This window comes from Athene noctua, chromosome 1 (genome assembly GCF_965140245.1).
Source record: "Athene noctua chromosome 1, bAthNoc1.hap1.1, whole genome shotgun sequence".
In the NCBI taxonomy this organism is placed as follows: domain Eukaryota; kingdom Metazoa; phylum Chordata; class Aves; order Strigiformes; family Strigidae; genus Athene; species Athene noctua.
In genome coordinates this window covers 130,602,706-130,864,235 of record NC_134037.1, presented here as the reverse complement: position 1 = coordinate 130,864,235, position 261,530 = coordinate 130,602,706, and the positions used below count along the sequence as shown (strand labels likewise).

Here is a 261,530-nt window from a genome sequence, read left to right as displayed (position 1 = left end):
CTATAAGCTTTTAGCAGTAGATGATTTACATAGCAAATGATAGAACTTGAACTGACAAATCCAAGCATTTCAAAGATGGAACATCATTAATTTTCTTGCACTTGAACCGTAAGATAATAAAATGACAAGAATAGGTTTTGAGGTACAAGGCAGATGTAAATAGAAGTATTTGAACTATGATTCTAGGTTTCCTTTTTTTTTACAAACCAATGAGATCACAGCTGCTCATAATTTTCCCAGAACTCCATCTATGCTGCTTTTGTATATACAGGTGCATACTGCTTCCACATATTATCCTTTGTGGCAGATATGAAATCGTTTCTAATGGATTCAGATAGGAGCTAGCTCTTTATTCAGGCTCATGACTACCTTGCTTAGTGTCCTGGGGACAGCACCCCGGAGTGCTGAAACAATAGAGACTGGCTCACTCTAATGTTTTACAGCTGTGATGTAACTGAGGTGCTTGACAACGCTTGCATGCTTATTCCTCCTATGTCTCAGTGTTTGGGATGGACTTCACCAACTCCTGTTGGTAAGACCACATGATATTCCACATATGAAATAATCAGGAATGGATCATAAATGTCAATGTGCAAAAGGTCACCTTCATGGCATTGTGTCAACAACAGGCATGAGCTCTGGACAGCCTGCACACACATATCTGGGTGTCAATCATAATTCTAAAGCAACTGAATTTAACAAACATTAATCTTGCCAGGAAGGGGCTAATAGAAGGAGTCGTTCACCAGCTTGCAGAAGGTAATCCTAACTGGTCTTAAAGCATAACAGTTTCATCGGACTCATGGGTTGGCAGAATCCATGCATATGGTCAGTCCAGGTTATTTGGTTGTGCCAAATAAATAGCCACCACCTTTTCACAAGCCTGGGTGTTTTCCTATTCTCTATGAATGAAAAAGATAGGATATTTTGAAATGCTTTGTACATATGATAGCAATGTATTTCCCCTTCTTTATCACTCCGAACAGGAGTTGTCACTGATGGCTTTGTTCAAGAGTTTTCTGTCATTGACCTATAACCTTGAACACTGCTCAAGTAAAGACACCGTCACTTGAAGTTATTTTTGAGTAGTTTTAAGAGGGATTTCCAATATCAGTAGTTGGTGAACTGGGTGCTAGGAGAGACTGAGGGAGCACTCCCTCAGAAATAAAAGCTGAGGGAAGAAGGAGGAAGGGGGGACATTTGTCTTCCCAAGAAACTATTACATATGACGAAGCCCTGCTTTCCTGGCATTGGCTAAACACCTGCCTGCTGATGGGAAGTAGTAAATTAATTCTTTATTTTACTTCACTTGTGCACTCAGCTTCTTCTTTTCCTGTTAAAATTTCTTTATCTCAGCCCACAAGTTTTCTCACTTTTACCCTTCCAATTCTCTCCCTCATCAAACTAGGGGGAGTGAGCAAGCATCTGTGTCTATGTGGGGCTTAATTGCCTACCAGGGTTAACCCACAACGATGAAACACCAAAAAAAAGAAATTCATACTACAGAAGTTTCATTGAGAAACCATCTGAGACAGCAAATAAGAAATGCTTAAAGAAGGAGAGATGACAGGGCAGTCCTGAATATTCTTGGCAGATAATGTCTAATCAAAGGGAGATATCTCAGCAGCTCTCTTCCTTGGACATACAGGGTCTAAAAATGGTTCAGCATATTTTCAAGATAGAAACACAGAATACACAGACATTACATCCAGACTGTGGTTCTTTCAGCCTGTTCTCATGAAGCTGCTCAACTTTTTTGTAATTAGTCATTGAAAAAGCATGTGGATTTGACCATCTGAACACCAAATAAGTGCCTTAAAAACCCAAACTACAGAGTAAATCTACTAGTGTTTTACTTGTACTCTGATCTGATTTTATTTAAATTCATCTTCATCATTATTTATAAAATATTGTGAGGTCTAGTAAAGATAAATGCAATATTATAGCTCTGTAGATTTTTTTTCTCTAAAATCTGAATTCCTGCAGTCTTTGCTTTTTTTTTTTTTTTCCCTGACTATTTCAAGTAGCTCATTACCATGGAAGTCTTGTTTTACCTTTACAGTCTCCATTAGCTAAGGTTCATATGTTTTCAGGGTGCTCCTTAGTCATGCTGTGTCAGTCCTGTTACGTTATCTGTAACAGATCTTCAATTTCTACCTCTTCCCTTCATTTTCAAATTACTATGTTTATGAGTCTCATCCTTTTGAAATAAGATTTCTGAACCTTTGGAGGCACTTGGTTATTCTATTTCTAATAATACGTAAAAAAAATAAAGTCAGCAATGGTGAAAGTTCTTTTTGACTAGACATGTCTGAAACAAATAAATAAAAAAACCTAAATAAAACAAAATCTATTAAGGACAGGAGAGTTTTTAAAATGTGATAGGAAGGAAAGTGAATGCATGAAACAAATTTAAAAGTGATTAACCAGTACTTAACCTTTCTGGGGGTGATGTTTCATCCATTGTCTTGGCAAAGAAGAAACCTAACCAGGTAGAGTTGTTTAGTATGGAATAGTACCCCATTTCATGATATGGATCACAAAGGTACAAGAGAAAATACTACTTGTTTTCAAAGGAGTCTTTGGATTTTCAAATTTAGCTCCTTGTTGCGATATTAGCTTGAAAAGAGTTAGCCAGGGAAGCCTACAGACAAAACGGAGAATCTAACTAAAAACTGACTCTGTATCTTTAGGAGGTGATACAGCACATGGATAGAACAGGGTACAACCTATTTTGTTTGTGATAGTCTCCACTGAGGCAAATTCCTGTGATTAGAGAACTAAGATCATGAAATAATTCAGGTTGGAGGGGACATCAATGAAGGGTCATCTATGAGGTCTGACAAGGTGTGAGAGACGAGAAACCAGGCCTGTGAGAAACTAAGACAAACAACCTGGGAAGGCAAAAGTTGAGGCTGATTGAAGAAATGCCTCAAACACTCGCAAGACAAAACTCTGAGTCACAGGGTGCATGCTGTGGAGGCCGAAGCTGATAACGCTGCCCGATGTAGCTGGGGGAGAGAGCCCTGTGGAGACAGGACGGCTCTGCCCTGGGGCACCTGGGCAAATTTCAAGGGCCATGTGTCCGGTGAATGAACTTTGCTTCATTATACACAAAATGCATATTAAAGTTGACACCCCTCAATATGCTAACGAGGGCTGTCATGATCATGCTAATTACATCATCCCATGAAACACCTTACCCCTCCCTGTACATGTAGCTATGTGGGTCGATCTAGGGGACGGACAAGGAAAATGGGTATAAATCAAAGGGGGGAAGAAAGGGCTCTCTCTCTCTGCCCCTCTCCCTGCCCCCCTGACCGTCTGGAGAGAGCAGTGAAGCGAAGAAGACGAATGCCAGCGAAGAAGATGGCCACCTCCTGGAACCCTCGCCGGCGGGATCAGCGCAGGAACCCAGACCGGTGATCTGTATTCCCCCATTCCCTCTATCTCCCTCTTTTCCTTTTTCTATTAAGAAATGCAAAGCATATTATATTGCTCGCCACAACTTGCTCTGTACTTGGCCAATTATCATGTGTTCAATTAGTGCATTGTAGGTAGTTAATAAATGCTTGAACTTGGAGACTTGTTGTCTGCTCCAATTGGGGATTTGCAAATCTGAGTCACTTGTCCCCCTCGTCAGAGCGGGACGTGACACAAGGTTGCTCAGGGCTTTCTCCAATCTGGTCTTGAAAGCCTCTGAGGAAAGAAACTGCACAAACACTCTGAATGAAAAGCTTTCACGCTCATAGTGAAAAGCTTTTTCCTTATATCCAGCTGGAACGTCTCTTGTCTCTTGTCTTCCCACCATGCACTGCTGTGAAGAACCTGGCTCCATCTTCCCAATAACTTCTTCATATGTACCTGAAGGCCTTCCCTTGCCCAGACTCAGTTCCTCCAGCATCTGCTCACAGGGCAAGTGTTCTATTCCTCTTATATTTGTGGCCTTCCTCTCATGTCATTCAGTTTGTCTTCATCGTATTGGGGAACCAAAAACTCGTTGCATACTGTAGATGTGGTCTAAGTGCTGTGTAGAGAGAAAAAAAATCACTTTTCCTGATCTGCTTGTTATGTACCTTTAAATACAGCCCAGGATATTGTTTGCCTCCTTTTCTGTCAGGGTACACTGCTGGTTCATATTCATCTTGCTGTTAAGACTCCAGATCCTTTTCAGCAGAGCTGTTCCCCAGCCAATCAGTTCCCAGCCTGCACTGTTGCAGTGCAGACTTCGAATGTGAACTTCCTGAATTTCAGAAATTCCATTTTGGTCCATTCTTCTAGCCAGTTTTGGTCCCTTTGGATGGCATCTTACTCCCACCTGTATCATCTGGTTCTTTCAATTTGGCACCATCTGTAAAGTTGATGAGCAAGCACTCTGTCACATCCTCCAGGTCATTGATAAAGATTTTGAAAAAGACAGGCTGCAGGAATAACCCCTGCCATAATATACTGATTACTGTTCTCCAGTCAGAATACAATCTAGTGATCAATTAACCTGTCTCCTCTGAGCCTGACTATTCAATTCATTTTTATGCATGTGGTTGCCCACCTATCTAGACCACAATGCCCTAACTTGAATACAAGAATACTCAGCAAGAATGCATTGAGGGCTTTGCTAAATTTGATGTAAATAACATCTGTTGCTCTGTCCTTATCTACAAATCAAATTATTTTATCACAGAAAGCAATCAAGTTGGTCAGGCATGATTTAACATTGGCAAATCGATGCTGACTGTTCCAAATCACATTCTCCGCATGTCCCCAGAGGAATGATTATGTCCAGTGACTAAAGTGAAGCTATTCAGCTTGAAGTGCCCTGGCCTGTGACCAATGGCTCATTCTTCCTGAGAACTGGTAGTTCTTCTCATTGAACTCTCCTGCCAAGCACAGAGGCCTAAAGGAACTTGTTGGTGAAGACTGAGCAAAGAAGGTATTGTATACCTCTGACTTTTCTATGTCCACTGATTCTAAACTACCTACCCATTCAACAGTAGGCCATCATTTGCTTTGTTCCAGCTTTTACTACTAACATGGCAATAGAAACATTGATGTTGATGCCATTGCCCTTGCTCTAGTTGAGCTCTAGCTTTCCTAACACCATTCCTACCTATTATGCAATATTTCTCCTTTGTACCTTGACTTTGCTTCCATTTCTGTATGCTGCCTTTTTGCACTGGAGCTCTGTCATGAATTCCTTGCTTAGCCAAACCAATCTCCTGAGACATCTATTTGTGTTCCTGAGTACTGAGAAGGACTGGTCTTGCACTTGGAAGATGCTGTCCTTAAAGACCTACAGATTTTCCTGAGCACCTTTAGAGTTCACTTTAGAGCTTCCTCATGTGGAATCCTACCCACCAGTTTTCTAGAGAAATTAAAATCTGATTACCTGAAATCCAGGGGCTGTACTCTTCCTCACACCCTTCAATATCTTGAACTCCCCTATTTCAAAGATGTCACTGATTATCACATTTGCAAACAGGTCTTCCTTCTTATCAAGTCCTTCTAAGAACATTTTCATTGTAGCTGCATAATTTCACAAAATCTTACCTGAAGATTCACTGATTTAATATGATAAAACAACATCATGGTTTGGGGTTTGGTTTTGCTTTTTTTTTTTTTTTTTTCATATGGGCAGCACTGGACTTAGGTAGCCCTTCCACTCACAGTTTTACTGTGATCATGGATGTGGTTTTGCTGTTAATCTGTGGGGCCAGGCTTTATGTAAATTCCCATACTGATCCTTAGGGCACATGGAGATGTCTGAAGCCTTGAAAATCCTTGCCTAGTCAGTACTTGGTACTCTCTATTTCATAACATTTCATGACAGTGACAAGAAGAGTGAAACTTTTTTTGCTGGAGTGTATGTGCCTTAATTTCGAAAAGGTGTGCAAAGTAAGTCCTAAGAATAGATGTTGTCATCCTGTAATGTAATCCTACAATATTTGTAACTTACTGGACCCTTAGTTATCTAAGTGATTTGTGGGTTTGATGTATCAAACAAAATGAACCAAACCAAGTTGCTGACATGAGTCAAGACAGTAATCTCTCCATTCTGCCTGCAAACAAAATTCTTTCACTCTCCCTAAAAACTACCCAAGTCAGAGTAGAGGAATGATGCAGTGATGTTCTCAGAATAAACTTGTTATCTACTTATGTTCAGTCATTGTACCATCATTATAATAAAAATATACCAAATGCATCCATCAGACATACTAGAGGTAATACCAATAGAAGCAAAGTGTCGTGAAAAATGCTGTATTTTATTGTTGCTGAGGGTCTCCTAAGTTCATTTTGATAGGCCACCTTGGCTGTGTGTGATGACCTTAAGGGTGGCTTAGCCCTTGGAAAGCTGGCTAAGACTTGTTCTCTGGGTATTCAGTCCCCTGATCTGGAAGACAGGGATGGGGAGCAGAATGAAACTCCCATAATACAAGGAGAAATGGTTAACAACTTTCTACCCCATTTAGACACGCACAAGTCTATGGAGTCAGACAGGATCCACCCAAGGGTACTGAAGGAGCTGGCAGAAGTGCTCACCAAGCCACTTTTAATAATTTAAAAATGATTGGCTAGCTGAGGAGATCCCGGGTGACTGGAAGAGAGCAAATGTCACACCCATTTACAAGAAGGGCTGGAAGGAGGATCCAGGGAACTACAGGCCTGTCAGTATGACCTCGGTTCCAGGGAAGGTCATGGAGCAGATCATCACATGGCACACAGAGAACAACTAGGTGATCAGGCCCAGTCAGCATGGCTTTTTGAATGGCAGGTCCTGCTTGACAAACCTGATCATCTATGACAAGGTGACCCCCTTAGTGGATGAGGGAAAGGCTGTGGATGTTGTCTACACAGAATTTAGTAAAGCTTTTGACACCTTTTCCCACAGCATTCTCCTGGAGAAACTGGCTACTCATGGCTTGGATGGACATACTCTTCATCGGGCAAAAAAATGGCTGAATGGCCAAGCCCAAAGAGTTGTGTTAAATCCAGTTGGTGTCTGGTCACAGATGGTGTTCCCCAGAGTTCAGTATTGGAGTTAATTCAGTTTAACATCTTTATCAATGATCTGGATAAAGGGATTGACTGTGCCCTCAGTAAGTTTTCAGAGAACACCAAGTTCAGTGGGATTGTTGATCTGCTTGAGGATAGGAAGGCTCTATAGAAGGATCTGGATAGGCTGGATTAATGGGTCAGTTTTATGAGGTTCAACAAGCCCAGGTGCTGGATCCTGCTATTGAGTCATGCAACACTAGTAGCTAATCCAATAGCTGGTTCCTTCTATTGGCTCTCATGCAGGCTTGAGGAAGATTGGCTGGAAAGCTGCCTGTTGGAACAGACAGGGGTGTTGGTCAACAGCTGGCTGAATATGGGACAGCAGTGTGCCCAAGTGGCCAAGAAGACCAGTAGCATCCTGGCTTGTATCAGAAATAGCATGGCCAGCAGGACTAGGGAAGTGATTTTTACCCCGTACTCGGTACTGGTGAGGCCACACCTCAACTATAGTATTCAGTTTTGGGCCCCTCACTACATGAAAGACATTGAGGTGCTGGAGGGCATCCAAAGAAGAGCAACAAAGCTGGTGAAGGGTCTAGAGAACAAGTCTTATGATGAGCAGCTGAGGGAACAGGGATTGTTTAGACTGGAGAAAAGAAGGTTTGAGGGGAGTCCTTATCACTCTCTACAACTACCTGAAAGGAGGTTGTAGCGAGGTGAGTGTTGGTCTCTTCTTCCAAGTAACACCATAATAGGACAAGAGGAAATGGCCTCAAGTTGTGTCAGGTAGGTTTAGATCAGACATTAGAAAAAATTTCTTCGGCAAAATGTTTGTTAGGTACTGGAATGTGCTACTCAGGGAAGTGGTTGGTCACTATCCCTAGAGGTCTACCTGGAGGTAGATCTGTAGATGTGGCACTTAAGGACATGGTTTAGTGGTGGACTTGACAGTGCTAGGTTAATGGTTGGACTTGATGTTCTTAAAGGTATTTTCTAACCTGAACGATTCTATGATGCTATGCAAAGTACAGCATGACCTTGCTAAGTTCAGGCTGTCCTGTTTACCTCATTGCTTGCTGCATACAGCATCTAAGAGGGAGCATCCATAACAACTGTGCACTATTTATTACCCAGTGCTGAGCAAAGACAAACTGTTCTGAGATATATTTGGGCCAGACTTCAACTAAAGATGAGTGAATGTGTCTGAGCCATCCATATTCTAAACAATTCCATGTTTAGGTCTATGTTGTCTACCCCCTTGCCCAAATCTCTGCTGGTGCATCATCTTTTATGAAACTGGTCTGAATGCATATGAAATAAGTCTGTGTCTGAAGTAAGCTTATGCTCTGAAGGCAGGTCAGATCCAGCCATTACTGGTGTTTATCTGAGACTCCTTCTCTGGAAATGGGGGTAAACAGGATCATGTTCATCTCTTCTTTAAATCCTGTATTAACTTATCCACAGCAAGCACATGGCTGACTGACAAGCAAAATCTGAAAGATGCTCCTTCATCAATTGTAATGTCATTACAGTACATGCATGTGTAACTTTATTCTGTTCAGTCACTAATGGGTAAGTGCACACTTCATATTCTTTCAGCACATAAATGTACTCTTACTTTCTCCTTATCTAATAGAAGTACACATCTGAATTAAAATCAGGTTACATGGATAATGAAAGCATAAGCAAAGGAAGAAAGCTGAAACTCAGGTTTTCCTCAGCATCCTATATGATGTTGAAGTGCTTCAGAGTGAACTTTAGCACAGGATTTGCTTGTAAAATACTAAAAATAAAAATTAAAAATAATAAAAATTTAAACATCAGACTGAGGATCTGTTCTGTTAAAGCTGTGGAAAGGAAAGCTGACATGCAGTTCATGGACAAAATTAAGTTTAGTATAGCTGCCAGATGCGAGTATTGTACTTACTATTCAGACTATGACAGAGGCAGGGCTTTGTTGCAGAGTTCACAGCTATAAGACTCTACTCACTCTTCATTGATTACAGCAGATACCTGAGCTGAAGTGAGTAGCATAAAGAAATGTGGCTAGATAGAATGTTTTGCATCCAGAGTGTAAGTTAAAAAACCCCACCCTCAATCTCTTTTAGTAAGACCTAGACAATTTAGAAGCTATTATGCAGTCAAGGGGTTTGCAGACTGTAGGATCTGATAGGCTTAGGGGAGATATACACCCTCTGCATTAGAGCAGGAAGAGATTCCTTGGACAAAAGTGGAAAAAAATCTCATACTAGTTTGTCAGTTTGTCTGTAGATGTAACACTGTGCTGAATATGTGTAAGTAGGTTAAAGCAATGAGAACTTAATTGAAAATAAGTGTTTTTCAAATGACTTGAAGAAAAGGAAGGGTTTTCCACATATTCCTGAGTGCAGAAAGCATAATCACAGGCAATGCAGTGCGTGACTGCCATTTCCTAGTAATTTGATTTTACACAGTAGCTGGAAAAGAGCCCATGATTACTTCATATCCTATTAATGGAGGTGGTTTTACAGGGTGAAAACACAATGTGCTGCTGTATTATAAATATTTCTTAACAAAGAACAGAAGATGTACAGGTCTTTTTACACTTAAGGCTGAGGAAGAACATGGAACTACTCTTATGGCACGTAGCTCTGCTGCAGAATTTAAAAAGAAGTATTATATCACACTTTACATATAGGGCAATGGAAACTTTGGTGATCTGTCATGTTGGGAACCAAACCCTTTATGCTTTATTCACACAGATGCTGGGAAAATCTCCAAGTATAACATCAAAGTTACAGTGTAATTGTATTTAATTGACATTAAGTCATGTCAGATAAGTCCCTAAGTATCACTAAAGTAAAAAAAAAAAAATAGAAGAAACAAAGCCATCCAAACACTATGAAGAAAATAACATTAAGATAATGATTTATTGGGATCTGAAAAAGATAATAAAGAAATTGCCCGTTCCTCTGACAGAATCATTTGCACAGGTGCAGTTTAATACTGAAGACTCCTAAATTTCACTTAGGCCAAATGCCGGGGCCTGCCCTTGGGCCACAACAACCCCCAGCAGCGCTACAGGTTTGGGGAGGACTGGCTGGAGAGCTGCCAGTCAGAGAGGGACCTGGGGGTGTTGATTGACAGCCAGAGCTGAACATGAGCCAGCAGTGTGCCCAGGGGGCCAAGAAGGCCAATGGCATCCTGGCCTGTATCAGCAATAGCATGGCCAGCAGGGACAGGGAAGGGATCTGACCCCTGTACTTGGCACTGGTGAGGCTGCACCTCGATGAGTGGGTTCAGTTTTGGGCCCCTCACTCCAAAAAGGACATTGAATGACTCGAGCGTGTCCAGAGAAGGGCAACGGAGCTGGTGCAGGGTCTGGATCACAGGTCTGATGGGGAGTGGCTGAGGGAACTGGGGGGGTTTAGTCTGGAGAAGAGGAGGCCGAGGGGAGACCTCATCACCCTCTACAACTCCCTGAAAGGAGTCTCTTGAACGAAGGAACAAGTGATAGGACAAGAGGGAATGGCCTCAAGCTGCGCCAGGGCAGGGTCAGACTGGCTCTTAGGAAGTATTTCTTTGCAGAAGGGGTTGTTGGACGTTGGAATGGGCTGCCCAGGGCAGTGGTGGAGTCCCCATCCCTGGAGGGGTTGAAGAGTCGTGTTGACCCAGCGCTGAGGGATCTGGTGGAGTTGGGAACTGTCAGTGTGAGGTTAATAGTTGGACTGGAGGATCTTGAAGGTCTTTTTCAACCTTGATGGTTCTGTGATTCTGTGATACTCTTGACCCCATGTTTCTGACCATGAGGTACCCTGATCACCAAGATCACCAAGATTCTTTGACAAGACATGCATGCAACTATCCAAATCCTGGCAACACTAATATAGAAAGTATTTAAATCCTGAAGGGATTCTCTGATTCCCCTGGAAACATCATGTGCCAAGTGTCATCTTCTATGTATGTTCTCAGGCTGTGCTGAGAGGTGGTGTTTAGCTTTTAACTTGGGGGGACACAATACTACAGCTCTTACATCACATACCCTGTTTTAATTTGAATTTATGACTGGCACGAGACTCTTTGGCAGCTCTCAGTTCTTCAAAGTTTCATCCCTTTGTCCCAAGGGCAGCTTGGAGGAATCGGGTTTAGTGTCTCTTAAGCTTGCTCCAAAGCTGTGTGTATGGTTTATTTTTTATTTGAGAAAACACACGAATCATTTCATCTGGAGATGCGTATTCAGTTATTCCTGTTCCTCTACTGCTATGAGGTATCCTCTTTGCCAAGTCAGTTTTCCTTTCCAGTAACTTGTTTCTTCTTCTGTTTTTCAAGACAATAGACACACTAGTAGAACAATTTGAGGGTGTGTGGGGTGTTAAGACTTACGTGCGTTATCATAAGTACCCAGTATATAGAAAATAAAGGCACTAATTACTCTTTCAAGCTACATCTCAAAAAGAGTCTCTGTTGAAAGAAATGAATCTGTAATTTCCTAGGTCCAACATTGCTCAGATTTGCTAGAATAAGAGTGAGAATTATTTTCCTTTATATATATTGAAATCCTGGTACGGGCAAAGACCCAAGTGAATCAGGATTGAAAGACATTCTAAAATTTCTGTTTGTGGCAGAGAGTTTCCTGAACAGCAGCCTTGGCCAACCCATGGCTAAAATGAGCAATGGAAGCTGAATCTCATGGAAGTTGTTTCCCCAGGTCAGAGACTGACAGTACATATGTGAGAGATGTTTCCCAGATACATAGAGTAAATGTGACGATAAACTCCAAAACACTGTGACATGAGGATGGATCCAATGCAATGCACACACCAGATTATGCCAGGTCTTTTTCTTTATGTTTTCTGCTTAAGGCATAAATAGAAGGAAACAGTTCTCGGTAATTGCTCTGCCATAGTGTGAAGTATTGCATTAGCTTAACCTTAAAAAGTCTTAAAGGAAGAAGATAACAGACAATCAGAGGGGTTAAAAGCCAGTAGACTATTTATGTTTCTCACTGTGAACTCAGTGACTCCAGAGGACATAGAGGTGAAAAAATCCTGCATAGACTGAAGAAGGTAAAAGTAGGAAATAGCTCTAATTTATCATTACAGACAGAGGAGTGGCTATGAGGACATGGAATAGAATAAAGAAAAGCAAACTAGAAAATCTCTTGAATAGTCAGAAGGCCAATCACTCCTGGCTGTCTGTATGTTCTCACAATGCTTACCAGGGACAGTGATTTCATTACAGAAAATTAAAACTGTTTTCTTTTAGGTAAGCATATACAGGACTCTGAGCTTTGGTCTCATTCATATCTGTGTGTCTGTCACTTTGTGAATATTCATGTGTGCACATTCATGTTGTAAGAATTTGTTTTCAGCTCCTCTCATAATTTTTCCTTTCAGTACCTGTGGAAGGTGAACGTCAGTCTGGTGGCAGCTTATTAGGGATACATTTATATCTCACTGATGTTTTTTAGCTGAGTGGTATCATATTAAAAGTTTTTTTCTCATAACAGCAGCCAAATTTACTTAATAAACTGTTAAATTACACTTGACAGTTTCAGTACCTGTTCATGTTGGGTTGTTAGTATTCAGACCTCCATGCTTCAATAAGAAAAGATGATATATGAGTCAAGCTTTTACTCTGAGGAAAATACAAATGCAACAAAATGATAATGGATAAGTGGAACTGGGGGTTCAATGCATTTGTTAAATCCAGTAAATTAGGGTTTAGAACTGCAAAGTCAACCTCCAAGATAAGTGTGGGAAGGAAGAATAGAATTTATATGTGTGTGTATATATGTTGGGGGCTGCTGACTGCTCTAATTAAAACAATGACAAAACTAAAGAGTTAAAACAGATTTTTTTTTTTTTAAATAAAGGCCACTAGAAAATAAATTTTTAAATAAATGTTCAGAAAATCTACAGCTGTTCTTAGTGCAGGTGAAACTTACAGACAGAATTGTCTCATCTCCCTTATTTAAAAAAAATGCCCCAAACTTAGAATTCTGTTTACACAGATTTAAGCAAATCATCCTCACCTACAACCATAGGTGATATCCAAATATTTGGATTAATTTTCTGACTGGACTTGATTGTAAGTATGCCTGATAAGACAATCTTTCTTCTCACCAGCAGGTAACTTCCCTCTCTACTTTTTTGAACAGTATTGTCTCTGTTTCTCCTCCCCTGTAACAATCTCTTCATACCTTCTCTTAAACTAGTAGTATGTCTTATTTTTGTCTTCTTACTTACATTGTAAAAATCTCTCCATAGACAATGCTCTCAACTAATAAAATTCCCTCCAAGTTTACCATAGAGCATAAACATTTGTCAGGAACTATCAGCATCATAACTAAGGAGCTTACGCAAAATTTACTAGTCAAAATAAGGTAACCATCCAAATAAGATATTTGTCAGAGCAGCTCCAGTTTTATGCCTGTATAGTGCTTTTGGCCCAGAGCCTCCAACTGTTTTGGGATGGTAAAACTTATCAAATAAAGCGACATGGGTAGAAGAGTATTCATTTGTCTTATAACTAAAACCATTAAAGAATTACAAAAACTTGTTATGGCATCACAGAAATCAGTGATGATTAGGATTATGGAATAAGGATTCAAATTTTGCCAATGACAGATACGATTTCTAATATGTTTTTCTTTCAGTCCTCAATGACAGAAGAGTAAGTCTCAACTAATTTTTTTTAATTGTATAAAAAGTTAATTACGATATTAAAATTAATTTATTAAAAATACATATTCAACAATCCAGAAAGTTAAATTATCACTCCCTCATGTAAGAAAGGGGAAAGCCAGGCAGCATTTTAGATATTTACATATTTAAAGCTATTCATATGGTCATCTGTAATATATCACATGAAGTGTTTCCAATGATACTTGGGATTTTGCATATGAGGACCTTTGTAACAAATGCAGCACTAATGATCCTTCTTTTCATGCAAATCCAGTTGCATGCTGATCACTTACACTGGTCCATGGTCTTGCCTTTATATTTTTCAGAGCATTGATAAAACTCAGTGCTATGAAGTATAACTTTACCAAGTTAAGCTACCCCTTCTTGGTAAGGTATAAAGTAAAATAAGATAATTAATTCCAGGACACTAGCATTTTCACATGAAGGAAGAGGAGGAGGAGGCCTGGAAGTTTGATTTTGTAAAGAAAATAATGCCTCTCTGATGTGACCTTACCAATATGCTAGCTCTTCTTGCCCTTCTATATTGGCAAGCAACAGGAACCTCCTCTGCTTTATAGGAGCTATTAGAGAAGGAGATGAAGAATGGAATAGAGCAGACAATGAGTTTATGTTTCTCCATCTTTCATGATAGAAGTTGCTTTGTAAATATAAATGTAAAACATGTCTTGGGGACAATGAGAATTTTCTCTTTACAAAAAACTCCTCTGGAGTATTTGTCTGTAAGAAAACAATAGCAGAATCAGTGTTTTTAGGCAACAGGTTAAGCTCATCAGAAGTCTTGTACTATAGAGCTCCTATTCTCTGGATCCCAAAGGAAGTTAGAATAACAGAATAAACTGCTCAGGCTTTTTGGAATGATACAAAGAAATGATCACCTGCTTTGCAACTTATTTACTTATAGCAACTTATTATGATTTCTGAATACTGCTTAATAATCCTGCTTGCCCTGACTGTTCTGTGGAAGCTGACCAAAGGCTACTGTTACTGTGTTTATCAAAACAAAGCAATTTTCTGTGGAAACTTACCAAGAATTACTACGTTCGGCACAAATGTTTCTTGTCCTTGGAAAGCAGATGTGTTCTAGCAAGTTGATGGATAGATAGCCATATATGGGAAGTAGAAATTAATAGACTGGTGCTTTTAGATAAGATAGAGGTGGTAAACCAGTGGGAACCACTCTTGTTTTTCAAGAAATTGGCTAAGAGAATCTGTGCATGCTCCGAGGAAAAGTACAAGGTGAAGAAGACTGTGAGCCTTCCTCCAAAAGACCCCTGAAGATGCCTACCAGGATAAAATGCGCAGGTGGAAAGAAAACATAAACTGCTGACACCAGCCTTTCAAACTAACCCCAGCCTTACTTATGCATATGGATATCTGTATTGTGTAATCCAATGAATATGTATATCCACACTCTATAAGTTTCTGGTAAAATGTGTTGTGAGTGTGCAAGCTTTGTGGAGAAATCCCCTTGCACCCCAGTGCTGGAGTAAACATACCTGCTGTATAGCGCTCTTCTAGTTGTACAGTCTGTTTTCTGCAAGTCAGGAACTGGGGCATAAGTTGTAGTAATTCTAGAGACTTGGAGACCATTCTGATAAAGGCTTGCTTTAATATATAAGTAGGCTGCCCATGGAGAGTGGAAACATCCACTCTCCAGGTTGTGAAGCGTTCCAGTTTAAAGCGATGGACATATGCTCCCAATTTCTAAATCCATCATGCTCTGTAAAACCAAATCATATAATCAGTTCAACTCAAAACCTTCCTCTCTGTTGATTCACAGAAAAAAAAGACTCTACAACTCGAATAGAGTTATACAGCAGGTATGTTTACTCTGGTGCCGGGGTGCAAGGGGATTTCTCCACAAAGCTTTCACCCCCACTACACATTTTGCCAAAACCTTATAGAGTGTGAATATAGATATTAATTGGATTACATAACACAAATATACATATGCATGAGTAAAGCTGGGTTAGTTCAAAAGGCTGGTGTCACCAGTTTATGTTCTCTTTGCACCTGCTCATTGCCTCCTGGTGGTCATCTTCAGAGGTGTTTGGGAGGAAGGCTCTAGGCTCTAGTCTTTCTCACTTCCCCCCCCCCCCCCCCCCCCCCCCCCCCCGCCCCGGAGCCTGTGCAGATTGTCTTGGTCAATTTCTTTAATAACAAGAGTGTTTTTCGGCCTGTTTCCTCATTCTATCTTATCTAAGAGAACCAATAGAACTTCTACCATCCGTATATGGCTATCTTTACTCATTACCAAGACTCCAACTTGTTAGAGCACACCTGCTCCCCAAGGACAAAACCATAATATTTTGCTGAACATTATAGTTCTTGGTAGATTTTCACAGTGAACTGGTTTGTTTTATGAACACAGTAGTCCTTACCAGTAGTCCAGGTAAAATTCCACAGAACAGTCTGGGCAAGCAGGATTCTTAGCAATATTAAAAAATACTATAACTTACTATAAGTAAGTAAAAAAATTGCTAAGTAGTTTTCTATAAGTAAGTAAGTAAATGAGTCTGAAAACAAGTAATCATTTATCTGTATCACTGTTTTGTTTCCAGAGTGTGTGCAGGCTTTCACCCGCTTTCTTATAACTTTATCTTGTGTGTTACATTGTCAATAACATTTTACTTTTTTATATCCTGAACCATGCAAAGATGTCAAAACACTTGAAATATTCTATAAAGTGGGACATAGTTATTCATTCTCGCAACAGTTAAATTTAAGGAACTTAAAAGAGGACACATTTAAAATTACCATAGTTTAGAGGGAGCTTTGTTACTGGGTCTATCAGGCACAAAAGATCTGAAGATCCCTGAGTTTTCAGCCTAAATGCTGTCCAGAATTGCAAGAGAAACTACTGTTAGACCTCAACACAGGAAGACTGCTCTTCTCTTTGTTCTTACATTTTCCAACCAGAGAACTGTCTTCCTGTCATGACCTTCTGTGGTAGTGTCTTGTGGCCCAGCTTTACTGAGATTTTTAATTTGGCTCTTTATGGAAAGCTAAACTGATCTAGAGCAAGATTGCCTAGCATACTCACTAGGAATGAGCATTTCCTGTTAAGTCACAGCATCTGACTTAACACAGCAGTTTGGCACTTACTTTCCAGGAGAAACAGGTAGGGTTTAAGTTGCTTAACGTCAGTTTTTCATGTTGACAATGCGTTGCTCTCTTTAGTCCATAAATCTTCAAGTAATTTACAACTGCTTGATACTCAAGATTGCTTTTCCGTTGGATATACAGGGAATTGGTAGTGCTGCTGCCCATGTAAGAACACTCTAAACCTGATTCTCATACGGACAACAAGTACCCTGCCTACATTAGTCTTCTATAGACAGATCTTATGTTTTAATAGTAACAAAAGTTCAGACACCAAGCCACTTAACTGATAGCTATCAGCTTCTAGCTGTATGAGGCTGATGATGTAATGATACATAGCTAAGTCAATGTGTTACTCTATTCAGAGCAGTGGTGACCTATCAATGCACTCAAATGGACTGTTTCCTCCAACAGCCCCTTTGCAATTGCCTTGTCTAAAGCCTCTTTGTTCAGGAAATTGATGTAACTGAAGAACATAGTCAAAGGCTTTTCCTTCATTCCTTGTATACAGATGATGTCAGGGTTTGTACATATGACTATATTTAGAGATTGTTTTCAAATCTGGAGGGTCTGTTAGGTTTTTTGCTAGTGCAGTGAGGTAGAAAATTCTATGGTGCAAAACTACATATACTCTGTGCCAGGAAGGGTCATGGAGTTTGCTTCCCCACTATCACAAGGCCATATCAGCATATAATCCCTTTCACAAATTTAACGAGCTTTGAATAAATCACACAAACAGTAAAAAATACAGAAATATCATCAAGAAACACAGGATTACGAAAAACATAACAAACAATTACAGTGGAAAACATAAGACATATTTCTGTACACAAAGTCATCTACTCGATTCCAACTAGAACTACTGAGAGGTTCATTCCTGAAGTCAGGCAGTGCATTTCCCTTAACTTTAATCATGTAAAACACTATGCAGGTTTTCTCAATGGTCAACAGTGGGAGACTGCTTCAGATGTGAACCCATCTTGCCTTGAGAGAGATGTGTGGAAACAAACTCTACAACTTGGATAGAATTGTTATAAATGATCGCATCCAAATTTAGTCATAAACAAAATTTCCAATTTATTAAATAAATAAATAAAGATAAGCAAAACCAGCACTGGACAGACCGGAAGCCCCTGCTCTACCTGGCCCACGCCGACCGGTTTCCCTCCTCAGTATTTGTTCTCTCTCTTCTCATACATAATTATAACCTTTGATACATATTCATAGGATTTCTGGGAAAAGGGTGGGTTTATGGAGCTCTTTCTCGCGCATGCTCTCTTTGTCTGTTGGGGTCTTTTTTTGCCCCTCTCTGGTGGTCGTGGGATGAAGTAAACACTCTTCCTCGGCCTGCCCTTTTGGTGACCCTGAACTTTGCGCATGCGTCTTACAAACAACTTCTTTTTGGGCCCGGATAACTGTAAAAAAACACTTAACAGAACCAGTTGGTCCAGCCCATTAGAACACGGAGTCAGGATGGCTTTGGAAAAAACAAAGAGAGCTATTTACACATTATGTCACCCTGCTCCCTCAAACCTGCAGTTATACAAAAACAGTTCAGTCAAAAATACATATAAAAAGAGCAATATTTTAAACTTATTTTACACTGTGCAAAACTATATGCTGAGGTAGGTGAAAATGGACTAAAAAGTCCTAACATTATTTTATAACAACACGAATCATGTAAACTGATTTCACAGAGTTATAAATGTTTATTCCGGCTGTGGTTCAAGGGGATTTCTCCACAAAACTTGCACACCGTCTCTGGCAAGTAGCCAAATATTTATTACACCAAATCATACATATTCATTAGTGTGATAAACTGACTTCTTAAATTTGGCTGAGTCAGAGTTCCCAATTTCTTTATTTAGCAAGCGGCAACAAGCAAAACAGCGCTGGGCGGCCGGGAGTCTTGTACTCCAACAACGGACCGCACCCTCCAGGGCACTCTGTTTCAATCTTATACTACAAAGTATTACATAGTCATTATACACATATACATATTCATTACTTGAACCCGCCTACTCCCGCTTCGTATGGTAATTAGCTTATCAGTCCTTTACGCTTGCGCAGAAGTTGTTAAAACTACGGTCAGGGGTCTCCAAATCGTGGGGGGTGGTCTTCTGGTAGGAAGGCTGTAGGTCCTCCTCACAGTGTATGTTTCACCTTTGGCTTGGAATGTGATGATCCTCTGAGTTTGCAGAGTTCTTATCAGTCTAGGCCCAGTAATCTCTTTGCATAATGAGATTCATGGTCGTGAACATCCTCCTGTTTTATTCAATTATGTGCCTGCAATTCTCCACATCTTCTGACCTACAGATGCTTCCTCTCTTGTTGTCCCCCCCCCCCGCCGCCTTTCCTGTAACTATTTTTTTTTTACACTATCATGTTAGTTCAATTAAGCATTTGCTGTTAGTATTACACAATATGCAATAGTTAATATTACAGTTCGCTGAATTTGATGGACAGACGGTTTACCACCTATCACAATTAGGAAAGGCCGGGTTATTGCAATTAGTTTGGGGGATAGGTGTGATTATTATTTCTTGGAACTCATTTGCATAGTATGAGCATGTGTAGTAGAAATAGGGTGAGGGTCTTTGGTGGTCAAGGGGAGAAATATGTGGTCTTCTTCATGGTGTCTGCTCTTTCCAGGGCATTCGCTGTGAAGCAAAGTCTACGCATCTTCTTCCTAAATGGGTGAGATCATCCTCCCTTGAGAGCATCTCTGAGTCGTTTTGTTCAAATTTAAGTTTGCCTAACTGCCCACTGAGGGCTTTGAGTCTGCTATCAGTGAGGTATCTTTTTAATTCATACCCCAGGGCTACCTGCTACTTTCTTATCATAGCCAAATCCCCAAACTATCGGGTAAACTACACTGAATCCACAAAACAGTCTGGGCAAGCGGGATTCTTAAGCAAGGTTCAGAAATGAAGTGCTAAGGCTTGGACAACTGGCCCAAGCCAGAGTTGACCTATAGATGAATCCTGTATATTTTATAACTGAAAGCCATTGTGCTAGTAGGTATTGTACTAAGTTATAACAATGCACTTATGCTGATGTAAAAAGTGCTAAAGCATTGAGGTACTGAAGCCTGAACAACAGGCCGCAAGCTGAAGCTGTTTAGTGTGTAATCATTAACAAAGTATGTAAACTCACTAGTGAAAGATGCAGCTTAGACAAAATATAATCAGGAGTGATGAGAGAATGTATCCAACTTCCCTTGTTTAGCCTTGTTCAAGGCTGAGAACCCAAGTATCTGGCCTTGTTAGAAACTCTCTAGGTTTCCCCCCATGAGCCCCAGCCAGGCTTTGGGTGGAATCCAACAGGAGAATGAAACCAGTAATTTTCCGCTCAAAGCATATAAGGCTGGGCCCATTTGCAGCAACTGTGGAAGCCTCACCTACAGGTGGATGCACCGCGTAGGATTTCCCACTTGCCGGGACAGGTTCTCCAAATCCTCGCTGTAACTGGGGCTCCCCAGTGACTGCGGATCTGGATGATGATAATATATGCAAGTGGTGATGTATTTTTCTTAATCTCCATTCTCTCTCTCGTATAGTAATGATTTAATGCATTACTCTGGGTTTTGCTGTTTGCTGCTTTAAGTGCACTATTCTGCTTTTTCTTACTGCATGTTTTCTGTATTACACTGTTATCACTAGTAAAATATGCCTGCTCTTTTCACTCTGATGTCTGAGTTTAATTGGTATCCTTAATCAGCAGAGCAAGAAAACATCATATATTGCTATAAATAAATAATTTGCAATGGAAGTGGTCATTTCTCTGTGTTATAATCAAAGCCAATTTTTATGAAAAAATAATATATATAGTTTATTTGGGTTCAATCGATTTAGGGTGGGAAGCAATAGGTAAAGCAGCGCTGGGTGCGTGGAGAGCCGCAACTCTGCCACACACACCCCGAGTTCCAAAAAGCAGCGTTTTTTATACTCTTGTGCCATCGTCTTTAACCAATCTCCTCCCGTCAGATAGCTGTCCTGCTCTTTTCCATTGGGTCATGTGAGTTGCTTGGGTGCGTGTCCTCCTCCTACTGGGTCTTTCAAAAGTCTCGAAGCCTTGGTCTCTTGGCGTGCTTTTCTCCTATTGGATCTTTTAAAAGCCTCATGATCTCATCTTTTTTGTGGGCTTTTCTTCAAACAGCAGTTCCATATTAGCTCTAGGTGGGGTTTCTGAGACATGGTTACATTGTTCCAATCCGAATGGCACACTTTACATTTTTATTGTTTAACATTTACAGATCCTTCAAGTGTGTCATACCTGCCCTGCCCAACCTAACAAATTAGTTACAATAGTTTATTACATCTGTATCAGGAGCCCCTCTAAATTATAGAGGGAACTTGTTGGCTATCTGACTAGTGACATACAGGTGTCTACAATTTACATTAGATGGCTGCTTCTGTGTCAATCAAGGTCCAGTATGTTGAACTTCAGGGAAGTTTCTGTACTTAGCACTCAGTTGCTTAGCAGGATTTTGCTGTGGTAAGATACTTGTTACTTTTAAAATCATGCATGTGTGAGTAGTCCAAATGAAGAGTAACTGCAGTTAGTGATAATTTATGACCTCTGGAAGTAGCAACATTAGTGGTATACATTTCAACTTTGATTCCTCTGCAGGTGGTCCACTTTTTAACAATCATTTCACCCAGTTGAGAGTCTTTTCTATATTATGACAAAAACCAAGACAGCTGTTACAAGAGAGACAGCTGCATTTGAACCAGAATAGAACACTATTAAGACACTAGATAAAACTTAAACTAAACTTTTTCCTTTCAGATTCCCTATATGGGAACTTTATAGTATTTCCCCTTTGTAAATGAAAGTGCAACACAACTAAACAGGTATCGCTTTGCCTTCTTTGAGATTATAGTGAAAGTGTCCATTTAGTTAGTGTTTGCACTTCACACAATTTGTAATTATAGAAAACCAAAGGAACTCAACTCTATCACCTGGTTCAGTATCACTTTGAAGATCTGTCTTCTTCTTTGACCTCAGTAACCTCATTTGCAATATGAACTGAACACTTTCAAATGTCAAAGTTAGGGGTACTTTTCAATCAGAAACCCAGAAAGGGATTTTTAGCATCTCAAGAAGGCTTACTGGAAACTGCTGGTCGCACATGAACTCAGTTCTAATGCAGGACATTATTCCACAGGTATGAGGTTCATATTATTGTAAGTAGCCCCATTCTGAATGAGGGGGAAATTTTTAATACTGTAAATGCCAACTCCCTAAAGTAAATGAGAGACTGTACTTACATAGACTTCAAGTATTATTTCCTCTTAATATTCTTGCTTTTGTACCCTAATTCTTCAGAATATTTGTTTACTTCAGATTTTTGGGAGGTTGTGTCTTCAGTTCTGCTTACTCACTAAATGTTTTCCTCATTCTGAAGGGCTTTTGCATCCTTTCCACCCAGCAAAATCCTTTCATTACCCATGTATTTTTCATTAGCTCAACTTGTTCTCTTCATTCTCAACTTGCTATGAGATATTACTTTAGCTTGTTCTCCCCATTCTCTACTTCAGAAAGTATCAGGAGTTGTAAAGGTAACCAGACTTATCAATATGGCTAGCACTTCACACCTTTTGGGAACCTGACCATATTAACATTCAGTGATGTTACTGACCTGTTGAATGTGGCAGCTAGAGATGATAGTTTTTGAATTCTCCAGAGGAGGACTTGTGAACATCCCATTCTTCATTCAATTTCTATTCCTGGAATACTTTTTTCAGTTGAGAAGATTTTTATATTCATAAATGTCTATCACTCCTTAAATTTGTCTGATTATTAGGATCTGAAAAATTGCATGAAGAAGAGTTTGCTTATTTCAGATATTTGTTATTTCCATACTTTTAGAAGTTCAGTAGTCCAGTTAGGGAGCAGAGCCATTATTATATGATTTTGAAACCCACCACAATTGAATATATTTATTTGCTACCATGTAAACTCACTGTAAATGTGTGAGAGTTGTCATCTTGCACTGCTGATCTATCATTGTTTTGATATCATGCTTTCCAATGTTTTATTTTATAGGATGACTAAATTTGGAGAACATGAAACAAGATTGCTTGTCTCTAATCTCCGGGTTAGATTTGTAAAGTTAACAGTTAATGTGGAGCTAGACATTATTAATTTTCAAATAAAAAATTTGAATCAGAAGGGGTACTACCAAAGAGTAGATGATAAGTATGGAGTTCTATGTAGGCTCCATACTTAGGGTTCACTTCCCAAAGCTGAACTATACTTGAAATTGGATGAATAGGAAATCAATAAGTTTCAATATCCTCAAATACCAGATTTTTTTTCCCCCTTGGATCTGTTTTATGGAGGGAAGGAAATCTCTGAATTGGAGAGACATGGATTTGATGGGTGGGATAAGGAACTGGCTGGACAGTTGCACTCAAAGAGGCTCAATGTCCAAGTGGAGAGCAGTGATGAGTGCCGTTCCTCAGGGGTTGGTGTTGGGGCCACTGCTGCTTAACATCTTTGCTGGCAACATGGACAGTGGGACTGAGTGCACGCTCAGCTAATCCACTGATGACACCAAGCTGTGTGGTGCAGTTGATATGCCTGAGGGACATTGACAGGCATGAGAGATGGTGTCACGTCTCGCTCAGACGAGGGAGACAAGTGACTCAGATTCGCAAATCCCCAGTGGAGTGGACAACAAGACTCCAAGTCCAAACATTTATTAACTACCCACAATGTACTAACTGAACACATGATAATTGGCTAAGTATATAGCAAGTTGTGGCAAGCAATACAATATGCCTAGCATTTCTTAATGGGAAAGGGAAAAGAGGGAGATAGAGGGAATGGGGAAATATAGATCAAGAATCTGGGATCCTGTGCTGATTCTGCCTGTAAGGGTTCCAGGAGGCAGCCGTCTTCTTTGCTTCACCGCACTCTCCAGGACCCCCCCTTTCTTCCCCACCCTTGATTTATACACACTTTCGTTGGGTCCGTCCCCTAGGCCAACCCACATACCTATGTATCCCATGTACGGGGAGGGGTGAGGTGTTTCATGGGATGATGTAATTAGCACAATCATGTTAGCCTTTGTTAGCATATTAAAGGGTGTTAACTTTAATATGCATTTTGTGGCTAATGAAGCAAAGGTCATTCACTGGACAGATGGCCCTTGAAATTTGCCGAGGTGCCCCAGAGCAGAGCCATCCTGTCTTCACTGGGCTACACCCTCCAGCTGCATCTTGTGTTATTCGGGCAGCCTTATCAGCTTCAACCTCCACAGAATGCACCTTTTGACTCATAGTTTTATCTTGTGAGTGTTTGAGGCATTTCTTCGATCAGCCCCAAATTTTGCTTTCTCGGGATGTTTTTCTTAGTTTCTTGTAGGCCTGGTTTCTTGTCTCTGACAGATGGGCCCATGAAAACCTAATGAAATTCAACAATGGGTTGAGGCTATCCTATGCAAAAACACAGGCTGGGTGATGAGTAGGCTGAGAGCAGCCCTGCAGAGAAGGACCTGGGGGTATTAGTGGATGGAAAACTGACCATGAGCCAGCAATGTGCACTCGCAGCCCAGAAAGCCAACCGTGTCCTGGGCTGCATCCAGAGCAGTGTGGCCAGCAGGGTGAGGGAGGGGATTTTTCCCCTCTGCTCTGCTCTCGTGAAACCCCACCTTGAGTCCTGTGTCAGCTCTGGGGACTGAGTATAAGAATCACAGAGTCAACTAGGTTGGAAAGGGCCTTGAAGATCCTCCAGTCCAACCATTAACCTCACACTGACCGTTCCCAACTCCACCAGATCCCTCAGTGCTGGGTCAACACGACTCTTCAACCCCTCCAGGGATGGGGACTCCCCCCCTGCCCTGGGCAGCCCATTCCAACGCCCAACCACCCCTTCTGCAAAGAAATACTTCCTAAGAGCCAGTCTGACCCTGCCCTGGCACAGCTTGAGGCCATTCCCTCTTGTCCTGTCACTTGTTCCTTCGTTCAAGAGACTCATCCCCCCTCTATGCACCCTCCTTTCAGGGAGTTGTAGAGGGCCATGCGGTCTCCCCTCATCCTCCTCCAGACTAAACCCCCCCAGTTCCCTCAGCCACTCCCCATCAAGTCTGTGCTCCAGACCCTGCACCAGCTCTGTTGCCCTTCTCTGGACATGTTCGAGTCATTCAATGTCCTTTTTGGAGTGAGGGGCCCAAAACTGAACCCACTCATCGAGGTGCAGCCTCACCAGTGCCAAGTACAGGGGTGAGATCCCTTCCCTGTCCCTGCTGGCCACGCTATTGCTGATACAAGCCAGGATGCCATTGGCCTCCTTGGCCACCTGGGCACACTGCTGGCTCCTGTTCAGCCAGCTGCCAATCACCTCCCCCCAGGTCCCTCTCTGACTGGCAGCTCTCCAGCCAGTCCTCCCCAAGCCTGTAGTGCTGCTGGGGGTTGTTGTGGCCCAAGGGCAGCCCCCGACATTTGGCCTTATTGAAACTCTTCCAGTTGGCCTCAGCCCATGGCTCCAGCCTGTCCAGGTCTCTCTGCAGAGCCTCCCTATCCTCAAGCAGATCAACACTCCCACCCAACTGGGTGTCATCTGCAAACTTACTGAGGGTGCACTCGATCCCCTCGTCTAGATCATCAATAAAGATGTTAAACAGGAGTTTCCCCAAAACCCAGCCCTGGGGGACACCACTCGTGACCGGCCACCAACTGGATTTAACTCCATTCACCACAACTCTTTGGGCCTGGCCATCCAGCCAGTTTTTTACCCCAGCAAAGTGTGTGCCCATCCAATCCACGAGCAGCCAGTTTCACCAGGAGAATGCTGTTACTAAAGTCAAGGTAAACTACATCCACAGCCTTTCTCTCATCCAATAAGCTGGTTTCCCTTTCGTAGAAGGAGATCAGGTTTGTCAGGCAAGACCTGACTTTCATAAACCCACGCTGACTGGCCCTGATCATCTGGTTGTCCCGCAGGTGTTGTGTGATGGTACTCAGGATGAGCTGCTCCATCAGCTTCCCAGGCACCGATGTCAAGCTGACAGGCCTGTAATTTCCCGGATCATCCTTCTGACACTTCTTATAGATAGGCATCACATTGACCAATTTCCAATCTGTTGGGACCTCCCTGGCCAGCCAGGACTGCTGGTAAATGATGGAAAGCATCTTGGCAAGCACCCCAGTCAGTTCTGAAGAACGACACGGACATCCTCGAGAGGGTCCAGAGTAGACCACGATTAAGACCAAGAGACTGGAGCACCTTCCTTATGAGAAAAAGCTGAGAGAATTGGAGTTGTTCAGCCTCGAGAAGAGAAGTCTCCGTGGAGACCTTATAGCGGCCTCCCAGGACTTAAAGGGGCTACAGGAAAGATGGGGAGGGACTCTTTATCAGGGGGTGTAGGGATAGGATGAGTGGTAATGGTTTTAAACTGAAAGAGGGAAGATTTAGGTTAGATATAAGGAAGAAATTCTTGACTGTGGGGGTGGTGAGGCCCTGTCACAGGTTTCCCAGAGAAGTTGTGGCTGTCCCCTCCCTGGCAGTGTTCAAGGCCAGGTTGGACGGGGCTTTGAGCAACCTGGTCTAGTGGAAGGTGTCCCTGCCCATGGCAGGGGTGTTGGAACTAGATGATCTTTAAGGTCTCTTTCAACCCAAACCATTCTATGATTCTATGAAATATGAATGTGGGAACAAATTCTCACCTAATTTTAGCTAAATCATGATAAAGTCCTAATTGAGAGAAGGTTGTTAGAGTTAAGAGTACCATAGCCTTCTTAGGCTTAAACTTGCCTTGCTAACTCCAGTGCAAACTATAACCTCCGCAAGACTACATACTCCCTTCTCCCTACTCCCTATAATAGTTCTTACCATCAGCACAGTTAATTCAGTATGTAATTAATTGATACCCTTTCTGTGCTTTCCACAGTGACTCTGAAGCATTTCCTACCCTCTCTTACCTACAGAGAGTTACAAATATTAAGGACATAAAAGCCATTTACCATAGTAGTATTTGAGATTATCAGTGAAGATTGGGAGCTAATCGGTCATATTAAGCCAAATAAAATTTAGTATTATTGTTCCACTTTGTATATGATGGAATTGAGATACAGAGTTGAGCTGCCCAAGGAAATAAAAGTGTTTGGCAGCACAGCTGCTGTCACATTAATGTCAGCTTAGTATATACCTGAGAGAAACATCTTTTCCTCAATCCATCCTACTGGATATATTACGTACTGGATGGGGTCTGATCAACTTCAGGGGCATGTAGCCATCCAGAGGGACCTCTGCAGGCTGGAGAAATGAGCTGACAGGAACCTCATTAAGTTCAACAAGGGGAAATGCAGAGTCCTGCACCTGGGGATGAGCAACCTCATGCACCAGTATATGCTGGGGGCCACCCAGCTGGGAAGCAGTTTGACAGAAAAAGACCTCGTGTCCAAGTTGACCATGAGACAGCAATGTGCCCTTGCCCCAAAGAAGGCTAATCGTATCCTGAGTTGCATTACACAAAGTATTACCAGCAGGTCAAGGGAGGTGACCTTTCCCCTCTACTAAGCTTTTGTGAAGCCACACCTGGTGTCCTGTGTCTAGCTCTGGGCTCCCCAGTACAAGAGAGATGTGGACGTACTGGAGAGAGTCCAGCAAAGGGACACTAAGATGATTAAAGGGACTGAAGGATCTCTCATATGAGGAGAGGTTGAGAAAGCTGGGACTGTTCAGCCTAGAGAAGAGAATGCTCAGAGGGGATTCATGAATGTGCAAAAATATCTAAAGGGAAAAGAGGACAGAGACAGGCTTTTTTCAGTGGTGCCCAGTGATAGGACCAGAGGCAGCAGGCACAAACTGAAACAGAGGAGACTTTATCTGAGCATCAGGAAACAGTGAGGGTTTTTGAGGGTGACTGAGCACTGGAACAGGTTTCCCAGGGGGGTTGCAGAGTTTCCATTCTTGGAGATACTCAAAGGTGGTCTGGACCTGGTCCTGGACAGCCTGCTCTAGGTGACCCACTTGAACAGGGGAGTTGGACCAGATGACCTCCAGAGACCCTTCCAGTCTCAACCATTCTGTGATTCTGTGATCTTTTTATGTTTTTCAGTGGCACTGACTGGACTGGTCCTAAAGACACACAAAACCCACTTGAATCCAAACTCTGATATGAATCAGAAGTCTAGCTCAGTTACCTATACTTCTGAGACCCACAGGTGTGAAGGAGAACACACTTCAGATGACCAGCAATAATACTGTATAGAGATACATCATTTGATTTCACTAGCATTTTGCAGCTTGATTTCATTCCTGTTAGGACTTCCTTCTCACACTGAACACCGAAATTCTTGATAAAAACAATGCCTCCTCACTCAGTTAAATCAATGTATCAGGGTGCTACAAAGGCAGAAATAGAAGTACCTCATCAAGCATATAAAAACAGTATCAATTTTTTGAGGAAAAGTATCAATTTTCAATTATAAGGACAAAAACCCACCTGCACTTAAATAATTGAAATGCTCTTTGAAAACACTATAAAAATATTTTTATATTCTAGAGTATTTTCCCCACAAGATTTAGGAAAATCAGACAATCAGACAGTCTCTTGAGCAATTGTTACATAATCTTTTTTGTCTGGACAAATTTCCATTTTCTTGTGTGTGTATTGGAGTAACCGTATTTAAAACAATAATTCTCAGTTTGAGTGCTATGTTGTAATGTAATTCAGCCCCATCACTCATCTGTAGGAAATCCCCCTTGGTATGTGCACCAATGTGAACACTAAGGCACCCAAATTGTTTGTGTCCTGTTGTGGATAAGCTTGTACTTTGTTTTGGTGGCTGCTGAACTGTGAGGCTAACAAATTCCATCTATCTGCTGTGTTTGACTTTTCTGAGTAAAGACAGTGGACCAGCTCTTTCAAAGCACTGAAATGGTCCATAGGGAGTGAGGGATAGTTTGCTCTGAGAGGGCAGGACAGAATTTTACCACTTCTAGGCCTTTTCCATGCAAAAGTCAGGCCCTTGATATTTAATCACTTTTCAAGAGACTATTCTTCAGCTAAGAGAACTAGATTTTTCTGATATTTCTAATAAATATTCCTGAGAATACAAGAATCATTGCTGTCCTTAAAGGAAAGGCTACTCACAACCATCAGCAGAACAGGTATACATAAAATAATTTTGCTAGTGTTAACGTGTTCCTATCTAATCTGAACTCACAAAGACCCTCATGTGAAAAAGATGATAGGCAGCTATATAGACTGAGTTACATATGTTCCCCCGACCCCTTTAAAGCCATTAATCTGTTTGCACGAAGACAGATTTCTCATTCTGACTGTCTCTGATGCTACGAGCCAATATGCTCCAGTCACTAAGGTTCTCACACTTGTCCATGTACCTCCACTCCCCTCCCCCAACCCCAACATTTCTTTGAAAAGTAAGCAGCAGTCTTACATCCATCGGGGTGGTGAGACTCTGAGTTCACAGGGTTTATCCTCATGCATTTCAGCAGACAGACTGTACTCAGAGACCCGGCTTAAGCCAGCCTGCCAAACCTGCAGCAGATTACAATCATTCCAACTCATGCTTTATGGAGCAAAACAAGTTTTCTTTGATTTCTAGTCATGATTAGAGAATGAGGCTGCCATGCTTAGATTATGGCGACAGCTAGATGATACTGTGGTTTTGTTATGTCTGTTTAACAAGATACTTCTGAACTCAGCCTCGCATATCAGTTTTGGATTGGTGTTCTTTTCATGCTCATTCAGTTAGTAGCAGGAGAGAGAAGAAAGAACAGCCTGATCCCTGGGCCATCACATTTTTTTACTGCCAATCTAGCATGATGACATTTTTATTCAGGGATAGTAAGTACTTGCAAGGATATTTTTGTAGGTGCCACACAGGTCTGCATTAAAGAGAACTTATGGAGATGACTCCTTTTCAGTCCCTTTCCTGATATACTTTTGGTTTAATGACTCACACAGGGGAAAAAGAACATTTTAGGATAGCCAAAGGGCATGGGTGGCTGTTACCCAGGATGGGGTTTTAAGCATACGCATGCGGGCTTGCTTGTGGAGGAAAGAGACACAAGAGAGAAGTTTGCCTGGAACTTAAAGCAGAAGAGCTTCAAGCAGACCTGCCCATTTGGTCTCCCATCACTATCATTGTTCCCTCTTCTACAGACAGGGACAAAATATACCTGAAAGAAAGTGAAAAGGAGAAGACGTAAAGCTGACAACCTTTGGCTCTTCTCTTATAACTCTGCCGTTTCTCTTAAAAATCTATTCTTGAAAATACGTGCTGGAAGTCCTGTTGTGGAGTATGAAAAAAGCTATCTGAGGAACAGAGCAGACCTCTTACACCTTCTGAAGAAAGCTCCCTCTCTTTAAATCAGGAAGTAAGTTTGAGAGAGGTGTGTGCTTGCTGTCATTCACTCAGCAACTCTCCAGCAAGCTGTCTCTGAAACTCAGCTGATTTACCTGCCTTAGCTAAGTGTTGCAACTCTCTGCCACTCTTCTGCACTGAACTCTTCTGCAGAAGCACCGTTTGCCTACTTGGATTGTCTTATCACAGGTGGAACAGAGGGAGGAAGTGCCATTTACACAGTAGAGGAAGAAAGAGATGGAGATGGTGGTTTGAGTTCAGCTGAGGAGGGCACAGAATTAGGGGGATGCCTAAAGATCATGGGTTTCTCCTCTGGCTCTGGAGCTCTTTTTTGCACAACTTACAGGGGGAAAGAACTCAGGCTAGGTGTTTGGATGAAATCAGCCTACTGCAGAAAAAAAGTTAAGTTCAAGACTTGCTGTTCCTTACTAATTTCTGCTTCAGGGTGTTGTTTTTTGTTTTGTTTTGTTTTTGTTTGTTTGTTCTGTTTTTGGGGGGTTTTTTGTTGTTTTTTTTTTTTTTTTTTCCTTGTCCTCTGTCTCCACCTGGTGTTTACCTGTTTTCTGCCCTAGACTTGTGCAGAGAAAAGCTGCTGTCTCCAAGCAGCTTGGAAACAGTTCTTCCTTTCATATACAATTGGGTATTAAGAAATGGGCATTCCAAAGACGCTAAGAACAAACTAAAGGACACTACAAAACAATGACATAGCTGGTTTGACAACTGAGAATTCAGGGAAAGCACAACATAGATCATAGGAATCTTCTGCCATCATTAATAGTTTGTGGTCTTGAGGGAGCCATACTCTGAACTTTGGCCCAATTGCAATCAGAAATTTGATGTGTCACACCCATGATTATTACATATCCTTTCTGATATGTCTCTGCTGAAATATTTGTGGAGAAGGACAATTTTTAAAAGCATTTTAAAACTCTGTGACTGTGGAGAAGTGTAAAACAGAGATTGCATGAATCTTCCACCATTCACATGCAAAGTCCTAGGGAAAGAGTTAGCCAATGACAAATTGTATAGCTTCTTCAGTGATGCTGAATTTATGTGGTCACAGTTATGTGCTTTGGCTGCCATCGAAAGCAGAAGTCTTCTCCCTGCATCTAAAACCTTCTACAGCTACTCTGTCACCTTCCTTGTACCAGCACTAATGCAGTGCTGTGCGGTGAGCTGGAGCAGAGAAGTGATCTAGTTTCCTGTTGGAGACTAGAAACCTGGGAAAAAGGTTTGTTTTCAGCTGGATGGGTTCTTGATGTGTTGTAAACCGAACAAGAATTAACCCCAGTACACAGGAGAATTCATGGCTGGAGCAGAGACAAGGGTGGGGCTGAGTCCTGTCTCTCCCACCCCCGCCCCTCCCCCACCCAAATGGTTGTGCAGCTGCAACCCAAGATGCAATATACCAACTGTTGATCCACCTTGCTCTATTGACATGCTTTTGACATCCTCCTCTGACAGTGACTTTCAGTGAGGTGAGGGATAGCCAAACAATCTGAAATTAGGCTGGCAAAGGGACTACCACTTTACCACTGAAGTGTGCCTGGTGAACAGGTAGCAAGCTAGTTCCTCTGAGTTTTAGCTATCTGAGAAATATTAATATCTCATCCTTATTTGCAGGGAGCTACACTGAACAAACACCATTGTTACAGACTTTCAGGATCCATAGTATAGGGGCCATAGCATCAGTGTTACTTAAATGATTTTTAGGAAAGGGAGGGGATGATCATGGTGACCTGCTGCTCTATAGCTGGGCAGTCAGAATACGGGAAGAGAAAAAACCTCTTGTCGGGGTAAAAAATCTCACAATGCTTACAGAGCAGCTGCTGTGGACTCTGCTGTTGCAAGGTATTTGGGGAAACTGAGTACTGCAATGTGGGTAATTATTGCTTGTGGGTAGCCAAATAGGTGGATCACAGGACTGGCTTAATCAGTTATTTAATCTATTAAGTCTTAGGGTGTGCATATTGTGATTCTATTTGGCTTAATCATGATGGCTTGCACCTGAGGAATTCATGAACTTGAAGGCAGTAAAACCTGGCTTGAGAATTGAAGTCCAGAGGGACAGTAATTGTACAGTAACTAGAAGGTTAGCAACTGGAAACCTTTCCTCTAAGCCCTCCTGCTCCATTATCAATGTTCACTACCACTGAATTAGCGAACTGTTCAAACCAAATAATGAAATTAATGGAACATGTCTGAAAACAGGAAAGGGGTGAGATCTTAAAATATTCTCATTGTTAGTGACTTCCTTTTAAAAATTTATGCTATTTAGAAGTATGGAGAGAGTAACAACGAGAATGTTGCAATGCTTAGGGCTAAAAGCAGCCTAAACTGAATGAGAGAAGTAAACGGTCACAGAGCCAACATCCTTCAGAAAACTTGCTCCTGTCACAATCTGTGAGTGAGACAACTTTCTGCTGGAATCATATTCAGCCTTGATTATCCTGTCTCAAAAAAACCCAGGGGAATGTAAGAATGGGTAAAAAACCTTATTTAAATCATGAAGAAAACACGATGTAAGACAGAGTTGAAATAGTTTTAGAAAGATTACTAAGTGGGAGGGTGTGTGCATAGATGGAAGTGTTCTTGAAACAGTGAAAGAGAAAGAGGAGGATGGTCCTGTCCTTCATATAATGGCAGAAATAAGAGATGCCAACTAAAAAAAACAAAAGTGCTTTTCACAGAAAGTGTAATTTACTTATGGAACAGGATGTAGTGAGGTAAAAAGCACAACACAATAAAAAAAAATTAAGTGTAGAGAATCTAGAGTTTGAGGTTTTTTAAAGGCAGATTATATTCATACCAATCTACTGTATGCAAGAGGCTTGTTTAACAGCATTCTCAAAGTGTTCCACCAGGCATTGTACCAGAAAAGGGACAGTTAAGTGTACTTCAGATTCTCCCATCATCAGTGCTGTTATGCTAGTTTACATGACATTGCCTGCCCAACCAAAACAGGCACACGTAACTGCCTTATATACTTCATGAGTGTATCTGATCCTGATAGTAGCATTAAAAAACTTCTGGCATCTTTCTGCATTTTATAGTGTCACTGGCCATGTTCTCTGACAGAACACTGAGCTAATGAGCTGCCATTGTGTCACAGTATGGCCAAGACTATGTTACCCTAGTTTCACACAATATAAAGGGAAATTGTTACAACCCTGAATTTTAATTGTGGTGCATGGCCTTGGATAACTTCTCCTACCTCTTCCCATCTTCAACAGGGCAATCTGCAGGGTAGAGCTTCCCCTTTGGTTAACTCATGTCTCCCAGTAGGTCAATGTTTATTAAATCTTTGAATATATCTTACAGGGTTAAGTATTATAATTCTCAGTTGCCTTAAAAATAGGACTGAGTTGATCTTCCAGAGGCATTTATTTATTTATATATATTTTGATTATGAATTTTAAAAATTATTATATATCAATAGATTATGCATATATCATTAGAAAGTGCATAACATTTTTCAACAATACATGTATTCCTGATGTAGGTATGTAAGCCCAAGTGCGATCAGTGGTGTGCTCATGTTAAATGTTACACCATTATTGTTTATTCAGATATCTAAAAAAGCACCCCACTACCTAACAGCAGCTGGAATTTCATGTAGAACTGTCTGGGACATTCTTCTAGATGATTAAACAGATAACATGCCGAGGAATGCAGCACTGCTAATAGAGTATTAGGAAAGCAGTCATTACCATAAATGACTGTATTTTAAAGAGTGACTTTTTCTAACAGGTTTATCTAAAGGTTTATTATGTAACAAAAACAGCCCACAGCTGTTGCGTTTTTATGAGCTAAATCCTACTCTCAGTGACACTGTCCAACCTCATTGACCTCAGTTAGCCTGTCCAAGTGGATCTAAGAACAGATAACCTTTAGACCAGTATTCACCTCCTCCTCTGTTGTTATATGAGGCTACACAAATAGTTTAAGGTTTTTTTCATGTTTGAAATCCGGTTTCATTTTCTTTTTAAATTAGAATAGAATACTATAGTATAGTTCTAGTTAGAAGCCACTTCAGGGCTGACCAAAAGTTAAAGCATGCTATTAAAGGCATTATCCAAAATGCCTTTAAACACTGACAGGCTTGAGGCATTTGACCACCTCACTAGGAAGCCTGTTCCAGTGTTTGACCACCCTCTTGGTAAATAAATGTTGTCAAATGTAAATTCTGAACCTCCCCTGGCACAGCTTTGAACCATTCCCACACATCCTATTACTGGATACCAAGGAGAAGAGATCAGCACCTCCCTGTCCACATCCCCTCCTCAGGAAGATGCAGAGAGCAAATGAGGTCACCCCTCAGCCTCCTTTTCTCCAAACTAGATGAGCCCAAAGTCCTTGGGCATTCCTCATAGGACATGCCTTGCAGCCCTTCCACCAGCTTTGTTGCCTTCCTCTGGATGTGTTCAGGGACCTTCATATCCTTCTCAAATTTTGGGGGCCTGAACTGCACCCAGCACTCAAGATGAGGCTGCACCAACACTGAATACAGCAGGATAATCTCTTTGACATGCTGTGTGGATGCACCCCAGGATGTGGTTTGCCTTTCGGGCTGCCAGGGCACACTGCTGACTCACACTGAGCCTGCTGCTGACCAGCACCCTCAAATACCTTTCTGCAGGGCTGTTCCACAGCCAGTTCTCACACAGTTTATACTTGTGCCTGGCATTCCTCCATCCTTGGTGCAGAATCTGGCATTTGTTCTTGTTAAATTTCCTGCCGTTGATGACTGCCCAATGTTCCAAGGCCCCTTGTCCCTCAGGAGAGTCAACAGCACCTCCCAGTTTGGTCTCATCAGCAGACTTCTAATGGTGTATTCAATTCCTGCATCCAGATCATCGATAAAGATATTGAACAGAACTGGCCCTAGAATTGAGCCCTGAGGAACAGCACTGATGACTGGTCACCAGCCAGATGTAGCCCCATTCACCACAACCCTTTGAGCACTGCTCTCCAGCCAGTTCTTCACCCAGCACACTGTGAACCCGCTCATCTCACAGCTGGAAAAATTGTTCAGAAAGATGAGGAACAATACTGTGAGGAACAGTATTGAAAGCCTTACAAAAATCCAGAAAAATCACCTCTACTGTCTTCCCTTCATCCACTAGGCAGGCGATGTTATACCATTAGTCAGACAGGACTTCACCTTTGTGAAACAACGTTGACTGTGCCTCATGACGGCATTGTTCATTAAATGATTTCAATAGCATACAGTATTATTTTGTCCGTAATTTTTCCAGGAAATGAGATTAGACTAACAGGCCTGTAGTTTCCTGAATCTTCCATCCTACCCTTGTTGTAAATTGGAATAATATTGGCTAGCTTCCAGCTTCCAGTCAGTGATGACCTCCCCAGACTCCCAGGGCCTTTGGTAGATTATTTGATCAGGTAAAGAGACATGCTTAGTAGGTTCAGTGAACTGAAATAAATGGGGGAGAAAAATCTGATCAAACACAGTTTTGTGCTCTACTCTGCAAAACAGGTATCATTAGCAGATCTACTTTTTTATCAAAAGCTGAGGGATGGCTTTATGTGCACTGTGGAGATGGTCTGCCACAGTGATGTGAAAAACTCATGTTCTAAAATTAATTATCCTTGATTCAAAGTAGGGATGAGTCTTTCCTTGAAGGAGACTGCTCACATTACTGAACTGTAGGATTTTTCCAGAGTTAACAGTTCTCCATCTTTTTACCATTTCCTTATAATTAGTCCAGAAAGAGAGAAACTATCTTCCACCTGGAGATAGAGACCTGTTTAATATGGAATACCTGATAGGAGTTTGGACAGAGCCCTTTCCTGAGACTTTGATTCAAATCCTGCTCTGAATCGTATATTATATGTCTTTAAATTCAGTTCTGCTAGAGTAGGTGGCTGAAAAGAAAGACACAATAAGGTATTGTTTTCCTTTTCTCTTAATTTTTTTGTGTAGTAGTTCTGTTTACGTGTGCCTCAGTCCAAAAACCATAACTGATTTATACTTTGTGGTTTTAAACTAGTTGTAAAATTAGTTCCAAAGTCCTGAATAGGCTTAAGATAACCCAAACTGCATTTTCCTGCAAATAAATTACTTGCTAAACCTTCTTAAAAGAGAATGAACTCTCCAGTGTACCAAACCAACAATCAAGTGTGACTGTTTTGATAGTAATTTACTCCATAGACATTTTTTATGTTCACAGATGTTTACTAAAAATAACCTGATTAGGATCTCAAACGTATCTACTCCTTCGTTGCATATAGGCATTAGAAGTTCAGTATGCAAGTTCTTCTCAAAGCTCCATCTGCTGGGCCAAAATATAGTATTTAAAGTGTTAACAGACCTGTTAGTCTAACCTCAGTACCCAGAAAAATATGGAGAAAATAATACTGGGTGCTACTGAAAATCAGTACCTTATAACATCATACAATCCACATACCTTCTAAGGTGGGTCCTTTCCCTTTAGCACATTTCTCAAAGAACAAAACCTCTGAGACTTTTAAAACTGAGATATACTGGAGGTGAGATGATCTCCCAGGGGAGACGAAATCCTTATCTCCTGAGTTGCCTATACCTGGAACAAATAGAGTAGTAGATAATACACTTCCAGCCTAGAGCTCTACTAGCACTATTTTGGAAAAGAACTCTGGTCTAGTAAGGAAATACCATGAGTTATATTTGGAATTTTCCAAGTTTTTAATTTTGATAACCATAGTAGAGGGTATTTGGTATTGTTCCTTAAAATTGCTTTCATCAAATAGATCTGAAATAATAAACTGTAAGCAAGTTTTTTATTCCTCTAGACCAACTGAAAAATTTTTGATGGAGGTTTTAATTTCATTCAAAAGATACTTTGGTTATAAATTTAAACTATCTGAAAACAAATATTTTTTTATCTGTATTTTATTGCATTTTGTATCAGGAACTTTGGAAGTTTTATAAAGTTCTGTTCTCTGAAAGGAAGCATAAATATGAAATCTTCTGTAATAGAGACTTCTGTCTTCATGTTTTTATTTTTGTTTTGTTTTGATGTTCAGTCAAATGGATCATCCATATGGAAATCTGTAACTTCCAGGACAGCTGCAACTAGGGTGCTATCTATGAGCAACCTATTCTCTGTTAAAAGTATTCACAGAAATCTGATCTGAATCACAGATGGGATGGATCCAAGGGTTCTCTGCTAAACCCCCTGCTGTTCTGGGGAAACAGGATATCAAGAGGTCATGGAGTCACCAATGATCAGTGGAGCACAGAACATTCCCTAGCAGCAGAAATAGTTGATAGTGTGGTGCTACTGGTATGTTTAAGATATCTAGTAAATCCTCTGAGGTAAGAGCCACATGATTCAGTTAAATTGCTCTTGAACCCTGTGACTGACCATGAGAAGCACAGCAGGCACGCCTGCAGCATAGCAGAAATGAAACAAGGGGGCCTGTGTTCCTTTCTGTGTCCAAGGCTAGACACAAATAAGAAGCTGGTGCTCTTTGTTGCATCATTCTATTCATGTGGCAACAAGATTACTGACAGAAATATGATCTTATCTGACACAAGAATATGTGATTTTCACAGTGTTTTTCATGTCAAATTCCCAGGGTGCTTTTCAAGTGCTACCTGAGTATCTCAGACATAAAAGGAAATGTTCTGCCCAGAGCTACAGAGTCCTATAACTGGCTCAGGTTTTGAGTGTGTTGTGCAAAGTACCAAGTGCTTGTTCGAGGACCTTGCTGAGTGTACTGTGAGAGGATGAAGGTGACTGAGAGTTGGTACATGAGGTGTCTAAGTCCCATTCCAGGCTACCTGGTCATTTGTATAATTCACTGTCCTTCATTAGTGATTCTCACTTTAAATGGAACAACAGCAGGATTGTGTTATGCCAGAGAAGAAAGTGTAGAAATTCTAGAAAAGCAGCAAATTTTGTATTGCCACTGAATTCAGACATACCCTATTATTCAGAGTATCTTTGTGAAGTTAAAAATGCCTTTGTTTATGACTCATGTGCAGTCAGAGTGTTTGCTGTTTGCTGAACAGCACTGTAGCAATAGTGTGTAGGTACAAAATATGACAGTTCTGTGCTAAGAGAGGATCCGTAGCAAGGGGTAGTGATAGAGAATGGGAACAAATTCAGAAAACACCTATCAGTCTGCTGTTTTATCATTCTGGAATTGCTGTATTCCTGGTCTGAGTCATAGATACAGAAGTGACAGTAGGGAATTGCTCCAGAAAAAAGTTTTATGCCAAGCTCCTCTTCTACCCACAGCTCTTCAAACTGCTTATCTGATTTGATTCTGAAGGATCAAGCCTAAAAGAAAACACTCCCAAACTGATTATGAACTAATGTAAAAAAGCATCAGTCATATTTTTATCATGCAAGATCTGATTCTGAATAATTGTGTGCCTTTGGGCTTGGAGAAGCATAACCTGGTCACTGGCTGACAGGGAGCAGCACTGTGAAGTTCTAATACATGTAGTGGATATGTCTATAGCTTTAGGCACATCAAATGCCTCTGTATGTATGAGTTTCTCCATCTGAAGTTATTATGATGGTGTGTAGAACAGATACATATTCTACTTTATCAGAATTATTTAATGGACATACCAGCAAAGCAGTTCTAATGATCAGATTTCAAGACTTTTTTCCTTCTTGCCTTCCTCCCTGTCTTCCATCCTTCTTTCTTCCTTTCTTTTACGTAAAATGTTTTGCCACAGGCCTACAGAAATATTTTTCTATTGGCTAAACAAAAGGGCATCAACAAACAGAACTTTAGACACATCAGTTCCATTGGTTATCCTTTGGTTTGCTTTGAGTGTAATTAAATAACTGAAATACAAGCTGAAGAAATGCCACTGGTTTTATGTGTGTTTAAAATTTCCCAGACTCTGTTGCAAAACCTCAATAAAGGGGGAAGAGAAAGGCTTAAAATTCAGCTCAGACTATTATAGTGACATACCTAAAGAAGAAGGAATTAATCCAATGTATTAATACAATAATTGACCACATATGAACACAGATTACAGGGCTCCTAATTAAGAGCAGATAGTAGCTGCTGTTCTTTAGAATTAATTATTTTATTCCAGAGGGACAGGCAACCATTTCTAGTCTGGCTTCATACAGTGGTGAGTGGTGAATGGATGATATAGGAAAATAGAAAATTGTAGGGCAGTGCTTGCTTGTAGCAGGAGGTAAGGTAAGAAGACAGCAGATAGTATCTGTGGATGAATCCTTTAGGACCAGGGCCTTGCTCCCATTATTGTTTAGTCAGTATGTTGGGAAGATGGGAGAATGGGAAATGAGACCATACTCTTTTGCATCAGGGTTCCCTTTCAAGTTTCACTGCAAGCCTAGTGTGAAACTGGATAACATGGAGATTATCAAAAAGAGACAAGGAGCGTATCACTGCTGTTCAATGTCATCACTGATGAAATAGTAAAAATATTAAAACAAAGCAGTTTTACAAGACACTGGGGATTTTTGGCAGCCTGGATCCATACACAGAGATGTATGTCTTGGATGGGGTTTTTTTGCTTGTTTATAATAATACAGCCAAAGAAACCAAAGTTTTAAAGCTATTAAGGAAGAAAGCTATCAGTAGCAACAGACTGGGTGTGGGGGGAAGCATTGCCACTGAAAACCATTTTGGTGTAGCAGAAGACAGACAGTAAATATGAAACTGTAAAAAACACTACTGCAATCTCTTGGCATGTATATTGGAAACATTATGCAGGAGAAAATGTAAATTTTTAATTCATATGTAAATTCTTAAAGCATCTGCAAAGTTAAAAAACTTGAAGGGAACCCTAAAATTGAATCAGTGATTGGAGAAACATTCCTGACACCAAGAAGCTTAAAAAATCCAGTCTGTATGAGTGTAAAAAGCAACATTAAGTGCCACCTTATAAGCATATGTACCTTCATAAGGAGAAAATGCCAGCTTCGCAACAGCTCTGTAAAATAGCTGAGAATGACATAACAAGAAGCAGTGGCTGGGAGCTTAAGCCAATGTTAATTTTAAATACAAAAAGTGGTATTTGCTGTAACAGTGATTAACAAGGGAACAGGTTTCCTCATCAAATGATGAAGATTTCATCTCCAATACTTTCTGGAAGACAAGCTCTATCTAAACATCTTCACCCAAATCCCTGATATGTGGAGAATTATAAGCATCTAAGATACATGGAAGGCCAGACTAGGGGATTTTAGGCCTTGCATTCTAAAAATCTCCTTTAGTTCAAACAAGTAGTGAACACAAACTCAGTATAGGTAAGGAGTGGAAGAAAAGGGTAAGGAGAAAAAATGAAAGCAGTAACAGCTACGCTTACCCAAGATCACAACTTACCACGTACAAACACCACCTTCTGTCAAAGTGCTAATAAACAGATAAAGGCCATCTGGTCCTGGTCCTGGTCCTGGTGATATATCTAGAAATTTAGCTTATCTACGCCTATTCTACAACTCTGTAGAAGAAATCTAACATTAGTTCAGATGAAACCACGGTTTAGATTCTTATCTGGTATGACCATAGATTGTGAGTCATATGTGGTGTTTTGCTTACACTTTGATCCTTTGAGTTACTTATGTGCATCTTGCTGCTTGATAATCACATATGAAGTTACTTTGTATAAGATGGCACCAAACTGTAACTCAAAGGATCAAAGGTAAAGCAAAAGCTACACATGCAAGCTAAGCAAAATAAGGAATTAATTCACTACTTCCCATAGGTGGGCAGATGCTCAGCCATCTCCAGGACAGCAGGGCTCCATCATGCCTAATAACTTGGGAAGACAAACAGCCCAACTCCAAATGTCCCTGCCTTTCTTCTTCTTCCCTCAGCTTTTATTGCTGAGCATGATATCGTATGGTATGGAATACCTCTTTGGTCAGTTGGGGTCAGCTGTCCTGGCTGTGTCCCCTCCGAACTTCTTGTTGGAGCCTACTCTGGTGGGGTGGTGTGAGGAGCAGAAAAGGCCTTGACTCTTTGCAAGCACTCCTCAGCAATAACAAAAACATCCCTGTATTATCAACACTGTTTCACGCAGAAATCCAAACCATAGTCCCATAGAAGCTAATATGGACAAAATTAACTACCCCAGCTAAAACCAGCACAAGCGCACAAACCAAAGGCTGCTGCAGTGCCAAGGTCCTGTGCCCTTTTTTGTGCAGGAGTCCGTTGAGCTAGTCACTAGTCAATCTTTTCTGAGATCAGTTCTCTGCACTGGTATAAGGGAGAAAGAAGGACTCAAGAGAGCCCAGATTTTGAATGGATTGTGTTGCTGCAGAATTTCTCAATCAGCTTATTTTTCTCGGTATTTCAAAAAACTTTAAAATATTTTCTCATCTGTAAAGGTAAAATCCCATCTTTCCTTCCTGTATTTCAAGGTGTAAATAAGTCAAATTGTGCTGGCGTTTGTACTAGTTGGCTGTTTCACTTTTTCTTTTTTAAACAAAGCACTAAAGACTGCATAATAACATGTTTTATCCAAAGGTAGCAGGATTTTTGCAATGACAGGGACCTCACTGAAAACTCTTTTCAAATGGTACTTGAATGCCTCAGAATGCAAATCATTATGTAGAGCGAGACATTCTTTTCTTCCAAGGTGGATCATTATGTTCCAGATCTTCTTGGGCAAAACTTGCTCTTTGGCTACTCTTTTCATGCAAATGGCTTAACTCTGAGCAGCATGCACCTCCTCCACCCAAGCTGTGCAAATAAAAATAGAAAAGATTTGACTTAACACAAACAACAGCCTATGGACACCTGCACTGTAACAGTTCCTGCAAGCAGGCAGTCATCTTTCTGTCAGAGAATATAATATTTCAGCAGCTATGTCTTGTTGAAAAGTTAGTTACAAACATAAAATAAGAAAATGAAAACCTGAATGGACTGCTAGAAGTCACACATTGACTCAGCTCTTGTTTGACTAAACATTGCTTCTGGAGGGCACAATACATAACTACCTGGATGTTTATAATATTCAGGGAAGGAGTTTGTACTGTGGGGTTCAGGAGCCGAAGGTACGCACAGTTAAGGAAAATGTAATAAAATCAGGCAGAGAAAGAAGGCTGCATTTTTGTTGTGTTTTTCTATTACAAGAGCTCTATTAGCTGATAAAATAGTATCTTCAAATGATATAAGTGAGACTCATTGTCTGAGCCAGGGTAGAGTCAAGCTTGAAAATGAGGACAAGATTATAGTTTTATGGGGAAACTCCATGACATTTAGAGGTAGCAGCTGCACTCCAAGGTTGTAAAACCAGCCTCATAAAGCCTGCACACATTTTGTTTACACCCTGATGCTAATGGCTTAGCTAAAGATGAGACTTTAGATGGAGTTTGGTTGATGTTTGTAGCAGTTTGAACTGAAACCCAATTCAAATGGTTTGCATTTAATTGAGGTTGCCACATATATATCTTCTCTAAACAGATATATACCGAGCAACTCTTCATATTTCGAATAGAGGCAGAGTTGAATTTCCTCAAGCCCTTCCTGTTTTCCACTCAGATCTCTGCTGCTATCTTGTGGTCATTTAGTTTCATTGCAGTAGAATGGTTATCATATCCTCACCACAAAACTGTCCAGGATCTTAGAGTAACAATCAAGATTGAGAGTTTCAAGTTTAGAGGAGCATTTGAGATAGTCATCTAAGGCAGGCCTTTTTGTGCTGAGTCATGTTAGACAATTTTCAGCTCAGCAAACTCTTTAGAGATTTTAGTGTTAAAAAACAAAATACAGATTATTGTTCTTGTCTCAGAGCAAATTATTACATTTACTTCCAAAAAATAAAACACCCCAAAACCTAAATCTTGAGCCTTTGCCTGGAAACTGTTATGCAGGATTCCCGTCTAGACAAATTATATAGATTTATTAGTATTAGGATAATTTTCAATAATCTTAATTTTTGCATCTGTCTTTGCATTTGCAGGTATTTGTGTAAACAGATTTCCCATTCAGGCTAACAAGTCATCGAATCTGCCCACATATGTTGCTCTGGATGTTTTTTCTGCTTTTTTACATGTAGGCAACCTCATCCACACAGTCTTCCCAGTCCAGTGGGAAGAAAGAAATACAAGTTTTGTGCAAAATAAGTGTATTTCTGTGAAACTCTCAAGTTTTTGCAGTCCTGAGAAGTTCACATTCATCTGTCTATATTTGTTACTTTTTCCATCTGGCATCAGATTTTCTGCCATTTCAATGCTGGGTTTGTTTTCTCAGGGACAGTATCACTAAGTCTTCAAGAGAAGGAAAAACAAAAAGAAAAAGAAACAAACAAACTAAGAAAAAACCCCAAACAAATTAAAGTACTGCAATAATAAGCTGGTCAATATATGTATGCTGCTGCTCTTCTCCCAGCAAAATCCATGCTGTTTGGCTAGGTGTCCTGGACAAAATTGTATGTATCTTTTGCAGGGTGCTAACACACTTGTTCTAACTGTTTTTACCTAAATTATCAGTCAAGCCAAACCTAGCTGGATACCATGAGGCAGATGTTTGGGTAAGAGATGAGTGAATGAAGTGGCACCACTTCTGAGACCACGACTGAAGTGCTCTGTAGAAAGATGCAACTTTTCTACCAAAGGGAGTACGTCCTCTTACCTGTTCAAATAAAAGCAAGGCTGGGCTGTGCAACTCTGGGGGCCTTACATTCTGTCACTTAAATGCAGTGACATTGTTACAGCATTTAAACAAATATACATAGAATGATAGCCTCAAAGTATGGAAGGCTATCTTACAGACAAACTAAAATCATAATTGGTGACCAACCTTCAGGCTTTAAGGATTGTTTTAGGGATTAAAGATGAAACAATAAGAAGCCTTTATACTGGTATGTGCTTCCAAGAGAAGAGACAGAACCCTACTGATTGAGTTATCTTAGTATGAATAATTGACAAATAACAAAATCAATCAAACATGTCTGAGAAGAATGAAAATAAGTCCAGTGAAGCATGATCTGCAATTAATTCCTCTCTTGAAAGGTAGGAAGGACACAAAAGCAGGCAGTTTCTCACTCTTCGTCCATTGACTTCACTACAGATTAGCAATAGTATTTTAGAGCATGCGAGTATCAGGCAAGTGTTACTTTGATACTCTTCATTATATATGTAATCAAAATATATTAAATTTTTTAAACTGAATTTGTAATTTTTTAACCATTTGCAAAATATGGCTTTTGTTACTTAGAAAAAAAAATGTTTTAGAGACAAGATTCAAGAGGAAAAAAAACCCTGGAAATTGAACCTAGTTGCAATTATACAAATATTTAGGTGGGAAGGGACCTCTAGTGGTTTCTGCTCTGGAATTTTCTACTCCAAACCCTTGCTCACAGCAGCATTAACTCCATAAACAGATTAAGCTCAGGTGAATTCTGAACATCTCAAAGAATCTAGATTCCCTGGCTCTCTGGGTACCTTTCCTAGTGCTAAGTCTGAACCACCCTCGGGAGGAGAATTTTTTCCTTATGTCCTATGAGAATTTCCCTTAATGCAACCTGTTCCTGTTGCCTCCCTCTTTCACTGTGTTGTTCTGAGAAGGGTTTGACTCCTCCATTTTCTCCTTCCCCCATGGGTACTGGAAAATAGCAATTATATCTCCTTCTCCAAGCTGAACAAACTAGCCATTCTCAGCCTCTCCTCATATATCATGTGCTCCAGCACCCTAAGTATCATAGTGATTGTTAACTGCAATCACTCCATCATCGTCTCTTCTGTACTGCAGAGCTTAACCTTTTTTCTCAAGCTCAACTTTTTTCTAGATGCAAGCTCATCTGTACTGAGGCAAATAATCAGTTCTATTGCACTGATAGCCACGCTTTTCCTAATACAACACTTCAGTTAAATGGCATTGTCACAAAGGTACACTACGTTGCTGGCGCATGTTCAAGTTGTAAGTCTTGTTGCAGAGATGTCCCCAGGTCAGTCAGTCCCTGGCCTGAAGTAAGTCATAAGTTAGTTCCATTCCAGATGTAGGACATAGCCTTGAATTCCTGAATGGCAGATTTTTAGTTTCCCTTCTATTTTTTTTTATCCCCAACCATTATTTGGACGTGTAACAGTAAGTAGGAAGAAAGAATTCTCACTGAAAATGTTTCAAAATTGTTCACTTCATTGAGCAAGTGGATTATTTCTACCCAGTTATCTAGAGTAGAGAAGATAATATTTGATTCAAGCTTGTCTTTTTTTTGTATTTGAAAATTACCTCAACAAGTACAGTCAACTTTACACTAGTCAGCCTATCTGGAATTAGATCACCATGTCAAAGGGAAGAAAAATTGTGAAAATGGACTATTTAGCATGTAAATGATTATGAGGCCATTTGCTTTCATAACATACATATTTCTCAGAGTAAGAAGCAGCAAGAAATCCAGTCATCAGGACGTCTTTTCTGAACAGTTGCATGTCTAAAGATTGCTCAAAGTAATTTTCCTTGCTCACTGAAGGGTGAAAATTCTTGCTTGCCTTTCTTCTAAAATGATTGTGGGGATAAAAACCCTGAAGAACCCTAGCTCATAAACCATGTGTTTCTACCTTTTCCAATCATGAGCTTCTGTTTTCCTGTGGATAGATTAATTCTTTTGGAGGAAACTTCAGCATGCTAAAAATAGTCTTCCATAATAAAAGAAAGTAATTTCTTAACTCCTGGATGCTTTGCACGTAGTATATCAACACACACACTCTTCCAGAGTCCTGTTAGACAAGTTCATCAGATCTGTATAACTATCCAGGTGTATTTGCCCATATCCAATCAGGTGATGGGCACCTGTTTTAAAACTTATTCCAAATAATATATATTTTACAGAAGTTCTGTTAATGTTTTAATTAAGGGATAATACATTTACTGCATCATCACAAATTTTTAATGTTAGGCTTTAAAAATTCATTTTAGGCATTTTAGCATCATGAACAACCTGCTGAGAATAAAAATGGAGAACATGTTAGGCACAAGTACAAACAATTTTGAGACAAATCTAAAATCAAACAAATCAGACAGACACTGATCTTATGCTTAAAGATAAAGCAACAGAAGTTGTCTAGAGTGGCATGAAAGAACACGAAGAACTAAAGAAAACAATTAGTCAAAACCAGAAGATTCAGATAGGGTGATAGAGATCCTTCAGCACAATTACAGCTCTGTAAGGCTATGAAACAGACACCTCAAGCACAGAAGCCCAAGCATTTAGAAACTAAATGATTTAGACTTCAGAAATGGCAGAAAGTGTGATTTCAGACTATCCAGGGTAGATCACAATGAAAGGACATGCCAGACTTTCATGTATATTTTCTTCTGAGAGAACTGATTTTTTCAAGCTTGACTTTTGACCATTTTTTTTATTTCTTGCAACTCCATGTTGAAATATTTAATTATTCTCTAGTCAGCTTTCAGTTTCTTTCCTTATCGTATATATACTACAGACTTAATCTTCCATAAGGCATCAAATCCACTTTAATCTGAGAGATTTACCAGTTTCATTTCTAAAACTTCTACTTGATTGGTCTATCATGACATTCAGGCCTCTTGCCTTATTCTCTGGCTATTCGGGGACAGAAGAAATTCAACAACCCCCTTTGGAGGTAGCAACCTTTTGCTTAAGTATGGCAAAGCAGACCATCTGCTGTGTGGGGCTAAAGAATATTAGCTAGAGAGGAAAGCCATTTCTTCTCATTATCTTTTTTGTGTCTTCATAGAAAACTGCAGATGTGATCTGTTGTGAAGACTGGGAATTCATTTTCAGGAGGTTTTCAGGAGTTTTGGGCTGTATTAGTTCTGCAGAGATTTTACAATGTTCTTAAAGACTTCTTACAGTCAATTCTGGAGGGATGTAAAAGCAACCTGAACAGCAGAGCCACCCGGCTCTTGTCAGCTCTAACTTTTCGCTCTCACCTTTTAGATGTTTAGTAACCTACAGTGTACCTTGGGCCATCTCTCTCCCTTGGATTTTAGCCAGCAGCCTCAAGATGTTTCATGTGCTTAAGTCTTGTTCTGCACAGTGCATCTGCTGTATAACTGCACCTGGGATAGAAGGATGCTTTTGGTATTTCCCTGACCTGAAACTGTCCAGAACAGATTCTTTATGGTGACCAGCTACTATATGGAGATTCACTCTTAAGACTTCCATTTCCTTTTGTAGACTGATCATACTCCTTTTAGATATATTTCATTTTGAACTGCTGAACTCCAGTTGAGAACCCAGGAGACTGGAATCTCTCCCTTAAATAAATATTACATAGAGAGACAATCCAGATTTCCAGACTAACAACTCCTTTGCAAACATTCAAGTTCAATGCCTTTAGTTCATTCTTGACTTTCTCCAGGGGTAACAACTGACGGCAAGGGATGGTGATTGTGAAGGCTTCATCAGTGTTCCTGAGGAACCTGCTAAACTGAGGAACATTCAGAGATTTTGTAATGAGAAATATCATCTGTCACCTGCCTTGTGTGAACAAACTGTTCCTTGTACAGTTAGCTCAGGCAACTAAGTAGAGGTTGAAGGGCAATCCTGAAATTGTGTGTTGTGGGAGAACTGTTTCTTTTTCAATATCTGCATATTTTTCATGCCTTCTGTAGCTGCAATCTCAGCCCAGAAATCAGAATCCAAATACACATACATAATACCTTTCTTTTCTTGTGCGTTTAGAGGAGTGAAACAGAGGTCCTGGGTTGTAACTGCAGATGTTTATAATACCCACTGAACCATTAAGGAAGTGTTGCAACCATTTTATCTATCTTCTTAATAAATCAGTTATTGCATTGCTGGTAATGATGAATAGCTGACAGCACTACCTAGTGTTACGCAGTGCCAGTTAATGCTGAACAAGTGTTGATCATATATCCAGTCATACTCCAGTTCTTTTCTATATCCTTTCTGCTCTTTTTTCTTTGGTTTTTACATGCCATTTGACAGATGCAGGTCAGCAGAGAGACGTAGCCCTTTTCCTAATATAGTTTTTCAGCCTTGTATAGCTCTGGTGTAATACCTGCTGGCAAGAATCTCTGTTACCCCAGTCTTGCCTTTTCAGCAGGTTTGTCAGTAACTTCAGGATTGACTTCTTGTTTTAAGCACAGTCCTTTCCGTTGAAAGCAGATGGAGTGGTTTCATTCTCTCCTTATGAAAAACATGATCCTTCATGTTGTTAGTACATTTTCTGAGGGCATCACCTTATTTTACTTCAATTAATAAGCTGATGCAGAAGAAACTTCATTTTTAGGTTTTAGTTTTTTTTTTTTTTCATTTTTAATTTTGGCAGATTAAGCTGGGTACATGCAGACAGTGCCCCTATGGCTCTCAGCATCAGAGATGGGCATGCAGCCAACCTTTGTTTTTCTTAAAAATTGCTTATTTCTGTTAACAATGATGTCTTTATTTTCAAACTTTCCAGAGGGATCATTATGTGTTGTATTCAGCTGAAGCTCCCATGCTGGGATGGAGCAAGATGAAAGGTTTGAATATTTAGTTAGGATTCTTTTTCTACCTGAGTTTCCTGGTTAGATCAGAGGGCTGGGAGTCAAAGAGACAGTTTTGTGTTGTGCCAGTGTTTCCATCTGTCAGAAAGAAAGGATTTGGTTAATGAATTTTGTATTATGACAAGAATTAATGATCCAGCCTACCTGAGACTTGCTGATGAACTTAAAATGGGAACAGAAATCCAGAAATACTGCAGGGAATGTGTGCAGTTTCTGCATGGATCTCAGATGTCACCTGCTAGAAAATGCTGAGGCCTGGCAGTGTAAGATGTGAGGGTAATTTGACACCTTGTACAAAGTCTAGTCAAGTACAGTAAATGTGCAATTACTCTGGAATGCTAAATTACAACCTGAGTCAGAATTATATTTCCTTTGTGACATTTTCATCAGCTCTCTAGTAATTGAAATGCTGAATTATAGATATTCTGGTTGTGCAAAATGTCATCTTTAAAAGGAGGATCATTCATGTACATGTCTTGACAGTTCTCAAAAGTGTCTGTTATCTTGAGAACAAAAACCTCTAACTGAGTCTGTTTTGCTAATGCAGCAAAACTTGTTTCCTATAACCACTTTATTTTAAGACTATGAAAGGGCAATTTTTATTGTTCCAGGCTCTGGGAATCTTCCCTGCTCCAGGCCTTGAAGAATAATGATGTGCAAATTATTCAGAAACTTCTTGCTTGTAAAGCCTGTGGTACTGGTAGTACATGACCATCAGAGAGGTATTGACTCTTCTTCTACTAGCCTTGGCTGAAATACTTTTGAGAAGAAAATTTCTGGGGTCTGCATGTTTGGGTAACAGGCACACGGCTGTAGCTGTAGCAGAGAATAAACTTGGCAATGTGGAGTGGAAACAGTTGAATGGTGAGGATTCAGCACTGAGATGGTTAATTTATTATTGCCTCTCTAAGTGCAGTAGGTAAGACAGCCCTTTATGTGGCTGCCTTATATGACAATGTGGATGCTGCTCAGGCTGTGATGAAGGCAGTCTCAGAGCCTGTCAATGAAGTAATGACATCTGAGCTGTAAGCAGGTAAAAATGCTGAGCTGAAAGAACAGTGTCAGGACACCCAAAGGTCCAAAATGGTCCCACAATGGTCCAGATCCATGTTAGAGATTCACTCAGGATCCCCCAAAAACAGTGCAAATTACCTACTCAAGGATGTTCTATTTTATTGTTCCCTGACTCCCTTGCTTGACACCTCTAGATACTCTGCTTTCATTCCAAAAAGTAAACTCTATACCTATGATGATCTAAAAAAGCTATCTAAACTGTGTAATATGCTGACCTGAAAAAACAAAAGTTAATTTTGTCCTTGAATTATATCCCATTCTCAACCCTTTTTCTCCATTTCTCATTCCCATTTGATTTGTCTGGATTGATAATTGAGCAAGATCACTTTGTGATAAACTCTGCAGCTATGTTTCGGTGCTTCAAGAAGCAGTATGGATTCAGAAGATGATGCTTTTTCTGTGCGAAGCTCATTCTCACAGATGTTGATAGACAGAGATGTGCCAGAGGAAGCAATGTAAGCAGTCCTGCTGAAGAGCCTCCTCCCTGACCAAACACACTCAGTGAGAGGAGAATGCATCTGAAGATCTTGTACATTCATGTTGCCCTCAGAAGCAGTATTATTTATTCTGTTGTTTTGCCTAAATTTCAGGATGAACATTTAACTCTGTAAATTCTTCAAGGAGGATGTCACTTTTTCAGAATGTTTTCATAGCAATTCTGTGCACTGTGTGAGAACTGCACCCTCCTGTTTCAGAAAAAGACTGAAAAAAAGTAGGGAATATAGTGATTTATGTGGGAAACCTAGCTATGGTCATTTGCCTGTCACTGAACAAGGTTCTTAATTTCTCTGTGCCTCAGTTTCTCCATCTGTAAAATGTAATGAATTATTTCAGAGCCATAAACAAAGGCTAATGTAAAATTTGGTGAAGTAACATTTCCAAGTGCTTCAGATACTCACATAGAAGCCAATACAGAAGCATGTTAGGAGTGACTTTGCAGAAGACATTCTGAATTTTGTCTTGTGAGAAAGACAACAAGATCTGGAAAAATGACTAACTCTCTGAAAAGTTGCTTTTATTAAGCAAGTACGTGGAGAGATAAGTGACCCTCTTTTGGATGCTTTCATGATTTCTCAATGTGAAATTAAACAATGGCCCAGTAGCAGTTTTCGAGAAGAGTATTGAAAACCCAATGGGTTGCAAAGATCTACAAGGCTAGTTTCAGTCAGAGTAGATTTTAATGTTATTGGGAAAGAAATGGAAGTAGAAGTGTAATATACACATATGTACATGCATATATAAGCACAATGTATATATATATATATGCACACACCACAGGTCTATACATATATACACACCACAGACTGAAAATTAATTGAAGGGTCAGTATAAAAAGTAGTAGTAAATTTGTCTCCTAAACTTAACTGAATACACTCATAGATCGTGGCATTGAGAATTACTAAATACAGTGGCCAGATCGTTGTCTAACACAAATCAACTAATGACATCTATTCACTACTTCCATTTTTATTAGAAGACAATTCAGCCCAATAGCATCTTAAGGGAAAAACCCAACTTCTCTATAGAGAGAAGAAATACAAAAAAGTTACGTAATTTTGAGAAATGAAAACAGAACTGAAATATGGAAATGAAAACAGTTCTGGTTTTGCATTCTTTTCCATCTCTCCTGCAGAGATTTTCTGCTCTTCAGATTAACAGTACAATAAAAAGATTATTCTCTCCTGCAGCAAGGCACTATGCTGATCCTACATCTTCTCTATCTTGCCAAATCCTTGCAGCAGAAATGTTCCAACATTTCAGAGAGGTTTTTTTATGATACACAGATTGATGTTTTGTGTGGAGAGCCTTAGTGACTGTTAGCAAATATATAATTCTTCATTACTTTTTCTAGTTCTAAGTAAGCAGTGCTTTGAAATGTCTGCTAATCATCTAATGCTCTGTATTCCAAGTTCCATACTATCACAAATATTTCTTGATACTCAACCAACACTTTTACTTATCAAATTTCAATCCTTTACTTTTTGTTATATTTACTGAGACCTTTTTGAAAAATTGCTCTCTATGGCTGTCATATATCTCAAAGATGAGTTGAGATGAGATGCTGTGGCATGATGTGACCTGAAGACTATAGGAGGTACTTGGGATATTCTGGCTGTGTTCTATGTGCTCTACCTGATCTGCTTCACCATGTGCTGTATTTACCAAGCTCTAAAACTTCAAGAGAACACCGGAAGAGATCAGAGAGACTATGTATGTGCAGAAGCTGCTGCAGGTATCTGATTCTTCATGCCCCCTTTGTCTACCAAAGTGACTAAGACAGGAGAACTGGTAAAAACTGACATGGAGAAGGCTGAGGTACTAAAAAAAATTTTTCCCTCAGTTTTCAATGGTAGTCTCCCTTCCCACATCTCTCAAGCCCCTGAATCTTAAGGCAGGGATATGGGGAATGAAGTCCCACTCACTGTAAGTGTGAAGATCAGGGTAAAGACCACCTAAAGAACTGGAACATGCCTAAATCCATGGGACTCAATCAGATTAATCCCAGGGTCCTGAGAGAATTGGCTGATGTTGATTGGCCAAATCACTTTCCATTATATTTTGAAAAGTTATGGGAATCAGTGAAGTTCCCAGTGACTGGAAAAAGGGAAACATCACCCCCATTTTTAAAAATGGTAAAAAGAAGGACTCTGAGAAGTACCAGTCAGTACCCCCCAGGAAGTACTGTGCCCAGTAAAATCATGGAACGGATCCTCCTGGAATATATGTTGAAACATATGGAAGACAGGGAAGTGATTAAAGACAGCCAACATAGCTTCACCAAGTGGAAGTTTTGCCTTACCAATCTAGTGGCCTTCTACAATAGAGAGACTGCATCAGCGGACAAGGGAAGAGCTACAGATATCATCTACCTGAAGGCCTTTGATACGGTCCCTAACAACATTTTTGCTGCTAAATTGGAGAGATACATGTTTAATGGATGGTCTGTTAGATGGATAAGGTACTGGCTGGATCTCTGCATGTGAAAAGTTACAGTCCAAGTAGAAAGCAGTAATGAGTGGTGTCCTCAAGGGTGACAAGGGTCTGTACTGGGACTGATACCACTTAATTCTTTCATCACTGTGTCATTGATAGTGGGACTGAATGCACTGTCATCAAATTTGTGTATAACACCAATTTGGGTGGTGCAGTTGATATGCCCGAGGGAAGGGGTGACATCCAGAGGGACCTGGACAGGCTTGAGGAGCAGGCTCATGTGAACATCATAAAGTTCAACAAGGCCAAGTACAAGGTCCTGCAACTTGGGGTCTGGGCAATCACCAGGATCAGTACAGGCTAGGGGACGAATGGCTTGAGCACAGCCCTGTGGAAAAGGACTTGGGGACAGTGGCAGATGAAAAACTGTACGTTGGTTGGCCATATGCACTTGTAGCCCACACAGCCAAGCGTATCCTGGGCTGTATCCAAAGAAGTGTAGCCATCAGATTACGGGATGTGATTCTGCCCTTCTACTCTGCTCTCATGTGACCCCACCTGGAGTACTCCATCCATTTCAGGGGGCCCCCAGCACAAGAAAGAAACAGGCATGCTAGAGCATGTCCAGAGGAAGGCCACAAAAACGTTCAGAGGGCTAGAACACATCTCCCATGAAGAAAGGCTGAGAGAGTTGGGGTTGTTCAGGCTGGAGAAGAGAAGCCTTTCAATGAAAAGAAGGCCTCTTGTGGCCTTTAAATATACAAGCAGGTTTATAAGAAAGATAAGAGACTTTTTACCAAGGCCTGTAGTGACAGGACTAGGGGCAAGGTTTTAAAACTGATACCGGGTAGCTTTAGATTAGATATAAGGAAGAAATTTGTTATGATGAGGGTGGTGAGACACAGGAACAGGTTGTCCAGAGGAGTTGTGGATGCCCCATCATTGGAAGTGTTCAAAGACAGATTGGATAGGCCTTTGAGCAATTTGATCTAGTGAAAGATGTTCCTTCCTATGGCAGGAGGGTTGGACCAGATGATCTTTAACGGTCCCTTCTGACCCAAACCATTCTATGATTCTATGACATGGTGCTTGAAATTGAAGGAACAGAGGTAGTTCTTGAATTCTGGACAACAGTGGTAGAATTTGAGAGAGATTGTTATCAGTAAGGGAGAAGTAAGGTTTTTCAAATGGCACAAGCTGAAGGCAATCACTTTCAATGATCAGCATGGCAGACAGAGTCACTAAACTGGAAGAGCATTTCAGTCTACCAGATCTAGTTTCCTTGTCTGGATATTGGTGGAATGTTTTAGTTTCTTGCTATAGGTAACACTAAGAGGTGACACTTTAGGAAAAGCATGCTATTTCCCCTTTATTGGGGAAAATACTAAAACTAATATTTTTAAAGTTCTGCATTGACTTTAATAAAAATGTTGACTGTGATATTGTTATAATATGGCTATTGATGTTTATGATTTAGGCGATAAATAGAACAACAATTTGATGGAGCAGGAAACAGTCTTATTTTATAGGTGTCTCTAACAGATACTTCAGCATGATGATTTCGAGCATCAAGTCATTCTGCTGTCAGGACAACAGAGTCCTCCCACGGGACCATTTGGATGGTACTTTTCATCCTCATGATGAAAAATATTCAGGAAGTTATTCACTGGTACATTACAAACCTGAAGAAAATGAAATTAGTTCTCCAGCTTATATTCACAGGATTAGGGATCAATCTATACTTTGTTTTGCCTATGCCAACCAGATAATTAAACAAGGCAGAGGAGATCCAAGAATAAATCCTTGATCCCTTGATTCCTTGATTTTGCCAAAAAATTTAAAAGCAGCGTAGAGATTAATTACTGGGATATTAAGGATACATTACTAAAGAACTTAAGAGTAGTTCTTACGGTAAGAAATAGTAAGAGAGAATCTACATTCTTCTTGTTCTTCTTCAGGAGCAGTATGGATTTACTGTGCTCCCTAAAATTTCCCAAAGTCTATGACTGAATACAGCATAGCCAAGGATTGTGTTTGTTTTATGATACGATGTCTGCATGATGTAGCCATTATACTTCTTCCATTCCAACCTGCTTGGATAACTCAGGAGATAAGAACATAATATTGGCCCATCAGTACATAACAGGATGCTGAACTTGGCAGCCTTGAAGACCGTAAGAAGAAGCAGTTACATGCAAATAAACTTAGACACAGACATACACAGGAGATCTGGCTGTCTTGTCCTACTGTCTGGGCTAACATATGATGCTGTAATTTACAGAGATAATCAGATTATGCTGGCCAAGGCCATGTTAAGAATCTTCAGGTTTTTTTCCTTTTCCTCTTTGTTTTCCTCCTCCCTTTTCTCTTAGGTTTTTATATCATCTTTCAGACCCAGATCCCCAATGAGTTGTGAGATGGGGAGTCTAAACAATCTTAGATTGATGGTGCAAGATTGGGGAACTTGTGCAAAGACAAAAGGAGGCGTATGGGGCTGTTCAAAAAGACATACCAGGTGCTGATAACGTTGCTAGGCTACTATCTCCTAGCTCAAAGAGAAGCCTCCTCTGGTCCTTGAAGTTGTGGGTATCAGCAACAGATTACCCCAAATTCCAGCACAAACTAGCCTGGCAGTCTAGTCAGAAGCCAGAGAATAACTGAGGCTGTGCAGAGCGACAGGGTGAAAAGTTCATCAGCGAGGAAAAAGAGGTACTTCATCTGTACGACCCCTGCCCAGGAATCTGTGACCCCTGCCCAGAACATGAAGAACTCATCGCACAGGCGCAAGGGGAGGAGACCTGATTACCATGAGAAGCGAGGGGAGGCGAGGATAGGCTATGTATATGTATAGGCGTTCTATGAATATGCACTACTTTGTAACATACAAGACGGACAGGAGCTGAAAATGGCGCACACGCTTGTGGTGGAGCGATCCCCCATCCAGTGCTGAATTATAAGGGAGAAATGAAGGGATTATAAGGGAGAAATGAAAGGAAGACTATATTATGTTGGTAGGAACTACTAGCCAAAGTGAAAAGGCTTGTTTTTGAAAACCTTTGAAATATAAACTGTGAAAGCAGTTAGGCATACACAAATTTTTGTATATGCCTAACTCCACAAAAGCACTCCTAGGAAGAGACTCACTAAAACAATTAGGAGCAACCATTACCTCTAACAGTGAAGAGATTACTCTGGAGGTAAATAACCAAGAACTTATACAAATCATGAGCTTGTCCCTAACTAGTATCCCCATAGGAGGAGAAATCAGTGAAGAAATTATCAATCAAGTGTATCCCAGAGTGTAGGCCACTGACATGCCTGGAAGGGCAAAGAATGCCTCACCCGTAGAGGTAAAACTTAAGGAAAGACAACAACTGGTAAGAATTAACCAAATTTTTAAATTTTTTCCTTTAAAAAGGAAGATCGGAAAACGATCCAGCCAGTTATAGAAAAATTTTTACAAATAGGATTATTAAAGGAGTGTGAATCTAATTTTAATACTCCCTCCAGAAACCCAACGGGTCATATAGAATAGTTCAAGATCTGAAAGTAATAAATAGATCTTCACCCAGTGGTGACAAACCCATACATTTTGTTAACAAAATTAACTCCTGAGCTAATCTGGTTTACTGTATTAGACCTCAAGGATGCTTTCTTTTGCCTCTCTCTCCTTGAAGCCAGTCAGAAAATATTTGCATTTGAATAGGAAAATCCTATAAGTGGACATAAAACCCAGTTGACCTGGACAGTGCTGCCACAAGGATTTAAAAACAGCCCCACTATATTTGGTAACTAATTGGCCAAAGACCTTGAACTATGGGAAACCCCAAATCCACCTGAAGAGGGAAAGCTGCTGCAGTATGTAGACGACATACTAATCACCACCAAGACAAAACAGGCCTGCGTGACCTAAACGGTAAGCCTTTTAAATTTTCTAGGACTTCAGGGTTACTGGGTATCTAAAAAGAAGGCCCAAGCAGTGCAGAGTGAAGTGATCTATCTAGGCTACAAAATCAGTGCTGGAAAGAGAACCTTAGGACAAGCTCGGAAAGAAGCAATTTGTCAGACTCTGAGGCCACAAACAATGAGGGAATTGCAGACGTTCCTGGAGATGACTGGTTGGTGCAAGCTATGGATCTATATGGACTACTTATTAAACCTTTATATGCACTAACTGTCACTGAACAGAAAAACGTCCAATGGAATAAGGAGGCCATACAAGCCTTTGACTTGCTAAAGAAGGCCCTGATGTCAGCCCCGGCCTTGGGACTTCCAGATGTAAGTAAATCATTCTTTCTCTTTTCACACAAGAAACAGGGAATTACATTAGGAATGCTAACATAAGACTTAGACCCGTATTGTCGGACAATCGCCTATTTCTCCAAGCAACTAGACACAGCCGCTAAAGATTAGCCCGGATACCTACGAGCAGTTGCAGCAGTGATCTTAAACATACAGGAGGCACAAAAATTCACCTTAGGCCAGAAAATGACTGTATTTGTATCTCACACAGTGTCTGCGGTATTAAAAATTAAAGGGGGTTACTGGCTTTTGCCCCAAAGATTCTTAAAATATCAGGCGAATGATGTAGAGATTGTAGTAACTAACATTATCAACCCAGCTTCTTTCCTTAGTAGAAACACAGAAGAACAAGTGCAACATGGCTATCTGGAGACCATCGAAGCAACATACTCAGGCCGCACAAATTTGAAAGACAACCCTATAGAAAATACCAAAAACTGGTTTACAGATGGGAGTAGCTATGTCCTGAGTGGCAAAAGGTATGCTGGGTATGGTGTCACCACCACCCAAGAAATAGTGGAATCAGGACCGCTGACCGTGAATACATCTGCACAAAAAGCAGAGATAATCGCTCTGACCTGTGCTTTAAAATTAGCCCAAGACAAAACTGTGAACATTTATACAGACTCAAAGTATACCTTTGAAATAGTTCATGCTCATGGAGCAATCTGGAAGAAACGAGGACTGCTAAATTCACAAGGGAAACACATAAAACATGGGAAGGAAATTCTGAGGCTACTGGAAGCTGTCCAACTTCCAAGAAAAGTGGCAATCATGCATATTAAGGCACACCAAAAGATGAACTCGGATTTAGAAAAAAGAAATGAACTGGAGGACAGAGAGGCAAAATAAGCAGCCAAAAGAGAGGTAAAAATAGAAAGACCTTTAGTTCTTGATAGGCAAGTCATCCCAAAAAGCCTACTTATACTAAAGAGGATCAAAAGTTAATTACAAACCTGGAAGGATCATATACTGAAGACGGTTAAGCCATCACTCCCCAAGGGAAAGTAGTAATTCCCTCTTATTTAGCTAGACACCTAGTACAAGAAGAACACAGGAAAGGGCACTGGGAAGCGGAGGCCCTATACCGATATTTAGTCAATAGTATTAGAGCTAGAAATTTGTATACCATAGTAAGACAGGTGACTCAACAGTGTGACCTTTGCCTCCAGACTAATCCTAAGAATACCCTCACTCTAGAAGTAGGCCAAATTGAAAAGGGAAATGGACCGGGACAACAATGGCAAATTGATTTTTCAGAACTTCCAAGAAAAGGGGGGTATCAATATTTACTGGTATTAATGGATATCTTTTCAGGTTAGCCAGAAGCATTCCCCACTAAGTCTGCCAAAGCCCGGGAAGTAACAAGAATATTAGTACAAGAAATAATTCCATGTTTTGAGGTCCCAGCGACTATATCCTCAGATAGAGGACCACACTTTATCTCAAAAGTAGTTCAGCAAATCAGTCGCTGTCTGGGTATAGACTGGCAACTTCACACTCCTTATCATCCCCAATCTAGTGGCCAAGTAGAAAAGATGAACCATTTGATTAAACAGCAAATAGTGAAACTCAGGCAGGAGTCCTAGGAGACCTAGCCCCAGGCTCTCCCTCTGGCACTTTTACGTATACGAACAAAACTGAGGGCCAGGGAAGGGTTGAGCCCTTTTAAGATGTTATATAGCAGACCTTACGTGGTACAGAAGGGAACGTCGATGCAAGTTGGGGAGGAAACCATAACTTCATACATAATAGCATTAAGTAAACAACTCAATAGAATTAGGAAACATATATTTAGAACTTGGGGTAAAGGGTTAGATGGACCTGTACATAACATTCAGCCTGGAGACTATGTGCATGTTAAGTCTCTTACAAAAAAAACATTGGAACCACAATAGGAAGGGCTGTTTCAAGTGCTACTCACAATGTTTACAGCCATCAAGATTAAGGAATACTCAGCCTGGATTCATCACACCCGAGTAAAGAGAGCCCACAAATCCCCATAGAAGGTTACACAAACTCAGCCGGGAAGACTATGCTTCTCAGGATAAGTCTAATAATCTCCTTTCCCCAAATACCCAGTCAAAGGTTCACTGAATAGCCATAGTCCCAGGTGTACATTAGGTATACTAAAAGCATAAGTATAACCAATACTAACTCAGCCTTAACTTTAACTACTGTAGTAATGCAGGGAACAGAAGTGTATACAAAAACTGAATAGAGAGACGTCAATGGAGTACCATTATGAGAAACAGTAGGGCAAGAGATTAGAGTAAGGGTGTCGAGTAATAGATAAAATCACCCATTGGTCAGTGCGTCAAATTACAGTGTCTGAGATCAAGATATCAAATGCCAAATATATCGTGTCAAGTACTGGCCATATTTGTGATCTGAAAGATCTAGAATGCTGGTATAATTTTACTTTGACTCAACCTGCTGTTTCTGTGACATGTCTCTGGGCCAAGGATAAACTAAGGCTATCTTTTAAATTTAACATGGTGATTACCCTAGTGACAACCACAACTAAAAGCACAGTAACCATGACAACCACACCAATCGCTATAAATCTTACACCCAACATATACGAGGTCGGCTCGTACGTGATCAGACATGTAGACCAACAGCAAGTGCTAATCAATCCAAAATGGTCTCTAAAAAAAGTAGAATTACAAATACAAGTTAACATTTCTAATATAGAGCCACAGTGTTCCCCCTTCTTGCGAACCTCGAACGAAGGATGGACAATTAAGCTAAGAAAAAAAGGAAATACCTACTGGAAAAGACCACAAAGAGACCTAACCGGAGTATTAAGAACGGGATTAGGAGTGTTGAATTCAACAGATTCAGAAGTAATAATAAACAAATTAGCAGCTACTACAAGGAATATATCAAAATTACAACAGCCATTGAGATCTTCACTATCAGTATTAGGGGTACATCAATGGGCAATGTCTAATGCCAGATTAAGAATAAAAAGAAACAAAAGATCACACACATATTGCTAAAACACTAGGAGCGTTACATGGTGATGTTGCCATAGCTCTAAGTTACATACAAGCCCAGTTATGGATGCAAACAGTAGCAAAATCTGTAATAAAGAAAAGAGAAAGGACACACTTCCCACTAAAATTCGAAAAATAATTTAGAATAGTGCCACAGAGACAGAAAAAAAGTTACAATCATAGCAAAACATAATCAACTTCACCTATAAGCCTGACACGCATACAGTAACGACTTTTGTGTTGACAATACATGATGCAAAATTAATCACCATACAACCCACTGTAAGCCTCAGAGTCAATTACAACGGAATCCTGCTATACCCCTTTGAACATAAGACCTAGGCTATGAATACTGGCAATAAATAGCAAACAGTAGATCTCAAACCCTGTATCATGAAAGAACAACAGAAATTTATATGTGAAAGTAACACCTTAATAACCCAGGATACCTGCTTAGATACTGACCAAAAGATTTGTCACTTTGGAGCACGTCCTAATGTAAATTTGAAAACCATTATTGTCTATACCGGAAAGAGATGTGCATGTTTAAGGACACTGTGTGACACAATAACCATAGATGGACGAGAGAAGAAACTGATACAGTATCTAAATTATTGTATTCGTAATTTCACCATCATCCTAGGGTGTGATTTCACACACATTCCTTCTTAAAAAGCAGCCTTATAGTAGCGGTACTTCCTGTCCCCATAGGGTTAAATGTAAGTCATATAAAAACACCCAAACTTACACCGGATACTGGAAGAAGTCAAAAAGAAAGGGCAAGAAACTTTACTCGCAACCTTTCATGATGGGGAAAGGATAAAAAAAGTCTTAAAGGTGGTTGAGCAGGAAGAGAAACATAATTGGTAGCATACGCTCCTCGGATAGTTGCCTACAACTACTAGAATCTTAAACACAGCCCTTCACCCAGTGGTTGCTTCATTAATATCTGTATCAATTTTGTTAATCCTTCCTGTAGCTATATATGTATGGATCTGGAAACTTATAAAACGCTTGAAAACTATGTATGATGCTTTATATCACAATCCGAGCTTCAAGCAATAAACTAACTAATTTGTAGGATAGTACTAACATATTATGGGGCCAGGGAAATAGATTAAGAAGTAGATAAATAAGTAGTAAAAAAATTTACTAAGTAGGAAGAAAAGTGGGGAATGAGATGGGGAGTCTAAACAATCTTAGATTGACGGTGCAAGATTGGGGAAATTGCACAAAGACAAAAGGAGGCGTATGGGGCTGTTCAAAAAGACATACCAGGTGCTGATAATGTTGCTAGGCTACTATCTCCTAGCTCAAAGAGAAGCCTCCTCTGGTCCTTGAAGTTGTGGGTATCAGCAACAGATTACCCCAAATTCCAGCACAAACTAGCCTGGCAGTCTAGTCAGAAGCCAGAGAACAACTGAGGCTGTGCAGAGTGACAGGGTGAAAAGTTCATCAGCGAGGAAGAAGAGGTCTATATGACCCCTGCCTAGGAATCTGTGACCCCTGCCCAGAACATGAAGAGCTCATCACGCAGGCACAAGGGGAGGAGACCTGATTACCATGAGAAGCGAGGGGAGGCGGGGATAGGCTATGTATATGTATAGGCGTTCTATGAATATGCACTACTTTGTAACATATAAGCCGGACAGGAGCTGCAAACGGCACACATGCTTGTGGTGAAGCGATCCCCCATGCGCCCAGCGCTGAATAAACATACCTACTTTATAACTCCACAGTTATAGTGATTTTTCCGCAAGTCAGTTGGACCACTTCCACAACTAGCTCATTGCACTTTTAGCACCTTTGAGCTCTTCCTCACCATCACTGATGGACCTGCCAACTATGATGTGGACCTACCCTTCATGTATGGCATCACTTATTCAGCCTTTGCTATTGTGGCTCCTTATGCTTGACTTGCTCATTGCCATGATGCATGGCACCTGCTGGAGAGTGGCTCATGAACAGGATGAGCTCTGGAGAACACAGGTGAGAAAGCTGTTCAGTTATGTAACTCCCCGTTGTGAATTATGAAGAATGTGTTGGAAGGGACAGACTGTTTGCCCGGCCTGGAAGAGGGAGAATTGGGATCCCATTGACAAGGGAGGCATGTTCAGTTGAAAAGAGTAGACTTCCTTATGGAGGGAAGAACTGAATTCTTCTGAGCAAAGGTAGGGCTAGATAAGAAGTACGTGAAAATGTTTCATGAATTCAAAGGTGATTAGAAGTATGGATTTTGTCTTTGCTACACTGGTCTCAGGGCAGCTATGGAAATACTCTATTTCCTGTGTTTCTGCATCCCTCAGAGCCTGCAAATATTTATTTATTTTTCTATCTATGTATCTATCTATCTATCTTAGTTACTGCAGGCTGTTTCTACTTCTGCCGTGCTGGAGAGGAAGCTTCCATGATACCTCTGACCTCAGTCTGGAATCTGTGGCCCAAAATATGGTCTAGGGGACAGATGCTATCACAGGTAATCTCTGTTAGAGTAGACAACTAAACACAGTAAATTCACATGTGTAAACATATCAGGAAGGACTTATCTATTCTAAGAATTCAGACTCAGTGAAACAAATGACATAATGGAGGATGGGATTGTTGGCATCTGATGTGGAGTTCTCAAATCTGAGGCTAGACAAGAACCAGGAAAAAGGCAGAATTGGAGTTTTAAAAACCTTGTTACATTAAATTAGGTCCCACTCTCATATCTCATGTAGATAGTTTTTATCTACATTTCATCACAAAGTGAGGAATATATTCACATCATGAATTGAGGAATGCATCTTATAGGGGTCCTAAGTAAATGTTCCAGCATAGTCAAACAGTCCCATAAACTGTTGCTGCTAGAAAATGACTCTTCATGCTTTATCTTGAGTATCATCCAGTTCTTTTCCATTCACTCCTACTCCTGAATTGCACTCCTTTACACAATTCTTCTGTCCTACCTAAGTGTCTTGGGATGATACCCAGGTGCCATGGAAGTTTGTCAATCAAAGATTAAGGACAGATATTATTGCTCTCACACAAAAAGCATAGCAAATTCCTTTCTGAAGGGAAGACATCATCTCACAGCCATAAGGAAAGGGACCATACCTAGGTCTGTGGTACTGAAAGCTGAACTTACAGTTCAGCTTACCAATAGTGCTGCACTCTTGACTGTGGCTGGATAAGAGAAGTCTCAAGAACAGTTCATTAGTTTTATGGTATGTTTGCGTGAAGCTACTCAACCTAAGAAGCGGTACTATTTCCCAGAGAGATCCAAAACAGCATCCTAAATTTGAATAAAACCAGTCTAGCAGTCCTAACAGTAAGTATTACATCTTCACTAAGTTCTGTAGTTAAACAGCTGTTCACATGATGGTAAGCATGCCCCTAAGATGGCATTTAGTGTCTTAACTGGTAGGTTTGATAGACTGATCTTTCAGTTTGCAATAATATTTAATCTGTCAAAAAAATACATTGTGTCTCCATATAAATTACAGGCAACCCAGCTGTTGGACTACTGCTATTTTTACTTCTTTGGGGAAAGCCACATTTGTTTATCACGATCATTATTATCATTATTGTTGTTAGTTTGTTCTTGTTGTGAGTCTGCAGAGATGACAGGTTACAATAACAACAGTTTTGCAACTTATAGTAGAGACAATAGGGTATATTCTAATTACTGTCCTTTTTAACAGAGCAACACTAATAGATCTATTTTTAAATAGCTTATTTCAGATACTGCCTTCTCATTCATATCTGCTAAACTAGCTGACTTCCCTGAATAAAACTGATTTTCTTATTTTTAATCTCCTGTTCACTTGCAGAGTCAATACAGTTCAGAGAGGACTACAGTCTGTTCTCAGCAACAGAATTGTTTATAAATGATCAATCTCTACACCTGTACAAATCCATGGACAGTAGTGGGTTTGTATAAGTTACCAAAATACAATGAGAGAGCAAGTTGCACAGATGTGAATAAAATTCTAGTTCTAGGTACCGGCGTGTATAATTTCTAGTACTGCTGTAAACTAGAAAAAATCGAACTTTACTTAACATGGTCTGAATTTAAGGGATTAGTTTCCAGAAGCAAACAGTATTATCGCTGTTAGCTAAGCACACTTGGGTTTGTATAAGAGACATAAATAACAGACCAAACTGTATCAATTAGCTGAGGCATAGTTTCCAAGATATCAAACCACTGTACTCGTAACTTGCTCTTACAGCAGTTGACTAAAAGACCACATTACTCTGTTAATTCAAGGAACAAAGGTCATGGAAGAAACCAGAAGGTAATCTTGTTATGTTTTAATGAATCTGAAAGTTTCAACTGAGACTATTTCAGGAAAAGAGTTTTCTCAACACCCCAGAAAAGGAAGATAAAATACGTAAGGTACAAGGTATTTTGAGGGCAGTTAAGCCTTCTCTTGTGTGGTTTAGGTAGCAGAACACCAGGGGGAGTAATTCCTCTTTGAACACGTCCATTACAAAACGGCAAGCTATCGAAGACGGTGATTTTTCATTAGTTCGTGCAGCCCTTTCAGTAACACAGAAGTGGAACAGCTCCATACACTTGAATGCCACACAAAATGTAAATTCTGAGAGGTGCCTTTTTTTTCCAGATAGATTTAAGAAGTGAAGCACTAGTCTAGCTTTTTAGTAGGACATGAGGTTCGCCCTTCCATGCTGTCTTTTAATGACATCCACAGATGCAAATTTAGATGTGACCTACAATTCTTAGGATGCTCGATATTCATGAATAGTTGCTAGCATGGAATATATATGAACAGCTCACTGCATTGCCCTCTCTAGCATCAGCTGCTTTCAGGGAAAAGAATCAGGTTTGTCCTGAACACAAATCTATTGCTTAGCTGCACCTGTTAGTATAAGAGCTGTACAGCTGACTGCTGAGAAAGTGTGCCAAAGGCAGGATGGATTCAAGTTGGTTACTTTCACTTAGACTAGCCCCCAGGTAGATTTGCTGGCTGGAAACCCTGACCAAAGAAGGTCCAGTGGTAGGTACAGCTCTACCTTTGTTTGCTTATTAAAAGTAAGTTCCTTGGTGTTGCTCATAATTTCCTACAACACCCAGAGGTTTCATTCAGCTTAATAACATGTGGATTGCTGGGGCTAAGGAACCTACAGCAGCTTCTTTATTTCTAGATAGTCCCATGCTGAATACATTTGTACTAAACAGCCTCTTTAAGCTCTCCCTCTGTAGCATTAAGCAGCTTGTTCTCCCTCAGATAGCCCTAATACAGTGTTGTCAAAGTATGCACTAAGATTACATCCTTGAATCTTAAAAAACAATCAAAACAAAAAACAGGAACTGCAAGCCATATAATCTGCACATGCACTGAAGATACTTGGGTGCCAAACAGAAATCACTGCATAAATCATACCGTCAGTGAGGCTTTCCTCAACACTCTTTCAGGCACAGATGCAAAAATCTTAGCTTAACTGCCTGTCTTTGAATACTCTGGGTGAGCAGGGCCTGCTTTTGACAGAAACATGCCATGGCGTAGTGAGACAGGGGGTGCACAGACATGTAGCTCCTGGCTGACAATTCCTCTTCACCTTTGAAGCAGCATAAGTTAGAACTTGCCTGCCTGACGTGGTCTTTGGCAGCGCAATACATTAACTGACATACTGGTGCAGACCCAATTGTCTGTCTGGGAGACTGTCCAGCAACACACACCAGAAAGGCAAGGAACCTCATCAGGAATAGTGACAGAACAGCTCGCCTTAAGGTGAAGTTTCTTCCTGTTTCCATATAGTGAAAAGTTGGTGTTCAAGCAGAAGAGCTATTAGTCTTTGCAATATATTCTTACAACTGTAGGTAGAACTCTTCTGAATTTTCATACAAATGCTTAATGCCATCATGAAGGTCTATGCACTGATACCCATGTATTTAATTTACTCAGTCTTTTTATGCACTGCATACTATAGATACCATATGGAGTAAATGTGGGCCATAACTCCCATTGCTTCTCTGGCAAAGAATATGGCTCTGTAAGATTTTTTACATTGTTTCTCACTCTTCTGGTGAAGGACAGATATCAGGTGCCTAGGTGAGTCCCATTCCTTTACCTCCTGATTCTCATCCCTAGCTGTTGAGGGCACTTATACACTGCAGGACATCCTAGATGATGTCTGTGGAAACAGAATGTAGGATTTCTGCTTTCACATGATTGAGAAAAGTGAGATCAGGATGTTTCTAATGCTTTAGCCATGACTGCCTTTCATTCATGCTTGCGGATTTGAGGATGGCCATGATCACAATTAACACAAGATACATTGTGACACGAGAGCCTTTGCATCCCGAATTATGGAAGAGTTTAAGTACTGTGAAAATAGGGAACATCCTGGGAATAAAGAGAATGGAAAGACTTCTAACAGAAAACTATTATCCTTTTGCACTCTGTCTATGACCCCAAGCCTGCTCCCGTGCAGTTCTACATCTTGACTCCTGACCCCTTGGAACTACCATAGGGACATTTCAACCTAGACTTAGAACAGGAGGAAGAAGAGATCTATGATGTCCAATCACTACTTGCCTGCCTTGGTACAGCGAGTAAATCAACAACTTTGCCATAGTCTTCATATGCAAAGGTAAATGTCCTACTGCTTGAACTATGACCAAGCAGTTCATTTCACTGACTAAGGAGCTATTAAACCTCATTGTCATTGGTATGAGATTCAGACAAGGCTCCCATTTTGTCTCCCATTGCACGGGGAGAGAGAAAACATATTTTCTGCATATAAGTTTCCATGAGGCTGAAAAGAGGCAGTAGGATTTGAACTAGATCACAAATTTCTCCACTAATCTTGACCACCCAAGGCATGGAAAACATAACCTGCTGTGTTTCCCCAAATGGCCCACAGAACTTCGAGAACACACTCATATACAAGTACACATACATGCACTGTTGTCCTTTGCTGAATACATAGGGAATGTGCTAGAGATCACACAGATTCCCCTCAACATCTTGTGCTCAATACGCTTTCTGAAGAGGCCAGTATTTGTTCAGTCTGAGATACTGTAGGTGGAGCTAACAGCCAGTCAGCATACATGTAACTGGATTTACGAGTATTATAAGTTTATAGAACCCCCTTAAAAAGCAATAGACTCAAATTTTCTAGGGTTGGACTCACTCTAGTCTGATGAGGCTTTTTGTTTAATCCTCACAGCCTCTTTGTACTGCCGTGAATGTTTTATTCTTGTTTTCTTGTATTTTGTATTGACTTTATATCTTGAAAGAATGTGCTGCTATTCTCCCTCTTCAACTAAAAAAAAACCCCAATAATGTTGCTCTAATGGTGTAATACAGAGTCTGAACTCTGTTGGCTGTTCTAGTGCAACTGTTCTGGAGCACCTCCTAGGATATTATGGGACTCTTCAATAACTATTAAATATGGCTTCTCAGTCTTCAGTTGCTGGGTTGACTGGGGGAATCCTTAAATCCATACAGGAGTAGTATCTGTAGAAGTTGTGATATTCTAACCTTGACAGCTGAAGAAATACAGTAAGTTCATGACTAGTTCACAGTGAGCCAGCAGATGGGCACAGATCGGAACAGCTATGGTTATTTCCTCTCTAGACCCAGAGAAGGTGTCTTTTTATGTAATGTCCTCACTGGGGTCTTGCTTAACAAGGCCATTTCAATTTTCCTTCCTATATGTTGGTGAGGTGGACAAGCATATAGTTTATGAGTTTTCCTCTTGAGCTCAGCTTCAAGTTTTCATAATCTTGCATAAAGATAGACACAGTTCTGAAGCTCTGCTCCTCCTCAAAGCAGATCTTTCTTTAAGCAGATACTTGTCTGTCTCAAAGGAGACATAAACTTTGTAATTCTGGTCTTTTCCATGCACCTCTACTTGATAACATAGTTGAGCCCAAGGCCATTATTATTTGTCTTTTAAGGACTGAATTGACTCATAGGACTGATACACTTCCCTCATCACTCTTGACATGAACTTTTTGAATTATTTTTATCTCCCACATTCCAATTGCCTATTTGGAGTTGACTACTGCATGTCTGCATTTATTTAATGAACTGTGCCCACTGATGTAGCTGGTTAGGGTGAGAAAAGAACAAGTATTTTTCAACAGCAGAGGGCTTCAGATTTTTTTGTCACACTCTTCAATGTCGGTAAGGGGGTCAGAAGAGATAAAAACCCAAATTCTGGGTGCTCAGGATTTCAGAATATCACAATTGATGCCTTGTTTCTCTCTCCACTTGCAGATCCAGCATGATGGATTCTAGGAATCCTTATTGTTCCATTCTGTTGCAGTACCATAGAGTTGTGTAGCACCAAGAACTTGCTCTTCCTTGAATCAGCACAAAGGGTTAGTAAGTTTCCCTCCTAGATCATGGAGCAGACCCAAGAACTACACATGAAATAGCACAGAATTTTGAGCCCTTTACTCTCAGTCTCTTCACCAGGTGACATGTCTTATTGCTTGCCATATATTGTGCACTAAGTGGAACTTGAGTTCCAGACCAAGCTGGTAACTTGATGCCTGATGTGACAGCCTGAGACTCATCTCAATCTGAGTAATAATCTCTCAGACCTTTGGAAAAAAATGGTTATTTTTTTGTTGCCTTCATTATGTCTTTGCAGCTTTGCTGGGCTCCCAGCCACAGATAAAGCCTGCTGATAGCTTTGTAAAGTCATCTGATACCTTTCATTGGCAGAGAAGAAGTAACAGGTGCTTGTGATCTGTCCAAGCTATTATTCCATCTCCTCCCTATGTTATAGTAACTTTCCCTTCCCCAACCCATTCCCAATGTATGATGTCAGCCACATTTACAAGCCACCGGTTATTCAGCTCTGCTTTCAAATCATGGCAAGACTTCATTTTTGTTCACGGAACAGGACATGTTGCATGCATTCTTTGGGTGCATTAAATCTTCAGGTAGCATACTGACATCTCTTTTTCTTACAGTGAAAATTCCCCCAAATTCCCCCCGAACTTTTCCAGAGTTTGAGACTAGTGGAATAAGGATGGTGTAAACATCACACTTCAACTGGTTCAAGCTGATTCAAATGGACTCGCATGAGCTGGATGCTGTTTAGTATCTTTTTCTGGTGACCAATGAGGGTGATGCCAATACGCTGGATATCTCTGTAAGAGAATAGAGGATGTGGAAGGTATTAAAATGGACTTATTCTGAGCAGTCCCAGTCCATTTCCCTGTAGATCCAAAATGATGTGTATGGATATATGTGCATGTGTATCTTTGAGAAACAGTTGACAAAGCATATGCTTTTGCTTGGTAAATGTGTAAGGCTGAAAGGGGTGTCATCAGAACTTAGTAGGTTATAACACAAAAAGAAGCAGTGGAAGTGGGCCATGAAAATGACCAGAGGGCTGGAACACCTCTCCTGTGAAGAAAGGCATGTGGTTGTTCAGCCTGGAGAAGAGAAGGCTCTGGAAAAGATCTCCTTGCAGCCTTTCAATATAAAAAGGGTCTTACAAGAAAGATGGAGAGTGACTTTTTACCAGGGCCTGTAGTGACAGGACAAGGGACTAAACTAAAAGAAGTTTAGACTGGACATAAGGAAGAGTGGTGAGATGCAGGAACAGGTTGCCAGGAGAAGTTGTGGATGCCCCATCCCTGGAAGCATTCAAAGTCAGGTCAGACAGGGCTTTGAGCAACCTGATCTACTGAAAGATGTCTCTGCTCATGGAAGGGTGGGTTGAACTAGATAGTCTTAAAAGTTCCCTTCCAATCCAAACCATTCTATGATTCTAAGAATGTTCCTTTTCCTGACTCCTGTCTTCTACATAACACTACAATCCAGTATATGTTATGGTGATTCTACACATCTCCTTAAAAGTGGTTATTACATATGGCAGCTGTCATGAACATTCTGATGTAACACTCTCTGCAACACTGACAATGTTTTGTATTGTACACAGGATCAATATTAGGGCTTATAGAAACAGACTACAAATCTATAGTGGTATTGAGGGTGTCCAGAGGCCCTCAGATAAGAAACAGTAGTTACTTTGCTCTGGCTTCCCTCTCCTTTTCCATGTGTAGGTATTCTCCATATAGTCCTTACTAAATACTTCCCAGACTGCCTTCACTTTCTGCATGGAAAACTCAGTGTCTGGTATCTTCTGATCTCTGCCCTTCTACTTACTCCAGAGTCATGCGTGATATCACATCAAATGTAATCAGACCAGCCTGGTCAAAATTCTCCTTGTAACGACTCATCTTGATGGCATCCAACCACTCATGGGCGTTGCTGAGTGAAGGGAAATCTGGAGGACAGTTCCTCAGGAGAGGCTGAGATGGTCTGCAAAAGAGGCAGGTTCTAAAAACCCAAGTTATCAACATCAGCTGACCACACTACTATCTTATGAGGGAGAGAATGCAACCTCTGAAGAGCACAGAATGGAGAACAATGATATTTGTTCTTCATGCCCTGATTATTAAAGTGCCACCTTGATGCCCTGTTTCTAGATTACCTGTGTTCCCTTTTCTGCCCGAAAACAACCAACCCAACCCAAGAAATCGATCCTTCCTTCCCATTTTGTTCTCTTTAAGGCACATTCTCTTCCTGTTGCCTCAGATCTTTCCACAGTTTCTGGGTCTAGATCTATTAGTTGGGCAAAGAGTTGCAGTGAGGAAGTTTTTGAGGCAGAGATGAGACCTTATACCTTTTTACATTTGTGACTAGCTCTCTCTCTCCTAGATGCACTCCTTGGATGAGAAGGTAACCTATGAGTTGAAGAGTGTGTTGTTTCAGCTCCAACACCCATTAGATAAGAGCACAGCAGTAAAAGGCCAAATAAATTACTGTTCATACATGGCATTTGCTATTTTCCCTGTCATCTGAATCTGTCTCAAATCTGTAACTCTCTTCATGTGTTGTTTTTAGTAAACTGGGCATGACCAGGCACTTTCCCCTCCCCAGCTGTTAAGTATATTTCACTGACACAAGGTTTATAACCACAGTGAAAACCCTTCAGGACAGCAGGATGTAATTCAGTCATAAGCCCAACAGCCATCTAATCTTGGTGCAATTTACGCCCCTAGAGACGTCTCCTTTGCTGACCTCTGGTTCCATCAGGCTGCAAAATGCAGTTGGGAAAATATGGGATGCCTTGCAGTGCTAATTAGTCTTAGCTACGTATTTCCTTCCCTCCATAAGCTAAGGTCTCCTCATCACCTCTTGTGTTCACACAGTATTGTGCAATCACAAAGTATGTTGTGTAGCTGCACTCAGGTGTGTTCTTCGCTTCATTCATTAATATCCTTCACTCATTCATCCTCACATTCAACACTCACAACACCTCGCCACCCATTAAGTGAATCAGGATATACAGTTTTTCCAATGCTCTCCCTCATTTTTTTCCTTCCTATTTATTCCCAGTCTCCGATGAGAGGGTTGAAAAAAATATTATATAGTCTGATTTACTGATTTCTTTTCCTCATGACGCCTACTGAGATACAAACCCTATTATTTTGCACTAAATTCTCATCTCACCTGCTGTTTCCAGTGCCAGTGGCTTTGAGGGCAGATGGCTTGCGGATCATTTTATCTAGGGCACTGACTATTTGCTCAAATTTGGGTCTCTGGACCCGCTCCTTCTGCCAACAGTCCAGCATCAGCAAGTGCAAAACAGTTGGGCAGTCTGGGGGTGGTGGCAGGCGATAGTCCTGGTCAATGGCATTAATTACCTGCAGGAAAAGAAGAACAAAGCTTTATCCCAGCTGGGAAAATAAAAGACAAACAAGCTTCAATCAGTTCATGATGTATGACTTTCTTCCACTTGAACTGATACAAGACAGAGGCAGATGTACATTCTCACCACTTCTAAAACTTACATCCTGATTAGACATGTCCCAGTAAGGCCTCTCACCGTAGGACATGACCTCCCACATGACAATGCCATAGCTCCAGACATCACTGGAGGATGTGAACTTGCGATACTGGACAGCTTCAGGGGCAGTCCAACGGATGGGGATTTTGCAGCCCTAGAAAGCAGACAGAGAGCAACCAGAATGTTAACAGATAAGGACTGTTTGTGAAAATGACATCACTGAGCAGTTGCCAGTAGCATGACACAACTCTGAGCATGGAGTGCCGGTTCAGTTGATGCTGTCTTGTAGACATTGTTGGTTTAAATGCAAACCATCTTCAAGGTTTGCACCTTGTTCTACTGACAAATATAGATGAAGAAACAGAACCATGCCTCCTTGCTGCTACAAATCCCATTATGTATTTTAACTTTTATAGCTCTTCTCTGCAGCATTTGAGAGGTGGCAGATAGTAAAATCCTCCTGAAAGTCACAATAATTTGAAAACGTAAAGATATTTAAACAATTCCAACCTGCAACACCAAGGGCAGATATACTGAGTAACTAGTATTAACTCCTTCCTCTTTCAATCTTGAACTCTTTGACTGCAGGCTTGACCTGCCAGACAAAATATCATTCAGGTGCTGGTTCTTCAAAACACATGGATCTAAAACCTGTTTTATTTTTCAGTGACTGAATTCTTGTTCTCCCACCACTTCGTATGTACAACAGGTGTCAGAACTTCATACAGGCAATAAGTTAATTCAATGCTTGGTTGAAAACCCATAAATATACTTATGCCAGTTATATTTTCTGTAGGAAAAAGATAACTCTTTCCTAAAAGGGTGGTAGTACAGGACTTCAGTCCCTCCTTCAGTCCTTTATACTTCCTGTAAGAAGCTAATGAAAGGGGAAAGATAACACCTACTTCAGGTTATGAAGTTTGTCCTATTCACCATCATTCTACAAAGAACATCACTGAGACTCTATATCACAGAGCTGAGTGGATCAGATATTCAGTTATTTTTGTTTTTTACTGGTTTGGAACAGATGTCCACAAGACAGAAGGCTCTACCCCACTGCTCTCCCTAGTCTCAAGATGGAATAAAAAGGGTACACCAAATAAAGAAGGAACACAGGAAAAAATTATAACTGGAAGCACTGCAGTAACTCACTCCATAGCAGTAACTCACCGGAGCTCCAGTATAGGTGGGATTTGAAGCATCATCCTCCAGAAAGCGGGACAAACCAAAGTCTGATACCTTGCACACAAGGTTACTGTTGACTAAGATGTTACGTGCTGCCAGGTCACGATGCACATAGTTCATGTCTGAAAGGTAGTGCATGCCAGCTGCAATCCCCCGTAGCATTCCCACCAGCTGTAACACACTGAACTGTCCCTCCTTCTGCTGCAAGTGAGGAGGCAAACAGGTTTTTATAACCACAAACCATGAAGCCAACAGGGAAGACTAACAAAGAGCAAGGTAACAAGGTGGATTATGAAGTTAGAGAATACACTAAGCTAAAATCTGAAGGTTCAGGGATAGCAAATAAGAAAGAAGGGTGGGCTTAAAGCAATCTCAAATGAAGTCAGACACTAGTGATCTTTTTCTGAAGACAAATCTCATCCTGTGGCCATATCCTCCTTTAGCATCCCATGCCTAGTCACATTAACTACTAAAATGGCTAAATGAATGGGAGCAATCAAACCTGCTCTTACTGTTTTAAGATCTTTACAATGGGTTCTGTGCAATTCTACACAATGGGTTCATGTGGTACTCAGAATGTACCTGCCAAAGCATTTGTGGTTGAATTAGCATATGAATCATTAAAAAAAAATAAAAATAAATCTACATACAAAAATACCTGTATTTATGTTTCATTACTAGAAAAAACACTGGAAACTCTGAGTCCAAAAATAACTACAAGTTTCATTACTTCATTACAATGTTGAAACTTGAAAACATTCAAGTTTGAATGAAGTCTGAAAAACATTATTAGAAAGGCAAACTTTGGAGCATGCACATAAGTAACTGGAAGGCTGTGTACAAAGATAAACAAACAATTTAGGACTGTTTACCATTAATTATTTAAGCTGGAGAAGTCTAAAATAATGAAGACATTTTATATGATGGGTGAGCTTTTGGAATATTTTCACCATGTTGGCCCAAATCCACTTACTCTGGTAATTTGCTATCATTTCAATTGCACCTGAAGAGGGCAACTGAGGACTTATAGAGACAGGAGTGAAGAGGAAGGACAGGCAAAATTATCAGATCTGAGACTGGCACACAGCAAGATGAAGAGGTAACGGTTGTGGGAGACTCTGGTTGTGGTACCCTGAGGAAGGAATCCAGTGATCCATTCTCCATGAACTCTGTGACAATCATGACTGGTCGGCTCTTGGTGACCACACCCTCCAGATGGATGACATTGGGATGCTCAAATTGCCCCATGATGCTGGCCTCACTCAGGAACTCCTGACGCTGTTCATCTGTGTAACCTGACTTCAGGGTCTTAATTGCTACTGTGTATTCACGCTTCCCTGGGTGTTTTAGGCGCCCAAAGCACACCTCGCCAAACTCTCCTGTCAGGGAGGGAAGAAACACATCTCAAGTAAGGAAACACAGCAAAGAATTTTAGTCAGGTGCACTAAGACATAACTACTGTGGAAGACTTCAGGCACTGCTTTGAAATAGGGTTAATGTTTGGATTAAGGTAAAGTTGGTGAAAGCTCAGGTTGGAAACTACATCTTCAGGGCTCAAATACGGAGCTCTGAGTCTCAAAGGGTGCTTTACAGTTGGTTCGGAGCCAGCATCTAAGGGTAGGCAGGTTAAGATGAATTTTGGTAAAAATTAAGGTTAGCTATCCTGAGACACTTGGTATACCATGGCTGGGTCCATTTCAGGCCAGTAGTGTGACAGGTTTCAACATGAACAAGAAGGCACTTCAAAATCTGCAGATTCTCATACTACCTGATCCAATGACCTCCTCAATCTTGATGAAGGACACATCAATCTCCTTGGCAAATTCTCGAATAGCTTCACTGGGATCTTCATAGGTTGAAGGATCAATGTAATACTTCACTCCAAGTCCTGCAGTGGAGGAGACAGCCCAAAACATCACCAGAATCAAATTCATTAACACACCTGTGTTAATGAGTCCTGAAAAGTGACAGGCCCTTGCCATCTGTTGCTTAAGAACTCTTACCTCGTGAACTGATATACTGCTGCAGGCGGTCTGTATATGGAGTCTCTCGCCTTTTACTGCAGGATATAAAGGAAAGAAAAGTTAAAACACACACGAGTCTCTCATAGGATGTTGGGATAGGCTTTTTCAATGCAAGACTCAGAGAATCCTTGAATTTAGGCATAGAAGATGGGCATTAAGATCCTGCCGATCTCTTGGCAACCAGTGCAAGCTTGTTTTTTAGGTGGTAGTTTTCACACCACTGTTTGAATCCCCACTTTAGATATGATAAATGATAGAGCCTCCAGCCTTATTCTGAAAAAAAATGTAATAGTTTAACATTACTGTCTTGGAAGTATTCTTGCTATTGAGGATAAATTTGCATTTTAATTTCATTTAATTATGACAAATTATTCTTTTAATTTCTAATCTAAGCCATCTCCTGTGATGCCTTTTAAGTTCTTCAAAAACATTCTAAAAGCCATTTACTCTAATGCTTAATTTGTATAAATTTCCGCCAAAGATTAAATCATCTTTACTTTCCCTCCCGGTCTCTTAACAGCATTTACTTTGACTATTCATTTTATAAGCACGGTACCCAAAACCAATCACACAGAGTCAGAAGGACAGAAATCTGTTCCATGATGTGATTTTTGAATGTGCAGATCAAAACAGGTATGGACTTTATTACTGTAATATTTATTATATAAATGCATCTAATTTCCAGTAAACAGGTCCTTCTCAGCATAGGCATTTCTCAGAATTCATTCTCCTCTTAAACATGTGTGATTCAAGCATTTTTTTTTCCCACATGACCTTTATTTTTAGAAGTTTCATCTTATTTTTGGTTTGCTCTAAACATTTTTTCCATTTTCAAGTTACTTCCTTTGTTAACAGCAGTGTTCATTTTTTTTTTTTTTCCAGAAATGTACAATTCATTCTTTTCTAAATCATACTAATTAGACTAGATTGCAAATCAAACTCTGTGGTATCCTGTAGTATCCCTGCTATGTGCATGGATTTGTGTCAACTCATGCTTTGCTATTTCAGCACAAGACCTTCTAGCAGCTGATTCAATTAGCATCTGAAGACAGAGTATCATGAATCATTATGTTACTTTACTAACACAACTAATACTGTCATTCTAACAGGTAACTTTGTGTATTACTTGTCAGGCTTACTTCTTTAAATTCTGCTAAGATTGCAAAACCACAGACAGTTCTATCTTCAAAATCTGTTCTGTGGTGGAAAGAAAGTGGCTTTACTGGAGGCCTATACCTAAGAGCTCTAACTCTGCTGTTGCGTATGAAAGTCAGGTCTACATTCATGTTTTGTTTTGTTTTGGTTTGTTTTGTTTTTTTAATAGGTTATCTGACATACTAATGGTCTTCCATCATTAAAAAGAAACCCAATTAGCTAAAATAGGTGTTTCACACTGTATATTGCCTGGAAAATGTGTATCAGCAAACCCAAGTTATAATTATAGAATTTGACTCTACAGATATTCAACCTTTTAAAGAACTACTCTTTTCATGTGGTGTTCCTCATGTCCTACATCTTCAAACTTACTTTTCTTATCAAAAACAAATTTAAAAAAGAAATTTGGTATCTCCACTTTTTCTGAAAAACTGTCTATTAATTGCACATGATTCTTTAAGTATAAATGAATCTTTTTAACGATATTTCCTTTTATGTAGATACATTTACAGAAACCTATTGATGTCTTTCCCCAAAACAGTTTTGGTAAGATGAATTTATTCTGGGTTTGGTTTATTTTTTTCAAAAACTATATGCTTTATTGAGTTGTGCACATAATATCACATTTCCAACTGTAACAAGAAATTATATTTTTTACAGTTCAAAGCTGCAAAAGGAGGCAATAATGCAAACATAACAGTACTTGATAATTCTTTTCTTTCCAGAAAGAAAAATATTAAAAGAGAATATACACAGAAGGAGAAAACAAATGTAGAAAAGGGAAGAGAACAAAAAAGAATTAACTACAACTAGATGTCACCTTCTAAAGTTAAGTAGTTCATACATTTTTCTAGGTCAGCAGAAAAAGCAAAGAAGTCCCTCTTGTGCAGAGGCAGAGAGGAGCATAGATACAGAAATCCATTACTCACAATCTAGGGGATTAAGTTCAAACTTCAGTAAATTCAAGGAGTGAGTAATGACTGTTTCTTTACTTCAAATAACAAAATCCTGTTGTTACTTTTGTACCTCTACTTCTTTTTCTCTCTTTAAAATTTCTGTCCTTTTTTGCCATAACGTATTATCTCTCCATTGACTTATATGCCCTTTTTTCTTTCCAAAATGGAAAGTGGTATTTTGCTTTCTTTAACTTGTATTTTATGAGGTAGTGTTCCATGGAACTGTTGGGGTGGTACAGATTTTATTCTTCAGCAAATGAGCTATTGGATCTTGGTCCTTGGTTAAAGAGTATTTAGCACCTTCTAAATAAGTGTATATAAATACTCCACTGGTCCTTCTTCAATACATTGTTTCATTCTCCACTTGCTTGCCTAATTTACAGTCCCTTCTTCACAGTGACGTATTTAAATACTTTTTGAATACTAGCTTTAAAATGCTTCCCTTGTGTTCATATTGCTAACTAGCCAAATATAAGCTAAGTACATGAGTGGTTTACCAAAAGAGAGGCTCCTCAGATAGGAGTAATGGGGTAGGATCTTTCCTTAATTAGAAAACAGCATCTTAAGGACATCTGGATAAATGTAGATCAGGCTGTTTCCCTTGGGATGGGGTTATGTAGCGGGGGAAGAAACTTCCACTGCCTGCAGTGCACATGAGCAGGTCAAAGAATTCACCTCTTGAAGATGATGGCAAGGATGGCAATGGCAGCAATTACCAAGAAGGCTAGACCACCGAGCGCTGAGCCCACGATAAGCGGCAGTCGGTCCTGCACCATCTCCGAGCGCTCCCCTAGCAAGGAAGACACATGCATACACACACACAAATGCAGAGGACAGGAACTGTTAGAGTTTCCCTTCTACTCAACTAGGTCTCACCCATAACTCCATCCCTACCAGCCCTTTGCTTCCCAGGCTAGTGCTGGCAATTCAATGAATGCTTGACTTGGTTATCCCTTTACCCCTTCAATCAATGTGCTTCTCCAGTGCCTTCCTTCCTACTTTTGAAAACCAGTGCTCCCTCTGAATCCACTTTTCTTTCCCTTGGTCCACTGACACAGAATCACAGAATCATTCAGGTTGGAAAAGAACCTTGGGCCACCTGACTAGTCATTTAAGTATAGGCTAGCTCTACACCTGGGATTTGATCCTATTGTCCCTTATTAATTTAGCTTACAGATGACATCCATGAGTACCTTTGATCCAAACCAAATTGTATCACAAGGTAGTATGTTGCTCTCCTCACGAATAGATTGTGATACTGCTGGAAGGCAAGCTTCTGAGTATATGTCCTGTGTCCCACCTGTCTTTAAGGCTTTCACAGAGCATTCAGCTGTAAGACATCCTAGGACAGCTGGAGACCAAACTACAGCAGTGTATAGTGCTATGTACTGTAACACCCTCCTAAAGAGAGTTCTGCTGACACACTGCTCCTGCTGGTCAGAGGCAACAAGGAGTAGGACTGGGGAATATGGTGGTAGTGTAAACAATACGCTCTGACAGCATAAAGCTTCTTTGAGTGAACAAATCTGTATCTGCAAATTATGATACACAGAAATACAAGTTGAGTAGGAGTGTCTGGTAGCAGTTCTCCAGAGGATAAACTAATATACTCAGGGACACACACAAATGAAAGATGGTCAGGTGCAGATCTGAGTACAAAATAGTAGCACTTACCTCCCACTGAAGTCTGGAAATACATCTTTCCACTGTATGGGCCATTGCCCACTGCTGTTCTAGCTCGTACTTGGAAGGCATAGATCTTGCCTGGGCTCAGATTTGATATGGTGGCCATGTTGGTTTCGCTAGTCAAGGTGAATGAATTATCCTCATCTTCTGCCTGCAAACGTCAGTGACCAAAAGGAATGTGAGACTCTGCCCACACTGCTCATTCTCCTCATCAAAGAACGTTAGTTTTCATGTTGGCTTGATATTCTTTGAATCTGTTACAGAGACTCCCAAGAACAACTGCTATTCCAGACCTGACTTTTTTACATACTGCTTGTTGCTCCTCACTGGTGCTTTTCGTTCTCTTAGGCCTGGGCTTCCCATAAAGTTCTGGCAAAACCCCTCAGTCCTGACCTAAACAGGAGTGAATGACAAAACTACGCTGTCCTGTGGTTCCTTGCTAATCATATCCATAAATAAGCCCTGTACCATCCAGAAAATTTGCTTTCTACAAGCTCTAAACTCATCTATTCACCTAGGAGAATCCAGAACAAGAACACATATAACACTACATCCAGGAAACTGCCAGACATGTTATTACAAATAGCAGCCATTTTACTGCTAGAAAAATAGTACCTCTGGACAATCTTGAAAACATATTTATGTGAAAAATCAAGAATATAGAATGGGAGCTTGTCTGAACAGCCCTGCATACCTCTTCCTCTCAGATCATCTGGATTAGGAGTCATGAAAGATGTGAATGGAGAACAGCTTTGTATTTGGCAACTTGTAATTCCAGCACATAGCAGCAGGTAACTGATATCTGCCACTTAGTAATGAAAGAGTGTATTCCTTCTCCCAGAATTTCTTAGAGGCATCTCTTCAGGCATAAATGGGGACACAGGACTTTCCTCCACAAACACATGACAGAATGTTGCAGTGAGTCCAATTCCAATATACACATTTGGAAACTTCAGTTCTTTTCACTGTTATTTGTGTCAGCTGGTGCTAAACTTACGATTGTTAGCCATGGCTTTTTAGCTTAGCTACAAGCATCTTCTCTTTTTTTATTTGCATTGTCCCTAGATGGTTCCAAGTTGGGATAGACTGATGTCAGATGAAGTGTATATTATGAACACCTGGTTTTGCTACAGATTGTTCTTCTCTCACAGTTGAAGCATTTTTCCCCACTTTATCAATCCTGATCCAGGGGTGTTACCTCCCAGACAGAAGATTTCCCTGTTCTCTTTTGCATAACAGCTATATAACAATCAGCACTGCATCACTTTCTGCTTACCTTGTCAAAGTAGCGTAGCTGGTAATCCAGGATGATCCCATTGGGCTGGTCTGGCTGAGGCCATGACAGTGTGATGCTATTAGTAGTACGACTCACCTGATGCATCATAGGGACAGCAGAGGGGACTGGAATAAAAGAGAGGAAGGAGAGAATAGTCATTATGATGAGTTAATAAATTAGGTCAGCTCTTCCTTTAATTTCCCTTAATTTACATTATGAAGTACTTTATAAAATAATCAGAAAAAATCCAGGCATAATTCTCTCTGCTGGAAGATACAGTCACTGACAACTTGGACAGAAAGAAACTGAAGAAATCCACATCCAACTGATAATGCACAGGAATTATGAAATTATCTATATTGTAGCTGGAATATTATTCTGATCTTTGAATTTGCAATTTTTGCATGCAAGATGACATGGTGTTCAGTGACACCGCCTTGTTCTAGGACCACACTTGGACAAACAATGTGATAGTGGTCAGAGCAAAAGCAGAGCATGCTATCACTCTTCTGCTTCTCCCCCAGATCATAATTCTTTGCCTGGAGAAAAAAAAAATCAAGTATGGGCTACCAGAGTAATGGAGGCCTTTCTGATTGCAAACCAGAAGACAGAGGCAGATGAGTGTTAAGGAACAGACTTTGAAGCATTCCTCAGTTCAGTGGCCCAGTTCAGATGCAGATCATAGAGAATGAAAGCCTCTCATTTTCACAGCCTGATATGCAGCCTTGTGTTCAGACTTGCTCCTGGATCTCAGATCAATCTCTGTCAGGACTGTTGCCCAGATGTTAAAACTACCGCTGTATTTGAGACTCTCAGTAACTCTGCAGGCCACTGAACCACAGAAGTCCAGTCTGAATGGGCTTCTAACTATCACTACTGTCTGGAACTACCACCTAAAGGTCACTGTTAAGTGTGCATGTGTGGAAGCTTCATATATATTTTTTTTCTGTCTGTTCTTAAATAGATTGCTAAGTTTCTGTCTTTTGGTGAAGAGGCCAGCCTGGTATACTATCCAGATGCAGCTGTTAGCTCTCTTGATTCCATAATGATAATAAGTGCAGATAGCCTGTGTCAGATATTAATTATTGTAGGAAAAAGTCAACTTCCTTTTATGTAGAAAGAAAGAATCTGGACATCAAGCATAAAAGAGGGCTTTGGAAGCATAAATCTGAACTGGAAAGCAAGCAAGAACTTGTGTCTACCAATCTTAGAAAACTTGATTGGCTATTCTAAAAGTCTGAAGTTCAGTTCAAGAATTTGAGACTTGTGTAATTGCCATTACTTCTCATTATCCTGAAACTCATTAAATCAGTAGGAAGGAAACAAAACATTATCTTAAAGATAACATAATTAATGATTTCAAACACTGTTCCCTGAATTAAAATTAAATTACAATGAGAAACAATCCAAGCTACTATTTGGATTTTGATTTTAATTTTTTGTCCTCCTAGAGGCACCTTTTACATGTTCTGAACACAACAGAAGCACAGAACACCTACTTAACAACAGGCCCTTTCCTGAAGTAGTTAGTTCTAAAACATATCCTTAGAGCAGGAGGAAAATGAATGGCTGTTAAAATCACTTGCATGGGAAGCTTTCTAGAGAATGAAAATCCACGTCTACAGAAAACATCCACGAATTTATACGTATACACACACAGACATACTCTCCAGGTTCATGCAAAAGCTAAAAGAATATGAATATCTTAGGAAGAGATATGCAAACAAAAATTTCAGGATAATTAAAAGTGGATCTTTCAGCCTGCCAGCTATCTTTTCACAAAGCTCTTCTCTCTGCAAGCAAAATGTCATGTTGCCAAGGAACCTCCAGATAGGCAGCTAGGGAACCCTAATTTTCCTAATGGAAGTAACATTTTCAGCAACATTTAAATTTTCCTGAAAAAGCATACCAATGAAAAGCTGCCACCTAACTCCACTGGTTTTACACAATAGACAGAAACTTCCTTGATGCAAGGAATGAAGCAGAGACATTTGGCAAGTGATTAAAAACTGCAGAATAGCATTTTCTTCCTTCATTAACTGTGAAAAAGATGAAAGGATTGTTTTTAGTAACAAGATAAAATTACTCTGAAAGATGTAATTCAGATGGGCTCCAAACAGCTCAAGCAAATGGGAACCAGTTAAAAATGTAAATGAAAAAAAATGTAAGAGTATAAACAATAAAATGCTTTCTCTTATCCCTACTCCTTTTATTTCTTATGATTACTTGTCTTCCAAACAAGGCTGCAGAACTACTTCACCTGCTAATGACAATGTTGTGACAAGGATTGAAAACACCAGCAATTAACCATGACCATATGTAGCATTTCAGACAGAAATGAATACCACTGTATTCAAAGTATAATGTTAAAGAGAATGGGATAACTGATCAGTTAACTTTTGATCAAGACAGACTCCACTACATTTTAATGTTGTGAAAAGTTTAACTTCCTTCTGATAGGACATAAAGCACACACAGGGAGAGGTGCAAATGTAAATACACAGCTACACTGCCAGGGAAGAACCCACTTCCTTCTAGTTTCAAATGAAGATTTTGCAGAATGGTTGGAGTTAAAACTCCCCTCCATTCCAATCCTTCCACCTCCCCTTTCATTCTTCTCCTTGCTGCTTCTAACAGTTATTCTTCCCAACCTTCTAATTTCTTCCCAATCCACAATTTTTCCCCTACCTGCAAAGAATACTCCAAGTCAACTAGCAAAGTTTGACCTGCATTTCAGTTAAAACATATCCATTTCGATGTTAATATGTACTATTAATTTTCAGCTACCCATCAACAGGTTATCTTTTGTCAATGGTACAAAGACCTGAGCTGGCACTGTATATAGTACATTTAGGGACAGCAAAATCTGCACCAGAACAATGGTAGTATATGGTAATCTACATAGATGGGCAGTATGCATAAACAGGTTACAACTAGTGGAATAAGAAATACTGGGAAACATAAGAATAAATTCATTTGAGTGGCTTTACCCAGAGTTAAACTATGTATAACTCTTGACCATGTTCCAACAAGTTCTAGAATGTCCCCATTATCCAGTTATGTCCATTACTAAGGGTAATTGGTGGGCAGGATGGCCAGGATAATTCAGTCTGCTGTATTAAAAATAGTAATTCCAGTGATACGTACCTAATAAGCAGATACTACTTAATGCAAAAGCCTAAACCAGTAAAAATGCTAAGCAATAAAACTAGCTATGAATTTTTAATCTACCTCTCTGAGACAGATTTCAGACTTTGACATGAGTTTGCCTCTCTTTTAAGGACAAAACTTATGAAACACTGGCCAGGGAGCTCTCCCACCACCTTAAGTAAAAGAAGTATTTAGATTTCTCCTTTGAAAACGTTCATTCTAAGGTGATGTGAATACTAATACTAAGGTTATGTGAAATGTAAACATTTCTGGGTGGAATAAGTACATAGTTCCTGTCAGAAGTGTACGATAAATCTACTCTCCCAGTGTTAATAAAGTAGTAAATATAAAGTTCAAGTTTTTATGTCTTTACACAACACCTAAACTACTCTACCTCTTCTGCCACAGAAGTGTGAGACGGGTATTTTCCTTTGTATGCATGCTGACTACTAAAAACATACATAAAAGAACATTGTTCTGAAAGCTTGTTTCATGTATACAGGTATCCAGTTCTATGTTGATTTTTATTAATTTTGCTCTTTTCACATGGGGTTTATAAATGGAGACATGTCTGTGTCTAATGACAACTGAAATCACAGGGCTTGATTAAGTTCAGTCTGGGCAGTTGGACTAGACAATCATTGTAGGTCCCTTCCCTTCCCTTCCCTTCCCTTCCCTTCCCTTCCCTTCCCTTCCCTTCCCTTCCCTTCCCTTCCCTTCCCTTCCCTTCCCTTCCCTTCCCTTCCCTTCCCTTCCCTTCCCTTCCCTTCCCTTCCCTTCCCTGCCCTGCCCTGCCCTGCCCTGCCCTCCCCTCCCCTCCCCTCCCCTCCCCTCCCCTCCCCTCCCCTCCCCTCCTCCTTATTCACTGAGTGCAAACAATGTGTTGTGAGTTCAGACCTCTAAGGACTGACAAAGGTCTGCTTTCTATATACTATTGATAGAAGACCAAATGTATGAGAAATTCTTGCACATATAAAAACAAATTAAAGCTGTAAAGTAGTCCAAACAGCAGTTTAATAAAGCTCCCAGATTGCAAAATTTGTGGGCTGTCAGTTGCAACTCATTTACACGGCAGGCCAATTTTTTTCCTGGTAGCAAACAGGGGTGGACTTAAGATATTTTAAGGACCTTCAAAAGGCTACATTTGCTGACTTACTAATGTTTGACAAGTGTCTACTGTTTTCTAATAAAGCTGATGTACTGACTGTAGTATCTGCTCAGACCAGCAACACGTACCTGCAAGCCAAAAAATCTACTAAAACAACAGACTAGGTAAGGAAGGAATGTGAAGGAACTGCAGACTAGTTTAACAGTAGATGGCCATTCCCACTTACGCAGGGCACCAGCAAGCGCCATTCTCGGTAGACCATGAACATCTCTGGCATGTGACATTCAGCCCATATTCCGTGCAGATACCCATGACAGGCAGCTGAATCCCATCCCCAGTCAATATAATCAGTGGAACCTAATGAGTAATTTGGCTCACTCTAAAATGAAGACCCAAGGAGCAGTTCAGTTGCCCATACATTTGAGAGGCCCTTTGTATCCAGTCTCTCCGTCACCCAGATGGCATTCCAGTAGGTTCTGCGTCTTCTACTGCTCCTATGTCCTATCTGCTAGCCCTGAGCAGATAGATGTCTTGGCTACACCAGGGTGCCTCTGATGGCCTTAGATGCTTACATGTGAAAAACTGAACAGGGCTGAGAGTTGACAGCTGGAAGTAGCCTCACATTCAGAGGCACTGATCCTTAAGGAGGGCTTCAATCACCTTAGTATCTGCTGGAGGAGCAACACAGCAGGGCATAAGCGATCCAGAAAGTTCCTGGAAAGCATCAGTGACTACTTCTTGACCCAAGCAATACAGGAGGCACTGATGGAAGGTGCCCTGCTGGACCCCATGCTCACAAACAGGGAACGGCTCATTGGTGATGTGAAGGTCGAAGGCAGCCTTGGCTGCGGTGACCATGAGATGGTGGAGTTCAATATCCTGAGAGGAGTGAGCAGAGCGAAAAGCAAGCTCACAACACTGGACTTCAGGAGAGCAGACGTAACCCCTTTGGGGACTTGCTTGGATGGATAAGGGATAAGGCCCTGGAGGGAAGAGTGGCCCCACAAAAGCTAGTTAAGGTGCAAGGATTACATCCTCCAGGTGCAAAAGTGCTCCATACCAACAAGCAGGAATTCAGGCAAAAAATGCCCAGAGGCCTGCATGTTTGAACAAGGCGGGGCCTAGCTAAACTCAACATCAAAAGGAAGTATACCAAAGGTGGAAGCAGGAACAGGCAACCTGGGAGGAACATGGAGGCACTGTCCACACACGCAGAGACATGGTTAGGAAAGCCAAAGCCTACCCAGAATTGCATCTGGCAAGGGAGGCAAAAAGCAAGAAGGGCTTCTCTAAGTCCGTAAGTGGCTAAAGGAAGACTAGAGGAAATGTGGGCCCACTGCTGGGTGGCGCAGGTGACCTGGTGACACAGGACACCTTCTTCACATCAGTCTTTACTAGCAAGACCAGCCTTTATGTCCCAGACACCAAGAGGAAGTCTGGAGCAAGGCAGACCTTCTACTGGAAGATCAGGTGAAAGAATATTTAGGCAAACTGGACTTATATAATTCCATGAGCCCTGATGAGATGATGCACCCATGAGGGTGCTGGCTGAGGTAAGTTCGAGGATACTCTTGATAATCTTTGAATGATCGTGGTGACTGTGAGGGGTGCCTAAGGACTAGAGGAAAGCAAATATCACTCCTATCTTCAAGAAGAGCAAAAAGGAGGACCCAGGGAAATCTGATTTGCAGCAATTAAATATGATTTACATCTCCCCCACCCTCCTAATGAAGACAGTTGCAAAAAAAAAAAAAAAAAAAAAAAATAATCAAAAGAAGAGAAGAGAAAGACTATGACCTAAAATTCATAGTTACTTAGATTTTACATTTGCAGTTTTGGCCAACAAGACTGGACTGACTACAGTAGACACTAACTAGCCTCCACAGGCAAAGACTGCAGCTATCACACACCTTCTGAATCCACTTAAATCCCAGCCGCTGCCTCTGCACCCAGTCAGTGAGCTGCTTGCATCACAAGCACCTTTATCCCTTTCTAAAATTGCCTAAGATATGCTAGCTCACTGCACTCAGGACTTTAGCCCACAGATGGCAATAATAATTGTTCCCATGACATGAAGCTTTTCCTGGCAATGCCTCAGTCCAGCGACTCTATAAATAGTATATTAAAGGTCAAATCAGGAGGAAAGAGAAAAAAATCCCCTGGCAATCTAAATAGGCAAAAGCCACTTCCTTTTATTCCAGCAGTTGCAGTGAGCCTAGGGCTGTCTTCCCACACACAGTCAGAATCCAACTCTCATTTGTTTCTGAAGGATTCCTTTTTTCACACCATGATATTTTTCAGTTTTCATGAACCTTACATTCCCTTCTTACTGCAGTACACTTGCTGTGGTCCTACAACTATGCAGATGACTACTGTAGTCACTGGGGACAGTCATACAAATACCCAAGCTGAAGCAAGCCCATCATCACTAGGACTAGCATGTTTTGCTTTAGTGAACATAACTGTTTCAGGACCAACCGAGAGAAAGCCTGAACAAGAGCAGCTTCTCCTGAAACAGTTCCACGGTGTGCCTGCAGAACAACTTCACACAAAACACCAACACCAGTTAAGCCACAGGCCTTGTCACTGGGATAATAATGACTTGATCATCCCCTAGGCACGAGTACTTTCCAGGAAAACACAGATTTAGCTCTCATTGATTCACAATATCCAATGCATGGACAGAGGGTTGCAGTGCTAACACCTCAGGGGGCAGAGCAAGCAAGCTGTCAAGGTTACTATGAAAGGAGAAGGCCAAGTTCGGAGTGCGCAAGCGCTTTTCTCTCAGCTTGTCTCAGTATTTTTTTATATTTTGGCACACTGTCAGAATGCCATAAATAGTTCATCTGGGCACAGCTCATCTCAGAGACATTGACCCAATTTTCCTCAGTTCCCCTGTAGAACACCTGCCCCTGTGTTGCCTGTAATTGCTATTTGCCTGGCTGCTCACTGGAGACAAATTCCATCTGGGAGTCCAGAGGAGCAGTTTCTGACAGACTTCTAACAATTACAAATATCAAAACCAGCAGAGAAAAGTGCTGCAATCATGGATTTGGGGGTGGGGGTGGGGGGGTGGGTGATGAAGAAAATGAAAATGGGGAAGGGACAGACCAAGAACCAGAGAAGTTAAGAGAGAGAAAGAGGAATTGAAAAGCTCATTTGGACAATAAGGGCAGAGAGGAAATCTTCTGAGAGCAAAACCAAATACTGCAAGATGAGAGGGACCAAGAAGGAGAGTTGGAAACGCCAGCAGAGCTTTTATGTACCTCCAGCAGTGTTTTTAGGGAAGTGATACAGGTGACACTGACTTTTTGTACCCAGATATGATTTGGAATTGAGCTGGGACACAGGAAGAAATTTAGAAGAGCATAAAATTGCCCTCTTCTTCAAGTGAGACAAGTGATCTGTTTCTTATACGGGAGTTCTGACCTCTACCCAGAGGGGTTTTGAAATCTCCCTCCTTGAAGAAATTCAAAACTGTTCTGGATGTGGTTGTGGGCAACCTGTTCAAGGGTGATCCTGCTTGAGCAGGGCAGCTTTGGAAAGATGTCCTCCAGAAATCTCTTCCAACCTCAGCCATTTCTGAATCTGACCAGACAGTTGAATCACTCGCAGTACTGTGTAGCTATCCATGGACTACAACACCATTTCAGACAACTGGCTCATAGGTCCTCTCTTAATTGGAATTCAAACTAAACCCTTCCAGGGCCTTTGTATTCTTTCTAGTTATTTATGTTGTTTCTTCCCCTTCCATTTCAACTCATAAGCTTCTGAAAGCATCCAGTGACTCTCATATTTCACACTGTTTGATCAAATTTAGCTATGCCTCCAATATTCTCTAATATGCCTCTATATTCTCTAATAGTAGCCCCAAATCTACCACTCCCACATTCTTATCTCTCCTTTGTTATCTCTTCAAGTATCCTATTATTGTCCTATTCTAAGCCAATGGCATGAAGACCTTTGTTTTGTTCCATGCAACTTTCCACATATCATCTTCAGGGATGATCAGTCTGAATACAGCATGGAAATTTCCTTCTTTACGTGTTTAATATCTTTATTTTGAAAAAGTCCTATATCTTTTCCACAGACTTCAATTTAGTTCTGACCCTTTCTATGAATACCTGAAAATCCTTTAAAAGTATCCTGGGTTGTCTTTTGTCATAAGATTGTACTTTACTTCCTGTGGATAAAAAGTGCTTTAGAAAGGCAAATTAGTTATTTTTACTTCCCTTACCTCTATTATTACTACTTTTTGTGGGGAGGTCCCACTCATGCCTAATAAACAGGAAAAAATCCTTTATGCAATAAGGTACCATGCTTTACTATGCATCTCCTATTTCTACTTGCTGAAAAAGTTTCTGTCTTCATTTAAACAGTTGCTGGAACCTGAAATATTAAAACAAGCACATTCATTCTCTGCTCATGCTGCAGACAGGGAATAGTCAAGAGAGAAACTGGAATAGTTTATTTTTGTGGAGTGAACATAGAAATTTAGGTGTTGGAATGGGCTGTCCAGGGCAGTGGTGGAGTCCCCATCCCTGGAGGGGTTGAAGAGTCAGGCTGACCCAGTGCTGAGGGATCTGGGGGAGTTGGAAATGGTCAGTGTGAGGTTAATGGTTGGACTGGATGATCTTCAAGGTCTTTTCCAACATAGATGATTCTGTGGTTCCGTGAAATTTTTATTAAGTCCCCGTCGCAACTGGGCAAATCTGCTGAAGATAGCAAAGTTGACAAATGTCACTAAAATTAAACCTTAAAGAGTATTTCTGTTGTTCCTATGTAAGAAGAAAACAATCCAATTATAATCTTGGGGACCTTTGGCAAGTGCTCAGAGTTGGCACTTAGATCATAAATAAACAAACAATTTGTTACTTTGAAAATTAATATAATTCATTCAGAGGACAATAAACACAGAGCTCACACTCCACTTGCTTTATCTGCTGGTTTTAGCTTGGCAAAACACAGTAGTATGTAGCTTACAACACCTCTCTCTATTCCTTTCCTGTTCTGATCAAAAAAATGCCTTGCCTGTGTCCCTCCTCTTGCAAATTAAGTCTACTGGACTCTTTTGTCTCTCTTTGGAAAAGCAAACATCTTCAAGCAACTCATTCATTTCCCTTCATAATCTCATAATCATACTTGGCATTTAATCTTTTCATCTTCTCACATGATTTCACCTGAAAATCTGCTTTCAGGTCCTCTTAAATTTCCTGGCACTACCCGTAACTCTCGTTGTCCCCATTCAGCCTCTTACACAAGCCTCTAGACTGTCTAGCTTTCTGCAGTTCTACAGATTTTTGTTATTGTCAGGTCCCACTGATCTGAATCTAACTGATGTAGAAGGCTGCTACGTATGTTTTCACAGGTACAAGGCAATCTGGTCACATAACCTTTATCCTCACATACCTCCATTAACTCTCATAATGTCTGGATTGTTAAAAACTATCTCCTTGCTTTTAAAAGACTGCATAGATTTGCTCCAACATTTGAGTCTCCGCTGTCTTTATCTCTTCCTCTTCTTTCTAGGAATGTAACAACTGCCTGGATGAATAAGTTTAGTAGCATGTCTCTGGCTACAGACATTACCTCATGCTTCAGTGGAAGGCGTAAGAAAAAAAAAGGGACAGGTAGTTACAGCTGTGCACAGAGAAGGTTTTTTCACAGTCCTTTAAATGACAACCTGAATTCTGTCCTGAGACATGAGAAGAGGTATTTGTTTGCCCTGATAAGTGCACTTGAAAATGTTAAAATAATCATTAAAATCTTGGTCAGTTTAATCTGTTTTTGATTGGATTTTTAGTCCTTTGCTTTCTTTGTGACAGGTTCCCCCCTCTATGAAGAAGCATAACACCACTACAATCTCATAACAGCCTTTCCTTATGCAATTCATGCTATCTGGAACAGCCTCCCAACATCTTTCTAATATCCTCTCACCTCTTTAGGTATTCACCCTCAGCACTTCAAACCTGAGCTGAAACCAATTCCCTTCTCTTTTGTCTTATCTCTGGACAGTTTTTCCTTCTTGTACTATTACTATCTAAACAGGTTTTATTATTACTATCCAAACAAGTTTCAAATCCTTTTTGCTATAGAAGGTCATCTTACTACATTAAAGGGAGTTTTCCAGTACCAGACCTCTTTTTCTGTCTTCAGATACACAGTCACTGAAGAGTAGGAACATCATAATAAAGCTACCATGAAAAAATGTGAATCGGGGCTAGCAAACTGTTAGGGGTAAGCAAACTTAGATTAACTTAGATTAACAGTGTTTTGGAGAGAAAGATGAACAATGAATAGGTAGCAGGGGAAAAGAAAAAGTAGAACTGTTACAGCATAGAATATTGCCTAAGATACCTCTAACAACGGAGCAGAGGATAGGGAGAAGGATTTTTTGGATCAGCAACTGGAAAAAGTGCAAGAACTCCAACTGATGTAGGAGTAAGGAGAATATTCAGAAACTGCCAGGTCTTTCTTTGTTCACCTTTAATTCAATGGAGAGAAATTTTTCCTACAGCCATTTATTCTGAAACTTATCTTTCTCCAGTTTGCTTTTTTTATACGCTCCACGCCTTCCTGTCCCCTCCTTGTCTCTTTCAGAACATAAGATCCCGACATGTCCATCTCTGCTTGTATAACATGAATAGTAATAATAATAATTGTTATAATAACACAACAACAACAATAAACCATGCTAAAGTGAAAAGATGCTGAAGGGACTGAAGAGCCAGAGTATGGATGAGACAGGCCACATGACGGAGGACGTGGGGCCTTGTTAGTAAGAGCTGTCACTATGAATCAAGGCCAGCTCATCTCAAGCTCATTCCTAACTATCTTGAGGAAGAGCAAGAAACAAAAAAAAACACAAAAAGAAGCTGTTCAGTATACATTGTTGTTAAGAAAGTTGGCCTCCCTTTAAACTGCTTCAGTGCACAACCAACACACCCAGAGACACCTGGAGGAATACGAGTGGTCAGAGAAGTCAAATAGAAGCAAAAGAAGAGGGTAGATTTGGTGATTCCAGGCAGGAGAGGAAGCAACTACTCAGTTAAAAGTACCTCAGATATACTTGAAGAAGGCTGAGATGAGAAGCACGAAGAAAGAGAATTCTTCAGGATGTTAATAGAACCCCACCTGACTTCAGCAGAAGCCAAAGAACTGCCTGGAATTACCATACAAATTACTCAACCATATCTTTTAATGTAAACAAAAACATATTGCCCACTTGCAGCCAGCCTTTTAAGGGGACTGGGTATCCTGTACATGCCCTTCTACTCAGTGTCTGTCAGGTAACATTTCAAAAGGAAGATATAGACGTCATCAAATGTCTGGCAACTGCTAACAGCAGGAAATTACTTGGGGTGTATATTTATTCAATTTCTTTCCATAGCACAGAAGCAGAAATGACAAGATGTGATTTAGTCAAGATTATAATGACACATCTGGTTTCACAGAATTTCTATTGAGCTTTACCAAAGCCTGGTTTTGCAGCAGTTTCCACAACTACACTGTGGAATCTCATCAGGGATTTGAGTTTATCATTTACACATCTCTAAATGTTTACAGACATCTTCCGTCACTCAGTTCAAATTGATCCCCCTCTTTCTCCTCCTCCTCCTCACATTACTCCTCATTATATCCTCTTAACCAAGCTATGTACAATTCCTCTTCATACTAGCTTATAACATGCTTGTAAAGAACATATGCCCAGTCTCTTACTGTTGACATTTAGCAGAACTGTACTCCTGTATGCACGTGGAGCTTGCTACCTTGTGTAAGATATTTACAGAAAATCAGAATTTTCTTGATGCTGTTCTCCATTTTTCTCCATATATATAATCCTTGTGTATGCTATCCATCAGTCTGACCTACTCCTCAACTCTCTAATCTCTCCCCTTCTTTTGACTGCCCACACAAGCCATTAGTATTTTAGTTTAGTCATCCCTGCAGTTTAGTTCCTGGTTACAAGTATCACAACACCTTTGATACAACTGTACAACAGATTTCAATATTTCTACCATGTAAAATGCAAATAATAAAAAATATATGTATCCTATTGACAGGAGAATATTGCAAGACCACTTATCAGAACACCAAGGCTGAAAAGGCAGGAACAAGGTAGAAAAAAATATACAGCATACAGAAGAACCCAGAGCAATTTCAGTACGATAGGAATGGTGATTCTGCTTCTGGATCAAATTCCATTTAACACCTCTCCACGAATTGTAAAAACTGTAGTTTTCATATCTTTTTGTGACCCACAGACCCTGCATGCCATCCCAGGATCACATATATTTCCATGATGATGAGCAAGTATCATTGTATACATTATTTCTTGTCATACAGTCATTAACTATATCTTCAACTTTAGACAGTGCCTAACTCTGTTTCCCTGTTTTCCAATTCCTTACTTTGATATGCAGCAAGTCAAAGGTGGACAGATTTGATGAAACATTCAATACTTGTTAAAGTGCACTTGAGTATGAACTGGTGAGGTGAATGGAAAGTGGTGTATAGAAACAAGAAAGGATGGAAAAAGAGTATCTTAAAACACCGAAAGAGAAAAAAGAAAAGTGAACAGATGAAAAATGCTAGAAAGACTGACTGAAGTATAAGAAGATGAAATGGAGAAGAGTAGGAGATAGAGAAGGTGAAGAGGAAATGAAGAAATGCTCCCTAAGAGCTACTGTGGCAAGCTGATGCTCACAAAATCCCTGTCAAACCCCAATAGTGTCCCCTGTCTTGCACAATGAAGCAACACGCTTTGTCTGACCCACAGAACTACATCTCCCATTGCCACCTTCTCCAGCAGCTTCTGCCCCAACAAGTCTTCTCCACATGCAACTACATCAGCTGCTAAACTCAGTTTTTCTACCAAGAGGGAAGAAAGGAAAGTCCATTCAGAGAAAGCAGGAATGAGAAGGGCAGAAGCGAAATCATGGAACTAGTTGGGCAAAATAAAAAGGGTAAAATACACAAGTAAGAAGGGAAAGCTCCAGGATCCGAAAAATAAAAGCAAATCAAATGAGAGACAGAAGTGGAGATTTTGGGACTCAGATGCAGGGGTCTCCTCACCTGACTTGCTGGTGCTAACATTGATGGTAGCATAGTGGGGTGCTTCCGAACTCAATTCAGTCACCAAGTTGACAGCCTGGATCTCAAAGGTGTACTGCACACGGGCCAAGAGGTTTGAGACTTGCACGCGGCTTTCTGTCAGGCCCACTTGGCGTGGTTCAAATTGTACGCTGTCTCCACAGCGCACACACGGCCCTGAGGACCCTGCCAGGCATACTTTGCAGATGACATTGAAGAAAACATCCTTGCGGCCACCCAGGTCCTTGGGAAGGCGCCAGGTCAAGAGTACGTTGGAGCCAACAATTTCATAGCTAAGGTCACGGGGAGCAGAGGGGATGCCTAAAAGACAGAATGAAAGATCAGAAACCCATGAAAAAATGAGAGGGAGGTGGGGGGAGGGAAGAAGACAAATCTGGGGGAAAAGAAGAACAAGTTGTTTTTTCTTCTCATTCTTACTCTTCTCTGGTTGCTTCTCTGAACAAGGCTAAGAAAACCATATTCTTTGCTACACCAAACATACACTTACATACATGAAGGAGCAATTGTACTATCACATTTTAGAGAAACAAAATCAACAAGAAGGGTCTTTGTTTCAAGGATTGACTTTTACTCTTCCCTAAAAGAACAGAGAGCGTTAAGAAAAATTCCAAGCCTTTGAAATTTTAATGTACTGGAGCTAGAAAGTGAAAAGCTGAGACAGGTAAAAATAAGCAGCAGTGCTGCACTGCTAAACCTGAGTGTAGACGCAACGCAAAACTGGAAGGGCAGGGACAGAGAGGTTGAGCTCAGTAACAGGGAGGAGCAAGGGAAACACGATTTAACAAACATTTCCCTCCATAGGCTATAATGAAATCCAAGAATCCACATTCTCACCCTTACTCTATAGTCAAGAAATATTGATGAAAACTATGGGCAAAGCCTTTTCTCCATCTAACGCTGATCAATATATAGGATGGCACCCTCTATTAGTACAGGTGGATGAGGTGTTTGTGGAGTATCTCTGGCTGCAGTCTAGTTCACTGCTGGACCATTTGAGTATTTCCAATAGCTGTATTTCTCTGGGGACTCACATTCCCAATGTTGTTTAAAAAATAAATTATGCTGGAAAATTGCACATAGAAGACTGTTTAAAAAATGCGAAACTGACAAGTTGAAGCATTTGTACAGCAGGAAATGTCAGAATTAAATTTTCTTCTGTGATCTTAACTGGGCCACTCAGCATTTACATTGTGGTATAGTATTTAATTGCATGATCACCTACTAGTTTTCCCTGAGGATTCTTATCACAATCTGTATAAAGGAGAAAAACTGCTCAGGCAAATAATCCTGGTGACGTAAGGATTGCTTGATGCTGCTGAAGATAGATTCTGTGCGGTATAAGAAGGGAGGGATTACAGAAAAGAATTACATTTCCTAATTTTTGAGTGTTTAACTTCAGAGCCATAAAGTGTTTGCAAGATGCTTTATTTGGGAACTTAATTTTTTTCCCCTGCATTTCCACAAAGTTCAAGGGTGATATTTGATATATTATTTAAACTATATTTTTGAGTGCTAAGCACTAATCTAATTTCATTTTCTATATCTAATTATTCTTTTGTGACCTATTAATATTCATAATCAATGACTGTGAAAAGTCATAACTGATAAGAACCACAGAGAAGCCAATGAAAAAATTATTTTCCCATAAATAAAATTTGCAGAATTTGGATTCCATGCAGTAAATATGGTCTTCACACTTTCAGTGATAAAGGGAAGAAAATATTGGTTAAATCCTTCAATGAACAATGTTTATCCAGTGTATGAAATGAGTTTAGCATTTCATGAGAAATTAGTATATTATTCTTCCATTAAAAGTTGTACCTTATGCATACTTAGAATGGACTTAAGGTTGCATGAGACATTTAAAATTTGACATTTTAAAATTTCTGAGCATCTAGTATTGCAACATGCCAGTATTTTCAAAACACAGTTTCACCAATGTATCAACATTGTAAAAAGCATGTGGGAACACTTCTGCCTTCTCATCTACATTCACTGAGTGAATATACCCTGTAGTCAACTGGAGGAGCAAAGGGAATTTTTGGGTTATTTCAGAGGTCATGAGAAGATGTGAACTGCAACTCCCCTGAATCATTCAGGCATGTTCTCTCCCATTAACTGTCCCTCTTGCTTTCAGACCATCCATCCAAATACTTACCAGTGCAGGGAGCATCAGAATTGTCTGAAGCAGATCGATAGTAGTGGTTCTGACATACACATTTGCTGGAACCTGGCAGTGGAGCATGACTGTGGGCAGGGCATAGATGGCAGGGGTCATCTCCCACAGATACTTTAAAGAAACCAAGGGGACAGGCTAGGAGGAAGAAAATGACAGAGGCAAAAGCAGGAAACTCATTAATTCCGATTCCAGAAAAAAAGCATTCTTAATTACATTTAACTCATGCTGCTGCTGTAGGGAGAAGTTGTTACATAGAGTAGCTACTGCTGGTTTTGTTGCTTTATCGAGCATGCATTCTTAAAGTTGCAATATCAAAACAGTTTATTCTATACAAGAGCTGCTTAAATTGATTCACTGGCAGATGAAAGAGAAGCAGTCCAGAGACAGCTTTGGCCATCTGAAATAGTTGTCTTCTCATTAGTCACTCAAAGAGCTTTAGTGTTGGAGAAGCCAAAGTGCAGTCATGTGACCTGTCTGGAAATAGCCACACCAGTTACAGATATTATACACACCTCCTTCTCCCAACCCAACATAGCCACAAAAATAGATTTTTTTATGATGCCTTCAACAGTTTAATTGCTTAAAGTAATATAAACTACCATGTCTGATTTTGCCTCCAAATTAGGAGCAGGTACTCAGATTGGCAGTCCTATTGTTTTCCTGTAAATCTGGAAACTTCCCAATAATGGATGAAAGCCTCTTAATTTAGTCACATATAAACTACATATGCATAGGAACATGCCTATGCAAAAAGCTGAAACAGGGATGAAAATCCATCCTACAGGGAAAGAAAGTGAAAAAATAGTAAATTCTTAACAATATGGGAGTATGACACATTCTAGTTTTGGCAAAGATGCTATGCTGAATTACCTAACAGAAGGTGCTTGGTTCTTACACTGAAGTGCTAGGACAAAGCTTTTACAATTTTTATGTAAGTTTTATCTAAGTTTTCTAAAGGTGATTTTCTGCATAAATAGATACAGCGCTTTTAGATTTTAGAGACTGACAAACTCAGGTGAAAATTAATTTATGCACTGACATTTGGTTAGCTAAGTTCACAATAAAGATAATTTACAGGGAATGGGAAACTTTAAGATAGGCCCCAGATGAGCATCTGATATCAAATTATACAAGGAACACACTCGAGAAAGACTGTCCTAGTTATTATCAAAATCAGAACATTCCAAAGGACTGTGGATAATAAAAAGTTATATAAAAAAAGAAAAATGTGTAAGAGAAGAATATTATGTACAGATGTTGAAATGAAATTAGGGTACCTAATGAATTTTTCAAAATGGAACACCACACCAGAAGCTACAGAATTAGCCCATCTGGTTATTATTTACTGTACTTACAGGCTTCCACCTCCAATGACAATTATTTGGAAATGTTTCTAACCCACACAGGTGCTGAGTGATGCATCTTTCTTAACAAACAACCAACTCCACAAAACCAGAGTAGCTTGCATACCTAACCTTCTTCTTGTATGTGTTCAATTTCCTTTGCTTTGGGTTTTCAAAGCCCATTGTAGAATTTTTGATGTATACTGTGTGACTGCAGGTATGCAAACCTTAACAAAGCTGAAAAGGTTACAGTCGCAGTCCAGACATAACAGCCAATAACATCTGTGGAGTCCCATCAGCTTTACGCCTGTTATATTACTTCATCTTCTCTGTCAGAAGTCTTCTCGGCTGCAGAGTAATCTCCACATGTGCTGTGATAAGAGTGGTAAGTCCTGGAACAGGTCAGACCATAAAAGGGACTTCAATAACTCTGAATGATAGCTATTAGGTAGGACAACACTGATTCTTCCCAGCACTCAGAAAATTACAATATTCAGTGTGTGATACATTGCCATATGGAAAGGAAGAGGGAAGAAGAGATTGCAGTTTTGCATATGATGGATGATGGTAAGAAAAGAGCAACTGTCTTTGCCTTCAGGCCTTTATCCAGCAGAAAAATAAAATTATTCTCATATGGAAAGATCTGTCCCTATCTTCCTAGGGACAAAAAAGTAAGTAAGATTTTGTCCACTTTATGAATTATATCCCTTTCATTAAGTCTAAGGCTCCACTAACAGCCCCAGATGTAGAATATCATCTTCACATTTCTTGGCAAATATACCTGTACTGAAACTGAGTATTATGAATGGAAAGTTGTCATCCAATTCACTGCATAGTCATTCAAACAAAATGTACTACTTTTAGGAATATTCCTTTACTTATTTCAAATTTGAGAATGCTGAACTAAATGTGAATGTCATTATTTTCTTACAAGTCATTTTATCTCATATGTTTTTTTCTTGCTTCAAACCCCTTCTAAAACTTCTGTCAAGGCTAATGACACATTCATTCCACTTGTCAAGGTAGATCCTGGACAATGGTTCTTTTTCTTCATTCAGTACTAGAGTCTGACATATTGGTACAATGACTTTGCTGCTAGTCACAATAGTGAAAAAGAACATGTAATTATAATGCTATGTGATGCTAAAAGGAAATCTGTAGCAGATACAGATTTTAACCCTGAGGTGCAAAACCATATTTACATACAAGGGTACTGTTAAGAGAAGTCAGGTAATCTCTAGCCCAGTTACAAATCCTATGAAAAGCTAACAAAGCTGTGAATGAAGAATTTGTCTGGTATTAGGTAAATAAGATTTATTTTAAAATAAGCATGGTTGTGCTAAAAATAAATATTTATTTTCACATGGTGCTTTGAAGCCTACTGGAAACTTGCTGTTGAGACTGGATCTTCAGGGAATGTATGCCACTGATGAATTAGACAAAGGTATTAAGCAAAAGTACAGTGTTGTAGATCCTACATAATGGAATGAGCATGCCAGCAGCACTACCACCGCAGTAAAGAGAGCCAGTTTATATAAGGCAGAGTAAGTCCATTGCTTAAAAGGCCATGCAAGATGCTATTACTGCTATGGACAGTCACTCCAAGTGACCAGAGGCATTCAACAGCTGCTTACAAAAACCAACCAACCAACACAGCAAGAATACAAATTTTGTACAGGGACATGCTGTCTTCTAATGGATAACAATGCTATCTACTCATACCACAGATACAATACAATACTATAGAAACAATACTTTGGAAAAGGTACTCGTAAAGAATACTAAAGATCAAATAGTAATTCCAGTGATACGTACCTAATAAGCAGATACTGCTTAATGCAAAAGTCTAAACCAGTAAAAATGCTAAGCAATAAAACTAGCTATGAATTTTTAATCTACCTCTCTGAGACAGATTTCAGACTTTGACATGAGTTTGCCTCTCTTTTAAGGACAAAACTTATGAAACACTGGCCAGGGAGCTCTCCCACCACCTTAAGTAAAAGAAGTATTTAGATTTCTCCTTTGAAAACGTTCATTCTAAGGTGATGTGAATACTAATACTAAGGTTATGTGAAATGTAAACATTTCTGGGTGGAATAAGTACATAGTTCCTGTCAGAAGTGTACGATAAATCTACTCTCCCAGTGTTAATAAAGTAGTAAATATAAAGTTCAAGTTTTTATGTCTTTACACAACACCTAAACTACTCTACCTCTTCTGCCACAGAAGTGTGAGACGGGTATTTTCCTTTGTATGCATGCTGACTACTAAAAACATACATAAAAGAACATTGTTCTGAAAGCTTGTTTCATGTATACAGGTATCCAGTTCTATGTTGATTTTTATTAATTTTGCTCTTTTCACATGGGGTTTATAAATGGAGACATGTCTGTGTCTAATGACAACTGAAATCACAGGGCTTGATTAAGTTCAGTCTGGGCAGTTGGACTAGACAATCATTGTAGGTCCCTTCCCTTCCCTTCCCTTCCCTTCCCTTCCCTTCCCTTCCCTTCCCTTCCCTTCCCTTCCCTTCCCTTCCCTTCCCTTCCCTTCCCTTCCCTTCCCTTCCCTTCCCTTCCCTTCCCTTCCCTTCCCTGCCCTGCCCTGCCCTGCCCTGCCCTGCCCTGCCCTGCCCTCCCCTCCCCTCCCCTCCCCTCCCCTCCCCTCCCCTCCCCTCCCCTCCCCTCCTCCTTATTCACTGAGTGCAAACAATGTGTTGTGAGTTCAGACCTCTAAGGACTGACAAAGGACTGCTTTCTATATACTATTGATAGAAGACCAAATGTATGAGAAATTCTTGCACATATAAAAACAAATTAAAGCTGTAAAGTAGTCCAAACAGCAGTTTAATAAAGCTCCCAGATGGCAAAATTTGTGGGCTGTCAGTTGCAACTCATTTACACGGCAGGCCAATTTTTTTCCTGGTAGCAAACAGGGGTGGACTTAAGATATTTTAAGGACCTTCAAAAGGCTACATTTGCTGACTTACTAATGTTTGACAAGTGTCTACTGTTTTCTAATAAAGCTGATGTACTGACTGTAGTATCTGCTCAGACCAGCAACACGTACCTGCAAGCCAAAAAATCTACTAAAACAACAGACTAGGTAAGGAAGGAATGTGAAGGAACTGCAGACTAGTTTAACAGTAGATGGCCATTCCCACTTACGCAGGGCACCAGCAAGCGCCATTCTCGGTAGACCATGAACATCTCTGGCATGTGACATTCAGCCCATATTCCGTGCAGATACCCATGACAGGCAGCTGAATCCCATCCCCAGTCAATATAATCAGTGGAACCTAATGAGTAATTTGGCTCACTCTAAAATGAAGACCCAAGGAGCAGTTCAGTTGCCCATACATTTGAGAGGCCCTTTGTATCCAGTCTCTCCGTCACCCAGATGGCATTCCAGTAGGTTCTGCGTCTTCTACTGCTCCTATGTCCTATCTGCTAGCCCTGAGCAGATAGATGTCTTGGCTACACCAGGGTGCCTCTGATGGCCTTAGATGCTTACATGTGAAAAACTGAACAGGGCTGAGAGTTGACAGCTGGAAGTAGCCTCACATTCAGAGGCACTGATCCTTAAGGAGGGCTTCAATCACCTTAGTATCTGCTGGAGGAGCAACACAGCAGGGCATAAGCGATCCAGAAAGTTCCTGGAAAGCATCAGTGACTACTTCTTGACCCAAGCAATACAGGAGGCACTGATGGAAGGTGCCCTGCTGGACCCCATGCTCACAAACAGGGAACGGCTCATTGGTGATGTGAAGGTCGAAGGCAGCCTTGGCTGCGGTGACCATGAGATGGTGGAGTTCAATATCCTGAGAGGAGTGAGCAGAGCGAAAAGCAAGCTCACAACACTGGACTTCAGGAGAGCAGACGTAACCCCTTTGGGGACTTGCTTGGATGGATAAGGGATAAGGCCCTGGAGGGAAGAGTGGCCCCACAAAAGCTAGTTAAGGTGCAAGGATTACATCCTCCAGGTGCAAAAGTGCTCCATACCAACAAGCAGGAATTCAGGCAAAAAATGCCCAGAGGCCTGCATGTTTGAACAAGGCGGGGCCTAGCTAAACTCAACATCAAAAGGAAGTATACCAAAGGTGGAAGCAGGAACAGGCAACCTGGGAGGAACATGGAGGCACTGTCCACACACGCAGAGACATGGTTAGGAAAGCCAAAGCCTACCCAGAATTGCATCTGGCAAGGGAGGCAAAAAGCAAGAAGGGCTTCTCTAAGTCCGTAAGTGGCTAAAGGAAGACTAGAGGAAATGTGGGCCCACTGCTGGGTGGCGCAGGTGACCTGGTGACACAGGACACCTTCTTCACATCAGTCTTTACTAGCAAGACCAGCCTTTATGTCCCAGACACCAAGAGGAAGTCTGGAGCAAGGCAGACCTTCTACTGGAAGATCAGGTGAAAGAATATTTAGGCAAACTGGACTTATATAATTCCATGAGCCCTGATGAGATGATGCACCCATGAGGGTGCTGGCTGAGGTAAGTTCGAGGATACTCTTGATAATCTTTGAATGATCGTGGTGACTGTGAGGGGTGCCTAAGGACTAGAGGAAAGCAAATATCACTCCTATCTTCAAGAAGAGCAAAAAGGAGGACCCAGGGAAATCTGATTTGCAGCAATTAAATATGATTTACATCTCCCCCACCCTCCTAATGAAGACAGTTGCAAAAAAAAAAAAAAAAAAAAAAAATAATCAAAAGAAGAGAAGAGAAAGACTATGACCTAAAATTCATAGTTACTTAGATTTTACATTTGCAGTTTTGGCCAACAAGACTGGACTGACTACAGTAGACACTAACTAGCCTCCACAGGCAAAGACTGCAGCTATCACACACCTTCTGAATCCACTTAAATCCCAGCCGCTGCCTCTGCACCCAGTCAGTGAGCTGCTTGCATCACAAGCACCTTTATCCCTTTCTAAAATTGCCTAAGATATGCTAGCTCACTGCACTCAGGACTTTAGCCCACAGATGGCAATAATAATTGTTCCCATGACATGAAGCTTTTCCTGGCAATGCCTCAGTCCAGCGACTCTATAAATAGTATATTAAAGGTCAAATCAGGAGGAAAGAGAAAAAAATCCCCTGGCAATCTAAATAGGCAAAAGCCACTTCCTTTTATTCCAGCAGTTGCAGTGAGCCTAGGGCTGTCTTCCCACACACAGTCAGAATCCAACTCTCATTTGTTTCTGAAGGATTCCTTTTTTCACACCATGATATTTTTCAGTTTTCATGAACCTTACATTCCCTTCTTACTGCAGTACACTTGCTGTGGTCCTACAACTATGCAGATGACTACTGTAGTCACTGGGGACAGTCATACAAATACCCAAGCTGAAGCAAGCCCATCATCACTAGGACTAGCATGTTTTGCTTTAGTGAACATAACTGTTTCAGGACCAACCGAGAGAAAGCCTGAACAAGAGCAGCTTCTCCTGAAACAGTTCCACGGTGTGCCTGCAGAACAACTTCACACAAAACACCAACACCAGTTAAGCCACAGGCCTTGTCACTGGGATAATAATGACTTGATCATCCCCTAGGCACGAGTACTTTCCAGGAAAACACAGATTTAGCTCTCATTGATTCACAATATCCAATGCATGGACAGAGGGTTGCAGTGCTAACACCTCAGGGGGCAGAGCAAGCAAGCTGTCAAGGTTACTATGAAAGGAGAAGGCCAAGTTCGGAGTGCGCAAGCGCTTTTCTCTCAGCTTGTCTCAGTATTTTTTTATATTTTGGCACACTGTCAGAATGCCATAAATAGTTCATCTGGGCACAGCTCATCTCAGAGACATTGACCCAATTTTCCTCAGTTCCCCTGTAGAACACCTGCCCCTGTGTTGCCTGTAATTGCTATTTGCCTGGCTGCTCACTGGAGACAAATTCCATCTGGGAGTCCAGAGGAGCAGTTTCTGACAGACTTCTAACAATTACAAATATCAAAACCAGCAGAGAAAAGTGCTGCAATCATGGATTTGGGGGTGGGGGTGGGGGGGTGGGTGATGAAGAAAATGAAAATGGGGAAGGGACAGACCAAGAACCAGAGAAGTTAAGAGAGAGAAAGAGGAATTGAAAAGCTCATTTGGACAATAAGGGCAGAGAGGAAATCTTCTGAGAGCAAAACCAAATACTGCAAGATGAGAGGGACCAAGAAGGAGAGTTGGAAACGCCAGCAGAGCTTTTATGTACCTCCAGCAGTGTTTTTAGGGAAGTGATACAGGTGACACTGACTTTTTGTACCCAGATATGATTTGGAATTGAGCTGGGACACAGGAAGAAATTTAGAAGAGCATAAAATTGCCCTCTTCTTCAAGTGAGACAAGTGATCTGTTTCTTATATGGGAGTTCTGCCCCCAGGTGTACTGTGGGACAGCATCAATGAATAATATATGTGAGAGTATTGAAAACAAAAGAGTGCCAAAGCTGGCACTGGAATCAAACTGGGAGGGATGAATGGACATGGCTGAATTTGGGGCCTAGGGAAAAGTGGATGTGCAGAGCTACAGAGTGCCTCAAATGAGAATGACTCTAGGCAAAGCAGTATCAGCACAGAGTTTACAAGAGAAGATAACCATGCCACTTAACTTAAACTAGATAATGGGAGGCACTGCTAGAATAAGGCCTAAACTGAATCAACTGGAAAGGGGGATGGACTTTGGCAGTTACAGAGGGCAGGATGATGGAAAGGATTTAATAATCTATAATACTGTAGAAATATGATTTAGATATTACTGTCTTATAATGCAAGAAAGATGGCATAATTAGCATGCAGAAGACACACTAGAAAAGAAAAATCTAAGTAACTTTTAGATAAAACACTGTTTTATTTCCCCCTAGAAATAAGCTTGTGACTAGCTTACAGAGATAGAAGTATTTTTCCACTGTGATAGGCTAGTTCATGCTGACTGTTACTGTGTATCTTGCATCTTGTTCTGCATAAAGTTGGATCAGCCAAACTTGAAGCAAGGCATGGTGAAGGAATAGGGCCTTAGGTTGATCTAGTTTCATTGTTTCTACAACTGTTAAAGTGGGGAAGAGATAGGGAAAATGAAAGAAATGAGAGAAGAGTGTGGCTTTGGGGCTTTTTAAATGGAAAAGGAGACCATCAAATTGACTGACAAAAAAAAATTAAGCAACTAAGAACTGTTTTCTGCTGAAGTGTTGATAAGGAGATCAGCTGAGTAAGGGGGTTTTTAGGTAAAAGAGATGGAGTTGAAGCATTTACTAGCTAGTTATATATTGGGAAGACTGCCAGGGAATGGGCTGTGTGAAGAAAAAAGGCAAAACAAGAGGAAAGATTTGGGCAAGGGAAGAATGAAATATTAGTAGAGAGCAACAACTGGATATAGGAAAAGCAGAAAACTACTTGAAAAACACCAAAAAGCACCCTCTTGCTACAGAGGCCACCCTGTCAGACCCCACCACTACCAGAACCTAGCCACATAAATCCAATACACTATGACAGCCAACAAGGAGATCAGCTGCCGAAGTCCAACAAGAGGACCTCAACAGGATGCAAAGATCTGCCCCCAATCTCATGACTGAAATAGCTCCCTCCACTCTATCCCTTTTCAAATATGATTCTGTCTATGTTTTTCTCCTATAGTCCCGTGATTTTCTCTTTCTCAGACATCAAAGCTGTATAAAGGGAGAAGAGTCAGTCCTCTGTGCTACAGAAACAGAGGCTGGGTAGCTGGAGGGTAATTGCAGATGTCGGGGTATACTGATACAGTAATAGCACATTTTCAGTGATGTGGGATAAACATCATACTGGACATTGCTATGTGACTGAGTAGAAAAACTGACATGGGACCTGATTTGCAGAACTGACTTGGAATCATTTGCATTTGGACTTGAAAGAAAAAAAAAGATAAACTCTGTATTACTAAATTAATAGTTCTATTTCAGTGATTTTTCAAGCAAAGAGCTGACCTTACTTCTTCATTTGGAAGTCAGTTTAGCACTTCATCAAGTAGTCATGTCTCTTCTTTTTTTCTCCACATTGTCATTTTTGAAATATTTTTTAAAATGTCTTCATCATGAATTCTAACTACTATTTCCAAAAGCATCTGATAACTTAAATCCCATGTAAATTTTAGCCAAAAGGCAGTGATAAGCAGTGGGCAGTGAATCCCAAGAAAAGCATTATATTGTAAAATGGTTTGTGGGGATGATATCTAGGAACAACTGTTTTCAGTAATGAATCTGTTAATCTAGAGAAGATTTTGGAGAACAGCTAATCAGTCCAGAATTCTGGGAACCAGTAGCCTAGGATGGCCTAATCACCCAGAACTTTCTGTTTCTGGCCTTCTAAGTGAAAAGAACACTTAGAGTTGCAGAAAACCTTGCAAGGCAAGGCACCCCATGTGTAAAGATCTACAGAAAGAAAAGGACCTAAGGTCCCAACCTTCCTTTTTCCTCTGTAAACTGCCATTCTCCTTTCTGACTGTTTGGCAGGAAAAGTCTTACTTGGATAAAGTCAAAAGTGAATCTCACACACACCACATTCCACTTCACCTAGAGGGCTTACTAAAGGATGTTGTTTCACATTTCTATTTAGCTGGAGAAACTGGACACATAGTAAGAAACAGCAGGCAGTCTTATGAAACTAACAAAAGAAAGTATCTTAACTCATGGTAGGGGGCAGGAAAAAAACAAACAAACAAAAAAGGGCTTTATCTATCTGCTCAGAATGGTTCTTGTCAGATTCTTTGTTCTAAATAAAGAGGTAACAGCTGGTCCAGGAAGGACTCCAAAGGCTTCCATATGGTGAGGAGGAAGGCAATGCCCACACACTCTCCTACTAAAGTATAAGAAGGAAACTTGCTTCTCCTTCCTATCCATGGCTTATTCTTCAGACTTAAGAAGAGCTCTCTGCAGAATCAACAATAGAAATCTCTTCCTGGGCTACTGCTTTTGTTCTGTACTTCACATAGAACACTGTAGCAACTCTGTATCACAGTGTACTTCTGTTCTTCGGAAGGGAGAACATGCAGAGGAGAAGTTGTGGAAAGGAGTCCATGCAAAGGAACACCAGGGGACAACCTATACTAGCTGAATGTGGCTCCATCCAGACAGGACAGCAACATACTGCTAGCAGGAGAAGAGATCAGGAATGGTGATTAAGCCAGAGGAGTTTACAAGAAACATGAGGACAAAAAATACCTTCTAACACTAAAGTTCATTATTTGGTTGTCTTTGGCTGTTATAAGCTGCTCATGGAATCTCAGGAATTAGATGATGGGAATGGTGTTTTATAGTTTGATATACTACCATTATTTCAGTTATTCCTTAAAATAGTTACCATTTTCATCTATTCCCAGCTTCTGTGATAATGAAGCTGCAAGGAAGTATCAGCTTTCTTTGAATGCTACAAAAAGGGGAAGATAGATTTAGAAAAAATGCTTTTTTTTTTTTTTTTTTTTTTTTTTTTGCCAGGCCTAATGTCCATATTTTTTGAGTGCTTAAAACTACTACCTGATACTGAATTATTGACTGGCAGTTTACCTGGACTGTGAAGTAGTCATGCAGACAACAAATCTAAGTGCCATACAGAGCTGCTCTATGTTCATCTGAGCTTTCTGTCTCAGGAGCAGTACTATACAAATGTAGTTATATCTCTTTCACCATGAGCAAGATACAAAAAGGCACACAAATTTTAATCATTCTAAACATTTAAACAAATAAAAAGCACTTACCAATTTTAACTGCATTGTAAGTCTCCAGCACAATGAACTGAATTTTAATAAAGTTCTTTTGCATGATCCCAATCACTTAATAAAAGAGGAATTTAAGGTAACATATTGACAACCATTTATCATCCATTACATTTGCACTTGGCAGTAACAAGAATATTTGTACTCTCAGTGTCCCAGTAAAACTCTTATTTGAATAAATTACAAAATAACTTCAAAATTGTGTCTGCAGCCAAAACTGGGTTCCACGTTACACTTATTTTTTAGAGTACTGTGTGGTGCAGCAACGTTTTACACTGCTAGTATATCTTGAGTAGATGCATATTAAAACCAAGGAAGCACCAGAAGAACATTATACACATAAATATATAACCAACATAAGCAGTTTAGTCTAAGGGACTGTCTTAAGCTTGACATAGGAAGACATCATTACATTAAACTGGGTGTTGAGGCTTGGCCAGATTGTCCAATACCATTACTGGGGGATATATTCTACTTCCTTCTACCAGCATTTCACAGAAAATACCATGGCCCCAGGGCAGAGAGCACATTCAAGGTAATGATAATACCATTATGACTGTTTTTTCTTACTAAACTAGGCTCCTAGGTCCCTGCTGCATGTTCCCTGTCCAGGCTGCTGTCATTTCCCCTTTCTTTTTTTTTTTTTTTTTTTTAATCATTGGTTCCAATAGCACTAGCAAAAGGGCCCAAAGTAATTAGGACAGTAGAGTGTATTAAGTCTGGGCTCAGCTCTGCTCCATGTGGCACCTTGCCTCTAACGCTGTTGCCTCTTGGTAAAGAAGTGGAACTACTAGATGGCTAGTTACAACTCTTCTTAATTTTGTATATGTAGCCTAACAGGCTGTCTCTGATGGCAGCTTGAACTAAATCCTGAATGGAATTTCCAGCCATGTTCTTAGCACCAAGAAATGGTCATTCCAACCCTAGTCTGGGATGCTAAGTGTCAGAAGAGGCTGCTAGTAAATATTCCCTGTGAGAAGTGATTTAGTCTCCTAGATCTGTGAACTTTTGGCAGATGACAAATACTCCTAATACAGAGAACCCACAAAGAAGTGGCTCCCTAAAGGGTGGGGAAAAAGGGTCTCTCACCTTGGCAGGCTCGTTCCTCATCAACAGGCTGGTAGCCAGCCTTGCAGGTGCATCGTCCAATGGCCACCATCCACTCCCCTTCTCCATTGCAGTGCAACCGAACACCTGGAGACCCAATCATGCTTGTCTCTTCAGCATTTGGTACACATGTCCCTGATGACTCCACCAGTGAGGTCCTCTCCCCTCCAGCAAAAGTTTCCGGGAAGGAGGCAAAACCTTTAATCACAGCTGGGCACTTGTAGAAATAGACTTGGACTGCCACTAGGGACATGCAGGCTCCTGAGTCCTGGAAGGCCAGGTAGAAGCCATGCTTGGTGAGTGGCCCAAAGCTACGTACTTTAACATTCATCTTTACCAGCTTCCCAGTGCTGTCCACCTGGGAAAAGCTTTCATCAGCTGCAATAGTATCCACTTTGGTCCAGGGGCCCTCACGCCACTCTGGCAGTTCCTGAGAGGCTGTATCAGCTTCTGACTGGCGGTAGTAGAGTGTGAAAGTCTCCTTGCAAGAAGAAGCCACAGTGCGCATGCTGGAACAATCTCTCACTGAGAAACGGACGCGGACATGGACGCGGTGGGCTCCATGTCGCTCTATGAAGTGAGTACGCAACCAGTTATTCTGACCTGGTTCAGCCACGTTACAGACTTCAAAGGTTCGGATCAAGCGCTTCTCGTCATCCAGGACACTTACCTCATCCCACTATGATGGATACATGGTAAAGAAAAGCAAGAAGAAATAGTAAAAAAAAATATGGATTCAGTGTTCAACTGCACGAAAAATATAGGACAGGCCTTCTTCTTCCCCTCCCTTCTCCTTGCCATGTCTGTGACAAGACTTGACATGAGCAGCACAGCACTCTGAACAGGATGAAGTATGACCCTGTAAAGAAGAGCTGTTAAACCTTGCAACTAAGAACAGCATGACAGAAATTATAATTCATGCAAACCTGTCACGTAGCATTAGGAATCTTAAAATCAGAGAATCACACTTTCTTCCCTCTTACTTCCCCATCTCTCAGCTCCAGAGAAAAAGACACACAACACAAACGAGACAGAGAAAAAAGTCACTGTTCTTTGGAGAAAACAGTAAAGCAAGTCCCTTGATCCCAGTTGGAGCTGTGCTCTGCCGTCTCTGATGCACACAAAACCACTCAGAATGGCCACTGCAGGGGCAGGTCCAGTATCTGTTTTGTGCCAGGAGGAAGGCACAAGGGAGAGATAGGGATGGGTGAAAGCAGGTTACTGCACAAAGCTGTAAAAGAATCCTCTCTTTACCCTCTCAACTAGCTTTACAGAACAGGTATGAATCCCTGGGTATGACAGAGGAAGCATATAATGAGATAGAAGAGAAGGAACCTGCGCAAACACTCTTGCCAAGGTCAGATTGACCATCTCCTTGTAACAAGATCTACATTAAGACCAGTGTTGTGGAGAAACAAAAGCAAGTTAGGAACGCTGGTGAGTCCCTTCTGTGCAAAACGAAAGCGCCCATTTGCAGACTGGACCATCTTTTCAGGGAAGTTTTCTGCCTCCCTGAGACCTGGATTAGGGATGTCACCAGATGATGGAAGAGTTTAGTACAGCCTTCAGACTATTACCCACTCCTGCTCTCTCACATGGGTACTAATGATATTGCAACAAAAAGTCTAAGGTTGATCAAAAGAGATTCCAGGGCCCTGGGAAGAATGATAAAAAATTCAGGACCACAGGTATCATTTTCCTCAATCCTCCCAGTAATGGGGAGACACTTTGGAAGAAATAACCAGTACCTGGCTTCAGGACTGGTGCCTCCGCCAAAACTTTTGGGTTTATGATCATGGAAGTGTCTTTGAGACACAAAGTATAATGGGGCCTGACAGGATCCACACGGCCTGATGGGGGAAACACATCTTTACTTGTAAACTGGCAGGACTGACTGAGAGGGCTTTAATCTAGAATTCATGAGGGAAGGGAATACCAACAGGAGAACTGAAGGTAAGCCAAGGGTTGGCATGGTATTGCCTAAGGATGGCAATGGTAGTCGGAAGATTTATGTTGCTCCTGGGAGCATGGAGGGCTCAGGAGCATATCTGAAATGCTTGTACATCAACATATGCAGTATGAGAAAAAAAACTGGATGAGCTGGAAGCTTTGGTCAGTTCCCACAGCTACGATGTCATTGGTATTAGTGAGACTTGGTGGAATGAGTCCCACAGCTGGGAGTACTGGGATGTAGCACTACAGGCTGTTCAGAAGGAACAGATAGGGCAGGGGAGGTAGAGGAGCTGCACAGTACATAAGGGAGAAGTTTGATTGTACAGGCCTCACAGTTAGCAATGATGTGGTTGGGAGGCTCTGGGTGATGATTAGGGGGATAAAAACTAGAGCTGTTGTAGTGTCTACTACTGATCGCCCAGCCAGGATGTTAGCACTGATGAGTTATTCTATAGGCAACTAGGAGAAATATCTGGATCAGTAGCCCTTGTCCTTATGGGAGATCTCAACTTCCCAGACATCAACTGGGAGTACCATACTGTGATGAGCAAGTCTGGGAAATACTTGGTTTGGAGAAGAAAACTTCTTGCCACAAGTCATTAGTGAGACAACTAGGAAAGATGCTCTCCTAAGACCTGCTGTTTGTGCATAGAAAAGGACTCGTGGGAGATGTGATGGCAGGTGTCTGTCTTGGTCACAGTGATCACAGAATCACAGAATCATCTATGTTGGAAAAGACCTTGAAGATCATCCAGTCCAACCATTAACCTCACACTGACCGTTCCCAACTCCACCAGATCCCTCAGCACTGGGTCAACCCGACTCTTCAACCCCTCCAGGGATGGGGACTCCACCACTGCCCTGGGCAGCCCATTCCAATGCCCAACCACCCCTTCTGCAAAGAAATACTTCCTAAGAGCCAGTCTGACCCTGCCCTGGCACAGCTTGAGGCCATTCCCTCTTGTCCTATTGCTTGTTCCTTGGTTCAAGAGACTCATCCCCCCTCTCTGCACCCTCCTTTCAGGGAGTTGTAGAGGGTGATGAGATCTCCCCTCAGCCTCCTCTTCTCCAGACTAAACTCCCCAGTTCCCTCAGCCACTCCCCATCAGACCTGTGCTCCAGACCCTGCACCAGCTCCGTTGCCCTTCTCTGGACACGCTCGAGTCATTCAATGGCCTTTTTGGAGTGAGGGGCCCAAAACTGAACCCACTCATTGAGGTGCGGCCTCACCAGTGCCGAGTACAGGGGTCAGATCCCTTCCCTGTCCCTGCTGGCCATGCTATTGCTGACACAAGCCAGGATGCCATTGGCCTCCTTGGCCACCTGGGTACACTGCTGGCTCCTGTTTAGCCAGCTGTCAGTCAACACCCCCAGGTCCCTCTCTGACTGGCAGCTCTCCAGCCACTCCTCCCCAAGCCTGTAGCGCTGCTGGGGGTTGTTGTGGCCCAAGGGCAGCACCAGGCATTTGCCCTTATTGAAACTCCTTCGGTTGGCCTCAGCCCATCACTCCAGCCTGTCCAGATCTCTCTGCAGAGCCTCCCTACCCTCGAGCAGATCAACACTCCCACCCAACTTGGTGTCATCTGCAAACTGACTGAGGGTGCACTTGATCCCCTCGTCTAGATCATCAATAAAGATGTTAAACAGGAGTGGCCCCAAAACCCAGCCCTGGGGGACATCCCTCATGACCGGCTGCCAACTGGATTTAACTTAATTCACCACAACTCTTTGGGCCCGGCCATCCAGCCAGTTTTTTACCCAGCAAAGCGTGTGTCCATCCAAGCCACAAGCAGCCAGTTTTGCCAGGAGAATGCGGTGTCACGGAATTGTTGAGTTTAAAGTTTTCAGTGTAATGAGAAAAAAAGAAAAGCAGATTTTCTACCCTGGATTTCAAGAGAGCAAATTCTAAGCTATTCAGGGAGCAACTTAACAGTGTCCCCTGGGAATCTGCTTTTGAGGGCCTAGGAGTCCATGAGTGCCCATGAGTTTTTAAGAATCTCCTTTTAGAAGCACAGGAGCAGGCAATTCCAGCATGTTGGAAGTCAAGTTGGGCAGAAGACCATCTTGGCTGAACAGGAAACTCCTCACAGAGCTCAAGAGGAAAAAGAAATTGTGTGATCTCTGGAAGTGAGGACAGGCTTTGCAGGAAGATTACAGAGCTGTGGTTCACATATTCAGGGAGGAGATATGAAAGGCCAAAGCTTAATTAGACGTTGAAACTGGACAGTGTTGTGTCTGAAAACAAGAAAGGCTTTTTAAAGTACATTAATAGCAAGAGGAGGTCTAAAGAAAACATGGGACTGATACTTCTTCAGTATGGTCCCTGACATAGGAATAAAGAAAAAGCAGAGGCATTCAACGCTTTTTTCCCTCAGTCTTTAATAACAGTGGTAGACCTTGGTCTGCCCAGTTGCAACTCAGAGAACCACAAATGCAAGAACAGTGATTTTCTATTTTATTTGTGGACGCTGAAAATAGGGACCAGCTGTATCAGCTGAATGTTCACAAGTCCATGGGGCCTGATGGGATTCATCCAAGAATACTGAAGGAGCTAGTGGATGTTACAGAAGGACCCTTCTTCATCACCTACCAAATGTCTTGGGATTCTGGGGAGGTTCACACTCGCTGGAAGTTAGTCAGTGTTATTCCAATCAATAAAAGGGGCATGAGGGAAGACCCAGGGAACTACAGGCTTGTTAGTCTAACCTCACTTCCTGGAAAAATTATGGAGAAGATCATACTGGGTACTACTGAAAGGCGTTTAAAAAACAATGCAATCATCAGGCACAGTCAACAGGTGTTCACAAAGGGAAAGTCCTGTCTGACTAATTTGATATCCTTTTATGATAAGGTCACCTGCCTAGTGGATGAAGGGAAGGCGGTGGATGTAGATTTTCCTGGATTTTAGTAAGGTCATTGATACTGTCCCTCACAACACCCTTCTGGACAAATTATCCAGCTGTGGGATGAGCAGGTACATGGTGTGATGGGTAAAGAACTGGCTGGACAGTAGTGCTCAAAGAGTTGTAGTGAATGGGGCTACACCTGGCTGGTGACCGGTCATCAACGCTGTTCCTCAGGGCTCAATTCTAGGGCCAGTTCTGTTCAATATCTTTATCAGTGATCTGGATGCAGGACTTGAATGCAACATTAGCAAGTTTGCTGATGATACCAAGCTGGGAAGTACTTTGACTCTCTTGAGGGACAAGAGGCCTTGCAGAAGGGTCTAGATAGACTGGAACACTGGGCAATCATCAATGGAATAAATTTTAACAAGACAAAATGCTGGATTCTGCACCTACGATGGGGTAATGCCAGGCACAAGTATAAACTGAGAGAGGAGTTGCTGGAGAGCAGCCTTGCAGAAAGGGATCTGGGGGTGCTGGATGGCAGCTGGCTCAATCAAGGGATCTGGGGGTACTCAATATCAGCAGTGTGCTCTGGTAGCAAAGAGGGCAAACCGCATCCTGGAGTGCATCAAGCACAGCATGACCAGCTGGTCAAAGATGTGATTCAGCATTGGTGTGGCCTCACCTTGAGTGCTGGGTGCAGTTCTGGGTCCCACAATTTCAGAAGGATGTGAAGGTCCTTGAATGTGTCCAGAGAACAGCAAGAAAGCTGGTTAAAGGTCTGGAAGAAATGTCCTATGGAGAGTGGTTAAGGACTTTGGGCTCATTTAGTTTGGAGAAAAGGAGGCTGAGGGGTGACCTCATTGCTCTCTGCAGCTTCCTGAGGAGGGGAAGTGGACAGGGAGGTGCTGATCTCTTCTCCCTGGTATCCAGTGATAGGATGTGTGGGAATGGTTCAAAGCTGCATCAGGGGAAGTTCAGACTTGACAGTAGGAAACATTACCAAGAGGGCAGCCAAACACTGGAACATGCTTCTTAGAGAGGTGGTCGATGGCCCACGTCTGTCAGTGTTGAAGGACAATGCCCTTAACATGGTTTAACTTTTGGTCAGCTGTGAAATGATCAGGCGGTTGTACTAGATGATCACTGTAGGTCCTTTCCAACGGAAATAATTCTATTCTATTCTATTCTATTCTATTCTATTCTATTCTATTCTATTCTATTCTATTCTATTCTCGCCTCGCTTAGCCTAGCCTAGCCTAGCCTAGCCTAGCCTAGCCTAGCCTAGCCTAGCCAGTCTGTGTGGAGGGATGGCTGGATACCTCATGAGTATTTCTGAAGTAGGGTGGAAGGAAGAGGGTAAGGGGCTGGAGTAATATTCCACCCAGTATCCTCCTCTCTTAACAATCTGGCTTTGCACAACATACTGTGTTCAAATTGTTCATATGTAGCAAATCCATAAAACAAGTCTCATTGGATCCCATTTCCCTTTCTTCATCAGATGCATGCATGCCTCCCCAGCAGAGGTGTGGTCAAGAAGAGGACAAGGGAAATGCTTACCCCATCAGAAGGGTGGGTAGTCCAGCCAATCTCTGAGGTCTCTCCAGTTGTATCCAAAAGTACTTCTGTTTATATTTTAAAAAATTAAGTTAAAAAAAAAAAAAAAAAGCATTTGCGTTTTTACAAGTCAGGCTAAAATTTTATCTGTCCCTCATAAGATTGTCTCTGAACACACACACACACACACACCCCAACCCATGCCTTGTAGAGGGCTTCCACACACCCAGAATATACATTCATGTATTGAGATTAAATATGATAGGCTATGTCCATAGTAGTAAATTAAGCAGGGCCAGAGGCACTGGGCACATAATCATGCTAACTCATGGTTAGCAAGTTGCTTGCCAATATTCTGGCCAGACAAAAACTTTCCTGGGCAAAGTGTAACCCCACTGATGGCATGCAGCAGAATTATAATAAGCAGTACAGATGCAGCCACCCTTTTCTTTTTTGAAAGAAAAGGGTGGGACAGAAACATGAGTTACATGAATGCATGCCAGTCATGGCTTCCCATTTTATTTTCAGGTGTAAATGTGGACATAAGGCCAAGACACTTTTATTTTCAGGTCTGGAACCAAATTTCTATGAGAGTTTAGGATGATGACCCATTTGATCCTGTAATGAATTCACTTTGTTCTGGAGCTGGGCATTAGCCTGCGTACGGATCCCAGTTTTACCAGAAAATCAGCATTAGTCTTTTGCATTATACTGCTCAGGAGTAGGGTGCATGCAGAACTTTACAGGCCTAGTTTATTCCCACAACTTGTCTGCATTTCTGCTGTTACTGAATCTACCATTGGAGACAGGTACTAGACTTTACTGCTCTTGCGGATGTTATTCTCTGTTCAGGTACAAAGAAAAACAGTAGAGATTGCCACAGTGCAAGTTATATACACAGTATTCTCCAGAAGTGAATGGTAAGGTCTGAGACCACCCTGGAAGTATGCAAGCATGTGTGTTTTTCTGTGTACATTTGCAGTGGGAACATAGGGGAAGAAAGACTCCACCAAATAGGCATTTACATGTGTTGATTCATACTGTACAAATCAACCGCTTTTTCTTAAATTCTGGAAAGTCAATCTCTTTTGTTTGGTTATTTTAATTTTAATTTTTCTATCTTGTTGCTTTGTTTAAAAAAGGCCCAAAAAACAAGACAGAAAAAGCCAGAACCCAACAGCAACATTCAGTTTATTTACAAACAGGATTCACTATTCCCTTTGTAAAGGTTTAATGATATGATTGTCCCATGTTTTACATAGGAGAGATCCTCAGTAGTTCACATTTCCAAATTATGGACTGCTAACTTCACTATCCCTATCAGTACTCCTGGGGATTCACTCCACATTAATCAGCAGAAAGGAAAGACTACACTTGTCCTAAAGCAGACATGATCAAGTAAGTAAGTTTATCCAGACCTCAGGCTTCACTGATGTCCCCAAACTGATGTTCCCTACATTCCTACATGAGATCATGTATTTCTTATACCTTCCTGAGGAGCTGATCCAGTTCCTTGCTTCAAAAACAGTGCAAAATATTTGGGCTGGCTTGCTGGAACTGGGAAGAGCTACTGGTTACAGCTGAAGCACAATCCCACTAAAATTCCCTAACAGACCTCAGAAAATGCTGAGCAGCTCAGAACTTAAGGATAGCTCAGCCCAGATGGCTTCTCTGAGTGGCAAAACATCTGTGAAAGGCCTATGCCTCATTGAGGTTTAGTCTTCCCTTGGGCTGTCCTGGCAGCAGAGGGATTTGGCATTCCCCCATGCACATTACTGTCTCAATTGCACAGTCTGGCACAAGGGTTGCACTCTGTCATGGCAGTACTTTGTAACTGGATTCCCTAACATGGCTTTGATATGCTGGAGTAAATATACAACGTAATTTTCAGCAAAGAAAGAACTTTTTTTTTTCTAGTTGGGTCTGAGTCTCCCAGTTATCAAAGTATAATGCAACTAGCCCATGGAAACTAGGAGAAAGTAAAATAGAGAAAAGTTAATTGGGGCATGGAAATTCAGATTAAAAGTGAGAAAGGAAAGAAGAAAGAAAATAGATGTCTTGTTCAGCAGCCTGGGCTCTGCCATGACTAGCAGGAAGCACATTCTCCAGACAGCTTCTCACCAGTGAGCAATGTAATCTTCATCAAGCACATGAATATTTCACAGTGAACAGATACAGGAAGCTTGAAGCAGACAGAACTGTCCCTCTCACAGTGAGTATTTTAAATCAGGAAACATTAGGAAAATAAGAAAAGTACGCAAGAATGTTATGTACATAAATCTCATTTGGTGACTTATGGTCAAAAGTCCTTCACTAATTTTCTTCTTTTTCTCCCTTTCTTACTGCCTCTATGCCTTGAATCAGATCCTCAGTCACACCAGCTGCATGTACACTTATAAATCTAGCAAGCTGTTGGACTGCTCTCGGCCGAGTATGGTTCACATTCATGTGGCGAAAAACTCCAATGCCACAGAAGTGCGTGGCTGCACCCAAACCATCTCTCATTCTAACCTCTGATTTATGCCTAGGCACTGCTTAGGAGAAGGTTAGCTGACATGGGCCAAAACCATGATGATGGGTATTAACCTGTGCTAATAATTTAACAGTATGAATGACTACGTAACAGTGTACAGGTATAAGCCTTTACTTGCTACTTTATTAGTACTGATGCAGCATTCCCTCAGTGTATTGGGCCAGATTAGTCTTCTGCTGCTCTTCAGTGCAGATAGCAATGATCTGCCCGCCTGAGTTTACCAACCTGAAAGAAAAATAGCTTTCCACTTTGCTCAAAATCAAGGGTCTTGCAAGATCAGATCAGATACAGGCCCAGAACAGTCCATGATGCTTCTAGAGACCACACTTATTCAGGTGACCTCAGAGTATCATCAAAACTGTATTCCACTTTGGGTTAAAAATGAGGAATAATCAAGGTATCTGAGCAATCTGGAGGCTTTTAAACACATGAAAAGGTGACAGTTCTTCTTTGACTCCTGCTTTAATCTTACATCTTTGAAGACTGAGATTCCAATTTCTTATTAAGACTCTTGCTTTAGTTCATAGAAGAGAAAAATAGCTGATGAGAGATTCTCCTGTATTTCTCTTCCCAAAACAGAAAAAACACCCCATAATATTTTATAGTAGAGTCAAATGGTTTCATTACACTCTTCCTAAAACAAAATTCAGAATTAACTACACTCTCAGTTCAGTGTCCTCTGTCCTTGCAGGTCAGAAAGGGTGAAAAAAAATCCCTAAGACTTATGTTAGTACCAGTCAATACTTACACCACAAACCAATCTCTTGGGCTGCACTATACTATAATGTCATCATCAAGACCAACTGGGCAGAGGTTGGAATTTATTACAGATTATTATTACAGATGAGGCTGCTCAGAATAGACATGTTAATGATTTTCAGATTTTGGTTAGCCTATACTTTCAGACAAGACACTTTAATGTTTGTGTTACAGGCAAAAATGTTCCCCTGATGCAGGGGAAGATGACAATTCACCCAAGGATGACTGACCCTCTGAAAACCTTCATGAAGACAGAGTTCACCTAACAGCTTTCTGGATTATAAAGATGGCCTAACAGCTTTCTGGAGTGAAGAACACTTGTCCTCTCTGTCTTAATAGTGGAGAAACATTGAAAAGAAAACTGATCCTGAGAAGGCAGTGAAAGAATCCCTTTACCTGTGGGATGAGAAGCTTGTCCTCTCTGTCTTAATAGTGGAGTGCTGCATGAGGAAATTCTACAACTCAAGTCTAGGCAAACTACCACTGAGAAGAAAACTGATCCTGAGAGGGCAGTGAAAGAATCCCTTTATCTGTGGGATGAGAAGCTGATGCTAAGAATGACCAGACTATATAATGACAGAACGAACCAAGCTGGAAGGGAGGTCATCTTGATCAACACCCTTCTCAAGACCAGGCTAAATTACAGTAGGCTGCTCAAGGCTCTAGCCAGTTTAATTCTGAATATAACCAAATGTACACAGAATTTGGTAGGTAAGGCAAAGGGCACTAGGGTAGAAGGTAACATTCAGAGAGTTTGCTTTGCTGTGCAGCACCATGACCCAAGCAGCAAAGTTCTCTGGCTTAATAAGACTTCTTGAAATTAAATATTACTGTACTTATTCTGCCTTGTATTATCAGGCCTTGAACAGAACAAGTAGGAAGACTGTGAATGCTCTCTTAGGGAGGGCTGGAAAGAGCGTTCTCTGGGCTTGTGCAAAACTATTGTTAGGGATTGGCAAATCCTGTAGCCTCATGTAAGCAAGACTCCTGCACCTCCATGTCCCCACATCTAATCAATAACAAGGTTGAGTGGGTATTCCCAATAGGCACACACACAAACACACAGAGTACATATATAAATGGCCAGCCACGAAGATCAATACATACAGAAACACTCACCAGTAACACAAACAGAGAAAGCATCACCAACGGCCTCATTCTGCTCTCCTTTCCGGCTGGTCAGGATACAGGTCCGTTAGTGGCAAATATATATGTATTTATACACAGCATGGATCCCTGCAATAACTGTCCTTGAACATTCAGTCTCCAGTAGCTGACCTTTGGATCTGTGGTCTCCCCATTTGCTGGCACCTGCACATACAAGTACCTGAAGCTTGCATCTCCACTCCTGTTCCTAGTATTCTGACACCCTCACTCCCTTTTACATCCCTTCACACACAGACACAGGCACACTATTGATCCTCTGCTACCTGGTTTTAGGCATCCAATCCACCCAGTAGCTTGTCCTGGATTCTCATTCTCCTAGGTTGCTGGCACTTGGACATGTGAGCCCCCAGGGCTCACCACCAGTTGCTGTAGTGCTGCCCCACTCCACAGAACCCCACTTACACATACAAACACATGCAGAGGCACACACACTGGATTCCTCCAGTAACTTGCCTTAGACATCAGTCTAGGCAGCATCTGGCCCTTGGATCGTCTTGTCTCCGGTGCACAGAGATACACAGTATACAGACAGGACTCTTAAAGAACCCCCAGAACTTATGGTGTCCCCAGTAGTTGGCCTGGACCTCTTGATCCCCTCAGAAGATAGCTCCTCTAGATGTCTCGGTCACAGGGACACACACATGAAAACAGGTGTCTCATTTGTCCCCCAGACTCTATGGTATCTCCCTGGTTTCCCAACTCACTTACTCTACGAATCAGATAGTCTGGCTTGATATTTGCTGGAGATCACAGACTGACTCAGATAAACTCACTCACTCCAGTTGCTGGCACCACAGATGCACAGATCCTATGACTCATGGTCCAACTTGAGTTCCTGGTACTTGATTTTCATCCACCTCAGGCTCTTCAGGTACTGGCAGCACTGACACATGGGCCCCTATGATCTTTGGTTCAGATCCAGTTGCTGGCATTTAAATGTCCACATACACACAAAATAAAGCACCCTCACCCAGGTAACTAGTGAAAAATTGAATTTAATAAGAAGATAGGACAGAGTGGTCATCAGGTGCAGGTCAAGGCCTGACAGGTATACTGACCAGTAGCTTGTTTACACATGACTGGCCCCTTATGTCTATTTTCTCACACTTGATCCTCCCCAAAACCACTTGATGTCCCCCTTTCCCCACCTATAGTTCCCCTCCTGAGCAACCCACGTAAGTTTTGCCAAAGCCCCAAATGATCTTCCCTTCATCCCATAATAAATCCCATACCCCTGTTGGCAGTAATCCCCCTCAATCCACACAGTATTCCAGAGAGCACTTCCATTGATTTATCTTAACGAGTTCCATTCCCTCTCAGTGGGCTGATCACACTCCTGTGATAGCCCTGGGAGAAGCTGGGTCAGGGTGCTTATTTCTCTGTTAGGTTATTTGGGTTCCCCTGCCTGTCATTGTTCCTCTGTGTTCCTTTGAGTGTGAGGAGAGAAGCCCTTTATCATGCAACTGAACAAATATATTTATATATGGGGGAGACACAATACAGTGAAACCTTTGGGAAGCCTTTAATATACTAGAACTTCTTCCAAAGCTAAAAAGCTATTGTAGTGAAGTATATATCAATGGCTAGTGACATATGTAACTGCAACAAGTACTTATTTTTCAAGAATAAGTTGATGAAACAAGTAAAAAACCAGACAAAAATAGCCAAAAATTCCCACTTAGTACTCAATACAAAACCTGCTGTTGTTTAACTAAACCGGTTCAGCTATGACTTAACATGAAAAAACAAGCTAGAGAGTTATAAAATATGCCTCTAATATAAGAGAATATATATAAAACCAACCTATATGAGGCAAATGAGGCTGACCTTTTGGATAAATCTATATTGTGAAGTCATTCCTGCAGTGAACGCTCCTGTATTACTTCTGTATTGGCAATTAATAGAAAAAGCTATTTAAAGCCAGTGAGATATGTATTTAGTGACTTTCATGAAGTATAGTATTTTTTGACTACTTGCTATGTCAGAGCAAAAAGCTGATACTATCAGAACAGGATTCTCAGACCCCAATCAGGAATTATGCACCTGTGAAAGGTAGCAGCCAAATGGTCTAGGATATGGAAATACACAACTATTTGCAAGGTAGGACAGATTTTAAGCTTTATGAATGACCGTGTATTTTTCCCTTTACCTCCACTATCCCTTTGTTAAAGCTCTTGGGAAACTGCCAGGATTAGCATGTTGCACTAATTCCTCTGTGGATGTCGGGAAATGCAGACATCAGGAAACAAAAATAAAGGACTTTAAATGCTTAGTTTCAACTTTGCATTTGCAATCAAATTAAATTATTATCTACAACTTTCCTAGTACTGTGATATAATATGTATTCTTCTAGAGTTTAACAGATTCATTCTGCAAATACCCACTGTTGAGTCTAGAACCCATCCAACTGCCACTACCATCAAACCAGCTACTTCATATGACAGTGTCATTTTTAGTTTATCTGTTTTCCTGCCTATTTTTTTTTTTCTATAAACATTAAAAAGTGATCTTGGGTCTGGTTTCACTGAAGCATAAATTGAAGCCCAAGATACTGTATATTACAAGAGTACTGTTATGGGTTGTGTTGTTTTGTTTTTGTTTTTGTTTTTTTTTTAAGCTTTAATTAGCTTCGAATATAAACAGTCTTAGCTGCAACATGAGTAGGCTCCACTGTCCTGCTGGCCTCCAAGCAGCAAGAGGTAGCCTGCAGCTTGTGAACAGTTTCAACGCAGGGCTATGGTACACACCTGGGAATCTATTACAGGAGAAAACAAATCAAGTGGAGCTGCTAGGACTAACCAATGGGATAACCCAGACACCCCTCCTCTTATAAACAAGCTGCACATCCAGCCCAGTCCCATTCACCTTCTGAATGACTATAACAAGAGATTCCTCTGCCCTGGGCTTTCCAAGAATATGGCAAAGATTTTGGTATACAGGGAAATGTCAGGAAAGAACATAATGGGAAATCTTTACCGGGATTTTAATAACCCATGTGAATCACAAGCAAATGAAGTAAAAAGTTAATTTTACTTTTTTGGGGTTTTCCCCCTGAAGTAAAATAACACCCATTTAAATTTTTCTTTGCATATAATAAAACAAAAGGCAATGGTATTTTTTTAATTTGAAGATTACCTTTGAGGAAACTCTAGTTTTCTTTCCCTTCAAAGACATTTTAGCAATCAGTACTTCTTGAATACAACCTTGAATTTCTGGAAGATATTTAAAAAGGCTGTCCAGCCATTCTGCAGGCTGGAGAGTTTGTTGTAAAATAAATGCAGTCACTCACATGCAGAACGCATCATTCCTTTGGAACACATTGAATGAGTTCTGCAAAATGAACTCTGCAAAATGAACTTGTGTTTAAGCTGTAACCATTTATAACTCAGTAAAAGCAAAACCAATATTCCACATAAAATTTAACTATGTGCTCTTGTAAGAGCTATTTCATTAGCAAGTTATCACTTGCTCTCAGCTATTTTTACTTTAGCCCCATCAGGCATTCTTAAATTCTGTGCTTCACTAACTTTTACAATCAGAAGGGTTAACCTACAAAAATGTTAAATGATAAATTGTAGACAATAATTACAGACATGTATAGATACAGAAATAAAATTTCTGTATATTTCTATACATATTTTTGAACAAAAGGAAAAAAATCTATTTTTTTCAGCCAGCATGTAGCACAAAAATAATAGTCCCCAAACTAAAACCTCAAAAACTTTCAGAGCCATAACTGTGGGAAATGCGATCTTAATGAAAACTTCTGTGCAATCTTGTTTCCTTTTATAAAGCTAAAATAGTAAGTTTACAAATATCTTTTGTTTGAAAAACAGTTTTCCGTCATGTTTCCCATGCAGTTTTTTTTCTAGTCTAAAAATCATGCCTGGAAAATTTTTAATCGTCATGCTCATTCCTAGTGAAATCAGTGTGTCCAAATACTAGATCTGTATCAAGTAAGTTCAGCCTAATGATTCCTTTTTATGCATTAAAAACAACAATAACAACAAAAACATTTTCTATTGCTTACAAGAACTTCTTTACTCCTGATTCATGAAGGGGTTTAAGGTCCCATTAGGTCCTGTAAAAGGGTGCTGCTTTCCTTCTATCTGAAAAGCATTCTGCATAAAAAGTATTTGCTCTTTTCATAATGCATAGAAAGGTGGTTTGAATACTTTGGTTATTTTTCTTCCCTTCCCACAGCTTCTCCTTCTTAACAACTTACATTATGGTTTTATCAAAATAGGTTTTCCCCTTTTAGAAAATGTCAAACAAAGCTTAGTTTGAGACAAAAGCAATTTACAGTCAGCCTGTTTAACTCAAATGCCTGAGAAACACTTGCAAGAAAAATTACCTTCATTGTTTTTCCCACTCAGTTAACCCTCATCAGTTAGAGATGAGACGTATTTTAGACACCATCTAAACCTTCTAAGAAACTTTACAAAAACTGAAGACCAAAGTGGATGTTCCCTATATTTTTCAACTTAAATCTTGAAACCTGAAGTTCAAGTTTCTGCTACACACAGTAATGAGTCAACAAAATGGCCACGTTTTTTTTTTCTTCCTGATGGATAACTCTGTATAAAGAAAAGCACTCTAAATAGTTATCATCAGACTTCCCTTCCCCTAATGCATAATTCTTCTTTGCCTTTTGACCACAACAAAAATACTTACCTCTGACATGAAAATTACCTTTGGAGTGCGATCCTAGGACCATGTAGTTCAGTCACAATGTAAGGCGCTAACACCCCTGACTGAATTGAGAGTTGAAATTCAGCTCATGGGCACCTTTACTGCTTCATCTCCATAGGCAGAATTTTACTGTCCTATTTTAATTCAGGCAATTCAACCATGTGATCTGTGAAGCTGTATCACACAGTGTTTTCTAAATTCCAGTCACTGAATTCCAGAAATGTCAAATCCTATAGGCATCACTGAGTTACTTCAGATTTGCACAGAATGGACATTTTCTGTCCCTTTTCCATCTCAGTTCCTTTATCAGTTACACTAAGGAATAACATTACTTTGTAAAATATTTTTTAAATCAGCTATTAACAGAGTTGCAGAGATTTTAGAATTTGTGTTATACTTTTATATCAATTATTTCCTCTCTGAAGGAGAGGAACTCCCATTCCATTCCCCTCCTAGTAAGAGAAGGAATGCTTTAACAGGTTTCCTCTTCACTATTAGTAAGAAAAAGCCAGTAGTTTTTATTTCCCCATCTCCATCCTCTTTTTCTTAGACCTCACACTATTCTCCTTTCCCTTCCTCCAGGTCTTTTCTTCCTTGTCTCCCTCTGATTCCCTCTCTCCCTCCCATCCTTTTTCAGAGACTTTCACATATGCAAGAGATAAACATTCATCACAAAGCCGTGCAGTTCATTGAGCACATGTAGCTGCAAGGATATTACTTGGAACAAACAAGAGGATTGTTTACAATACCTCTGCCCTTCTCTAACTCTCTCCCATAGCTCTTATCGCTTGCTCTCACCACCCTCCCTCCTACCATCTTTCTTCTCCCATTTTCTTGGCCTCTCGTTTCCCTTTGCTCTATCCTGTCTTCACTGATCTCTCCCTCCTCTCCTCTGCTGGCTGAGCATGAACTGCTGCTTCTGTTAAAGGAAAGCATTTTCTCCGTATGAGGCAAGTTGTTCAGATGACAGAGACAAAAAATCCTGATTTCAGCCCAGTGGATGCTGCCTTGTAGAACAATATAAACATCAAGAGATTGTTTCATAAAACAAACATGGTGCAAGAACAGGAACACAAAAATCAAATACATGCAAAGCATAAACAAGGAGCTTATTCCTGGGGCAAAAAATTTATTCTTTGAGACTGTCACTTCCAAGATAGCTAGTAGAAATGTTCATTAATGGTCCTTCATAAGAAGGTTTGCCTGTCCTACTAGAAAGAGTATCTTTTTACATCTCATGAGATAGTGATCAGCCATCAAAGAAAGACATGTGCTCAAGGCTCATCTGGACTAGGATAAGCATATTGGAGAGCACACTTTTTTTTTTTTTTTTTTCTCTAGAGAAACTTTGTTAAGTTGTTGAATTATATAAAATCTGTTCTTACCTTCTAGCGAGGAGACCATATGAAAGAAGCAGACCATCCAGAGCCAACCCATTCCTGCCACTCTTCTTGCACTGATGCCAGCATTAGAATCCATGAAGATTCTCTGTAGATAGCACCATCTCCAAAAAACCCACACACCACTACCTTGATGTAGTAGATTTCTTGGGGTATTTTAATATCTTTCCAAATCAAAGCATAGAGGCCTTCACGCAGGAATACTGGTTAAGAAAAAACAGAAGGTGGGAACAGAAATCAGGTCACAATAATAAAGAACTGGCCATTTCTACACACCCACTCCATCATGTACTACTTTCAAGATACAGGTGAAAGAGAGTATCACAGACCCATTATCTACCATATACCCACACCTTCCACCTCAACATTTCAGTCCCAGTTGTTTTGTACGCTGACAGTACACACAGCTCTTAAGACATGCATGGCATCACTAAGAGTGGTGTTCCCAGATTAGTGTTAATCTATCCTACAATACAGGCTGTATTCTTACTTAAATCTCAGCCTTTACATCTATGGGAATGTCTCTTGGAAGATCTCCATTCCATTACCCCTGTATGCTTTCCAAATTCTGACTCTTATAATTTACACTTTGCCTTTTAAGGACTCTGCAGGGCATTAGCCATGACACAAGAGTTTTCACGTTTTTCGACAACACAAATCTACACTGCTGACACACCAGTAACTGTATTTCAGATCTGCATTTCATTTGTCCTTTTAAGCATATAACCGTCCAACATTATTGAAGCTGGAAAGTATTTCTCCCATTAATATGTTGTAGGTGAAGGAGCAAACATTGTGATATTTAAGGCCAAATAGGGAGCCTGCCAGGTTACAGCCAGGAAAAGCACACAAGTTCAAATTTATTATCTTAAATGGGAAAAAATCCAAGCAAAACCAAATAAAATTCCACCACCACCATTAAGAACCTGACATAAAGACTTATCTCACACTCAGGGAGCAGCATGTAGCACTGCATTAGATCAATCTAGCAAAATAATTTTGCTGAGCAAGGTACTTTTGGTTCCATTTCCCCAAATCTCAGCCCACAGGAGAAATATGGTATATGTAGGTTACATTCAAAAAGCTAGTATGTTTTGTTTCTTTAGGTGCTCTTTGCACAGAGCATTGAAAACACTTCAATATCTTCAGTGAGGTAGTGAAGTGTAGCTAAGGAGAAAGAAAAATGTCTCAGGCAATACAGAGAAATGGCTCAATAACTTGTCTGAAATAGGGGAGAGAAGAGTTGTAACTAAAAGGGGCAGCCTCACTGCAAGTATCTGAAAATCTAGCAATGGGGGATTTGAGCAAGTTTGGAATAGCAAAGAAATAAGGAGCCTGGGGAGTGTGATAAAAGGTAATGAAGTGCAATTTGATTTGCTTTACTAAAGAGATGGAGAAATTACTGGACAGGATGGAATAGTTCTCTCTGACGCTGCCCTTAATGAGAACCCATACACCAAACACAGATGAAACATAGGCACTCTTGAGCATCACTAAAATGTAAGTAAACTAAAGGGACCTCAGGAAGAAGCAAAATCTTTGACAAGAGAAAAATAAAATCAGTTAAGTATAACTGAGTAAAAATTAAGAATAAAATGGAATAATGAATATAATACAGGTATTGTGTATTAGTTTATGAAGCATGTATACACCACAGAAGAAAAACACCACTGGATGAAACTGTAAAAAAAAGAATCCAGGCTGAATGATTAGAAAACCCTTCTTTATGGAAAGAACTATCCAAGCACATAGCAGTCAGTGTTCTTCAGGAACAGGGCTGAAGACTGTTGCCTGAGCCACTAAAATCAAGACTTGGTACACCAGAATGAAGTCTGCATGACTACGCTACATGGAGACAGAATACTCAGCATTTGTCTTGCCAGTCAATCTGTAACATTGTAACATCTAAAAGCCTATTTTTTAGGCCAGCCAAATCCTGAGAGATGGGGACTTTTAAACATTCATTTTGAAGGGAAATAAATTCAGGAACAGAGGTCAAAAAAACTGAAAAAACCTTTCATTTCAGTCAATGGGACTACATTCTTTACAGAAGGTTTGAAAGCAGCCCACAATTCAGCCCTTCTCAACGTCACGTAACTTACGAATGGCAGAGCAGGAAACAGAACCCAAACACACTCTGGCTGCTGGATCTCAGGCCAAAGTCTTGAACTTACCAGGTAATATGTAAAGAGGAAATCAGTTTGCTACCACAAAACAGATAGAACTAAACAAACCCTGCTACCAAGAAGCAGACACAAAATAATTTTTGGCTTCAAGGAAACCAACCAGTTGTTCTCCTTCCCTCCCTACCTGCACATCTCTCTTACAACATCTGTTCAGCTGACCATGGCAGACCCTGTATCTCAGCAATGTTGCACCACTTTTCAGGAGGCATCATACAGCCTTTGTATGGATTAGACTGGAAAATTATTTTTCCCTGAAATAAACTGTGGCTAAATGAAAAAGCTGGTTTTGATTTAGCAGTTAAAAAAGGTAAATCTGTAATGTTTTTCATTCTGCCTTTTCCACACCTCCATGAAAATGCTTACTTCACAATGAAGGATAGAGGAGAACTTTATGGAAGCATTTAAGGGAGAGTAGGAGGGAAGCACTAGCTTCTCTGAATTGAAGAGTACCAAGCCCCTAAATTGCTAACCACTGCCCTGCCCTTCCCCCCAGTACTTGATGTGTGCAGAATTTGACTACACCCAAAGACACTCATCTTTCCTCTTCAGTTCTCCTAGTTTCTTCCCTACACCAAACTACTTAAACAGAAACCTCAAACCATCCCAACTTTTAAACCATCCTCTTCTCTTGTCTACACAAGCACCTTTCCATGGCCTTCTTAGCTTATTACTTCTTCCAAAACCACTTTCAGACCTCTCTTTGCTACAGAATCCACTATCCCCCATTCTCCTCCAAATTCAACTGCAAAGTCATACACCTTTCCTGGAAAGAATCCATCAATAACCTTAATTAAATACCTGTTCTCATGCTCTCTCTCTTCCAACTACATAGAACTTGCCACCCACACACTGGCTGTCAATCCTTCTTATGTTAACCCTTCCATAAAGGATTCTAAACCATTTTGGGCATATACTTCTTTGGCTAGTGGAATGATCTCCAACTCCTTGGAAGTCCTGAAAAATCATAAAGCATCTGAGAAGCATGACAGTTACTGACAACCAAATGTCTTTTAATGATTCAATCCTATAAAACAGTGAAGATGCCAAGCAATCAGAAAAAATCAATTATATATTGCCTTTGTTTTAGTACCAAGCTCCAAGAGATTGGAGATGGAAGTCTCCAGGTTATCTGCTTATGTTATTCACCAATACTATCATGATTGGTTACTTTGGCACCATCACTGTGGTATCTAGATTACCAAAATTAAATTATGTTCAGGATCGCAATAAGAGAAATTAAAAAAATCATCACCAGTATTTTCAATAATCCTCATTTCTTAGCTGAATAGCCAGCAAGGGAGAAGAGTTCTTTGGGAAGTTTGTCAAGACAACGGAGATTCCTCAACTTCTTTGGGCAACTGCTCCAGTGCTGAACCACTACCGGGGATGATTTTTTTGGTTCCTTATATAGTCACAATCTCTTTGCTATCTTCTGTTGTATATCTAAACAGAAGAGAATCAGCTCTTGCTCAGCATCTCAAAGCTTCTTCTACACAAGATTGCAAACACAAACTATTTCATCTGGAAAGCCTTGAATGTGACACATAGTATACCTGGTTTAACTGGCACTGTTTACAACCTGTTTCTTCTCACCAGCCAGCCAGTGCTGTAATTTCTTATTTTTTCTGGAACACTTTAGTACAATCTCCAGGCAAATGATGCTCAGTCCTGCAAGACAGTACAAATAGTGTTTCCATATGTACTAGGACAACTGACACTTGTACTGGTCTGTGCTCATGAGGTTTCTGTCACAAAGGGGGCTGTTGTGTGCCCATCCTGAACCTAAACTGTGGCAAACATGAAGGATTTCATGCAGCCAGCATCTCTGCAGCAGTTTCATGCAGATAATGGATTCCCTCAAAGTTCGAGCATTGTCAGTGATGACACCTGAAGAACCAGCCACAGAGCACTACTGTTGCTAAATGGGTTAGCATTGAATCAAAATTCTGTTACATCAGTGCATGCATTTTTATGAGAAGGGAAGCAGATTCGCTCCTAGGTTTGTGTAGTCACTTATGCATATATATCCCAATGGCATATGTCTTGACTCTTGATGGAGGTGTTCATGCACATGACAAACATAAGAGGGATCTTCTCAGAATGGACTCCTTTTTTCTTCTGGGTTTGCCTGGCACTCTGAGACTGATCAAAAACAGTGACAACTAGATATAAACAGTATTAATTCTCTTCTGGCCACAGGTTCTGACGGACCTAAGCTTTAAGGAAAACCCCTTGCTTTCTAAACCTTTTGATTTCACTCATAACTCATTATACAGGCCTTTGCTGAAACATGTTCTAGCTTAGTATGCAAACAGTATGTAGCCACAGATCAGAAAGTAATGCACATCGATCCTACTCCCCTCTGACAGAGACCACCTGCAGAACCTGACATCAAATAGCAGTTAAGCATTCATGTGAACCATTCAGGCACTCCTTTAGAATTAATAAAAAAGCTAGGATTGTTCAGGCACTGCACAAACCTCCTGGAGAAAATATGAGTGCCTGGCAGGTTCTTCCTCTACATGAATGGAATGTAGCTGTTGCTTTGAGTTCTGTGAAATCAGAGCAAACCACAGGCAGCAGGAAGACCTATTAGTCCCATAGCCCCCAATTTCTACATGAGAGCTAAGGGTAGTTCCAATATTTTATTCACTAAAAGCTGACATGTGCTTGATCCACTGCAGAGATGATGCTCCATACTGCACTGCTTTGGAGAAATCCCAACTCTACTATCAGTCCAAGTATCTTATTCCCAGGAGGCATGGAGGCAAATGGAAGCAATGGGGCTGTCAACACAGTACAAAAATTCTTGATCAAATCAGTTCTTAAGTGTTCCTTATGGCCTTCCTTACCAGAAGAACATTAGAGGTTTTGAATGTGCAGTCAAGACAATAACAATTCTGCATTCTTTAGTGCAAACTGTATTTCAAAGCACAAGAAAGAACACTGAAGAAGATCAGTGTCCATCTGACCCAAGTTTCCTCTGTGTCTCCAGTGCCAGGAAGAGGTGCTATTTGGTGACAGCTTGCAAGCCTGGACTGTATGTGCTCCACTCCCCTACTATTCCCCTAGTATTCACAAATACAAGACTAGATTTACTAGAGAGTATAATCCAATCCATTCCCTTTAGTATCTCTTTATGGTTTTATCTAATCCCTGTTTTGAACTTGCAACAGATTTGAAAATACATCTATCCCTGTGCAACAATGTATTTTTAATTGTTCTACTAATATAAGATGAAATCATAACAATGCCAGATTTTCCCTCTTTCTATTCTTAACTGTCCCAAGAATTTTTCCAAATCATCTTATTTTCTCCCACCGGAACAATGTTTCTTCCTCCTTCATTGTTAACTGACTCCTCTAGGCCTCTTTCACAGTAGAAATCATCATAAGGGTACAGCCTCCCTCCGCTACACTCGATTCAACAGATTTCCCTCATATTTGTCATATATCTTCCTCACACAAAGCATCTAGATGCAAAATAAATGCACCTCAAAAATTCTTCAGGGCAGAGAAAATGCTGTACCTTTGCAGGCACAGTCTTTTCTCCTCTTGCACATTTTGCACTATGAATCATAACAGCTTAATATTATCTCTCAGTGAGAAGCATTAGAAAGATAAATGAGCACAACATCAGGGAAAGTCAATAAACTACTATTCCAATTAATTTGTGCTGCATACTGATTCATCACATTTAGGCAGAGCACAAAAAATAGGAATTAATACTTCTCAGTCATGATAAACAGGGAACCACGGTAGTGTTATACATCAAGCAAGAGGCCTTTCCCCTCCTTTTCCCCTCAAGTTCTTTCCTACTATAATTGTTCCTTTGCCACTGAGATGCCCTATCTCAGTAGGATAAATCTCACAATGCTGTTGTGAAAAGCTGTCACTCAATGCCTGTGCAACACTAAGCATGATGTAATGCTGCCTACCCATCTTTCTCAGACAATAATTACAGTTACTGCTATTCATAGAAAACTTTATACGTCCCAAACTGGAAGTGAATGCGGGGAGAGCAACACATAATTTATTGCTCAGGGTTTTAATATTATAAAGTTAATGTGTTTTTCTTAAAAAAAATATTACTGGGGCACATATAGCAACACAGATAAACGTTTAATTAAATATATAAATTACTTCAATAGTTGTTGGATATCCTTTTATCCTCTGTTACTATCTGAGATTATTTTGAATGACTCTAAAATAATTAAAAAATATCTGAGAGGAGAGTGGAATTCTTAACAAAGCCTCGTGGAATTTTTACGGTGTGTTCAGTTTATTAATTTAATTTTGAGAGAAAGGCTGTAGGTGCTAATGTATAACTAACCTTAAAGGAATTCTTCCTCAACAACACACTTCCTAAAATATTTCCTCTAGCTGGCTTGACTTTTTTTTTTCTTGATTATCTAAATAGGGTTGTGTCTCTGTCTTTTGGGATTCTTTAAGTTTACAGGGACAATCCAAAGACTGATTTTGAATGCTCTCCAAAGAAAGATTTATTCCCTTGTTTACCATGGAAACACAGAGTCTTGAAGCTGATCTTCCACACTGATTATACATTTCCTAGTGGGATCCAAGTTAAGAACTTCCATAGCCCTTAAAGAGAAGTGATGTTTATTTTCATGAATTTTTATTAAGACTTTGAGGTTCAGATAGGGTGCCCAAATTAGAAGCATAATCAGTCAAACAATCTTTACAGTCAGTGGACTGAGCTGAATTGTCTTCAGTAGGTACTTAAGATCTGCACTAATTAAAAAAGAGCGCTATGGACAGCCGAATAGTCCCTTCCAGCTGACTCCTTATGTGCAGCCTAAAGGTATCTGGGGAGATTCTGAGCCTCTGTGCTGTCTTCCAATCCATACATGTGGCCACAATCACATTTCTTCAGGTAACCACAGTGTTTTCCTTTAAATCTCTCTTCTCTGCCGTGACACATATACTTGGCTAGAGAAGCCTCACAGCTTTTCTTGTGACCCTAGTCTATCTTCCTAACCAAAAATTTATTCACCACTGCTCTGTTTCTGCAGACTCTCTCAATGCCTCCCTTCTGCTATGCCTACCAAGAGGTACACTGATCTCTTGAAACCTGCAATTTAAAAAAAAAAGAAATTTAAAATTAAAGATACAGATTCTTTCTTCCACCTGCTTATTAGGTACCTTAATTACATGTATATTAAGTACAACAAAGCTCCTGAATAAAATCTCTTCCCACCTCATAAGATTTAACTTAACTGACAATTTTAATAGTGATACATGTACTTCTCAAAGAAATACTGGTAATTATACTCAAGTTTCTAACATTAACACCTGGAAGCAAAATCCCAGCTTTAGAATATTAATGACATTACAGAATGAAAAATGTGAAGAAATGCATTGTTGTGTATGTTATCCATCACTTGCCTGATAGAAACTCTCCTAAAAAATAATAGGAACTGGAGTGATAAAGAAATTACTCCTTTTGAATTTTCATAGAGTAAATAAATGAGCCTGCAGAAAGAAGAGGGAGAAAAAGAATCATCAGGTTCCCATCACATTTATCTTCTTTGATGGAAAGAGAAGACAACAGCTGGATGAACTGGGTATGGTTTCACTATGCTCTTATCAATTTTCCTTTAATTACTCAGGAAAATTCTCTCAGTACAAATGTGCACAGATCCCTGCAATGTACTTTTATCTATGTGGAAATAAACAGGATGTTTTCAACTTCAAGTATGATTTACCTTTAACAAGTATACTTTTAATCTGTACAAAAGGAAGACACAGGCTTCAGAGAGGAAAAAAATAGGTAATTACAAGATCTAGAGCACAGCAAAAACCTTCCTCAAGCACTGTGTAAAAGACTGTATTTCTAAAATCCTAAGCATAGAATTTTATGTTTAGGGCATCTCACTTACGTATCCCTGAAGATGGCCACATTATTAATTTCTAGGTGAAAAAATTCTGTGGTAGTAAAAATTCTTTGAAAATTGACATTTCCTTTCCTGGTACAACTGGCAATAGCTAAGTTTAAGTAAACACTTCAAATTTCACAGTAATTTTATGATAGAACAAGTTTGAAAACAAGGAAGAAGATGCGTACTATTTTGGCATTAAAAAGGGGAAGGGAAATAAAACTTTTTCACTAATAGTATTTAAACAAATGACGTGTGAATAAAAGTGTATGTCCCTAAAATCATGTTCTCATCTACTCAGCAATGCTGATCTTGCTTCTTTCTCACCTGAAATTAAATTTTTATTATACACCAAGTTCTGATTGCTGATGGATGCAAAATGATATAGAGGCCAAGCACAGTATTAGCATTGGCCAGACAAGCAACACCACCAATCAGACAAATAACCTTGACGTTTGCTGACCAAGTCTGCAAGAACATCTGCAAATCTGTGTAGACAAACCAGGAACAGAGCTATTAAAGGGCCTTAAAGGCACTGTCAGGACACTGGAATATAAATAAAGGGTCTGAAGAGTTGGATGGGGGGAAAGGTGAGAGTGGCTTAGAAAAGTAAGATATGGATAAGCCTAAGAAAAGGGATATGTTATACTAATGCTGTTTTCCACTTTAAATTAAAAATATAGCCTTACATGGCATGGCTAGAAAGATATGAACTAAGATCTATGCACAAACACTCAAAACATATAATGGAGGGCAAAAACCAAACTGAGAATATTTTTCTTAAACTGCTCTTTGTGGACAAAAGTTTGCAAAGTCGTTTATTAAGGATTAAGATTTTCTTCAGCTGCTGTAAAAGATGTTAATTTTTTGGTAAATATATTCTTACTGTCTTCATCTTTAATTTTGCTTTTGACTTTATGAGGGTTTTACACAGTAAGGAATATTTAGCATAAGCAGAAAATGCATGCTATTCGTATTTGTGGTAGCTAAATTTATGCTGTCCATTAGGAGATAGTGGCAGCACCGACAGTCAGTTAAAAGATTATGGTCCTCTTCAAAATGCCTGTATTTTGAAATTGCCTTTCAGTCATTGAGAGAAACTGACATTTCAAAACAAACTACAAAAAGAACTAATATTAAAACATCTTAATTTAAGTGATGCTCTTTTTATTAACATCTCTTCTGGCTTCAGGGAAGCAGCTTGGGTTTTCAGAGAATGTGCTTCATGATTTAAGGGTTAATTATAACTACTTTCTTCCATTTTAATCAGTTTCACAGCCTTGGGCTATCACAGAGATTGGTTCTCAAATTGTTGGCTGCATGCATCTGCAGACAGAGGCTACTTTTATTTTCAAAACTATTTAATTATTAGCATTATTTATCATAACTTTTTTTTTTTTTTTTTTTTTATTCCTGTTAAGAGATCGGGGAAAGAATGCTTCTTTGTAAAACAACAAGGCAGAAAAGCACTGAATCACTTTACTGACTTGTTAACTGTCCTGACCTTTCTGTCCAAAACAGATGCATTTGATTACCAGCTAGCTTCCATCTAATCATACCCCCACACCTATTGCAAACACAAGTTTTCAAGTTCATAAGGTTGCCCTAACAGAGGTCTGTAACATAACATATCCCCTGAATGGAAAGTGGGAATAAGAAATTATCTTCAGTCAAGCCAATTCCCTTACATTTTGCTGACTGCACCAACAGGCTATACAATACACAAGCTTTAGCCTCAACATGTAAATTAGAGTGTTTGATGTGGAAATATATGCACAAAACCAGGAAGCTGTGAGTGAGAGAGAAAATGGGTCAGAGAAGAGTTATACCGTACAGTTTTCATCTTTATATGACCACTGTTTGCCTAGATGGGAATTCTATCTGTTCCACCATTAGTTTGACCCTTATGTTCCCATTAGACACTAAAACACAACAAAATAAATACTCCACAGAACTGCACACCATCACTAAGGATAGTCTATCTATAATCATTTTTGCAGGTGTAACAAGTAGCTAGGAAGCTACCTTGGTAGCAATCTCTCAAGGCATCATGGTAAGAACACAGAGACAGGATCTCACCAGGGTCTCACTTTGACTTTTGGGATTCGAGTTGCCCAAAATGGGCTATTGTCTAGGAGCCAGCTGAGAGAGCAATGGGGCAGAAAAGGCAGCTTGAAGAAGAGAAGTGAGATCAAGGCTGCAGAGACACATGAGCTGAAAGAGAATCACTGGGTGGAACAATTACCTGAGCTCAGTGAAGCATCATAAGAAGCCCACGTGTAGCAAAATTGTGTTAGAGAGCCCCACCAAAAATTTGAACTTGCCACTGGCAAAGCCTGCAGAGCAGCCAATTGCATTCTCATGTCCTTCCCTCCTCTCCCATCCTGCATTTCCAGTTCGTTGTGCCACTAATACTTCAGCAGAACAGAAAAAGTCTTAAGCCAAATTGGCTACAGTAGAAAGATATTTCAGGCTCATAGCATCTCTTTCTAATGCATATTTGCATCATTTTTCATGCCAGAGATGAAAGAAGTAACGTATCTCAGAGCTTATCCTGCCTTCTCTGTCTCAAAGGCTTATTTATATTTCAGTGTGGATGCTGGGGCTCACTGCTCTTGTTATAGCCATGTCCAACTTTGAACTAAAGGATGAGACCTAAAATGGAGCAAGGACAACACATCACTTCATTTCCTTGGATACCAACCAGCCTTGGTTGTAACACAGCAGATCCAAGATATATTTTCTGTGAGGAAGGTAGTCCCTCCCCCCATTGCTGGTGAGACTGTAATAACAGAAACTAAATGAGGGGGATGGGCATCTTTATTTAGACAACATCTGGCCTACAGTTCCCAGTCAACTGCAGGATTTTTGTCTCTATATTCCTTTAAGCTTTCCTAGTTATATTTTTATAGCAACAGAGCTTCCATGATTCCCTACAATCTACTGAGACCCTTGGTGGAAGAAAACATGCCTTAATAATGAACCTGAAATCATCTACTTCAGGCAAGTAGGCAATTTACTTCAGACACATTGCCTAGGATCCTGTAAATAGTCAACCATATAGATACTATAGATACTCCAGAGGAACTTTTTCAGTCATTATTAAGCTAGTTCTTTTTAATAGCATGTCAAAAATTCCTTGTAGTTTCCTAATCACTGCTGTTGCTCATCACCGAGCTCCCGGTTCATCAGTGTGTAGCAGAGAAGTTCACACAGCCAAATACAAATAGCCCATATACACTTGCATTAGTGTCATAAAGTCAAGGATTTCAACACCACAGGTTCAGAGGTGCAAGAGAAAATACGATTAAAAATACTGAGATGATCCTGTATGATTGGGGGCAGGGGGGGAAAACAAGGCCTTTTTCAGAAGAATCATCTAAAAACCAATTTTAAAAGCACTTTCTGAGGTTTTAGGGCATATTCCCCCTTCCCACTCTGATTTCTACCTATGTAACTCTTTATAACACTATTAGATACAGCGGGCTGATACAGACTATCCGTCAAGAGAAGCAAGACAACAATTCAACAAGCCTGTCCTGATCCTTTCAATTAGACTTGTCCAATAGGTGTTATTTTACCAAAGAGAGAAAAACTTGCTTTAGCTTAATTGTTTTAAAGAATTGAACTTTTTTATTCTTACTCTTACAAATACTGATTTTCTTTACACCCTGCCACTGCACACATTCTTTTGGTGGTAATTCATTAGACATAATCAAAAGAATCTATTTAGGACACGATTTTTTAAGACAAGTAACTGGGATCTAGTCACTAATTTGATTACCTTAGTTGCAGGAACCTCAAGCTCTCTGAGACCATCCAAAGCCACTTCTAATTCAAGATGGGTAAAATTATCCATGAGAAACCTGCAATTGTCAACACGATTCTTCCAGTCAGCATTAGGAGAACTTTGAACTGAAACAAGGAGCACAAGTCATGCATCATTCCCATTTAAGAATTCCCATTCTCATGTCTTTCTGGTGCTCAGCCTGGGACCCTGAGCAAAAAGGTGCTACAGTAAGGCTCCAAAAGAAAACTAATTACTCTTCAGCTTCTAACTCCACATACATGTCCCAGCAGAAAACAACACCAAGACACATGTAAACTACAGAAAATTCCCTCTGTCAAGCCTCTATCTATCTGCTACATTTTAACAGATCGCTGATTTATGCTCAGGTCAGCACAATTTGTTATGAAGTCATGTTGCGCTGCACCTTTGCTGATTAGATACTGGAGGAGGAGGTGGCCATTAAGATCCTCTCTGCACTAGTAATTAAATGAACATTCCTCAACAGAACTATTTCATTCCTGATACCATGATGATGGTAGTGATAACCATCAGCATGGTGGCCCCTTTATGAAGAACACATGCTCCAAATGGGATTAGCTAACTCACTGAAAAGTGAAAACGCCAGTACATATTTGCATTCCCATTACTGCTGGAACCAGCTCAAAGCCTACTGACATTAGCAAGGGAAGGGACCATCTGGGAGACAACTTCAGACAAGCATCCCAATCCAGCTGTGCTTCCAGCAACTTCTTCCTGGCTCAAAACCAAAAAGGAATAATTTCAAACATCTTCCTGGTGCAGAAAGCATTTTACATTCTGCTTACTGGAATTAAACTGATCCTAGATGCTAGCAAAACAACATTTGGAAATTCAAAGTTTTATAAACAGTCCAATTTGAATTTCCAAATTGAAATTATTCAAAACCTGCCCAGAAACCTGCACAACAATATCCCTCTTGTGACATCCCTCCTCTTCTGAAAGAATAGTTAGGAAGATAAGAGAGTTCTGCCAAGGAACCCTACTTCCATTTGTGGACATCCTCAGGATCTGAAAGAACCTGCGGTAAGCCTGATGCTAAAGGCCTCCACACAGGCATCTGTATCCTACACACTGTCTCTGAAGTGGTCAGCAGGGCCAAATAGATTCATATCATGTGAGTGTTTCACCGTAAGTGGGAGAGAGATCAGGTCACTTAGAGAGCTTTGAAAGCTTTATAGTAACTTAGAGAAACATCTATATGCCAAAACTGAAATAAGTGACAAAGAGTCAGTCTCTGGCTTCTAGGGTTTAATTACATGATTTAGACACCTTGGATATTTTCCAAAGACATGGTACAGGGAAAAAAACTGCATTTGTAAACTGAAGAATCAGCAGAGGAATCATTTATTTGGCTAGCTTGAGGAGAAAAAAAAAGCTTGTCTGAAAATGAAGTCATATATGTTTCAGTATACAGGTCTGGGCTGGTGGGAATTTCCATCCTAAGGTGAACCAAGACCTTAAGACCTATAGCCATCATATGTAAGGCTGTATATTTCCAACAGGATAGGCTGTGTTCTTATAGTATCCTGCATCTTCTCTACTCCCAGGATGGCACTTTTTAAATTTTCTTTAAGTGCTGTTGTGTGCATACATGGGCACGCATGCGTATGGGAGCATGTGTGTGCATGTGAAATGTCTGATCAAAAATCTTTTTGACAAGCAAGCCCTGAGTAGCAGAATGCACAAGAGACTCTGGAGGCATGGAAAGTTGAAAACAGTGACTAAAGAGCTTGGCTTCTAAAACTGCTTCTTTTCTCAGAAGTGGTCTCAGGAACAACCTTCAAGTAGCACCTCCATGACAGGAGCATCAGCCTGATCCATGGTGACTTTTAAGAGGCAAGACAGCATATTCTGTATATAATATTGTGACAGTACCTCCATAAAGTACATACTTGTAATCTTTTTTAAATACCACATTTATTAATAGTACACTTAAAATAAAATACTATTCCTGGTGACAGAGGATTATTTCTTGAAAGCACAACACATGCTCTTGAGAAGAAAGTAGTTCTTCTCTTTGTTAAGATCTGTAAAAATCAAATGTGAGGAGGGTGACAATATGAAATGGCATTTTCTTCCTCTGCAGATTTGCTGCTCACATGTCAGAGTATCGTGGCTGACAGGAGACATTAAGGAGTTTTTATCCTTTCTCGGCTCTGTTTACATAGCACAGTTGGCACCACTCAAGACAGAGAGCTAGTCTGCTGCTGTAGAACACCTACAAAATTATTTACAAAAGCCATGTCAGTTATACTTGTGCATACCCTCTTAAGTCCATGGCACTACATGGTTGTCAGAGAGAGCGAACATGGAGAGGAGAGGGATGTCCAACCCAACTTAACAGGCAGAAGCTAAATGGTAAGGTTGCAAAGAGCTGGAAAACCACTGAATTTGTGGAGTCAGTAGATGGAGAAAGTACATTAACTGTATTGCTGAAAGATGATACAAAACTTGCTAACAAAATATAAATTCTCCTTTTTTTAATCAGCAAGATATAATAGTGTGTTGGTTTAAGCCCTGCCAGGACTGGAGACCACGTTGACGTTGTCCCTCCCCCACCCTTGGACACAAGTAGGGCACAAAACCCTGGTTAAAATAGGAAGAAATTTAATACAACAGTGTAATAAACAATCTGAACAACAACAGTAGCAATGATAACAACAATAAACAGTAATAACAGCAAACAAGACAAAAGATATACAGAGAAATACCGCAATGGTTACTGACAGCCCACTGTGTGCTTCCCGTCACCAAAGCCACAAAGGAAAAAGTTCCCACGCTACCTCGCCCGGACCTGACATCAGCATGGTATGAATAACCCGGCTGGAGATCCCTTCCCCCTCTCTCTCTGCTGGGGAAACTTAACCCTATCCTAGCTGAACCAGGACATAATCCACCCTTCATTCTATACCATCTGCATCATGTCCAGCTGCCATTTAGCAGTTAACAATAACAGAACAACAATTTACAAAGGCACAGCATAATTCCCACCCAGAATCAAGTCCTCCTGTGGTACACATTGGACCTCTCCATTGTCCTGCATCACCCACCAGGTACACCCAGGTCCTTGGGCAAAAGCAATCCCATGGATGGGTTTGCCTTTACCTTTGCCTGGCGCAGGACTAAACCAGACCATTTTTCCCAACATATTCCTCATGCGCACCACAGGGACTTTATCCCCGTCTACAGCATGTGGAGGTTTTGACTGAGCCGGGCCAGCTCGACTGGCAGATCCTCTTGTGTTGACTACCCAGGTGGCCTTTGCTAGATCCATGTCCCAGTCTTTAAAGGTCCCACCTCCCAGTGCTTTCAATGTGGTTTTTAACAGTCTATTGTAGCGCTCGATCTTCCCAGAGGCTGGTGCGTGGTAGGGGATATGGTAGACCCACTTGATGCCGTGTTCTTCTGCTCAGGCATTTATGAGGTTGTTTCGGAAGTGGGTTCTGCTGTCTGACTCAATTCTCTCTGGGGTTCCGTGTCACCACAGGACTTGGGTTTCAAGGCCCAGGATGGTGTTCTGGGTGGTGGCGTGGGGCGCTGGGTAAGTTTCCAGCCATCCAGTGGTTACTTCCACCATTGTGAGCACGTGGCGCTTCCTGTGGCGGGTCTGTGGCAGTGTGATGTAGTCGATCTGCCGGGCCTCTCCATATCTCTATTTCAGCCATCGCTCTCCATTTCGCTGGGGATTCACCCGCTTGGCATGTTTGATTGCAGCACACGTCTCACATCCGTGGATGATCTCTGCAATGGTGTCAATGGTGAGGTCCACCCCTCGATCTCAAGGCCACCTGTATGTTGCATCTCTACCTTGGTGATCTGAGGCCTCATGGGCCCACCGGGCTATGAACAATTCACCTTTGCGCTGCCAGTCCAAGTCCACCTGAGCCACTCTAATCTTAGCAGCTTGGTCTGCCTGCTGGTTGCGCCGATGTTCATCAGTGGCCCGACTCTTGGGTACGTGGGCATCCACATGGCGCACCTTCACAACGAGGTTTTCTACACGGGCTGCAATGTCCTGCCATACTTCAGCAGCCCAGATGGTTTTACCCTTACGTTGCCAGTTGTTCTGCTTCCATTGCTGCAACCATTTCCACAGGGTATTTAACACTGCCCACGAGTCGGTGTAGAGGTAGAGCCTTGGCTACTTTTCCCGCTCAGCAATAGCCAAAGCAAGCTGGATGGCTTTCACCTCTGTGAACTGGCTCAATTCACCCTGTCCCTCAGCAGCTTCAGTGACCTGTCGTGTGGGACTCCACACAGCAGCCTTCCATCGTCGATGTTTTCCCACAATGTGACAAGACCCATCAGTGAACAGGGCATATCGCTTCTCCTCATCTGGCAGCTTGTTATATGGTGGGGCCTCCTTAGCACGTGTCACCTCCTGTTCTGGTGACATCCCGGAATCTTTGCTCTCTGGCCAGTTCGTAATCACCTCTAGTATCCCTGGGTGGCTGAGGGTCCCTATTCGAGCCCATTGTGTTATCAACACAACCCATTTACTCCATGTGGCATCTGTTGCATGATGTGTGGAGGAAGCCTTTCCTTTGAACATCCGCCCCAGCACCGGCAGTCGGGGTGCCAGGAGGAGCTGTGTTTCAGTGCCGAACACTTCTGAGGCAGCCCGAACTCCTTTGTATGCTGCCAGTGTCTCCTTCTTAGTTGGTGTATAATTAGCTTCAGAGCCTTTGTATCCCCGGCTCCAAAAGCCTAGAGGTCGGCCTCGGGTTTCCCCAGGTGCTCTCTGCCAGAGGCTCCAGGTAGGGCCATTCTCCTCAGCTGCGGTGTAGGGCATGTTCTTAACCTCCTGCCCTTCCAGGACTGGCCCGAGGGCTACTGCTTGGGCAATCTCCCGCTTAATTTGTTCAAATTATTGTTGTTGCTCAGGGCCCCATTCAAAATCGTTCTTCTTATGGGTTACGTGGTAGAGAGGGCTCACAATCAGGCTGTAGTTCGGGATGTGCATCCTCCAGAACCCCAGAGCGCCCAGGAAAGACTGAGTCTCCTTTTTAGAGGTTGGTGGGGCCATGGCTGTTATCTTGTTTATTACCTCCATCGGGATGTGGTGACGCCCATCTTGCCATTTTATTCCTAGGAACTGAATTTCCCTTGCAGGCCCCTTAACTTTCTTTTGCTTAATGGCAAAGCTGGCCTTCAGGAGGATTTCAATTATCTTCTTTCCCTTCTCAAAGACTTCCTCGGCTCTGTTCCCCCATACAATGATGTCATCAATGTACTGCAGGTGTTCTGGAGCCCCACCTTTCTCCAGTGCAGTGTGGACCAGTCCAGGGCAAACGGTGGACCTGTGGTTCTACCCCTGGGGCAATCGGTTCCAGGTGTACTGGATGCCTTTCCAAGTGAACGCAAACTGTGGCCTGCACTCTGTCTCTATCGGAATGGAGAAGAATGCGTTAGCAATGTCAGTCATGGCGTACCACTTGGCTGCCTTTGACTCCAGTTCATACTGGAGCTCTAGCATGTCCGGCACTGCAGCACTCATTGCTGGCGTAACTTCATTCAGGCCACGGTAGTCCACAGTTAGCCTCCACTCGCCATTAGGCTTTCCCACTGGCCATATAGGGCTGTTGAAGGGTGAGTGAGTTTTGCAGATCACCTTCTGGCTTTCTAGTTGACAGATCAGCTGATGGATGGGGACCAGGGAATCTCAGTTGGTGTGGTACTGCCGCCGGTGCACCGTCCTGGTAGCAATCGGCACTCGCTGCTCCTCAACCTTAAGCTGCCCCACCACTGAGGGATCCTCTGAGAGGCTGGGTAAGGTGGACAACTGTTCAACCTCCTCCAGGGCAGCTACACCAAAAGCCCACCGGTACCCTTTTGGGTCTTTGAAGTACCCTCTCCTGAGATAGTCAATGCCCAGGATGCACGGGGCATCTGGGCCAGTCACAATGGGGTGCTTATGCCAGTCCTTCCCAGTCAGGCTCACTTCAGCTTCCAATAGGGTCAGCTGTTGGGATCCCCCTGTCACTCCGGAGATGCAGATGGATTCAACCCCACTGTAGCTCAATGGCATCAGGGTTCACTGTGCGCCAGTGTCCACCAAAGCCTGATATTCTTGTGGGTCTGATGTGCCAGGCCATCGGATCCACACTGTCCAGTAAATCCGATTATCCCTTTCCTCCACCTGGCTGGAGGTAGGACCCCTCTAATCCTGCTCAGCATCACTCACTTCTTGTAAGAATGATTTACTGGTCCCCTCAAGAGTGTCAGACATAACGTTGGCCATTCTATTCTGTCTGGGGGATTTCTGACTGGACACTTGAGCTGCGCTTTTCTTGGAGGACTCCTCTTTCGTGATAGTCTTCTCTTTCAGCTGCTCTACTGGTGCAGCTAGGGCGGCAGTGGGCTGTCCATCCCACCTCCTCATGTTTTCTCCATGGTGGCGGAGGAAAAACCACAGGGTGCCTCATGGTGTGTGCCTTCTGCTGCCTTTCTCTTGGGTGGGGAAACGTTTACTTCTAATGGCTGAGACATCAGCCCGTGCAGGTGGAATGTAGAACATGTCCTCTTCCATTTTCTGGACCCTCTGAGACAGTTCCTCCACAGCTGAGACTCCAGAATGTTGAGATGAAGGGAGATTTCCCTCATATTGCCACAGTTGGCCAACCACTCCATCCACTGTTGTGAGTCTGTGTGTCTGTCCACCAGGACACTATTGCCAATGCTTTCGAGTGTGCTTCTGGTGCGCTCTTCAGGAACTTTCGCCACATCAGGTGTGTGCAAGGGGCCTGATCTGGGTCCATGGGTGACTGCTCATCATTCAGATCACCATAGATCATCTCAAACACAGCCAGTTCCCTGAGATTCTGAATGCCTGTCTCAATTTTGGTCCATTTGCTTAGCTGACATAGGATATCATCCTTGTAGGGGTATCTTTCCTTACACTGAGCAGGGGTCGCTTCCAAAGGCTGAGGGTTTGAGTCTGTTTGCCTATTTCCCTATCAATGCCAGTATCCTTGGCCAAAGATCCCAGCTGCTTGGCCTCTTTCCCCTCCATTTCAAAAGCACTAGCTCCATTGTCCCAGCATCAGAGCAGCCAGGTGCAAATCTACTCGCCTCCCAGGCAGAGCATATCCCAGTTGCATATCTCACAACTCAGTCGGGGATAGAGATCAGACGATTACCACTGGCCTTCCTCCTGTTCTTGTGCTGGGCCTGGCTCATCCCCATCCCCCACTTTGCGAACTGACTTTCTGGTATATTTTGTTTTCTATATCGGGGCAACTGATACCGGCACCGGCTGGCTCTCTGGCTCAGTCACTGTGCTGGTGGAGGCAACTGAGACTGGCTCTGCCTGTCCCCCTGGCCAAGATACTGTACCAGTAAGTTCACTCTTAGATTCTGTAGCCTTTTCTCCCCCTGGAGGTCAGTGACTGGTATTAAAAAGGATATGGTAGGCATGGGCAAGTCCCCAATACATTGCAGCGAGTTGTGTCTCCTGGGTTTTGCCAGATGGGTAACACACCCTTTCTAAGCACTCCATCAGCTTATCAGGGCTCTGCATTCATTTGGGAGTGAAATTCCAAAGCATTGGAGGTGACCACTGACTCAGGCCTTTGCCCATCTTTTCCCACATACCTTGCCACTCACTATTATCTGATCTCGGGGCAGGTTTCCAGGCACTGCTATTGTTAGAGAAGTGCCGCATGGCCCAAAACAAGATCTGTCAGGCATTCAGAAAGCATTGTGCCCCAAATACACTGGCCTGAATGCCCCAAGGATAATTGAAACTCTCAAAAACCGAGAGGATCTCTTCCCCTGGCTCACCCATAGAGGGGGTGAGACCCCTATCAAAAGCCCAGGCAGCAAACAGGTACCAGCCCGCCCCCACAGACAGCGATACAAACACATTAGAAGCAGTCAGTAGCCAGTAGAGAACAATAAGACCCTTTACACATTTTCCACCGACAACAAACACCAGCACTAGGATCATACACTGGATATAAGGATTAATCCAGCCCCACCACGCAAGCAAGTGGGCCAGCATTGCAAATATTTTCTTATCAAACAAATACAAATACAAACAGAAAAATTACACCTAACAGATTGCTCTAACACACTCTGGTCAGGGTCTGTCCCTTTTTGATTCTTATTTCAACCCTCTTGTGCCCCACGTTGGTGCGCCAAAAAAGGCTGTGTTGGTTTAAGCCCTGCTGGCACCGGAGACCACATTGACGTTGTCCCTCCCCCACCCTTGGACACAAGTAGGGCACAAACCCCTGGTTAAAATAGGAATAAATTTAATACAACAGTGTGATAAACAATCTGAACAACAACAGTAGCAATGATAACAACAATAAACAGTAATAACAGCAAACAAGACAAAAGATATACAGAGAAATACCATAATGGTTACGGACAGCCCGCTGTGTGCTTCCCGTCACCAAAGCCACAAAGGAAAAAGTTCCCTTGCTCCCCCGCCCTGACCTAACATCAGCATGGTATGAATAACCCGGCTGGAGATCCCTTCCACCTCTCTGCTGGGGAAACTTAACCCTATCCTAGCTGAACCAGGACAAATGGTAATATAATATTGAGGCAGGTTTAAGAAAAAGCATAAGCGAAAATAATGACAAACTATAGGATGCTTATCAGTTTCCTCTTAAAGCTTAAATCAGCTTTTATCTTCATAGAAATGAGTCTTTAAATGTACAACTTTAAATGTGCTCTAAAAATACTTTGCACTCATCTGTAGGGACTTTACAAGAACCTTCCACACAGGCCATGCTGAGGGATAATGCATGGATACCAAGGAAAAGCAGGTTTTAGGGGGAGAAGACCTGGAGAGGGAAGCATTCCTGAACCAGAGGAAGAGCATGTATAAATCTCATAATAGCGCAGGTATCCAGGGAAGAAGAGTGGACCACAAAACAATTCTATCTTAATGGAGGCACAGAGGGTAAAGGATGAGAAACTATAATGATCTCATACATGATTCTCTGCATATGGCACGTGCAGGAGCAAAAGGGGGAAGGGGAAGACATCTGTACCTGGGCACAAAAAGGAATGTACACAGTGAATATATACAGGCAGAAAGAAGACAATTCTCAATGGTCTGAGGGATCAGCTCTCTGTCAAGCACATCTGCTGGCAGCCTATGAGAGCATGCTGGAGAATAAGCAGCTGTCTCCTTGGAGCCACCAGCTGCCTCTCCCCCTAAAAGCATTAACACTGTGTCGTGGGTCAGCCTTCAAGTCAAATATATAATAGAAGGTGAAGACAGTAGCAGCCTTGGGCAAAAGAAAAGAGAGGAGACATCTATCCCCCAACCCCCTTCAAAAACAGTCTCTATAACCCAAGCTGTTCTTGCCACAGCTAACAGCTTGGAAGAGCTGAGAACCTCAGAACAAAGCAAGAAAACATGCTTTTCTGCAGGGTTTCAGTGACTAAATTAGAGAGGATACAATCCTGCTTCATACAAGATCCAATACCCCAAAGTAATGGTATTTCCAAGTATCAAAACACATGGCCATACAAACAATTCCGTGCAGCTCAGTGCAAGCACAAGAAAGTTAAATAGGACAGAACTCAGGAGACAAGAAAAAATATTTAGTGGTTAGAGGGGCACCCATACATGTCAAGGAATTAAACACTGCACACATGTAATTTGGCTAAGAGGACACACATACATAAGGCAGTAAAGGAAAGGATGAAATTACATGCAGTTTTCTGAGGATTGCCAAAACACTAGCAAAATAAACTGAAGTGGTGCAAGGTGTTGAATTTAGAGAATTAACTTCTAGAGAAAAACTGATATTATTTTCAGCACAGAGATCAGGTATCATCAAAGAAAAGAGATTATTAGATTGTGGATTATCTCTTTCCTTCTCCCAAACAAACTTCATCATCGGAATTATTTCAAACTGGGAATGAAGGAAGACTTCAAAATAGTCACTACATCTTGTGGCTTGGGGCATGTGGATCTGATGTGACTAAACAAGAGGTGCACCCATGTCCAGTTTCCATGCTTCTGATTAGAACCTACATAACAAGGTAGAGGGGAGTCTCCCTTGTTCATTCCAGCTGAGGTGCAGATCTGTCTCTTCAACAGATGTGTCCAGTGGCAGCTACTCTTCCCAGTGTCCTGACCTTATTGCTTCTATTTGCCCTCTCACTCTCCTTCCTCATCTATCTGCCTGACTTGATATCACTGCTAACGAAGGGTGACCCTTGGGATATATGCTTCCCCATCTTTACTCTTATTTCTAGAACTGGTAGGGAAGGCAGGTGATATTCACTCATCTTCCCAACTGAATGAGCATGGTAACGGCAAGAGAAGTTGCAGAGTAAGTGAAATCATCTCAGTGGATCCATGAAAGCCACATTTAAAATTACCCATCACAACAGCCCCTCCCACATTCACAGATTTATTTAGCACGAGTAGTAGTAACTTGCATCATCTCCTTGAAAAACAGATTAACATGGCTTTTCCCTGCCACAAGCACTCACACAGCCATCTGTCTCCCACGACAGCATTAAACAACCCTACCCACAGAGAAGGCCACAAAGCCTTCCTTGTATCCCTCCACAAGAACCAGGAACCTACAACTGCACACATCTACCCCAGCCTTCCTGCTTCAGAGACTTCAAAGGCATCGTTTAACTATGGCTCTTCGAGGAGCTAAAGGGAAACAACAGGCATAGGAGCAGACCAAACACACCGTGTATGTGTGGGAGATAGACGGTTTGGATAGTGGTTTCCGTGAGCAGGGCAACTGTGACCCGATTTCACGCAGCTTTTCTCTCCCTGTCTGTACACAGAACCTAGCAAGAGAGGTGCACTCGGGGCAGGGTCTGTCTGGGCGCTCCGCGACACCAGGAAGGAAGAAAAACCCCACAACATCAGGAGTTTTAATCCCTTCCAGAAGCAGTACTCGTTTGTTCTGTGTCTTCCCCCCGCCCCGGCTGGCAGACACCGGACAATATGCTTGACCCTGGCTCCCTTTCTCAGATCTCGGCCGGGCTCAATACGCCCTTCCTCGCCGGCCCGCTCTCCCGCCACAATACCTTTTGCAGGAGTTCAGCAACACCTCCTTCACTTCCCAGCATTACTCAAACAGTTTTCGTGGGAGCCCTTCCCGCTAGAGACGACCGGCCCACCGGCATCAGAAAAGTTGGACAAAGACCATTTTCGCCGCCCAAGTTACGCAATCTTCACGAGTCAGCGCCAGGTCCCTCCTCGCTCTGCACACACTGCCGCTTCGTCCCCCGGCCCCGGTAGCAGCCCTTAGCCCTTGATTGATGCCTTCAACTAGTCAGATGCTTGCGAGCAGTGCCGATCCTTGCGCTTCTCTCCAGGCTTTCTCTGGGAACGCTTTTTTCCCTGCTCTCCTCTCCCCGAATCCCTTTCCTACAGGAGTCTCTTTCTTCCTCCCGCTTCCTAGGATCTGCCTTATCCCTTTCTCCTGGGTCCTCTCTCTCGCTTTCTCTCCCTCCTCCCTCCCCTCCTCGCCTTGCCCCTCCCCCTCCTCCTTCCCCCCCCTCCTCCGACCTACTTTCCTTTGCAGAGGCCCAGCCGAGCGCGGCGGCAAAGGGAGGAGGCGGCGGCAGCCACTCCTGTCCCTTTCGCGGCGGTCGCCACCTTCTCTCCCACCCCCGCCGGCTCCCTCCCTCTCCATCGCCTCTAGCCAGCACCCCCTCCGCTGGCTGCCGCATGCCCGCCCTCCTCCCACCGCCTCTGCTCGAGGCGGGCCGGCGGGCGGCACTGGGTTTTGATCCTCGGTTGAAGTCTTGGCTGCTCAGGCTCCCTCCCGCTTCCCCCACCCCAGCGTCCTTCTGAGGGTGATTTTCCGAGTGGGTCTTGCGTGGCCGCGGGCTCGGAGAGGCGGGCCTTGCTGCGGTCGGGCTTTCGGGGGGGATGCCTGAGTGGGCTGAAGGTATGCGTGCCCTGCGAGGTTCGTCCCAGAAGGTACCATGTGGCAGGACAGAAGTAACAACATCAATTCCCGAATTCAGTCCCTCTTGGCATTGTGGAAATCCTTGTCGCTGTCTGGCATTGGCTGCTGTTCTGTGGTAACCTAGCTTAAAGTTAGCACTTCAGTGCTGACTTGCACTCCACTTCCAAATGCTCAAGGTCAGATGTGTGCCCAGGTGGCCAAGGCCAATGGCATCCTGGCCTGTATCAGCAATAGCGTGGGCCAGCAGGGACAGGGAAGGGATCTGACCCCTGTACTCAGCACTGGTGAGGCCGCACCTCGATGAGTGGCTTCAGTTTTGGGCCCCTCACTCCAAAAAGGCCATTGGATGACTCGAGCGTGTCCAGAGAAGGGCAACGGAGCTGGTGCAGGGTCTGGAGCACAGGTCTGATGGGGAGTGGCTGAGGGAACTGGGGAGTTTAGTCTGGAGAAGAGGAGGCTGAGGGGAGATCTCATCACCCTCTACAACTCCCTGAAAGGACGGTGCAGAGAGGGGGGATGAGTCTCTTGAACCAAGGAACAAGTGCCAGGCCAAGAGGGAATGGCCTCAAGCTGCGCCAGGGCAGGGTTAGACTGGCTCTTAGTAAGTATTTCTTTGCAGAAGGGGTTGTTGGGCGTTGGAATGGGCTGCCCAGGGCAGTGGTGGAGTCCCCATCCCTGGAAGGGTTGAAGAGTCATGTTGACCCAGCGTGAGGGATCTAGTGGAGCTGGGAACGGTCAGTGTGAGGTTAATAGTTGGACTGGATGATCTTCAAGGTCTTTTCCAACATAGATGATTCTGTGATTCTGTGAAATGTCACAGAGGTCTAGCTGCTCCTTGATTCTAAGTACTAACAAACCTCAACTCAATCAGCAGTGGTGTGGATGAATCTGCTAGGGTTCCTTACTCTCCCAAAGGAGAACCTCTGCTTCCAATGTAGAAAGAGAAGACTGGAAACATCTTTCTGGGTCACTCCTATCAGCTGCTAGTGCAAGAACAAGGGTCCACCTACTCAATCTACAAATGTCACAGGGCTGAATATGCAGAAATGCTAGAGGATGAGGCACGCTGCATAACCCTCTAATTGTACCTACTGTTCAGGGAGTTACACAGACAAATGGCAGAAAGTGAGGGTGCAGAAAGGGAAAGAAAGGTCTCAAACAAATGAATTTCTGACAATTATTAAGACTAAACTGTGATGTGATATATGAAAGCTTTGCTTGGTGTTTGCTTCATTTGTTTCTCAAGGACTCCTGCCTCCTCAAGGTCCCTTTGTTTAGGTAAGATTGAACCGCTCATTAGGCTCCCTATGTAAATCAGTGACAGCAGACTCAAGGCCTTCAGTGGACACTTGGGCAACTCCTAGAATGGGAAAACTAAGATAAGGGGGAGCTTGAACAAAGAGACACAGAGACCCTATTATAGGCAGTATGATTCTGCTGATTTAGGAAGGAGGCACCTGGACTTTACTTCACAGCATACACTCTGGAAAGAAGGTCAACTAGAAAACACTGTGAAGAAGACTACTTACTTCTTCCCTTGACCACCAAAGACCCTCACCCTATTTTCACTATGTGTGCTCGGATTATGTAAATGAATTCCAGGAACTCATTATCATAAGACACCCCTTTCTAGGAAATCTTATGAATATGTATGATTTGTGTGTATGTAAACTGGTGTCCCTTGCTAATTATTGGGAGGGGCGCCCTTATGGTGGAGAATCCCCAGGGCGACCCCAGGGCTGCTAATAAAGAACATCTGCTTAACAGTAAAAACTTTACTGCTGAGTCAATGGCTTTGTTTCAGTGCTGTGATCTACCCTGTAAGTGAAGTGGGCCCATTAGGTCTGAATGAAAAATATATCAAAACTCAGTGGCTTACAATTCACAAATACTTCTGTGATAACACTAATAAAAATTTTGGACTTCTGCTACCAAAGTAACTTCCTTTGGTTTGAAGTACGAGCTTCACATTACAGACAATATAAAGCGTCCGTGATTCCCTTCAGTGTAAAACACTGGTACACATACAATAGTACAAATGCATATTAGACATCCCACTGCATCATAAAATACATAAATTCCTGCTTAAAACAAGTAATATCAAGCAGATAGTGCCACATCTCAGAGGTGAAAAAGCTAGGACTAGTTGCCACTCAGCACAGCCTTTTCTAGTTCTGTCTATAAGCAGAATAACACAAATACCTACCTCTTCCCAGACAGCATAGTTTCTTTCTTAATCCTCTCTGTGGGGGTTTCTAGACACCAATTACAACAGACTTCTTTCCTACCACCCCCCCCACCCCCCCCAGCCTGATTCTAAAGTAAATTGACTTCAGGAGAAATTGCAGGTACTCAGCTACACATGGAATCTTACTCAGTTCGGTAGTAAACTTTTGCACCTTTTCCTTTCTTCCTTGTTTTAGTATTATAAGGAGCATCTGGCCCCTAGAAAGGAGCAGTGGGACTATACTATTGTACCGGTGTTGAGAAAGAAGTTAACTAGCTGCTTTGTTCAGTAGCTTCAGAAACACAACCTCCCCTTTATGGTAATGGAGTATTCCCCCCAAAGCCTCATCCTCCTCCCTGTGGAATGAAAGCCAAGCATGAGCGAGCTGCTACTCTGAATGGAGAAGTTTGGGAAAAGTTTCTGTGCTACAGGGAGGCACTCGCGCACATGCAACATCCAAACTCTGTTTAAAATCTCATTTGGTGGAAGGTAAGATGGAAGTCAATTGTTTACTATGGATTAATTTTAAGGTACTGGTTAAATGTTCTTTCTTCAGTGCTGCAACATTTTGTAGCATATGTATCTGTACTTTCAACAGGTTTTCCAGTTTCTGAATCTTTCCTCCGCGAGGCAGATTGTCTCATCATACCAGAAAAACTCACCCCTCTCAAGGTGTAAACAATCACAGCCCAGAAATGACAGAAACAGGGAAACAAACTACCCTGGATGGATCAGATTCTCAGGTCAATTTTAAATGTGACAAAGCCACCATACCTTATGCAACAGTGTGGCTGCATGATATAGAGCAATGGTCTCCAAAGCGGGGTGCATGCACCCAAATGGGTGTGTGAGATGACCCATTAAGGTGCAGGAAGAAAATATTAGAACTTCGGTAGTACATTTATATAATTTGCAAATAAGTAAATATACGTATATTGGGGGTGTATGTTAATGTTTATTACCAGTAGGAGTACATGATCAAAAAAGCCTAGAGACCACTGATACAGACAAGCATGTGCTCCAGCTTACATAGGCACAGAATTCCACGCGATAGTGAGTTGTAAATATCCAGACACAAACAGATCTCATAATATTTAAAGTAAAAAAAGAAGGTGCAGTTATTAAAACAATGGTTGGAATAGCAAAGCAGAATCCATTTCGTAAATAATCTCCTCACTGTGTGAAACATGTTAGGTCTTGAAAAGAGTTGGAATGTGCAGGGCACGCCACACAAACTAAAGAGAAGAAAACCTCCCATGAGAGAATAGCTGAGGAGGATAAAAGGGAGGGGTGAGGCTAAGACAAGGGGAATAGTTTCAAAGGAAAAAAAGAAAAACGAGGGTAAGAGTGAGAGAGGTGGGTAAAGAAAGCAAGATACACACAGATCAACTATGAAAGACAAGGAGAGAAAGGGAGAAGCTGGGAATAGCAAATAGAATAGCAGGCAGAGGAAAGTGTAAGAAGGGTACTTATGATACATGAAAAGACATGTTTTACGAGTAATTTTGAAGCAGAACTATTTTCAGTGGAGAAAATCTTCAAGAAGATTTTTTCAAGACCAAATTTATCACTTCAGAAGTCCAAAATAGCACATTTTCTTTTCTAGATTTCTGAAAAATAATAATACAGGTAAGTAAATTAAAACCTTATAATACCCTTCTGGATACCATATATTATGGCCCTGTCTTGTTTGTTGATGTGTTTGGTGAAGCAAAAAGGTATTTTCTCCCTAAGAAAGCCCAGCATAGAAAGAGGAGAAGCTTATAGAAAATTTATAAAAGATAAAAGAATCTAGGGAAGCTCAGAAATGTAAGAGAACTGAGGGGTAGCCCAAGATGGAGTGTGAAAGACCAGACCTTGCAGCTTCACAGTCTCTGCACTGATTCTCGCTAGACATTATTATAGAGTCATGTGCTTTTTTTGTTTGTTTTTTAATCTTTATCACAATGAGATTTTCTACAATGAGTTTCAGTTCTCCCTCGAAATAAGCAGTGTTTCTCCTTACAGAGCAGACTTGTTCTCTGCTTTGTTCCTTCTCAGCCATCACTCACTTCTGCTTAGAGCACTGTTTCCTGAGCTTTAATGGAAATAAATCTAAACCAGAGAGGGGAAGAACCCAAACCTACATTAGCTGAATGTGCACTCACCTGTATTTTTAATGACTATTGTTCTTAAGTATGTGTATCAGTTATTATGAAAATTCCCTTCCTTAACTATTATATCAGCCATTCTTTATAGTAATGACGGTGTATTAACCTTATAATATATATATTAGTTCACATGGTATGCTCTATTGTCATGAGGTAGTGAAATTTTACCGAAGGTGTTAGTATTGTTTCTTCTTAAGTAAAATAAACAAAGGACAGCCTGGTCTTGAAAATAAAGACTTTGCTTCTTGGAAGCTTGCTTTGTCCATGAAGGATAAAGGATACCCCTGGACAACCAAGATAATGCCAGCATCCTAGCCCATGGCTTTGAAACCCCAGCATCCTAGCCCATGTTTCTGAAACCCTTTCAGCATCACCTGGCATCACAGATAAGTAACTATAGCATGACTGTCTCTAGGGATGTCTGGATCAATAGACAAGCAGCATCAATGCTGCAAAAATATTATTGCTTTGAAGCGTTTTATTATGATTAGTAATCAGTAAGAGAGTGATTAGTCAAATCATGTAGTACTTGAATGTTTGAAGGGTATAAGAATTGTGTGTAAAGCCATATACAGGTTGCCTCAATTTGACCGAGACTCCTCATGCACATTAATTAATATTTACTCCTGTAATTCTATACTTTGCATATTAACCTCTCTCCTCGGTTGGCATGGGACAGTTGCAAATTTTTATGATAGTCTCAAAAACAAAGCTGCTGCTAGACTTGTGCCAGTTCACTGGAGCTACAATCTAAATGTCTGGTTGTCTATCTGTTTTCTAGCAGTCTGCCTATACGATCCAAGCATTCTGACACACTCATCACACAGATTGGGTGCTAGTGTTTGTAAAGCCCAGAAGGAAATCCAGTAATTTATGCTGTAGACCAGGATTTGGGCAACATTTAAAAGGAGAAGTAGCTGCCTGGGAATCCATGTCTGGTTTTACAGTAAGCCTAGTTCCATGTTCCATGGGACTGGGCACTTTGGGTATATGTAGTTAATTCTGTGTAGACCTGTAATCCCGCTGGATGAGTTCAATACTTGCTGCTAGATTTTACCTGAATGCTCAGGCCTAGTAAATTGATTTGAAGCTTACCGGGACATGAGACACTACAGGGTTTTTGAAGCTGTCAAAGGGGGAAGAAATAAAATTCATGAGCCCTACAGCCATGGCTCAGGAACAGAAATGTGCAGCCATAAGTGAGAGATGTATATTTATCTTGCACATGTTGTTGCTAAAGTCGTATGAACTCCCTGAAAACTATGCAGGTATAGTTTTATCTCTTATAAAGGTGTATATATCTCTTGCAATCTTCTCTGTATTCTATCAAGAACCTTAGACTAGCCTATTCCATCTGCTGATCTGTGTTGATCCATGTTCCAGGCTTCACTCATTTCCTTTGGACGTGTGCTGTGACCCCAGTTCTTGACCAAGCATGAGATTTCCAATTTCTGCTGGATTTGTGAAAGGTTTCTAATTTCTGCTGGATTTGAGAACAAGAGGAACTGCACACTCTTGTTGGAATAGTGTAGACAAAGTACCACTGTACCTTTTTCAGTATTGTCTGTTTGAATTGGTAGGAAGAGTGGCTCAAATATACTGCGATTATTCCAGTGTTTTGTTGCTTAGTAAGAGTGGAAGTATTCCATCCTTAGAGCAGATCTGTGCTAGATTCAGGTCACTGTTGCTTAACTGAAGAATGACTCCAGAAAGCTGCATAAGATCTCATAAAGCTCTGCTTTCTGTTGTATGCTTATGTTCAAGTGGAAAAACAGTACTAAATTGCATAGATGAGAAGGGAAGTTACATTACTCTGTGCCCTGGGATTTAAGCAAAATTGCCCTGATAAAAATATTCCATAACATACAAATTATTCTTGGAAGCTCCGTAGAAAAATAAGGACAGTAAATTACTGGAGTTGAAGGGCAGCGTGGTGAAGGTTAAACACTCTCAAGAAGCTGAAAGGAAATGGAGTGGAGGTTTCTGTAAGAGATTGTAAAGTACCAACGGACTTTCTCTTTGGCTCCCAAACTGGGAAGCTTGCGCCACCCTGCGTCAAGGTACAGGATCTCTGAGCCTGCTCAAGGTTACAATAAGGGGTTATATAAATGACTGTAGTTTCAGTTTAGCTCTTGGCTGAAAAATGAGTAGGAAAGGAGAACTACAAATTTAAATTGGATTGGAATAAAATTATTTCTTTTCTTTCTTGGAGAAAAAAAGAACGTGGGAAGTGTTAAAATAGTTAATTTTGTTAGCATGAATTACTCCATTTAACTTATTTCAGGATCTCTTCAGAGAAGAAAAGGAATGGCTAGATACGTAAAGCTGCTGGCAGAAGAAGTGTTTCATGAGCAGAACAAGTCTGTAGCCTGGAAGTTCCCGGGTCCCAGTCTGTAGCCTGTGTGCCAGTTTCTTTCCCAGGGAGTGCTTAATTACTTGTAAGACAGGAAACATCTCAACAGGACAAGTGAATTTCTCCCTTCACTCATTCCATCTCCCCTACACAGACTGGCATACTCAGGAACCTGGTGGTGAAAACATGTTTGTAGAAAACAGTTTAAAATCACTGTAGTGCAAAATGGCAAATGCTTCTAAGGCTGTGGTCCCACAGACATTTGAACCCTGCAAGAATACAAGCCTCTACTGAGAGAGACATCCTTACTCGCTCTTTTCTCTGCCCTGAGCTGTATGTCCTCATCACCTTCCCATTTGTGCAGTGACCTGGATCAATGAACTGATGTGGCCGAAAAATAATTCAGCAAAAATGATATGTAAAATTTTGGAGTATGTGTGGGAGTCTTTATGGAGCTGTATAAATGCTCAGCTAGAATATGGATGGGAAGGCAGAGGATGTGCAGCTTGGGGAGGAACAGGGAAAACTGATCCTTTTAGCAGCAACATAGTTGATGTACATTTAAAGTCCCCAGAGCATGAGGCCTTTAATACTGAATATTACATAATAGGGATGGGTTTTCACTACTCCTTGCTCTTGCAGTCTGCAACTGAAACTGTTCTTTTCCCACCAAAAACAAAGAAAAAGAAATAAAAGAAAAACTCAAAGAAAATCCTTCAGAATCTACGCTAGAGACTAAAGATAAACTTGAAAATGTCTCCAGAAATTGTTGAAATGCCATTGTTCAGTAAATCTGCTAAGCACTGGGGGTATAGGGATGGGAAATCACCCAGGTTTAACCACAGTGTAACATGAAAAGAATAAAACTCCTACGTATTAGGCAGCACTTCTGCAGAAGGTGAATAGGCACCTTGAAGGTAACAGTAGCAATGAACTGCTTTTGTTTGTCATGTTGGGGAATGATCTGTAGTAATCCTCCCAGCTTTCTTCCTGAACGACAGAATTATAGAATCACAGAATATTTTGAGTTGGAAGGGACCCATAAGGATCATCAAGTTCAACTCCCTGCTCCTTGAAGGACTACCAAAAACTAAACCTTATGACTAAGAACTTCATCCAGATGCTCCTTAAACTCTGACAGGCTTGGTGCTGTGAACAGTTACCTGGGGAGCCTGTTCCAGTGACAAACCACACTCTCACTGAAGAACTTTTTCCTAATGTCCAATCTAAACTTTCCCTGAGGCAGCTTCACTCCATTTCAATGGAATGAAAAGACAGCAAAAAATGTTTTTACAAATACATCAGCAACAAAAGGAGGGCTAAGGAGAATCTCCATCCTTTATTGGATGTGGGTGGAAACATAGCGACAAAGGATGAGAAACAGGCTGAGGTACTAATGCTTTCTTTGCCTCAGTCTTTAAGAGTAGGACCAGTTGTTCTCCAGGCACCCCACCCCCTGAGCTGGAAGGCAGAGATGGAGAGCAGAGTGAAGTCCCCATGACCCAAGGGGAAATGGTTACGAGCTGCTACTCCACTTAGACATACACAAGTCTATGGGACTGGGTGGGTCTACCCAAGGGTGCTGGGGGAGCTGACGGAAGCACTCACCAAGCCAATTCCAATCATTTACGAGAGTCTTGGCTAGCTGGGGAGGTCCCAGTTGACTGAAAGCTAACAAATGTGATACCCATGTACAAGAAGGTCTAGAAGGAGGACTTGAGGAATTACAGGCCTGTCAGTCTGGCTGGAACGGTTATGGAGCAGAGCATCTTGAGTGTTATCACATGGCACATATAGTGTAGACAACCAGATGGTCAGGCCCAGTCAGCATGGGTTTATGAAAGGCAGGTACTGCTTGACAAACCTGATCTCTTTCTATGACAAAGTAACCTGCTTAGTGGATGAAGGAAAAGCTATGGATGTTGTCTACCTGGACTTTAGTAAAGCCTTTGACACCATTTCCCACAGCATTCTCCTAGAGAAACTGGCTGTTCATGGCTTGGACGGGTACAGTGTTTGGTAGGTGACAAACTGGCTGGATGGCCAGGCGCAAAGAATTGTGGTGAATGGAGTTAAATCCAGTTGATGGCCAGTCATAAGTGGTGTTCCTCAGGGCTCAGTACTGGGGACAGTTTGGTTTAATATCTATCAATGATTTGAATGAGGCGATCGAGTGCACCCTCAGTAAGTTTGCCAATGACACTAAGTTGGGCGGGAGTGTTGATCTGCTTGAGGCTAGAAAGCCTCTACAGAAGGATCTGAACAGTCTGGATGGATGGACCAAGACCAATTGTATGAGGTTCAATAAGGCTCAGCATTGGGTCCTGCTCTTGGGTCATAACAACCCCACACAACACTGCAGGCTGGGGGAAGAGTGGCTGGAAAGTTGCCTGGCAGAAAAGGACCTGGGAGTGTGGCTTGACAGCCGGCTGAACATGAGCCAGCAGTGTCCCCAGGTGGCCAAAAAGACCAGTAGCATCCTGGCTTGCATCAGCAGTAGCATGGCCAGCAGGGACAGGGAAGGGATCTTATCCCTGTACTCGGCACTGGTGAGGCCACACCTCGAATACAGTGTTCAGTTTTGGGCCCTTCACTACAAGAAAGACACTGAGGTGCTGGAGTATGTCCAAAGAAGAGCAACAAAGCTGGTGAAGGGTCTAGAGAGTAAGTCTTAGAGAAACAGCTGAGAGAACTGGGAAAGTGAACTAGTCTGGAGAAGAAGAGGTTGAAGGGAGATCTTATTGCTCTCTACAACTACCTGAAAGAAGGCTGTAGTGAGGTGGGTGTCGGTCTCTTCTCCCATGTAGCAAGTAATAGCACAAGAGGAAATGGTCTCAAGTTGCACTAGAGGAGGTTTAGTTTGGATATTAGGAAAAATTTCTTTACTGAAATGGTTGTCAAGTATTGGAACAGGCTGTCCAAGGATGTGGTTGAGTCACCATCCCTGAAAGTATAATATGTGGAGGGTCTAGCATCTCTCTAGTTCTTTCTAGAGAGCATGGAATTCTAATTCACCGTGGGAGTAAAATCACAGAAAGCATAGCATTTAGGAGGGCCTACTTCAAAAACCACGTGTTGGGTCCAGAGGACTTCACTTTGTATTTCCATAGCTGAACATTGCCACTCGGTGGACAGAAGAGGTATTGTTAGCTAATAGAACACAACGCTGCTTAACATCGAAGCACCCCAAAGCACAACAAGACTTGCAGATAGGAGTACTGGCCTCCACTGTCCTCCAACTGATGCTTCATATGAGTACCATTTACTAGAAGGAGAGGTATAAAAGTATTGTGGATAAAAATTTTAGAAATTTCATGGAAAAAAAAAAAAGGATTGGAAAAGTACTAACCCTTTCCATTTAAGGGTACTTGCTAGCACTGAACATTTCAGGGTAGGTTTATTTCCTTCAACCAGTTGAACTCATTAGAGAAAGGATTTTGAAATTAGCTATGATGTTGCTAGCACTGCAGGGATACTCACGAATTCTAAGTGACTATGTTTAATGATTAACTACTACCCTGCTGGGCTTCTCTGTGCTGCAGAACATATCTTGAAGCAATGGGTGCTCTCTGTTTAAAGTTGTCATCATCCTAGTGACACAGTGTGATGCTATACTGTAGAAAATTAAGTTAGTTTCTAAATAAGTCTTCCCCCCCCCCCCCCCCCCCCCCAATCTATAATTTCCTCTATGATGCTTGTTGAAGTTGTATTTCAAACATGACTGTCAAGGTCCTGACTGTACCAATATTCCTTATTTGCCCTGAAGAACCTCACCTGCACCCTGTAACAATGCAGTCTCTGTCCATTGCCTCAGAAGATGTATTTAAGCTCAAATATAGGCACACATTCTTTGTCTAAGCTATGCTGTAGGTAGTGCCTAGTCTTTACCTTTGTTGTTTCTGGCTTGTTCATTTGGTTCATGGGTGGAACATGGACTTGACTTGTCACTTTGTATTTATATGATAATCTGCTCATGAAACCTCTCATTGTCACCAGCCCTACTTGGGTACTGTGGGACTGTGTCTTTATCAGTGAGGACACTCTTTCTGCCTGTCTTGTGGTCTTACATTTCTTCTCTTGTGGGAGGAAATAGCCTTCTTCCCCTTGCTCTTATTGTTCTGTGAAAAACTCAACATTAACGTTGTTATCACCAGTTTTTTTTTAAAGTTATTGTCATATTTTTCTTAAAGCTAGCTTTGGTGGTAAATTCTGGTACAATAATTACGCTTTTGTAAGTAAGTGCAATTGCTTTCCTAGGACATCTTTAGGTTTCACACACTGGAAAATTGTCGTTGTACCTGGTGAAAGAGAAATCACCTTAGAACAACACAGCTGTCAGTTTTTCTTCAGTGAATGAAGCTGCTGTAGAGAAATGTCCTGATTAATTTCATTTGGACTATCTATTGTGACTTGAGACTAAGTCAGGGTGGTCTTGCATAGGTGCCACCACAGCAACAAAACCCACAACCTTTTAGCAGCTTTTTCTTGATTAATATGTGCTCTGTTTTGATCAGCCAGTGAGAACCATAGAAAAGAATATTCTCAAAGCTCACTTTGAGAATTTGTCTTCAGGTGAAAAAAAAATGTAACAACATGATACTATAAGGCTTTGGCCTTTTGTGCTAGCTAACTGGTGTACAAATGCACACAGGAAGAGGTGGGGAACCTTAGACTAAGCCCTTTAAACCCCATGAAATCTAGGACTAGAAATCTCTTCAAAGTTATGTGCCTCTGCCACATGATCTGAAGCCCCTTCAGCTACTGTTAATAACATTGTCTCTTCTGCAGAGGGCATTGGGATTCCACATCCAGAGCTAGTAAGTCTGGAGAGACACCTCTTTCTGGGGAAATATCATGTGTGGTGTGCAAATGAAAAGCAGTGCTGATTTCTAAAGCAAGAAACAGGGTTAAATGCAGCTCAGTCTGAGCATCAGTGAGGGAGGTATTTTTATTCAAACGAGCTGTAACACATATCTCTGTATCAGCAACATTGGAGCCTCCTTGCAGTGGCAGAGTGTTTCAGGTACTAGGAGGATCTGCAGGCTACTTGCCTGGGACTTTTTGTTGTGTTGCTGGGTGAAGTGCACCATTGCCCTGCAAATCCTGCTTTGCATTTGTTGTTAGAAAAAGTGCTAGTGATCTCTCATGGAACATATTTACAAATTGCCTGTTCTCATGTTGACAGTCTCCTGCTGGCTCATCTAAAGGCTTTCTTTCCTACTTAGTGACCACTGAATTGGTGCAAAAAGGTCTTGGGAGCATTTTAAAGGCAGAGGGTCATTCAGGAAAGGCCAGCTCAAGGTCTTTGTCAATGACACAAGACTTTGCCAAACTACAGACATTGATTATGACCTTAACAGATTCCATTAACATTACTGAGACAGGTAATTATTGTAATTATTGTGCCAGAATTTACCACCAATGCTAGCTTTAAGAAAAATATGAAAAATAACTTTAAAAAACCTGGCGATAACAACATTATTACAGTTCAGGCCTTGTACAAATGAGAGCAGGGAGACGTCATCCTAGAAATACAGTAGGTTTTATGGGAAATGTCATGGAGCTACATCTGCAAGTTCTATCAATGAAAGTCATGCTTCTGGGAACTCTATGTACTTGGATCTCATCTGAATCTGTTCATTAGGTTTCAAAGTGCTGGGCAGGGACAACAACTGGCATGCTGTAATTTTGCCTTTAATGCAGGCTTCAACTTTCATGTTTCCTTTACTTCCGAAAATGCCATTGATCTATTAATAAAAATATTATGTTTAAGTTTTTCTTTATGCCTCAGCAAAGCAAAGAAAGAACTCTAATGCTGCTGATACAGAACCATGCACTGAAGTTTGTTTCCCACATAGAAGAAGTAACGGTTTTGGCAAGGTATAATCAAGTGAACAATAAGCAGCTGTAGAAAAGGAAGTGGTGAGCTTGTTGCTGTGCTTTGCAGCAAGATTGGCCAGGGCACTCAAATAAATAAATAAATAAATATTTTTTTTTAATATATATATATATATAATATATAGGATTTGTGCATGCAAAATATATGGTACAGTTGTTGCATCCTTACAGTTGATTTTGTATCTGCTCAGAGAGAAGGGCATAGCAGACAGTTTGTCTGTGCACAAAATGCAGTTGAGGAAAAAGATACCTGTCCTACAGCAGCTAATGCAGCCTGCATGCAGTGAGGTACTTTATGGTTTCACAATCAACAAGGTGAACATGGATGTGGTTAAAAGATTTCTGTCTGTAACTGCAACAGTTTGCATCCTTGACTAAGTATTCTCTGGTTCAGAGAAAAAAAATTAGCTTCAGGCCTGCAACTTCAGATAAATACAAGACTGTTCTTGAAACAAATGTGGAAGTTTAGAAATGTTGTGGTGAGGTGAAGGACCAAGCTGATATGGCACCTTTGATCTATTTAACTCTGTAGTGAAATAGTTTAGGAATATAGCCTTGAGAGTCCAAGCAAGGGTTCCAGAGCAAGGTAAATTCTCTTTAGGGAGCAGTTGGAGGCCTCTGTGGGCAGACAGTAAGCTGCGTTCTGGCCAAGGAAGTGGTTTTGGTTTTAGACCTCACCCAACCGTAAGCAGAACAGCTGTTTATTGTGCTCATGGCTAGCTGTGAGGATTGCTTTAGCAGCATTTGTGCTAATAATGGAATGCTCAGAGATAATTGTAATGGCCTTTCTGCAAGAATGATACATGAACTCATGAAATATACCATGCTGGATGGAAAAATGCTATCCTGTAAGGGAGTTGTCAGGCTCAGGAGCAACAGAGAAAGGTGAGAAGACCAAAACCATTTTTCCACAATCAGTGCAAACTAACAGATTAATAGATGGTCCCTAGCCTGATAGGCTATTAGGCAGTCACTTTGTGCAATCTGCCTTGACAGCGACTCTGTGTTGCAGGTAGCCCTGGCCTCCTCTTCTCTGCTGTGGCCCACTGTACCTCAGCCACATTGCATCTGCATTATCATGTTACCTCATGGTGGGCTCTGAGCCAAATGACTGCTCATCAGCTCTGGTGTTGGAGCACACTTTGGGGTGCTATGTGAACCCCTTGTGTTGTCCCGAAACAGGGGGTTCATCACCCAGTGTGCAGACTCTCAATTCACACACAGGATGGAGGTATTTTCTTTTATGATGTGAATGCACATGCATAGGTGCCTGTCCCAAAAACTATGATTATACACACAATTTTTACATATTCAATACACTGATACAATCCACTAAGTGATTGGTCATAACCTCTACGCTTAGCATGTAAATTAGCACATGTGCCTAGTTTTCCCTGTCATCTGCCTTCTTTTGAGTCTGGGGTGTAATTAGAGTCAGTGGTCAGTGGGTCGGTGGTTGCAATCTCCCCATGCCAGAATTACCTTTTACCTAGGCTCCTCATAATTTGGCATAGGCATGTTATTGCAGCTCATTGTCTCTACTTACCATTAATCTTATCTAGGCTTCTGCTTTTTATCATGCACAAAAATAGCAGATTGTTTCAAGGTTAATAATTTGTTTCTACCATTATCCTAACAACTCGTCATTTGATTTTACAGTGTTCCCAAGAAAACTGACTTCTGACCTTTTAACAATCTGGCATCACTACCAGGAGTCCCTGGGAGAAACTTCAGCATGGCCTGGCCTTTGCATCATTGTCTAAGTGCTCGCCCACAGCTATTCTGGATGATCATGCCAACAGTTACGAGCAGAGGGTCAGCCTGATGGACCAGCAGTCTTCCCTTGCTTGTTGGATGGTGTACCAGGCAATCCAAACTTGCATAGGAAACCAAAGGCTGGGACTAAGTGTGCTGCTCTACATTGTGATTCTCAGCAATATACATGCCTGTGGTTCGTGTTTGAGTTCAGAGAGTCTGGTAACAACTGAAATCACTGTTCCTTATGCTCAGCATGTTTTAAGTCTGAGAAAAGGTCTTTGCAAATCCTGCCTGAACCATCTCCAAAGCTATCTTCTCTAAAGTCCTACCTTCAGTTAGGTTGGAAACCAGAATCCTAGGAGGACTGCTGCCCTGCTCAGCAGTGACAGACCTATCAGTCCTGAGGAGTATTTAAGCACGCTTGGCAGTTTCCTCTATAGGCCAAGCTTGCCATGTGTTGCTTCCCTCCAGGTCAGTTCCTCATATACCTTAGAAGACAACCCTTGAGAGATGAGCTGTCAGGCTGGAAAGACTGTGATCTTTGGTGGGGTTTGTGAAAGGCAAGGCACTAACTGTGATGTGATTTGCTTTGAAGAATGAACACTACTTGGGACTATGAGATTTGATGTGACCTGAAGACCCAACCCAAGCCAGGTCCTACCAGCTGAGAACACCCCATACTGACAAGAAAATAATAGGAGATTTGACTTAAGAAACCAGGCATATACCTACAGTCAGAACAGCAACTGACCAGAATCCAGTATAAAACCACTCCACCTGCACAGGACGTTGGTTTAGAACAATGAAGATTAACACACCACTGGCCATATGTCTACACCACCTGCATGATGGTAGAGAAATATCTCCTAAAGTCAAGTCTGAGCCAATCTTGAGGCAGCTTTGAACCATTCCCACACATCCTATCACTGGATAACAGGGAGAGAGATGGGCACTTCCATCTCACCTTTCCTTCCTCAGGAAGCTGCAGAGAGCAATGAGGTCACCCATCAGCTTCCTTTTCTCCAAACTAGATAGACCCGCTGTCCTTGGGCACTCCTCATAGGACATGCCTTCCAGCCTTTCCACCAGCTTTGTTGCCTTCCTCTGGATGCATTCAACCTTCACATCCTTCTTAAATTGTGGGGCCCATCTGCACCCAGCACTCAAGGTGAGGCCACACCAACCCTGCATACAACAGGATAGTTACCTCTTTTGACCAGCTGGTCATGCTGTATTAGATGCACCCCAGGATGTGGTTTACCCTACTGGCTGCCAGGGCACAATGCTGACTCTCACTGAGCCTGCTGCTGACCAGCACTCCCAGATCCCTTTCTGCAGGGTTGCTCTCCAACCTCTCCCTTCCCTCCCAAGTGCAAAATCTGGCATTTGTTTTTAAATTTCGGCCATTGACGACTGACTAATGCTTTATCTGATTTATCTGTGTGGGTCCTGGTGTGCATGTGGGTGTATGAGGTAACTGGAGGACTAGGGACTTCATGGCCAATTGCTGGGTACACTGAGTGTCTAAGGCCAGTTACTAGGATCCAGCGTGTCTGTGTGTGTGTGTGTGCGTATGCGTGTGTGTATGCAGCATCCTCACCACTATTGGGCTACCTGATTTCTCAATTATTAACAGCTACCTATGTAAGTACCTAGATAGGTCTTCCTATTTAATTTTGCACTGTGATTCAAGCTGCATTGATATATTTTCACGTCTTGTCAGAAGTGCAGAAGATAGTTTTAGATGGTGTTTCTTTTATGGTCAAAGTAATGGAAATTCCTTAACCTCAGGAGATGGTTAGATCAGGAGATGGAATTGATCAGGTAGAGTGGGAAAAAGAATAACATTGAAATAAGATGCTCAGAAGGGAACAAAACAGTGATATATCTGGTTGTACTTATATTAAAGTTGTCTGGAAAATAGGAGAGGGAAGTGGTATGTGCAGCCCTAAGTGAACTTAGCATGTCAGACCAGAAATTTTAAGGAAAGACTAGAATGACTAGGATAATATAATAGAGAACACAAAACATTCAGCCAGGATAAACTGTGCTGATGATAGAACAATACTATCTGTCATAATGGTTTAGAACTGGCTCAAATGAAAAAAAGCAGCCATCTCAATGAATATGGATTGAAATTCTGGGACTGAGTAAGAAGGGGATAGTACCAGGTCTACATTGCCATTGATCTAACAGTAATGGCATCAGTCTTGTGCTGTGCTGAAACTTCCATGACCCTCAGTTACACTGAGGAAGTAACAAACAAGGATGTGAAGCAAAGACACTATTGATGAGTTAGAAATCTTTGGAAAGGAAACGTATAACTCAGCCCTGAATAATGGTAGCATTCAAAATTCAGAATCGAAGAATCACAGAATCATTCAGGTTGGAAAAGACCCTTGGGATCATCAAGTCCAACCATCAGCTCTACTCTGCAAAGTTGTCCCCTACACCATATCCCCCAACACCTCATCCAAACGACCCTTACACACATGCAGGGATGGTGACTCCACCACCTCCCTGGGCAGCTTATTCCACTGTCTGACCACTCTTTCTGTGAGAAGTTTTTTCCTAATGTCCAGTCTACACCTCTCCTGTTGCAGTTTAAAGCCATTCCCTCTTGTTCTATTGCTAATTACCTGTGAGACCAGCACCAACCTCTCTACAGTGTCCTTTCAGGTAGCTGTAGAGAGTGATGAGGTTTCCCCTCAGCCTCCTCCTCAATCTAAACAGTCCCAGCTCCTTCAATCTCTCATAGGATTTATTCTCCAGGCCCTTCACCAACTAACTTCGTTGCTCTCCTCTGCACTTGCTCCAGCACCTCGATATCTCTCTCGTATTGAGGTGCCCAAAACTGGACACAATACTCCAGGTGTGGCCTCACCAGTGCAGAGTACAGGGGGACTATCACTTCCCTACTTCTGCTGGTCACACAATTTCTAATATAAGCCAGGATGACATTGGCTTTCTTGGCTACCCGGGCACACTGCCAGCTCATGTTCAGCTGTTTGTCAGTTAGAACCCCCAGATCCTTCTCTTCTACACAGCTCTCCAGCCACACATCCCCAAGCCTTTAGAGATTCAGGGTGTTGTTGTGGCCCAAGTGCAGGACCTGGCACTTGTCCTTGTTGAAGCTCATCCCATGGACGTTGGCCCACCAATCCAATCTATCCAAGTCTCTCTGTAGAGACAACCTATCTTCATGCAGATTGACACTCCTGCTTAACTTGGTGTCATCTGCGAACTTACTGATGATACACTTGTTGCCTGAATCGGCGTGGCGACCTGATTCAGGAACGGCACGGCAACCCACCCAAGGCCACTCAGGCCATCAGCTCACAGACACCAACGTGGTGGATGGCAAATGGCCTTTATTGATAGGTGACACCGCATTATATAAGCTTAGGTTTACAACGTCACTTCCGTCCGCTTACATCATGAGCTAAACGCTATTAGCTATCCGGAGAGGGGTCCTACGTTTCCGTATAGCACGACATCTTCCGTTCACCAAGCCCTAACTACCTACATTTCCCCCTTCCCTATGCTTAACTAAATAAACTAAAGGACAAAAATTCTAAAGGATAGAATTTTTCTTAAAAAGGAATATTGGGATTTCACAATAAAAAACATAAGGCACATCGAATAATTAGTAAGTAAAGGGTAATTGGCAATAACGAGGTATAACTTGAGTTAGGGATTTCTAAAAATAACACTGATTAAATATATTCTTAAAGCTATTAATTAAACAGTCTAAAACCTAACATTCAAGTGATAACTAAGGAATAATTAGGAATAGAAATGAACAATTACATTCTTAGAGTAGTTGTTGGTGTTCCACAAACATGATGTTAACCTTTTCTAGTGGACTTTTGACAAATGACGCAAGTCTATTTCATATACAGGGTCCAAAAATTAATGCTACCATGATCATTGTAACTGGTCCCATCAGGGTAGATATTAGGGTGGTTAACCATGGTGAATGGTTATACCATGACTCAAACCAGCCTTGTTGGGCTTCCCTATCTCTTTTTCTTTGAGCCAATCTCTCTCTCAATTTAGCCATCGAATCTCTAACTACTCCAGTGTGATCAGCATAAAACCAGCATTCTTCTTTTAAGGCAGCACAGAGGCCTCCCATTTGCATGAACAGGAGGTCTAATCCATGTCTATTTTGTAAAACGACTTTGGAAAGCAAAGAAAAGGATTGTTCTAAAAGGGTCATGGATTTCTCAATTTTTTGTAGGTCTTCATCGACGGCGGTTTGTAGCTGAGATAGGCCTTGTTGCTGGGTCACCAGGGAGGTAATTCCTGTGGCCGTACCAGCTACTCCCAAGCTAAGCAGCGTTGCTATTGTTACAGCTGTCAGTATTTCTCTTTTTTGAAATCTGTTGTTAGCTTCTCCCCAATGATAGAACATCTCTTCTAGGTGGTATAAGACCTTGGGAACAACCAGAATTTGCACACAAAAATCAGTAGCATCATCAAACAGTTTAAGGGATACACAGGGGGTTAATCCCGATTGATGGCAAATCCACATCCCGGATGCAGACGGGATCGCCCATCGATAAATTTTATTAATTGCAATGGTTTTTGCACAAACGGCATTTTCCCAATTTGCTAATGCTATATTACCAAAGCACACACCCTGGCCTCTAAGTTGGTTTAGGGCAATTCCTTTTCACGGTGTGTAACACCTACACTGAATTGGGCTGATATCTGATGAATAATTAAAAGGAACATCAAGGGCAACACCCTCATAAAAAGGGGGATACACATCATAGCATAGCCAGCAAGAACTCATAAGATTTGGGTTGGACTGATTCAGTGACTTAAAAACAGCATCTAACACATCAAAGAATGGCTTGTCGGGCAGAGGGTGGGGTTTCACTTTTGGTTCACTCAAGGGAACTATTTGTTTAGTCGGGAAGGAACTGGTTGCAGCAGAGGTGGGGATCGGCCTGCTTTCTTTTTCTTGCTGGTCATCGGTTTTGATTGCGACATTGGGGCTAATCGAGGTACTGCCCTGTACTTCCTGTATTTTAATAAAAACCAGTCCCCCCCTATCTGCGCTGGATTCCCAGTATCTAAGTCCCCAAGTTTTGCCGACAGTCCATCCTAGGTCATTTTCGTTGGTTACGTTTAATATAAGATAATCACACCAATTTTTAGAACACTTAGGAACCATCCATGTCTGACGGCAAGGAGCCAGCTGTGGTTCGGTTGGACGCCTAGTGCATTTATGAGGTCCCCACTGCACTCTTAAGTATTTGTCTGGCCTGGCTCCCAGCACCCAATCTGAAGCTATAGTTTCACATCCCCAATGAGAACAATAATACTGATTAGGGGCGTTGCAATAATATTTGCCAGGGTTAGAGCTGGGGCACATATAATACATCACATGACTCAAACAGGGGTTTACGGGAGCTAGGTCACAGAGTTTTGCTTGGAAGCTAGGGGGTCCCGGGGTGACAATCTTTTGTATTATCTTTTGATCTTCCCATCTTGCTAATACCCATTCCCATGGTTGATGCTCATACAAACCACCAGATGGTGTTGTAAGCCCCAAGAGTAGAATCACACAAAAACATTGCCAGGGGTCACTTCGCAGCTGTTTAGGTTCCACTGATACGGAACTTTCAGGTGCAGATGGGGTACTCCCCGACTTATTGTCTTCTCTTGCCACTGGAAAGTACAGGTTACGGGGACATCCGATAATCTGTTCCTGTAGATAAAAACTCACAGTTTTCATTAGTTTTATTCTGGAGGTCCGGTTTAATGGATTTAAGCAGACACCACTTAACTCTACCATCTTTTCTGACAGCGGCATACCCTCGCCCTGTTAAAACTAATCTCCACCCTTGTACCCATTCTCCCAGCTCATTTCTAATCGTGACTAATGGGCCTTCTTCTAGCGCTCGAGTGGCCCAATGTTTTTGGGTGGGGCTATTCACCTCTTCCCCTCTGGGAAATTGATTTAATGCTAACAGAGCAGTCACTAGAAGGCGTGCTTGGTCTCCTGAAGGAATGGCATTGATAAAGCCTTCTGTTTTTGCCAATACCTCTAATTTAGATTTCAGAGTTTGATTTGTTCGTTCGACTATGACCTGTCCTGTGCTATTATATGGGATGCCGTGTATTAGAGTAATACCCCACTTCAAAGCAAATGCTTGAACTGATTTAGAAACGAAGTTCGGGCCGTTGTTTGTTTTGATCTGATTAGGGACACCAAGCCATGCCATGGCCATCAGCCAATGCTGAATGGTCTCTTTGGAGTTGGTCCTAAGGTGTTGTGTGGCCACGATCACTCCACTGTATGTATCTACAGTTACTGCTAGCCACGCTCAAGGTTTTAATAACTCACAAAGTGTAAAATCCGTTTGCCACACCTCGGAGGCCTTAAGACCTCTGGGGTTGACTCTGCTAGACCACAGTGGCGCTTTCTGACAGTGGGGGCACGTAGCTACTATGTGTTTCGCGTCGGTGGCTGAAATTCCGCATTTCTTTGCTAGTGCTTTAGCTCCGATGTGGAGAGACTCGTGTAGCTGACGGGCATCTCTTAGCGTCCACACTCCTTTGGCGGCAGCGTCCGCTATGTCGTTGCCGATTTGAAAGAACCCTTTAATTGGGTTGTGACTGTTGACATGAATGACTGATATGGTGCCCTTTCAGGAGAAAAGTGCTTCTTCTAGCATCAATGCTACTGTAGATACACGCCAGGCCCCGACATGGCTAGGCAAAGCTTAGCTACGAACATCGAATCGGTTACTATATTGAGATGTTCCATTGGGAACAGTCCACACGCTAGTACTACAGCCATTGCTTCTAGTTGTTGGACTGAAAGTGCATGATTGGTCATTTTGATGCAGCGCCATTCTCCTTCTGATTGCCATACTGCTGCTGCAGTTGAGGTCGCTGAGGATGCATCTGTGAAGACCGTTGGTCCCTGTTGGGGCCAGTCCATAATCTTTCATGGAAGGTCGATGTTGACAATTGCCAGCATTTGAGTCCAGGGAGGCTTTGTCACGTACTGAACTTCTCCACCAAATCCGACAAGGGCTATAGCCAGATACTCTGACATCACTACTGATTGCGTTGGTAGTTGTTTGTGGAAGGGTAGGTATGTTCTGGTGGGTTCGATGCCTAGGTGTCTTAGGGCGAGTTTTCTGCCTTTCATGATGAGGTTACCAAGGCACTCGACTCCTGGGAAAATGCACGTGACGGTTTTCCCAGGACTATCCATTGTATTGGCTGAGCTTTATCAGGGGGGCCCTGGGCTAGCACTCGACTCCCCCCCCCTTTCGTGAAGTGTACATATAAATCAAGTGGTACATCTGGGTTCCACCTGGTAAGGGTACTTGACGATACCTGTTGCTCGATAAAGTCGAGAGAGTTCATTGCTTCAGTTGTCAGAGTTTTTTGTTCCCATGGGTTTTTTCCTTTTAGAAGATCATATAGGGGGGCCATGATCTCAGGAGGGATCAGGACGATATTACGGAGCCACTGCAAAGACCCCACTAACTGCTGCATATCATGGAGCGTTTTAATGTGCCAACGGATTTTTATTTAAGGGGGGTTCACGTAAGAACTTGTGATCCCCACTCCTAAAAAACTTACACATGGTCCTCTTTTAATTTTTGCACTTGCAATTTCAAAACCGTTTGTTTTTAGAGTTTCTGAGACCGTTGACACTAGTTGGTCCACCTGACTTCATGACGGCGCGGCGATCAGAATATCTTCCATGTATTGAATGATAGTTGCAGTTGGATCACTGTGCTGAACCGGTGCCAGCGCTCAATCCACCATAATCTGGCAGATAGTAGGGGAGTTGATTATTCCTTGAGGCAACACTTTCCACTGAAAACGTAAATTGGGGCGTTGGCTGTTTGGGAACACAACAGAAAAAGCAAACCGTTCTCTGTCTTCCTCATGCAGAGGTATTGAAAAGAAACAGTCCTTAATATTAAGGACAGCACAAGGTGGTCCTTTTGGTACCATAGAGTTCATGGGTAACAACATGGACCCATTGGTTGGATTCTTTTGTTTACTTCACACAGGTCATGGAGGAGGCGAAACCCCTCGCCGGTTCGTTTGGGTATTACAAAAACTGGGGTATTCCATTGGCTGGAGGAAGGTTCTATATGACCTCGTTGTAGTTCGCGGTCAATTAGCTCAAGAAGAGCATCCATTCGAGGCTTTGACAGGGGCCACTGCTCGACCCACACCGGATCGGACGATTTCCATGTCAAATTGGTGAGTATGGGTATGCGGCAGTGGCCCTTACAGTAAATTTGTCACCCTGGCTTTTAACAGGGCTAGAGTCTCCCTTCCTAACAGGGGTGGAACTCCTGACATCATGTGTGGGAAGAGGGTAATAGTCTTCTCTGGCCCTTTTTCAGTGTGAAGTGTTTATTGCTATCAATTGAGCGCTCTTCCAAGCTCGGGTTAATCCTCCAACTCCACCCACCAGAGGGGCATTTTCCAGCTTCCAGTGCGGGGGCCAATTTGTTTCAGGGTTAACTGTAACATCTGCTCCAGTGTCATTTAAAAAGGGAACACTAATGGTGGTACCATTTGAGGTGTTATAGAGGGGAGAAGATCCCCCACATTACTGGCGGGTTGTCACGTTTTATTGCCAGGGCCACCCTGGGGTCTCTCCCCCAAGGGGTGTGCTGTCTCTGAGATAGGGACAAGCTCAGCTGGGCCGTTGGTTGAATCATAAAGTTGGTCACTTCTCGAGGGGGCAGTGGGTTCAGGAGCTCTTCGCCCCATCTGGGGCCGCCTCGTATCCCAAGTGGGAGAAGGTCGTGTGTGGCCTGAATGCCCTCTCTCCCTCACGTTTCCCTGATTTTTGGATCTACATTCTTTAGCAAAATGTCCTTTTTTCCCACAAGCCCAACACGTCCTCTAGGTCGATTTTGACGTGGGAGGGGTGTTGTTGGCAGGTCCCCAAGTTGAGGGCAGTTTGCTACAACATGGCCTGCCTGGCCACATTTAAATCATGCCATTATATTAGCTATTGCAGTGCGAACAGCCACTTGGTTCAGGGCTAAATGCTCTTCGTTTGTGACATGCTTAATCATGCTCACGATACTTGATCCTGGTGGCAGTGATCACAAAATCTCTTTAGTTGCTGAATTACACTGATGACATAAGCATTCTGCTACAACCGGGCCTTTTGCTTCTGAGGGCAGAGTCAAAGGATCGACTGCTGCTTGGAGGCGATCCACAAATCATGTAAAGCCCTCGCTTTCACTTTGCTTTATAGTGGACCATAGTGATGGTTTGGCAACAACTCTAGAAGCTGTACGAATGGCTTCTCTAGCCGCATGAGTAGTTGTCATAACTTCATGGGCTCGCAGGCCCTGTGCTTGTGCTTGGGGGGTAATCATTGTTGGATCTGTACCCATTAATTGCTGCAGGCTGGAGCCATGTAGCGGATGATCTGCGCCAGTTACTTGTGCTAGTTGTCTCACACAATTGTACTCCCACTCTTGCTTAAAAACAATCATCCCTGGCCCACCAAAAATTAATCTACAAGTTTGTTTTATATTCAATGGGAGCATGTCCTCTCCCCCAAAAATACCATCTATGAGGGTGGAGACCATGGCAGAATTAAGCCCTTTGTCCGCAATTGCTTTAACAATCGCTTGTACATCCTTAGGATTTATTGGCAAGTGGACCCTCTGTCCCCCATCCGTCACCCAGACCAGGAACGCCAGCGCAGCCGATGGGACCCAGCCAGCACATGCCATCTTTATTTTCCTCCAATCCGTGAGAGGGATTTGTCCCCCTTGTAGCTTCTCTTTAAATTGAGTGGGGGGATGCTGGCTTTTGGCTCTGTCTGACTCCGTTTCCTCCTCCTCTGAATTAGAATCTGTTGCGAGCCACTCGTCCCAGCTAGTGTCTGACTGTGAGTCAGAACTCGACTGACTGGTTACTTCCGGGTTCCCGTACCTTTTCGTTTGACTCTGGGCTCGCCCACTTCCCTTGCGGGCGGGCCGTTCTTTCCCTCTTTCCCTCTCGGTTTGCCCTGCCTTCTGTTATAGGGTGTTTGCCCTATGAGGGCATTTTTTCATATGGACGCTCTGATTGGCTCTCCGCCCCTCACACGCACACCTCTCCTCTTTCCAATCACCCTCGCCACCTTTCTCCTTCTTGTTCTCCTCCCCCTCCCCTACTTAAGCAGTTGTTGATTCTATCACTTCCTCCTTACTTCCACCAAAGACTTCTGCACCCCGCCCTTCCCCCATGTGCTCGGCACCATCTTGGAACGCATAAGGTGGCGGCCTAGGCCAAATTTCCACAGACTCTGATCTCTCCGTGACACTTTTGGCCTCCTCGGCTAGCCCACGCCAAAAAGATTTTGCTCGTTTCTGTTCCTCCGTAGGCAGGCCAGAGATAGGGGACTGGGGGGGTGCATCACCCTCCCCTATATCCTTAAGCTTAGCAGAATCATCATTGTTTAGGGGATGCAGAGTCTGTGTGGCTGCCCCAACTCCTAATTTCAGGGTGACCAACAAACAATCCTTTGCCGCCCTCCAGTTCTCCTGCTCTTGTATGGCCTTCTGCAGGGCCTGTACAACTCTCCCCCATGACTTAAGATTTTTCCCACAACCCGAGGACATCGTCTCCTCAGCCAACGATTTAGTACATTTATCCCACACTTCTGGGTGAAGAATATCCACCGGCTGGTTAATGACCTGACTTTGTAAAAGCCTCGCAACTGCGAGAGTAAAATCTTTACGTTTACAATCAATACCCCACTGCTTATGTAATTGAGATACGACCTTCACAAGGGTTTTCATTCTCCTTGTTGGTCCGAGAGCGTCCTCCCCACCAGGCTGGTCCTGCCGCTCCAGCCACCATTCACCCGAATCCAGGCTATGAGTTTCCCGAGTTTCGGCACCACTTGTTGCCTGAATCGGCGTAGCGACCTGGTTCAGGAACGGCACAGCGACCAATCCCAGGTCGCTCGGGCCATCAGCTCACAGACACCAATGTGGTGGATGGCAAATGGCGTTTATTGATAGGTGACACCACATTATATAAGCTTAGGTTTACAACATCACTTCCGTCCGCTTACATCATGAGCTAAACACTATTGGCTATCCGGAGAGGGGTCCTGCGTTTCCATACAGCGCGACATCTTCCATCTGCCAAGCCCTAACTACCTACATACACTCTATGTCCTTATTGAGATTATCAATAAAGATGTTAAACAGAAATAGTCGCAACACCAAGCCCTGAGGAACACCACTCATGACCAGCTACCAGCTGGATTTAGCTCCATTGACCACCACTCTCTGGGACCATCCATTCAGCCAGAGCTTGATGCAGCTGACTGTACATTCATCCGGGCCATGAGCAGCCAATTTTTCTATGATAATAAGATTCTATCCATGAGGAGTGCTAAGAGATGCCTTCAAATGAGCTATATTATTTCTCAACATCTGTTGATGCTTTGAAACACAAAATCCATACTGAAATCCTTCTTTGTGTAACTGGTCCTCACCAGAAGTGTTGTCTGAAATTGAATTGACCACAGAAGACGTTATGGAACAAGAAAATTATACTAAATTGCCATCATCAGATCTTTTTCAAGTAAAAATCCTATGACAGCACATGTCTGTAACAGCTGGCTTACAGACAGTTGTGTGTAATCTCTCGTGAAAACTGTCCTAGATACCTATGACTGGAGTGTGGCAAATGCGACACTAATTTTTAAATAAGTAGGAGGAATCTAGAAGAAAAGAGCATATTTTCTACATTTCTTTTTTTTTTTTTTTTTAATTTTTTTTTTCCTGGCAGGTGGTAATTAAGGGATTCAAATAAGTAAACTTTTTTTTTTTTTCACAAAAAAAGCAGTAATTTTTCGGAACTTTTTTATTAATTGCAGGTGTAAAAATTTTTCTCGCAAAAGCCATATTTGTATTCAATAAAGCAGTTCTCAGCATGTTTTGTTCTTGTAAATGTTAACCTTGCTAATATCTTTTTTCCCCATGTTTTGCAATATCAGTCACACAAAAATCCCAAAATAACTGGCTAAAAGGTTAATCATAGCATTTGTGGGGAATGGTGCAGTTATGGCACGTGGCTATAAATGTGTTCATATGTATCCTAGGTACATAGAACATACAATATCCAAATATGCTGTCCCAACTTTGTAGAACTACCTGTTAAGATGTAGCAGTGTTCAGTGATCTGGTCCCACAGATAGTAGTGCTGCAGTTTTTCCAAACAATTTCTTTATACACCCTCAGATGTAGCTTTCATATGTTCCTGGATACCAAATTCATGAAGCCAATGTCGCAGCCATTCATTCCCACTAAGAAATTAAACCTATCACAGCACTGAGGTGATGATTACCCAGGTCATGTTATGCTCAGATCTACAGCAAAATATTTTGATACTTTTATTTTTACAACCTCCTCGGGAAGTCCAACCTCCCAACAAATTCACTGCCAGGATTAGGTGATGAGGTCTCTGCCTCCAACAGCTCACACTTAGTAGTCCTAGAAGTAAAATATTCAGATTGAAATTAGCCGACAAGGTTTTATTTCTCCCTTTGCTTGCTTTGACCTTGTTAACCACTGGTGTGTAACAGGATTTTCCTCTTGAAGTTTTTTCGCTTTTTATTTAAACTTAAAGATTTATTGATCAGACATAGAATCTGTCCCATGTGAAAAGCCTAGTCTATAAATTTGTATTTTTTATACAGTAGAAAACTATTTGTCATTAATCTATTTGCAATACCCTACAACACAATACGCTAGAGAGTTGGTTTGTCTGGCCTGAAACAATAGTAACATGAGATTTGAATCTAGATATTCTCCTTATTTTACCTATTATTTTGCTGAACAGCACTCCTCTGCCTCCAGTCCACTTTAATGACAGGCGTGTGTCTCTGGTGCTGTAGTTGCCGTCCCCTTTCTGTGCAGTTCTGCCAATGCAAAAATAGAGGGAAATCCAGCCCCTAAGGATCACTGTAGACACCCATCCATTCCACCAGATGGTATCCTTTCACTTAACTAAGAAAGAATAATTTCATTAGCACAGATCTTACGTTGTCTGATTTTGGCATTGATCTCTTCAGTCTCATTTCAAAGCTATAGATGTTAAATATGACTGCTGTGAAGGTTCCCACTCTGCATCCAAAATACCATGGTAGGACAGTGGTCAGTATTCTTAACACAGATTAAATGATTGTGTCAGAGACAGTGGTATCACTCTGAATCCTGAAAGCTGGGTGAATTAGTACAGAGACTGCTGGAACAACAAAGGGAAAAGGAGTTGTTAGATGTTTGCTTCTGGAACAATCCAAGATTCCTTCACTTTTGGTATGTGTTAAGGCTATGACAGGCTCCTATATAAAACTTTTCCCAAAATAAGACCATGCATGCTGGTTCTGACAGGTGGAGAAGGAAGAAAAATAATTAAGCTTTGAGCATATGTATTGTAATTGCTCTTTTTTCCAGGAAGAAAAATTTCAACAGTCACCAATACAAAAAAACCCCACTGTAATTTGTTACACTAAACATTTTATTCTGGAAACAAAATATCAAAAGGTAAAAGACAACATACAATGGTAAATAAAAAGATAATTGTCATATATGACAATATCCTGTCTGACAGAGTAAGAAAAACTTCCATTTGAGTCAGTTTGAAAATTTCTCTGTGTTTTTAACAGATAAACTTCAGAAAAGTGTTTTCTTGAAATTTCTTGCAAGGAGGAGCTTTGTTCTCAGCATAGATTTATCTGTTAGAGATCTCTGCTATTGGTTTAAGAGAAACATGTGAAACAGACCTGTAAAGCAGCCCCTTATAGGGGCATGCTCACTGACTACTGAGGCAGAAATGAGGATGTGGACAGCTTGGTGTGTGGCCATGTATGTCTTTGGAGCAAGTAAGGAATCGGTAGAGCTGCTCTGCTGCTGGGAGAATGTAGTTTATTTGTTTTACTGTGGTTTTGTTTTGCTTTGTCTTATAGGAGCTAAAATCACCCAAACCTCAGGTCTTGTGCTGAAAGAAGATGAGAAAGCTACTCTGACATGCAGCCAAAATGATAATCATAATTATATGTGTTGGTATCTGCAGCAGCCAGGAAAGGGGCTGCAATTGGTCTATTACTCTATTGGTGCAAATCAGCAACAAGAGGGAGACATTCATACTGGATACAAAGCTAACCGGTTAAACCTCTCAGACTTCTATTTGAATATTTTATCTGTGAAGACGAACCATTCAGCTGTCTATTTCTGTGCCAGCAGTTTGGCCACAGCACTTCAAAGTCACTTGCTTTCTTTACATAAACTTTCCAGCACCTTCCCTCAGAAGGGAGCCTCGCTCAGCACAGGAAAAGGGTATGTGGTCACTAGCCTATTCACAAGCCAGATGTTGCCAAGGAGTTGGAACAAGAGAGGCAAAATAGGTCTTTGAAGTGCAGGTTAATTGCTGAACTTCTCTTTCCTGATCAGCCATTTTTTCTCTCTCATCAGAACAATAAAGATTGTTAACCAAATGCAGACATAAAATAAAAGAAATGGAAACTGCAATCTACACAGCCGCAAATTATTATCCCCTAAGTAATTTTCTTACTTGACACAGAACAGTTACTTGACATATACATATGTCTAAGTCTGAAATACTCTAGAGATAGTGACTTGTATGTGCCCTCTCATTCCTCTCTGAGTATTATCAAGTAGTGAAAGACACAATGCTTTTCATTGTGCTTTAAAAGGTTACCCTAATCACAATAAATCTGTAAAACTAAGATTGTCAACAGTAATGAGAAAGGGCCTGAAAAAAAGAGAATAGAAGCTAAACAGAACTCATATGCCACAGATTGGATTAAAAATGTCAGAACAGCCATTACCATGGTCTGCAAGTGGATAGACATCGTAGTGAAAAATTACATGTGTACGGAAGATATAAAGAGGAAAGGGAAATACTAAAAAGTAGTATGCAAATTAGAATGAATTCACATTCAAGAGAAATAACACATAGATTTCTGTTTATTCAGAAATTGTTCTGACTATCCAGTTTACTTCTGGCCACATGGTGAAGCACATGCCACTATATGTTCACATCTATCTCTTTATGCCTCATATATATACCTCTCACAGTTTACTGAATAGCAACACAGTCTATATGGTTTATTCCTTCTCTCTATGGATGAGTTCTCAGGTTGTGGTGTTTTGTTGTTTTTGTTTTTGTTTTTTTTTTTTTTTTTCTCCCAGGCAACTTTGTAATATTCCTCATTCAGAGACTCACAGTTCTTTCTGACTTTGATCTAAGCCTTAATATGAACACTGCCTCAGAGAGCATCCATATTTTGAAGATAAAAATGTAGAAGGATGAACAAATGGGATGTGAATGCAATATTATTTACTATATAATCTCTCCCTAATGGAATATTTCAGGCTTGGTATGAAGAGTCTTGTGTCTCACACAAAAAGACCTAACTATGTCTTTCCAGCACCAAAAAGACCTAACTGTGTCTTTCCAGCACCACTGTTATTACAGATAGTGTCACTGATGCAGTGGGGTTAGTCGTAGCATGAGAAACAATTTTGGCATAAGCATTACATGATGATAATATAACAAATTGTCCTAAATTGTCCCAAAGCAAGAAAGCACTCACCAAAATCCTTGTGATGTGTAAAAGTCACCTGCATAATTTTCTATTTCTGAAACAGAGAAGAATAATAATGTGTTTCCAGTCAGAGGCTTTTGGAAAGGTTTAAAGAATGGATGTAGAATGGGAACATTCCATAATCAGACACAGCATCCAAATTCTGAGATTATTCTTATTCCAATTTGAATGATGTCAAATTACACTGTAAATGCTGTAGAGCAAAAGAGTACCTATATTACCACATATGCAGGATAAGCATACCGATCTTCAAGGGAAAATTGCAATTCGTGATTATTGCACAGCATTTCTTCCTTGGGAAAGGAGTTATTTGATTACAGACACATCCCCTGGGGAAAAGATGAAAGAACATTTCTCTGAGTCCTTTAAATATCAGTTGTCTTGCAGAAAAGTAATTGAACATGAATAAGCAGCAATCCCTTTCAGCGATGAAGGCTAATTACATTTTTGGTTGCATTAACAAGAATGCAGTTAGCATGCTGAAGCCCTTCTGTGGCTATATTTGAATACTATCTCTACTGTCCATACACACCCCTACCCTGCCCCAGCCCCAGTACAACAGAGATATCAATAAATTTTAGAGAGTCCAGCAGAGGGTCATGAAGATGGTCAGGGGACTGGAGCAGAGGCTGAGGGAATTGGTTTTGTTTATCTTGGAGAGGAGAAGGCTAAAGGATGGCTCTATGACTCCAACAGCCTAAAAAGAATTGGAGTTGTAGAGGGGTACAGTGGAAAGCCAGTGAAAAAAAGCTGCAGCAAGATAAACTCTGATTAGGTGTAACAAAAAATTATTTCCTCTTGAGGGTGCTTCAGCACTGGATCAGATTTCTCAGAAAGCTTGTCAAATCTCTGTCCTTGAAGATATTCAGAAATCACCTGAACAAAGTTTTGAGCAACATGATCTAGCTTTGGAGTTGGCCCTGTTTTGAACAGCAATTTGTACTGAGAGACCTCCAAAAGTCCCCTCCCATCAATTTTTTTCTACAAGTATATGATGTTTATCATCTTGCTTTGCTGTTTTGAGATACCAAGAAAAAGCTTTTCTTTTTTTTTTTTCAATTTGGAAAAACAGGTCAGCAACTGTCCAAACACCCACAGGCCTTTCGTTATTTTGTGTGTTGAACATCAGAAACAGCAGCTATACATGCAAAACCCATCTGCAGACTTCAGTAACAAGAAGATTGTGTGATAACACGAGACAAAAACCCCACCAGGTTTCATAAGGCCCATATGTGTCACTATTTCTGTCCAGCTGTAATATGGTGAAAAGATTGCTGCACCCTTTGCCTCATCCTGAGAGGCTGGGGTGGTGGTGTGGTAAGAGAGTCTGATGCATTATCAAAATGTTTTTTTGAGTAAATGTCAAACCACATCCTGTTTTGCTAAAATTCAACTGCTGTTCCCTTAAAGATGTGTTATCAAGCACATTTTGACATGTCATCTGCTCTGATTCTAAGGTACCATTTTGTGCTGAGGCCTTCAGAGTTATTTTCTCCTTCTGTTGAAGACCCTGGCTATGCTAGACAGAAGCTCCCATAAGGTCTATACAACTCCTACTCTTTCTGACTTGCTATTGCATTCCTAGATCTGCTTCCAAAGTTCCACAAGCACTCCTCTATCTTGGCCTGCATTATTCCTACCTCTATTTAGGATACATCTATACATAAAAGGTACGACTCTTATTCCTGAGTGAGCTACCTCTGAATTACCAATTGTTTAACTTGTGCCATAATGTAATAGCTTAATGAGATCCAATGTGTCTGAAAGATCTCCAGAAACACTCTCCAGGATTACTAATCCCCTGGTTTTACAGTTTATGCTGCACAGAAATGGTGCCCACAAACACATCTTTAAAGAACTACACTCTGGTTCCCCTCCCTCCTCTCCCCCAGATTAGATTCTCTTTGCTTTTTCTGAGTTGCATCATTTTTTCTCTCCTCCTTTGCTTTTCTTGGTCTTTCTTATTTTTCTTATTTACTTATTCTTCATAACTTTCCTTTTTACTCTCTTCTTTGAAAAGACCACACATTTTGATAATACTTCATTCATTGTCCTATCTCCCCAGAGTTCTTTCCTTCTTTTTGTCTAAAACCCTCCCCTTCATTCTCACTATCTTGTTCTCTTGAAAATGGTGAGAGACAACATAATTTCAGAGAAGTGGATTTATATAAATATCAACTTTAAGACATAATTTTGTCCAAAATGGTCTTTTGTACAGTTAGAATGAGTTAGGATAAATGTGTACAGAGTAGAACTCTGTTCCTCTCCTTGGTCCTAAGCATCAGTCCTATCACAAACATTCCATACAAAACACTCTGGAAAATTAACATGATGTACACAAACTTCCCAGCTGTAGCACTTCTCTGATAGCTTTCTGAAAAGTAAGGGAGGAAGCGGTAAACAAAAACCAACAGAGAAAAAACCATTTATTTAAAAAACTTTACTAGATAAGGATTTCTTTTTTTTATTCTGGTGATTAGGAGAACTTGTTCATTGCTTATTTGCACAAGTTATAACTTGGCTGCCCTTAGCTGAAATATCATGTTAACTAGTAATTGTATTAGACTTTTTATATTCACATTGGGATGACTGGTCAGGAATTGGTCTGAAGAATGAGAATTTGAGGGCATCAAATGAAACTGGATTTGGAGTATTTCTCATAGAAATATGATTTATACTAATTCTGCAGTATATTTAAGGATATAACATACTGTAGAATGTGGGGTCAGTGACTTAGCAAAGTGTTCTAACTGCTTACTAGAATATCAACATACAACTTTACGATACAGGTAGCTCTGCAACTCTAAGTGGTGTTTTTATGATGAAATGTTGAGTTCTAGCAGCCAGTTTCATGGAAGATTTACTGACAGTAGACATAATTTGGATGTTCACATACATGCATGTGTGTTCAACAGGAACATGAACACATGTGTCCACACATGTATAATTCTGCACCCATGCCTGAATAGCTGTGCCTGCCAGCAAAAGCAAACACAGGACACACTGAGACATGCACATAAGACACACCTCTCTTTGCATACACAGGTGTATGTACAGATAAACAAACTCACTGTCAAGAGGGGAAAACATCAATGGTTTAACTTACTTTGAAGATACTGCAATCAAAACCCAGAAGAAATAGGGGATATTATTTGAGCCCATATATGTATCAGCACCACTTTTAAAGTGCTCTGTTTGTACAATCACTTGTATACTATGGGTGTGGGAGTGAGAATCACATGGCTGGAATCAAGTTTTGAGAAGAACAGGATTGGATTCCTGTGCTTGATCTCAATTTCCTGGGGAATAACAGGTCTGAGTTAAGTGTAGTAGACTGGCAAGAAACATGCCTTCAGTAATTATTGCTTACTTTAGATATAGGAGCCTCAGAGGATGACTCCACACCCACGTATACTTTACTCACCAGCATCACTGTAGATGAATTTATGTATTGATTCCAGTGTTCCATTCTTAAAAAATTGGCCACAGACTCAAAACAATTCAAAGGGCTGAACCATTCCTGGGCTGAGATCCTCAGTTGGCTGGTGGATGAGTAGGCACTTTCATTCTGCGTGGAAAATTCATCTGTCTGAGCCCTTGCTGTCCATTTAGCACCATTCACCTTCCAGAATAGTTTTAGGTGATCAGGGTAGAAACCTGAGGCAAGACATACCAGTGTGGACTAGCTCTTCTCTTGCTTTGATGGGGAAAAATGGCCACAGCTGGAGGTATGATTTCATTGTTCTTTGCTGAAACAAAAAGTATTATGGCCCAGAGCCTTCACCCTCAAACATCTAAATGTTAGATCATGTGGGTTTTTGTAGAAATATTTGTGTTGGAGACTGGATGCTGAATTCAAATTACAATATGACCTATGGTGCTGAGCATGCATGATCATGATCTTCAATGTAAAAGAAAATTATATTTATATTAAATTTTAATTGTCTTTCCAACATAGTATGTACTAAATATACCATGCTATATGTGCCATTTAAATCAAAATCAATAGGTTACTGAACCTATTTAAAACATAAAGGTACAGAGCAAGTACAAAACTTTTCCCTGGATACTGACCAAATAGCTGAGCTTACTAAAGCTAAGGTACTAATTGAAAAAAAGAATTTAGTTCTTTGTTTTTTTGTGTTAAGCTATACAATAAGCAGGGGAAAAAATGATCCTCTGCATTCATCCTCTATTATTTTCATCTCTTTCTGTGTATGTCCACCTCCTCAGGTCCTGAGTCAGGATTTTTCTGAAATTTCTTGTCTTGCTTCAACTCACTCCTACAGTTTTAAAAATAAAAATAAACAAGCAAACCAGCTGACTGCCCCCAGATGTATTACCCACAAAATCTTTAACCTATACAATTTCTTGAAAGAACCAAGAATGAATGTGTTTTTTTATTTAGCAAAGAAATATTAGGCATGTTTTCTTATCTAAGTCAGTCAACTTAGTTCCTGTCACAAAATGTTGCTCATATCCAGAGCACAAAAATATAACAGAGTAGTAAATTCCACATCCTCCACACCTGTTGAGCAAAACAAGGATTGAAATTGTGAAGTCTTGATTCTGCACTGCTAATACCATTTCCACTCTGATGGAGGAAAAATAAGTGTGCTAGATCCTTGGTGTCTTTTCTTGGTGCCAAAAGGACACAAAGTACTAGTTTATTAGACTATGAAAAGAAACAAATGGTACTTCAACTGTGTTTCTCATGCCAGTGTCACAGCACGTGTCAGGTCCATAATTTCTATTAAAACTATCTCTCTTTTTTTTTCTTTTTTTTTTTTTTCCCCTTGCGTAAATTCATGGCAACATAGAAAAGAATTGAGGTCAGAAAAAAACGGGGTTAAATGCTAGACAATAATTCCTCTTGCCAAAAGTCTGTTTGTCTGTGTCTGAAAATATGAATGCTTGAGTTTTGTGGTTCTGTGTGTGCATTACGTATGAATATTTCCCCTTCTACAGAAGTGTTCTGTCATATACCATCTAATTCAGATTCTTCCCATTTATTTTTTCTTACATCCTCTTTGGATGACTTTACAGAATTATCTCCCACATCTGCGTGTATAGTTTTTCCTGATTTTCTTTCTCAGACTCATTTGATCATCTCATTCTCTGCTTTCCCCATTTGTCTGCTAGGAACCCAGCATATACATCTGAAATCTGAATAGCCAGACAGCATGATAGACAGCTTAGATACGTCATGTTAAAAGTAACTAATGACTCTAAATAGTGCATAAGAACCCAGACTGAAACTGAAAATGGAAGGTGCAATTTTGACTTCTAATTAAATTTGTAGAAGCTTCATCACTCATTTCAGTGAAATGAGCATTTTAACATTTGGTTTTTCATTTTCACTTTCTGGATCAAGTGTTACAGTTCAGGGCCAGCACTTGCTTGCCTGCACCTAGTTTGAGAAAAATGGCATTTTCCCAGTTTTCTTGTAGCTGGGCATGCAGGTAATTTCTCTTTCCCTTAAAATGGTATCTGGATCCTATCTTCTCAAAGCATAAATGCTGTCAATTAGGAAATGCATAGATGATATCACACTATCTACAACTGAGAACTGGTTTTCTTCAGCAATATGTTAATTTTCACCAGAGGCAGAACACAGTAGATTTGTTCACTCATGCACAAATGCACTTTGGCACCATAATGGCCATTTGCTTACCTGTTCTTAAAGATGCTGTGTTGCTTGAGTCTTTTCTTTCTATCTTCTCCTAGAGAATCCCCGTGAGGATCACCAGATTCTACTGATTTAGGTCCCATCAAAAATTCCCTTTCCTTTTATTCCAGAATCTGAAAGGAACTCTGGTATTTTTTTTTCTTACATAGAACTGTTTAGTCACTCCTGCAAAATGGAGTTTGCCTGTTCCAAACACCTATCCCCAAGTTTCTCCCCCATTCATTTTGACCAAGCTTCAACATAACCACTCTGAAATTCTACATGTGAGAATAAGATTGATCAAGATTTTTTTTTTTTTTTTTTTTTGATAAACCTGTTAAATGCAGCTATTACCACAGAATGTCCTTATAGATTGTATTCATGTTAACATGTTCCAGGCACAGCTGGAATTAATTTTTATATTCCATTCTGCTGTGCTGTAGTCTAACTTAACAGAGCATGAATAATGAGGCATCTAGGCAAAAGAACCCATCAGCTGAATCCAAAGATTTCCCTCTGTGTTGACCCTTGTTCCACTCCCAGAATCTTACCCCTTGCACAGCGTAATACACTCTTCTCATGATTCCCACTTGTCCAGAACTGTTGTTTTTGTTGCTTCTCCAAAATACTGGATATTGGCAGAGCACAGCCTCACAGTGTAATATTGAAACTGCTCACACCTGTCCTGGGCTGCTGTCCAGTGATAACTATGTTAAGCCATCTAATACCACTTTTTTTTGCAGAGTAGTAGCCAAAGGTCTGCTGAAAAGAAGGTATATCAGTCTATCTAAGTAGTATCTGGTTACTAAATATTCTGCATTGTTTTCTAATGTTGATTTAGATCACAGCATAAAAAACAATCCCTCATTTCTTTGTCCTTAGTAAAGCACTTTATTGTCTGGTGCTATAGTATGACATCAGTATCCTCACAAGTTTTAGGAATTACGATATACATTGTAAGATTCAGTCTCTTTCATTTGGACCCACTCTCACTTTCTTTCCCTCCAGCCTCCACATCTTCTGCCAATTCCGTCTGAATACCTGTATATCCCTCCCATCCCTACTTCTACATTTTTCTTTTTCTTGGAGACACATTCCATTTGGATATGGCAGTGGGTGATAGACTGTAGGAATAAGAAGGAATGATTAGTTCATTTTTTAGGCAGTTTTCTTCTGACGAAAAATTTTGTCAGTCACACAGTTCATTTCTGGTAGAACAGAGACAGTAGACTCAGCGAACAGTGAGTAGAGTCTCTGGGAGTTCTGCATCGTAGAGGTAGTATCATATATATTCTTTCAGAATACACTTATCTGACTTGAGGTCTCTTTGATCTTGTCTCATCCTTCTCACTCTGTTTAGTTTATTCCATTAACCTTGCTTGCTTGCTTGCTAGCTTTCTCCACAGTCTTATTAATCTGAAAAATTAACACTAAACTGTCCTATTCACAGGGCAAACAATAACAATAATTCAATTCATTAATTTGACTCCTTCTTCTTCACAGTCCCTACCAGTTCTCTCTTTCTTGACCTGTCTTTCCTGAAACACCATCTTTAGCCCTCTTAGTGAAGCTCTGATGACTCAAACCCTTCCACTGTACTTTTTTTTTTTTTTTTTTTTTTTAAATTATCCAGAACAGTGAGCCATGTTCCTTTTTCAAAATAGAGTATTACTCCTCACCTTCACATAAAAGTGCTGGTTCTCTCTTCCTCCTTCTTGTTGGCACAAAGTTTCTATTTCCTAATCTACCATATCCAGAAAAGGCACTCCTGAAAGATTCTCCAACCTTGAAAGAGCTGTACTAGCCCTGGAGATGCAGTATGCTACTTCAGTTAGGTAATGTCTACAGCATTGAAATAGCAGGACCACATTCTTCCCTTTCAGTTCTTCACTCTTTTTACTTCCCTTTCTTTCAAGATTAACAAAAAAATATTTTCATTTAATCTGTTTTCATGTTAAGCATCCTCTTTCCCATAAACCCATAGATAGTGCTTTTAGGCATGGAATTCAGCAAAACCCTGACTGTTAAGTGCCTCAGACAATGATTTTGGGTTTTTTTTTAGGCCACTTGCCATCATATATCCTACCATTTCAGTCCATCAAACTGAATTGTAACCACACAGCCTGACATTTGCCGTCATCCCTTACTTAGTTCAGCAGAATTTTGAATGACCTGATTGCAAATCCCTTACTCATGCATCCTCCTTCTTATAATTCATACAGTGATCAGGTACTTAACCCACAAACTTTTTCTCCTCTCCCATAATTAGTATTCTGTTTGCTTCAATCGATGAGGGACCCACAACTAGATCTCCTGTCCAAGGTAAAGTTTTGTCATAGCCACCAGAAAGAATACTATACACATTTCTTGGGAGATGTTGCTTCAGACATGCAAAAGCTAGTTCCCACAGAAAGGTCAGTACTTCTGGCATGTGCTAACAGAAATGTTTTCAAGGAGAGTGAAAGAGAATTGACAGAGCCATTCAGTTTTGCTGTCAGCCTCAACTTATCACTCAGTTTAATCACTGAGGTCTGTTGTTTGAAGTTGAGAGGGAAACTGTAAGAAAACAGTACATATTTGTTGTAACAGTGTTCAGGTTTTTAAGTGTTGAGGACAAAGAAACATCCATCAACTAATCTCTTCTCTCCCTCCCTTACTCATCTTCTGTGATCTAGGAAATTTTTGACACAGGAGTTCACCAGCTGGTAGGAGCAGAGAGCTGTTTATTTTCTGTTCTCAGGACCCTGGGACCCTGGCTTGTGTCCCCTATTCCATGTCACACTTGGCACAGAACTTGCTTACCAACCTTTATTTGCTTCCTTCACTTCAGATTATAACCTTTTGTCCTTTCGTTTCAAATGTTATTTCTCGAGTATATTAATCCTTTGTTTGGATTTCCAGGCAGCAGTCCCTTGCCATCAGTCCTCCTGCTCCTCATAATTAGGGCTATAATTTGTGCCTTAATCTATCCTTCAGTCCCTGAATAGAGAGTTAGTGCCTTTATCTGAAAATTATCTCCAGTTTACGAGTTTTACTTCAAGAATCAAAACATCTACTTTCTTCTAGGGGATCCCCCGCTCATACCCTGTCTGTGTTTCTCTTTGGCTTTTTTTCCCCTTTTGCTGTGTCTTTGACTCTTGCCTTGAACCTTTCAAAAGCAAAAATGACCTAGACAGTTTTTTGCAATGATCAGGGCAAATGTGGCAAAAATTATTTATGAAAATAACAATTGCAGATGTAAGACTGATCACCTCTCTCACTGATACACAGATTAACTTAAAGATGACTTGACTAAAGTAGAAAATGTAAGTATAAAAAGAACTAATGGAAAGACAAACTTCTTTCTGGGTTTCCTTTATTGTATTTCAAATATACTTTGTAAACAACATATTTTATATTGCAGTGGTCATCTTGGTCCCTCCTCTAAACTGCAGTAGCTCTGTGTGGCACAGCTAAAAATTATTGCTAAAATTGTTAAAATCTTGCAGATAGAAGTCCAAATGACTAAGATAGTTGCTCTTTGTTGTCTGACTTAGTTTGTGTAAAGGAGAAATCAACTCAAATTTCCTCCCTTAGTGTGGAAGTAAATGCTAAGACTTTACGTGAGTTATTGAGAGACATGAAATTATTTAGTTGAGGATATCAAAAAGTGCTCCTTTTATTCAAACCTTCTGAATTTGAGACCCATAAAGGCATTTTTGTAAAAAGCAGTCTCTCAGAAAACAGTTCTCCTTTTTGTTTGAAACAGCCATGAGACTACATAAGTAATAGTTGTAATCAGAACACCAAATAAATCTCTTTGTTCAATGTAATATTTTATCTTGTTATGAAGTGTTTTGATTCTCTTGAGTCTCTTGTTTTGAAGTGTTTGAGGAGATTATAGAGCTGACAAGGACACAGCAGGAAAAAATACTCCAATATATGGGATTATACCCATCTGTCCTGTAGCACTCCGATACACATTTTTTCTGATAACAACATTAAAAAATATATGCCAGGTTCCCCTCAAATCTATAATCAGATACTCTTTAAATAAATGCTTTAACTGACAGGTGACCTTTATTCTATTCACTGAATTTTTCTTCGCTACCACAGTGAATCTGGTGTGGTCACCAAACTAATCTCAAGTAAGAACACAGTGAGAAAAAAGCAGTTACCATGCCTCTCCTGAAAGGGTGTCACTTCTCATCTGGCTAGTGTTCTGTTCCCTTGTCTACTGTCCTTGAATTCTGCATCTATTCTGGCTAGAAATAAGCCTTTTAACATTTTTTTTTTCTTTTTCGGTTTCTTTTTTTTTTTTTTTTTATTAGCAGATGTGTGAGGATTTGCTTAGATGACAGATATCAGAATTAGAAGAGAGCTCCTCTTCTGATCAGTCACACAGGCAAATATAATGGAGTAAGTTCTAAAGCTCTGCCCCTTCCTGATTTTGCTGTACTTATTTTAAATAGGAATGCAAAAATGTTAGAATAGGTGTGTGGGTCATACTGAAAGGTTCTGATAGTCCTCTAACACAATATGAAGACTGAATGCCAAGCAAAGACAGTAAGACTAATGAAGGCATGTAGTGGTTACTTTCCTAAAATACTCTTTTATCTCCAATGCTTTTAAGTTCAGGGATCACAGTAAAATTGAAAAATCCTTTTTAGTTTTGTCCTACTTTTCTGATCTCACACTGAATCTATATAAACATTTAATTTATAACTGTTCTTAGAGTAGAGACTTCTTTTCCTCCTTTACATCAGCAGAGATGGATTTTACAATTACTTTAAGCTGCCTTTTGTCAAGATAATAAATAATTTTAAGCCTATTACCCAAATCAACTCTTTAGCACATTTTATTGGTTGTGTCAGCATTTTATTCTGCAACGAATTAGTGTTCTACTGTAAGAAACAAAAATACCCAAGAAAACTTACCAAGCATTGTCAACTGGGTGCCCTGTCACTGTACACCCAGCATACAGTGGTGAGTTTGCACAGTATTTTGAAGAAGTGCCACTGTTGTCTGCCACTAGAAACTCTCAACTGCACATAAAACCTATATGATATCATGCTATATCCTACCTTCCATGATGTCTCAAATGGAGGGGACCTTTATGCTGTCATGTGTGTTAGAAAATACTATGCTTTTGCAGAAGAATATGCTGAAACAGATGGTATATTGATCCAAGAGGTACTGTATGTAGTGAATCCAGCCTATCTAGAAAGGAGCTCTTTCCTTCTCTATCCTGTTCTCAGTCTTAGTTTCAGAATTAAATCTCAGACACCTTCCATAAATAAAAGCAGAAACAGTGAAGCTTTCCCCTTTGTGCCATCAGTAAGGTGATCTAAAGAATAGTTGAGTTTCTGAAACTCACCCATCCTGCACCTTTTTATCTGACTTCCTTCTTGTCCAATTTTCATAAAAAAGATTTGGTTTTGTTTTAAAACAAATATTCCAGTGTCACATATTTGTTGAAAGTGTAGTCTTCTTCTCCTTACCTAGCATTGTTACCCATGTCCCAGGACCAAACTTCTGAATATGCACCACAATACTGCAGAATATACCCATCTGTGTAACAAAAATGGGAGGGAGCAATACAAACATCCAATGTGAAAAATCCAGGAAGGAGATGTATCATCCTAGGAGACAATCCCAGGGACTGATGCTCACAGAAGACATTGCAGGAATACTGATAGTGCTAACAAAGAGGTTCACATAAGCCACCTCCCAAAAAGAAGTGCTGTTAAATGCTATTGAGAAAAGGATAATATGGGAGTGGGAGGGTAGATATGGTAGATCTTCTTGTATCCTCCTTGCTAGAAGTCATTTACCTGAAATGGTACTTCTAGGAAGAAGACTGTAAACATGTTGAAATTACTATTTTTTTTCCTTGTAGTGATACTGTACACATTTCTCCTCATCCCTCAACCAGACAGAATCTTCCAAGACCACATGTGGGAGAAGCAATATTGCTGATATGTGGCTGCTCATTAATGACCACAAACATGCTGATTCCTGTTCAGAGAATGACCTGCTTGAGACTATCTGTAATGGTGAAAATACACATAGAATGGTGATGAACTGAACAAATATATTTTGAATGAAGTCATGAAGTCATGAAGTCTAGACTAGAAACCCTCCCATGTGAAGATAAACATGAATGCTGCCTGGATTTCATTACAGGACAAAAAGACTTTTTTATGTGGGTCACTTCTAGGTATCCAGAGAAGAGGATTCTCTGTTTTGTCCACCTGTTCTTGTTGGGCATACTCCTCAGGAGTATGATCTCAGAGCAAGTTTCAGAGTTTATCCCTTTTCAAGGATGTAAAGGTCTCCCAAAGAAATGCATCACTGTGTCAGCAGTGTTCCTACAATCATTGAACTTCATACAAAAACAGTGCTTCCTTCAGCTCCACCACCAGTGGTTGAGGACAAGGTTTTGAAAATGAAAGAGTCTGTGTTTATGTACACTGAACTTTACAAAATAGATGGTCTTGTCTGTGTTGTATGTTTGTATTGCAGAGACATCTGGAAAGATAGAAGGGCTGGCTCCTGTACCTCTGTATGCAGAGTTGTATTGTGTCATTTGTCTCCTGTGACCCACTAAGCCAATCTTGTATTTATATCTAATGAGAAACAGGAAGGGGAGATGGCTGCGATAGGCTGAAGACTAGAGAGACACTGACATGGGTATGAACATATTCATACAGATGTTAAATACTAGTAGGAAGCTAAACAGCACAGGTACACTAACAACGGAGAGGTCAGGGTTGTTGTCACAGGATGATTTAGGGATGAGGTAGTCATAATAAGAAAAAACACCACTCAATGACATAGAATCTAAAGTATATTTACTAAGTGGACTGGGTATAGTGAGTAGATAGCAATTTCTATTCTAAGATTTCTGTCATGTGCACATACAGACACACACTATACAGCAAACACATCAATCAAAACTTCCAGTGCAGCTGTGTGGTGGTGCAATTCTTATATCCCTCCCTGCCCTCCTTGTTGGGCTGCTTGGTGCTAGGTGTCATTCCATCCACATTCCCCCGAGCCATACACCAATCTGTGGAGATAAGGACTGATAACCTTAATGAGCCTGTCTCCTGCCCCCCTCTGATTGCTCGGAAGGGGTTATAGTGGCCCATCATGTCCTGATCGCCTGGCACACCTGTGCCTGGAATGTGATCAGATGAAACAATAACAGGGTTGCATGTTCATCAAATTCTTGTGCAACTGCTGGAAGGCACCAGATAGTATTTGACAAAAGTCAATTATCTTGGACCCTATAAACTGCGACCACCGGAGAGACCCTTTGAGCTCTCCTGGATTGCAGTGGGCATGTGACCAACATCTCCCCTGAGCTGGGACGCCTCTCAGGTACCAAAACCCTTAAGGTGTTGTCTGCTCCAGATGGAAGGCCGGGTTGAAGTCCACCTGCTCGAGTCTCAATTATCGTCCATTGAGGAATGCCAAGGCATTGTGAGTATTTGCTCTAAACTCGAGAGGGAAATTTTCTTTGAGCTAGCTTCTATTTTACCCATTCTTTCCCTGTTTATTGGTGTGTGTGTGGGTACATGCCCTTGCCCTTGTTCCTGTGTGTGTTTGTCCCTTTTGTGTTCGCGTCACTGAATCCAAATACCTTTGTTTCTGTATGTATATGTCTGTTTTCTGTATGTGCATGTATATATATATGTATAAATTAAGGTACCATTAAGTAAATTAGACTGAATCTTGTAATTTTAGAATCTGAATAAGTAGCTTTTCTGAGTTATTTTGTATTGACAAATTGTTGTTAGTTATTAATAAATCTAGATTATTTTTACTAAATCATTACCGTGCCAATACTTTAATCCGTGACAAGCTGATGCCAGCACTCTGGACTCAGGTGAACAAGGCACTCACTCCAACTTAAATCCAAGATGGTCATCTGGATTTTAAAGTGGACCTCAGGCTCAGTCTTCAAATGTATTGGACATTCATTAATGTGTTTGTGTAGAGGAGTTCATCTCAAATATTTCTCTAACTTAGATGGTTGGCATAAATCAACCTTAGCCTTGCTAGTCATGCCACACCAGATGGGCCACTTTGACATTCTCCATATCTGAAGCCAATCAGCATTTGTCACCTGGGTGACAATCACCTTGTAACCTCTCACTGGGTACGTAACAAGGATGTAAAGTTTTTAACAGTTTTGACAGCTGTAGTCCAGAACTCTCAGGTAGGCCTCCCTGATATTAGTGATTTGTGTGCTTTGCTTCTCAGCACATCTTGGAATCACCTAATGAGTGAGAACAGGATGGATGTAGTCAAAGTCTCATTGTATCTGAGTGGTGTTTTCAGACAGGCTTCACTTTGTGATACGTTCTGTTAGGGCCTGAGTGTGCCTGTAGTCATGAATGTCCCCAATCACCCTCATCTGGGACTGCCATGGGCCCAGGAACTCCATCTAAGCTTAGACCTGGACCTTCAATTCTTCACTGATCTATGTTATATGTATCCAGTTCTGTCTCTGATCCTGCCTCCTGAATGGACCTTGTACCTATGTTGTAGGTAGCTTGTCTTCTGGATGGACCCCTCATATGCACATTGTAGCTTTATTCCAGCTGTGTCTTTGGCCCTGTATCTTGGATAGACTTTGAACTATGAGTCCATACAACAGTAGAATACCATTGTAACAAGGAAAACTAATGGTATCTTGAGCTGCATTAAAAGAAATGTTGCCAGCAGGTCAAGGGAAGTGATCCTTCCCCTCTGCTTAGCTCTGGTGAGGCCACACTTGAAGCCCTGTGTCTAGTTCTGGGCTCCCCAGTACAAGACAGATGTGAACATACTGGAGAGAACCCAGCAAAGGGCCACAAAGATAATTAAGGGACTGGAGCATCTGTCACAAGAGGAGAGGCTGGGAGACCTGGCACTGTTCAGCCTGGAGAAGAGAAGGCTTGCAGGGATCTCACCAATGTGCACAAACACCTGAAGGGAGTATGCAAAGAGGGTAGAGACAGGATCTTTTCAGCAGTGCCCAGTGACAGGACCAGGGGCAGCAGGCACAAACTGAAATGCAGGAGGTTCCTTCTGAACACAGGGAAGCACTTTATTACTGTGAGGGTGATTAAGAACTGGAGCAGGTAATCCAGAGATATTGGGGAGTCTCCATCCTTGGACACAATTAAAAGCCACCTGGGTCCTGGACAACTGGCTCTGGGTGGCTCTGCTTCAGCAGGATGGGTGGGCAAGATGACTTCCAGAAGTCTCGTCCAACCTCAATTATTCTTTGATTTTCTGAAAGGCCTTCTTTTCAGCCCTGTTTCTGGACCACAGTCCAGGCTTCTTTTGCTCCTGATTGCACTTCCTGAATATATCCTGGACCTGGTTCACTGCTTGCCTTGCTTGGGACTGTTGATGAACCCTGCACCCTACTCTGCTTGCTATGTTCAGGTACTATGGAACCATGCCCTGGTTAGTGAATGCACTGCTAGAGCTGTGGTCACCCTTGGTTCCTGGTTTGCCTTCCCCACTGGACCTTGCTACTTCTTGTCATGTTTCTCAGGAGTATATACATAATAATGCCTAGACCTACTCATACAATCTCTCCTCATAGTAGTTTTCAGGTGAAAGAAGACAAACATACAGAATGATGAGGGGCTTCAGCAGGGAATGGAGTCACTCAGAAGGACTTAGCAGGCATGCTGGAGAAATGACTTAGTATGAGCTTCAGGCATGATCTGTAGCAGGAATGATTTGTGCAAGCCTTGGCTGCAAAATCAAGCAATAGAATGTAAGACAAGGGAGGCTGTTTTTTTGTTGGTTTTTGCTTGTTTGTTTGTTTGTTTGTTTTGGTTTGGGGTTTTTTGTTTGTTTTGTGGGGGTTTGTGTGTGTGTGTGTGTGTGTGTGTGTGTGTGTGGTTTGTTTGTTTGTTTGTTTTTCCCCCATGCAAGAGCACAGTAATCTAGCTGGGAATAACATAACATGAACTAATGTCTGGGAGCTGAAATCTGAAATCATTGAGGTGCTAAAAACTCATTGAGGTGCTGGAGCATGTTCAAAGAAGATCAGTTAAGCTGGTAAAGGGTCTAGAGAGCTCCTTACACGGAGCGCCTGAGGGAACTAGTGTTCTTTAGCTTGGAGAAAAGGAGGCTGAGGGCTGAGGGGAGACCTCATCCCCCTCTACAACTACATGAAATGAGATTGTAGCAAGGTGGGTGTTGGTCTCTTCTCCCAAGTAGCAAGTGATAGGTCAAGAGGAAATGACTCAAGTTGTGACAGGGAAGGCTTAGATTGGAAATTAGGAAAGATTTCTTCACCAAAAGGGTTATCACGACTGGGAACAGGCTGCCCAGGGAAGGGGTTGAGTCACTATCTCTGGAGGTATTTAAAAGACATGTAGATGTGGCACTTAGGGACATGGGTTAGTGGTGGATTTTGCAGTGCTAGGTTTACAGTTGGATTCAATGATCTTAAAGGTCTTTTCCAACCTAAATGATTCTGTGATTCTATCAAATATCTCCTGATGGAAATAAGGCAGAATTACTCAAGAATGAAGGTGCACAACAAATTAACAAGAAAGGAGGTGATTTCTTCACTTCTTGAAGTCTTCCCATCATTTATTTATTTATTAGCTAAATGAAAAGTAAAATTAATTATTAATTTTTATTTTAATTAATTAAAATAAAATATTTTAAAATATTTTAATTAATTAAAATAAAATATTAATTTTAATTAATTAATTATATTAATTTTTTGGTGTGCAATATAGAAGGTATCAGGATGATAATTTAATGTTTTTTTTCGGGACTTTTAACAGATACATGAGTTCATGAAAATGGTAGCTTTGAAATTAGTTTCCAAACTTTTGTTAGAGGCCTTGGCTTGTTGATGCCAGCTGCTGGCAGCCTGAAGTATGTTCACACTTTATCTTTTTCAAGAAAAGGAGGCATTTACCCCTTTTATTCTTTTTTACTCCATTGGCTGGAGTGAAAGGAGATATGCACTTTCATACCACCTGTAGATATTCTGTAATCTGGAGTGGTTGGGTCATCTTCAACACCACAAAGACTGACCTAAATTATGTACGGGTCATTCTAAGCAATTAACATATGGTATAGTCAAAGACCACCTGCTCTCTACACAAGTTCTTCCTTCTTAGGCATGCTTGTGACATGTCCTAGGGAGTGAAGCAATTACTTCTGGGCCAGATCCACTAGTCTGTTCAACCTTACTGTCCCTGTGAAAATATCACAAGATGGGAATGGACAAGACTCTTGACCTTTGGGAACATAAGTACTTTTTCCCTTGTTTTTTGAACTCTGTTCAGCAATAGCTCTGGTGTGTTACTTTCAGCCTTCTTCCCAGTGTTACGTTTTGATAGTAGTTGAACTTGAATTTTCACAGCCTTCCTGCATCTTTCACATGATACCATCATCTCATATCCTTATCCAGTGATGGAGGCAGTAGAACAGTGTGTTTGTCCTCTAGCAATATAAAACCACTAGCACCACCCCAATCACATATCAGGGTGGATGTGGGCAAAGGTACAGGAGGGCATTCTGAAGAGCCATAGTGTTAAACAGGAGTACCCAATAGATGGACTGCTGTTCACACATGTCCTGCCAGTGTTTCTTTCTGTGCAGGAGTTTTTTGTTTTTTTTTTTTTCCTTTATTCCCATTCTGAAATAATTATATTTTTTTTTTTGGTCCAAATAAGTGCCTAAACTTCATTTACTTGCATTTACCCTTATTTTAGCTTCTGTACTATGAGCAAAAGAATAACTCTGTCTTCATGTACGATCTAGTTCTAGCTTCTGTGATGAGAATGGCACCAGTGAGGCCCTTATGTAACAGCAGTGGGGGTTGCATTTCATAATAAATGAATGGGGGAGCTGTGCTGGTGTGTAGATGCATCTGTACTTCCCAACTGGCAACATGCATGACATTGCAGGCAATGCCAAAAAAGACTACAGACTTTTTTTCCTTCCTCTGCACCCAGTACATTTGTGGTTGTAAAACCATCTTTTCTGCCCTTCACCTGATTTTTTCTTCATTTAGTCTAAGATTGGACCCATCTTTGCAGATTCTGAACTGCTGTGGTACAAAAACTATTGACAAGGTTGGCATGAAACATCGAAAAGTCTATTTTTCCTAATGCTGACAAAATGTACCACTGTTCATCTAAATAGTTCTGTTCAGTAGGCATGGGTTGGTTAATGTTATAAATACTCTAAGATGGCTACAAGTGAATCATAAGTTCTAGCTCTTTTATTTGGGGTTATTGAATCTAATGGTCCAATAGTGTCAAGACTGCTACAGATCCCTTTACCTTGGTCCTCCTAGTAGCAAGGCTGAATGTGTATTCCCAATAGACATACAATCACATGCACAGTACAAATACCCGTATACATGCAGCCAGCCGCACAAATCAATACAACAGAAACACTCATGCAAACACAGATAGCACTAACAGACCTGGATGTATGAGACTCTGAGGCCTGCAGTCCCACTCCACTTCCTGGTACAGACCCCCTCACTCACAAACACAAAGCTCGGGCACTCCTTCATGCACAGGTGCGTACACACACACACACACACTGGATCCCAGTAACTGGCCTTGGACACTCAGTTTACCCACCAACTGGCCCCAAACTCTCTGGTCCTCCAGCTGCCTCATACACCCCCACACACTGGAACCCACACTTACACACTATGGATCTCCCAGGAACTGGCCTTAGACATGCAGTCTGCTTGCCGGCTGGCCCTGAATGCTCTTTTTCCCAGTCACTGGTACTGGAATGTGAAAGCCTCTGAAGCCTGCAGCCCCACTCCAGTTGTTGGTACACACTGTAAGTACTGGATGAACCTTCTACTGTCCTCATAATAAGATATTGTCAGTGAATATTCTTTATTCACTGTTCCTTATAATACTACACATCACTGGAAGTTGTGTTGTAGGACATTATTGCTACAAAAGACCAAATTAAATAAAAAATAACTCATGCTTCTTGAATGGAAGAGAAACTAAAACTTTATTTCTAATTCAAAGAGCTGGGTTCTGAGCATCTGAGCATTAAGAAAGTATTAGTTTTAAAGACATGATACTATACGATATGATACAATATGATATGGAAGTACAAGGAAAACCCACCATTGATTATAACAATGTAGAAAGAACAGGAGGGTGACAGAGAATCACCAAGAAATAATATTCAGAAGTTCTTAGACAGAAGCATAGATCCTTTGCTATGGAAAAGTAGAAAGTATAATTTGATATGTTACTGATGATGTGATGAAAAGCACTCTTCATTTATTCTCTATATAACTTGCCACCAGCCTAGTTGAAAACAAAAGAGAATAATTAAAAAAAATCCCCAAACAAACCCCACAAAAAACCCAAACAAAAAACTAGCAAAAGGAACAAATACAATAATCTAGGAAACAATAGACCATATTTATCAGTGTCCCAAGTGTTGTCTCCTGAGAGCATTAACAGAAATGACTATGTTGTATCTCCATTCTTTCTCCCTTTTTTGTACCAAGGAAGTGTCTTAACATGTAAAAATTATTTACTTACATACTGAATTAATAACTTTACATGCAATTTTGTGTGTCAGATGACTAATCTGGTGACCATCTACAATGGTGACTACATTGATGGACAAGGGAAGAGCTACAGACATCATCTACCTGGACTTCTGTAAGGCATTTGATATGGTCCCACACACATTATTGCCGCTAAATTGGAGAGACGTGTTTGATGGATGGAATGTTATGTGGGTAAGGAATTGGCTGGATGACTGTGCCCAAAGAGTCAGTGGCTAAATGTCCAAGTGGAAAATAGTAACTAGTGGTGTCCTCAAGGGTTTGCACTGGGACTGATTCCATTTAATACCTTCATCAAACTGTCATCAATAGTGGGACTGAATGCACTGTCACCAAAACGACACCAATCTGGGTGGTGCAGTTGATATGCCTGAGGGAAGGGGTGACATCCAGAGGGACCTGGACAGGCTTGAGGAGCAGGCCTGTGTGAACACCATAAAGTTCAACAAGGCCAAGTACAAGGTCCTGCAACTAGGGGTCTGGGCAATCACCAGGATCAGTACAGGCTAGGGGATGAATGGCTTGAGCACAGCCCTGTGGAAAAGGACTTGGGGACAGTGGCAGATGAAAAACTGTACATTGGTTGGCCATACACACTTGCAGCCCACACAGCCAAGCGTATCCTGGGCTGTATCCAAAGAAGTGTAGCCATCAGATTATGGGATGTGATTCTGCCCTTCTACTCTGCTCTCATGTGACCCCACCTGGAGTACTCCATCCAGTTCAGGGGGCCTCCAGCACAAGAAACAGGCATGCTAGAGCATGTCCAGAAGAAGGCCACAAAAATGTTCAGAGGGCTAGAACACCTCTCCCATGAAGAAAGGCTGAGAGAGTTGGGGTTGTTCAGGCTGGAGAAGAGAAGCCTTTCAATGAAAAGAAGGCCTCTTGTGGCCTTTAAATATACAAGCAGGTTTATAAGAAAGACAGACACTTTTTACCAAGGCCTGTAGTGACAGGACTAGGGGCAAGGTTTTAAACTGATACCGGGTAGCTTTAGATTAGACATAAGGAAGAAATTCGTTATGATGAGGGTGGTGAGACACAGGAACAGGTTGTCCAGAGGAGTTGTGGATGCCCCATCATTGGAAGTGTTCAAAGACAGATTGGATAGGCCTTTGAGCAATTTGATCTAGTGAAAGATGTTCCTTCTTATGGCAGGAGGGTTGGACCAGATGATCTTTAATGATCCCTTCTTACCCAGACCATTCTGTGGTTCTATGATTGTGATTCAGTAAAGTACAGACCTACTTCCTCTAGTATCCTTGAAGAAGGACACAAAGTCTAATTGTGATTCTGTTCATACTTACTCTCAATTCCACCAGGTCACTTTTCAAATACATCTCCCAGTCCTGCTTTTAAAGGAACAAGTGCTGAAGCTTCCACTACTCTGAGCAGGAATATCTTTAAGCCATATGAGAAACTTACTGATAAAAACTATTTCCTGGTAGTTAGTTAAACTTCTCCCATTTTTTTAGATTTATGCCATTGTTCTTTGAAATTTATGTAATTCTTTGTTCAGATTTATTCCACGTATCTCCTTAAAAACGCTGCTTATTACTTTCACTACAGGCGTGAGTCGCTTTCCAATGCTTACAGAAAAGTATGATATATCTGATATTTATCTTCTTTACTTTCTGGAGAACTTGTCCTTAATACTCATCTTTGTCCATGCGCTTAAAGAGTATTTTGAGAAGGAATTTCTCTGCTAGATAGCACTGATTTTATTTGAGTTCTGGAAACACAATAATAGAAAACTCATCACGTGATTTTTCAAACTAGCCTTCACAAAACCTGGCAGAACACATGGAGGACAACCCCACAGTTGAGAATAGATTTAGTCTGTATCCACTGATCCTTCTATTAATGAGTAAGATCAGTCTTCAAGTAGCACACTAGCCTACCTTGGCTGTCCACACCAGACTGCTCACCAAAACTGCATAGAGCAAAGCTTTGCCACAGAGAATGAGGTAAGTGAGCTTCAGAGAATTTCCATACCGCAAATAGGACTCTGCAAATCAAACAGCATTTGTGTATTGAATTATTGTCATCACAAGAGACTAGGTCTAATGTAGCTTTAACCAAATAAGAACCCTTGAAAGCTTTAGCTAAGCAACACAAAGGAACTAGAGCCAAATGAATGGCTCTGTTGACACGAGATAGCAAGGGATGGGAAAGAACACTGTGATTCAAAGAACTAAGGAGAGAAAGCCAGTCTAGGAAAGCAGAGATTGTCTTTATGCCAAAAAAGTATGTCCTGACAGGGAATGTTTAAATATTGTGTTGCCACACCTACTGAAAAACTGTACTGTACTGTTTGTGTGAATCCCTCCTAGGAACTCAAATTAAGCTGAATCACAAGGTATGATTGTTTTCCACTTGTTATTGTCAGTGGCCTTGTGAGTGCTGCTGATATATCAATGAAGTTTTACATAGCTCAGAATAACATGATATCTAGAACTTTTATTCTTGTAGATTTTTCACTCTTATAGAATTTCAGTAGTATTGAGACACCAGCCTGGTCTTGGTTCAGCCCTAGGATTCCTGAAGCATTAAAGAAATTGGCGAAAAAAAAAAGAGTGGGTAAATATGTGTACATAAAGGAAACCTAATGTTTAATATGGATATACTCGCAGTTTAGAGGGGAATGTGACTTGTAATGAGAAGTATTCTGAATCTGATACTAAAAACTATTCAGAATTTCGGATTCTGAATCTTGTCATAATAACTTGGCTAAGTATGAATTTATTCTTTCATGGCTGAGCAAGCAGCTTCCTAACAGAAGGCAGTGGGACTGGAGATGATAAAAAGAGCAAATGACACTCTATGAAGGTTCCACAATTTCTTCTGTTATTTCAAAACGCAATCATAAAGAAGAGCTAAAAACCCCAAAACACAGCTACTTACAGCCTGCACGTACAATCCTCCCAAAGTCTGTCTTTTTTTTTTTTTAAAAAAAATCTAACATTAAAATCACTTAGATTAAGAAGTACAGGTAATTCTTGTGGTAGAAATCTCATACACCTTGTACTTGGTGTCAGTAAAACTGGAATTAAAATACATATATTTGTCTGTGAGAAGACACTCATACCTTCCGTGAGTGCACAACCTGAAAGACAAAAATGAACTGAAAGTCATGTTTCTCTTCAATGCAACATAAAAATTCTAAAAGTTTCAGTCTACAATAAACTGCCTGATTCATTTTACTATACTGTATATTTTATTATACTATACGTTTCACTATACAGAGATTTCTCAGTGAAAATCTGAAGAAACCTTTGAAAAACTATAGATGTGTAATGATAATGTAAACACAGAGCCCCAGGAATATGAAGAGACATATACATATACCTACATATTTACATATGTATTTTTTACATAACAACACCCTTTATAGAAGCTGGATATAGATGTGTTTCACATCATAACCCACACCCTTCTGATTTGTGATTTCTAGTTTGTGCAGCATGGTGCTACATATTTCTTACTCACCAGCATCACCATAGATGAATTTGTTTATCGATTCCAGTGTTCCATTCTTAAAAAAAGTTGCAACACACTCAAAACGATTCAAAGGGTTGAACCATTCCTGGGCTGAGATCCTCAGTCGGCTGGTCAATGAGTAGGTACCTTCATTCTGTGTGGAAAACTCATCTGTCCCCACCCCTTCTGTTCTTTTAGCACCATTCACCTTCCAGAATAGTTTCATGTGGTCAGGATAGAAACCAGAGGCCAGGCATACCAGTGTGGCCTTGCTCTTCTGTTGGATCTCTTGCTTTGATGGGGAAAAGATGGCCACAGTTGGAGGTGTGATTTTATCATTCTTCCCTGAAATTGAAACAATATATTCCAGAGTCTCCCATCCCTTTCTTTAAAAAAAAAAAACCCTTAAAATTGTATGCGTAATGTGTGACTCCCGATATTTCTGGCCTTTTAACAACTTTCTATTAGATGATTAATATTTATCGGATACGTAGACACTAGGAAACTGAAAGCATGTTTCTTCACCTATTATACAGAAACATAAAAGGTCTGGCTACAGAAATGCATGAGTTTCTAGTATTGACTCTGTCAGAGAATATGAAAGCTGAAAAGAAGCTGAAAAACAGATAGGCAGAAAGTTACTCAGTAGTGCTATAAGGCCTGTATTTTTATTATTGTACTAATAGATGAGAGTCTGCCTTATAAGGCACAAGCATCTTCACATTCCTGAAGATGTAGTAAGACATGATATTTATTGCAGTGCTCAGAATTACACTGCCATGTGATACCCTACTTGGATTCCCCCAGCTAAGAGGTGACTTGAAAGGAAGAACGTCTGAATCTCAATGTCTGAAGGACACTTTAGGTAGGTAACCTGAATCTGCCTGGGACAATTTTTGCTTTAGGTCTTAACTTGTGATCCTTTTCTAAGACTATGAAATATCACTTTATGTTATTTATTATTTAGGTTATGAGAAGACCTCATCCTAGACTACACATCTTCCCCAAATGATGTAAGATTCTATTATATACACTCACAAACCAAAAGTTGTGCCCTGTCCTAAAGGGTTTAATACCTACATATAAGACTAAAGACAACAGAATTCTAGTCAAAAGGATGTACAAGGCAACAATGAGATATTACTCATAAGTTAGACAGTGACCCTAAAAGCCACTTTTTTTTTTTTTTTTTTCCCCCATACACTTCATTAGAGTGCCTTTTTTACTCATTATAAGCCCATCAGGTCTGCAGAATGCACATGGAAACAGAAATGCAGAGAGAACTACGGAGCCAAAGAGAAAACTTTTACTTTTTTTCAGTGTGAAGGCACTATAAATTGTAGATGTTCTTCCTGATCACTCCCTCCTTTCTAGAGTGTAGAGAATTAGCAGAAACTTGTATCTTGCATAGAGTTTGACCCCTCAGCTCGTGTTTGCTTTCAGCTGTTAGACTTAATCATGGTTGTGAAAAAGCATGAGGTTGAATAGACTTCAGAAGGGGTAACTGGATAGTAATAGAGATTACTCCCTAGAAGGTTTGCCACTGCTCTGCTTTCCTCCTAGTGGATATGAGGATATGACGTGTTAATGTGTTATGGATATGATAGGTTGATCACTATGAGGGGAGGTTGATCACTTTTATTGATCCCTTCTAGTACTTGGCTTTATGAAAATTTTTCCTATCCTGAAAGTATCTCTGACATAAGTTCTTTGGCTCAGAGCCTAAATGGCTAAGGAGTGAAGACATAGAAATCTCCCTATCCCCATAGATAGGGATAACACAAAAGAAAAATGAGAGAGCTTTAACAGACTAAACCAGAAAAAAGACAGAGAGGTAGGCAGGTGAAAAAGGACAACAGAAAGAATTATGAAACTACTGGAAAAACAAAGAAAACCAAAGAATAAGCATGCTTGAAATAGAATATGGAGACTTGTACAAACAAGAGCAGAGACAATGAGAAAAGAGTGTTATTAAAAGCTCATTCTGTTCTGATCTGCCACAGTGTTCATAGCAGACACTACCACAATGCTTCATCACTTCTGTGCTAAACTCATGAATTCACTGTCACACATTCTTCACCCACCTAAGAGAAAAAGTACCACAGTTCTTCCATTCCCACCATGGCAAGGTCTGTTTCATGATTTCTTGTTATCTTTCACTCTTACTCTAATTTTAAAATCATCTGGGCATATGCTACATACTAATGCAAGGAAAATTTTCAAATCTCCTCCACACTGAGCACTTGGGTTAATCATGGCTACTATCTGTAACTCTGAGCGCAGTGCCAGCTCCAAAGGTAAGTAGCATAGTTAAAAAGCACAGCTGTACACAATCAGGCTTTAACCTGCAGTATCATTATGCTTGTATTGCCAGGCACTTAGTTTCTTAAAATGGTACTGTTTAAAGGCACCCTCACCTTGTATTTCTATAGTTTGCTATCAGATGTGGCAGTAGCAGATATAAATTATTACTTTGCCCTGTGATTCCAAAATGCCTTGATATAGGTGATGTTAAATCCTTTCCTGAGAGGGGAGATGGCAGAGAAAGCAAAAGGGGAAAAGAGAAAGAATAGAGAAGTGCACTGAGAGAAAATTAATATAGTCCTTTTTGAGAATTAGAAGTGATTAAAAAGACTGTTAGAGGAATCCTGTTTCCCAAAGCAACTTTAGGCAGCCTATTGACCATCTATGGAGAGGGGAGAAAAGTACTATCAAGACTACTCTTTCCCTACCTGATTCATTCAGCGGGCACAAGAATCCAGGCTTCTGAAATGTTGCTTTTGATTGTTACATAGATGAACTGCAAAAACTTGCAGACCAAAAAGTTTCCCAGCCTCTATAATGTTTTCTTGGAGAATGGGAGGAAACAGAAGACAAAGGAAACAGACAAAAGAGTCTCAAAACTCCTGCCTGAAAATCCTACACTTCCATGCTAGCACACCTCATTTTAATAAACAACCAATAAGCCAGTAATTCTGTCCTCATGGCTGTATGAAAATAATTATCATTATTCTACTGTTAATTAAGGATGCTGTTGTCCCTAAACCAGTATCACATGTATCTCAGAGATTGACTTTTGTCTTACCTAGGACTGTGAGTTTTGTTCCACTGCCAAAGTACAGTCTTTCATTATTCACACTGTTTTGCAGCTGCAGAAAAACCTCTCCTCTACTCTCAGTCCTCTGAGCCAAACCTGTGGACTAACCCTCCTCACATGCAGTACCAGCAAAAGAAGAAACACAAAGTACATTAATTAACTGTCCCCTCAAAAAAATAAAAGGACTGCAAGGGAACACCACCACATCTGTGTGTCTAACCAGGTGAGATCAAGCTCAGAAATACCTCTTCCAGAGCCCTTTTTCTTCAGGCTTATGTGAATCAGCTGTAGCAGCTTTCACCATTTCTTTAGAAGACATTTATCTATCTAGGTGTACTATTAGAAAAATATTTCCCATATGCAGACAAATTTATTTGCTTATTTTCAGCTAAACAGCCTCATTTCCTTAATTTCCTCATTTCCTTTCAAGATCATCAAGATTATTATCTTCCAAAATAAATGTTTGGAGGTTTTTTACTTACAAAATAACTTAAAATATATAACACAGGACACTGATCCACTCTCCCTGCTGTAGCAGCTCCTAAACATCCTTCCCTTTCTCCTTCCCCAGAAGGAAGTCTCTGCTTTTATTCTCTCTGTTCTCTTAGCTATGACTATTACACTTAGCTGCATAATTTGTTATGGACAATGAGGGATGAGTGTGTTGATTTTCACCAGCTCAGGCACCTCAGATTCACACTGGATTTAAAAATCAGTGAATCAGTGCTGATCACTGATTTTTTTTCCTGTGGGGATTGAATTTTATCACCTATAATAATTCTATTCTGCAGTGGAACAGTGTAGTATAAAAGCCTGAGGCATCAATTCTTATGACTCCAGGAGCAACAGAAGAGATCACCATCATTTATTAGTCTTAGGAGCAACCTTATTTTCCCCTGAATTTGGCGAGACCAAATTCAGAAATGTGTCCCAGAGAAAGATTTCCTGAGAGCTACTTTCATCTGAAAAGAGCCACATATTCTCTTTCTGGATTTTCAGTGGCCTTTTAGCATCTATTCTGAAATAGTAAAACCATTGTTCTAAATGATCTTTTCATCATCATCCTGACAAGCCTGTTTTGTGGAAGGAACCTTGCTGCACTGTGGAGAGTTGTTTCCTATAACAATAGGGAATTAAACAGCTGCAGACAGCTGTGAGTATTGCTTATCAAGGTGAGTATTTACTTGTGGCTTCTGTTTTGTCAGCTAAGAATGCTAAGTACACTTATTTGTCCTTCCATTATTTGAGATAGATAAAAAAGTAATTTAAGTTTATAGAGTCTTGATTTTGTTTTGTAGACATGTCTAAAGTGTAACTGTAACTCAATTTATTTCCAGACAGCCTCTCATTGACTTGTCATTAATCACCTGTAGCCCAAGGAAAACTAGCATTATGGAGAATAGTTATACTTTTGGGGAATAGTGTATTTTGCAAATTCAGTTTATTAAGAAAATATAGTTATGATATGCATATATTTTTAATATGTTCCTCATCCTAATTATTTATATGGACAACTTTTTCTTCACTAAAAATGCATTAATTCAGTTCTCCAACATCAAATATGTGTCCCTACCTAGAGTACTAAATTTAATCTATTCTCCAAAGTAGACTAGGTTACTAGCACATCAGGAAACACCAGTTTGAAAATGAAAGGCAAAATAAGGTTAAAGTGAAGTTCTCTAAAGAGAAGACCTGGGATTTGAAGTGATCTAAAAGAGAAAATAAAAATTTCTTACCAATTACTGTAAGTTTTGTGCCATCGCCGAAAACCATGTTATTTGTAGTCACAGTGACAAAGTGTTGTATCATAAACTAAGAAAAGGGATGCACTGCAGAAGCGTAAGCAATGCTTACTGTAGCTGGAATCCCAGAGATCCCTCAATCTCTGCCTGAAAGGTTTTGGCAGAAAACCATCTTGAAATCCAGTTGTATAATCTGTAGCATTTATAAAATCATTTCCCAGAGTTTTTTGATTCGTATTTTTATTTTCTATATTTCACCTCAAGTTGTTTTACAAACTTTCTCTAATCTCCATGTTATCTCACCAATATTACCTGCTATTTTCATTTTGCAGATGTAGAAACCATGTAGATGTACCCAAAGTGTAGGGGCTGTCATTGTCTAGAAATATAATTCCTCCACAACTAGAGTTTCCTTACTGTCAGTCTTGTACTCTAAGTATTGTGAAGCCTTCCTTTCTGTAACTTGTGGAGTTAATAATCAAGTAGTACTTGCTTTGTGGTTGTCATTGTTACATGCCTTTTCATATAGGTGGTTTTCCTCTGTGGCATTGAACCGTAACAAATCCATTTGTTTTCCCTTCTATGGCAGGCCAGCCATCTTGAATAGTCTTTCAGGATCCCATTCAATTTTCTGCTAGGTTAAAAGTAATCCACACAAGGAGAATTCAGAAGAATCAGTTGGCTGGTCTCAGACAAACCCTTGATATCCATCAGGAAGAAACGCAGTGGAGAGGGATTAGAGAAAACCTTTGTGCTCGCAGGCATGAGTCAGTCAGTGGACACTGTAGACTTATCTAAGAGAGAAAGCCCCAACACATTTTATATAGTGCCTCAGAGAGATACCTGCTACATGTCAGAACTCTTTTTCTAACATTTTAATCACATTAATAAAGAACTATTTTGTGGTCTGTTGCAAGCATTATTGCATCAGAAAAAAAACCTAATTCTCTGCTTCACATACTATGATAGGTTTTAGGTGCATCTGCAGTCAATCTGGCTTGCTGAAAATTATTTCAATGTCTCAGAATCTCCTGGCTTGTTTTCCAGAGAGGACAGGCTTGGTTCTCAGATGATCAAAGTAAATCCTAGCATACTAGGTCTGTCAAGAAAAACCCAAGACAGAACATGCCTGCTGTGCTGCAGAATTCCCTGTAGCTCTCTTAACACACTCTCCCACAAGGCTTATGAACATATGGGTTTTTGTAAAGGCCTCCTGGGGAATGTATCATCGTGGCCCCCCTGTCCCCACAACGATAAAACCTCATACAAAAACAATCCCACCCATGGCTCTGCCCTCCCATTTTTGTCATCCAGTCACCATGAAAGATTGCTATGGGAGCTACTAGGCCACATCCTTCCTCTGCCATTGCTGTTTTGGTGTAATAGACCGATTACCTCTGAGTGTATCCATTATCACTGAATTTATAGTTCTGACATTTTTTTAATATAGACAAAAAGGTGTTTTTTTTCTTTTATTAGCTGGTTTTAAATGAAGTTATTTTTCACTTGTTAACTTCATGACAGTGTTCATGCTGCTTTCCTTCCTACTCTTTTTTATTTCTGCACCAAGATGATAAACAGACCTCAAGTCCACAGTAACTGGTTTACAATGAGAGCTATTTTTTTACTACAGAATACTGTTTGTAGCCTGGCCTCATTGTGAATATCCTCTTTGGTCTGTGCCACACTTGTTCTGAAAGGGAGGAAAGTAAGATGCTGAGCTCTTAAGTTTGTATTCCTCTGACTGCTCTGTTGCAGGAAGAAGTACAAGCTTCTCCTAGGTGCCTGTGACCCTGAGTATGAAAAGGTATGGTCTAGGAGTAAGAGAGTGCCTTCATTTTGGAGACTGTCTAAAGGGGATGGGAACTGGCAATTACAGGTAACAAGGATACTTCTACCTCCCTCCCTTACACACGACTAAAATGGAGACACAACTGTATTTTTTTCCCTCATAGATTTGTTCAGGTATAATGTAACTCCCAAGAGGGAAAGATCTGTGTCAGTGAGACTGTGTGTCACACTGAGGCAATACAGGGAAAGACAGGCATGTGAACAAACCAGTTTAGGTTTGGGTCATACACAGCCCACCTCGGCCTAGTGTTCTTACATAAAAGCTCAACACATAGTCAGCCATGTGACCAAGTACCTGCAGTAAATACATTGTTCATATTGCTCTTTAACAGTTTCACTTCAGTCTGTCCTTATATAAAGTAACCAAGTACAGGACACAATTCTTTGAAACAAGATAATTCTACTAGAAAAACCACAAATTATTTTCTCTTGTTTTCAGAAGAATCCATAATTTTTGATACAGCCTGTTCAGCTGGGAACAGCTATTAGTGTCCCAGGAAGGGAATGAGAAACATAGACTAAGCTGCAACATTTAGGACCAAGACATAGGACTGCATAAGGCAAGATATTGAACAGGGGATCTTAGGTGCCCCTACAGTATCCTCTCTTCTACAACAGAAAAACTGTGTGTTTAAGTCACTAATTATGGGAATGACTGTAGACATTTGTTTTTGTCTAGACTGAATTATCTTTAAATATATATTTTGGATTTTATTTGTCTGACTCTGCCTAAATACTAACACTAATACTGAGATATTATTTGCTTGCCTTGTTTTAGTCTGCCTCTGATCACAGCACTGTTTATTCAGGGTCTAAAACCATTCCACTAAAATTCATTTAAGATTATTCTGTCTCCTTCTCCAGTCTACAGCTCCATTAGTGTCCTTACTGTAACTAACTCTCTCCCATATGGTGTCTTTTATTTCAAACCAAGCAAATCACCTATGTGTTAATTTTGAAGGATTGTTTCTATGTTGTGCTAACATCACCTCAGGGTGTGTTCATAAGGCAATTTCCAAGACATGCCAGTAGAGACCGGTCTTGTCCCACTTTGTTCATCTGTAACCTGTCAGAACCAAAAGCCTGGTAGGCCATGAATTCACATGAGTGAGAGGGAGAGAAGAAAGACAGTTCCTTGATTTTTGTTTCTATGTCTCCTATAAGAGGCTTCATGGGCCAAGATGTGTAAAACTTCAGACAACAAGAAAAATTGAGAATATGCAAGCAAGAAAATTTAGGGCTATATTCTCTAATATTTCATTATCATTTTAGTGGGGGAATTTCACATTTGAAAAGTAGAGATCATATAGTATCTCTTACATCAGTCCTGTATTCTTTAGAGTTTACAGAAGAAGCAGCTGAAAAGAATCAGGCAGAACTACAGATATACCCTGAGCTTTACAGATTTGTTTTAGGGAAACTAGGAAGGTCTTTTCATAATCATTCAGTACTTCTGAGTATGAACCCCTAAAATTAAGCAACAGCCCTTTTTTCAGGGCATATATGTGTACTGAAAAGATAAGATGATGGAAAGAGAGGATGTGTAAAATCACATCCTGTGGTGGGTTGATGTTGGCTGGCTGTCAGGTGCCCACCAAGCTTCTCTATAACTCCTCCTCTTCCTCCTCAGCAGGATGGAGGTGGGGGGAGAAAACAAGAAGAAAAAGAACTCCTGGGCTGAGATAAAGGCAGTTTAAAAAAGAAAAAGCAAAGGCTGTGTGAAGAAGCAAAGGAAAACCAGATTTATTCTGTACTTCCCATCGGCAGGTGATGTTCAGCCAATTCCTGGGAAGTAGGGCCTCAGTACATGTAGCATTTTTTCTGGAAGATGAACACCTTAATAACAAATGTCCCATCTTCTCCTCCTTTCTCTTAGCTTTTTATTGCTGAGCATGACATCATATGGTATGGAGTATCCCTTCAGTCAGATTGGGTCAGCTGTTTTGGCTATGTCCCCTCCCAAACTCTTGCCTTTGGAGCAGGGACAGGTGTTGGAGGTGTGTTTTGAGACACAGCCTTGACTCTGTGTGATCACTGCTCAGTCCTCAGATAACACTGGTGTGTTATTAATACCTTTCTAGCTACAAATACAACTCAAAGCACTATGAGGGCTGCTATAGGGAAAGTTAACTCCGTCGCAGCCAGACCCAGTACACATCCCTATGCATACAACGATGCTATGCCATCTTATGTATGTATATTTCATTTAATTCCTTCCCTTTGTTTTCCTTCTCTTCCAGTCTGTGTCTACTCAAGCTTCTTGTTAGATGCCACTGATTAGTGCCCAGGTTGTTACACTATAGAACAATATTGTTTCCCAAAAGTTCGTCTTCTGCTCCCAACGCATGTTCTGCTGCTTAAGGATACCAATTAAACTCAGACACCAGAGTGAAAAGAGCAGGCGTATTTTACTAGTGATAACAGGTTATACAGAAAACATGCAGTAAAAATAAGCAGAATAGTGCACTTAAAGCAGCAAACATCAAAAACAGGGTAATGCATTAAATCATTACTACACAAGAGAGAGAATGGAGATTATGAAAAATACATCACCACTTGCATACATTATCATCATCCAGATCTGCAGTCACTGGGGAGCCCCGGTCACAGCGAGGATTTGGAGAGCCTGTCCCGGCAAGTGGGAAATCCTACACGGTGCGTCCACCCGTAGGTGAGGCTTCCAAAGTCGCTGCAAATGGGCTCAGCCTTATATACCAGAGATCTACAGGCCAGAATAGCTGGCACCTTTGTTTTGAGCGGAAAATTTCTGGTTTCATCCTCCTGTTGGATTCCACCCAAAGCCTGGCCAGGGCTCATGGGGGGAAACCTAGGGAGTTTCTAACAAGGCCAGATACTTGAGTTCTCAGCCTTGAACAAGGCTAAACAAGGGAAGTTGGATACATTCTCTCCTCACTCCTGATTATATTTTGTCTAAGCTGCCTCTTTCGCTAGCGAGTTTACATACTTTGTTAATGATTACAGACTAAGTTAGCAGCTTCGGCTTGGGGCCTGTTGTTCAGGCTTCAGTACTTCAAAGCTTTAGCACTTTTTACATCAGCATAAGTGCATTGTTATAACTTAGTACAATACCTACTACTAGCACAATGGCTATCAGTTATAAAATATACAGGATTCATCTATAGGTCAACTCTGGCTTGGGCCAGTTGTCCAAGCCTTAGCACTTCAACACAATACCTGTGTTGGATGATTAACACAAGGTTATCTGTCCTGTTAGTTCTGTTCTGAGTCAGTTCTTGTCTCACAGAGATCCTGAGAAACAGCAGCTGTGTTGGGAAAAATCTTCTGTTTAACATCTGCATTAATGATCTGGATGATGGGGCAGAGTGTACCCTCAGCAACTTTGCAGACAACACCAAACTGGGAGGAATGGCTGGTACACTGCAGGGTCATGGTGCCATCCAGAGGGACCTCAACAGGCTGGAAAAATGGGCCAGCAATAGCCTCATGAAGTTCAATAAGAAGTGAAAAGTCATACACCTGATGAGGAATAATCCCATGAACCAGTATATGCTGGGGGACACCCAAATGGAAAGCAGCTTGACAGAAAAGGAACTGAGGCTCCTGGTGGACAGTAGGTTGAACATGAGCCAGCAATGTACTCTGGCTTCAAAGGCAGAAAATTATATCCTGGAACGTATTAGATAAAGTATTGCCAGCAGGTCAAGGGGGGTATCCTTCCTCGTTATTCAGCACTGTTAAGGCCACACCTGGAATACTGTGTCCAGTTCTGGGTTCTTCACTATGAGAGACATGGACATACTGGACAGCTTTCAACAAAGGGCCACAAAGATGATTAAAGAACTGGACCACCTCACATAGGAGGAGAGACTGAGAGAGCTGGGAGTGTTTAGCTGTCACGGATGAAAGTATTGACACGGTAATGATTTATAAAAATAATCTAGATTTATTAATAACTAACAACTATTTGTTAATACAAAATAACTCAGAAAGAAAAGTGACTTATTCAGGTTCTAAAATGACAATATTCACTCTAACTTACTTAACAGTACCTTAATTTATACACATATGTACATGCGCATACACAAACCAGACATATACATACAGAAACAAAGGGGTTTGGATTCGGTAAAATGAACACAAAAGGGACAAGCACACAGGAATAAGGGCAAGGGTACGTACCCACACACACACACCAGTAAACAGGTGAAATAGAAGCTAGCTCAAAGAAAATTTCCCTCTTGAGTTTAGAGCAAATACAATGCCTTGGCATTCCTCAACGGGCGATAATTGAGACTCGAGCGGGTGGACTTCGCCCTGGCCTTCCGTCTGGAGCAGACGACACCTGAGAGGCGTCCCAGCTCAGGGGAGATGCTGGTCAAAGGCCCGCTGCAATCCAGGAGAGCTCAAAGGGTCTCTGGTGGTTGCAGTTTATAGGATCCAAGATAATTGACTTTTGTCAAATACTATCTAGTGCCTTCCGGCAGTTGCACAAGAATATGAATAACATGCAACCTTGTTATTGTTCTGTCTGATCACATCCCAGGCATAGGTGTGTCAGGCCATCAGGAGATGATGGGCCATTATAACCTTTTCCAAGCAATTGGGAGGGGCAGGAGCCAGGCTCGTCAAGGTTATCAGTCCTTATCTCCACAGATTGGTGTATGGCTTGGGGGAATGTGGATGGAATCGCACCTGGCACCAAGCAGACCAACAAGGAGGGCAGGGAGGGGTAAGAATTGCACCACCACAATCCACCCCATGACTAAAGTCAATTTATCTTGTCCATAGCGTGGCAGTGTGGTTGCCTCTTGCCTCTATTCCTATAAACAGAGGATGCCATAATCTAGTTATAATTGAAGGAAATTTTGTGTTTGATTAACTTCAGGAAAAAAAAAAATATTTTGGGATAGTATACACACGGGGATACTTTTGTAACTGAGCAATTTGTTTAACCATTCTCCAAACCTTAATATACAACACAATTATGAGCAGTAAACATACTAAAATTAGAATTAAGAAAATCATGACCGGGTGAAACATGGAATTAAACAGTCCTGTTGTGGTTGGTGACCATCCAAATAAGCTTTCCCACCATTGATGTTCTCCATCCCTTTTGACTCTTGTTAGCAGCTGATGTATTTCTTCTATATCATGCTGGACCATGATAAGAGTCTTTTGTCCAGTTTTCTGTGCTTGTTGAAGGAGGTCAATTAGGTCAGGATGTTGGAGAAGTTGCTCAACGATGGTTAGGCTCATCTCAATAGGTGTAGGTTGCAACTCACCATATAGCATGTAAATGGATAGGCACAATGCTGCAGAGGTTCTTATATTGAAGATGAGGGTTGTTTCCACAGTGCTGCTGATAGGCTTGCTGGATGTGGTGTTTGTTTCCACGATGTCGTTGGTGGAGTTGGTTATTTCTGAAAAGGAAAGAAAAGAGAAAAAAGAGAACTCTCGGGGGGGGGGGGGGGGGGGGGGGGGGGAGGGGAGACTGAATAGGTTATGTTTTGTTGATTAGGGATATCAATTAGACTTAGACACCAGAGTGAAAGAGTAGGTGTATTTACCTGAAATAATAATAGAATAATATAGAAAATATACGATAAGACAGAATAGTGCACTTAGACAATTAGGAACATACAGGGTAATGCATCGAATCGCTACTGCCAGGGAGAGAATAGTGATTAAGAAAGATACATCACCACTTGCCTACTTTACTATCATCCAGATCCGCAGTTGCTGGGTAGCCCCAGTCACAGTGAGGATTTGGGGAGCCTTTCCCTGCAAATGGGAAGTCCTACGTGGTGCGTCCACCCATAGGTGAGGCTTCCAAAGTCGCTGTGAGCGGGTCCAGCCTTGTATACCCATGCAGAAATACCTGGTTTCAATCTCACATTAGGTTCCCCCCAGAGCCTGGCCAGGGCTCAAGGAAGAAGCCAAAGGAGTTTCTCTGCTTATCTGATGGAATTATGCGCAAGGTCTCACATCATGTCTCTGTGACAGACACCTGCCTCCATGACTCTGTTCTATTCACATACAAAGGGAAAGAAAGATACATTAAGGATTACATTCTAAGTTAACAGTTTTGGTTCAGGGCCTGTTGCTCAGGCTTCAACACTTCCACCTTTTACATCAGGATAGGTGGTTTATTATAACTTAGTATAATACCTGTTAGTACAATGGTTTCAGTTATAAAATATACAGAATTCATCTATAGATCAGCTCTGACTTGGGCCCATTGTCCAAGACTTAGCACTTCAGGTTACCCCTTAGGATGCTGCATAAATCCATCTAGTACTGATTTTATGTTTTATTCCATTATTATCAATAGCATCCCATGCTAGAAGTCCTTGTGGCTTGACCAGGGTTACTGGTATTGTTCCTACAGTTGGTATTTTTGCCACCACAGGCTGTCCTGCTTTCATTGAGGACCAGGTGTGCTCATTGTTCAGTTTTTTTTCTGAAGAAGGTGTTAAGAAGGCTCGGGTAATTGGACTTCCATAGGGACCATACCGATTATTTAACTGCTGTATAATTTCAGAAAGACGGCTGTCCCATTGTCCTTCATGTTGTTTAAGATATTTTTTTAGAAGTCCATTGGCTCGCTCAACTATACCATTAGATTGTGGGTAATAAGGTGTATGAAATACCCACTTTATTTCTCTTTGCTTTGCCCATTCTTGTACTTCTTTACTGGTAAAGTGTGAGCCATTGTCACTCTGGATAGAATCAGGGACAGGTAAAATTGAGAACCATGAGGAAAGGCCTTGAATAATATTCTGTCCATTAGCCTTTTGGCAGTTGGTAGCTGCAAGGAGTCCAGATATTATCTCCACACCTGTTAAAATATATTTGTACCCAGCAGAGGATTTTAAAGGACTAATGTAATCAATTTGCCAAGTGGACCCCAAAGTTTTCCCCTCTTTAATGTGTAAAGGTGGTGCTTTGGCAGGATGGTCCATCTGCAATTTTAATTTACACTGGGGACACTCGGTGAGGATGGTTTCACATGTTTTTCTACTGAGGGGCCATCCCCGGCTTTGAGCTGAAAAGTAAAGTGCTTCTCAACCTGTGTGGCCTAATTTTTGATGTAACCATTCTCCTAATCAATACCATGTCGGGTTTGAGGAATTTTCAATGTCCATTTTCCTAATTTTTGTCAATTCATCCACCCTTTGGTTCCAATTTGTAGCTGGTTTATTGTCATTAGCATGGGCTTTTACCCATCCTATTTGGAATGGTGTTTTTCTGGCCATGGTTAATAGTAATTGCCAGTCTGCAGTCCTCCAGATTGGTGATTTATTTATCTCCCAGTTTAGGGCTTCCCACTGACAAAGCCACTGTGTGGCACCTGCCCAGACGGCATAAGAGTCTACATAAATGGGTTTTGCTTCATTTTGTGCTGCCAAAACAACTGCTCTTAACTCTCCTACTTGAGCACTGCCTTCACCCTCTTCAATAACTTGTTTGCCTGTTTTGATTTCTAATGTAACAGCTTTATATTGCCATTTACTATCCACTCTTTTTGCTGAGGCATCCGTAAACCAGACACCCTCTGTTGGTGAATCTTCAGTGAAGGGGGGTACGTCTAAAATTGGTGAAGGTTTAAATGGTTGTTGTAATGCTAGCGGGTCACTATTAACAGACATTTGTAATTTAGAAACTTTTGTGTGTCCTTCAGTTAATTGCATTTCATCTGCCACGCCCACTAGATAAGCATACCATTTCCTAATTGTAGGTTTTTGTGCAATTCCCTCTGGGGGAGCAGTCCCTTTTAGGATTGTGTCTAATAAATTAAAGGGACCTCTGGTCTGAACAGCTTGTTCTTGACGAATTTTCTCAACTTGTTTAACTGAAAGGACTAAAGACAAAAGACCCTTTCCCCACTCTAAATATCTTTGTTCTGTCTCTTTAAATGCAGTTGAGCTAAACAGTAAGGGTCTCTTTGGCCCCTCAGGGCCGATTTGAAATAAGTTACAGTAGGTACCATGTTCTGCAAAACCCCATTCCGCTATAATAGGATCATGAGGATGACCAGGTCCTAGGGATTGATATGTTTTTAATTCCAGTAGCAGAGTTTTAATTGCTTCTTCATGTTCCGAGTCCCATCTCCATGATTTTCCTTTTCGTAAAAGTGAATACAGTGGACGGGCAATGATGGAGAATCCAGGTACGTGTTTTCTCCAATATCCTAAAGTACCCATTAGCTGTTGTAATTCTTTTCTAGATTGTGGCATTTCTGATTGTTCTATTTTATTTAGAGTATCTGGTGGGATTGCTGCACTTCCAGCAATCCACCAAGTGCCCAGGAATTTCACTTCTTTACTTGGTCCCTGACATTTTTCAGGTGGAATTTCAATTGTGCCTCATGCAGTGTTTGCCAAACTGTTGCTGCCACCTCCCCCACCTTGTTAGGAGAGGTTCCTCCAATTAGAATATCGTCTATATACGGATACAGTTTCACCTCTTCAGGGAGTGAAACTGTCTGTACAAGTTCAGCAAGTGCAGCATGAGCAATTGTGGGTGAGTGTTTATATCCCTGTGGGAGTCTGTTAAAAGTATATTGGATACCCTCCCATGTAAAGGCAATTTTTTCTTTATCTTCTTCCCTTAAGGGGACCATGAAGAACATGTCTTTTACATCTAGCACTGCCATCCAAGGATGTGCGGCGGCTTGCAGTGTAGCGGTTAAAGTTGCAGTGTTGGGGACTGCCGCTGTCAATGGGGCTGTATTAGCATTTAAACGCCGATAATCGACTGTTAAACGCCATCTCCCGTCTGGTTTACTGACTGGCCAAACAGGAGAATTGTATGGGGAGTGAGTTCTGGAAAAAATCTGTCGTTTTTCTAAGTCTGCAATTACTTTAGCAATCCCAGTTCGTGCTGCAGCAGAAATGGGATACTGTGGGACATTAGTAATTTTTGATTCGGGAAGTGTTGGAGCTGCATGGAGTACGCGCACTGTGGCATTTTGTTGATTTTTGTTAGGGTGAGGGTTGGCAATTGAACCAAAGGGCCACAGGCTGCCGTCTGGCAAACGCCAGGTTCGGCCGTTCAGTGCATCAAAACCCAGGATGTTTTTGTTATAATAAGACAAAGCCAATTTTTATAAAAATATGTATATTTTTATTTGGGTTCAATCTATTTAGGGTGGGAAGTAATAGACAAAAGCAGCGCTGGGTGCATGGAGAGCCGCAACTCTGCCATATGCACCCCGAGTTCAAAAAACCAGAGGTTTTTTATACTTCTGTGCCACCGTCTTTAACCAATCCTCTCTCATCAGATGATTGTCCTGCTTTTTCTCCATTGGGTCCTTTGAGATGCTTGGGTCTTTGTTTTCCTCCTATGGGGTCTTTTGGAAGTCTCTAAGCCTTGGTCTCTTGGCGCGCTTTTCTCCTATTGGATCTTTTAAAAGCCTCATGATTCCACCTTTTGGTGGGCTTTTCTTCAAGCAGCAGTTATAGGTTATCTGGGGGGGGGGGGGGGGGGGCGGGGGGGAGTGTCTGAGAAGTGGTTACATATTAGCTCTAGGTGATAGGGTTTCCAAGAGGCGGTTTACCTATCAGCTCTAGGTGATGAGGTTTCCGAGAACTAGTTACATTTTTCCAACCAAATGGCATACTTTATATTTTATCCATATATATTCAAACATTCATTGTAATATAGGTTATAGTAACTGCAAATCATTTCAAAACCCACACAGGGTACCATATTCTATTTTTACAATACTTTAGACAGCAGGATAGCGTGGTTTAACATTTACAGATCATTCAAACCTATCTTACCCGCCTTGCTTAACTTAGCAAATTAGATACAATAGTTTATTACATTTTCATAGTGCTCCTTAATCGCAAAGCAAAGAGGAGTTACACTTTTTTCAGCAGGGAGCCGCAAGTTAAGTTTTGCTGTCTGGCACACAGTGCTAGTTCCTGTAACTCCGTTAATTTTAACCTTTCGCCGGCTAGGTCGTATGCCTAGCTTGTCGGCATGTCGCTTTGTAATTATTGAAATTTGTGCACCAGTATCAATTAAAAATTTTATTAACTGTTGTTGAGGACCAACTGGAATTAGAATGTAAGGGCCGTTCTCATTTATCTACTGATAAGCTTTTACTTGCCGGACTGGCAGGCCCAATTGCCGTCCGGACCTTATCAGTTTTTTGATCTTGTGTTTTGCAACTGATCCTCTTGAGGGAGGAAAGGATTGTCTTTTTTCCTGGGGGCTGGCGATGGGGAAGTTGGAGTATTTGGAGCGTTACATCTTTGAAATGCCCTAATTAGGCTCAGAATGACACCAGTAGGCTGCCTCTGAATCGCGGCTCTAGGAATTCCTAGTGACAATGCTTGCTTCCATAGCTCATTTCTCCATTCCTGACCCCTGGATTGTCGGTCAGAAGGTTTTTGTTCCTGAGAATTATTTTGATGCAATTGTTTAATTTGCCTTACAGTGCGACCTGTATTTTTTTGTTTCATTGGGAATTTCATTCCATCCCATTTCTCGGACGTGGTTTATAGTTTCATGCACTAATGTTGCCCAAGTGGGTAATCCTTTTAATTCTAAGTCTACTTCCTCACCATTATCAACAGTTCGTGGTAGATTTATCAATTCGTTATAATTTAAGTCTCTCTGGATCTCATACCGTTGTGCAATGAGAAAAGGTTTGAGCATGGCAGGGGCTCCTTTTATCAGTAGTTTGAGTATAGCAGGAGCTACAGGTGCCCAAAGAGAAACATCAGTAGGATTACGCTGATGCATGGCTTGGATACAGGCAGCTTTTGTAAAAGCTGCAGAGAGGTCATTTAGAGATTTGATAGGTATCAACAGAGGTTCTCCTCTCTCTAAAACATCAATGTCACCAGCCCAATAGGCCACTCTGCTTGTTAGTGAGTGGGGGTCAGTCGGGGGGTTGGGACCAGCATCCAAAAAGACACCAGGACCCCAATAACCACTGGCTTCATTGCCATCTAGTAAAATTCTATCTCCCCCATTTAGAGACACTCTCCATAGGTACTCTGTTTCAGTTTCTCCTGGCTTACGGCTGAAATGATCTTGTAAATTGGCTATTTGAATTGGATCAAAAGGGGTTGTTTTGCTGATGTGGCTTCTCACACCACCCCCAGATCCTGTTGTTACTTCTGTTTTAATAATTGGTCTGACTGCAAGTGGAGGAGACTCAGGCTGTTGAAATCATTTTTGTCTGAGTTGTCATTATGTGTATCGCTCCAAATATTACCATCCCAATCTTCAGGGGACACAATCAGTTTTCTGATTTGAACAATATCAAGGGGGGTCGGACACTGCATTAGCATCTTTTCAGTGCGTTCCCCCAGTTTTTGTTGTTTCAATTGGGATTCCTTAGGCTGCCCTAGCAGCTGCTCTATTTTAATTGATAACAGCAGATTGGTGGATTTCTGACCTGTAATCTCATCTTGTAAATTTTGTATTTTACGATTAAACTTCTGTCGTTCATGACAGGCAGCTTCCAGGCACACTTCCAACATTTTACAAACTTTATTTTTTCCAAATGTAGTTGCGCCTCTGGCATTAGTTAACTGTTTTTCTACCTCTTCCCAGTTGTGCCAATTATTATAAGCCGAATCCTCTGGGAAGGTGGGATTTGGTTGGATACTGTGTTTTTGTAAGTATTCGGTGATTTTGCTTGTCATCCTGCCGACTACGCCATTAGCCTACAGAGAGAAGTCTCAGGAGAAATCTGATTAGGGATAGGGATAAGCACCTGAAGGGAGGGGGCAAAGAAGATGGAGACAGACTCCTTTCAATTGTGCCCAGTAACAGAACCAGAAGCAATGGGGACAAATTGAAACACAGAAGGTTCCTTCTGAATACAAGAAAACACGTTTTTACTGTGAGGGTGACTAAGCAGTGAAATAGGTTGCCTAGGGAGGTTGTGGAGTCTCCATGTTAGAAATGTTCAAAAGCTGTCTAGAAACAGTCCTGGGCCACTGGATTTAGGTGGCCCTGCTTGAGCAGGAGTTTCAGACAAGAGGACCTTCAGAGGCTTCTTCCAACCTCAACCATTCTGGGATTCTGTGGTTCTATGATTCTGCAAAACACTCCGAGTAGTTGCGGGATGACTGCATCACATGGCATGGCATCATAACCTGCATAAAGATGTGACTTTACACACACTTTCCTTCCATAATCTTATCTTTTGAGTAGCCAGCATAATCTCTACACTGCAATTAGGCTATTATTGAGAAACTGCTGTTCATTATGTTTACACAAATGTGCCTGAGATGTCACCACTGAACATCTAAAACAAGTACCTTTGACTATGGTTTCTGTAGCTATAGCTCCCCTGCCACCTTCTACAGCAGGAGACAAAGGAGAATAAATATGAGAACAGGGAGTGCAACAAGGAGGAGAGTAACTACTTCATGCAAAATTTCTTAGAAGAGCTGCTTTTTGTGCAGTTCCACTTCAAGCTGGCAAAAGAAGTACTGTATGGGAAAAAAATGTACTGGAATAAGGAGCTGTGGCTGCAGAACTTCAAGATGGCAATAAGCGCTAGAGATCTCTGTGGCTTTCTACTACTACATGGAAATTGCACAGCTGTGACCAGCTGATAGCCAGCTCCTTAATCTGCTGAACCTTGAAGACTAATACATTTGTTTTCACAGGGCCTTAAAATTGCATTTGCCGCCCTAAACTAAAAATGCTCAAGAGTTGACAAATAGAAAAGTATCCTTCCTCTGTTATGTTCCCAGAGCTGATAAAGCTGGTTTTCAGTGTTTATGCAAGAGCTCTGAGCTAGGACTGTAACATTATGATTTTCAGGAACTGGCAATTAATTTAAAAAGTATAAAAAAATATCTAAAAAACTCACCCAACAGTCACTCCCACAGTTACCACCATAGTGTTTATATTCCTTAATGATTCCAGCATAAACTACTTTTCCTAGAGCTTTCAAAGGGCATTTGGATCACCACTAATAATTCCAGACAGCAACAGAGTGAATGTATTTGGTACCTGTGCAAAGATGATCTCTATATCAGAAGATCAGAGTCTGAAGAGAATAAGGAACTCAGTGTGTCTCTGTTTTGTGAGAGACTATGCTTTCCCAGTGCTTCCCTGCTGTATGTCTGTAGCCTGATATGACCAGTGAGTAGATCATGGGTCTGTGTTCTGAGGGTCAGATGAGCGCTCTGTGGGAGCACATCCGGCTTTGCCACATCAGTCAGCAGCATAGTACATTTGCTACGTGTGATAGTTAGGTACTTCATACGCTATATCTTCCACATGAGCATATGGGACAATCAGTCTGTGCTCAACCGTATGAGGACTGTCAAAGACATGACCTAACACCAGAAGTGTGTAGCCATACTTTCTTAAAGATACCTTTTGCTCTTTTATGTGCTATTTTCCTTTCTTTGAAGAAAAGGTAAGTCCTAGGTTATGCTATAAAAGACAGGAGCACAGACAGGCAATGGCACGTGGGGGAGACCTAATAATACCCTGCCCTCACTTTTCCCAGGTGCATCACAGAAAAGCAATTCACAAGGGGAGCACCAGGTGACAGCAGCTTTTTGTGGTTTCCTTTCTCTGCCCATGAGGTTTGGTCATGAAGAGATGTCTTGGTCTGGCTCAGAACTGTGTGCATTTCCCTGGTAAGGAAGAGAGGGGTCCCACAGTTAAGCAGTGTGTGGGACAGGTGAATAAAAGTACTGCAGGGCACACTGTTGCTTGTAAACCCACCAAGGGACTGTCCTTTCCACAATGGCATATATGCCTGACCCCTGGGTATGTTTCCTCCCACCGGTACTGGTGCCACCTTCCTATGTCCATAATCAGAGGGTGGGGTCTTCTCCCACACCAATCTCATTGGGCTCCTCTGTCTTTTGGTGGATCATCAGTGTGTGAAAGAACCTTGAATTCTCCTTCTGCTTTGTACTCTTTCCTTGGTGCTATGGTGGGATCTGTGGAGAACTCATGGCTCAGAACGTGGCTGTGCTTCGGTAGCACCAATCTTAAGAAGTATCTTCTGCCTTTCACTAACCACACTAGCAGTTCCTCAATTCTTATTTGTATGTGTGAAGGCTTTTTGTCTTTGAAGCTAGATGCTGCTGCACTGCTTTGTCTGTCCCTCTTCCCTCCAAAACCTCCTGGCTGTGTTCCTCCACTTCTTCCTTGTCTTTCTTCTGCTCTTCTTCCACTCCTCTCTCACATTTTTCAGAGACTCCATCTCTCACTCAGGCAAGGCGGGGATTTTATCTTAGTGCTCAACCCCCTCCCTGTACCGTGTGATCACTCGCAGCACAGAAATATATGGCTGCATCCTTGGATGTCACATTCTTGATTGTCATAACAGAGTGATCATTATTGTCTCTGCTTATCTCAAACTTGGCCTCACTGTAACCTTCTTCATAAGAGTTCTTCATCCATGTACTAATACTTGCTACTAACTTCAGGCCATTTCTTGGATGCTGTTGGTACCAATACATAAAGGCAAGTGTGGTATAGTTCTGGTAGCAGGAGAGTTCCACAGTCTCTCCAGCTCTCTTCAGGGTTTCTTCTGGCCACTGTGTGATGAGGTGTCCGACCCCAGCACCTGCATGAATGAGAAAGAGAAATGGAGGAAGAGAAGTACAGATGATGGTCAGAAAGTGTCCTTTACCTCACACTAGCACTGCATGGCCTGGATGAGAGCCATGCTGCTGATGGATCTGTTGTCTCTCACCAGGTAAAAGAGCAAGCAAAACAGTCAGCATGGCCTTTCATCTGTCCAAGAACAGCATGTTACTGCTCACTGTGAGTTAGGAGAGAAGAGGCTAGAGAGACACTGATGCCCCTCCCCTTGTTCTGATTTTTTCATCAAGGTTCAGCAGAGAAGAGAGAAGGGACAGACCACCTTTGATACCTCATTTGGTGAGCCATTAAAAAGAAAACTAAGTATTCATGTGGCTCTAAGTTTTGCTTTATCTTTTCCACAAAACAGGCAGTGTTCTGAGCTCCTGACCAAAAAGTGAGACTGCTTGCAGACCAGTAAGTTGCTGATTGAATATTGTACTGTCTCTCATTCCATCATCATGCATGTCTGGGTATTGGATTTGTCAGCCATGAACCTGGGAATATTGGCCTCACAAATAATTTTTTGACTTATTTACACCTGTGGATATAACTTGGTCCATCTTTCCAGAAGGGTTTATTCCAGTAAATGTAAACATGTATCGTTTCATTCTGGAGAGAAGTTCTTAATACCTCAAAGATGATACCTCACAACTCAGCACTTACATTAGAAGCAAAGATGAGAGGGGAGGCACAAAAAATCATGTTTATTCACATCTTAATTTCTTCAGTTTTCCAGTCAGGGAAGCATATTCTCTGCAATTTAATCTTCCTGAGAGCTCCAATTCACTTCCTAATTACAAAAAGCAAGGTATGTCTGACAGCCTTTTTTTTTTTTTTTTTTTTTTTTTTTTTTTTCTGAAAGCAAAATCTCTGCTTAAGAAGTTAACAGAAATTACCTGAGAAGCTATAGTTTCTTCACAGACAGGAAAGAAGATATATTCTATATGATGTATAAAAGTTTTGCATGATCTCCAGTGATATGGACACTTAGCATATGAGAAGTAGGTTTTTGACCATGGCTCCTGTTCAGTCCCTTCTAGTTCTTCCCACTGCAGGTTTTCTCAGGAGAAATTATTTCTTACCCATGCTCCAGCAAGGCTGAGCCCTGTGCTGCATGTATTACAGTTTCAGTGACTTGTGAAGAGTTGTAGACAATACAGAGTATTTTTTAAATTACCTTCCATATCTTTTACATTTTTCTCTGAATTTTTGTGCTGCTTTCAAAGTCAATACAGCAGTTAGCAAATGAGCTTGTCCAAATTTAATATGCCTTTATATTCTTTTATGGTTTTGACACAGATTATCCTTTGATGCATATTTTTAGCATTTACTCCCCACAATTTATTCTTTTTTATCTTTCACGGAAATCTTGTCTTAGTTTTTCTTGTTCTCCGTCTGAATTTATTGCTCTTTCATGTTACTGCTAGGATGGGACATCTTGAGACACCTCTCTGGGCCATGTTGAGACAGTTCCATGAGACACTGCTGCTTTGATGAATGTCCTAAAATTACCCCTTTTTGTCTTGGACATGGAGACACTACAGGGTTTTTATTTTGGTTATTGCCTGTCATGCTGGAGCTGTTGAGAACCTTTCCTTCCAGTGGTAGTTAGACCTCAAGTTCTGGAGGGAGAAACTATTTCAGAGACTTGATGGGGAATGAAACAGGCAATGGAGAACGTGGCAATTAATTCTAAGATTATGCTGTGTAAGAACTCTGAGACGAGGTGAAATAATTTCAGTGCAGCCGGGCTGCACATTCTTCACTAGTCACATGCATTAGGACTTACTACTCATTCCAGGATGAAGATTTTTATTCAGAGTAACTTTTTCTGTCTCAGGAAACAAAAAAAATGACTGCAGACTCTCTGAAAACAGGAAGTACCTGGAAGATGCAACTTGGGACCTCTAGCGTGTCTCTCAGGAATTGCCTAACATGTTGCTGCCTTCTGAAGAGTAGCTAGATTTGTTTTTCTGTTCAAAACTTCTGTCTTTCAGTCTATTTTCTCTTAAGATTAAAGAAGAAACAAGAGAAAACAAAAAAGTACAAATACAAAGGCAGGTATGGTCGAACTTCCCAAATCAGAACCTGAACTACTTGAGGAAGAATAGATGTAGGAAAATAGAGGAATAAAGTTCTAAAAGGGACGAGTCACATGGAAACAAATTGATGGTGAGAATGTTTGTCTACCTATGCATTGTACCTGCTTAGCTCAGTGTATCCATGTCTTATTAAATTCCATTTCTAAGTATTTCTCCCAGGTCTGTCTATGCTGTGTGCATGTGCTTTTTGTATGGAGGTCTAAGTGCTGAGAACTGGAGTCAGAACATAGATACCAGCAACCAGAGAGACCAGAGTGAATGAAATTAAACGCCGGAAACTGGAGTAGGGGCACAGGTAAGAGTGGCCCTGTGTTTGTCATGCCAGCAGCTGCGGCAAGGGAAGGTGGGTGGGTATGTGTGATCACCAGAGAAAATGAAGCCAGACTAGCTGGCAAGTAAGCGAAGTGACCTGGGTTCCAGATGTGTGATGTGTGTGTCTCTAATGGCAAGGCCAGTGTGAGGTAGCAACCAGAGGGAGCAGAAGAGTCCCAGACACCTATTGGAGAGGGGAGTGGTGTGTGTGGGGGGTGTGCGTGCATACATGCGTTGCACAATTGGAGTGGGGCTGCAGAACTTGGGAGCTCATAGGCCCAGGTGCTGGCAAAAGTGCTGACTGGGATCCAGGGGCACCTATTGGGCATACTCAGTGTCTAAGCACAGCTACGGAAAGGATGCACACTGTACATATGCATACATATATTTCCCACTATTGAACCTTCGTCCAATTCAGCTAGAGAGAGAAACAGGATAAGGCCATCGGTGTTGTTTCTGTTTGTGTGAGTGGTGGGTGCATCTGTCTGCATTGATCTGTGTATGCATATAAATATGCATTGTATACATGTGTGTCTACTGGGAATGCATTCTCAGCTTTGTTACCCAGTGATCATGAGCATGGAGCTATGTCAGGCTACCAGATTCAGCCCAGCCTACCAGTGAGCCTCAGGGAAAGCAGTGAGGTCTCTTTCTTGAGGGAAAAATAGACTGTAGATGAGATGTGATACTGAGGTACACTGCCTACATGGAAGAGAACCAGAGGAACGAGGAAAAATTTCATACTGAAGAGTGTTTAACAAAACTTGGAAACAATAAGAACTCACTTAGCAGAGGTTTGTGCTGGATCTGGAAACTAATGTCATGAAACAGAGCATCAAGCAGCAAAAATTGGCTTTCCAGTCCAGAATGATAGAGAAAAATGACCGTTGCAACACAAGGAAGGCATTTTCAGAGCTACATATAGGCTTAGTACTGAAGGCTAGGACTAGGACTGTGTCCAGGTCAATGGTCACAGAATCACAGAATCATCTAGGCTGGAAAGGACCCTGGAGATCATCTAGTCCAACCGTTTGCCTAGCACAGTTCCCACCCAAAGCATATTCTTAAGCTCTAAATTGACCCTACTCTTGAACACCTCCAGGGATGGGGACTCCACCACTGCCCTGGGCAGCCCATTCCAACGCCTAACAACCCCTTCTGTAAAGAAATACTTCCTAATATCTAGTCTGAACTTTCCCTGGTGCAACCTGAGGCCATTCCCTCTTGTCCTGTCGCTTTCTACTAGGCTAAAGAGGCTCAAACCCAGCTCTCTGCAGCCTCCTTTCAGGTAGTTGTAGAGGATGATAAGGTCTCCCCTCAGCCTCGTCTTCTCCAGACTGAACAACCCCAGTTCCCTCAGCTGCTCCTCATAGGACATGTGTTCCAGACCCTTGACCAGCTTTGTAGCCCTTCTCTGGACATGTTCAAGTAACTCTATGTCCTTTTTGTAGTGAGGGGCCCAAAACTGAACACAGTATTCAAGGTACGGCCTCACCAGCGCCAAGTACAGGGGCAAGATCACTTCCCTGGCCCTGCTGGCCACACTAATCCTGATTACCATCAATCATCATCAGATGGGTCTTTAGTCTTAGCAGATTTAAGGCATCTCAAGCCAGTTTCTTTCCGTGGCCTACACTGGTACAGAAAGTTTCTCTAGGGACACCTGTTTGCAGTCAGAAAGATCCTTCTTCCTCAGGCTTGTCATCCCAGAACTCTTGCTCAGTCAGACCTGTGCTGCTCCTTTAACACCTATCATCCCCAACCAGTCCATTCTAATTCCATTTCTAATCCAGCTGTGTCTGCTTGTCTGGTGCAAGTTCGTCTTCCTCATCCATTCTATTTCACTGCACCGTCCTCACTGACTGCCACCTCTAAACTCCTCCAGCTTTTTCAGATGACTTGACTTTCTACCTCACCAACTTTTACACTTTTTCCAGTCCCCCTCTGGTCTCATTTTTCTGTTCCGAACTCTCCATCCTGTATTCTCACAGCAGAAGGAGTTTCTAGTTTTGGAGATGTTAAAATTGCCCAGTAGTGGACAGACTTGGGGTACACAGACCCTTCAGGAGAGGTTTTCCTGGCTGCTCTGTACAGATCACGTGCTGGATGAGGTGGATTAAGTAAATACTTTAAAATCCAATGTCCCACGTCTGCTATGTCATTGCAGGGCCTTTCCTTTCCTTTCCTTTCCTTTCCTTTCCTTTCCTTTCCTTTCCTTTCCTTTCCTTTCCTTTCCTTTCCTTTCCTTTCCTTTCCTTTCCTTTCCTTTCCTTTCCTTTCCTTTCCTTTCCTTTCCTTTCCTTTCCTTTCCTTTCCTTTCCTTTCCTTTCCTTTCCTTTCCTTTCCTTTCCTTTCCTTTCCTTTCCTTTCCTTTCCTTTCCTTTCCTTTCCTTTCCTTTCCTTTCCTTTCCTTTCCTTTCCTTTCCTTTCCTTTCCTTTCCTTTCCTGTCCAGCCATTTCTGAAGATTCCTGGGACAGTCTATTTCCCACCTCAAAGGCTGAAGCCGTGTATTCACTTCTGGCTCCATGTGGGACAACTGTTCTTCTCATGAGTTTCCTACCCTTCTTCCCAGTACCATGGTCTCTCCTTACTCTGTTATTCCCCCAGTGCCTCTGGCCCATGGTCCTCCAGGACTCCTCCCTAGTTCCTGAGTCAGCCACTCTGAAAGAATGCATAACTTTCCTTCTTCCAGAGAACACTTAAAAAAAAATAAGAACAGCAGCAGAAGAAACATAAAGATTCAGCTAGCCCTGCTCCTCCCATCCCTTCCACTCCCCATCCTTCCTTTCTTAACCATTCTTCTTCCATGCTTTACGCTGCTGTGAGGTCACAGGCCTTTTCTCCACCTTCTTGCTATTGTTTTCCTTTTTCTAGCAACTAGTCTGTGTTAACTGCTAGATCCTGGTAGACCCAGTCCACCCATCTCAGATGTTCCCAAGGATGTGAAGGGGAAATCTGATGGTCACAGTTTTTGCCCATGGCCCGATTGCTCTGTGCCCATGGGCTCTGATTACTGTTTGACTTAACACCATAGCTCAAATGACACCATCAGAACTGTCACAGTACCAGTGAAATGATAACTTCACCATTGGCAGGAGCAAACCAGGACTCCGCTCCACTGCTGTAGGAATCTTCTCCTAGGAACCTGCTCCCTCTCCTCCCTTTCCGAGTAAGAAGGGCAGGAGTAAAGAAAAGGAGGTGCCTGGCTTATAAGACTTCCTAGGTGGTTGTGCACTTGCCTCCTAGCCCAGCAGCTCTAGAGCACTGCTCCTAGCATGCACACCTAAACCAAAACAGGATGGAAAGGTTCAAGAGGAGCTGGTGTAAGGCTGCAGGGAACCCCACTTGGGTGTGGTATGTATGGATACATATATCTGTATGGCTCTTTAAGTAAGACTTATATTTGTGCTATCATCTTCTTAAGAGGAGTGATAGGGCAGGAGGGTAGCGGCCAAGGAGCAAGGCAATGAAGTGCTAAGGCTTGGACAACTAGCCCAAGCCAGAGTTGACCTATAGATGAATCCTGTATATTTTATAACTGATAGCCATTGTGCTAGTAAGTATTATATTAAGTTATAACAATGCACTTATGCTGATGTAAAAAGTGCTAAAGCTTTGAAGTACTGAAGCCTGAACAACAGGCCCCAAGATGAAGCTGCTAACTTAGTATGTAATCATTAACAAAGTCTGTAAACTCGCTAGTGAAAGAGGCAGCTTAGACAAAATAGAATCAGTAGTGATGAGAGAATGTATCCAACTTCCCTTGTTTAGCCTTGTTCAAGGCTGAGAACCCAAGTATCTGGCCTTAAACTCCCTTGGTTTCACCCCCCTGAGCCCTGGCCAGGCTTTGGATGGAATCCAACAGGAGGATGAAACCAGAAATTTTCCGCTCAAAACAAAGGTGCCAGCTATTCTGGCCTGTCGATCTCTGGTATATAAGGCTGGGCCTGTTTGCAGCGACTTTGGAAGCCTCACCTACGGGTGGACGCACCGCGTAGGATTTCTCACTTGTTGGGACAGGCTCTCCAAATCCTCGCTGTGACCGGGGCTCCCTAGCGACTGCGGATCTGGATGATGATAATGTATGCAAGTGGTGATGTATTTTTCATAATCTCCATTCTCTCTCTCGTGTAGTAATGATTTGATGCATTACTCTGTTTTTGCTGTTTGCTGCTTTAAGTGCACTATTCTGCTTTTTTTTTACTGCATGTTTTCTGTGTTACACTGTTATCACTAGTAAAATACGCCTGCTCTTTTCACTCTGGTGTCTGAGTTTAAGTGGTATCCTTAATCAGCAGAACATAAATTGGTGTCAGAAGTGGGATCCGACAAAAATGCCATTATTTAAGTTCAAAGGTAATTTGTCAAGTCCACCAGATATCCCGATTGGAAAAAATCTTCCCTAGTTAACTGGCTCAGGAGTGGGCTCAGATCAGAGGACCGTGCAAACAATGGGAGAGATGGCTGAAAGAAGCCGAACTATTAGATGTTTTAAATTATAGGAAAAGGATACCTATTGGAAAATGAAAAAAACTACAGATTCAAGCAATGTATTTTTTTAATTGCATATAGAAAACAACAACAGAGTAAAGAGAGGCTGTTGTTAGAGCGCTCCCAGATGGAGTGACAGATATGTGATTTACGGAGTCAAATAGTGATGTTGTAGTGGTGGGATAAGTTACTTGCTGATAAGCTGGATACTTGTCAGACAGTGGCAGAGAAAGCCACAGTGCGAGTAGCACAATATATGTACAGTAAAAGAAGAAGAGCTGGATTTGTTGTGTACTTTGACCATTAGCACCGATATTGTCTCTGAGACTTGGAGCTTGTATATCGTATGTATGGTGTTAAATCTGGATTTGTCATTTGTCATCATTGTCCTAGCGGTACTTGTGGTTATAAGTGTAATTCTGTGTTGTTTGTGTGAATGGTGTAAGGGAGCTCCTTGTGTGGTAACATAAGATCAATCTGTTTAATATGAGAGTGTGTGTGAGTGTGTGAGATGCAGTACTACTGTAAAAATGTTATCATGACTCTTGTGATTACTGAGATAGGAAATTCCCTTTGTGATGCGATAGAAAAATAAAGTAGCTGGGTGACCTTGGGGAGTGGGACCCCCGAAGGAGTGCAGGGAATCGAGATACTCGAGACAGCCCTAAAGACAATGAAAATAGGATTTCTCATAAGGAAAAGTTTATGGCTTTGTTAAAAGACAGCATGTCTCAAAAAAAAAATAAAAAAAAAAAAATCCATGGTGTTCCAACTAATGAGCTTCACTGAATATATACACAGAGAGGGCTGAATAAACCTATCAAGAGAGTGCAGAGTTCTAAAACTAGGAATTCAGGGACAACTCAGCCTACGGCACCCTTTCTCGAACCTCAACAGGACCCTACATCTGCCCACGGAGTACGCTCCCCCCCCCCCCCCCCCCCCGTAAGTTGATCAGCACTTCCGGGGTTGAAAGACAATCAGACACCATTTTCTGACTTGCACCCTTTGCATGAGGCAAGGGAAGTGAATCAATATGATGATCAGTACAAATGAATTAATGGCCAAGCACCAGGGCCGTGGGTGCAGAAGGACTGATGACCCCATGTGGAGCTTAAGTTTTGGTTTTGTTTTTTTTTTTTTTTTAAGAACAAGCAGTCCCTGCAAACTGTAAGAGTCCTGATTGACACTGGAGCAGAGGCCTCCTTAATATACTGGAATCCCAAGAAGTATAGATGACAACCTGTAGGTATTACTGGGTTGGGAGGAAAACAAATTAAAGCTGTACAAACACAAATAGAGATGAAAATAAGAAACATCCCAAAATTATTATATTCAGTCATGATTGTTCCTGTTCCGGGACATATAAAAGGTATGGAGATTCTAAAAAGTCTAACTTTAAATCTTTCTGATGGTCAATATCAATTTGGAGTTAAACCCTGTATTAGTGCCAGACCTACTATAGCCATCGAAGTAAAAAGGCCTCCTGTGCAGATCCCAGCTGCAACTAAGTTAGTCACAATGAGGAGTATAGAATTCCAGGAGGACATGAAGAGATATCACAGACAATTAGAGATTTATTAGATGTAGGAGCTTTAAAGCCGACCACGACAGCTTGGGACAATCCAATATGGCCTGTCAAGAAACGTGATGGATCCTGAAGAACGACGGTGGATTTTAGAGAACTAAACAAACATACTCCACCGCTTGCAGCAGCCATGCCAGACACTGTCACTTTAATAGAAAAAGTTCATAAACATCCAGAAACTGGGTACGTTGTAATAGATTTGGCTAATGCATTTTTTACCATCCCAATTGCAGAAGACCACAGGGATGGTTGCATAGCCCCTCTATCTGTCATAGAATTGTAGTTGAACATTTAGATGAAATACAGCTGCCCCCTTACACACAATTAAGCCACTATATAGATGATGTTTTGATCCAAGGATATGAGGAGGAGGAGTTACAAGTCCTTGAATTAGTGGTAAATCACATGAAACAGAAGGGTTGGGAATTTAACCCTGGGAAAAAAAATAAAAAATAAATTCCAAGGACCATCTCAGACAGTGACGTTTCTAGGAATTCAGTGGCACTGTGGGCATCGAGAAATACTGCCTAAAGCCCGAGAAAAAATTTTAGATTTTGCTGTACCACAAAATAAAAAAGAAGCTCAAAGATTCATTGGGCTATTTGACTTCTGAAGGCAACATATTCCCTGTTTGGGATAAATGTTAACCCTTTGGTATGAGGTGACAAGGAAAAATGATGAATTTGAATGGGGAAATGAACAGCAAGCTGCTTTAGAATTAGTTAAAGAAACCATCGAAAGGCATTAGATTTATGGCCTCTGCAGAAAGGATAAGTGGAGTTAAATGTGTCAGTAAATGGATGCCCAAAGATCACAGCATTCTGTCCAAAGGCTCCAACAATTATGCCAGCCCCATGGCCTTGACCACCCCAGAAATCCTAAACTAAAACAGGAGGGAAGGTTCAAGAGGAGCTGGTGTAAGGCTGCAGGGAACCCCACTTGGGTGTGGTATGTATGGATACATATATCTGTAAGGCTCTTTAAGTAAGACTTATATTTGTGCTATCATCTTCTTAAGAGGAGTGATAGGGCAGGAGTGTAGCAGCCAAGGAGCAAGGCAGTCATCAACATATCACTAGGCTGCAATGATTGATTTGATTCAATCAATGTAATTGCATACCTTGGTGTAGACACCAGGATAACCTTTCAGAGCACACTCATTTTCCCATGACATGATTCCCTGGAGTTTTCCAATGCATACAGCTGAGACACTTAAGACGTCCTGGAGAGAAAAATTTAGAAGCATGAGCTGATGTAATCGGAAGAGGTTTTGACTTGGTACAAAGAATCCAAGGAATGCACAGTGAAGTGCAGCAAATCCTGACATGGGAGCACAGGAAGATAACACCCCTTATTTGCTGACCTCCCCTACCCCCCAACAATTCACTGCTACTGAACTCAGTGCCCAGCAGATGTGGCTGGACCTCCTAGTTCACCTATATCAAAACCCTGCTGGAAGGATACTGTGTCAGAACAGAAAACCTGGATATGAGGAGGCCTAAGCACTCTGCCAAGCTCTGACAAATACTGTGCGGGCTGAGCGACCTTGGAGTGTGTGACTCTGAGCTCTGTGCAGACATCAATGCTTACCTGTCATGAGTCTTTCCCACCATCCAGGAATCCTCCACAGATCATATTGCTGGTGATTTGTCCTGGGTAAGCCTCTTGGCAGTTTTGGTTACTCAGAACTGGAGTTGCTAGTCACTGGAGAACCGTAGGAAATTGGCTGCCGGGACAGCAGTGAAAATTAGGTTTCATCTTGGGACTCAGCACTCAGTGAACAGAAAGACCTGTAGACCTATATGCGAGAACCATCCAGGTTAACCCTTGACCTGCATGGGAAAATGCAAAGGGCATTCCTGATTGAGGTACAATGGCAGGACAGTTTGGGGAACTCACAGGCAGAATGTGGCAGAAGCTTTGGAGAATGTACCAGGTCCTCCCGGGCAGGAGAGACTTGGGAAGAGAGAATCAATGGTCCCTCCACCAACGTGATGTGTACAAGGACGAGCTTCAGAAACTCCTCCACTTCATGCCCCTGGGAAGCTTTATCTCTGTTAGCTCATGGCCTCGCCAGGTTTCCCTTTCCCAGGATCTTGCATCACCTGGGACAAATGTATTTACTTTATTTGAGTCCAGTAATGATACAGCTGACTGAAATACTTGAACTAGGAACATGGATTTCTAGAAATGTAAGCTGCCATTGCTTGTCCATTGATAATATCTAGCACAGCTGCCTTCCATTCACCATTTCTCCTCCTTCCTGTGTCCCTGGAAACACCAGCATTCTGCTGCAGCATCACTGCATTAAAGGAGAGACTTGTTTGCAGCTGGAGATGTATCCCCAGTCTGTAGAATGCTCAGCAGCACTGAGCAGAAGAGGGTATTTACGTTTCAGGTAGAGATTCATTGTCTTAAAGAAAGGAAGGAGGAGTGGGAGGGGGTGTTCCAATTTCAAGCTGAACGCAAAGAAGTCATCGTTCTCATCATTCTGCTCACTCACTCTCCTCCTCGAGCAGGATGGGGGGAAGAGGATTGGAAGGGCAAAAGTGAGAAAACTCATGAGTTGAGATAAAAACAGTTTAATGATTTAAATAAAGATAATGATAATGATTTTAAAAGACAAAGGTGGTATGGTCGAGCTTCTCAACTGAGATGCTGAATTACTGGATTTTCCTGAAATTTGGGTGGATACTAAACCCAGTATTAAACCCTGTGAAAAAAAAAGGAAAAGGAAGCTGTCCTTCATAACCCAGGTGTTGCCTAACAGGTTAATAGAGCTGTATCTTGGGAAAAATATTGTTTTAAAAAATCTGATGACAGCCTATCTCCATGCCAATGTATGTTTTGGACAAAGAAATCATAAATTCACAGGGACATAAAATTATACACTATTGTAGATTGGGAATTGTTCTTGCTCTGCTTAGTTATGATGGGATTAGATAGCTTTAGTAATTTTTGCCATGCTTAGACTATTACAGATCTTTCAGTTTTCCACAGGAATCTTCTAATCCTCATTTGTTTCTAAGGATAAAATGTGTTTGTAAGAAAACTGTGCTCTGATGCCAGTTTAAAGCCCAAGACAAGTCATGCAGCTCCTTCGGGAGTTCCTGGCCTTGGACTTGTCGTTTAACATGAAGAAAAATTGCCAGCTGGACAGTGCCACTGTGTGTACCAGTCCTCCAGGGCTCTCAAAAAACTGATCAAGAAATGGAGCTGAAAGGTTGTTCCTATTTAGTCTCTCATTCCATTTCAGCATCTCAAAGCATATGACTTCTGTTTATAGTTACTTGAGGTTGTCTTTCAGGAGCTAACATGATGAAGCCAGCAGCTGCTTGGAAAATGGTTATTCATCAAACACAATAAGTTTTAGCAAATTCAGCATTGTGACAGAAATTATCGCTCTTTCAGAGAAGGATTTCAGAAGATCTCATTAGTTCTGTTCACAAGCATGACATCTCTAAACATCAATGTTATAGTGTGTTGTGCTTTAGCCCCAGCCGGCAACAAAGCACCACAGAGCAGCTCACTCACTCCCCTCCCCGAGCAGGTTGGGGGGGGGGGGGGGAAGAGAATTGGAAGGGCAAAAGTGAGAGAACTCGTGGGTTGACAGAAGAACAGTGTAATAAATGAAATAAAATAACAGTAGTGGTAATGATAATGAAGATAATAGTTTGCAATGAAATGGAAAATTACAAAGAGAGAGAGAAAACCCAAGAAAGGCAAGTGATGCAGATGAAAACTATTGCTCATCACCAAGCAACTAATGCCCAGCAGCAGCCCCCGCAGCCAACCTTCTCCCTAGTCTGCTGCTGGGCATGATGTCATACGGTATGGACTGTCCCTTTGTCCCCTCCTGGATATTTGTGCACCCCCAGCCTGCTTACTGTCAGGGTGGTATGAGGAGCAGAAGTCAAGCATGCAGACTTGACTCTGTGTAAACCCTGCTCAGCAATAACTAAAACATCCCTGTATTATCAACAACACTGTTTCCAGCACAAATCCAAAACACGGCCCCATACTAGCTTCTGTGAAGAAAATTAACACTACTGCAGCCAAAACCAGCACATACTGAAATTGTTCTGTGACAAAAATGAGTCCCTATAGATCGTTCCAAAGCTAAATAAAAAACACAGTTGGGTACTTAGGTCAATACTATCATAAGGATTAGGTGAGCTTTCAAAGAAATAATGGTGAGAATCGCCACATTTGAACAATTCAGCTTGGGAGGTGGGGAAAGGGGCACAGAGTAGGTTTTTTTGCTCACTTACTGAAATTACTTTTGAATAATTTTATTTGGGAAAATAATGTTCTATATGATAACCCCACCCCTCCACATTACTCAAGAAAAGGGATTTGCTAAAATAACAACACTGAGAGGTGTTTGGTTTGGTTTAGTTTGGTTTGGTTTTCAAAATAAACACACAGTATCTTGTACTCCATTACCTGCAATGTTCAGCTTCTGGTAAAAATAGGCTTTATCAGGAATGACACCATCAGCGCAGAGGGATCTCAGAGGGGTTTGAGGGTTGCTCTCAAGAGGTGCTGCATGTAAGAATGAGACAGGCAAACAACTACACATTTTCCAAAGCTCGAATGTATATTTAAATTGAAGTCTGCCTTCTGAAATAATTTAAAATAGCACGCTATCTTAGGAAAGGTTTATGATTAACTGATATGTTATTTGTACTTTCTACCAGTGCCTGCTAATGCCCCCATTTGGATCTTCGAATTTTCCACCTGTGTACTTTCTGTCTGGAGAAAACCTTGGACTAGAGATAAGGCCATTTCAGAGAATGTATATCTAGCAGCTCCTGCTTCCACTCCACCAGTGTGGGCTTGAGGCTGTGTCAGGATCATGAAATACATACTGTTTGTCACCTTTGTTGGTGTGGCTGGTGAGTATATTTTTTACTTCTATTTTTGTAATTTATAAGTCATCTGATTTTCTGAGCACATTAGCAAGGTAGTTTATTGGGGGAAAGTCGAGCTTCAACTTTGCAAAAGTTTTAAGGCAGAGCACTGCAACTTCTTTTGACTGCTGTCTGTTCGTAATTGCTTGTGTCACAAAATGGGGACTGGATGCCTTCATAAGGGTGCTTGACCAAAGAATACTGAAATGTGTCCATAGCTTCAAAAAAGACTGCCTCTCCCTTAAGGACTATGAAGTACAAAGGTAACACCTCCGTCTCGGGGAGTCCTAAAGCTGCTGTAAATTTTTGGACTGTGAGCGAGTGCCCCAAGGAAATACCACTGCAGACTTGTTTTGTACTTACACTCAGTCCACTGTTGACCACTTCTGCAGACAGGATCCTGGGACAGACATGACTTTGATCCGATCCAGCAAGAACATTTCTATGTTTTTATGTTCACTCTGGGACTAGCATCCAGTGCTTTAGATGCAGATACGTGAGACGCCAATCGGAGTCTGATCACCTTATTTCAGGGAGCAGGAAGTGAATGTCCGTTAGTCTTGCCCACCACTGCTACTGTGAGTTTTTATAGAAGTAGAGCCTACAAGTGAGATGCTTCAGTTAGCCACAAGGGCACAAGGTTCCTTATGCCAGATGTTGACATACACCACTTCTTATCTCCCAGTTGCCTTCCCCAGCAGTGCTGATGATGACGACGACAAGATCGTGGGAGGTTACACCTGTGCAGCAAATTCTATCCCCTATCAGGTGTCCCTGAATTCTGGCTATCACTTCTGTGGAGGTTCCCTCATCAGCAGCCAGTGGGTCGTGTCAGCTGCTCACTGCTACAAGTCGTGAGTGGAAAAAATATATTCTCCTGTAACCTTCTTCTTTCTTCCGGTTCACTTCTAGCAGGAATTCTGAGCTGTAAGATCCAAATATGTAAGTGACTCCATTCTGACAGGAGATAACCAAGGAATGGGTGGCTCATTCAGGAAACTGTGCTGAGGCATCATAAGGGGTATTCCACTTCTGCAAATGTTTCTGTGAATGCAGAACACTTCCTGGAATGATGATGTGGTAATCTAGCAAGGAGTTATGGGCTCTCATTTCTTGTAAATTGGATTAATCTTGCTAGAGCTTCATCACTGGAGAACAGGAAGAGAAATGAGGTCAGGGTGATAGCAGTTTGCCTTTTTCCAGAATGTTTGTATAAAGCACCGTTGCACATCCAACCCATCCCACCTCAAAAAAATAAACGTGCAGAAATTCACCACCTGTGCTGCGAGTGGGTAAGGTCTCAGCATGAATCCCCAGGGCTTATTGCAGGACAACCTGCATGAAAACAGCTACTATGATAGCGATGTTGAAACGAGTGCATACGGTGACAGGGAGCTTCCTCATAACCTGTCGGTAGCAGTAAAGTGTATGCCATTCCTTCTCTTTTCCAGCCGCATCCAAGTGCAGCTCGGGAAACATAACCTGGCACTCACAGAATCAACAGAGCAGTTGATCAGTTCATCTAAAGTCATTCGCCACTCTGGCTACAGCTCTGCAACACTGGACAATGACATTATGCTCATCAAGCTTTCCAAACCAGCCCAGCTCAACCGAGCCGTACAAACAATTCCTCTGCCTACCAGCTGTGTGGCCACAGGCACCACATGCCTAATCTCTGGCTGGGGCAACACTCTCAGCAATGGCAGTGAGTACTCTGTGGGAATGTGCAGCGTCATGAGGGGCCGGGAGACATGCTAAGACCTCATGATTAACTCCAAATAGTACTGGGAAGGGCTATGGGGCAGGCCATTTTGAGTGATCAGTCTGTGTAGGACAGTAACCAGTTAACTGCTTTAAAGGCAAGCCTTTATAAGGTCTTTCCTCTTGTTCTGTGTTACGAACATGGCATCACTTAGGTCATCCATGTGAGATTCACCAGCGTGTTCACACTGCCATAAATCTTGTGGCCTGGCGCTATCAGCTGTGCAGTGCCAAGACGAGCAATTTAAGTAACATCAATAGAACTGTCAGTTCTCTGAGGACAAGATGAAAATCTGTTACTGTGGTTCTAAAATTAGTACGAGAGAGGTCCATTCTCCTACATCAATGGTCAGAGGTGTGAATGGTGACTGGTGTCTAACTCGATGACAACAGCTAAAGTTGTTGTTGTCATCCCAAGGCCCAAGTTTCCTCCAGGCTATGTGCTACAAGAGTAGCTTTAGCTCCACACTTGCCAGTGGATGATTTTCTAGGTATCAGAAAAATTAACATGGCTGCGGTGTAAAATGGTGGACCCATGGGTAGAATCTGTTCCATCTAAACAAATGGAATCTGTGCTGTGATTGCTCTTCAGAGGAAAAATGATGACTGCTAAAACAGTATGTTCAGTGATTATTTTTTGTTAGGGAAGATCTTCTCTGGGCTCTGAAATAAACTCAGAGATCTCACCAACTATCTCTCCCTATTTTCTCCTAGATTCATTTCCAGATACCTTGCAGTGCCTGAAGGCTCCTGTGCTCTCTTCAAGCGAGTGTAGCAAAGCCTACCCTGGGAAAATTACCAAGAACATGATATGTGTAGGATTCTTGGAGGGAGGGAAAGACTCCTGCCAGGTAAAACATCTGCCTCTCCTTTCCCGTATGTTTCTCTCCTGCCTTTTGCCAGTAGAAGGGGCTATCATATTACAGAATCTGCTCTCTTCACTGCACTGGCACGTCTGAATGTTGGCGCTTTTTTTGAACAACAGTGGAGACTGAGGGTGAAAGTTGCTTACTGAGTGAGGCTAGGATTTTCCAATTAGTCACTGTCCCTTCTTTGAGGTAGTGAATACCTCTGCCCTAAGTCTCCAAAAGCAGGCTATGCCACCTCCTGCCATGAGGCTATTGAAAATGGAGGAGTGCTGCACCAGAGAGACAATAGTAATCATGGTGACTTTAGAGCTGAGGATGCAAATGTTAGTTTTGGACCCACTGAAAAGGAAATAGCATGTAAGATCCAGGCAGTCTGGAAAGTGAACACACCTGACAATTGCTTTGCATTTTATGTGTACCTCGTACCTGGCTGAATAACGTTTAAGACACACATATCCTAAGCATCTGTCAAGGACTACATCATCAGAAATAGACCGTCTTACTTACCCTTATCTGTGGTGCCCTTGCAGCTGAAGTATGGCATGGTAGCGTCAGGTGTAGAGTGGTAATCAGAAATGACCTTTGTAGGACTTCTGTGTAGGGAAAGCCCAGTGGAGCTCCCTCAAATGTCAGTGATTTCTGGGATCTCTGGTCCATCACGCTGATACCAACTGCTGAACATGCATATTCTTTACGTGCACAGGGGGATTCCGGCGGTCCAGTAGTCTGCAATGGGCAGCTCCAGGGCATTGTTTCCTGGGGTATCGGATGTGCGCAAAGAGGCTATCCCGGGGTTTACACTAAGGTTTGCAATTATGTCTCCTGGATCAAAGCAACTATGTCTGCCAACTGAGACACTCTTGCTCTATGTGACCTGCTTTTTCTCCTCCTCATCTTCTATTTTGGGACTGGATGTAAAGAAATCATCAAAAAATAAAGACTTTCAGGCACTTCTTCTTTGTGCAACATTTCTCTGGGTACTTTCCATAGCCCATGATATGGAGGACAGAGGCGGGGTATGTCACTCTGGGGAAAATATTTAATATTTGTAGTGCAAGTAGCAGGATCTTGAAACATTTTTCCAGACACATCTTCAGGAGTCTTTTGGTCAGTTACATGCAGCCATTTCTGGAGCTGAACATCTTTTCTGTTTATCAGCAAGTACTCTGGTGCTACAAAACTGCCTAAAACAGCTGAGAAAGTGCGCTGAATCACACAGGCAGCATCCTCCTAATGTAGAAAACATCGGGCAGCAACACTAATGCTCCCCATCGCCCCTGCTCCCACCCCCAACAATATGACTGAACATTCCCTAGGGGAACTTCCCTGAAAGCTCTACTTTGGGAATGAAACCACCTCGTGCTGGGGCTTGTTCTCTTCACGTACCAGTGCCGCTGAGGCTGCTGTCTATACCTTTTTGCTCGGTTAACTGGCCGTGATGGTTTTGCTTAGTTTTCCTGGAAGAGTCAAAATATTCCTGGGTTCTGGGTTCTAGCTTCTCCTAACCCCAACTGGCACTGGAATTGAAAGCCCATGCAAAATCTGCCAAAGTTGCCAATGGGCTGTGCAGCTGTCTCCTAAAAAAGAAAACAGAGAGTTTGAGTAAAATAAAAGGAGAGAAAAAGCAGGGAATAGGTGAAATGGGAAGAAATTTAAAAGAAATCTGACACTGGAAGAAAGGGAGGGAGAGGAGAAGGAGGAGCAAGTGCCATTTGCCTACAGAGAAGTTTGTGCCCGGCTCTCTCAGATGCTTTGCCACTGAGATGCCTCCTAGGTGCCTGAGTAATAGAGATAGGCACAACATGCAAACAGGATCGGAAGGAAGCACCTGCTGAATTCCTTTGCAGCATCTGCCCTTTTCCAGAAAAAGCCCTGAGCTGTAGTCTGGATCCTTCCCTTTATCCTCTTTTCACCAGGAGACAGCCTTCTTATGTGGAAGCAGTTGGAAGGCACAGGTTCTCCCTCCCTGACCACTGTGAGTGGAGGATCATTGATGTCTTTGCCTCATATGTTGGGGGAAAGGGGAAGAAGTTGGTGGAGCACAGAGGAGAGGATGTGATGAAAAGATGACGAGGTGAAAACGGGGATAAAGAAATGCTTCTGTCATCAGCCAGAGTGCATTCTGAAATATGACTGACAGGGATGTTGAGAAAAGTAGTCTGGAAACAGTCCCAGTCCTCTGTCACTATCCCCCTGATGTGTCAAGGTAAAGAAGAACTTCCACTTCCCAGATTATAGGCCATTCATGATTTTGAAATTGCTGGAACAGCCTCACAGGACCTCCCTTCTTACATGGCTGGAACACCACTAATGCCTGCAGTGGACAGTACCATGAGAGGTGGCTGAGAATGTTTTTCTCTCCTTTATGCTGTCTAGTAAGAGCAACAGACCTCTGCAGAGCACTGAGATATGAGGACACTATTTCTCTCTCCCGCTCGTTCTCTCTGATGACATTTCCACGTACTGCTTTTGTCACACAGCTCTGCACAGCAGGAGTGAGAGGGTTACAGACGTGTGAGACCTGATTGAAGCCCGAGGGTCAACAGGACAAAATGCCCTGTGCTTTCTCTTTTTTTTTTTTTTTTTTTTTTCTGAGGAAAAAAGTTCAGTGGGATCAAATGCAATGTTTTTGAGTGCACATATGAAGGCATGACAACTTTGCACCAACATGGCATGACAGGAAGGGAACTAATCAAGTGGTTACTTTTCGAAAAGGCTCCAAAGGCAAGACAGAGCTAAAACGCTCAGTCAGTCCCAGTTCTTGAAAGAGGCACAAGACTTGAAAGAAGTGTTAAGAACAGAACTGGGCTACAAATTATACTGGTTTGTGTAAAATCAGCATGTCTCTTGGGGAAGGGTAGAGGGGATGATCCATGACTCAGAAATGACACTCCTCTAGAGTGCTAGAGGAATAGCTCTGACAAAATGAAGGGGGGGGGGGGGGGGGGGAAAGAAAGTGGGAAAAATCATTAGTTTTCAAGAAGCAGGGATTGCAACACTTTGTTAGCCCGTGGATCACATCTGAGATATCCACTGTTCAATTCATCTCGAAAAGGAGGTAACAAGATTTTCTCAGACATATCAACTTATCCTAGACAAATCTAAATGCCACAGCAAAAAAGGGGGAGAATTCCTGAGAGAAAATAAATAGCAGAAGAAAGGAACAAACCATTTTAAGATTAAAAAAAACCCCAACAAACAACAACCAAACAAGCCCAAACCCCCCAAAATCCCAAAACACAAATAGAGAAGGGGAAAAATAGTGATGCAGAGAAAAAAAGTAAAATCTGTTAAAGGAGCAATAAGGTGATTAGTGAACAAGCCTGTCCCCAGACAGCTGGTGTGAACTGATCAGTGGAGCCTGAGAGCACCCATGGATCTATTTATTCTGTGGGCATATGTCTGTAGCTGGGAGAATTTACCCTGATAAAATAGCTTTGATATACAGTAGACTCCTGAGATGCCTCATTATTGGGGCCACCTGGAGTTGTGCTTGGATGACTACAGTCTGTGTCACTGGGAAGAGTTTCACGCACAGGCTATTAGCTGCATGCTATAGCTATGCAGGTGTTACATAGCTGTGTGATACAGAGAAAGACATCCGTAGCTGAATAGAGTGTTCTGGTCTCTCTTGATTCTCTTATGTGCTTGATGTTGAAGTTTTCCTCCTGCCTGTCTCCAGAAAAGTGGGAATTGTTATCTTTCTGTCGAAGGCTGCTAACAGTTTCCTTAATTGTGTGGTGCTAAACAAAAAAAGGAAACAGAGAAAGCATCATGTTGTACATATGATGTACTTCAATATCAGCACAAACACAGGAGGCACAGAAATTCTGTCTGTCTCTGCTGAGACACAAAGTGTGTGAACCTGGTTTCTGTCCTCCAGTGAGCAGATGAGGTGCAGGAAGAAGCTGGGTTCCTCCACCCTCATACAGTTAACAGGCATGGGTTTCTTTCTGCACCCTTCCTTCCCTTGCACTGAGGAGAGGACCTGATCCCCTGCAGCCTGCAAGGTGTCAGTGCTGCCAAGGAGCTGAGGTTTGCATCGCTGAATTCTACAACACCCTTTGCACCAAGTACAAGAGGTGGTTTGGAGCCACATTGCCATCTTTCTCTCCAACATCAGCTCTGTTTCACTGCCTCACACACACCTATAGGATCTTTCCCTTCACAAAATATTCTCGGCTTTTCCAATGGTTCTGGATGGTTCCAGCTGGCCTTGGGCACTCTGCAGGTCCTAGCTTCTCCACAGAGACAATACCTGGTGCAGATCCCCAAGAACTAGGCTCTCGTTTGCCTTTGGCAATAACGCTCTCTCTTTCTACAGAAAAAGAGAGAAGGCTGCATCTTCTGATGGTGTGTGAGGAAAATGATAGTTGAACCCGTAGTCTCCCAAACTGATTCTACAGGGACGTCTGGCCTCAACTCTGTAGGCAAAGGCCAGCTGACCATACCAAGAGAGAGGTGAGCTAGAATCTTCCCAGCCATCATATCACTTTCTACACAGAGAGATTTGTGCTCATCTTCCTCAGCATCTGAATCAATTTGTATTTTAGCACAGTAATACTTGCCAGAGTCATTCACTGAGGCAAAATCTATTGAAAAGGACAAGCAATAGCCCATACTCCCACAGCACTTGAAACGATTCTAAAATTCATCCTCAAACTGCACATAGGGGCATGTGGTTCCCATCTGAAAACATCTGAGAGTCACAGCTCCTCCCGCTATGATGGCTGCCTCTGGAGACTCTTGAAGGGACTACTCTGTCAGGAGGCAGGAGGGAAGAAGCAGGATGCTAGGTAGAAGGTGAAATGATTTCAGGAGGAACAGAATGAAAAACCCCCTGCAGAATCTAGGAGGGATAAGGGATGTGTTTAAAACTATGGGCAAATTTCTCATCTGTCAATGAATACCTAATAGAAATAGCTGACAGAAAATGTGAATGCATTAGAAACATTTCAAATGGTGAGGAAACCAGAAAAAATAAGTCAGCGATGGAAATCTGTCTGTGGTGGCAGTACAGGAACAGACACAAGGACATTGAGGAGGAAACACTGAGGAAGGAAGAGCTGCATAACATTGGGCGTGGGCAGGGCAGTGTGAGAGCACCTGAAATCTAAGAAAGTAGTTGAGTGGCTGGATCAGTGGGAGATAATACTCGAACACAACACCTGTACAGCTGACTTCATATGTGTGTATGTGTGCATGCAATCACGGGAGCATGGTGGAGCTGCATGGAAGCCTGAGTTTGAGGCAGGGCAGGGGGGATGCTGTGTGGTTTTCATTTCTTCCTTCTGTAAATACTCCTTTCTCCTCCAAAGAGACATCTGAAGGGAGGAAAAACTGCCCTTGGCCTTATACTGGGAGTGCAAATGATTACTGGGGGGTGAGAGTAGTGAGAAGAAGCTCGACAGGAATTCCCCTTCAACGACACAGAACAAGGTTTCATGTAACACCTGTCTCCTCCTTGTGGGTTATTTGTGGTAGAACAGGAGAATTTCTTTCTCTCACATGGATCGCATCCACTTCAAAATGTCCAGTGCTCTTGATGGTGTGTAACGTTGGAAGCAGCGTCCTGGTGGAAAGACCTGCATAGTTTGACGTGGTCAGCATAACCTTATGAAAGTGAAGGGTGGGAACAAGAGGGATGCTTACTGGGACACACACTCAGAGCACTGAAGCCTTGTTTCATTGAGACAGAGCCATATCCATTCACCCGCAATCCTTCCCAGATGACTCTGTACCTGGGCTCCTGACTCCCTTTTCCCTAGAGGCTCTCTCATTCTTTGTCAGACTCACATTTAACAGTGTGGCTCAGGGCTTTGGAAGCACTGTGATACGCAGCTTTAAAAGCGTAGTGCTCTCTGTTTCTGTCCATGGATGAAAGGATGAGGAGGAACTTGAAAGCAGATGTTCAAAGGCTCCGTCACTTCTGGGATCTCACAGGTGAAAATATGCCAGAGAAAGATATGTGCACAGAAATGTCTGGCTGGAGGGAATCAGCAGGTGATGGAAATCTTTAGGTGAAGTGCAGATCCCCCATGTTTATGCAGCTGTGAATGGGCTGCCATGGGAAGGTGAGGGCAGGAACAGCTTTCAGTTCTGGCCACTTCTGTGTAGTAGGCATACACAGTACCTTTTGTTAATGTGCATTGGAGAGAGTGAGGGTTAGCCAGTGGAGCAAGCATAGAGCCTGTGTGGGTGGGGTTTTGAAACGGTCTGCCAAGGGAAGGTGCAGGCCAGCAACAGCTTTCAGTCCTGGGCATTTCTATGAGGACCCGCTTGTTGGCGGCTCTGCGATTGCTTGCTGGGCTCTGACCATTGTGATGACTAGGTTTTAGAGCAAAAACAGAGCCCTGCTTTTGATGAGGATGTAAAACGAACTGCCAGGGAAGGTGGGGGCAAGCAACACTTTTCAGTGCTGACCACTTCGGTTGGAGACCTCTCTGGCTGCTGTCCATTTGTTTCCTTGATGTTTTCTGATGATGGTGATGCTTAGCTGTTAGAGCAAATACAGAACCCTGTTTTTGCTGGGGCTGTGAATAAGCTGCCAAGGCAAGGTGTGGGCCAGAAACAGGTTTCAGTCCAGTCCACTGCTGTGTGGGAGCCTTACCTGGAATTTTTCTCTGTTTTTTATTAGGTCTGTGTAAGAGGGAGGCAGCAAGTAATGGAGATCATTAGATGTCAAAACAATCGCAGATCCTGCATGTTGTTGAGACTGTGAATGGGCAGCCATGGGAGGGTGAGTTCCAGAAACAGCTTTCATTCCTGAACACTTCTGTGTATGAACACTAGCTGGTTCGTGACCCTTTTCTTGCTGTGCTCTGATGATGGTAAAAATTATTTGTTAACAACTAATTAGGCCTGTGAAAGGACAGCCAAAGGATGGTAATTGCTATCAACAGCTTTTAGCCCAGGCCACATCTGTGTTGAAGTCCTAGATGGTGTTTTTACATTTTGATGCTGGCTCTTGCAAGGATGAACGTTAAGTGGTAGAGCAAGCGCAGATCCCCAGTATTGTTGCGGTTGTGCAAGGATAGCCAACGGATGGTGAAGGCCAGAAAGAGCTTTTAGTCCTGGCACATTCTGTATGGCAGCAGTTGCTAGATGGTTACACTTCGGGAGCTGAGATCTACCTAGACTGAGAAAGACTGAGAGGACATTTAGTTGTCTAAGCAATTGCACAGCCCTGATGTTGCTGGGCCTGTACAAGGATAGTCAAGGAAAGGTCAGAGCTATCAACAGCTTTCAGCGAAGGCCGCTTCTGTGTTGAAGTCCTAAGTGGTGAGTTTATGTTTTGTTGCTGGCTCTTATGAGGGTGAGTGTTAAGTGGTGGAGGAAGCACAGATCTGCAGCATTGGTGGGGCTGTAACAGGGCTGCCAAAGAGAATTGACAGCTAGAAACAGTTTTCAGAAACAGCCACATCTGTGTAAGAGCAGTTGCCGGCGGGTTTTTCATTCGGCTAAGCACTCTGGCAAGGGTAAGTGTTACATGACTAGGGAAGAGCAGAGCCACGAGGAAGTGGTCTGGACTGTAAGCTATTGCTGGCCTTCACCTTCTGTTGGCTATCCTTTCACAGGTTCACAAACACAGGGGCTCTGTGCTTGCCCGACCACTGAGGGGCAAATGTTGGTCAGAATAGGTTTAGCATTAAGGTTATGGTTAGGGTTAGTTTCTTAAGGCTTGATTTATGATTAGACTTAGAGTTAGGGCCTTACAGTTAGGGTTTAGGATTAGGGTCAGGGTTACGATCTGTTAGATTAAATTTAGTGTTAGGGCCTTAGATTTAGTGTTAGGTTTAGGGCCTGAGGGTGAGAGTATTAGGGTTACGGCCTTAGGGTTAGGGCCTTAGGGTTAGGGCCTTAGGTTTAGGGTTAAGGTTTAGGGGTAAGGTCAGGGTTAGGGTTAGTGTCTTAATGTTAAAGTTATGGTCTAAGAGGCTAAGTTTAGTGTTAGGGCCTTAGGTTTAGTAACACTAATTGTAGTGCTTAGGGCCTTTGGGTGAGGTTTATAGTTAGAGTAAGGGTTAGGGTTATGGCCTTAGGGTTAGTGTTTGAGTTAGGGCCTTAGGTTTAAGGTTAGGGTCTTAGGGTTATGGTCAATATTAGGTATTTAGGACTGAGTTAGGGTTATATCCTTAAATTTAGGATTAGGTTTAGGGACTAACCGTTAGGGTTAAGGTCTAAGTGTTAGGTTAGATTTAGTGTTAGTGTCTTAGGTTTAGTGTTAGGTTTAGGTCATTAAAGTGAGGGTTAGAGTTAAAATAAGGGTTAGGATTATGTCAGCATTAAGGTTAGGTTTAAGGATTTAGTGTTAGAGTTAGGGCATTAGTGTTAGGGTTAGGGCCTTAGGGTTAAGCTTTGGGACTTAGAGTTAAAATTAGGGCTAGAGTTACATTTAGGGCTATGGATAGTGTTAGTGTTAGGTTTAGGGTTAGGAATAGGGTCAGGGTTAGGGTTAATTTTAGGGTTAAGTATAGGGTTAGGGTTAGGGCCTTAGGTTTAGGATTAGAGGTAGGTCCTTAAGGTTCAGGTTAGGATGAGTGGTTTAGGGTTCAGGTTAGGATTAGGAGTTTAGGGTTCAGGTAAGGGTTAACCTTAGAGCCTTGTGGTTATGATTAAGACCAGGTTTAAGGTTATATTTAGGATTAGAATTAGGGTTAGGGCCTTAGGTTAAGGTTTAGGGACTTCATATTATGGTTAGGATTAGGGATAGGGATAGAGTTAGTTTTAGGTTTAGTGCTATGGTTAGGGTTAGTTTTAAGGCGTTAGGGTTAGGGGTTCTTGTTAGGTTTAGGTTTAGGTTTAATGTTTGGGTTAGTTTTATGGATTCAGGATTATGGTTAGGGTTTGGTTTATGTATAGGGTTAGGGTTTTAGGGTTAGGGTTGGGATTAGGGTTAAGGGTAGGTTTAAGGTTAACAGAGTTAGGTTTAGGGTCTTAATGTTAGGAGTTAAGGGTTAGTGTTAGAGTTAGAGGTTCAGTTAGGGGCTAGGGTTAGTGTTTGTTCTTAGTGTTAGTGTTAGGGTTAGATTAGGATTATTGTTGGGTTTAGGTTTAGGATTACAGTTAGGGCAGTATTAACATTTTAGGGCTAGGTTTAGGGTTATGTTTAGCGTTACAGTTAGGATTGGGTTTAAGGCCTTTGGATTAGGGTTAGGTTTAGTGTTAGGGATAGAGTCTTAGCATAAGGATTAGGGTTAGGTGTAGGTTTAGGTTTACTGTTAGGACCTTTGTGTCAGGGTTAATGTTAGGGTTACGTTTGGGGCCTTAGTGTTATGGTTAGAATTACAGCCTAAGTCTAGGGTTATATTTACAGCCTTAGCATTAGCATCAATGTTAGTTCTAGGGCCTTACAGTTTGGGTTAGGGTTAGGTTTAGGGGTAGTGTTAGGGCTGTAGGGTAAGGATTAGGGTTAGAGATGTGATTAGGTTTAGGACCTTAGGTTGGGGGTTAGGGCTAGGGTTTACATTTCAAGATAGGGTTGGGGAGTTGTTTAGGGTTAAGTTTAAAGTTAGGGTTAGAGCCTTAAATTTAGGGTTAGCGTTTGTGTTATATATAATTAGGGTTATATATAATCAGGATTAGGGTTAGGGCTTAGGGTTAGGTTTAGGGCTAGGGAGGGGATTAGGCCTTATGTTTACAGTTGGGGTTAGAGTTAGAGTTAGTGTTAGGCTTTGGTTTAGGACCTTAGGGTTAGGGTAATTATTAGAGTTAGGGTTAGGTTTAGGGGGTTGGGTTAGATTTAGGGTTAGGGGTTAGGGATGGGGTTAGAATTAGGGTAAATTTTAGGTGGTAGGGTTAGGCTTACAGTTAGGGTTCAGAATAGATTCAGGTTTAGGGTTAGGCTTATGTTTAGGGTTAGAATTAGTGTTAGGGTCAGTATTAGGTGGTAGGGTTAGGGTTAGGGTTAGGGTAGCTGGTGGGGAGGGTTTAGTCTGGAGAAGAAGAGACTGAGGGGAGACCTCATGGTCCTCTACAAGGGGGCCCACTCTCCACCCTGAAAAGAGGGTGCAGAGAGGTGGGGATGAATCTCTTGAAAGAAGGAACAAGCACCAGACCAAGAGGGAATGGCCTCAAGCTGCGCCAGGGCAGGGTTAGACTGGCTCTTAGTAAGTATTTCTTTGCAGAAGGGGTTGTTGGGCGTTGGAATGGGCTGCCCAGGGCAGGGGGGGGAGTCCCCATCCCTGGAGGGGTTGAAGAGTCGGGTTGACCCAGTGTTGAGGGATCTGGTGGAGTTGAGAATGGTCAGTGTGAGGTTAATGGTTGGACTGGATGATTTTCAAGGTCTTTTTCAACCGAAATGATTCTGTGATTCTGTGATGAGGAGGAACTTGAAAGCAGCTGTTCAAAAGCTCTGTCGCATCTGGGTTCTTACAGGTGAAAATATGCCAGAGAAAGGTATGTGTGCTGAGAGACTTCCAGCTTGCACAGAAGAATCTCTTGCATGCAAAGAGCCATCTGAACCAAAGCATAGGATGTGTTACTGCAGGTTTTGATGCTCATACTTGCCTGTAGCTCTCTGGATGGCTGAAAGTAAATATATGAGTCAGAGGAAAGAACTTACATCACTGCTCACCATTTCATCTCTGCTGGAGGATAGATGACCTGTGGCATTGTACAAATGAGGCAAGGAATGTCATGTACCAGTTACAACCACTGCACTGGAGTAAGACCCAGGTGTATGTATATCGGTGACAGTTTATTAAATAGGCAAAAGCCCATATACAAGCCTATTTTAACTATTTCATGAAACACAATCACATATTTAATAGCTAATGCATGCATAGGGCAGGAGATATAACCTGTCAATGTTTCTTTCTCCCCACAGATTTCTGTTACAATGCATCAGGGAAGATATCCAGTGCAGTTGGAGGGTCTCAGGCCAGCTGAGAGCTTCATGAGGGCCTTCAATTTTCCCAACTATATACCCATTTTACGCATGGTCTTTTTAAAAAGCAGGGAGCCTCAACTGGTTTTAAGCCAACAAGCATGATTTTACAAAAAAGGAAGCAAGACTCTCGTTGTCCCTCCAGAGATTTTTTTCCCCTGTATATACCGGGGCTCTTCCTGGTACCTTGTTTGGATATCTTACCCACTAGTATTGGTTTTACTTCATTCTCTGGTTAACTTCCCCATTATGGGTACTTCTGGTGGCTGCTCATGCTCTTGACATGAGTGCTAGGCCGTGAGAGCTTTCTGGTAGGTAAGTCAAGTGGAGCAGAAGAGGCATTTCTTCTGCACTGCTGGGGCCTTATCACTATCAACCATAGGCTGGCCATCGGGCCTTCACCTGGACGTCTGTCCTAGAGTCTAGCAAAAAAATATTCGCCCATCTTCCATGGCTGTGGATCTGGGGTCGTCTCCCACAGGGGGGAGCAGGGAGGGATGGAAGAGGGGGGACAGTGATGTTTTGCAAGACCATCAGAAGGAGACAGGGCATCGAAGCAGAGACTTTGGATCTGCCATGTGTAAGAGGTGGTCTTTGCCTGGAGACTGAGCGGGACATTGTGTGCTGTGCTTGCAGAGCCACAGAAGGAGGCCTCACTGTCCCAAATCCCACCTTCCTAGGGGCGGAGAACCTGCCTGGTCTGTTTCTTTTGCTGATGTGCCTAGTTTTAGTTACAGGGAGAGATGGTCGCCCTTACACTCCTCTTCACCATATATCACTAAGCTCAAAGTGTTTTAGGAGCCTCCTTAGTGGCTTAAGAGCCTAGGACTCAAGTCAAACATCTTGTGCTTCCAGGAAGTCACCTGAGAGAGCAAAGTCAACAACTTGCCTCATAACAGGAGCTTTTGTGGTAGTTGGCAGTTTACCCACTGGGTGTCTGAGAACTGCACCACAGAGGGTGTCTGTTGTTACTGCTTACCTCTGGAGTCCCTGAAGAGGTGATCCAGTGAGCCATCATGCTCAATCCAGGGACACCAAGTCCTAGCTCCACGTACCCTGAGGGTGGATCTGGGGAAAGGTCAAGATCCTCCATACCCTAGGCAAGCATGTAAAGCACACCCCCCACACTCATACCTGTCCACCCCCACCCATCACCCTTTCCATTGCATGGCAAGAACTTCCATGTGGGGAGTCTGAAGGCTGTTAGAACAATGATCTCAGAACCAGAAAGGTGACTGTCGGCAGCCAGCATGCAGCTGTGGCCCATCTCCTTTCCTTGGGTTGAGTGTGGAAGGTGGTAGTGGGAGACCTGCTTTTCTCCCTGTGTTCCTCTTCAGAGTTTCTGTGTGCTCTGAACCCAGATTTCACATTCTCTTCATGCTGAGTAGCAAACAATCTTGTCTCTTCATCCCACCAGGCTGAGATCGCTGGATAGGGCCATGAGGTGTGGCTAGGGCCTCTCCACCAAGCCCAGGTGAAAATATACATAGCCCAGGGCCGTGGTAGGGCAGCCTGGGGTGAGCCTCAGTCCCTGGGGAATGTGCAGAGTAATGAGCCTGTGGGGAGGTACAGACCATAGACACGGAAGGAGCAGGGAGGTAAAGAGAGTAGTCTCCTTGAGGATCTTACTCTCCCCTCTTCTCAGAGCAGGGCTGGGCCAAAGTTGAGGACTTGAGCTGAGGCAGGGGGAACTTGAGACACAGTGAAGTCCTAACTGGTGTATCCAGACTCCAGAAATACCCAAGAAAGTAAAATAAAAACCCTGTGCTCTAGGTGTCTGGGTGTGGGGAGAGGATGATGGGAAAGGACAAGGATACCTGTTCTGTTTCAAAACTCCTGGGATGCTTTAGTGCTCTTGACAAGCGCTCTCCTGAGCCCACTGGGAGCCTCTTAGATGAGATCCAAGGCAATAAACTGTCCATCTGGTCTGGGCTGAGGAGCTGGGAGTCTGGATGCCTGGGTTCCCCAAAAGGCAGTCGTGTGTTGTCACTGGGGCTATGTGCAGAAAAATTAACTCTTTATATCTGCTATGCAAAACTGCACAAAGATTAAAGTCATCCTGACCACCTCATTTGCAGCCCTGTGATTTTCCTTAGGGAAAAATGTGAATGGTGTCTGTCAGGATTATTTCTGGTTTCTCTCTTGCCAGGGATTATGTGATTATTTTCCACTGGAATTCTGAGACAAACAGAATTACAGGTATGGGTTTAATCACATTGCAGTGACCTGCTTAATGCCCATATGTAGTTTGGGAATAATCCCAAATGGGATTTCAGACTTTTTTCCTATTTGGGATTACAGGATTAATCCTCACTGAGTTTATGGGATTGACTTCAGGAGGGTTATGGCATTATTCCTCAATGGCATTACAGAATTATTTTCATTGGGATAATAGGATTAATCCCAAAAGAATTACTTCCCAGAGGGATTATGTGATTAATACCTGAGTGGTTTATGACCTCTCCTTCTCTGGGAAAGCTACCTGTGCCCTATAACCTGGTGAGCACTCAGTTCCAGGTGGGACTTGCATGGGCAGAGGTTTTGGCCAATAATCAGCTATTGGCCCCAGACAGGGGTATAGACCAGCCCCTGCTTCATACTGGGAAAAAGGTGACATCCATTTGTCTTCCCAGGGTAAAGACAAGTTCAGCAGCAGGATCATGGTCAACAATGCTTTGAATGGCCATGATATAAGTGGCATGTGGGAGAGACCCCAGGCCTTGGTTCCACCTCCTGACCCAAGGGGCACAGAGAGGGCACCTATCCCATCCTGACCAAGGGACTGTAAAGGACTGTGTTGGACTGTATGTCTCAAGCATTACTGTTGTACCACCACCACGTCCTGGCCTCAGTGTCCTGTGGATAGGGAGGAACTGTCCCAGGTGAAACCACGACATCTGCCCAAAGTTAAGTCGGGGCAAAGAAAACATGCAGGCCGGCATGACCACCGTGAACGCTGGGGCATGTGCACATGGAGGACCACGAAGACATGCAGGTCAGCATGGCCACTGTGAACACCTGGCCATGCGTGCATGGAGGACCATGAGACAATGAGCCCTGTGGAAATGGGTGGACTTATTGGAGAAATCTGGGAGAGTTAAAGGACTGCGTACTCCTCTCTTGGGACTCTCCTCTCTTTCTCCCTCGTTCTCAGCCTTGTCATCACTATTGGAGCTTGGAGAACCATCATCTGCACCAGGATTGAGTCAACAGTACATCGCTGGATTCATGATGGTGGTAATTAATCTTGCTTCATGTCTACTGTTTTTCTTGCTTAGGGATTCTGACTTTTCCTTCCTTTTTCTCTCTGTACTATTGCTATTACCAGTTGTATGCAAAATAAAGTTCACAAGGTTGTATGGCATCTGTCCTCGTTTGTGTCTTAATCTCATTCTTGGGATCATTTAAGAATCCTCCCCAATATCAGATCAGGACAGGGACAAAGGGAAGTTGGGGTAGGGGCAGCAAGGCTGGGTTGGTCAGGTCCAGAGAAGCCCAGGTAGAGTGGAATGCAGCCCCAATGGCTGAAAGGGAGCTGAGCTTTTCTGGGTGTTGGAATAAGGAACACTGGGTGTAAATCAAGGCTTAAGGACAGTCATATTAGACAAATCCTGGGGCCCTGATATAAGACTGCAGCCCTGTGTGATGGGACCTCACTAGAATCTCTTTGAAATCAAAGGTGTTTTTTAAGAAACCCAGAACTGGTTTCAGCAAAAGGGTTCACCTGTAACACCTGAACCATGAAATGGTCTGTGTAGGGGAAAAGGGACAGAGGACACTCTTCTTCCACAGAGAGTAACTTTCTACCTGCTCTTCCTTCCACCAGACAGGATTAAAACACATTTGTCTTGCTTGGCACGATTTTGATGAAGAACCAGCAGTCTACGTGAATACCACAAAGACACACTCATCCAAACATTCCCCCACTCTTCTTGAAAGCTGTACTGCACTGAGGAATACACCAAATGCTAACCGAGGTACATGAGGATGTGTGTGGTGGTGGTATCCAAGTCTGCCCTCTGCTCAGGTAAGGGTTAATTCTCAACTGGAGCAAGTCTCTCAGGGCCTGGTCCAGGGCAGTCTGAAAAGTTTCCCCAGATGCAAACCACTCCTTCAAGTACCAGACCCTGTCCCAGGTCTGCCCCACTCCTCTCGCAAAGGATTTGTCCCTCTGCTTCCGCAGAATTTCCCTGTTCCATCTTGTGCCCTTCACCTTTCAGTTCTTTCCTGGGTATGTCCAAGAAGAGTCTATCTCTAACCCTTCCTCAGCTCCCTCTGGGGAATGAGAGGCTGTAACTAATGCTCCCCTGACATCTTCTGGCTGGACAAACTCAGAACTCTCCCCACTTTCCCTGTGTTTTGGTGCTCACTATCTCCAAGATCCCTGAAACCACCTCCCTTGTCCTAGGGATGTAAGGTGGTGCTGGTCCACAGCTGTGGCCTCCCCAGTGTGGAGCAGGGTGGGGGAATGATGTCCCTCCTGGCTGTGACAGGTCCATTCTGTCTAGCAGAGCCAAAGATCTGGTGGGTTATTGCCACAGAGCACCCTGTGACATGGGGCTCCTCACCTACAGGACTGTGCTCTGTCCCCAGATACCATCAAGACTTGGGCTACATTGCATAGGGTAACGGTGTGACTTGAGGACCCTGGCGGATGGCAGCGTGCCCATTCCATGGAGACTGGTGGGGCCAAAGGACCAACATGCCCATAGAAGTGCTCAGTGGTATAGTCCTGCCAGTGCTCTGGAACTCAAAGCCCCTCTTGCACAGCAGCATGCTGAGCCCCAGGTTACCTGCACCTGTAACTCTCAGAAACTACTTTGTGAACCACCCCAGGAGACCCTCAAATCTCATAGACACATGAACACACAGAGGAGTGCTTGGCTCTGGGATCCCTTGCCACGTTAATCTCTAGGTTGGCCTTGGCTTTCCAGCTGGTGGAGGAGGAAACAAGGCTGCTTACACATGAATTAGTGTAACAGGCTGAAAGGGAGAAGAAATGGAAGAGGATATAGGAAATAGGAGGTGGACAAGTATGAGAGAGGACAGAGAAGAAAGGAGAAGGGGACAGAGAGAAGGAGAACAGAGGAGAAAAATGACAGACACTCTATGAATGGCAGAGAAATGAGGTAAGGCAGTGAGTACGAAAAGAAAGAAGGATCAAAAGGTGATTCAGAGATGGGAAAGGAGAAAAATTAGAGACCAGGCAGAAGACAGACAGACGATACCACCACTTTCCTTAGGTAGACAGGGCTGGAGGGCAAGAGGAGAAAATGCAGACAGGGCTGTGTGTGTGCTGGGGGCAGATCCCTGTTTGCATTGAAAGGTTTGTGCTATGCTGCTCCAGCTTTTGAGTCACTGTGGGTTTTGATTAGCACAGAAATATGTCCCTGAGTCATTGAGTAGGGCATGGTCTATCTCCACAGATAAGCGGTTGCTCTTAGTCCCATTACTCTGAAAGTGGTTTCTGAATTCCTTCTCAATCTCTGCCATGCCACCTTCGACAGAGTATACAACTAGCTGAAGAGTAGCATCCTTCCCCATGGGCAACTTGTACCAGTACATGCTTGCAAATACACTCTCCTTTTCAGAACAGGTCATAGTCACAGAGTCTCCCATTTGCACAACTGTGTCTGATGATTGCTGAAGAGCTTGGCCTGGAAAGAGAAGGGAAGAGACATGAGGAGCAAAAAGCATTGAAGGGGAAACGCATCCTTGAAGTATGACATGGGATGGGGGGGCATAGGCATGTCAGCACGCTATGGGACAGTGTCTTTTTTGTCTGAGAGAGACACATAGGAGAAAAAAAACAAAACAGCTTCAAATACAATAGCAAATTTGTCATGAAAAATACTTCAGTCCTCTCAACTGAAGTACTAAAATGGAACTGAAAAAAGCCCAAATTTGTAGTTCCATAGAGATTTATGAGTTAAGAGACTGAGGGAGAGCTCATCTTGTTCATTGCCCATCCTCCCTCTGGAAACCTTGGGGAATGGGGCACTTCCAGCAACTGTGCACACAGCTGAGTCTGCAGCAGCAGCTGCAGTACAGCTGTTCAAGCAGAAGGGAAACTCACCCACAGGGGCCAGGATGGCCACAATGAACAGGTGGACAACCATGGAGAAAGGTCACCTCCTTCCAGCAACCTGCCTGTGGTGACAGCACAGGCACATAGAAGTGTGAAGAGGTGTCCTGGTTCAGCTGGGATAGGGTCAGGTTTCCCCCAGCAAAGAGAGAGGGGGAAGGGATCTCCAGCCGGGTTATTCATACCATGCTGACGTCAGGTCCAGGGGTGGAACCTTTTTACCTTGCTCTTTGGCGGGCACCCTTTTGTCCGTAAACCAGCTAGCGGTATTTCACTGTATATCGTTTGTCTTATTCACTGTTATTGCTGTTTATTGTTATTATCATTGCTACTGTTGTTGTTCAGATTGTTCTATCACTCTGTTGTATTAAATTTCTTGTTATTTTAGCCCGGGGTCTGTGCCTAACTTCCAGCCCGACTGGCCGCGGGTGGGGGAGGGGCAACGGCAACGTGCTCTCCGATCCCGGCAGGGGTTAAACCTGCACAAGAGGAAAGGTTAAAAGAGGAAGAGACATGTCTCTTTGCAGGTGGGCAGGGCAGTGAGAGAGAGCCTGAAATGTGAGAAGGCAGTTGGCTGGCTGGGAACAGCGAAGAATGGCATCTGCACGCAGGCATGAGGTGCATGTACACTGCTCCACTGACTTCTTGCTTTGTCTGTATGTGCATGTGCATGCGTAAGTGGGAGATAAGGGTTAGCACAAAAGCATGATGGGGCTGTGTGGCAGCCTGAGTGTGTGCATTGCACAGGGATGCACAAGGAGGCATCAGATGAAGAGAAGAGAAAGAGAGGTCGGGAATGCATGTTTGTGCCTGTGCCCCTCAGCTAAGTCTCTCTAGACACTGTCATACTCACAGACTCCCAACCTTGAAGCTACAATATGGAATCTTCTCTGCTTATCTCAGTGCTGCTCATCATGTTGCCCAGGTATGGGAAAGGTTGCTGACCTGTCATTCTGGTGTCTGTTGTAGCATGACAGAGAGGAGTTCCGTAACTGTTCTCTTCCTCCAAAGGGAGATCTCAAGGAGAGAATAGGCTGCCTTTGGCCCTGCACTGGGTCTGAGTCTTGGGAGACTGCACCACAGATCAGTTTCTGAGGAGAAGGGTATTCACTGTGGGATATGCTGGTACAGACTTACCTTCTCCATGACAGGGAAGAGATGATACTCTCCTTTTTGCAGCATTCTACGAAGGAGCAGCAGGATGAGGATGGACAGAGCTGGAGAAAGTCTTGTCTTCTCTACATGAAGCACAGTGTTTTTCACCAAGCCACAGCTGCAGAAAATCACTGCAGGCAGTGAGGCTTTCAGTTTCTGTACACTGACACACTCTCTGTAAGGAGAGAAAGCAGGACAAATAAACTCACAGAATCTGAGAAGAGGAGGAAGGAAAGGCTAAGAAGCAGAGGAGGTAGTGAGTGGAAAGGGATCATCCTGCCTTGTGCAGCACCAACAAGAACACCACACTCTCTGTGTGTCAGAGGCCTGAGAGAGCCTCTGAACATCTGTACCATGCTGTGGGCCCAGTGATGCATGGCAGTGGAAAGTTGGCCCTACAAGAGAGTGAGTGATCCAACTCTTCAAGGCTGTCATGGTCTTTGCAGTGAAGACGTTCACCTGCATCCTTTTAGCAGAAGGGTACAGCAATGCCTCCAGCTCCCAGACCCTCTGTTGCAGGTCTGGGTGTGTCCCATTGCATTAATTTCCACAAACTGCTTACAGGACGTTCAGGAATGACCCCAGATTCCTCAAAAGAAAAGGGAGAAAAGAACATAGAGTGTGTCCTAAATTGTGCAGGCAACAGGAAATACCCCCACGACACCCCCAGCACTCCAGCTGAGAGGAGGCTGTGCTTGATGTGTCCATGGGAAGGGTTTCCATTTGTGTAGGTGGCAGAGCAGTGTGCTAGGAGCCTTGCGAAACACATGGAGTTTGAGGAGTTAGTGACCTCAAACAGGATATGCCTGCTCTGTTGAGCTTGAGGGCTTGAGAATCCTGTATGTTAGCATAAGAAGCTGCAGTGTGGGAACCTTCTGGAGTGCCCCATGCAGGCCTGTGCTGCAAACTAGTGTTTGTTATGATAGAGATAACACTAACCTGACAGGAAACTTTCTATTAGGTACACAGCTTGCTAGCATAATCTGTAATTTCTGTAATATCTTTGGGATTCAGGGGATGGAAGGTAGCGATCCTGACCTGGAGGAGTTTGTGATCTGCGAAACAATTAACTTGAGTAGGCGCAGGCTTGTGCTGAGCTGCTCTGCATGTGCAACGTGGCCTTCAGGCCTGTACTGTGCTCTGTGTATCCCTTGGCCACCAGATAACCTCGGACAGGTTGCTGTCAGGAAGAAGCATGTGGGCAGCTCCCACTTGCTACTGGCTAATATACCACCTGCCTGGCCTTGCCTTTCATCTGAAGGTGCACCAAGAATTTCTCATATGAACATTCTTTCTGTTTGACAGTGAGAATGATGAGCAGGGTTGGCTGGAATTAAATGAGAGGAAGTCTGTTAAGTGCAGGTTGAAGAGAGGCAGAAAGAAGGTGGGGAGAGAAAGTGAGGCAGAGAGGGGAAGAAGGGTTGGCAGAAGTGAATATAACATAAATGAGAGTTAAACTAAGTCAGAGGCAGGGACTAGTGGGGTGGTAAGGAGAGAAAGCGGAACAAATAAACTCACAGAGTCTGAGAAGAGGAGGAAGGAAAGGCTAAGAAGCAGAGGAGGTAGTGAGTGGAAAGGGATCATCCTGCCTTGTGCAGCACCAACAAGAAGAAAAGCAGACCCCTTTTGTGCAGGGGGAGGTTTGTGCTCTGCTTCCTCAGCAGCCTAACTACTGTGTTTCACTCTCAGCGCAGTAATACATGCCAGAGTCATTGAGGAAGGCATGGTCTATCAAGAGGGTAATTTTGTCTCCTTGTATCTCACTGCTCTTGAAATGGCTTCGGAGATCCTCCTCAATGGTTGCTTTACCAGCTTGTACTGCAGAAGCCACTAGGACTAGTCTGGAGTCCTTCCCCAAAGGCAACCTGTACCAGTGCATAGCTGTGCTGGTGGATTTCTTCTTGGAACAGCTCAGATTCGTGGACTGGCCTTGTTCTATCACTGTGTCTGGGGACTGTTCCAGGGCCAGTGCTGGAAGGGAAAAAGAAACACTGAGAAGGAAAAAAAATGGAAAAATGTGAACTAGGCACTGTGGGTTGGTAGAGAAGAAGGTGAGAAGGAACAGAACAGACTAGGGAGTAGCAAAAGGGATGGAAATGCTCTCCAGAGCTGCAGGTGAGTTTCCAATCTCCCTCCTATAGGCAAGAAACTTTCTGGGCAGTTTGAGTCTGGAAAAGGAACTACTGAGGGGTTGTGCACAGAAGAAAAAATAGACAGCCATTGCAGGAGATTCAAGGATTTCTGCCCACCTCCTTTGTTGCCCATCCTCAGCACGGGAAGCTTTGGCGAATTGAGCAATGCCAGCAATTGGGTACACAGCTGGGACAGCAGCAGTGGAATCAATGTAGGTGCTCAGGGGTGAGTTGAGTTCACTTACCCATATGGGCCAGGATGGCCATGAAGAACCAGCAGGGAACCATGGGTAAAAAGCCCCTATCCTTTCAGGGACCTGCTTTTTGTAGCTGCCCAGAGATATGTAAGAGGAAGTAGTGAGTGAGGATAAGACACACTGGGGTTGGGCAGGACATGATTGTGAGAAAGGATTGGCTGGCTGAGAACACTGGCAAAAGATTTGTGGGGTCTGGGGAGTGGAGAAGGGGGTTGCATGGAGAGAACTATGTTGAGGTTGCATGGCAGTTTGAGTGTTTGCAAGGCAGAGGAATGCTGAGAGTTCCCTTTCTCCTTCTGAAATCCTTGAGAGCTGGAGGAATGAGGTATGAAGGACACACATAGGTCCCTTGTATCTTCCCTCTCTCCCCCAGCCATGGCTGTTTCCCCCTGACTCTGTAAGGGCTCTTTTTCTCTGTGTGTGACTATGAGCACAGCAGTTAACATCAGTGAGAGGCAGGACCAGGAAAGACACCACAACAGTCCAAGCATTCTGCCTGCTGAGGGCTCTCATGGGCTTTGCAGTGAAGCTCTTCCCTTATCCCTTTCTCTGAAGGGCTAAACCATGCCTGCAGCTTCCAGCTACTCTCCTGCAGGGAACTGTGAATCCCACTGTGGTTAGTTTCTCTTACTCTCTGCAGAAGAGTTGGGGATGCTTCTGAACATCACAAAGACAAGAGTGGGATGGGGGTCTCAGCTGCCCCACGCTATCCCTACCCATAAGACCTTTCATCCTGGGACCAGGAGGGGCAGGAAAAAAAGAGCAGGCCAGGACACCCTTTCCTGGCTGCTTTCCTCAGCCCTCTTTCCTCCACAGAGGGACTGCAGGGACAGGAGATTGTCAGCATCCTGAGCCTGCTCCAGCCAGACTGATCACTCACATGTGTTTTTGGAAGTGTTCCAGACTGGCACAGTGATCACTATGGTGGGGATGGGAGGTGTGTGAGAGATCAGTGTGTGTGTGTTTTGTGTGTCTGTGAACATGTCTGTGAGTGCGTGCATGCGGTGTGTGTGTGCAAGGCTCCCTCAAGGCCTGGCCCAGCAGAGCTGGTGGGAGGGGTGGGAGAGGCAGGTAAATGTCTGTGAAAAGCCCAGGGACAGTCAATGTACTGACATAGAAAGGAAGAAAGAATATAGTGTGGCCCAAAGAGGGAGGCATGAGGGAGAAGAGGTGCTGAGGATTGGGGTCAGAGTGGCCTCTCCCTTCACCTTCCTTGATGACAGGCAGTAGCCCAAGTTCCTCCAGAGCTAGTTTCTCCCTGGGACCTGGGGCCTAGCTGGGGAGCCCTGGGTGTCTTAGCCTAGTGAGGGCAAGGACTTCTGGCAGCTCTGCTTCAGAGCAAAGTCAAAGAGTGGTCAGGGACTGAGACCATCTGTGTCATTGCCCACTCTGCCTTGTGAATCAACCTGTCTAAGGTGGATTCCTTTTCTGACAGGACTGAGATTGTCCTCCAGAGGGGTGTGGGGGGTACTACTGGGATGCATGCAGCTGGTGAAACCACTAGGGTGTACAGTGTAGAGCATTCACTCATGCTCTACCAGTGACACCTCTCTGCTGCTCTTCTCAGAGGCTCACCAGGTTCAGGCCACTGGCATCCTCTCCACTGTGCCCTCAGGTGTTTCAGCTCAGAAGAACATCCACATGGTCTCTTGAATGGGGCAAACTCGGCATGGGCTAGCTGGGGAACTGGATAAACACAGGGATGAACAGCTCAGAGAGTGGCAGATGGCAGAGGACTTCACCATGCCGAGCCCGGCTGGCAGTACCTTTTCCTCCTCATAGGAACTGCCAGACCCTGTGACAGGAGGGAGCCCTGGTGACAGACAAGGAGAAACAAGTGGAAATGGACTAGGATCCCTGATGGTTGCTTTCACCTCATGATGCCAGGAAGGAGAAGGCTAGTGAGGTGTCATCCAACTTGGTGTTTCTCTGAGGAAGAAAGTTCAGTGAAACTAAAGGAAAACTGTATGCAGGTGCTAAGCAAGAGATGCTGGATCAACAGGTAGAGACTGTGGAGTTGCACAGTTCATTTGCATGCCAGAAAACATCTCCCTCTCTCCCCAGTTACTGCATGAGCTGGAGCATCCCTGACTGAACCTTGCCTCACACTCCATGAAGGATTTCTCAGTGTCTGCCCTTGGTGGACTGTGAAAATATACCCAAGCACCAGCTTCCCTGGGGACTTCCCCTCTCTTTTGTTTTTCAGCAGCACTGGAGATAGAGTAGCCAAGTCAGGGAAGCCTTGTCTTGCAGAAAGCAGCAGGGAATGCAGTGGGTGGGCCAGATCAGATGCTAGGAAAAAACAGAGGTACCAACAGTCCCTTCTGAAACTTCTCAGGGACTTCCTTGTCCCATGGCTCACCTGGGATGACTCCTGCTGTGGGCAGGGACAACTCACAGTTAGCTCCTGTTGCCTTCCTCACCCCTTTAAGCCATAGACTCTACTGCCTGCCAATATAGAGCAGGTGGGGAGACAGCCCATGCATTTGGCTCCAGC

At 41.8% G+C, this 261,530-nt stretch overlaps 2 protein-coding genes and 1 gene segment (V, D, J or C); 1 reads left to right on the top strand and 2 right to left on the bottom strand.

Moving 5' to 3' along the window:
• Positions 1-46,098: 46,098 nt before the first annotated feature.
• LOC141955374 (ephrin type-B receptor 5) lies at positions 46,099-147,969 on the bottom strand. 4 transcript variants are annotated; one of them, XM_074895238.1, is made up of 18 exons: positions 147,567-147,969; positions 136,500-136,581; positions 124,619-124,836; positions 114,086-114,150; positions 107,706-108,402; positions 95,519-95,674; positions 93,322-93,660; positions 79,989-80,113; positions 78,701-78,863; positions 77,702-77,816; positions 74,895-74,950; positions 74,660-74,779; positions 74,023-74,270; positions 72,877-73,092; positions 71,711-71,860; positions 71,370-71,563; positions 70,020-70,175; positions 46,099-48,646 (listed from the first exon to the last, which is right to left on the bottom strand). In XM_074895238.1, exons 3-18 carry the CDS (start codon positions 124,710-124,712, stop codon positions 48,610-48,612), a joined length of 2,931 nt encoding a protein of 976 aa, XP_074751339.1. In that variant the 5' UTR covers positions 124,713-124,836; positions 136,500-136,581; positions 147,567-147,969; the 3' UTR covers positions 46,099-48,609. The 4 variants fall into 4 exon arrangements, with proteins under 4 accessions (XP_074751339.1, XP_074751320.1, XP_074751393.1 ...); XM_074895219.1 differs by lacking the exon at positions 46,099-48,646 and adding an exon at positions 68,606-68,995; XM_074895292.1 differs by lacking the exons at positions 46,099-48,646; positions 93,322-93,660 and adding an exon at positions 68,606-68,995.
• Positions 147,970-180,719: 32,750 nt separating this feature from the next.
• Positions 180,720-259,064, bottom strand: LOC141957911 (T-cell receptor beta-2 chain C region-like). The segment is given in 6 exon segments: positions 180,720-180,865; positions 200,827-200,844; positions 201,228-201,563; positions 206,052-206,117; positions 254,777-255,061; positions 259,022-259,064. Coding segments are annotated over 6 exon segments (894 nt in total).
• On the top strand, positions 235,756-239,369 carry LOC141955251 (trypsin I-P1-like). Its single transcript, XM_074895178.1, has 5 exons — positions 235,756-235,871; positions 236,572-236,740; positions 237,338-237,591; positions 238,362-238,498; positions 239,220-239,369. Exons 1-5 carry the CDS (start codon positions 235,832-235,834, stop codon positions 239,367-239,369), a joined length of 750 nt encoding a protein of 249 aa, XP_074751279.1. The 5' UTR covers positions 235,756-235,831.
• Positions 259,065-261,530: the final 2,466 nt, after the last annotated feature.

Bases quoted from the DNA above. Each gene is read 5' to 3' on its own strand.
- LOC141955374 (XM_074895219.1), bottom strand. From the start codon at position 124,712: ATGGATTCTAATGCTGGCATCAGTGCAAGAAGAGTGGCAGGAATGGGT. The intron at 78,864-79,988 runs GTAAGCAGAAAG...TGACGTTTGCAG, and splicing joins AGCTACGCTACTTTGACAAG to GCAGAAGATGAGGATAATTC. The intron at 77,817-78,700 runs GTAAGTGCTACT...CTTCCTTGCTAG, and splicing joins TTTCCAGACTTCAGTGGGAG to GGGAGCGCTCGGAGATGGTG.
- LOC141955251 (XM_074895178.1), top strand. From the start codon at position 235,832: ATGAAATACATACTGTTTGTCACCTTTGTTGGTGTGGCTG. The intron at 237,592-238,361 runs GTGAGTACTCTG...ATTTTCTCCTAG, and splicing joins CAACACTCTCAGCAATGGCA to ATTCATTTCCAGATACCTTG. The intron at 238,499-239,219 runs GTAAAACATCTG...TTACGTGCACAG, and splicing joins GAGGGAAAGACTCCTGCCAG to GGGGATTCCGGCGGTCCAGT.